Source organism: Canis lupus, chromosome 1 (assembly GCF_011100685.1).
Source record: "Canis lupus familiaris isolate Mischka breed German Shepherd chromosome 1, alternate assembly UU_Cfam_GSD_1.0, whole genome shotgun sequence".
Classification (NCBI taxonomy): domain Eukaryota; kingdom Metazoa; phylum Chordata; class Mammalia; order Carnivora; family Canidae; genus Canis; species Canis lupus.
Genome location: NC_049222.1, coordinates 45,331,114 through 45,606,460, shown reverse-complemented (window position 1 = coordinate 45,606,460; position 275,347 = coordinate 45,331,114). Strand labels below are relative to the sequence as shown.

The 275,347-nt window shown below is 40.7% G+C and overlaps 3 protein-coding genes and 1 pseudogene across 11 annotated transcripts; 2 read left to right on the top strand and 2 right to left on the bottom strand.

The window, feature by feature from the left end:
• Positions 1-56,473: 56,473 nt before the first annotated feature.
• Positions 56,474-126,858, top strand: TFB1M (transcription factor B1, mitochondrial). The gene is made up of 7 exons (XM_038526410.1): positions 56,474-56,719; positions 59,636-59,787; positions 76,525-76,633; positions 79,857-80,008; positions 92,635-92,754; positions 123,475-123,602; positions 126,461-126,858. Exons 1-7 carry the CDS (start codon positions 56,587-56,589, stop codon positions 126,702-126,704), a joined length of 1,038 nt encoding a protein of 345 aa, XP_038382338.1. The 5' UTR covers positions 56,474-56,586; the 3' UTR covers positions 126,705-126,858.
• LOC100684752 lies at positions 83,143-83,449 on the top strand (annotated as a pseudogene).
• Positions 106,950-113,245, bottom strand: CLDN20 (claudin 20). Its single transcript, XM_038526411.1, has 2 exons — positions 112,957-113,245; positions 106,950-109,980 (listed from the first exon to the last, which is right to left on the bottom strand). Exon 2 carries the CDS (start codon positions 109,874-109,876, stop codon positions 109,217-109,219), a length of 660 nt encoding a protein of 219 aa, XP_038382339.1. The 5' UTR covers positions 109,877-109,980; positions 112,957-113,245; the 3' UTR covers positions 106,950-109,216.
• Positions 126,800-248,802, bottom strand: TIAM2 (TIAM Rac1 associated GEF 2). Of its 9 annotated transcripts, XM_038526405.1 has the most exons (27): positions 248,644-248,802; positions 233,117-233,226; positions 230,871-231,563; positions 230,421-230,801; positions 224,699-225,134; positions 219,285-219,457; positions 216,799-217,023; positions 206,754-206,939; positions 205,884-206,030; positions 195,018-195,179; positions 193,458-193,562; positions 192,827-192,905; positions 190,510-190,602; positions 189,197-189,460; positions 165,099-165,202; positions 142,280-142,459; positions 139,696-139,764; positions 139,017-139,142; positions 138,058-138,166; positions 135,129-135,308; positions 133,381-133,499; positions 132,272-132,380; positions 131,602-131,660; positions 130,823-130,928; positions 129,828-129,915; positions 129,299-129,453; positions 126,800-127,981 (listed from the first exon to the last, which is right to left on the bottom strand). In XM_038526405.1, exons 3-27 carry the CDS (start codon positions 231,555-231,557, stop codon positions 127,371-127,373), a joined length of 4,953 nt encoding a protein of 1,650 aa, XP_038382333.1. In that variant the 5' UTR covers positions 231,558-231,563; positions 233,117-233,226; positions 248,644-248,802; the 3' UTR covers positions 126,800-127,370. The 9 variants fall into 9 exon arrangements, with proteins under 9 accessions (XP_038382333.1, XP_038382324.1, XP_038382325.1 ...); XM_038526396.1 differs by lacking the exons at positions 230,421-230,801; positions 230,871-231,563; positions 233,117-233,226; positions 248,644-248,802 and adding an exon at positions 229,963-230,294; XM_038526397.1 differs by lacking the exons at positions 230,421-230,801; positions 230,871-231,563; positions 233,117-233,226; positions 248,644-248,802 and adding an exon at positions 229,978-230,294.
• Positions 248,803-275,347: the final 26,545 nt, after the last annotated feature.

Below are 275,347 nucleotides of genomic sequence, written 5' to 3'. Positions count from 1 at the left end.
GGTAATAATATAGTATTTAGTTTTATAATAACTGCAGATTAAATAAGTGATATCTCAAATCTTTTGTTTAGGTTTTCAACTAAATTATTGAATTCAAAGAATTCTACCACAAATTCTTGTAACTGCCTGTTAATATGAGTTCCCAATCAGGAACAAGTTAATGATAACTAGCCATTAAGAATCATCCACAATATCATACTCCCTTAGCTTATAATTAGCATGTCATATACAATAGAACAAAAACATTTTTTGAAGTTAAAATAGATTGTTTTATGAATGCTTCTTATCTTTGTGGACGGTCATTTGCCATAAAAGAGGATTAAATATGTCTGACATGATTTGTTTTACAAAGTCAGGCAGCCACTTGAGCTCTTTCAGAGATTTCTAAATTATAAATTGATCATTTATTTTACTTTATCCTCAGATATTGACTTTGATTCTATGATTTCTAGGGTCTATTTCAAAATACAGTCTAGGAAAAAAAAGGTGGGTATATTCCCTGATGTCTCAAAAATTATTTCTACTACCTCTGAATTGGAATTTTTTATCTTCAAGTATTGCTTGATAGATATCATTCAAACTCTACTAATTTTAATACATGCAGTCTTTCTGTGTGTTTATTTCCTCACTTAAGTGTGATTCAACTTTCACAATAAGAAATTTCTGCAATGTATATATCTAATCTTTAGTAGGAAAATTAGATATATTAAAAGGTTTTCTTGGTTATATTCAATTATTAGTTTTCTTTCCCTCTATTTAAAAATAAAATGCACTCTGTACTCATTGGATTTTGTCTAATAAAGGATACTTGTTCTTAAAATTAGATTTCTTAAAAAATATTTTAATCTTTCTACATTTCTCTTAATTTTGTGTAAACCTAAAACTATTCTTTAAAAAAAATGAAGTATTTTAAAAAACTGATTTTGTTGCATTTTTAAAAATTTATTTCTTTGAGAAAGAAAGTAAGCACTAGCAGGGAGGAGAGGCATAAGAGACCCCCTACTGAGCAGGGAAGCTCTACAAGGGGCTGGATACCAAGATTCTGGGATCACAACCTGATCCAAAGGCAGACCCTTAACTGACTAAGCCACCCAGGTGCCTCTTGCTGCGTTAAAAAAAAAAAAAAAAAAAAAAAAAAAAAAAAAAAAACCTCTGCTCTTTGCATCCCCTATTTATTTTTGACCTTTATTCTTTTTCTCTAGATATTGTGTAGAATCTGACACATCTTGATAGAAAAAAAATACCAAAAAATCAGATTTCTTTAATACACCAATAACCAACAGAAAATTTGGATTTTGTCTAAAAAGGAACTAATGTATTCAAAATAGAAGCAAAATGTAGCAAGCCTACAAATGTGTTTAACACGAATTATGCAAGATGATTCGATAACTGACCAAACATTTATAGAGAGACATTTTCAAATGGAAAGAAATAGCATGTTTCTAAATGGGAATATCAATATCAAAATATCAATCAGTTTCAAATTAATTAATAGTTTACACAAAATTCCAATCAAAGCTCCACCTTTTTTTTACAATTTCTTGAAATTCTAGTTCATCTGGAAGACCATATGAGAAAGATAGAAGCAAGAAAAAAAATGAGAAAGATAAGGAAAGGAAGAAGAGAGAGGAGAAAAGAAAGAAGAAAGGAAGGAAAGAGAAAGGAAAAGAAAATTCAACATCCAGAGGCATCATCATGAAAGAAGACCCTAAAACAACTAGAAAGAAAAACGTTAAATTACCTACAAATGAACAATAAATCTGACAGCTGCCTTCTCAAAAGCATCAATAGAGACCAGATGATAATGGAAATAATACTTCAAAGTGCTGAAGGAACATGAATATCAGTTGTGAATTTTGTGCTCAGTGAAATTATTACCCAAAAGTGAAGGCAAAATACAGATATTTTCAAACAAAAGAAAACTGAAAATTTATCTCCCTCACTGAAACAACTTCAAAAAGATATATTTAAGGAAGAAGGAAATTCAATTAATGGGATACAAGAAGCAGTGATGACCAAAGACATTTAAAGATGTTTTGTCAAAATCTCTAAGCATTGACTGTGAAATAAAATGAATGATTATTTCAGAAGGAATGTTTTTAAAAGCAAAATGGAAATACTAGACAACAGTAATATGGAAGATGGGAGCATGACACTGGAATCAAGGTATTCCAAGGTTCACATATGTTCAGGAGGATAAAAGAAAAAAAAAGAAATATTGATTAAATGTAGCCTTTGTAATGTTCTATAAATAACTTAAACCGGATAATAACTTGAATTGGATTCCCTGCTCACCACCATTCCTTTTAATCTAACTTCTCCATTCTTGAGTTTCTGTTGAGCCTAAACTACTAATTTTTTGGATTGTCAAACAATAGGTTTTAAGAAGAACTCATGAGTATTATATTCCCTGACTTAATTCGTATTTGAGAATGCAGTCTGCTGCTTTTTCACTCAACTGATTATTGGCTGGATATAGTGTTCTTGGGCCATATTCATTTCCCCTTAGAACTTGGTAGATATTACTCTAGTGTTTGCTGTCATTGAATATTGCTGTGGTGATATATGAGGCCAAGTTCATTCTTTCCCCTTTATAAGTAAATCACCTTTTTAATGTTTTCTTTTAATGAAAAGTTTAAATATGAAGATTCAAATCAAGTGGGGTAAGCAAAGATTATAAATAACTTCACATCTGTTCAGGACAGATTATGCTACCTCGTTGGTTACCAAAAAAAAAAAAAAAAAAAACCCCTCTAAATTCTCTTAGTTTTTTGGATTTTGGAATTCAGCTTAAAGAGAGACTATGGACTTGGAATTCAGCTTTCAGTAATGTCTATTTTATCCCTTACCATTTACAATTTTTTAATTAGTTCAATAAGGATGTTGCTTGTGGCCCCAACTTTTTATCTTAGATCTGTAATATCCCTTTTGATCTTATTCTGTTGTTTCCTAATTTTGTCTTTTTTTTCTGCCTTATTAACTTAATGTTCTCATTCAGTTCAGCATTACATGAAGCAATATTGAGGAATTACCAGAGTTATAATTTCTACTAGATTGAGGGGCTTTCCTTTTTGTTCTACATTGGTTATTTTCCCTTATTACCTGTAGTACTTTTGCATAGTTGCTATGCTGTGTATGTGTGTATTTTATCTTATTTAATTTTATTTTATTTACCTTGCTCATGTTAGCTGACTCTGCCCAGACATTTTAATGATTCTTCCATATTGGGAATAGTTTTGGAGGGTTTTCTCTGTGCCTTCTCTAAGACCATGTTCTCTCTCTCTCTCTCTCTCTCTCTCTCTCTTTCTTTGTCTCCTTTTTTACCATAAAAGCTTTATTGAGATATTGATTTATATACCATAAATTAACGTATTCAAAGTGCACCCAAGGGTGCCTGGGTGGCTCAGTTGGTTAAGCATCTGCCTTTGGCTTGGGTCGTGATCCCAGTGTCATTTTTTTGAGCCCCAAGTCAGGCTCTCCATTCAGTGAGGGGTCTGCTTCTCCTTCTGACCCTCCCCACTCTTGTGCTCTCTCTCTCTTTCTCACAATCTCTATCTCTCTCAAATAAATAAAATCTTTTTAGAAAAAAATAAAATGCACTATTAAAAGATTTTTATATATATTTATAGACTTTTGTAACATTACCACAATCAATTTTAGAGCATTTTTTCATTACAAAAAGGAAACCCATACCAATCAACAGCCATTCCCCCTGTTTTCCTCCAACCTGCTCCCAGTCGTAGGCAACTGTTAATGTACTTTCTAAGTCTATAAATTTGTCTATAAATTTGCCTATTCTGAACATATAAATGGATTCTATTTCATATAAATGGGGCCATATAATATGTATCTTTTGTGGCTATCTTCTTTTGCTTAACATAATGTTTTCGAAGTTCATCCATTGTATTATGTATCAGTACTTCATTTCTTTTATTTACACCCAGTAGTATCCCCTTGTTTATAACATTGGCTTGCTTCTACTTTGAGGGACCATTATAAATAATTCTTCTATGAACATTTAAGTACAAGTTTTTGTGTGGATCATGTTTTCTCTTCTAAGGCGTGGCTTTAGCCTGAGTATGTCATGTTTTATCTACTTCCTGTGGTCTGAGAAAACAGCAGCTGGGATGGAGCAGTATACAAGAGAGGAGGGAAGCTCAGCTTAGGTGGTGTGCAGACTAAGTTAGATTTCCTAGACTACACTGTATCTTCCAAGATTATTAACTGTCCTTTATGGTGAGTCACTCTAGCTAACAGGGGTGAGGGAAAGAGGATATAATGCATTTCCATAGGGAGATACACCCAGGCTTCGGACTCCATCCCCGAATTAAGTGTGAAGCTCGGATCCTTCTCTTCCAACAAGGAATGTCAGCTCTGTTGATTTCTTTCTCTATTCATTCACAACTTCCCATCAGAAGATTTTAAAAAGCAAATAATCTCTCTCTTCACTTCCTTCCAAAACTGAGAGTATATAGTGAAACTTAGGAATTTTTTGACTCATGAATGGGACTCCAGTTTAGTGGGGTGAGAGAGAAGCCAAGTAATACTGCTGGCCTCCATTCTGCTCCAGAATCCTCTGTTCCTTTCTCAGGCAAACAAGTTTTGGAAATTTATTAAATTACGTTTGTCCTTTATCTGCTCTATTCATGAATGTGTGTTCATTACATCAATCAACTCTCCATAGTTGAATGTCCACAACATTCTCTCTTTAACACAATCCAATAAGAATGTTATCTCCACAGCTGTAACTATCTTCAAGGCCCAACATAAGCTCCAAGATGTGAAATCCAACTCCTTTTTATTTTTAGCAGCAACTGAAACAGTTGACCACTTCTCCCTTCTTGAAACACTTCCCTCTTTTTTGACTGGGTGATATAACTGTCTCTGTTTCCTTCCCAGATTCTTCTGCCCAGCTTTAAAATGTTGGAGTGTCCTAGGTCTTGGTCGTAGTCCTTCTTTTTCTCTCTACCTTCTTCTCTTGAGTAATATCACACATTCCTATGGCTTCAAATACCATCTGTTTGCTGATGAGTCCCAAAGTTAAAACTCCAGCATATACTTGTCTAAATTCCAGTCTGATGTAGCCAAGTACATACACCACCATTGGAAGTAAAATAGGCATCTCAAACTTTACGTGTCCCAAACCTAACACTTTATTTTTTCTCTTCATACTTCTGCTCCTCCTCTATTTTTTCTTTTTCAGTTAATGGCACCATCGTCTATCAAAATGACTAGGCTAAAAACGCAAAATACCTCTGAATCAACTATAATTTCTCTCTTACTTTCTGCACACTTTCCAACACCTATACCACACCACTACTTCATCATCTGATTTGTTCCACCTTTTCCTATAAATGTTTCAAGAAAGTACAAGTTGTGCTTTTATGACCTGCTATATGTACAATAAAAATTCCAAGTTGATGGCACTGCTTACTCATATTCCAGCATAGGCAATCTGTCCATACTTATTGGCAAAGCTGGTCCACTATACTAGCACAAACAAAGCCCTGCTTATCCAGTTGACTAGTCTTTCCCTTCCCTAAGAGGTGGCTGGCATCCTAGTTTTTATCTACATAGGTTGCCTTGTTACCTAATAATCCAAAGTGTCGTCCTAGACATTGACCAGCCTCATTATGATAGACTTTGTTCTCATCTTTTTCTTTTTTTCTTTCCTTCAATTCTTAAATTGTTCTCCCTTTCAATTTTTATAAGAATATCTGCAGCCTTCTAAGTTACTTTCTCCCACTTTTTCCCCTCAAACTGAACAAAAAGAAAGCTGCTTTAAGAATTCTTTACCAATTCCAAACAACTTCAAGTAATTCCCTAAGGAAAGGACCATCACTATTACCATATTTATATGATAATTTTGTGCCACGGCCTCCAAATTTCCAGTCAACTTACCTCAAAATTCAAATTTATTTTTTAAAAATGTTTGGAAGTAGAACAGCACCAAACAATCTAAGGTGCCAATAAATAATTCTAACAAAGTACATGAAACCTTTACAAAGAAAATTTTAAAACTCTATCAACCATATCCACTGTAAGCTAACATCAACACCGTTTGTTACTACTTCACTGGACTATTACCCCAGGACTATGGGTTAGAGACTTGCCAAATATTTGTCCTGCACTTAACAAACATCTAGCAGGGGTTTGGGGTTGTCAGGGAGCTGGGCATTATAGAAAGAAGGGAAATCTGAATATGAAGTCCTAGGAAAATTCTCCAGAGCACAATGTGTGAAACCAACCCAAATCAACACAGCAAATGATTTGAGATTTGAACTCTGGTGAAGACTACTACCCAGGTTGTAGATTGGCCCCCCAGGGTTGCACCCAAGCATAGCATCCCAGAATAGTAACGCAAAGGCTTTGAAAAACTAAATTGATATTGGAACCACAAACCACAAAAGTGGGCCAGGATGTATGTTCTGAACCTAAACCTGCTAACTGCCAGCTAAAATTAAAGATCTAAATAAGAACCAGAGTGTCATAACATTATACTTAAAATGTATAGGATACAATCCAAAAATTTTGTCATACAAAGAACTAGGAAAATCTCAACTCAAATGAGAAAAGAAAATCCACAGATGCCAACACCAAGATGACACGAATGTTGGAATTATCTAACAAGAATTTTAAAGCAGCTCTCATAAAAATGTTCCAACAGGCAACTGCAATCACTCGTGAAACAAATGGAAGAAGAGACAGTCTCAGCAAAGGAGAGGATATGCAAAGAATCAAATGCAAGTCATAGAACTTAGAAACGTAATTACTGAAAGAAAAAAACTCATTAGATGGGCCTGTGGTTGGTGGACTAATGCCCCAACGACATCCACATCCCAATCTCTGGAACCCATGAATATGTGAAGTTTTATGGCAAAGGGGAATTAAGGTTTCAGATGATATTATGATTGCTTTGAGATCATTCCCATGATATAGGAAGATTATCCTAGATTATCTGGGTGGGCCCAATTGTTATCTTGAGGGTCTTTAGAAGTGGAAGAGGAAGGCAGAAGAGTCAGTCAGAGTCAAAGAAGATGCAACGGCCAAAACAGAAGCCAAAGAAATATCACTGATGGTTTCAAAGATGAAAGTGGCTGCAGGTCCAGAAATGGGAGAAGCCTTTAGAAGCTGGGAAAGGCATGGAAACAGTGTCCACTAGAACCTTCAGAAAAGAACACAGCCCCCAAACACCTTGATTTTAGTCAAGTGAGATGCATATTAGAATTGGGCCTAAAAAAAAAAAAAGATAATAAATTTGTGTTGTCTCAAGCTGCTGACTTTGAGATAATTTTTAAAGCACCAATAGATAACTAATACAGATGGAAAGGAGCAATATCATAAATGCATCATTTCCCTTCAGAACAATCTATAAATTCAAAGTAATTCCATTCAGAATCCTAAAAAGATTTTTCATGAAATTTGGCAGGCTAATTTTTTAAATGTATTTTAGAAGAATATAGGGATAAGAATAACCCAGACAAAACTAAAGAACAAAAATCATCAAACTTCTTCTATAAAGGGCCAGATAATACATATTGTAGGCTTTGTTGGCCACAGATGGCCTCTGTCCTTGTCTGCTGCTTTGACTTTGTTTATTATTCAATCCTTTACCAATGCAAAAACCATTCTTAGCTCAAGGAGTATATAAAAACAGAGCACCAGCTGGATTTGGCCCATGGGCCATAGTTTGCAGATCCCAGAATTAGAACAGCATGAATAAGCCTCATAATCATATTGAGAAAAAACATTGTAGAAGACTATACATAGAGTAGAACTGCTCAAGATTGAAAAATGCAAAATAATACTATTCAGACAAACACACACGTAATCACATACATGGAAGTAAACACATATCCACAGAAATTAAATGACAGTCCCCGAATTCAGAATAGTAGCTATTTCTGATGAGAAGAGGGAATGGGAACAGGCTTTAATAGTCCCTGTAATATTTATTTCTATAATTGGATTTTTAATTTGTATTCCTTAAGGGATAATTTTGCATGAACCTGATACATTTCATAATATTCAAACATTCTTGGTTGATTTTTGCCCTGCTAGACGAGGAATGATACCCCCAGTTGTTGTGGCACAAATGGATTTTCCTCGCCGGATGGAGTGTCCCACGTTCATCCTTGCTGAGAGTTCTGTATGCATCTCATAAATTGTAGGTTAGGATTTTAGACAGTTGGTTCTCTGGAACTGAGGAAACGGTGTCCACCTCTTCACTGTGTCTATGACAAGGAAACCAGGCTTATCTTTCAATGGCAGATGTCTAGAAATTCTCCAGAAGTCTGTGATAAAAAAAAAAAAAAATCTCCACCACTGCCATCCTTCAACACACAGATTCACTCGTCTCAATCACTTCAAGATTCCAGGTTTTAGGAAAATGGCAAGACACTCCAGTCCATGAAGATGTCCTTCCTGAGTGTTCAGAGTCTTTAGCCACAGTCTCACTATCTGGAGTTCTAGGAACCTCAGCTCCACTTCCATTCATTTATTCTCTTCAAACTTTAGGGTAAGGGTCAGAGTGGGGTAGAAACACATAATAGAAATATATATATATATATATACACATATATATATATTTTTTTTCATATATATATATGAAAAAGGGTCGGGCACAAACGTTCCAGACTACAGCAGGTTGAGGGCTGGGAGGCAGATCTAGGCCAGGAGCAAAAGCAACTGGGCAAGCACAACAAAGCAGGGCACTTAAAGAAGAGCCATGGGTCAGGCAACAGTGGGCGTTAAGATTTGCCAGAAGAGAAGTGCATCCCGTGAAGGAAGGTAGAGCCGGCTAGCAGAAAGCCCAGTGGGCAGCACGTTGGACTGAGCCTGGCAAGTGTCACATCAGGAAGCTTCAGAGCCGGGGACTCAGGCTGCTAGCTACGTGGGCTGGGTATCAGAGGCAGTCGTCTGCGGGCTTGCCTGAGGCCTGCAGGGCACAAGACGCAGACCGGGGCTGGGTTCTGAGAAGCAGAGCACACAGGAGCCCAGGGACATCACAGGGCTCTGGGGTCTGGGGAGCTGGCATATTAAATTCCGTGGGATGAAGGGATGGAGCTGTTTAAATACTGCCCATCTGTTGTTTGAATCGGTCCAGGAACCAGGGCAGAGCTAAGCCTGGTGGTGAATGGGAAGACTGGCCCAGCTCCTGAGATCCAGGGAAGGTCACGCAAAAGAGAAAGGAGAGGGCAGCGGCTGTTCCTCTTCTGCTTACGCTGGTCTCTTTCTCCCTACCGCTCCCTCCTGCCCCCACCCAGGCATTAATTAATTATTTGTACTAACATCTGCAGCACATTTTTCAGATGCACTGCTGGTACAAAGAAAGCATCACAAAATAAAGTTATGTTATTGTATTTTTAAAATGGAGCCTCTTTGTTTGAAAATTGCTTAAGTTTTGAAATGTCTCCCCATCCGGCATGATTAATGTGATACATAGAGTGGAGCAGCAGAGTGAGTGGAGAATTAGTCAGCGCCAGTTCACCTAGAGGCATTTATCTTTGCTTTTTTCCCTGGTGCCTGCGCTGAGCCTGAGGGTAAGCTGACACTTTTTTTTTTCTTTTTTAACAAATTAAGCTTCATTTTCTTTTTTGCGTGTGTGTTAAGAACCTTGAAGGGAATGAGCAATGTCTGCAGCCTCCAATACCAGCTGCCGTGGCAGGAAAGAAAGAGGTGACAATTTCCCGCAGATTCAGAATGATTATTTTAATGGGGCTGTGGCGGAGGTAACAGGCACAAAGATATCGTGCAGCCAGGAAAAAGCAGGCTCTCTCCTTCCCTGGCCTCGCGCTACATGATGTAACATTTAGCTTCTGGCTTAAAGTGCATCTCTTCTCTGCTATGATTTATTCCCACTTTTGCAAATCACAGAGGTATGTTACAGGAGATGCATTTAGAGCTGTTGTTATAGCTCATTGAGGAGCAAGGCTGTTATTCCCACCAGAGAAAGATCTCACGTGTGCCAGGGTGAGTGACCTAGAATAAAAGGAAAGAAAAAAAAAGAGAGATAGAAAGAGAGAGAGAGGGAGAGAACGAGGATGTAGATGTTTCGCTGGGATGAAATTGTATTTACCTTGATTGAAAACTCTTTTATTATGAACATAATTTAGATCAGAATGGAAAATAGAACTGGTGGGCTCCTTGCCTGGCCGAGAGTGTTGCTGAGTACACAGCCGCTCCTATAATGTAAGTGCATATGTGATGACTGTGTTATTGTGTTTATATACAAAAGCATTATGCTCCATCAAAGGAAATGAAAAATATCTTCAAGGGTTTGCTCAGTCAGCTTCTTTAGCAGAAAATGCTTGGAGGTGTGGAATAATAACAGTGGCCAAAATACAGAGTATCAACGAACTGTGCAGGCTTATGTGGATGTCATATATCTATCTGAAAGAGTGAAATGCTGACCAGATTCTGGCATCCTCAGAAGAGTTCACGCAGGGGCCCAGATTGTGATTCTGGCTTACATACTCCTCGAGCACAAATTATACCACAGTCACTGGGGTGAGTAAGATGTTGCATAAGACAGGTGGTGCTGTCTGCAAGGAGCTTACTGTCCAACTGGACAGGCAAAACAAAGGCACACAGAGAGATTATTGGAAATGCAAGTGGGGGGATCCCAAACGAGTTACTAAAATGATCCAAATTCAAAGGAAAGTGTCTTAGTAGTTTAGCCACTCGCTCTGCACAATGTGTGTTTATATACCTATATTTATGTATAATTTTTATTTACATGTGTGATGCCTATTTCTACATTTTTTTTCCTAACATACTTAATTAGGAAGCCTCAGTTTCCTTCTTTCTTTTTTTTTTTTTTTAAGATTTATCTATTTATCTGGAAAGAGAGAGCAGGGGAGGAGCAGAGAGGGAGGGGCAAACAGACTCAGCACTGAGTGCAGAGCCTGACTCAGACCTGGATCTCATGACCCTGAGATCATGACCTGAGCTGAAACCAAGAGTCACACACTTAACCCACTGAGCCACCCAGGCATACCATCAGTTTCCTTATTTCTAAGGCTTTCTGCATGTCAAAGCCATGCTGTGGATCACAGATCTGAAGAAATTGAAGTATTTGTCTTTATATCACACCCACAGCCGTGTAGACAATCCTCTAGATATCTCACCCTCTCAAGTTGTAATTGACTACCCCCACAGAGTGGACACCTAGTACAGGACAGAAGAAATCAAAGAAAATGACCAGCTCTGAGCTCTACTCTGTGCTGGAATGGTACAAAGTTTTTTACTTGGTATGCCTCTAATTTACAGAAGTTAGGAACCTTGACTTATAATCAACATCGTATTCCTCCTACTTAAGGCTAAGTTGGTGAATAGAACATACTGGGTAAATCCTTGTTGAATGAACAAAGAATGAATGAATCCATATAGCAAATTTGTGAAGGTATCATTACCCCGTGTCACTAATGTCAGACTGAAAGATTGAGCCATTTCTGCATGATCATGCAACAAATATATATTGTAACCCCTATTCAAGACTAATTAGGTCTGACTCCAAAGACCAGCTTCTTTCCACATAAACATTGTTTCCAAAAGGCGAAATGCCCCAGCCTGCCCTCAAAGGGCTTACCATCAAATAGGGAAGCAACACTCTGCGAGCAAAAGACAAAAAAAAAAAAAAAAAAAAAAAAAACAGCCCAGGTAGGATATGATTAAGAGAAAAGAGAATGGGCACACCCTGGTGCTTGTGTATACAATTTTCCCAAGCCATCCTCCAGTTACCAAGCCCCAGCATACTGTCTCTGGCAGCAGCTACTCACCTGTTTCCATCCACAACTACATCAAGAAGGGGAAGAGAAGTCACTACTAGCACACTTGGTTTTGTCTAACCATGTTTTCCACACCCAAATAACCTAAAAGTTAGAAAATAAATAAATACAAAACTTAAATATATGATACCAGTTTACAACAACAACAACAAAAAAATCTGATTCTGCTCTTGTAAATTTCTATCAGATGAACTGGGAAGACCCAGAATAGTTCTCTGTCATTTTTTGCTCACACCAGCTTACTGTAGGAATATGTATCACTTAGAAAAGGTCAGCCACACATCTGACATGGGTTAAAGGGACTGCTAACATGGGGTGCTCAAGCACATGGAATCCGAGGTCTGTAGCTACAGCCAGATACCAGTTAAAATGTGGAAAATAAGCAGTCCTGAGACTTAGATGATACAATGCAATGAGGGGGAGATCAGGTTATCACCCCCTTAACCAGCAATCAATTTTAGCATCATGTAATGGGACAAACCAGAAATTAGTGGCTCCCAATGCAGTACAGGATGAAATGCACAGCAAGGCCTATGAAGTATTCTTGACAAATGTTTAACCTCAATGTAATCAGGACTTTAAGTACTGGAGATAGCAGCATAGGTTAAATGACACCACAAGGAAACAATTACATACAGAAGAATGACATTATGAAGGACTACAGTCCTGGTCCCGTCAACAAGCCAATGGCAAGGCTTAGAAAAAAAAGAAAAAAAAAGGCAATGTTGGACTGTAAAAAAAGTAAATCAATAGATACTTGAGAGACATAATAAATGTGGCAATTTGATTCTGGTTCAAATAAATGAGCTATAAAAGACATTCTTGGGGAAGAATTGAGGGAAATTTGACTATGGACTGAGCATCAGATGATATTGGGGAATTGTTAATTTTGTCGAGGATGATGTTATGGTTATATAAAAAGTTTTGGAAGTGCATATTGAAATATTTAGGAGTGTAATATCATATTTGTGGCTTAGTTTAAGTACTTACACACTCCAAAAAAGACACAGATACAGGAAAATATGAGTGATTATTAAATGTGGATGATGGGGTTATGAGTAGCTCTTATTCACACTCTCTGGTTTTCTGTAAGTACATTTTCATAAAAAGAATATTTCAAATGATGATATCATGCCTGCAAATTGTTTAACAAAATTCTTGGCTCACAGCAAATGCTTATTAATATTAGCTTTTATCATGATTACTGTTTTAATTATTTCTGGGCTATCACTGCTGCTGCTGATGCTTGCCAATACTATCACAAAGGCCTCTGCCCTCCAAAGGCCAGAGCATGGGTTCAATGTGGGTTGCTATCTCCAATTCCTGCCTGAACTGATAACACCAGTGTTGCTGGGGCCTATGCTCTCAATAACCAATACATTTTTTTAAGTTTTTGATCACTCCTGATGCAACCTCTTTCCTGGCACCTGCACCAAAGAACATCCTGTGTGGCAGGCATTGTTGCTTGACTCAGAAACACAGCTATGGATATATGGATGAGCAGTCTGTGCTATAGTGAGGAGAAGGATAGAGGAGGGAAGACCCCCGACCCTGGCTTCATCTTCCCCATGAAGAGACAACAGTGAGAGGACACTCTTGGATATAGTCTACTTCTCACCCACTCTTCCCTAAGGGAGGATCGCTTTATCTTATTGGCAAATTTGGAGCAAGCACAAGGCATGGACAGTTCAGCCCCTGCTGTACAGGACATGTTATCTGGTATGCGGGGCTTTTTCCTTCATCTCTTTATTCCGTTATTTTATTTGGTTTCAAACTTAGATAGAGAAAGAAGATACTATGCATCTGCCTCCTTGAACTCCAACATACTAAACTAAATATGCGAGTCTCTAATTTTTCCATTGAGATGAGTTCTATCCTGGGTCTTTCACATAATGAGATCCACGTCCTGCCCTGTAGTCATAGAAAAATAAATGCCCAGTAATTCCGGATTTTTAGGAGAACACAGTTGTTTGGGGATATGCATTCTATGCATTTAAATAAGGTCAATATACTAGGTATTACTAGATCTCAAACTTAACTTGGCAAAACAAGGTTTATATGAGTCTTTCAAGAAATTTTCAAGTTGGAAAACATTCTGAGTGAAGCTAAGGGAAATATGAAGTTGCCACCAGCTCTCCTAGATATTCTAATTTTTTTTTAATTTATTCAGAGGCAGAGAGAGAAAGAGAGAGAGAGAGAGAGGCAGGCAGAGAGGCAGAGGGAGAAGCAGGCTCCATGCAGGGAGCCCGATGTGGGACTCGATCCCGGGTCTCCAGGATCACACCCCAAGCTGCATGCGGTGCTAAACCGCTGTGCCACCGGGGCTGCCCCGATATTCTAATTTTTCAATTTAAAAAGAGAAAGAGAACAAAGCTCCATATGTTACACGTGTGGAATTAGTAGGTCCTTTAGTAATTAATTTTTTCTATGGTTTGGGCAAATGTTAAAGTCAATCTTGGGGTTGAAATGTCAATGGCATACTGGAAGCCCTCCCAGTACCATCTTGACCTCTTCCTTCCCTAATAATTTCAACCATCAGGAGATGAATTTCCTAGGAGGATGTGTCACAAAATTCACAAGGCACAACAACAACTGATACAGTGGGGTTTTATGAGAGCACAAAACATCTGCACGTAAGCCAAATAAAAACAATTATTTTAAAGTATTTTTCAATTGTAGTAAAATATGCATAACAACATCTGCCATCTTAACTATTTTAAGGGTACAATTCAGCGGCACCAAGTACAGTGACATTATTGTGCAACCATCATCACCATCCAACTCCAGAACTCTTTCATCTTGTAAAACTGAAACTCGGTACCCGTTAGACAATAATCACCTCCCTTTCTCCTCACCCCAAGCACCTGGCAATCACCATTCTACAGACTCTCCTTATGAATTTGATTTATCCTAGGTACCTCCTATAACTGGAATCATACAGTATTTGTCTTTTTGAGATTAAGACAACTATTTTTAAGTGGCTTTTTTCATATCCTCTTGCTTGTCTTTTTTTTTTTTTTTTTAATTTATGAGAGACACACAGAGAGAGGCAGAACATAGGCAGAGGGAGAAGCAGGGAGTCTGATGCAGGACTCGATACCAGGATCCCAGGATCACACCCTGAACCAAAGGCAGATGCTCAACCACTGAGCCACCCAGGTGCCTCTTGCCTGTCATTTAATGTGTGCCTTACGTGGGCCTATTTGCCTAGTAAACCATCTAAGCAATTGCACCGACACATAAGCCAGGCTATTTTGCATGCAGAAGACTACATCTTTCCACTTGACTTTTGAATCTAGCAGTCACCACGTCCAATAAATCCTCTGTGCCATAGCCTGTTTGCTTTGTTCTAAGTTAAATTCATAAGGTCAGAACACTCGCAAATTGGCCTGGTGCAAAGAGTTCCCTCTGTACCAATCTCTGGGAGTCTCCCACACGTGGCATCAGCCTGGGCCATGGGCAACAGATGCCAAAAAGAGGGACCAAAGCCAGATGCAGACCCAAAATTAGCTGTCAGGAAAATACAGGCAAGGCCATCAAAAAAAAAAAAAAAAAAAGATAAATGTCATCACAGACAAAGAAGTCAAAATTAAAGCAAGTTCCACTGTGCATTTTCAACAGTGCCACTGGACTACAGCAACCTGCCACATGGGGCAGATGCTGACTTCTACCAGCTAAATGTGTCTGGTGTATAAGACATATGAGGAAAATACTTCATATTCTCTATTTTTATTGTTTAATATTTTTTTGTTGTTTAATATTTTTAACAATTTTATTTATTTATTTGAGAGAGAGAGAGCATGAGAAAGAGAGCACAAGCAGGGAGAGGACAAAGGGAGAGGAGAAGCAGACTCCCTGCCAAGCAGGGAGCCAGGTGTGGGGCTGGATCCCAGACACTGAGATCATGACCTAAGCTGAAGGTAGAGGGCTTAAACAAATGAGCCACCCAGATGTCCCTATTGTTTAATATTAATAAACTACTTAATTCATATTTCTTAACTCAGTCACATCATTTCTACCTATAGGGATACCAAAACCAAAATCTGAATGAAGTCTTGCTTAAGTGTTATTTCTTCTAAATAAACAGTTTATTATTTTAAAAAACACAAAAACAAACAAAAAAAACCTTGGTTTGAGTACCCAGAGGAAAGAGAAATATTTTGCCATATTTGTTTTCTTTTGAAAAGTGACTTTGGGAAAAAGAAGTTAAAACCAGTTTGAACTTTGGACCCGAAACAGCATATATTAAATATCATGAAACCATCATCAGAAATAATATTCAGGAATAATAATGTATTTCTCAAACTGAAACTCCTGTATATAAAACTCTGTAATTATTTTTGGAACCTGGCACCTTTTTCCCATTTGGGAAGAGTCTGCCTTTCTGTGCCTTAGATTCTTCGTATATATAGTCAAGCCAGTATTTTTCAAAGTTCTTTGAGGTCCTGGCATAGTCATCTTCGTCATCACTGAAAAAAAAAAAAAAAAAACTTACATTGAAGAGTTAAGTAATTAAAACTTCAGACTTCACATGAACGTGTCATCGTCCTGGAAATCACGTCTCCATATGCCGGTTATCATACCACATGGGTACATCTCTTCCTCCTACAAAGCCTCATTATGTTGAAGACAGAGTCTTAGAGACCAACTACCTCAAATTCTTTGATGTCCATTAAGGAAACTGAGGTCCAGACTGGCTTAACTCACTTAATTAAGGTTTGTATAACTAGAAGCAAAATCCAAATCTCCTGAACTTACTTCTATGATATTTTCATCACACCAAATAAAATATCTAAAGAGTGAGAAAGGAAATTGATCTCTATTTGGAGTTCAACCCTTAGGAGATTTCCAGAGTTCTTTCACTCTTTCTAAACTTCTCCAAGGGATCCCTGGGTGGCGCAGCGGTTTAGGCGCCTGCCTTTGGCCCAGGGTACGATCCTGGAGACCCGGAATCGAATCCCACGTCTGGCTCCCGGTGCATGGAGCCTGCTTCTCCCTCTGCCTGTGTCTCTGCCTCTCTCTCTCTCTCTCTGTGTGACTATCATAAAATAAATAAATAAATAAATAAATAAATAAATAAACTTCTCCAAGATGAGGGATGGTTGAACAGAGAAAGACTAGGTTCATGAGTAGATTTAATAACTGGCTCATAAATAAATTGTGTTGGCTGATGATCCACGTATTGCACTGCCTGTCATAACACCTCTAGTGACTTCTGCAAAAGGCTGCAACATGGGGGAGGATAAATGGTTAACAATCATAGGAACTGAATTTGAATCATGTCTGGGTTAAATTTAAGTTATAAGGCAAGGGGCACCTGGGTGGTTCAGTGGTTGAGTGTCTGCCTTTGGCTCAGTGCATGAACCCGGGGTCCTGGGATCGAGTCCCACATTGGGCTCCCCACGGGGAGTCTGCTTCTCTCTCTGCCTGTGTCTCTGCCTCTCTATGTGTGTGTGTCTCTCACGAATAAATAAATAAAATATTTTTTAAAAAAGTTATAAGGCAAGCAACTTCAGTTCAAACTCCTGAAGTAATGTCAATTCTATGAAAAAAATTTAAAGATAAGCAGATTTCCAGAGTCTATGAAATAATGGTAGAAGAAAAGATGCATAGATTCACCAGAAACCAGGTTTTTTTTTTTTTTTTTTGGATAAGTAGAAAAATAGTTAAGGATGTCTTTCAAGTTTCAGAAAGTTTAAAATTAAGAAATAGGGAGGTAAACGGATGAAAACATAATATCTGAGTTATCCAGGTGTTAAGGAAAGCAACCAAGAGGAAGTGGAGAACATATCTGAGAAGAATTAGAAGAATAAAATAAGAACACCCTAACTAAGAACTAATGAATAGGAGAAGTGGTGGAAGACCAATCCAGTATGCAAAACTGCTTCAAACATTAAAGACTCACCAGACCAAATGGCCAGATGGGAGTACTTAGCAACAAATGAGGACTATGATATAATTAGCATGTAAGGAACCAGATAGCCTCTTGCTGCCAAACAAAAACTCTGTATAGGAAAGATACGGTGTAGGCACACAGAGGGGATATAGCTTTGTATTTCAGGACATCTGAAAGCAAGTTGCAGAACTTTATGGGAAAAGGAAATAAAATAGAATTACTGGGGGCAGAAATGCTGTACTTAAATATCTAGATCAGAGGTTGGCAGAGTACAGCCTACAGGCCAAGTCAGCCCACAGCCTATTTCTATATAGCCTGCAAGCTAAATGAAGTTTAAGAAGCAAAGAGACTATTTTGAAAGACATCATATTAAAAATAAATGTGCCCAAGTAGAAAAATATAAGGAGTGTCATACATAGCAGAAAAGATGCAAATATAAAAAAAGTTAAAGCTAAAAAAGAATTAGGGGACATTTCTAAGGAACCTACCCCAGTATTGAAATCTTTGTTAGAAACATGGGAGGCAGAAAGACAGCAAGAGAATCAATGAGACCAATTGATTGATGATCACAATATAAAAGACCATGCCAGTCTGAAAAGGAGATAACAGAATGAATCAGTTTATAAAGGAAGGCATTAGTGACATTCCCACTCCTAAATTAACTTTTGAAGCATATCGGTCACAGATACAAAATCAAATAGCAATAAATAAACTAGATGTTCTTGGCTGAATCAATAATGCATTTTGTCACAATTTTCTTTCCCAAACTTGAGTAATCACTGGAAATAAATGGGCTCTACCCAAGAGTTTAGAAGAAACTCAAGGGTGAAATTTTGGATCTATTGAAACTTGTGTAGACAGATCAATTTAATGGAGCACTGCCAAAGTGCTAATGTGACAGGAATTCATGAATAAGAACCAAAGGCTATGATTCCATGTGCATTTAAGAATAAGATGATCTACAGTAAGGAAGTCAAGGTAGCTTTTGAAAGGGAGATTATACTCCCTCCATATTTTGAAGGAAGTATGTGAGAAAGACAACCCAATAGCTGTCCTCTATTTAAAAACTAAGTAAGACTGGGGTAAGATTCTGTGAAAAACCCTGCATATTTAATAACATTTCTTATTACAAGAGCAATACATATTCTTTGTAGAAAATGTGGAAAATGCAGAGAACCAAAATGAATAAAATTAAAATCATCTATAATCCAGCTAACCAGAGATATCCACTGGTAATATTTTGCCATATATTATTTGGGACCAAACGTGGAATTTAATTAACTATTTAATCTTCAAAGAGAACTGACACTGGCTCCAAAAAAAAAAAAAAAAAAAAAAAAGGAGAGAAGAGTAAGGATATTTTTAAAATTGTTCCAACTCACAAATGGATGCTAAGATGTAACAGGAGACTGTTTACAATAAAATCCTCAGGTTTGCACATGACACTAAGTTCTTTTTAATAATGAAATATTATGCCATTTATGTAGAGGAAACTGTGAAAATTTCGCCAGACTGCATATGGAAGCAGAAAACTGGCAGATGAAATTCCTTATAGGCAAGTGTAAGAGAATACATTCAGGAGACTGTAAGACCAATTACCGCAGAAAAGGATGGATTCCAAACTTTCAGTCACCATCCAGAACATGGAGCATGCCATCATTACACATTATACCTTAAAAACTATATACTGATCTAACTAAAGGATTAAAAATGATGCAGAAACCAATATTCTACCCTCTAAAATAATTATATATCCACAGTTAGAATGCTCCATGCATTAAGAAGGGCCAGAATAATTCAAAGAAGTGATCAGATGTCACAGAAGTAAAGCCACTCACCAATGAGAATGAGTGTTAGTAATTGGCCTTCTCAAATCTGCAAAACCGAAGTGTGATAGCTGAAATGAGATAAAGTAAATGAGATAAAGTCTACAAAATAGTAATATTTCTAGATTAGATGATTCTCCTTAACCTGCAGTGCATGGACTTTAGATGGTTTATAACTCCTCAAAATGGTATGTGCATCTACATGCAGGCATGCATGTATGTATATATACATTTGCATCTCTCTGTACATAAATATATATGAGTTTAAAATATCTATAATTATCACATATATGTGTTTCTTCTGTTGAGTGGGTATGTAGTTATCGACAGATTCATAACAGGGTTTATAATTCAAAATCTCAAGAACCCATGGTCCAGACAGTAAGAGTACATAGATTTGGTCACTAGGTCCTGGGAGCAGATCTTGAGGCTTGAATGAGAAAGATGGAAAACAAACTACATTGTCTTTACCCTATGAAAAACAACACATAGAATTCATTTCCCTAAGAAATGCCATAGAACAAGAAGAAATCGAGTTTATGAGAAAGTTTGAGGGCTTTGTTTGAAATCGATCTGTAAGCCTCTAATATTGGGGCTCCATGAGGGCAAAATCAAGGTCTGTTTTGTTCACAAGTCTATCCCCAATGTTTAGAAAAGTGCCTAGCACATAGCTGTCACTTGATAATACTTGTTGCTCACGCAACAGCCAGACTGGTGTTGGCAGTTCTATCAAAGGCTGTAGCTGTGTGAATGCGGGGTCTGGCCCTAGTGGCCTTTCTGATTTTTACGGGGTGAGGCTGCTTCCCTCCTTCTCCTCTTCCCACACCCGCATCTCATATTCTTGCTCGAGGATCTATCACTATGAGAGCCCCTGGACCATGGGGGAGAACATGGCACCATGTCAGCAAAGAACTCTGCTAGTTCGGCCTTGGAAGAACACAGGAAAAAACCAGAAATGAGATATCAAAGCACTAAACATTTATAAGAGTCTGTGAACATAAAACGTGGATAACTGTTAAATGGAACACTGTCAAGCAGATTAATTAGTTAACATTTGGAAAGCGCGTTGAAGATGAAAATTGCCAAATAAGGGCTTTGTACATTGAACCAATTTCTCACTGTTATAACTGGGTGGATAAAAACCATCCCACTGAGAGCTGAGAAAAATATCCTGCCCAGGTTGGGCTATGGAGGGTCCTTTGGCCTTCAGGAGGCTGAGCCCTGCATAGCTTTTCTCTAGGATTTTGAATAACACATGTTTCCTGAGTATCTGTGGGGTTAAGCTGTGGTGTCCCAGTCCCCTGGGGTTCTCTGCTTTTGTCTGCCAATCTTTTGATTCTCTGTAGGCCCACGGATGGAGGCCTCTTAGGGCCCATTGAAGACTTTATAAATAGCCATGTTAGATGCTTCCAAATTGAATTTAGATTTTGGTGAAATAGGATTTTAGTCAAGATTTCCTGGATGGATGGTATTCCATCCTTGAAAAATATTGAAATATCAAGCTCTTGAAACCCAGTATGACAAGGGCCAGAGCTCAGTACCAAGAGCTGCCTCTGGCTTGTGTAGTCAGAACAGATACTGTCCCTGGAAGCAGGAGACAATGAAGGGAGAACAACCCTGATTCAAAAATCATCTGGGCGAGGTAGCCAATGACACATGAAACCAGATTTTTTCAGTGTGAATTGTCTCTGGAAAAGACAGAAAAAAAAAAAAAAAACCTACCCATTTGATGTAGTGTTACCTCTCCATCTATGCAATATTTTTCTTTTGACCAACATTTGTTTCAATTTAAGTTTTAAGATTCCCCCACTCTACTTCCAAAACAAACAGAGGCAGCTTATAGATTAAAATGTAGTGCAAAAAAACTAAAGCATCTAGGGATAAAATAGGACAGATAATGCATTCCCATGCTGGAATTCATAAGACACAGTATACTCTAGTAGAAAAAGTATTGGAACTGATGTTTGAAAATCCTGGGCTCTAGCCATAACTCTGTCTCTACCAAACTGTGTGGTCTTGTGCAATCTTTATTCCATTGGCAAAACAAAGTCTGGAAATTTTTCAACATGATTTTTTTAAGTGTTTAAAAAATAGTATTGTGACATTTGTATGTCAGGCCAAATAGAGTGAATGAAGTTGTAGAGGGAACTGTTAAGAGGCTAAATTGCAACCCAGGCACGGGGGGGGAAGGGGGGGTATTAGAAATGGAAATAAAAGGAAGGGAAAAAAATGCTCTTGAAGGGTAACCTGACAGAACTTGGAAACTGCCCAGATACAAGAACGAGAAAAATGACACAGAAATGACCTTGAATCTTTGTCGTTGGAAGCATGACATCACTGTGAATAGACAAAGGAAAAAATGTTTCTAGAAGAGGGTGTGAGGCCAGGACTGAGGAGGGCAGACTCAGTGTGTAGAGTCTGCAATGACTGGAAACCACTGGAGTGAAACATCACAGAGTCATGGTTGGTGTGAGTTGAACCTACAGGAGGAGGGAGATCAAATCTCTGAAGGCATTAGCATTTCAGTAAAGAAGTAGATGAGGACATGCTTGAGGTGTAAGGGAGGGTGGGAGGGCTGAGGGCCGAGTTAGCTTGGCCCAGAGAGCCAAAATTAGGCCTTGAGACCAGTTACTCAGGACCAATCATTTGTTTCTGTCATTAACTAATATTTGCTCTTCTCAATTGTACAGAGAGACAAGGAGCTAGAATCCGAGTTTCTGACAGGTGTACAGTGGCTACAATGCATTTTTTTTTTTTTAGCATCCATCCTCTTTTTATTGGATGGACCCACTTAGTTGCATGCCCTCCTCTGAATGCATATTGACTCCAGACAACCTTGGATTTCCTAAACTATTTAGGTAAACTCAGTGAATCACCTAACTGTGTTTTATTTACATTTTCCCAAACCTGCCCCTGTCCTTTGCAAGCTGCCATGCTTCTGAGGGTCATCTTTTGTACTGTGCTCACTGTCAACCTTTTCCAGAAAACTGAGGCAAGTCAGTCCTGAGTTTAGTTCTCTTTCCTACCACTTATCAAGGGCAATTTCCCAGATCCCATATTCAACTGCGTGAATCCCCATGATTCTTTCTTTTATATAACAACTCAACTCTGTGAATCCTCAGAGGCAGATAGAGAGCTCCAGAATTATCCATTGTATGATATTTATTCCTCATCACATAATAAATTACAGACCAATGTATTGAATGACCAAAATACTCATCATGAAAAAAATTTCTATTTCCCTTTTTGTCCTTCCCCTTCTAATCTCATCATCAAAGATACCGTGGTTGATGAAACAGAGGGAAATATGACTTGTTAGAATAATTAGCTTCTATGAAATTTAAATTGGATATCTTTTCAGTACAACACACATACAAACTGTATATTATATATTACAATTATGTGACAATATATATTACATATAATTATCATTATAATTATATTATTATTAATGTATTATGGTGGAGTATTTACCATCATAATCTGTGTTATAATATGTATGTCTTAGTGATTGGAAAACTTGATGTCGCTCAGATCTACAATATTTTTAAATAACATTGTAGGTGATATTATCAATGTAGTTTATGCTAACATCTGCTCAATCAACTTTCCTAATGATATTCATCTATGACACAAATACAACAATAATAAGGCCAGATGCAGAAAGAAATGAGGTGTATAATATAAAGGACAGGGGCACCAAAGGATAGAAATTCGACATGACTTTGACTTTCGTGTGAAACTGCAGATAGCCCTGGTGGTCTATGAATAGGACTCTCCCAACCCCTCCCCTCCATGGCTCTCAGCCATTCCTGAACTACTGTCAGTCTCAGATTGAAGCAAGTGAAGCACTTAGGGTCAGCTGGAGTACAGACCAGCCACAGCAAAATGGTCTTCCCTCTGCAAACTCAGATGTATCAGTCTAAGAGCACAAGAGAATTATACAGAAACTTGCCTGTGAGATAAGAGTACAAGAGAGAAAATGTGTGTATATGTTTGAGACAAAAAGAGAACAAAGTTGTAGAAGTTTCCAATAGGAGATATTCACATTAGAAAGAATGAGATCTCTGTGTTTCCTACTACAAAGAATTATTTGTACCATTTCTGCCCTGATATATCATCAAATATTTATTTTGAATGTAAACAGAAAGTTCATATGAAGGCATATAGGAAAATTGCTAGAATTAGACCCAGAGAGTTATGTCATCACTGCGTTCCTTCATAGCTATGGGACATTAAGACAAGTTAATTAAATTGACCTCTCTGAGCCTGTCTTTTTAATCTGTAAAATGGGAATGGTAATTAAAATGTCTCCCTTCCAAAGATGTAGGAGTTAAGAGTATGTAGCTACAAAGAGTTTTGTAAAATTTGAGTGTTGGGCAAATGTCAAATCTCTAAGATCAACACCACATGTTTACCTGTTTATCATGATTGAGCTTGAGTTCGGTGAACTTGAGATTGAGCAAGCTCAGAGGGACACTCAGGCAGTTGTGGGGGCCATCTGAGAGGAGTTCTCCCTGAAGTTTGGGAAGACCAAGTGTGCAGAGGATGGCAATTTGACTTCAGGAAGCTCCTGCAGAGGGGGTTCACTCCATCCAAGCTGCCTGACCTGGATTCCACTAGCCTTCCAGGAATTACAGCATTACAGGTTTGGTGCCTGCTCCAAATGCACCTCCTGGGTGGCTTCATTGCCAGAGATACAGGGGTGAGAATCTCACTGGTCAAGTACCAGCTCCTGCCTCAGCCTGGCCCGCATCTGCCATGCAGTGACATTGTGGAAATATGTCCCGGAGAATGACTGAGTTGTCCCTCCCCAGACCCTCAGGACGTCAGATTCGCGTCCCTGGAAGCTCTGTGCACAGCAGCTCTTGGGGAATCATTATCGGGTTCAAAGCACTTTGGACACTAAAAATGGGGACAGTGACCAAAAGAGGCTTAGGTTTAGTTGGCTTACTTCATTTCACGGACTCATCCCTACCTTTTATACCATTCCCATTCTTTCCCCTTAAAAGTTCATAGTAGTAAAGCCAAACATGTCAATATCCCTTACGTTACAAAGAAGTTGTTAGAGTCTCTGCTCTGAAAGCATAGAAACTAAAATAATTTACAAACCTTTCTCTGTCGACGTAACAAAACAAAGAATGAAATTCCTTTGGTTTATTTAATGTAGTGGTAAATTTTATTTTATTTTTCCCTCTTGGGGAAATTTGATAAGAATTTGAATTTGAAGCAGTTCTAAGTGTACGTGATCTGCAGTTGTTACCATAGTGAGTTCCCGAAAACCTTCAACATAAAATGCCACTGTAAGGCAGATTGTGCTTTCCCACAGAAACCAGTTTGTAATTAGGAGTTGTGTTCTTGATCAATAAATTATAGATATGACCAAAATATGTCATAAAGGAAAAGATGCAATTATAAAATTTGATGGTCATTTGAAATGGTAAAATTAGTCTCCAGGTCTTCTTAAATGGGCAAAAATAGAACATACACAATGATTATGAAAGGGCCCTAACCTACCAGTAAGAGCACTGATTGCATAAAAATACAACTCTAGCTTGTCAGGAATTTGCCTAAAATAAATATGTTGTCTGCAATAAATATTAAACTTGAATTAACAATAACATTATTTGCTGTCCTTGAGAGGCTTTGGATGAGTTGAGCCTCCTTACCAAGCCAGCTGGTGCAGGGACCAGGGCAGAGAACAAAGGGTACCTCCCCAACCCCAAAGCAGTTCTATTGTACACTTTTATTATCACATGGATAAACGAACCGAGAACATGCCAATTAAACTTGGAGGGAATGCTCCACGACTTTAAGATCTCGGTTAAAATGAGTAAGGATCACAAGTTGGAGAAGTGGAGACAGACTTAAACAGAATGGAATTGAATAGGGATTCATGATAGATTGTCACCTTCTATTTTTTTTTTTTTGATTATCATCTTCTAAATGGAAGAGGAACAAACTGCCAATCATTACTCTCAAGAAAGTATTTCCTGAAGACACCAAGCTAGGGGAGATATAGCTATGGTGTAAGAAGTTTAAAAGTAGAAAAAGGGAAAAAAAATAATAAAAATAAAAATTTTTTTTAAAAAAGTAGAAAAAGGGCTGATCTTCATAGAGGAATTTAATATCCCACATTAAAAGCAAAAAAAAAAAAAAGAGAGAGAGAGAAATAGCTATAAAATAGGCAAATTTTGTAAGTACAACAGATACGAAATAGTCAATAAAAACAGAAAATGTAGGATTTACAGGGTTTCCCAGCCCATCTCTCTACTCCAGCAGAGCACACCTGTGCTGTTGCCTATGAATCACTCTGCAGAGAGGCATATCTGTCTTCCTGCTTGGCTTCATGTCCCTTGTGTCTTTCCATTTCTGCCTATCCAACTCATTATAGGCACTCAGTAAATGTTTGTTGAATGAAAAAGCAAATCAGTGTTCTATTTTGCAGTGAGAATCACTTGGGTAAAACTCAAAATTCCTGAGTTTTAACCTTGCCTCAACCACTTCCGATGTTTGGATATGCAGTAAACCTCTGATGAGAAGTCTCTTACCTTTTGAACACAAAAGATCACATTTACTACTTCTCCCTCACATTGGGCTCATGCTGAGAAAATTTTGGACCACCAAATCCCCTTTATTAGGTGATTATTTTTTTTTTATTTTTCCCTGAGACAACCAGTGTTAATACACTAAGTTGATATAATTATTGCCAAGAGCTGAAAAATTACATTTTTATAGCCTATATAATTTATCACTGGTAAATATTCCCCTTTTTAAAACTGAAAATAGATCATTGCTACCCTTGCATTACTACTGTCAGAGTCCAGCCCCTAAGTTAAAAGCAAGTCTTGATACTATCTATGGGTCTTTCTTATTCCAACAATCTTGAAATCTGTATAATTTTGGGCTATGCCCTGGAAAAGAAAAGGCTGGCACTTGATAACAGTCTACATCCAAATATATGTGATTATGGATAATTATTTGTGAAATACAGGAAAAGTGAAAACAGGAAAGTAAAATATGAAAGGAATTATTGATTTAGATAGAAGCAAGAGGAATGTACATTTGCTTAAAAAATGAATCCTCACAACAAGCATTTCCATGCACAACACAGAGATACTGATGAATCCCATGGTCCTCTCTCACCAACCAGATTCAAGAATCCATTCCACAGCATCTGAGACCAGACCTAGTGCAATGCCTTCCCAAACAAATGATGTACAGATGGAGAACTATGTTATTTATTAACCATGCTCTCAGAGAATGGGGGGCAAGGAGTATAAGGGAGGGGAGAGAAGCAGAGCAGGAAACACTGCCTTGCCAGAAGACAGATGAGAGCAACTAGTGAGATGCCCATCTGGCATCTAGAGCAAGAAGCCTGATCCAGCACATGCTCTATGCCTTTGCAGGCCCCTCATGGCTGTTGCAGGACTCAGGAGACTCATCCTCACTTTGCCTCAGCTACCCCGTGCCTCCAATGGAGATGATCATCTTGCCTCATTCAACCTGCTGGAGGTAAAATCAGGTTTAGGTACTTTGACGAGTTGAAGAGTTATGAAGCTATAGAGTCATTTTGAGTGTTTTTAAGAAATGGATAAGCAGAGGAGTGGAAGCCATGGGGGAAATAGGTGATGGGGATTAAGGAAAGTACTTGTCATGAGCTATGGGCAATGTGTGAAATAATGGAACTACTATATCATACACCTGAAACTAATATAACCCTCTTAACTAACTGGAATTAAAATAAAAGCTCAGAAGAAAGAGATCAACAGCTAAAGCCTAAGAAAAACAAAGATGTCACTTTAAAAAACAAACAAATATACGAGAGGCACCTGGGTGGCTCAGTGGTTGAGCATCTGCCTTTGGCTCAGGTCGTGATCCCGGGATCCTGGGATCGAGTCCCACATCGGGCTCTCTGCGAGGAGCCTCCTTCTCTCTCTGCCTATGTCTCTGCCTCTCTCTGTGTCTCTCATGAATAAATAAATAAAGTCTTAAAAAAAAAAAGAACTGGAAAAGGACATGCCTCATCTGTCAGACCATATAAAAATCAAGTGGTCAAATAAATATAAGAACAGCATGAAAAAAAATGAGTCTTCTACTACTTCACATAAAATGTGCACACCTTTTCTCCTACTTTGTATATTTCCATTAGGGTCTTGTTGGTTTATCCCCTTTCCTAATTTTTTTCTTTTGGGGTATTGATCTGAAAGTTGTTACAAACAATAAAGACATCACTTTTTCTGCCAAATTGTGCATCTGGGCTGAGAGAGCACTCTTGAGTAGAGGCTGAAATGCGGGCCCTTGGCTGCGTCTTCAGCTCCTGACACTCTGATCTCAGGGCTGGGGCAGGCAGGTTCTCAAACCCAGTGCCTCCTGGCTTGTGCTTAGGAGGCAGGCCTCGAAGTTATGCACTTTCCTGACAATAGCTGTAAAAAAAAAAAAGTTCCCAAATCTTTCTTCCCTAAGTAAGAATAAAAGAACTAGGAAAAGGAAGAAGAAAATCACAAAAGAAAAAAAAAGGGGGGCATATTGGGAAATTTGAAACATGAAGGAAGAGAATAAGAAGTGGAGAGAGAAAAAGATCAGAGAGGGAAAAAAAGATTTCTTGAGAAGAGAAAAAGAGAGAAACTGAGAGCAGATACAGGCCAACTTGAAACGGTAGAATGTGTAAAAACGCTGACTTTACTGAGCACGGGAATAAAAGCAATGCCAAATAAAAGGCAAAAGAAAAAAGCACTAAAATGAAAGAGCTATCAGAAAAAGAAAAATGTCATGTAGAGATAAAAGAGATGAAAAAAGAAATTGGGGTAAAAAAATTCACCAAGCATTTTTATTTAGTTATCTAAGAAAGAATATGAATTCAAGAGGATAGGGGATCTGGGAATGACAAACAGTCGTCTAAGAACTCAGATGATACTAAAGAACAAGGAAGAAAGGAGACACAGGATTTGGGCAAAGGAAAAACTCTTATGTAAGAAATCTTAAGCAACTAAATTAGGTTAAAAGCCTGGTTGTAAACATCATCATCAATAAAAAGAGTTCATTGAACTCACTTTGAACCTGGCAAACACAGGTAGCGAGAACAGAGAACCCCTTTAAAGAGGAGCCAGGACAAATCAGAAAACAAACTAGCTACCCTGGAGTAAAAGCTCCAGGGCACATGCATTGGTCTTTTATCCTGCCACCTGACACAGTCAAGGCATTCTAAAAATATTTGTGAAATGAATGAATGAATTAACGAACAAAAGAATGTATGACTAAATCTTTGGAGTTTCAGGAGCCTCCCGTGTACCTTGGCCCCTAATGACACAGGAACATTCTCTGCTCCTCAACACGTATTCCCACCTCATGTGGAAATTCCTTTTCTTCCCTTTGTTCCGCCAGCAAAAAAAATGACAAAATCCCTCTGATCCGAGGTCACTCCAGCCCCATCTCCCATAGCAGAGGAGAAAGGAAATGATGAGAATTTCCAACTTTTCAAAGCACTTACAAAGTACCTCATTTTATCCCTGGCAAGTTGAGTAAGGCAACATAATTATCTTTAGTTAAAATCACCGAAATGTCTAGTATTTTAATGACCTCAAGAAAGGAGAACAGTAGAGGTAAGAACTGCTACATAGTGAGGCCCCCTCTACCTGATTCAGAGAGATTTTGTAACTGCTCTGAATGGCATCAACAGAGCTTCATTCAGAATGTCTTTGAAGAAGTGATATGTTCACTGAGTTTTAAAAGTGGAAAACATATGGCTTGAAGGTATTAGACTAGAGAATTGAATGCATAAAGGTGGGTGCACAGAAATACACACACACACACACACACACAATTATACTACACTTAAAGCAGTCAAAATTAACATTGAGAATTCCAGGGTTATTTAAATGGCCCTGAACAAGGACCGGAAAGCTCTTTCCAGTTACCCTAATTGTTTTTATAATAGAATCTCCTTCTTACCTGTCGAAACCTATGACTAAATGTCAAGGCATTTTCCCTTGCGATAAAGCTAAGGACACACCAGGCAATGATTTAAAAGAATTAAATGTACGTCAATGTCAGGCTTGTAAGTATACAACTACAAAGGATAGTTTCAGGATAGACTTAATATTACAGAAAGTGATCCTAAGACCTGGAGAACTTTCCATCAGTTTCCTGTGAGCCAGAGAAGCATGACTAAGAAGTATGGCCAGGCTTCAGAAGAGCAAATCAGAGTTAGACAAGTATGTGTTCATATCAGCCCCGAGATTTTCAAGTTGCATATTAAGTATGCCATACTTAAATAAATATATTTAAATTCATGGCAATTGTAAGCCATGTTTCATTTTCAATTGTCAAGAAACCCATTAGATAAACAGCATGGATCTGTCCTTCTAAAAAATATAATATTTAACTCAAATAGTATTTTTTAAAAGATTTTATTTATTTATTTGAGAGAGAGAGAGCAAGTAAGAGAACATAAGGGGAGGAGCAGAGGGAGAAGGAAAAGCAGACTCCCCACTGAGCAGGGAGCCTGATGTGGGGCTCAATCCCAGGATCCCAAGATCATGACCCAAGCTGAAGGCAGACACTTAACCGACTGAGCCACCTAGGTACCTCTTTAGTATTTTAAAGAGTCCTACATATTGATAGAATTATTGAAGGTCGCCATGTATATTACTGAGTTTCTTCAGTATCTGAGAATAACTGGACTTTCTTTCATGTCTGCTTTCTTCAGATCTGAAGTAACCTAGGTGTTCAGGGAGCTATTATTACACTCAACTCTAAAAAACCAAAATATTAACATCCATTTCTAAAGTGAATACAATTTTTTAATTTATGTAATATGATTCATTATTTTCTTAGCTTGTAATACTAGAAATGGGTGTTATTATTCTCTTCAATGGAGCAGAATTTAAGCTCGGACTCACATATAAATCAGGGTCACAGAATCAGAAATTAAAATGGTTTTCACAAGAAGAGAGTAATAGAATTTTCTTGGAATTAGAAGGAATCTTGGCAATCATCATAGTCACTTAATAAATACATGTCAACTTGAAATTTTTACCAATAACGAAAAAATTGGATCTTGAAAGAAAGTGCCAGTTATATATGAATTCATCCTAATCACTATTTTCAGTAATTTCTATTTCAATGGTCAAGCTTTTTTTTTTCTTTTTTTGCAGTATAAGACAAAGATGAACTGAGCAATGACATAGCCATGTGTCAGAATACATTTTTGCTGTTGAATTCATTGCCAGAAGTCACTTTTTAGTGGTCATATTCTCCTTGGGGAGGCTTTTAATGACACCGAGGAGAGAAAAAGATTGGAAGATGCCCATCATAAATGATGGTGCAAATAGAAAGCAGTTTGGCTGAAATGTACCAGAAACATTGATCCACTAACCTACCTGAAAGGTAAAACATTCTCTCGAACAAACAACCTCTTCTCATCAACTTTTAAAGAGCTCCTGATGGCACCATTTTTAAAAATTTATTCATTCATGAGAGACACAGAGAAAGAGGCAGAGACATAGGCAGAGGGAGAAGCAGGCTCTCTGTGGGGCACCCGATGCAGGATTCGATCCCAGGACCCCAGGATCACGACCTGAGCCGAAGCCAGACACTCACCCATTGAGCCACCCAGACATCCCCTGATGGCACCATTTAATGCCACCTAAAAAGTATTTGCCAAAGGAACCCTGGTGTACTAGGAGGCCATAAGTGAAGATCTAGTTCCCAGAAGAGATATTGGTTATATTAAATCACCATAGGATCAAGTGAAGAATACAGCAAAAACCTCAGAGTTCTCTCCCTGCTGAAATTTACTTACTTGCTCATTCATTCAGCTGCTATTATACACATCAACGGCAATTCCAGGGAATCTGGTGGGCAATACTTATGCCTCCATGAGCATTCTTTTTTTTTTAATTGAAACAGAAATAAGTAAGGTGGAACATTCATTCCATTCTGGGTAGCCAAACTATTTTTATTTATTTTATTTATTTACTTATTTATTTTGGCCTAGGTGGCCATGTCTGATTCCTGTTTGAGTAGTGACTTGGAACAGACTGACAGATGTGGAAGCATGATTCAAAACTCAACCAGGGCAACTTTTCCAAAAAATAATTGAAGACTGCATTCAAGCCTTGCATATACATAGACACCTGCTATATTTGCATAGCCCAAGCTTGCAGGAAGCTTTAATCAATCATTTTCTGTGTGGAATTATCCAACCAGAAAACCATTACTTATTTCACTAGAAAAAAAAATTGTTTTTCCTCGCTGCTAGATAAGTTGCATCTCATCTTCCACTCACTTCCCTCTACCAGCAAAGTTTATACCAAAATATATGGGTCAACGTCCCAGTTTATAAACAGTCTTGGCTTATGTTTAAATCTCCAAAAAGGTATATTCTATCCTTTCATTTGACAATATGCATAAAAATTCTACCTTCTCTCACATATCTCTTCATTTCTATTTATTGAGTGTTCCTTACCATGATAGGTGCTAGGAAACTAGTAAACAAAAGAAGGAGACAAATATTGATTAAATAACCATAAAAAGTATGTAGTTACAAATCATGATGGCTGTAGAGCATGCTACATGAGAGGATAAAACAAGGGAATCTGATATTGTTGTAGGACAGGGGAGGTGGTAGGTCAAGAAAGAAGCAGTGTGTGAGCTGAGATTTGAATAAATAGACTAACCCAGCAGAAGTTGGGAGGGAGGGATCACGAGAGGAAAGAGAAAGTTGCAGGCAAGAAAAAATATCATCTGCAAAGGCCCTGGGACAGGAGGGAGACTGCTCACTGAAGAGTGGAAAGACTTATGAGAATGTAACAGAAAAAAGAATAGAAGGGTTGAGTGGGATAAGGCTGGAGAGAACTGGCCCCAAAGCATGTGAGGTTTTGCAGACTTCACAAGCAGTTTGGTCTTCAAGAGCAATTAGAGGTCACTCAATGGTTTTCAGATACATATTTCCAAAAGCTTTTCCTGGGTATGGCGTAGGAAACATAATTTGGTGAAGAGGCCTTTCAGTGGACATGAGTTAGATGGCAGTGGTGTCTGCTATAGGGATATGTGAGAGATGGAAAGAAGCATATGCATCCAGGGACTCTTAGGACATAAAACACACAGGACCGGGCTTTGTTAAATGGCACATGAATGTTATTAGTGAATCAGCCCTCAAAACAATTCACACTTATTTATTCTTCCCACTTACCATACCAACTGAATTTTAGAAAAGTCCTCTATACAAATGGTAATTTAAAAAAAAAGAGAGAGTACAAAGCTCCATCCAATATTAGTGTTTTACAAAACAAGGTATGTGAGCCCTTACATCTTATGGACCTTATTTCATGCTATAAATGAACAGTCTTTAATTCAGTTATTTTTTCCCCTTTGGATATTTTTGCAAAATTCTTCCAGGTTTCTGATTTATTCTCTACATTTATTAATATGTAAATGTTAATAGCCTTCAATTTAGAGCGAAGCTACAGATCTCTTTTTTTAAAGTGTGTTCCCCAGAACTCACCATAATAGAGGTAGTAGATGTTACTTAAAACAGGATTTTTAAATTTTTTTAATCTTTTTTAAAGCAGATTTTTTAATCTTTTAATCCTTTTTTAAATATTTTATTTATTTATGACAGACATAGAGAGAGAGAGAGAGGCAGAGACACAGGCAGAGGGAGAGACAGGCTCCACGCTGGGAGCCCTACACGGGACCCCATCCCAGGGCTCCAGGATCCGCCCTGGGCCAAAGACAGACGCTAAACCGCCAAGCCACCCAGGGATCCCCAAAACAGAATTTTTTAGTAAAGAAACAATGATAAGCAATATTTAACAAGTTTCATTACTGAGGTCTTTTCAGAGCCTTTACTATGCTAATATGTGTTATGAATTTCCAAGAAAGAAATCTGTAGCACATCTCAACTCATGTGTCCAAGGAATGCTTTCCACTAAAGCATCTCAGGGGATTGACATTCATAAAATCCTTTGGATAGCAGAGCCATGAACATATTGGCTTAGCTCCTTGAATGGAATTTTGCATACAACAGGTCTCTATAACCGGTTGAACGAATGAACACACAGATTAAGGGTTGCAAATTCTAACATTAAGTCTTTTAGATGAGAGAGGTCATCATTAAAAGGTCAGCCACTCACTACTCAGCTTCTAGCCAATTCGTTGACATGAAGTATTCCAACTTTTTTTGAGAAGCCAGAAATCTATAGTTCTATATGAAATTTCATCATTTTTACTTTTCTTTTTTTAATAACTACAGGTCAAACAGAACATTTAGGCTACCAATTTTCAACTTCATGGGCATTCTAATACAGATTACTTTCACCATGTTAAAACAAAATTACAGTGAATGGCCAGGGCAAGTTGCTCTAGTGGAATAGCCAAGAACCTTCCTGTGAAATCCATAAAAGCTTTCCTTTCTTTTAAGGAACTCACACTGTCCATTTGAGGGAAATTAACTCCTTCATGGCCTCGAGGCATCACCAGAAGTCTGAATATAGATATCCTACCAAATAATACTGCCAGGCCTTAAAAGAAATAATTATTTCATTAAGGTAAGCACATTTCTCCCTATTTAGAAAAGATCAGGTCATTCAGGAATAAAGAGCAATAGAAAAGCAATCTCACTTGAGCAAGTGCATTATTACACCAGAGGCAACACTTTGAGACAGAACACAATCAGACCAGAGTTTAATTACAGATGGGATTGCTTGTTTTGCTAAAGCGAAAAAATGTCATTGTTTAAAAGACAGTCAACTTGCAGTCATTTAGGATGTGATCCATCACCTTATTCATTAGCTAGTTCCACCTTTTTTTCTTTCTTAGAATATTTGTCCATTTCAGTATGAAAAGATACAGGAAAATATGCACTTATAAGTTTACATTTCTTTTTTTTTAAAGATTTTCTTTAATTATTTGAGCGAGAGAGAGAGAGCACAAGCAAGGGAGAGGGAGGGAGAGGGAGAAGCAGACTCCCCGCTGAGCAGGGAGCCTAACATGGGGCTCGATTCCAGGACCCTGAGATCATGACCTGACCAACCTGAACCCTGCTTAACTGACTGAGCCACCCAGGCACCCCTAAGTTTATACCTCTTAAATTGAATCAAAACTACTACACATACACATACATATACACACTCCATACACACAAGGTTATTCTGTGTTCTGGTTTTCTTTTCTTTTGTGCTATTGCTATAATGAGTGCTTTTTTGTTTCTCCTTTACTTAAAATTCTACTTGTATATCTTTTTCTATGTTTTATCATTTAGAAGTCTAGCATGAATAGTGGAGAAAAAATTAGAGTGATAGCATGTTTCTATTTTATAAAAATCAATTGTATTTTTAAATGAAGTGTTAACTTGAAAAAATTAGATTTTTTACTGTTAAGGGAATCATATATAGATATAATACCCTCTAATCTGGAGATAACTTGTTTCATGACCTCGACCATCTAACACATATCCAAGAAAATGGAATTGAACTAATAAGACTACAAAAGCCAAAATAGATCATAACAACAAAAAATAATACTGCTACTTCATGTTGCCAGGGCAGCTTTTCTTTAAATCATTTTTTTCCTTTTTAAATCTTATTTTATTTAAATTCAATTAATTAACATATAGTGAATCATTAGTTTCAGATGTAGGGTTCAGTGAATCATTAGTTGCATATTACACCCAGTGCTCATTATATCACATGCCCTCCTTCATGCCCATCACCCAGTTACCCCACCCCACTCTTTAAATTCTTTTATTTATTTACTTTTTAAACTTATTTATTCATGAGAGACACACAGAGAGAGGCAGAGACATAGGCAGAGGGAGAAGCAGGCTCCTCGCGGGGAGCTCACTGTGGGACTCGATCCCAGGACTTTGAGGCCATGCCCTGAGCCAAAGGCAGACGCTCAACCACTGAGCCACCCAGGTGTCCCTTTTTTTAAAAAATCCTTTTAAAACACTTTCACAAACATAATCTCATTTGGTCCTCTTTCTAACATTGTAAGAGAGAAACAGTTGGCAATATTATCCCCATTTTTCAGATGAGAAATGTGGAGTTACTATATAAGATTTCATCCAAATCAGGACAATAATTGGGGCCTTATAAATTATAATGTCAGGACAACAAACATAAACTATGCTGATCCCAGGCAAAGCAGAATATACTGTTGCTCTAGAAAGATGCCCTTACAGAAGGAAGCCCTTCATGTCTTCTCTCAGAAATCATTTGCTCTTTGTAATAGCTGATGTGCTCCCCTGGGGGGGCAAGATGCTACTTGTAGCTGACAGGTGAGGAGCACAGAGTTAACCTAAAAGGACAGGGTTGAATCTAGGAGTCTCATACAGACAAATTAGGCCAATGGTCCAAATCACAATAAGTAGGGCATTTCCTGAACTTGTGCCTAATGTCTGATTAAAATGCCAAATCAGGGATCCCTGGGTGGCGCAGCGGTTTGGTGCCTGCCTTTGGCCCAGGGCGTGATCCTGGAGACCTGGGATCGAATCCCACATCAGGCTCCCGGTGCATGGAGCCTGCTTCTCCCTCTGCCTGTGTCTCTGCCTCTCTCTCTCTCTCTGTGGCTATCATAAAAAATAAATAAATAAATATTTTTTAAAAATAAAATAAAAAATAAATAAATAAATAAAATGCCAAATCAGTGCTAAGGATGCATGCAGTGCCCAGACTCTGAGTCAGGCAATGGAAGAGTCCTCCTAGGTCTCAGGACTTTGTGCCCAGTATTTCCAGGGGGTAGTTGGACTACAGGAATTGGTCAGGAGGGGTAAGAAATGATGAGGGAGGAAAAAGACAGCAAGTCAAGAGGGTAAGTCTGGGAGAAGGGAGTGAGAATTCAGAGCAGTCCCAGTTCTAACAGAGGACAAAGCTAGATAGAGTCATAGCCAGCAGTTAGGGCTCTAGACCGGGCATGTGTGTCAGGAACTTCCAGGGCAGCAGCAGTTCCTGGGACATTCACATGGCGAGGGCACTGAGGGCCAAATATCAGATATAGGGCAACAATACCAAACCCAGGAATGAGGCTTCTAATTTTTGAGAGGCTAGCAGCTAGGGGAAGGTCATTTCTTTCCCTTGGATTTCCAATATGGAATACTTACTGGGGCAACTAGTCATTTGTATTTTAGCAATCAGCATTGGGTTTCCATTCCCAGTCTGCTGCCATGAACTAAAGCAAAACACTAAGATAAAGATGAACCATAATGTGGACTTTTTGTCTGCAGTGAATCTGAGAATAAGCAATCAACTTCAACTGATAACAAAACACTGTGCATCCCATAATTATAGTTCACCTGTAGTAGTGTGGTGCCAAAGAGTTCACCGAGAAAGTGCGCAATTTAGTTGAGCATCACTCTTTAAAGTGCATTATCCACACTGACAATGTACGTTCAGTGCTAATTGAAAAGGGAACTAGGATTGGAGCAAGGATACTTTTATCCTGCAGTGCCTCTATTACTGTGTAGGTTTAATAACTAGAAGTAAAAAGCTAACATTTGTGACCACTCAGTGTATGACAGTTCCTATGTACTCTAAGTACTTTTTAGAATTATCTCTTGTTATCCTGCCCAGACCACTGCATTCAGTGGTTTAGGTTGTATACTGCACAAAAGTAGCACATCTAAGGAGACACTCCTGTCTTAGCCATCTTATAGCTTTGAAATTTTTTTCTGTGTTTTTATCATAAGTTCAAATTTAGCTTCAAAGATGAGCAAGCTACATATTTATTAATATAGTTTTGTGGGATGTGACTGTAAAATGTCTTTTTCAATAGGATTGATATATATCCCTTTCAACTTGGACTTACAAAGGAAGAATACGTTTGATTGTTAAAATAATTTGATGATCTAACAATATTCAGAATAACTTCTGTTTCTAAATAAGAAGTTGCTTTCTTACTGAAGTCTCAATTGATTAGTATCTTAAAATTCTTAAAACTCTCTATCAGTGTCACCATACTGCAATGCATACATTCTGCTACTTGTTTTCTCTACTAAGTGGGATTGCAGAGTTCCCATTTTAAATATGCAGGCACTTTCTTTATGAAACAAATAACTGGGTAATAACTAATATTAATTTAGCATTAATAATATAAAAAGTAAGTATTAAATTGACAAATTAGAGGTTACTATATAACGAGCTGCTAATTACATTAGAGCACTTGTTTATTTGTTGCTATGGAAATTACATAATTAACTGCTATTAAAATTTTTGGCTTGTTATGTATCTATTATTTTTAAATTTGATTTTCTAATTATTGTGATTAAAAATTCAAATTGGATATTATTTTATGTTTAATAATTTGATTTGTATTATTTATTCAAAAGGATTTTATGTTTGTATAATTGTAATTAATTAAAAATATATCATATATTAACTCCAAGAAGACTTTTTACTTGAGAATAGGAGACTTTCTCTAATTCATTCAAAGGTGTCCTACGAGAAATAGTTCTGATTCTTCCACCAACCTCATGATAGAGAAGGTATTATAATTCTTTCTTCATGGATAAAGAAAAGGAGGCTTTAAAATGTTAAGTAATTTGCCTGATGTCACAGAGATCACAAGTCATGGGGACAAGAGTCAAACCCTACCACTTTGAGCCCCACCCTTCCAAGGCTGGTGGAATTATAGGTCACCCTCCCAAAAGGGACCTCCCTTGCATTCCTGCCTGGCTGGTTATTTCTGCTACGGACATCACTACAGATTAGACAACAAAGGTGAAGTGCATTTCTTCCAGAAGATCACAGGGATGGTGGTGGAAGCTGATCACCATTAGCAAGCTAGAAGTATAATTCAATACTAGATTTTCAAAAACAGATGTGTGTTATGGTGATAGAGGATAGTTTGATGAGAAACAGAGCTAGAATTTGAATCTACCACTTAAGAACTTGCCCCTAACCCTTGGTTCCTCCTCTACACATTTCCAGCCATTCATTTGTCCAAGCCAGAAACCTGGGAATCAGCCTTAACACCTGCCTTTTCCTCCCACCCTGTCTCATCACACCCATCACTAAAAACTATGTGCTTGACTTACCAAATAATTTCAGAACGTAACCTGTTTCTCACCATCTCTACCATGGCCACCCTGGTCTCACCATCATCTCCAGCTGAATTATCATAATATGCTCCATATCATTGTCCCTTTGTGAACTCTGGGTCTTCTCCAATTTATTTTCCCCGCTGCATGCAGATCAGCTTTTCATCTGACCAAGGCATGCATTTACTTAAAATCCTTGAATAACTATTATTTCTAAACATCAAACATTAAATTCTACCCTAAGCTGTAAGACCCTAAAGATTAGACCCTACCTCCTTCTCCAGTTGTTGTCCTGCTGTGACTCATCTCCCTCCTCTTTTTCACAGCAGACCTGCTTTCCGATTCTCAAACACTCCCAGCTTCTTCCTACATTAAGGCCTTCTCACAGTGCTGTGCACTTTGGCTCATTGTTTTTCAAGACTCAGCTTCAGGCACACCATCCTTGACCTTGACCTTCCCCTCTATATCTGTCCCTGCCTTGCTAGCCTGTGAACAGATCAGGTCATCCTATGTGAGCTTCTCCTATATTGTATCTTTCATTTTCTCATCAGTTGTAATTCTATGTTGATATGTAGTTACTATTTGATTAATGTCTGTCTTCCTCCCCAGAGACTCTAAGCTAAAAATAGGGAGTGACCATATCCGTTTTGCTCACCATTTGGAACTCTGTGCTTAGCACAAGACATAGGTCACCAAATTCCTTTTAAATGGCTGAAAGAACTATGCGGCTGTGAGCAAATTACTTAAACATTTTAAGTCCTTCTTTCCTCAACTGTAAAAAGGGTAATAACATAACTGCCTTGTTGTGAAGCTTAGCCAACACCAGCATTGTAAAGCATGAAACAGAGCGGGCACGCTATGCGTGGTGGCTGTTCATTCTGTGATTTCCTGCAATAGCCATGTGCTACAAGAATCAGCACCTATTTTCAAATTGCTTATATTCCCTTAAAAAAAGAAGACATTCTCACAAATAATTAAAACACTACACAATGTGAGTTTATCATATTAGCAAATAGAGGGCCTGGCCTTGGGCAAAAATGTGAAGTGGCCAACATTCAGGACACCTTACTCGTATCTCCTCTGCCTGGGATTCTCTAGGAGCCCGACTGCTGGACTCTCAGGCATCACCTCTTCAGTGTGGTCCTTCACAGAGAGACCCTGCTCCTTCCTCCTTCAGCATCCTCTGTGAGGGCTGTGTGCTGCTCTATCTGCTACAAAGTAAAAGTTGCTTGCTGAGCACAGGAGTCATTTGAGAATCAGGCCTCTTTTTCTTCCCCTTTCTACATTCCGACCCAAATCAACAATAATAAGTACTCAATTAACGTTCATTGAATGAATGAATGAATGAATGAATGAATGAATGAATGAATGAAAAGACAACGAAGTTACATAGAGAACCATGGATAGGTACAAAAGACAATTAGAACAAGAGGACACAGGCTCCAGGGGGTGGGGCGGTGGGTGTATACAAATCTATAAAAGGTTCTGTTCAGAGGGTTTTCAAAAGGCAGATCAAAGGAAATGGAACCTCAGAAGGGGCTGCTTTGCTCTGTTTACCCTTCGGCTGCTTCACAGTTTACCTGCAAACCTCACCCCTGGGTCTGCGTTGACCTGAGATCTTTCAATGGTGGGTTGGCAGTCTGGGGAATCTCCTAACTGCTATTTGATTCCTCATCAGCAAAATGGAGCTAATGACACTGACCTTCCTCATAGAGCTATTGTGCAGGATAATTAATAATCGCAGAATCCTTTGAGAGTATAAAGTGTGACATAAATGCTAAGCATTATTTCCATACAGTCTCTGCTGGCTCTTCTAAAGTACATCCTGGTCCCGGTGACTTTGATCTGCTGTTATCACCTGAAATGGAGCAAACAATGCCTCTGTATCATTAAGCAAATGCATAATGAACGCTATTCATTGTTAAAGGTTACTTAGCAATATAACTTTTTTTTCTTTTGAATGGGGACATCCTCCTGTGAGAGGATTATGTAAGCTAATAGCTAATGTATCAAAGGAATGGGGAGAAAAGGAGCAGCCATGGCAACCAGAGCCAAGAGGCCCACACTTTAGCCTTGAGGGGTGGGTGTGTGGGGACTGGGTCCACCCTCGGAGGGAGGAGAAGAAGAAACTGGGAGAAAATGAAAGAGGAAGGCAAGCCAAGGAATTAGCAGTGGAAACTGGCAGGCTGGGACCCCATCCTTCTGCCATGGGCTCTCAGCTCACTGTACAAGATGTGATTCACAATATTTGGGAGAGCAAGAGTTGAATGCCAGAGTCTTGTTCTCCGGTATTGCCTCCTTCCTCAAGCCCTTGGGTCTTCCTTTTCATGTTCACTGATGCTTTATTGGGGGAGACTATGTCTTTCTTTTGAATATAACCTTTCCTAGAAATAGAGGTGGGCAGTGCTGTGATCAGAAAGCCTTTATCCTCCCCTGCATTCCTGCTGATGCTTGTTTATCTCCACAGAAACGGACCTCGACTCAAAGCCCTGCAGGTACCAATAGAGATCATTAACTCTAAGAGCAGTCATTCCAAAATCCAAATGGTGGGCTTAAGAGCTTGACAGAGACCAAGTTCTCCCCGACAATGTAGAAAAGCTTAAAACCTGTTGATTGGTTCATTTTATTTAACATTAAAATATTGGAACAGGATTATAATTCCCTTATGTGTCTCCTTTAGATTCAGACAAAATAAATAACATACGTTTGTTGATTTGGTTATATTTTGTAGGTTTTAGGCTTTTATACTCCAGCAGTTTTAAAATATTTGGTTATTCTGCAAGTTAAATCTTTAAATGTTAGAGCTGACTTTTAAATCATGTTTTTCAAAAACTATATAAATTTACAATGTACTCCTCTCCCTATATTCCTTTAAATAATACCCAACACACAACTCTCATATAGCCCTCTATGTTTTACTGCCTTGACTATAGGGATTTTATGTCTCCTATTTGGCATAGCTATTTATTGTCATTCCACCATAATTCTGGGTTTTTGCTGACCTGATTTTATTTCAGTATCCTTTCGAAAATCTTTCTTCACTGTCCTTAGTTAATTCAAACTTTGGCACTATTGGTAAAAGCTATAAAAATCTTCCTTAACATGGAACAAGATCACCACCCAGTGGCCAGACTGGGCTTCCTTCTGTGCATATTTCCAGATTTTCTCCCCCCTTATTTTAAGTTCATTGGATTATATACAGCAGAGGTGTCCCTAAGGAATATCTAACCCAGCCCCTTCATTTTTCAGAGGAGAAAACTGAAAGTCAAAAATGTTAACCTATTTGGCCAAGGCCACAGTGTCACAGTAAGACCCATGCCTCAAAACATGCTATGCCCTTAATTTTTCCAATGACTGTAACTCAGAGACAGAAGTGAATTGCAGGGTCAACCAATCCAAGCCTTCTCTCATATGGATGAGAGAACTGAGGGACAGAGAAAGGAAATGGCCTTTCAAGGTTCATGGCATTAATTGAATTTGGACATGAACCCAGCTTCATTAACACAGTCTGGCATTCATTCCCTTACCAAATCAATCCCATTTTTAATTGTTTTATTTTTCTCCCTTGAATTATCATAATTCTCGTCTTCCATAAGTCACCATAATACCTGAGAATAAAGTGGTCACGTTTTTCTCCCTCCTCTAAATGAAAAAGAACCACACACCACAGGAGCACTTAGAAAGACAAAATTCATTCTCATGAATGAATGGTTTCCTGTTGGCATATAGAAAAAAATATTTCACCCCTTTTCTTTACACCTCGAAGGTCATGAATTTAAGTACAGAGAATTAGAAATTCTAACTGTGCTCCCTTTGGGCTTAAAGAAAATACTTATCTCTGGTTCAAAATGTCTTGATTCTACAATTTAATTGCAGGGATTAGAGAATTTTCCTTGGCAAATTGGGATGATTACACATTGTTTTTCAATCCCCTCTCTGACTTCATTCGTCATAGTAAGATAAGAAAGGTCCATCGCATTGAAGATTCCTTATCACTCCTAAATAACTGAGCTCCTAAATTCTCAGGTGGAGTAGGGTTCTCACAGAGAAGCAGGTACCACACATTCTTACCCAATCTCCCATGTCCTCCTGACTTAACTAGCAGCTGAAATGCATGCAGATGGGCAGGCTGAGAGCTTCTCCCTGCACTCCTGTCTTCCATTCTGAGGCCTTTGGGAGCCTCCCCAGCTTCTGGTGGGGAAACCTTTTAGTTGGGTGTTAAAAAATTTTTGAAAAGGTCTCTGATGGGACTGAGCCTTGGTTATTCTAGAGCCCTACCATTCATTAAACTACCTTTTCTTTTGAGATTTATTTATTTGTTTGAGAGAGAAAGTGCAAGCAGGAGGAGGGAGAATGACAAGTAGACTCCAAACTACTTGCAAAGCCTGACCTATGGCTCAATCTTACAACTCTGAGCTGAAATCAAGAGTTGGACGCTCAACCAACTGAGTCACCCAGACGCCCCTACACTACTTTTTAACTACATTAATTGGCTTTTCTTCCTTTCCTATCCTGATAGTTCCCATTTCCTCCTGGGCTCACTTGCCAGATAAACAACCTGCATGCATCCACATCCTTGCCCTAGACTCTGACCTTGAGCAGGTACAAACTATCATGCTCATACTGTAAAGAAGCTCTTGTTTTGCCTTGGTGGTATGATTAGTCCTCCAATAACGGTGTCCCTGGAGGTCATTCAGTCTGGCCCTTACTCCTACACATAGCAGATAGACCCCAAAACTTGGGAAGTGGTCAGGCTTTTCACTTGAACTAAATGATTTCAAGGCCCTATGAAGGGCCCTGGAAATGTACTCATGTTGTTGTATATTTCTGTAACATTTGCAAAAGTAAGACACTTTAACTACAGTTAAAACCATTGTCCCTTTGCAGGTGGTATTCTGGTGCTGGAGTGTCCTTTGAAAATCCAGCAAAAGGGAAAATTGAGTTAGGAAAATAAATTTTAATTGAAATGTGAAATGATATTTTAGAACATTTCAGTAAAACAAATGCAAAATTATACACAGCTGACTTGCGTGAATTTGGAACATATTTCCTGTTATCTTTAAATTTATATATTAAAAGAACTGAGAAAAAATTTAGATTAAAAAAAGTAATGGAGTAAGACACAAAAGAAATAGAGTGATAAATAGAGCAATAAAATCAGCAGAAATTATTCCTATATCAAGAAGTGAATTGCAACCAAAAATTTCATCATATTGAATGCAGTAATTTATTAACAGAAATAATAAATTGAGTAGAAGTAATGAATAGGCTCCTGGATTGTTTGATAACCCAATTAATAGAAAGGAGTGAATCATATAAATACATTGGAAAAAATTAAATATCTTGATTACTTGACACGAAATACTGACATCAATAAATATAATATAAATTTATAGGGATCCCTGGGTGGCGCAGCGGTTTGGCGCCTGCCTTTGGCCCAGGGGCGATCCTGGAGACCCGGGATCGATTCCCACATCGGGCTCCCGGTGCATGGAGCCTGCTTCTCCCTCTGCCTGTGTCTCTGCCTCTCTCTCTCTCTCTGTGACTATCATAAATAAATAAAAATTAAAAAAAAATAATATAAATTTATAATACATCACTACAATGAGGACATCTATGACAAATTGGTTAATGAGTGTCATTAATTCAAAGTGTTTAAATTAGACACTGTATAAAAAAACTTGAAATCCTCTAAAAACATAAGGATCATATATGCAAAAAAACTTAATAGAAGATTTTCCAACTTTGACAACAACCTCAGCAATTTATATGGCATTGCCAATAAGTTGTAAAGCTTCAAGAAATGTTTCTAAACTATTTTAATCAAAATAGTTTTAAAACAAAACAAAAAACAAAACTAAATTTTAATCAATTATGGTCGTAGAGCAAAAACTAAATTATCTTCCTATTCTTTCTATGGAAATATTCCCCAAAACTTATCATACAAAGAGGCAACCAGAGTTTTCTTACAAAAATGTAGAGGGAAGATTATCAAAGAAGTATGAGAGTAGCTAATAATAAAAAGTATTAGGTTACTTTTCTGGATGTTGTGATGTTTGTGCTCTTTATCATTAAATACTTGTCATGTCTTCATGACATGTCATGAAATCAAGAAATCATGTCATGATTTCTTTCCTCATTCCAAATAACTATTTTCTTTCATATCTAATTGTGGATTTATAATTTTGCATTCTTTTTCCTAAAAAGAGCCTCCCAAATTGTATAAACTTCTCAGCCCATCTCTTCCCAAAGTTTCGTCAGTGATAGTAATGTATCAGATGCATTCCAACTGAAAAGAAGCAAAATGCTCTATGTTCTGCTTATATTCCAGAAATGGATATGTACCGTAAGAACCTCTACCCACAAAAGTAGAGAGAAAACTGTATATGATCTTCTGATATAACAGAAATCATTATATTTTATAATAAATGGAGAGTATATACATTTATTCAAGAAAAAAAATTATCCGCCTACTGCATTTGCTAGTGACCTGCCCCATTAGCACTTTAAAATTAAAAAAACAAACAAAATGCATGTGTCATTTGAATTACAGAATAGTTATTGCAGATTAACGAAAGAAGAATGGTAGAGATCTTGGCAGCTCATGATCCATCATTGAGCGGTAAAAATTAGTGTAATATATTGTAACAACTATTTTTCAGAAAAGAAGAAAATGATTAAAACAGAACAGAAAAGTGTAGAAAATACAGTACATTACATATAGTCAGCTTAAATGTTTTATGAAACTTGTGTATATGGATGCGTGTACAGGGTTACAATATAAATGGTGTTTTTACTGAGTCAGAGTCTAAAAGGTTTCAAAAATACATATGAAGAATATGAAGTGGCTACAGACTGAAGTGCAAGAGAATAAGAATAACAGGGACAGTTTCCAGAATGCAGTTTGGCAATTTGTAATAGTTTGTTGGTTTGTTTGTTCGTTTGTTTGGAAGGGGAGGGACAGAGGGAAAGAAAGAATCTTAAGTAGGCTCAATATCCAGCATACAGCCCAATGCAGTGCTCGATCTCAGGACCCTGAGATCATGACCTGAGCCAAAAAATCAAGAGTCAAATGCTTAATGGACAGAACCACATAGGCTCCCCTGTAGCAGATTATTTGTAAATTTATTGGCATTTGGAAGGCATTTTTCCTAAGGAATTAATAGTATGTTATGACTGGATGTCTAGCTGAAACCACAAAAGCTTATTTAACTCATAATACAGTTACTATATAAATTATGATATATGGTACAAGATATGATATGATTAATATAGTGACATGAAGTAATATAATGAGCATAATATAATGTAAATTAACTATTGTAACTAGTATAGCCCTAAGCCAGCACATCCATTCCGCTCCCCATAGTTTCTTCCATTCATATGACTTCTGAGCAAACTGTTTTAAAGTCTAAAATTATAAGATTTAAATCACAACAGCATGTGTATGCATTTCACAACACAACTGAACGTTTTGTAATGATAATTTAATATTTTACGTTTTGTATTGTCACTTGATTTGGTATAACTGTTATCTAAACTTTTTTCTAACCACTTACCCTTCCTCAGCTTCCCCTCCCCAAAAAGAACAAGAGAAGTATTGAATAGGCTAAAATGATGACAGTTTTTAAACTGGGTAAAAATAAGGATCAAATAACATTTCTTTAAAGCATAACATTTGTAACCTTATCCTTAAGATCATTCTCAATCATTAAAATTGTCAGTGTCTCTAAATAATGATAAAAAGAATAAAGAGTTAATATTCAACTGCCAAGCTCAATAAAAATCTGCAGAAGGGAAAGTCATCTTTCATGAGAGCCACAGAATAATAAATGGGCAGGTAATCCTCTGAGCTTACTTTGTCATACATTACAACAACAAAGGAACAATATTCTAATAGTTATTTGATTTAAATACCATAAGAGTATTAACAATTCAATGTTGATTATATATAGCTAGATTTATATCTATCTGCTAGATAAGTGTGTTCAGACAGGAAGAGAGAAGGGGAAAAGCATCAACATTTATGAAATATCTTCAATGTGTTAGCACTATTATGGTCTCTCATATGTATTATCTTATAAGATATAATGATACATAGTATTTTGTGATATTTTAATATTACAAAATTTTTGTAATACATTATCTATTACTATTTTCACATTACTGTTAAAGAAACTAGGTTTGTTTCCTATGGCTGCTGTAACAAATTACCACAACCTGTTGGCTCAAAACAATAGAAGTTTATCTTACGATCCCATACTTCAGAACATGAAGCGGGAATTACTGGGCTAAAATCAAGATATCAGCAGGTCTATTATTTTCTGGAGCCTCTATGGGAGGATTCATTTCTTTGTTCCATCTTCTAGAGCCTCTCATCTTCTAGAGACCCAGCCTTGAAGGTTTCATCTTCTAAGCTCTTGACCCTCTTCCTCCATTTTCAAAGTCAGCACCATGTCCTTTTCATACTGCTGTTTCTTTGGGTCTCTCTTGCAATGCCCTCTTCCAATTTTAGGGACCCTCATGATTACATTGGGCTCACCCAGATAATTTAGGATACTCTATCTTAAAATCAGCTGGTTAGCTACCTAAATTTCATCTACAGTCTTAATTCCCCTTTGCTATGTAATCTAACATATTCACGGGGTCCAGAAATTAGGATGCAGGAGTCTTTGGGAGGTGTTATTTTGTTTACACCAGAAACTGACTTTCAAAAACCTTAAGTACTGTGTCCAAGGTCACATAGAAGGAGAGTGGAACCTGGATTCTGACTCAAATTTCCCTAACTTCAGCACCCCTGCTGCTCTATTCAGTACACCTTGCTGAACAGTTTATATGTCTAAAATCAGGGAAAAAATTGGTCGTCTGCTTCTCCCTCTCCTTCTGCTCCTCCCCCCGCTCATGCTGATGTTCTCTGTGTGTGCATGTGTCTCTCTCTCAAATAAATAAATAAAATATTTTAAAAAATAAAATAAAACAAAATCAGAAATAAATCTCCACGGTTTGGGTCTGATCAAGAAACGTACGTTGAGTGCTTGTTGCACTGAGCTACTGCAAAATACACAAAGATGAATGAAAGACATGGTTCCTTCTGAAGAACCAAGACTCTGACAAAGGAGACTCTACATAGTTTTATTATAATGCAGCCTATTACAATGTACGTCATATTGTGATACAATACGCACTCTGTTGGCTTTAGAAATGCAGTGCCGCAGAAACTCAGAGTGGGAGTGATCAGGCCTGAAGCAGGAAGTGCCATGAAGGTAGTCAATACCAAGAAGGTTCTCTGAAGTGGTCACACTTGTGTTGGGTCCAGAAAGATGAATAGGATTTTACTCAGAAGAGCAAATAAACAAAATGGCAGGGGGATTTTTGTGGAGCAGCAAGTTTCAGGATACACTGAAGGGAAAACAAAGAGGACATGACTGAAGTAGCACTAGAAAGGAGTTTGGCCCCACATTGTGTTGGACCTTGAATAGGACAAGATGTTTGAGTTTTTCCTCTTAGTGGAGGATAGGAACCAGGAAAATATTTAAGCTAAAGTTAGATATGGTTTAGAAAAGAAAGCCTGAAGAAAGAGAGACTGTTGGAAAGGCTGATATGATCATTTCGTTATACATGCTTTTGGGGGAAAACCATGCCAGGCATTTCACAAAAAGTGTATCTAAACTTTTAAGGTTTGAGAACAACCTGAATTTTTGGAGTTTCACATCCCTACAGAAAATAAAGTCTACTCTAATCAGAGGGAGTCATTTTTATTTATTTATTTAGCAAATGTTTATTAAATAGTTGACTGTGTTTCAAGCTGTATGCTAGGTGAATAGTCGATTGACATTAGTGAACAAATAGATACTGCCCTGTTGTCAAGGGTCCCACATTTTAGCAGGGCAGACAAGGCAAAAAAAAAAAAAAAAGTAAACAACAAAAATGATAACTAAAATAAAGTGTAGTTGTACCAGAGGAGACAAGCAAGGACTGAGATGGAGAGTCACAGAAGAGGTTGTCCCTCAGGATAGAACCCGGACTAACTGACATTTACCCCAAGGGCACCATAGTTGTTAAACTATTACAATACAGCCGCACCTTCTGTATCCTATTTTAATAGATGTTCCCAGGCTCACTAAGTACCCCCACTTTGTACCAGAGCCACATTGAATTCTCCCATGGAACTCCTTAGAATTCCTCACATCCTTCTGACGTTAGACATTGACTCTTGGTAGGTAGATTAACAGACACATAGAGAGGAAAGGGAGCAGTTGCTTGCTCTGAGTCTGTTCTACCAAAATGGAACCTTTGGAGGAAATGTGTTAATATGACACTTATTAAGACTATCCTAGGGGCACCTGGGTGGCTCAGTGGTGAGCATCTGCCTTTGGCTCAGTTTGTGATCCCAGGGTCCTGCAATAGAATCCTGCATCAGACTCCCTGTGGGGAGCCTGCTTCTCCCTCTATGTCTCTGCCTCTCTCTCTCTGTCTTGCAGGAATAAATAAATAAAATCTTAGAAAAAGAAAAAAAAAACTATCCTAAAAAAAGTGTTAAAGGAAGCAATGTAAAAGCAGACTTGATATAAAAGTCTTCAAGAGTCAAATTAGCTTTCTTTCCTGTTACACTTTGACAAGAAAAGTTCTGAGAAGGTAACCTCAATAGTAAGACATGGAAAAAGAGAAGGCCACCAAAAAGCAGAAGGTGATCATTCCAGGCAGAGAAAACTGTACTTGCAGGAAAAGAGAGGCAGGATGAATCTGGCATGCTTGAGGACTAAAGACCAGCATGGCCGTAGTTTATTGGGAAGAGGTTGGAGACAGTCAGGGGCCAGACTAGGCTCTTTAAGGCCATAGCAGGCCATTGGATTTTTATTTTAAATGCAATTGGAAGCCCCTGGAGGATTAAGTGCAGATGACTGAAGTGATCCAATTTACATTTTTAAGATCATTTTGCTGCTGAATATAAATAGATTGTAGAGCAAGAAGATTGGAGGCTTTTGCAAGAATGTATGTGAAAAATGTTGGCAGTGCAAATGCAGAATGGAAGTCAGGTGTGAGATCTGTTGTCAGGAGCCGATGACGGTGATGGGATATGGTGTTGAGGGGAGGGAGAGCTAGGCTGAGGTTTCTGGAGTTACTGCATGGTAAAGTTGGTGGAGAGACAACATTTCATGCAGAAAAGCAAGCATTCTATTTGAACATATCATGTCTGAGATATCTGAGAGCCCTCCCAGTGGCAATGAAGCAGGCAGTTACAGACACAGGTTCGGAGCTGGAAATATATTTGAGAAGCTTCAGTATAAACATGGCATTAGGGACGCGTTGGTGGCTCAGTGGTTGAGCGTCTGTCTTTGGCTCAGGGCTTGATCCCAGGATCTGGGATCAAGTCCCGCATCGGGCTCCCTGTGAGGAGCCTGCTTCTCCCTCTGCCTATGTCTCTGCCTCTTTCTCACCAATGAATAAATAAATAATTTTTAAAATGGCATTAAATCCATGAACATTAATGAGATCATCTAGGAAAAAGCAGGAGAAAGAGGAAAAAAGATCCTGCACTGAGCCCCAAGAAATCATATACTTGAGAGTTTGGGTAGGAGAAAGAGAAAGACACAGGCTGTGGTAGAAGTTGCAAGAACCCAGGACTCCAAAGAAAGGTTAACTGCCAGCCATTGCGAGAGTCCACATAGCCAAAAGTTGAAGTGTGTACCTGTTGTACATGTTGCAGTCACACGGTCTGAGCTCACACCGCTTCTCTTTCAGCAAAGAGGTGTGTGAACTTGGTCACTCAACTTCTCTATGCTCCAAGTGCCTCATTAGTAAAAGGGGACAATATGTTTAAAAAGTTAACATGGGCAAGGCACCTGGAATTTTGTAGCTAGGTAGTAAGCGTTGCTAAAGCTAGCTATTGTTGTTACACATTAAGTGAGAATAGGTGAGTGTCCTTTGGATTTGGGAACATGGGGATCCTTGGGACTCTGAATGACAGTCACTTTAAAGCACGGATGGACTGGGCTGAGGAGTGGGCAGGAAATGAGCAGGTTTACCTGACTCTTTAGACAAATTTGACTGTGAAGAGAGGCTGGCAATGGGGCAGGAGCTGAAGAGGAGTTGGCTCAAAGGGGTTATGATTAAGTGATTTAAGGCAGGAGACACATGTAGGCTATGATTATTGTTTGGAGCCACACATTCTCTTTTCTTCTCATCCCATGCCAGGTGGCTTCCTCTTCTTCAAGAGGCTCAAGTGGGAGGATGAACAGTCGTTTTGACTCCTCCTTCCTCCTGAGCATCCTCTTTGATATCTGAAGCGAGAATTGCCCATCTAAACCCTCATCTTGGGTGAAGGGGGGAGGCTGCCTACTTAGACTTCCGACCAGGATTTCTGCTTGGTCCTGGTTCCCAAACTGGAGAAACATCAATCATTGTACTGGGAAAGAATAAGAACGCTTGTTCTAGGTTATTTAACCCAATAGCTGAAACTCATTAGGGGAATGATAGTTCAACTTGGAAGTGCAGAGCATGGTAAGGAAAGTTGGGATGACTGAGAGGAGGGGAAGTCTAGTAGGGTAGAGGTAAGTCCAGTAGCAGTCTGAAGGCACTGGACTCCAGGTGGGCCAAAAGGGAAATGAAAGCATGCCAACACCCTTCTCTGGTTCTGCCCCTTGAGGTTGAACAAGACTCCTCCATCCTTCTTCCTTTTGTATTCACCTCCCCCTTCTCAGTTGGGGGAATAGGTAGCTAGTGGCTGTAAATGAATTCCAACTCACTAACTTGTACAGAGAAAGGCAGATCACAGGCCAAGTGTGTGCACAGGGCACTGCCTCCCTCCTGTGGCCTCGGCCTATACTCTTGGGTCTCTGGGGTTTGACATAGTGAGAGTCAAGGAGAAGGGACCTAGAAGGAGAAAGAAGGACTATATGTGGCCTTATGTAGTAGTCTACCTGTAGTCCTTTTGCTGGGGAAGGACAGAGCTGTCACCAAAGTGTCCAGAGAGGCCCACTACTGCTTAAACCCAGAGCCTCTCCATTCACAGAGCAGTTTGCTCTGCATCAATTTTTAACTGCAGAAAAGCCTTCAATGTAAATGTGTTCATATTCACAATTTTATTTATTCTTAAACTTTTTCCCAATTAAATGTTGAGGCTTTGACTAAAAAGCTATTAATATTATAAACATAATAAAGTATTAATAAATTAAATATATTAACAAAATTAATATACTAATAAAATAATTATAATAAATAATAAATCATTAATGCAATAATTATTTTTCAATGCTTCAGCAAATGCTGATTTTTCTCTTCATTCACAAAAAGGTTTTGCTTAAATGTCCAGGGAAAAAGAAATCCCTTACCCATAGCTCTCTAAAGCATCCTGAGTCGAAAAGGTTGTCTGTCCTCATCACCTCGTTAGGATACTTGACGATAATTCACAGACCTTTGGGGGTAATCTGCAGGCTTTCAAATACTGTCGGAATAGTGAAAACCCTATATTTTTAAAAATATGGTAACTGTTACATGGTTTCCTCAGGCAATTAGCCTGCTTGCTACAAGTTGTCCTGCTTCTATCCCCAAAGAGTAAGTAATTTGGTCTGTCTGTTTGGAATTATCATGTATTTCTTTCTTCCCTCTAGGTAGGTCACTAGATTCCTTTATGAACAGTGGGCATCAAACAACCATTTAAAAAAAAAAACTAAATATGTGCAAAAGGCAGCTGTTAATATTTCTCAAGAGCATTAACTCATATTGAGTCATATTATGTGAAATTATAAAATAGTATCAGAAAAGGGCACTTTACATACCATACTAGTCATTTTATAAAGTTCAATTTGGCAATTCCAAGCCACATTTAATTTTCTCTGAAAATTCCCACGCGGCAGAGAGATATTGCTCTTTGTGGCTTTCAAGTCTATTTCAGGGAACTGTAAAATGACAACCTTTTGGAATTAGCACTTTTTCTATAAATAGATACTAAATCACTTTGCCAAATAAAGTCACATATGCATTTTCATTAAAGTAAATACTTAAAATAATAAGTGATTTTGCTATATAACCATTCTGGGATCTATGAAAATTAGAATTCTGTACCACAGTGCAGTATGAGTCATTTGTAGTTCTTCATTTCACTGATAGGTGGGGCTAGTAATTTCTGTATTAATTATAATATTTTAGCATGTTAAAATCTGTATCTAGATGAAGCAGATACTTCAAAGCTTCAAAACTGATGAAACTGCATACTTCTCTTTTAAGGGATAAAACTGCTTACATTAATATGTGAAATACACTACTAAAACACCCCCTGCTGATTTCATAGGCTTTGCCAGGAGTTTTGCATAATTTTCTGAAAATTAAAGGACCGAGGATCAGTATTTATGATGATAAAAATTAGATCTCAAGAACTATTAAAAACTTGGAAGATTCTCCTAAAATGGAATTTTAAAAATTGAGTTCAACAATTATTTAACACATGCCAGAGGTAATAAAAGAGCAGAGGAGACTCAGAAGATCAGAATTTGAGATTCAGCTGCACACTTACCAGCACCATAACATTGCTCACCTGATACTGTTGTAAACCTACATCACAGAATTGAAATAAGAATTAAATGAAGTAACTTGGGAAACTTTGTATAATAGGTTGTAACTTCACAAATGTTGGTTATTGAATGTAGCAGGTCTAAGACAATAATTCTCATATTTTGATATAAGGATAAAAAAGGATAAATTCTCAGGAATCCACAAATTCTCCACATAAACCATGTTTTTACTCCTTTTAATTTTGTTGTTTATGTTAGTGCTAATCTTTTTTTTTTTTTTTACATTTATTAGAGAGAGAAAGGAAGCATACATGTGGGAGAGGAAGAGGGAGAGGGAGAGGGAGAGAGAATCTTAAGCAGACTCCCCATTGAGCACAGAGCCCCATGTTGGGCTTGATTTCACAAACCTGGGATCAACACCTGAGTCAAAATCAAGAGTTGGATGCTTAATCCACTGAGTCACCCAGGTACTCTGATGATTTTTGGTGCTAATCTTTAAAAAAGTCCATGTGAGCACATTCTAGATTATCTGAATATCCTCCATATAGCTGCCATGCAACATATATCTTCAGGAGAGCATTAACACAGAGTAATTCAACTTCATTTGTTTCCAAGTGAATGAAAACAGATACAAGCAGACCTTAATATGTAGCTTCCATGTCCTCCAAGGGAAAGGCAGCGTACAATGGCAAAAATTCTGAGCAAAGATTTGGTGGTAATTTGAATCCAGAAAACCAATGAGAAAATCATTACAAGGCATGCTGTGACCTTAGTAAACTGAACTTTAAGAAAACAAAATCCTGCCTTAAGAGCAGTGATTAGGGCAGCCTGGGTGGCTCAGCGGGTTTGGCGCTGCCTTTGGCCCAGGGTGTAATCCTGGGGACCCCGGATCGAGTCCCTCGAGTCCCGCGTCGGGCTCCCTGCATGGAGCCTGCTTCTCCCTCTGCCTGTGTCTCTGCCTCTCTGTGTCTCTCATGAATGAATAAATAGAATTTAAAAAAAAGAGCAGTGATTAAACACCTTGCATCATTTATATTGATTTTGTAGCTTAGCACATATTTATTGTAATTGTTTTAGTTAAATAGCCATAGGAAAATTGTAACCTTAAGCTTATGCTCAGACTAACTCCATTTATTTAAATAAGATTATAAAATTAACATATCTTAGTTAACTTAAAAATAATACTTGAGGGGTGTGACCCATGAGATCAGAACTCGGAAAAGAAAAAATTTATGGTTAAGTCTTCTTTCTGTACCTTGCTGTGCAATCCTGGATAATGACGTCCTTCACAGTAAAAGAATGATAACAATCTCATTCACATAGGAACACCATGAGGAGTAAAGGAAATAATTATATGTAATTGTAAATGAATGCCTGTGTATACTGTGGAATATAAGGACTCTGAATCAAGAGTTTAGGCTTTCAAACTACATTTCTATGCCACCTTGGGCAAATCACCTTACCTCTATGAGAGTCATGTCCCAATTTTCTAAAGCTAGGAGCTATGTCAGATTATCTCACAGTTCTTTTAATATAGCTCCAATAGGAAGTGGTTGGGTTTTCCATTGAGATTTCAGCGAAAATTTCATTCAATTTCACTCTTATCATATCTGCAGGTACTTGGTTTTCCATTAGCTTTATTGTAAACTCACCACTCTGAGAAATAAAAAATGTTGATTCACTTGTGATCAAGGCAGCAATTTGCAAAAAACACGGTCAGGAAAGCTAAATTCTCCCACATAGCAGAGAGAGTTCAATCTTTGCTTTGTTGTTTCCTGTTATAATAAACAGAATTCAGATTTGAGTCTTTGACCTTAGATATAACCATCCTAGGTGAGTCAAATGACCTCTCAACATTGATTGTACCGCTTAAAAAGCAGGCTCTGGACACAGACTTGTGGATTCAAATCCTGATTCCACTACTTATTAGCTATGCAGCCTAGGACACAGCGCTGAACCTCTCTAAGCCTTTATCTTTTGTAACAATTAATGAGATAACAGTTGTAAAGCACTCAGCTGTGAAGCTGGTACTTTGGGAACCATTGGGCAAATGTTAGCTATTACAAGTATTATCATGTTTATTTCCCTTCCTTTTCATCCTTACCTTTCCAAGTACTGCAAGAAGAGACTGCAATACTTGGAGCAGCAAGGGGCAGTAAGAAAATCTGGGGGAAAAAAAAAAAGAAAGAAAATCTGGGGAAGGCAAACAAGGAGTGGCAACTAACATTCAATGCAAAGGCAGATGACTACAAAAAGTAGCCACTATGCATGTCCAGAAACTTAGATTGGGTCTGGGTTCCATTATTTTCTAGTTTTGTGAGCATCAATTAATTTGTATCACTTAAGTTTTTGTTTCCTCCGCTTTCACTAGAGACTAGTTATATTTATATCATAAGACTGTTGGTGAAATGCTCAAAAACAAATACTCGACATATTTGAAAACACTTCCTGAACTCTAAACAGGGCAGCTTTTCTCACTGGATACATTTAAAGGGGGCAGAAGAGTTGGATTCTACCTCCGGCCCTTCTCACCACAAACTGCGCTCCTCCTTAACCGCTCTGGCCGGGATCATCTGCCAGATCCTTGCGGTAGCAAGGCCACCACTGATCACCAGCTGACCCATGCCTTGCACACCAGGCGACTCCTCTTTTAGTTCTTGCAACCTTAAGGTAGATATGTCCATTTAACAGATGAAAGACTAAGGCTGAAAGAAGTTAGAAACCTGCCATCAGCACCTACAATGCCAGTTCTTTTTTTTTTTTTTTTAAGATTTATTTATTCGTGAGAGACACAGAAAGAGAGGCAGAGACACAGGCAGAGGGAGAAGCAGGCCCCCTGCAGAGGGCCCGATGCGGTGGGGGGGGGGGGGGGGGACTCGATCCCAGGCCCCCAGGATCAAGACCTGAGCCCAAGGCAGATACTTAACCACGGAGCCACCCAGGCACCCCTACAATGCCGATGTTTTGAAAACATCTACCATAAGAGAAAACTGTTAGCAACCGATAGTTTTGCCTCTAATCATTGTCTTTCCCGCAATTATCCACGGAGGGGAACGCGGCAAGTCCAACCGCCAGAAGCCCCAGGGGACGTTCCGAGGCGCCAAGCTCCTGAGACCCACCCCTCCGAGACCCGGTGGGAACGTGAGGTCCCCGCCTCCAGGCCGCCCTGGCCCCGCCCACCAGGAGCGGCCCCGCCCACCAGGAGCGGCCCCGCCCACCAGGAGCGGCCCCGCCCACCAGGAGCGGCCCCGCCCACCAGGAGAGGCCCCGCCCCCGGGCTCCGCTCCGTCACCGGAGGAACACAGCGTAAGCCCAGCCCGCGTCGCGCTTAGCGAGAAACGGCGCATGCGCTCTGGATGCGTCCGGATTTCCTGTCTGCCCTCCCAGCTTCCGGCGAGGTACATCCGACCAATAGAGCGGGCTCGGGGGCGGGCCTTAATGCTCGCGGCTCCCGCCATCCTCCCTGGAGGATTTAAGAGCAGCGCGGAAAGGCCGCGGTGCAAAGTGGACGGTTCCGCGGGGCTGGATGGCTGCGTCCGGGACGCTGAGTACTTTCCGACTCCCGCCGTTGCCCACGATTCGAGAAATCATTAAGTTGTTCAGGCTGCACGCCGCGAAGCAACTGTCCCAGAATTTTCTCCTGGACTTGAGGCTGACAGGTGGCTGTCTTCTCAGGGCTGCCCGGCTGTCTCCCCCGCATCCCCGGGCACGTGGGTCAGGGAGCTGGCCTGGACCTGCGGGCGGGTTTCTGGGGTCAGGCGATGGGCAGGGGGCCGTAGGTCAGGGCCTTCTACCGCTTTGTGGGTGGTTGGCCTGCAGGAGGGCGTGCTCGCGGGTGTTCGCCGTGGGCTAGTGCAGGCAGGCTGTGCAGACGCCGAGCAGACGCTAGGGGAGGCCGGGGTCGCGTGTCCTGAGGCGCATGTGGAAGTTGGAATCACGGTGTGCCAACCCACGGCCTGGGGCTGCACGTGCGACTTTGACCTCTCTTGCAGTTTAAAGCTGTCAGAATTTGTATTAGTGCAGGGAGTTTTTCAGTAACGTGTCGCAAGAGTGTCGCTCGTGGGATGACGTTATTTATTTTATTTTATTTTTTTTTTTTTTGGATGACGTTATTTAAAGGGTTACCTGTTGAATGCAAAACTCTTGAGGGTGCAGATACTCGGTAAATGCGTATCAGACAGCCTGCGGCGTGCTGGTGCTGGAGACGCAGCTGGGGGGTGAACCAGGCAAAGTCTGTCCTCAAGGAGCTTGCACTTTTAGTAAGCTCACATTCCCACCCCTTATTTTAAGTCCCTTTTTATGCGGTAAAATTTTATGTGCCATAAAGTGAGCCAGTCTGGAGTGCAGAGTTTGATATACATTCGTTTAACCGCCACCCCCTCTCCCCCGCCCCGTATCTTGGTGATAGTTTCTTCTGAAAGGTGAGGTTGCAAGAATAACATGTATTAGCAATAGGTCCACTGCTGGAGAATTTACCGTATTGGGGAATTTGGTACTTAGTTCCATTTTGGCCCCTCTTGAGAACCTGGAAAGATCAGCAAATCATACCCCAAAAGTTGATTTTTTCAGTTAAGTGACGTATGAAATAAGATATTTTATTTCTTGGATGTGGAGTCTTCGTGCTACCAGTAGAAATAGGACTTAGGGTAAAATACCTTGACTAAACTTCAGTTTCTCTTCTGTTAATTGGAGGAGGGCCCCTACTTCGAGAGCTTTAAAGAGTTATCCACCTCTAAAATTCTTTAGTTCTAGCAGTAACTAGAACTGGCCTTGTCTGCCAGTCACTAGTCCCATTCTATAGGTAAATAAAGCGCCTTTCCTTTTTGTTTTTTTTTTTTTAATAAAGTTCCATTCTTAAGACGGAAGATACAGGTCTTTATATTTTTGATGTTAAAAAAAATCCTTTGTGTACAGTATCTTGTGTGAGCCTTTAGTCATCCTTAGGAGTAAATTCTGGAATCTAGATACTATTCCTTCTCTGGGAACCAACGTGAAGGAAGATTAAAGTACTTGTCTGGGGTAAGAAGCTCAGATGGGAGCAGATATTTAGCGAATTGACAGTGCCTCTTTGATACTGTATTGGAATGTGCCTGAAGAGTTTGAGGGCAGAGCCCCTGACCTCTACTATGGTGGCACCTCATTTAAAAAAAAAAAATGAGGATTTAAATCCATAATACCTGTGCTTACTGTATCAACTCTGTTGCCTCTGAAAGGCATTGGTGTGTAGTGGAGGAAGGATCGCTTTAGAATTTACCCCTGAGCTGGAGTCCCTTCTCTTCCCTTTTCTTTCTAGATGACTTTGTACACATGAAACAACAGACAAGGAAATTGAAAAGTTCAGAGAAGTTAAATTGGGATAGTAGTTCTTAATGCATTAGAAGGGTTGGAAGGATTGTGAGATGCAAGGGAGCAAGCATGTAAAGCATCTAAAACAAATTGTTGGTGAGCATATATTAATTCCCTCCCAGCGCTAGTTAAAAGCTATTTGGGGGCGCCTGGGTGGCTCAGTCCATTAAGTGTACCACTCTTGATTTCCACTCAGGTCATGATCTTGAGGTGGTGAAATTGAGCCCAGTGTGGGGCTCTGTGCTCAGTGGGAGTCTGCTTGAGACTCTCTCTCCCGCTCCCTCTGCCCTTCCCCCACCCCCACTCACAGGTGCTCTTGTGCCTGACCTCTCCCACCTCCCCTGCCTTTCTTTAGAATAAGTAAATCTTAAAAAAAAAAAAAAAAAAAAGAGAGAGACAAAACTATTTTTGCATTTCGGCCTACAAAAAGTGGTGCCATACCGTCTCAGTGAATACTGCAAAGAAGTGCTGATAATGTTTTCAGTGGCTAAATTTCCACTATCCCAGGAGACCCAGTTACTTGGAATTTAGTATCTCAGTCAGTAAGACCAGCCTGTTATATGTTTTATCAGAAGTGATAATTGGTTGCAATGAATCCTCAATAATCTTTTTCATGATTTCTTAATATCTGCTAACTTAAAGAGGTTGATCAATTGAAAACATTGACTTTTCCATATCAATTTGCATATTTGTAAAGCTTAAAACACTTCCTCTGAGAAGTTTAACTTCCTAAAAATGACCAAGAATCTAAATTTCTGCTAGTCCTATGATCTAGGAACTTGTTGCTGTGACCAATTAGTTGTTTATAGGTGAAAATGAGACAGCTAGCTTTGGGATTTAAAACTACCAGCATTGGAAATTACGAACGTGAAACTAGTCTTATTCAAATATTCAATATTTGGCACTGTAGAGAGATGGTATATGCTTACCCAGTTGGTCTTAGGAATTGATAGGTTTGGCAGAAGAACAGATGCAAAAATACAGCATTAACTATATTTAAATTAGGAAATTTGTCACAATCTTATTTTTAAGAGACTGATAATACAATTCAATCATATAGTAGAATACTGAATGGCCTAAACCATATTGGTTTAGGTTAAGAGGTAAGTAATTGGATAAATACGGTATAAAAGACTAGTTGAGTAATGGTTGATAAGAATTTGTGGAGACTGTTGTTAAATTTTGTACGTTGAAATTTATCAAGGTAATTAAAACATTCTTTTTTCTAGATAAAATTGTAAGAAAAGCTGGCAATCTGACAAACGCTTATGTTTATGAAGTGGGCCCTGGGCCAGGAGGAATCACAAGATCAATTCTCAATGCTAATGTTGCTGAACTTTTGGTGGTTGAAAAGGATAGTCGATTTATTCCTGGGCTACAGGTAAGATACTTAAAATTGTCTTTTTTAGGAGGCAAAAACCCAATTTAAATCTTCAGGCCATGATTCTTAAACCTCAGAATTTCCGAGGATTATTTATATAGTTTGCTCTTCAAACTGCAGATCTCCAGGCCCCATTCCAGAGATCCTGATTCCATAGCCTGGAAAGATCTAGGAATTGTATTTTTAGCAAGCATCCCAGCATGGTCTGTTGACCATTACTTAAATAAACCTGCTTTATGCATTAATGCTAGACAAACTAGTTGTTTTGTGTGATCTCTTTTTAAAATCTAATAGCTGTGCATGTTCTGGCCCACTCCTTCAAAAATAAGTAAAATAAATAATGCCAATGACTTAGTTATTGGCATGGCTTCTGAGAACTTCATTTCGATTCAGAAAAGCATTTCTACAAGCAAAAGTTGGAGAAAACATATGCTTTTTTAAAGAGAGCTTAATTGTTAAGCTTCAGCATTTGTTAAGAATTTTTTAAGTGAAGAAAAGTTGTACCACTGTACATGTAGATTTAAGATGAGGTTTGAATGAAGTGGTACATGCATCTTAAAACAGTATGTGCCATAATTATATGAAAAATATTTGAAGGAACTGGGCATGTTTGAGGCTGAGAAGGGGAGCCTTGAGTAGTGAGGAGATTCATAGCTGCCTATGAAAAGGTAGCAGTGAAGAGGACAGCTTATTTTGATTTCTAGTAAAGAACTAATACAAGTAGATGGAAATTGAGGGAAGCAAATGTGGATTTAAAATAAGGAGGGACTTATATATTTTCAATGGTGGCAAACAGTGAAACCCATTATATCAGGGATTTTGTAAAGGGAATTCTTCACAGGGGGGCACTTACTGGCTAAAGGGCCTTTGTTTGATTCTTCTATAATTCTGAAACTCTACAAGAGCCCTTAGCCTTTGGCTTAGATGAGTAGCAATTTATTAAGGGAGTTCAATAGAATAATAAAGTTATCCGCATTATTACTTTCATACAAGAAACAAATTGGTTTAAAATTGGTACAATCTAATGCTTGTATGTGCAATAATTGAAAAATGTTTCATTTCTACCAGAACAATTTGAGGAAATTTGTTTGAAAGTCTGGGCTTTGTATACATGCAACTGATTTTTTTTTTTTTTTAAATCTAGTGATTTATTTCTTATTGGACTACATTTTGTTTTATGCTGTAAAAATTATATAATATTTAGTGTTATCTAATTTTACCACTCAATTGACAGAATTAGTTTCAGTTTTATAACTTTATTTTGGGACTCTCATATGGTACCTATTTCTTGACATGAAATTTAATAGTGAGTTTAGCTTTGAACTACTTTGTTCATTAAAGAACTGTCTCTCAATTAGAGGTGAAAATGGGAATATTTTATTTTTGGTGAGATCATGAGATGATGAAAAGAAGCTGAATAACACTGTGTAATTCCATTTAGCTTTTTTTCATCTAGCCCTTTCTGGACATGGGAAATACTCATCTGACTTCTTGCCCTTGAAGAGACTTCCTAACCCTCGATCTTAGCATCTGTTATGTATAATTCTTTCTCATGAGTCAAGGAGGTGAAACAAATTTCTGTTCATCCCCACCTAATTTACATATTATCCCTTCTGATCTCAACTAAGGATCTTTGAAGACAGACTGCTTAGAAGGCAGCTACACACTTCTCTTTTCAGCTGCCCTACCAAGTCCCTGCACTCCTGACCCCTGTCTCATTAGATTGATCCTCTGATGGACAACAAATAAGAACATACTGTATCTGCCCCCTCTGGAATGTCTGCCAAGAGCATAGAGATTCTTGTGTTTCATTTCCTGCTCTATCTCTACCACATGCAACCATGCCTGGCATATAGCAGGTGTTCAATAACGCCTTACACGGAAAAATAAAAGGTTGACTATATGCGTATGTATCTATCTAGGTAACCAACTAAATGTGTCATTTAATAATGAAAATGAATAATTATATAGCATTGATTATTAAAAAGTTTTGTGCTCATTTTTCTAACTATAAATATTTGTTTCAAGGTAAATTACTCTGCAAAAAAATGTGGATTTGTCTTCCTGTTTCTGTAGAAAAAGCAAAATTCTTAGTGTCTTATATTGCAAGAAAGGAATTTGCCTTAAAAAGAAATATTGGGTACTAAAATATCAAATAGATTTCTTTTTCCTGTAAAGGATGTTTCAATATGTAAAACCACTTTCATTTAGAGGTACTAAATTAATCATAAAAATGAATAAAGGCAGAAGGAGTGATCTATTTTAAGGATTCCATTTTAGTGGTTTCTAAGCTAATAGAATTACTTTTTAAAGAAATTGTAATAATTTATAAAATGTCTTCTATCTGAAAGTATGTCATTTGTATCTTAATTCTTATAATATCGTCATGAGGCATCTTAGGGGAAAGTACATAGTGCTAACATACAGGTTTTACCATCGGCATGTTGTAAAGTAAAAAAGCATGTCTAATATGTGAAGGCATTATGGGATAGTTTTGTGGTAAAGAACACAGACCTCATCAAATTGCCTGGCTTTGACTTCAGGCTCTACCATTTACTGGTTGTAGGACTTTGGGGAGGTATATTATATCTTTCTGTGCCTCCATTTGCTCATAGGATTGTAATGATTAAATGAATGCCTCATACTTAAGTCAAGGACTCAATATAATTTTCAGTATAGGTAATCAATTAGATTATTATCCCTGTGCCTTAGGCATCTCTGTTAATTAAGGATTGATCAGGAGACTGCTAATCTGGAAACAGGTAAGGAGGACTGCAAAGTTATTCCTTTTGGAGCATTAGAATTTAAATCCCCAGTGCCTTGGAAATGTTGGAGCTTTCTCCCCCACTCCTCACATTAGCATTGGACATCCAGGGTTTCTATGTTGTAGCATTCTCTAGTGACTGCACATTTTTAAGGTTGTTTTGTTGTTGTTACATTTCTATGGCTGGGTAGGTTCTTTGTGCTTTGGAGGAAAGTGAGATTTTTTGATAACTCAGAGAACTTGAGATTTTGGTAAGTGCTTCCCCATTTCTGAGTTAGAGAGAACATCATGAGTAATATGTTCTTGAAGTAAGTAATCTGGGTTTCTCATTTTTTTTCTTTTTGTTTTAAAGATTTTGTATATTAATAACAATCATATTTATAGAGGGTTTACTGTACTAAGTACTTTGTTTTATAGCTTTATTGAGGTATTATTGATGTGCAGTAAATTGCACTTGTTACAAGTGTACAGATTACCGAATTTTGACAAATATATATCATGAAACCATCACCACAAACAAGATAATGACTACCTGTCACCTTCAGGGTTCCTCATTTTTCTTCATAATCCATCCCTTCCTCCTCCCCTTCCCTATCTTCAGACAACCACTGATCTGTTTTGTCACTATAGGATATTTTCCATTTTTTAGAATTTTTTTTAAAGATTTTATTTGTTCATGAGAGACAGAGAGAGGCAGAGACATAGGCAGAGGGAGAAGCAGGCTCCCCGTCGAGAGCCTAAGGTGGGACTCGATCCCAGGACCCTGGGATCACACCCTGAAACACAGGCAGATGCTCAACCACTGAGCAACCCAGGCATCCCCATTTTTTAGAATTTTATGTAAGTATATGCTGTTTTTTGTCTGATGTCGTTTACTGAGCATAAGTATTTTGAGATTCATCCATGTTGGGGTGTTTATCAATAGCTTGATTTTTTTGTTTGTTTTATTGCTGACTAGTATTCCATCGTATGGATATCCCAGATTTATAAATCCTTTCACCAGTTCATGGACTTTGAGTTGTTTTCATTTTTTGGCAATTATGTATACAGCTGTCATTAACATTCACATGCAAGTCTTTGTGTGAATATATACTCTTATTTCACTTGAATAAAGAATTGGAGGTGGAGTGTCTGAGTCTTATGGTAGGTATATGTTAAACTTTTTTGAAACTACCAAACTGTTTTACAAAGTGGCTGGCTGTATCGTTTAACATTCCCTGCCCCCATCCCCAGCTGTGCATGAGAGTTCCTTTGCTTCACATGCTTCTTATACTTGATATGGTTAATCATCTTAATTGTAACCATCCAAATGAGTATGTAGTGGTATCTTAATTTTTTTTTTTTTATTGTATATACTTATTCATGGGAGACGCAGAGACATAGGCAGAGGGAGAAGCAGATTCCATGTAGGGAGTCTGATACAAGATTTAATCCAAGGACCACAGGATCACGAGACTTGAGCCAGAGGCAGATGCTCAATCACTGAGCCACCCAGGTGCCCCTAAATGTGGTTTTTATTTGCATTTTCCTAATCAGTAATAGTGGATATTTATTTATTTATTTATTTATTTATTTATTTATTTATTTATTTATTTAAAGAGAATGTGGGGCAGGGGGTGCAGAGGAAGAGGGAAGGATGAGATCCTCAAGCAGCCTATTGAGTGCAAAGCCCTTTGTGGGATTTATTTATTTATTTATTTATTTATTTATTTATTTATTTATTTATTTAAAGAGAATGTGGGGCAGGGGGTGCAGAGGAAGAGGGAAGGATGAGATCCTCAAGCAGCCTATTGAGTGCAAAGCCCTTTGTGGGATTTGATCCCAGGACCCTGAGATCATGACTTGAGCCGAAATCAAGTCGGCTGCTTAACCCACTGAGCAGCCCAGGTACCCCTAGACATATTGTTCATGTGTTTTGTTTTGTTTTGTTGCCATCTCTGTATCTTCCGAGGGGGAATTCTGCAAATATTTTGAGCATTGTTTGTTTTGTCTTCATATTACTGTATTATAAGAGATCTTTATATAGTTTAGATACAAGTATTTTGTCAGATATATGTTTTATAGTGCTTTCTTTTCAGATATGACTTACCTTTTTTTCTTTGACATTTAACAGTGTCCTTCAAAGAGTAAAGCTTGTTTCAATGAAGTACAGTTTATCAGTTTTGTTTTCCTTTTGAGTTTGATGCTTTTTGCATCTTATGTTAAAAAACAATTGTCAAAATGAGAACTAAAAATTTCTATGTTTTCTTCTAGATGTTTTATAGTTTCAAGTTTTGCACATAGGTTTATGTTACATTTTGAGTTACCTTTTGTGTGTAGTGTGAGGTAAGGGTACAGGTTCTTTTTTTTTTTTGTAATTTTTTTCTTTCTTTCTTTTTTTTTTTTTTTTTTTTTGCACCACTTGATTAAAAAAATTTATCTTTTCCTCATTGAATTGCCTTGGTCCTATTGTCAAAAACCAGCTGGTCTTATATACAGTGGTCTGTTTCTGGTCTGTTTCTGGCTTCTGCTGAGGTCCAGAAATATCAGTATCTTTTCTATTGATATATAGGTCTGTTTTTTGCCCTGAGACCAACCTATACTGATTACTGTAGCTTTATAGTAAGACTTGAGAGCAGGTAATATAAGTCTTCCCACCTTGCCTTTCTTTTCCAAAATTGTTTTGGCTATTCTGTAAGTCCTTTTGCATTTCCATATAGTTGTAAAATTAGATCATCAATTTCCTTTTTTTTTTTTTTTAAAGCCGAGGGGATTTTGATTGGGATTGGACTAAAACTATAGATCATTGTGAGAACTGGCATCTTAATGGTATAAGTTCCTGATCTGTAAACATGGTATGTCTCCCTGTTTATTTAGATTTTCTTTAATTTCTCTCAACAGTGTTTTGTAGTTCTAAGTATATAAGTCTTGCATATCTTTTGTCAAATTTACTCCGTGTATGTCCTATTTTTTGGTACCCTGGTCGTTGGTATTAGTTTTTAATTTCTATTTCCATTTTTATGTTGCTGCTATGTAGAAATACTGTTTTTCTTGACATGGACTTTGTATCCTGCAACCTTGCTGCACTCACTTATTAGTGGCTGTTTTGTAGATTTCTTAGCATTTTCTGCACGTATTATCATTTCATCTGCAGTGCACACTGTTTTACCTCCTCCATTTCAATCAGTTTTGCCTCTGTTTCTTGTCTTGGCTATAATCTCCAATATAATGTTGAACAGAAATAGGAGTAGACATCCTTGCCTGTCCCTGATCTCAGGGGGAAAGCATTCAGACATTCCATTGAGTATGGTATTAGTTGTAGGTTTTTCAAACTGAGGAAGATCCCTCTGTTCTAGTTTGCTGAGAGGTTGTGGTGCTTTGTTTGGTTTTTGTTTTTGTTGTTTTTTAGTTTTTTTTTTTTTTTTTTTTTAAATAATGGGTGTTGAGTTTGCAAAAATACTTTTTCTGAGTTTATTGAGATAATCATGACTTTTTTTTTTTTAGTTTGTTAATATTGTAAATTATATTGATTTTCCTTTTTTCTTCTAACGGTAAACCAACCATCCGTACAATCTTTGGTGATATCCTCTTTCTCATTCATGATATTGGTAATTTGTGTCTTTTTTTCCTATCTGTCTGGCTGCATATTGGTGAACTTTATTGATCTTCTCAAAAAACAACAGCAAAAAAGCTTTTGAGTTCATTGATCTGTCTTGTGTTCTGTTTTCTATGTCACTGATTTCTGCTCTGAAATCTTAATTATGTTATATCTTCAATTTCCTTGAGGTTTAATTTGTTCTTTGTATAGGTTTTTAAGGTGGAAGCTGAGGTTGTTTCTTTAAGACCTTTCTTATTTTCTCCTAGATGTTTATTGGTGCTATAAATTTCCTTCTCAGTATTACCTGAGCAAAATCCCACAAATTTTGATAGGTTGTGTTTTCATTTTAATTCATTCAAAATACTAACTTAAGAAAAAAAATTTTCTTTTGAGATCTTAGACGGAAAGAAAGACTTACAAAAGAAGTTCAGAATTCCCATAGAAAGCTTCAACTCCAATTTCCCTTTTAATTTCTTACTTGACTTGTTGGGGTACTTAGACATGTATCATTTGGCTTGTAAATTTTGGGGTTTTTCAGATATCTTTCTGTTATTTTTCATTTAATTCCATTGTGATCAGAGAACATACTTTGCATGACTTGAATACTTTTAAATTAATTTGTAATTGTTTTCTGGTGTAACATGATTTGTCCTGGTAAATCATGTTTCCTTATGCATTTGGAAAGAATATACATTCTGGTGAAAAAGATATACGTTCTTCTGTTGGATGTTACAGAAATTTCAGTAGGTCAAGTTGGGGTTACCCAAGTCTTCTATATCCTTGGTGATTTCCTACTTGTTCTATTATTTATTAAGCGAAGGGTATATTGAAATTTCCAGTTCTAATTGCAGGCTTGTCTATCCCTTCTTGCAGTTCTTTCAGTTTTTCTTTCATCTATTTTGAAGTAATGTTATTAGATGCATAATCATTTAGGATTGTTATGTCTTCGTGATGAATTGGTTCCTCTATCATGAAATGATCATCATGATCTCTGGTGATGTTCTTTCCTCTAAAATCTACCTTGATAATATAGCCATTCCAACTTTCCTTTGATTATGTTAGAGTGATGCACTTTTTCATCCTTTTTATTTGTGGCTCTATATTTAAAGTGGATTTCTTATAGGCAGCATATAGCTAAGTCTTGCTTTTTTTCTCACCAATCTGATCATCTCTGTTTTCTGTATTAGTTTCCTATTGTTGCTGTAAGAAATTACCACAAATGCAGTAGGTTAAAATGATACCAGTTTATTCTCTTACAGTTCTGGGAATAAGAAGTCTAAAATGAAGGTCAGTAGGGCTCTATTCCTTTTCTGGAGGCTTCAGGGGAGAATCATTTCTTTGCCTTTTTCAGCTTCTGGAGGCCACCTGCATTTACTAGCTCCTGGACTTCTTGCTTCTAAATCTACTATTGACTTCAATCTTTCTGCCTCATTCTTATGAAGGCCCTTGTGATTGATTGCATGGGTCCACCCAGATAATTTAGGATAATCTCCTCATCTTGTGATCTTTAATCACATCTGCAGAGTCCTTTTTACCATGTAAGATAATATAGCCATGGGGATTAGGATATGGAGATCTTTGTGGGGCAGGAATTCAGCCTGCTACAATTTACATCTATAACTTTCAATATTTTGGTAATTTATTAAAGGTATGTGGTTATACCTCTTTAATGTATCCCAATTAATCTTCAAGTAATAAAGTAGCACTTCATGTGTAGCATACAAATCTTGTAATAGTGTATTTGTATTTCTTCTTGCAGGCCTTTATACTATTATTATAAGCTTTACTTCTCCATATGTTGTAAAGTTCATAATACAATGTTGTTTTGTTTTAAAAGTCAATTCTATATTAAAGAGATTTTAATACAGTTGAATTTTGAACAATGTGGGTGTTAAGGGTGCTGACCTCCGAACAGTTAAAAATATGCGTGTAACTTTGGACTCCCCAGAAACTTAACTACTAAACCCTACTGTTAACTAGAAGCCTTACCAATAACCAGTCAATTAATGCATACTTTGTATGTTTTGTGCCGTATTCTTATTGTAAAGTAAGCTAGAGAAAAGAAAATGTTATGAAGAAAATCATAAGAAAAAGAAATATATTTATAGTACTATAAGAAATCTGCATGTAAGTCAACCAACCAGTGCTATTCAAACCCTGTTGTTAAAGGGTCAAGTATAATAAGAAAAATTGTTACATATTTACCCATATGGTTACTCCCCCCCCCCCCCCGCCCCTTTGATATTAAGTATACTCCAAGCCCAGTGTGGAGACCCAACACAGAGCTTGAACTCAGGTCCCTGAGCTGAGATCAAGAGCTGGATGCTCAACCGAGCTATCCAGGTGCCCCATTTTGATTCTCTTCATCCATATTTCCATTTACTATTATTTTCTTTCTACCTGAAAGACTTTCTTTAGCATTTTTTATAACTGTGGATCAGTTGATGACAGAACTTCAGTGCTTGTATGTCTGAAAAAGTGTTTTACTTTGCCTTTGTTTTTGAAAAACATACTAGCAGGTTTTTTTTCTTTTAGTAGTCAAAAGATTTTGCTCTGCCATCTTCTCATTTGCATTGTTTCTGACAAGAAATCTGTTGTCATTCTTGTCTTTGTTTCTCTGCCTTTTTTCTCTGACTTCTTTTAAGATTTACTATCAGTGTTTTTGAGCAATTTCATCATGGTGCACCTTTGTGTCCTTTTCTTTGTATTTCTTTTGTGTGGGACTCCTTGAGTTTCTTAGAAATGCAGGTTTTCCTGAATTTCCTGCTGTCCAGTGTCTGAAAACTGTTGTTTCATCTATTTTGTCCATTTTTTTAAATCTCTTTAAGCCAGCTGGTCTTATATATTTCGTTTTAGCCAGAGTAAGAAGCTCTGGGATTCTTTTTAATTATTATGTGCTTGTTTTATGGAATTTTGGAGACAGTCATGATTGTTGTTAGTTTCACCTCTGAGTTTTATAATAGGTAAACAGTGATTATTTCTACTTGACAGGCAGGTTGGAAAGCTCACAGGATTGAGAATCAAATTGGCTGGTGTCAGATCTCAGAAATGGTACATACTAGCTTTGTGATCTTGAGCTTGTTGTTGGGCCAGTTTTAGCTCCAGCTTTCTCATCTGCAGCATGGGAATAATAGCAATCATTTGTGATCCTTGCAGGGATAGATGGAAATTTTTGTAAAGAGATTGGCATATAAATAGCCTAGCGTATTGCCAATAACCAGTAAATGGTTGCTATTATAATGATACCCCTTCCCTGTCATCTTACAAAGGGATATATAAAGTAATTTAGTCATCCTGGCGAAAGGAACTGTTTTTCAACAGAGATAATAAAATTTTCAAATTCTTCCATCTCTAGCAAATTTTACAAAAGGAAAGATCGCCTGGCTTTCTGTTGTAACATGATTACGTTCTTCACACATGTAACTTACTTGATACGGCTACAGCCATAGTTAATCAAAACTCAACAGGTAAATAAAGGTGGCCCACAGCCAAAGTGATTTCCTAGTCCACTACAAATTACAAGTACAGAGATCAATGCTAGAAGCAGACTCACTGACAACAGCAAGAAGTAACAGTTATTACTGTGGCAGAAAAACTATAAAAAGCAAACATAAAAACTTAAAAAATAAAAAAGCTCAGTAGTAAGGGACCATAACCATTGAAGCCATTACTCTAGCAGCAACAGTGACCCTAGTCATCAAGAAGAGGGTGAAATTAGGTTCATTGTTTTCAGCTTAAGGTAGAGAATTGTGTGATATTGTATGAAAGGATTTCTATCTGTAAATTTTTCTTTTTTTCTTTTTATAATTTTTAAGTTGAAGTATAATTAATATACAGTGTTGTATTAGTTTCAGTTGTATAATGATCGACAGTTCTGTAAATTTCCCAGTGCTCATCAAGATAAATGTACTCTTAATTCTCTTTCTCTATTTCATCTATTCCTCTACCCAGCTCCTCTCTGGCAACCACTAGTTAGCTCCCTATAATTAAGATACTGTTTTTCTATTTGCCTCTTTTCTTCTTTTTTTTTTAATAAATTAATTTTTTATTGGTGTTCAATTTACCAACATACAGAATAACACCCAGTGCTCATTCTGTCAAGTGCCCCCCCTCAGTGCCCGTCACCTATTAATCCCCACCCCCCGCCCTCCTCCCTTTCCACCACCCCACGTTCGTTTTCCAGAGTTAGGAGTCTTTATGTTCTGTCTCCCTTTCTGATATCCCCCACACATTTCTTCTCCCTTCCTTTATATTCCCCTTCACTATTATTTACATTTGTCTGTTTGTTTGTTTTGTTCTTTAAATTCCACATATAAATGAAATCATATGGTACTTACTTTCTCTGACTTACTTTAGTATTATATCCCCTATGTCCATCTGTGTTGCTGCAAATGTCAAGATTTCATTCTTTTTTATGCCTGAGTAGTATTTCATTTTATGTATATACCACATCATTTTTATCCATTCACTTATCCATGGACACTTGGGCTGCTTCCTTATCTTGGCTAGTATAAATAATATTGCAACAAACAACAGAGTGCGTATATCTTCTCAAATTAGTGTTTTAGGGGCAGCCGAGGTGGGTCAGCAGTTTAGTGTCACCTTCAGCCCAAGGCCTGGTCCTGGAGACCCGGGATCGAGTTCCATGTCAGGCTCCCTGCATGGAGCCTGCTTCTCCCTCTGCCCGCACACCCTCTCTGTGTGAGTCTCTCATGAATAAATAAATAAAATCTTTTTAAAAAACCATATTAGTGTTTTAGTTTTTTGGAGGTAAATACCTGGTAGTGGAATTACTGGATATTATGGTAATTGTATTTTTGGTATTTGAGGAACCTCCATACTATTTTCCACAGTGGCTATACCAATTTGCATTCCCACCAGCAATACACAAGGATTCTCTACATCCTCACCAACACTAGCTATTTCTTTGTTTATTATTTTACCCATTCTGATGGGTATAAAGTGATATCTCAGTTTGGTTTTGATTTGCACTTCTCTGTTGATTAGTGATGTTGAGCATCTTTTCATGTCTGTTGATCATCTGTATGTCTTCTCCAGAATGTTTTTACTCAGGTCCTCTGCCCATTTTTTAATAGAATTATTTGGTTTTTTGGTGTTGAGTTGTATAAGTTCTTTTATATTTTGGATATTAAGCCCTTACCAAATACATCTCCCATTTGCAAATATCTACTCCCATTCAGTAGCCCGTTTTGTTGATGGTTTCTTTCACTCTGCAAAAGCTTTTTATTTTGATTAGTCCCAATAGTTTAATTTTGCTTGTTTCCCTTGCCTGCGGAGACACATCTAGAAAAATGTTTTTATGGCCAATGTCAAAGGAATTACTGCCTATGTTTTTTTCTAGGAGTCTTGTGTTTTCATGTCTCACATTTAGGTCTTTAATCCATTTTAAGTTTATTTTTATGTATGGTGTAAGAAAGTGGTAGAGTTTCTTTCTTTTGCAAGTAGCTGTCCAGTTTTCCAACCACCATTTGTTGAAGAGACCATTTTTCCCCATTATATATTCTTGCCTCCTTTGTCAAAGATTCATTGACCACACGAGCATGGTTTTACTTCAAGGCTCACTATTCTGCTCCAGTGATCTATGTACCTATTTATTTATTTATTTATTTATTTATTTATTTATTTTGCCAGTAGCATACTATTTTGATTATTATAGCTTTACAGTGTATCTTGGAAATTGGGATTGTGATGTCTCCAACTTTGTTCTTTTTCAAGTTTGCTTTGGCTGTTTGGGGTCCTTTGTGGTTCTGTACAGATTTTAGGGTGGTTTGTACTAGCTCTGTGAAAAATGTTGGCATTTTGATAGTGATTGCATTAAACCCGTAGATTGCTTTGGGTAGTATTGGAGTTTTAGCAATGTTGGCTCTTCCAGTCCGTGAGTATGGAATATCTTTCAACTTGTGTCATCTTTAATTTTTTCATTAGTGTTTCATAGTTTTTGTAGTATGGGTCTTTTACCTCCTTGATTAAGTTTCTCTCTAGGAATTTTGTTATTTTGGGTATAATTATACATGAGATTATTTCCTTAATTTTTCTTTCTGCTACTTTATTTGTTATTCATTAAAAAATCATTCACCATGATCAAGTGGGATCTATTCTAGGAACGCAGAGGTGGTTTAGTATTCGCAAATCAATCAATGTGATACATCATATTAATAAGAGAAAGACTGAATACCATATGATCATTTCAATAGATGCAGTAAAAGCATTTGACAAAATATAACATCCGTACAAGATAAAAACTGAAAGTAGGTTTAGAGGGAACATACACCTCAACATCATTTTAAGAAAAACCCACAGCTAATGGCATACTCAGTAGTGAAAAACTGAGAGCTTTTTCTTTAAGATCAGGAACAAGACAAGGATGTCCACTCTCTCCATTTTTATTCAACATAGTGCTGGAAGCACTAACCACAGCAACTGGACAAGAAAAAGATATGATACTACCTAAATTTCTTTTTAAGAAATGTTAACATTTAAAGGAGTATGTGCTGGTTGAATAGAAAGTTAACTAAATCAAATCTCTAAATCCATGATGAGGCTGCGTAAATTATTTTCCGCTATACATGTTTTGGTCCTGTGTTAAAAAACAAAGCAAGTTGATTTTTTGAAATCATGCTGTAATCTTTACCCTAAAGAAAAGTCTTTTGTAAGATTACCTTAAGTTCCTTCTGAATATTAGCATTAGTCTTTTCTATGTGTTCTATAGAAGATACAAATTTTGGTTTTCACTTTCATATTCTATATTATAGATTCTTTCATTCTCATATAGTTTGCCTAACAGTTTTGCCCACCACTTATTTCAACAATGTTAGGGTTCCTATTATGTAGCAAGTCAGAAAGAAGGTAATATCATCAACCTATGTAATTAATGCTTTAGCTCACTGTACAATACTGGTTGCTGTAAGCCCTTTATGATGAAAAGGGGCATAAAACATACAAAATGACCAGTCAGTATAGTTCTTTGTTCTCAAGGAATTTCTAATTGTGCCTAAATTTAAAGAGTTGCATAAATTATTTCCTCATTCAATTAAATTACTAACAAATTACTTAAGTGGACCATAGTTACTTGCCCCCCTATAGAAAAGCTATCTCTAAGACCTTGACTTAGAGGAGAGATTTTTTTTAAGTGACCAAATGAAGAATTCTCCATTTATTTCACATTTTTATTAAAGGCATTCTCCATTATTTTGTTCCACAAACCCCCTTATACTAGAAAAATATATTTTTTTTTCTCTCTTGGGGATTTAGTATAATTATTTCCAGTAGAAACTAAGAATTTTATAATTCAGTATATAAATTGTGAGAGTTAATACCTGTAGGATTTACATACATGCTTCTTGTTTTCATGGCTTGGTTTTCTGTTTCCTCTTTTACAGTCTTATCTAATGAGTGCCTTTTACTCTAAGCTGACTTAAATCTCATTTTGGAAGGACATAGGATTGAAAACTAAAATAAAAATGATAGAAAAATTTAAGAGTGTCTGTGAAAATACTCTTTTGGCTGTAATCAAGTGCCTGCATTCATAGTTGGCTGTGCCTTTGAGCACGTTATGAGTTAACACCATCAGGGTTTTAAAGTGTAATATAGCAGTGTTCTTCTTGAAGGGCTATGATAGTGATCTTTCCCACCTCTACCATCCCCCAAATATTGTCATGATAATGTAAACATCTTTTTTTGTTAGTGGTTAGAAAGTGTTTGTCTGTCATTGCTGAATATCATTAGGTATTAAGTGGCTATTGTCTGTAATCATACTACCATTTCTGTTTGTATAGTGTTTTTTCCTCTGTAATTGTTTCAAGGCCTTCACTTAAAGCTGTGCTCACCATTATTCATTCCTTCTGCAGTTGAGTGTCTGAAAGGGGAAGATCAAACTACAAAGTGGTCTTAGAAGAGCTAGACCTTTTAAAGAATGGATTTGCTTTGTCGTTGAGACTTAAGGCTGAAGGGGAGTCAAAAGAAACAGGATAAAAATGCAACTTTAAATCTGGGAAAGGAAAACTAATGTGTGTTATATCAGTTTTCTGGTATGCCACTGGATGTGTCATTGTGGGAAAAAATGAACATTTCAAACATGGTTATCGGAGCATGTACGTTAATGCCAAAGAGCCAAGTTTACATTGTTTTGTTGTAGTCTTAATTACTAATACATTATTTTCTATATATTGACATCATGAAGCATAAGCTTTTAGTTCTCCTGCCTCTTTGTTTTTGGTATGCTGATTTGTTTTAATTATGAGAAGCATAATTATAGAAAAAAATAGTATTTTTCATTGGTGGTAAATGCTATCACTAAATACATAGTTTTTTTTTTCTTTAAGATTTTGTTTATTTATTCATGAGAGACAGAGAGAGAGAGAGAGAGGCAGAGACACAGGCAGAGAGAGAAGCAGGCTCCATGCAGGGAGCCTAACGTGGGACTCGATCCCGGGTCTCCAGGATCACGCCCCAGGCTGAAGGTGGCACTAAACCGCTGAACCAGTCAGGCTGCCCAAAATACTCAGTTTTTATACAGTAAGAGCCTGTCCCATAGAGAGCTAGTTCCTTTTTTATTCATAGTATATTGAGGTTATTATGTTTTTGATGATTTATTGCTTAGAAGTCACTAGATTGTTTAAGCAAATCTTGGTAATTTAAAATAATCCAGAAGTATATTAATATCAGAGGTACGCAATTATTTTTGCTAAACTACCATGACTAAAGATACCAAACAAGGTGATTCCCAAACTGAAAATGTTTAGTTTCCTACTGATATAAGCATTTCAGTTCTGTATTTCTGAAATGTTACATGTATAATCCTACCTGATTTATCAGTGAAATAAATCTTTGCAAGTTTCCTGACCTTACAGATTTGGGGAACTTCAAATCTCAGTCTGATAGGGAAAGTTTCCAGTTTTACAGTTGGCCATTCACTTATTCATTCACTTATCAAAAAATGTGAAGCACCTACTATGTGCTCTTGTAGCTGCAAGGGACATTCAGGTAGATGAGAAACAGGTACTGCCCTTAAGGAGTAGGGGAAAGAAGCCTCTATATACATGATTGCAATATAGTATGTTATAAATGCTGTAAAGAAGCATCTGCAAGGCATAGCATTTACCCAAAGGAAGGAATAATCTACAAACTGGATGCCTTAGTCTGGGGTTTCCTCTCTGGCTTCTGTGATGTTTCTTTCATCCTTCCTATTAGTTGCCAGAATTAGGCAAGGGGAGGGTTAGGAGAGAAAAATCAGCTTTAATTGAGCTAAAGAAGCAGGACCAAGGGGGACTCAGGGCAAAAGTTCCTTGATTTGGAGCCAAGGGTGTCTGAGCTCCTTGAGGTGAGACTTGATGTGAAAAGAGGGTCATCTCTTCCTTGTAATCCACTTCAGCAAGGATGTTTGTTCTCACTGATTGCATTCACGCCTGCATTTTAAACTTTAAGCTTCAAGGACTACATCTGGGTTGGTTTTGTTTGTTTTTTAAACTGAGGACTTCAAGAATCAAGTCTCCTGTTGGGTACAGGGGACCTTAACATAATATAGTTGTATGGATGGCTTAGCTTCAAGGCTCTTTTCAGCTGGCTGCCAACCCTTTAGTACTGTAAGAACATTTCTTAAGGTATGGTACTAAGGTGGATAAAATAAAGAAAAATAAGAAAGAAAAGGGTACTTACCTCCCCCCTCCTTTTTGTTTTATACCTAGACTAAAGAAAGAGGAAGGAAAGCAAATGGTTAGAAAGTTGAAATAGGCTGGGAAGTAGCAGTTGGTAAAATATGCAGGATAATTAATTCATTAGGTTGAAAGTGCCTGTGGATCAAGAAATAGTAAGATTAGGAATGTTAGGGGAGTGTCTCAGGGTGCCACATATAGCTTGGCAATGACAAATGACCTTTTACTTGGTTTGAATCTACCTATAGATTAGGTTAAAGCTTGTGGTAATATGTAAAAGTCTTTGTATATATTTAGGCTATAAGGATTTATTGATTTAAGCTCATCTTTATGATTTACTTCTAAATCTCGATATTTCATTATACTGTTCTTAGTCTCTAAAAACTTACAGATGGGAGTTGTTTTTTTGCTAAATCTACAGAAATACAGGTCATTCTGGGAGTCAGAATTATATTAATATTATTTGTGAAATTATAAGCTGTTGCTCTACTATTATCTTTTACTGTCACTAGTCATTCATATGTGTCAAAAATGAAACACCATATATTGCAGTGGATGCAGTGTACTTTTAGTTCATTAGTGATCACTCTTAGTCTGTGGCTTTCCAAACTGATTTAATGATGCACAGATCGGAAGTAAAATATATACATAGAAAGAGAAAGAGTGTGTGTGTCTCACTATTGTCCAAAGTATGAGCTCATTTTATTGACCTTTTTGTAAACTAGATGCTATCTGATGCAGCACCTGGAAAACTGAGAATTGTCCATGGAGATGTGTTGACATTTAAGATAGAAAGGGCTTTTCCAGAAATTCTTAAAAGACCATGGGAGGATGGTAAGTGATTTGGGGTTGGTTTTCTTATTCTTTTTTATGATTATTTATATTACAAATATTTATATGTTATGAATGTTATTATATATTTATATTAAATATTATCAGAATAGAATTAAATAGGTGGCACACATTGTATTTTTTTTCTGCTTTCCTACTTTTTCCCAAATAATAAATCTAATTCTTTTTCTTTTTTTAATAATAAATTTATTTTTTATTGGTGTTCAATTTGCCAACATACAGAATAACACCCAGCACTCATCCCGTCAAGTGCCCCCCTCAGTGCCCACCACCCAGTCACCCCTACCCCCCGCCCTCCTCCCCTTCCACCACCCCTAGTTTGTTTCCCAGAGTTAGGAGTTTTCCATGTTCTGTCTCCCTTTCTGCTATTTCCTACCCATTTCTTCTCCCTTCCCTTCTATTCCCTTTCACTATTATTTATATTCCCCAAATGAATGAGACCATATAATGTCTGTCCTTTTCCGATTGACTTCTTTTACTCAGCGTAATACCCTCCAGTTCCATCCACGTTGAAGCAAATGATGGGTATTTCTCATTTCTAATGGCTGAGTAATATTCCATTGTATACATAAACCACATCTTCTTTATCCATTCATCTTTCGATGGACACCGAGGCTCCTTCCACAGTTTGGCTATTGTGGACATTGCTGCTAGAAACATCGGGGTGCAGGTATCCCGGCGTTTCACTGCATCTGTATCTTTGGGGTAAATTCCCAGCAGTGCAATTGCTGGGTCGTAGGGCAGGTCTATTTTTAACTCTTTGAGGAACCTCTGCACAGTTTTCCAGAGTGGCTGCACCAGTTCACATTCCCACCAACAGTGCAGGAGGGTTCCCTTTTCTCCTCATCCTCGCCAGCATTTGTGGTTTCCTGCCTTGTTAATTTTCCCCATTCTCACTGGTGTGGGTGGTATCTCATTGTGGTTTTGATTTGTATTTCCCTGATGGCAAGTGATGCAGAGCATTTTCTCATGTGCTTGTTGGCCATGTCTATGTCTTCCTCTGTGAGATTTCTGTTCATGTCTTTTGCCCATTTCATGATTGGATTGTTTGTTTCTTTGCTGTTGAGTTTAGTAAGTTCTTTATAGATCTTGGAAACTAGCCCTTTATCTGATATGTCATTTGCAAATATCTTCTCCCATTCTGTAGGTTGTCTTTTAGTTTTGTTGACTGTATCCTTTGCTGTGCAAAAGCTTCTTATCTTGGTGAAGTCCCAATAGTTTATTTTTGCTTTTGTTTCTTTTGCCATCGTGGATGTATCTTGCAAGAAGTTGCTGTGGCCGAGTTCAAAATCAATGCCCAGAAGTCAGTGGCATTTCTATACACTAACAATGAGACTGAAGAAAGAGAAATTAAGGAGTCAATCCCATTTACAATTGCACCCAAAAGCATAAGATACCTAGGAATAAACCTAACCAAAGAGGTAAAGGATCTATACCCTAAAAACTATAAAACACTTCTGAAAGAAATTGAGGAAGACACAAAGAGATGGAAAAATATTCCATGCTCATGGATTGGCAGAATTAATATTGTGAAAATGTCAGTGTTACCCAGGGCAATTTACATGTTTAATGCAATCCCTATCAAAATACCATGGACTTTCTTCAGAGAGTTAGAACAAATTATTTTAAGATTTGTGTGGAATCAGAAAAGACCCCGAATAGCCAGGGGAATTTTAAAAAAGAAAACCATAGCTGGGGGCATCACAATGCCAGATTTCAGGTTGTACTACAAAGCTTTCCAGTGTGGTACTGGCACAAAAACAGACACATAGATCAATGGAACAGAATAGAGAATCCAGAAGTGGACCCTCAACTTTATGGGCAACTAATATTCGATAAAGGAGGAAAGACTATCCACTGGAAGAAAGACAGTCTCTTCAATAAATGGTGCTGGGAAAATTGGACAGCCACATGCAGAAGAATGAAACTAGCCCATTCTCTTTCACCATACACAAAGATAAACTCAAAATGGATGAAAGATCTAAATGTGAGACAAGATTCCATCAAAATCCTAATTCCTTTTTCTTAATTCTAACTTGTCTCATGTTTTTCCAAGTGTTTAGAATTTTCTTCAAATAAACTTGCTATTTTTAAGTCCATGTAAGGATGGGATAAACTATGAGGTGTTACTTTTTCCAAATGGTGAAAAAAGAAATGTATTAGTAAACCAGACCCCACCTAATTTTCACTATCTCAGATTCAGTGACCAGCCAAGGCATTCTTCATTTATAGGCAGTTTATTGGGTACTATTACATGTCAGCTCCTTGGAATACATAGATAAATGGGGTGTATTACTTGCCTATGAAACCCCTCAGAACAATGGAGGTGCTACTGCTGCATCTCCATCTAACTGCTTCATGTCTCTTGCCTCTCCATAGCCAGACTTCTTCAGAGCGGTTGGTACTGCTTGTTTCTGCCTTCCAAATGTATTCTCTCCTTAGCACACTGCCTCCAGATTTCCAGCTCTGTCCCAGGCATGCTGGAGTCACAGTGACCTCCTGAATTCCTCCCTCAAACCGTCTCTGACTGAGCTCTCAGGCATTTATTTGGCTATTACCTGCTCTCTTCCAAAAGTGTCTCTGCTCCTGTCCCAAGTTCTCCTATTCTTCCTTTTACAATGGGTGAGCTTTCTCTAGCTATTCTTTGCTGGTGGTTATTTTTCCACCAGCCTCTTAGATGTTGTTTCTAAGACTTTTCCTTTTTGAGCATCTTCTCTTGTGCTAAAGATTGGCTTGAAGGACTCTGCTCCTGTAGTTTTGCTATATATTGCAAACACTTCCATCTTTATACACAGTCTGTATCCCATTCCTGGGCATCTGACCCTCTGACAGCTTCATCTGGATGCCCCATAGACTTTGACCACATAAAGTGGTCAGATAAAATTGGATAAAATAAAATTTTGTCCAGATAAAATTGGCTTTTCCCTCAAACCAAGCGTTTGTCATATTTTTCCTAAGCCAAAAAACCTGAGGACTTTGAACACTAATAATGTTAGAATTGTTTTTCTTAATAATTCAGAGCTGATTGTGAGTAAACATTGCTCTTGAAGAGTAAATGGACTGAAAAATATTTATCCTTATCTTTTCATATATTTTTGTTTGATACTATTAGTATCCAGTTTGATTTAATTCTTAACTAAAATTGAATTCAGAATTCATTGATAAAATCATAACAAGTTGGTTTTTTTTTTCTCCTGCTAACCAGATCCTCCAAATGTACATATTATTGGAAATCTGCCTTTTAGTGTATCAACTCCGCTGATTATCAAGTGGCTTGAAAATGTCTCTTGTAGAGATGGACCTTTTGTTTACGGCAGAACCCGGATGACACTGACTTTTCAAAAGGAAGTGGCAGAGGTACGTTTTAACTTTTTTTGGCTATTTTATCACATGATGAAATTCCAAAACAAAATAATCCTGCATTTTTGTCACAGACTATGTTTTCTTTTTCTTTTTCTTTTTTATTATTTTTTTTTCTTTTTCTTTTTAAAAAGATTTTATTTATTCATTCATGAGAGACACAGGCAGAGGGAGAAGCAGGCACCCCACAAGGAGCCTGATGCAGGACTCAATCCTGGGACTCCAGGATCACGCCCTAAGCCAAAGGCAGATGCTCAACCACTGAGCCACCCAGGCATCCCAGACTATGTTTTCTAAGTTAATACTCCCATTACATGCACAAACCAACAGCTGAAGAGGCATAACTGCTGTAAGCTCTCCATGGAGAATATGAATGATGTGCCACCAGCCGAGAAGGCAGTGTAGTCCATTCAGGGACTCACTAGGGCCATAGAACACATTAGAAGCAGACGAAACCTGTAGGATATTGGTGATATAGTAATATATAAAGATTGGCATGTGATATGTTAAAATTGATATATTGAAGTGAATAAGATGATAGTTAAAGAATGTGATAATCAATTTGGAGAAAGGGAAGGGGGTGGTGTCTTATTCTGCAGTACACAGACTTTCACTTAATCCCTTCCTTCAGCTATGCCTGCATTCCCATGGCAAGAGTGTTCCAGGTTCACTTGAGAAAATAATCCTGCAAAGGGCAATTTGTGAGCTGCAGAGGTTTAATGAGGGGATCTGCAGACTGCAAGTGTATATGACAAATACAGAAGAGTATATGACATATTTGTGTGCCTAATAAGAACACCTGAATCCCCACCACTCAAGTCAATAGTTATATTCCCAACATCTTTGACACCCCCGTATATGCTTCATTGTGATCGTACCTAGTATGCTACTAGGGTAATCAGTACTGTGAATCCAAGACTTCTTATTTCCTGCTTAGTTTATCTCATAGATAAACTGTATCTGTATAATTAATATACTTTAGTTTTCTTCATTTTTGAACTTATGCAAATGGATTCATACAGCATGTATTCTTTTTATCCTGATTTACTCATGCTGCTTATAGCTGTAGTTTGTGTAGCCAGATATGATCCACTCTTTGACTAACTCATAATTTTCCTGTCCATTGTCCTGTTTTGGACCCTAAATTAGTTTCAGTGTTTGTTATTACAAACAAAACTGTGATGAAGATTCTTCTATTTATGTCAGCTGGAGCATGCTGCATGTTCCAGCTTTACCTAGAATATATATATATATATATATATATATATATATATATATATATATATCTAGGAGTGGCAGTGCTGGATCATAAGTTCTGCAAATCTACACTTTTGCTAGGTAATGCTAAATTATTCTCCGAAGTCATTATGCCTACTTATAGTCCCACAAAATTTGTATAAGTTCATTTTGTTCCATATCCTTGTCAGTACTTGGAATTGCCAGAATTGTACATTTTTGTTCATCAGAGCTGAATGGTGTGTCATTGCAGTTTTGTCTTTTGCTGAGTTTTTAAAAAATCAAATTGAGCACCATTTTGCATCTTTCTTGGCCTTTTGGATAACTTATGTTTTGTGAAGTGCTTGCCCTTTGTCCACTTTTCTGTTGGATCTCTTGTCTTTTTCTCATTGATTTGGAGAGTTCTAACATACTTTCCATACTAGTCTTTTATTAGTTCAATGTATTGCAAATTTCTTCTACTCTTTGGCATGTTACTGTCTTTACAGTGTCTTTTGAAGAACAGGTGTTTTTTTTTTTGTTTTTTTTTTTTTTTTAGAACAGGTGTTTTTAATTGTAAATTGGTGGTTATTGCTTTTTGTGTCTTTTTGAAGAACTTTTATATCCTGATATCATGAAGATATCCTTCTGTGTTATCTTCTAGAAGCTCTGTTGTTTTACCCTTCACATTTACGTCTATAATCCACTTGGAATTGATTTTTGTGTGTGGTTGAAAAAAGAAGCCAGTTTCACTTTTTTTTTAAGATTTTATTTATTAAAAAAAAAAAAAAAGATTTTATTTATTTATTTGAGAGAGAGACAGATGGAGACAGAGCATGAGCAGTGGTGGAGGGGCAGAGGGAAAAGGAGAACCAGACTCTATCGAGCAGGGAGCCTGACACGGGGCTCAGTCCCAAACCTGGAGATAATGACCATAGCCAAAGGCAGATGCTTAACCCCCAAGGTGCCCCAGTTTTACTGTTTTTAATATATGATCCCAATGAACCTAGCACCAGTTATTGAAGTCTTTTTCACTGACCTCTATCAACATGTCTGATACAGTGCCTTTACCTATAAACATTGGTCTGATGGAGACATCAAGAAGAAAGACTGAAATCTAGGAAACGGAAGCCCCGGTATGGAAGATAGAGCAGGGCATCTTCAGAAGAATGTTCAGTTCACATCAGAGCAGCAAGAATTTAGTAAAAAACCTATCATGTTTGCATATACTGAAAGAATAGTTACGTAAGTTGGGGAGAGTGTAGGATTGAATTAGTGATAAGCGAAGAGAAAATTAAATACAGTAGGGGTTGAAGGAAATAAAGTATATCATAATTAGAGACACAAAAATATTATTGGAAAATCTGTAATTATTTATTTTGGAAACCTAAGGAAAAAAAGAAGGACCTGTATAAAAATAGTCACAGTTTACTGAGAGTCTCAAAAGATCACTGAGATAAATCAAGACAAATAGAGCCCTGAAAAAAAAATTAAAAGAGTGTTATAAAAATGCAATTACGTTTTTTCAAATGAAATGTAGTGAAGCTCCAGGGATCATTTGAAGAGTGGACCAGCAACGATGGTTAGGAAATTTTGAAAAAGAAGAGTGGTGAGAGTAGACTAGCCTATAAGATGTTAAAATATATTGTAAAGCTCTAATATTTGAAGCACTGTGAGTCGTTATGAGACAGAGTGATGGCTACGTTAGAAGGTCCAGAATCAGGCAATTTTGTTTGGTAATGATCAGATCATATATCAGCAGAAAAAAAAAGAAAAAAAGTATTATTTAGCAAATGTTTGGATATTTGGTTAACTCCTAAGAAACAATTTAATAATTCACCATACATAAAAATCCTAGTTACTAGAGTCTGCCAGACACAGTCTCGGGCACCACCTCTGCTTCTGCTGCTGTCTCTATGGCCCATTACAAAACTGCCAACTTGAAGCACAAGCAGTTTTGGAGATACTTGATAAGTCGGGCGTTGGACTGACCAAGGTATTGGTAGCCTTATATGAAGAACCAGGGAAACCTAATAATACTTTGGATTTTTTTTAAAGCATCATTTAGGAGCTTCTAACCCAGAAAATCCAGAAATAGAGCTGCTTTGCCTAGAATAAGCAGAAATGAAAGAGAACTATGAAGCTATTGTAGAAGAAAATAAAAATCTGAACACAAAGCTTACTTAGTATGAACCACCTCAGGAGGGGAAGCATGCTGAATAGGATTCTTCTCAGTTGAAAAGACACTGAAAGAGTGATTTTGTGTGACTTTCATAGTTTGTATAATATAGAATCTTTTATGAATAGATGCTGTACAATTCTCTTGATATATTGAATTTACCTGTATCACCCTTTAACTATTATAAGCACATATACTTAGAAGCACCAATAATAACTCAATATAATAAAAATTCCAGTTACTGTGTCTTCAAATTCATTGCTCTTTTCTGAAGTGTCTAACTTGTTAATTACACTCAATTTATTTTTCATTTCAGTTATTGTATTTTTATTTCTAGAAGTTCCATTTGGGTTTTATATTTTCCCTTACCTCATTATGCTCATGCTTTCCTTGGCATCTTTGTGCATATGTATGATATTTATAGTAGCTGTTTTAGGGTCTTTGACTATTAATTTCACTACCTCTGTTATTTCTGTTCTGTTTTACTGTTTGCTTCTTGCTCCCCCCTTTCTGTGGGTCCTATTTTTCTGCTTCTTTGCAAGCCTGGTAATTTTTGACAAGATACTAGATATTGTGAGGTTTTGTTTTACTCTTGTCGAGGGCTGGATCGTGGATTGGATTGAATGGTGGGTTTTGCTCTGGCACATACGTAAGTCACTTGCAAATTGGTTTGAAGCTTTCTTTTAAGTTTTGTTATGACAGGTCTTTGGCAGCCTTTAATCTGGGGCTAATTAAGTCCCAATACTAAGTCATAACCTTTCTGAGGAATCCAGTGTCCTGTGTATTTCAAGAGCTCCTTACTTGCCTATTAGGGAATGCAAACTATTTCTTGCCCTGTGTGAGCTCCATTTTGTCCTACTTTCTGATGCTACTTTCTCCAGCCTTCCAGCCTCATGTACTAACAGATCAATACTCAGTAAAAGACTTGAAGGATGCTTCTGCATATCTCAGGAGCTTCCTCTCACTGTCTCCCTCCCATTCCCCCTTTTCTCTCTCTGTTTCCATATCCAGTAGTCTGCCTCACAAATTCTGGCTGCCTTGGTCTCCCAGAGCTCTGGCCTATGGCTTCTCACATCAAGGAGACCTCTGGGCTCTGTTTATACTCCTGCCTCTGCTGCATGGAGTATGGCTTTCAGGCTGTAAGCTAGACAATCATAAGGCTCACCTTGTTTATTTGCCTGTGTGATAATGATAATATTAGCTGTTACTTACGGAATGCCTATTGAAAGCCACTTTACATATTTTTCTTATTTAAGCCTCAAAGCCACCTAATGAAATCAGTATTTTTAATTGACATTGAGACACAGTGTTACGTTAGTTTCAGGTGTACAACATAGTGATTCAACAACTATGTTATGCTATGTTCACCCCAAGTCTAACTATTATCTGTTGGCATACAACTCTATTACAGTACTACTGTCTATATTTCCTGTGCTATACCTTTCATCCTTGTGACTTACTAACTTTTGATCAAAAAGAATGCTGAGGGGTGCCTGGGTAGCTCAGTTGGTTAAGCATCTGACTCTTGATTTCAACTCAAGTCATGATTTCAGAGTTGTGAGATCCAGCTCCATGTTGGTGTCTGCACTGGGCATGGAACCTTCTTAAGATTCTTGTTCTCCCTTTCCTTCTGCCCTTCACCCCCCACCCTCTCCCTCTCCTTTCCTCTCTCCCCTTCCCTCCCTTAAAAAGATAATGAAGCTTGGAGATTTTAATGATCAATTTTGTGCATCTTTTCAAAGAACCAGCTCTTGGTTTCATTGATCATTTCTAGTGTTTAATTAGTATTTGTTTCATTTATTTCTGCTCTTTATTCCTTCCTTCTACTAATTTTGGGCTTTGTTCTTCTTTTTCTGGCTCCTTTAAGTGTAAGGTAGATGTTTGAGATTTTTCTTATTTCTTGAGGTAGTCCTGTTTCTCTATAAGCTTTCTTAGAACTGCTTTCGCTGCATCCCAGAGATTTTGGAATGTTGTATTTCCATTTTCATTTGTCTAAAGGTTTTTTGTTTTTTGTTTTTAAATTTTCTCTTTGCTTTCTTTATTGACCTATTGATTGTTTTGCAGTATGTTTTTTAGCTTCCACAGGTTTGCCTTTTTTCCAGGTTTTTTTTTTTTTTTAAGATTTTATTTATTTATTTGAGAGTGCTCTAGCACAAGCAGGGGTGGGGAGGGTAGGGGCAGAGGGAGAGAGAGTCTTAAGCAGACTCCTCCCTGAGCATGGAGCCCAATGTGGGCCTTGATCTCATGACCCTGAGATCTTGACCTGAGCCAAAATTGAGAGTCAGATGCTTAACTGACTGAGTTGTCCAAGTACTCCTCTGAAAGTTTTGGGTTTTTTTTTTTTTTATTATTGTAATAGATTTTTTTTGGTCTAGTATCATTGTGGTTGGAAACTACTTGATAGGATTTCAGTCTTAAATTTATTGAGACTTGTTTTGTGGATCAACAAGTGATCTGTCTTGGAGAATATTCCATGTTCACTTGAAAAGAATGTATATTCTGTTTTATATAGAATATTCTATGTATATCTGTTAAGTCCATTTGGTCTAATGTATCATTCAGAGCCACTGTTTCCTTATTAATTTTCGTCTGGATGAAATATCAATTGATCTAAGAGAGGTATTAAAGTCCCCTACTATTACTGTATTACTCTTTGTGTCTGTTAGTATTTACTCTATATATTTATATATTTAGGTTGGGTGCATAGATATTTACAATTGTTCAACCCTGTTGGAATGGATCCCTTTATTACTAATGCCCTTCTTTGTATTTCCTTAGTCTTTTTTTAAAGTCTATTTTATCCAATAATAAGTATTGCTACCTTTTTTCTTTCACTGTCATTTGCATGGAATATCTTCTATCCCTTCAATTTAAGTCTGATTGTGTCTTTTCTGTCTCTTGTAGGCAACATATAAATGGGTCTTATTTTTCTGTTTGTCACCCTGTATCTTTTGATTGGAGAATTTAGTCCATTCACATTTAAAGTAATTATTGATAGGTATGTGCATATTTTGATTTTATTAATTGTTTTCTGGTTTGTTTCTAGTTCTCTGTTTCTTCTCTTGCCCTCTTCCCTTCTGATTTGATGACTTTCTTCAGTACTGATCTTTTATTCCTTTCTCTTAATTTTTTATGAATCTATTATTTGGTTTGTGGTTATGAAGAGGTTGATATATATATAATAACCTATGTATGTAATCACCTCCTTAAGTTGATGGTTGCTTAAATTCGAAGATATTCTAAAAGCATTACTATTTTATCCCCCTGCCTATGTTTTATGTATTTGAGGTCATATTGTATATCTTTTTATGTTGTGTATTCCTAATTATTGTAGATAGAGTTGATTTGACTACTTTTGTCTTAATCTTCATACTAGCTTTATAAGGGATTGATCTACTACCTTTAATGTATAATATTTGGTTTTGCCAGTGAAATTTTGAAATTTTTTCTTTTTTGATTTTCTTCTAGTTATGATATTTTCTTTTTTGCTTAATTGAGAAATTCCTTATCTCACTTTTAATTTTGAATGATAATCTTTCTTGCTGGGTAGAGTATTTTCTTTCAGTGCTTTGAATATATCATGTCTTCTGGCCTTCAAATTTTCTGCTGAAAAATCAGCTCTTATGAATGTTTCCTCATGTATAACTAGTTGCTTTTCTCCTGCTGCTTTTAAGATTCTCTCTTTGTCTTTAATTTTTGAGATTTTAATAATTAATGTATTTCCATATGGACCTCTTTGGGTTATCTTGTTCAGGAGAATCTGTGCTTCCTGGACCTGGATATCTGTTTTCTTTCCCCAATTAGGTAATTTTTTCGGTTGTTATTTCCTAAAATTAAGTTTTCTGCCTCCTCTTTTTGTGTTATCATATCATAAAGGATATGAATGTTAGTATGCTTGATGTTGTCCATGTGGTCCCTTAACTTATGCTCATTTTTTTCATTCTTTTTTCTTTTTTGCTGTTTAACTTGAATGATTTCCACTGCCCTATCCTCCAGATCACTGATCTGTTCTTTTGCATCCTTTGATCAGCTGTTGATTCCCTCTCTTGTGTTTTTCATTTCTGTTATTATATTCTTCAGCTCTGATTTTATTCTTTTTTATATTTTTTATCTCTGTTGAAATCTCGGCTGTGTTCATCTACTCCTCTCCCAAGTTTGGTGAGCATCTTTATAACCATTACTTTGAATTATTTAATAGGTATATTGCTTATCTCTTTTTCACTTAGTTCTTTTCCGAGGTTTTGTCTTGTTCATTTGTTTAGAACCTATTCCTGTGTCTGCTTATTTTGTCTGACTCCCTGTATTTGTTTCTATATATATATGATAGGTTAGGTCAGCAGTGATTTCTGGCATTGAAGGTAGTGGCATTGTGTGGAATGTGTGCTGTGGGGCCTAGAAATGTGGTCACCAGTACCAGGTACTTTAGGGATGTCCCCCGTGTTGGCTCTATGCACCCTTGTATGACTGGGCCATGACTTCAGTAGGTGGACTGGTGGGCAGGGGTGTCCCCTCCTTACTTCCCTAGCAGGAGTTGCTTTTAGGGTCAACAGTGTCCACCAAGGGTATCTGCCAGGGATGCAGGATAGGAGCCAAGGAATGCCTACCAGGAAGGCGAGTTTGACAAGGCAGGTCTGCAGGGGAACACTGGTGTAGAACAGGCACCGCTAGCTAGGTGTATGGGTAGTGTCAGACTGGTGCCCACCAGTATCAGATTTATTTAGGCTGACAGAGAGCAAGAAGAATATGCCTGTCAGCATTTCCATTCTTGGATAAAGTTCTTATAGAACCCTGCCCCTTTGGCATGCTCCCTAAAATGAGTTAGTAAACTCCTTTATTTAGGGCCCAGGTACTTTTCAAACTGCTGCCTCTCTGGTAGAGTGAGCAAGTAAGATTGTGTGTGGTTCCTTTAAGCATGGAGTCTGTTTCCTTTAGCCCTCCAATTCTCTTGAAGTTAAGCCTAGCTGATTTTCAAAAACAAGTTATGAGAGTTTATCTTTCTGTGAAGATCCCCAGGGTGGGAGATGCCTAGTGTGGGACTGTAACCTCTCACTTTTCAGGAAGGACATTTTTACCTGTGATACCCCTCCCACTTTTGGGTCTCAGTTCCAGGGTTTGGTTCCTGACCTGACCACGTCTCTATCCCATTTTCCCTTCTTGATGTGGTTTTGTCTTTATCCTTATAGTTGTCTAAGAGCTGTTCTGTGAGTCTTCAGGTCATTCTTAGGGAGAGTTGCTTTAAATAGAGCTGTAGCTGTTGTGTGTGCATGAGAGGAAGTGAGCTCAGGATCCTCCTATTTGGCCATATTCTCACCTTCTGCCTGTCTGAAGATATTTTCGGTTGTCACAACTAGGAGATGCTCTTGGTGTTAAGTGGATAGAAGTTAGGGATGCTGGTAAACATCCTTCAGTATGCAAGATAGGCCCCCACAATAGAAAATTACCCCACGTTTACTACCCCAAAATGTCTGTAATGCCAAGGATAGGAAACTTTTATTAGAGTATTATCCATAAAATCTTTTTCTTAGCAGTCTTAGAATTTTCTGTCAAAAATGTAGGACTCTTTTGTGTTTGTTAGGAACCCTAAGGCATTACCACTTTCCAAAGGTCAGTGTCTTTTACTGCTCATGAATCTGTTAACTCTCTTCTGTATGTTTGAGTTGAGCCCATTTTAATAGTTTTCTTTGTTGTTTTCTCAGCCTTTTGATTTGTCCTTGTACTTTTATTTTCTCAGATAACATGATTATTATGGTATTCTGTTCTTGAGTAACACAATTGAGATGCAAAACACCATGTACTTGAATTCTTTTGGGGAAAAATGCAGTGGAACAGAGGCTTAAGAGATGGAGTAATATTTTTAGTGACTCAGAATGTCAGTTGTGGTTATTAATAATAGTGTTGCTTCAGCTCCACCATATGCAATTATTTTTCTTTAACCATAAAAAGTGTTGATTTTAGTTAAATTTTAGTATGAATATTGAGAAGAGTTTATATTCGGTCTATAATTTCTGGAATGCTTTAGAAGCATGGTTAACACTTGTCCTCTGACCAGTTTTCATAATTTCTGGAGTGCTTTAGAAGCATGGTTAACACTCGTCCTCTAACCAGTTTTCACATTTTGCAAGTGAAAATAGCAGCACTTTCTTATATACCCTATTTGCTCTTGACACTCATATTTGTAATTTTATATTTCACAGATAGCACTTTTTTACCACTCACTTTATTTGGCTTTGTGAATTATAGAACAGAAGTAAATGAGCATGATCCTCTTCTCTTTAGGTCTGCAGGGTCTAAATAGAAGAATTCAGCTCACACACATTAAAGAACATATAGACAGTATAAAGTTACAGCTCATAAAGTAGAATCAGACTGTGTAGCAGTAAGTGAGACCTTAACAAATCTCCTCTAACCTCATTTTATAGATGATGAAACTGAGGCTCAGAGTAGTTTAATGTCTTCCAGAAGGTCATGGAGCTAGTTACAAGGAAGGCTGAACTTGAAAGCAGGTCGTATGTTTTCCGGTGAAGTCATGACCAAGTTCTCCGTGTGACTGGACCTGTGGTCTTTTCTTTGGGTCCAGGATTAGCCTGTTTATGTCCTCCCATCTTCAGGGGACCCTGGCTATTTAATGGTCACATCCCTAACAGAGAGGGAGTCACCTCGCCAATAATTACATAGTTTTCATTGTCCCTGATATTTGGCTGTGTAGCTTCTTAGGAATAAGCCTAATATTTTTACTTAAAATTATTTTAGATAAATAAGGAGGAAAATCATACTGTCCTTGTGAAGTCTTTGACCCCCTTGTTTTTCTTCTACTTAGAATGCTTTTAAAATTTCAAGGGTTAGAGGTTGCCTTTTACTGAAAAATTAACTGGTTTGGTGTCCTGGCCTTTTGTTGTTTGTTAAAATCTTCTATCTTGTAATGGAGTTTGAATTTTCATAGCTTTATGGATAGCATATCTATCACACAAATATTAACTTATATTTGAATGATTGATGAACCATTTTAACTTCTGTGCTAGTTTTAAATGAAGGCTTTTACGGAGCCTTCTGTTCTGTGGCTTGAATTTTTCCATAACAAATTTGGGACAGGTTTGTGTGCTGCTTTCTTCTAAATTCAGATACATGATTCACATGTTACATTTCCTCAACCTAAGTGTATGTGCTGCAGAGTTTGGATGGGTCAGGCTTCCCTGGGCAGGAGTGGATGCCTACTGCTCTAAGTGAAATAGACTTAAACATGTCTTTATGTGCAAAGTATTTACCCTCCATGGCTCACTAGTTTGCTTTCCAGTTATTTCCAGTGATTTTTAAAATTTTGTTGAATTCATCAGTGAAAACACCTTTGAAATGTAAAATATTGAAAGAGAATTTAGCATGAAATAATGATTTTTAAGGGGAGACATTCTTTTGGTTTACTTTATTATTTTATTATTTAAAAAAGATTGTATTTATTTATTCATGAGAGACACAGAGAAAGAGAGAGAGAGAGAGAGGCAGAGACACAGGCAGAGGGAGAAGAAGGCTCTATGCAGGGAGCCTAATGCAAGACTCAGTCCCAGGACTCCAGGATCACGCCCTGGGCCGAAGGCAGGCGCTAAACTGCTGAGTCACCCAGGGATCCCCCATTCTTTTGGTTTATATTTTAATTTTGTGATTATGTTCATGCTGGATTTTAATTTTGCACAACTGCTTTGAAGTGTGCCGTTATACAATACACTTTGAATTTTTTACCTTTATGCCAATGGTACAGTTAAGCTCCAAAAGAAATTTATAAGGAGCTAGAAATATTTTTTAGCATTTGATCCATAAGTTTATTCATTAAAAATGTGCTTCTAGTGTTTATCTTTGACATTTTCTTGAGAATATATACATTTCTTGATTATACAGTTCAGTAAGGAAGAACTTACTTTGTCATTTATACTAAAGCAACTCATCACTTCTCTTGAATTCAGCCTCCCAGTAACTTCAAATGTCTAAATATAGACAAGAGCCAGGTAATTTGAAAAGATGAAGGGGAGGAATGGCTTCTGAGTAACAAAATAGATGCTACACAGTTACAACTTTGCCCATAGGAAATTTTCTAAGCATCTCAGTTTAAAACCTATTTTTTTCATCTTAAGGCAAAGCTCTTACAAGCCAAATTATGTGGTTTTCATGCCCACAGCAGGTTAGAAGTAGCAAATAATGGGGAATTTTAGGGATTTTCACATGACAGTGAAGCAGGAAAGAAAAAACGTAATGCAGTAAACACAACTCAAAAAGCATCACATCTTTGTTTAGTGGGAAGGCACACTGGCAGCATACCCAACTCCAGGATTAATCCAGTAACCATTGGTGTTTGCAATGTTGACCCTGTATCATTTAGAAGAGGTTTAGAATATACAGTGAACTCTAAGAACACAAAGAAACAGGATACATTTTTTAAAAATCAGTGCACCTAATTTATTTTAATCCACCACCCAACTTTGTCCAGTCTTAACATATTGCCATATTTTTCATGTCTTTTTTTAAGACCTAAAATGTTGTAGGTATGCAGGGAACCCCCTTCTGTCCCCTTTCTTTCTCTCCTATGAGTTTACTCTCTTAAAATTGATATTCATTCCCATGCATATGTAGATATACACACACACAAACACACACACAGACACACAGAGGAAGCCATAAAAAGTAATGCTTTGAAGTTTTTTATTTTTTTTTATTTTTTAAAGATTTTATTTATTTATTCATGAGAGACAAAGAGAGAGAGAGAGAGGCAGAGACACGGGCAGAGGGAGAAGCAGGCTCCATGCAAGGAGCCCGACGTGGGACTCCATCCCTGGTCTCCACGATCATGCCCTGGGCCGAAGGCAGGCGCTAAACCACTGAGCCACCCAGGGATCCCCCGAAGTATTTATATAAGTGGAATCATGCTCTACATATTTTCTGTCACTTGATTATTTTGTATTTTGGGATCTGTGTTGGTAACACCATTTACTTACTCATTCCTGTTGATGGCCTTTATGTTTTCCACCTTTTCTGATGCTATGCATGCATTCACACTTCTTAGGTGACCTCAATTGATATGGAGGAAAATGTTCCCGGTGTTATCTATGTATCATGTGTCAGATAGCCTATGATTTTAAAATTTGTCTCAAAACTCCATCTAGTATCCATAGATAATAGGATGTTGGCTGCATTCCACCTTATCAGACTGGATTGTTTGCTAAAATTCCTTTTTGTCCTTCTGTAGAGACTGACAGCCAATACAGGAAGCAAACAGCGTAGTCGCCTTTCTATTATGGCCCAGTACCTCTGCAATGTTCAGCACATCTTGACAATTCCTGGTCAGGCTTTTGTCCCTAAACCAGAGGTAAGTTTCTGTTTATTTGTATATCTTTGTTCATCTGAGGATGTGTTATAGGAAATTATCTCTAGAATTTGGTTGTCATTTGTATACAAGCTGTACTTTTTCTTTTTCTCCAGAATAAGAAAAACCACACTGTGTGAATTGTTCTTATCCTAATTTTTCTCCCCTTCATTGTGACCAAATGTCTAGGTTTATCCGTGTTACTGTAGTAGTGGTGGAGTGTTACTGTTATCCGTGTTACTGTAGTAGTGGTTATTGTCACCTTGTACTCTTAAAGGTTTTCCAGTATGTAAGATAAATTATATAGTCCCCTAATCCTCAAAAAAAGAAATCAGTATTTATTTTGTGATTTCTGCAATCAGGTTACATCAAATATTTTTTATTGTGAATTTTTCCATCTTTTTTTTTAATTGAAGTAGTTTAACATCCAGTGTTATGTTTCAGGTATGCAACATATTGATTCAGCAGTTTTTATACATTACTCAGTGCTCACACAATAAGTAAAGTCACCATCTGTCATCATACAATGTTATTACGGTATTATTGAGTATAGTCCCTATGCTGTACTTCTCATCTTCATGACTTTTTTTATAATTAGGAATTTGTACCTCTTAATCTTATTTATTTTACCCATCTTCCCTCCCACTTTCCCCCTGGCAACCTTTGTCCTCTGTAGTTAAGTCTGACTTTAGGTTTGTTTCTTTGTGTCTTGCTTGTTCATTTATGTTTTAGATCCATATATAATTGAAATCTTGGTATTTGTCTTTCTCTGTTTGACATATTTCACTTAGCATATGCACTCTAGGTCCCTCCATGTTATCACAGAAGGCAAGATCTAATTCTTTTTTTATGGCTGAGTAATATTCCTGTGTGTGTGTGTTATACATACATACATGCATACATACCACATCTTCTTTATTCATTTATCTATCCATGGACACTTCGACTGCTTCCATATCTTGGCTGTTGCAAATCATGCTGCTCTAAACAGGGGTGTGTATATCTTTTCAAATTAGTGTTTTTGTGTTTTTGGGTAAATACCCAGTACTGGGATTACTAGATTGTATGGTATTCCTATTTTTAATTTTTTGATAAATGCCCAAGCTGTTTTCCACAGTGGTTGCATCAGTTTACATTTCTACCAGCAGTGATAAGGGTTCCTTATTCTCCACATCCTCACCAACATTTGTTGTTTCATGTCTTTTTGGTTCTAGCCGTTCTGACAGATAATATCTTATTGTGGTTTTGATTTGCATTTTCTTGATGAATAGGAATCTTGAGCATCTTTTCATGTGTCTCTTGGCCATCTGTATGTTTTCTTTGAAAAACTTCTGCTAATTTTTTATTTGAATTGTTCCTTTGGTGTTGAGTTGTGTAAGTTCTTTATATAACTTAGATATTAATCCCTTATCAGATATATTATTTGCAAATACCTTCCCCCAATTCAGTAGGTTGCCTTTTTGTTTTGTTGATGGTTTCCTTTGTTGTGTAAAAGCTTTTAATTTTGGTATAGTCCCAATAGTTTATTTTTGCTTTTGTTTCCCTTTGCCTTTGGAGACATATCTAGAAAAATGTTGCTATGGCAATGTTAAAGATATTACTGCCTATGTTACCTTCTAGGGGTTTTATGGTTTTGGTCTCACATTTAGGTCTTTAATCCATTTTAAGTTTATTTTTGCGTATGGTGAAATAAAGTTGTTGAGTTTAATTCTTCTGCACGTAGCTGTCTGGTTTTTCCAGTACCATTTGTTGAAGAGACAGTCTATTCCCCATTGTATATTCTTGCCTCCTTTGTCAAAGATGAATTGAGTGTATATTTGTGGATTTCTGTTCTGTTGATCTACGTTTCTTTTTTATGCCAGTACCTTACTGTTTTGATTGTTGTAGTTTTGGTAGTATGTCTTGAAATCTGGGATTGTGATACCTCCAGCTTTGTTCTTCTTTCTCAAGATTGTGTTGGCTATTTGGGGTCTTTTGTGGTTCCATATAGGTTTAATATTATTTAGTCTAGTTCTATGAAACTTGCTGTTGGTATTTTGATAGGGATTGCATTGAATCTGTAGATTACTTTGGGTAGTATGGGGCTTTTAACAGTGTTGGTTCTTCCCATCGATGAACATAGAATCTTTCTATTTGTGTCATCTTCAATTTCTTTCATCAGTCTTTTATAGTTTTCAGAATACAGGTGGTCACTTCCTTGTTAAATTTATTCCTAGATATTTTATACTCTCTGGTACAATTATAAATGGGATTGGTTTCTTAATTTTTTTCTGCTACTTTGGTATTAGTGTAAAGCAATACAATAGATTTCTGTATATTAATTTGGTATCCTGCTACTTTACTGAATTATTTATCAGTTTTAATAGTCTTTTGGTGGAGCCTTTAGGTTTTTCCATATATAATAACATGTCATCTGCAAATAGTGACAGTTTTACTTTTTCACATCAATTTGGATGTCTTTTTTTTTTAAGATTTTATTTATTTATTCATGAGAGACACAGAGAGAGAGAGAGAGGCAGAGACACAGGCAAAGGGAGAGAAGCAGGCTCCATGCAGGGAGCCTGACCCGGAACTCGATCCTGGGACTCCAGGATCACGCCCTGGGCCAAAGGCAGGTACTAAACTGCTGAGCCACCCAGGGATCCCCAATTTGGATGTCTTTTATTTCTTGTCTGATTGCTGTACCTAGGACTTCTAGTACTATGTTGAATAAAAGTGGTAAGGGTGGGCATTCTTGTGTTGTTTCTGATCTTAGAGGAAAAGCTCTCAGTTTTTCACCATCAAGGATGATGTTAGCTGTAAGTTTTCCATATACAGTCTTTATTATGTTGAGGTATGTTTCCTTTAAGACCACTTTGTTGAGAGTTTTTATCATGAATGCATATATTTTGTCCAATGCTTTTCCTGCAAATATTGAAATGATCATATGGTTATCCTTTCTTCTATTAATGTGATGTATCATACTAACTTGCAAATATTGAACTACCCTTGCCATTTCTGGAATAAATCCTACTTGATTGTGGTGAATGGTTTTTAAATATATTGTTGAGTTTGGTTTGTTTATATTTTGTGAGGATTTTTGTATCTTTGTTCATCAGAGATATAGCCTGTAGTTTTCTTTTTTTGTAGTGTCTTTGATTGGTTTTTGTATGAGGGTAATGTTGCCCTTGTAGAATGAATTTGGAAATTTTCATTACTCTTCTATGTTTTGGAATGGTTTAGAAAGTATTAACTGTCCTTGAAATGTTTGGTAGAATTTACTTGTAAAGCCATCTTGTCCTCGACTTCTGTTGTTGAGTTTCTTTTTTATTTTATTTTATTTTATTTTATTTTATTTTATTTTATTTTATTTTATTTTATTTTATTTATTTGTTTGTTTTTGTTGTTGTTGTTGAGTTTTTTGATTACTGATTTGATTGTGTTACTAATAGTCTGTCCAAATTTTTGTATTTCTTCCTGATTCAGTTTTGGAAGATTATGTTTTCTAGGAATTCATCCGTTTCTAAGTTGTCCAGTTTGTTGGCATATAATTTTTTGCAGTATTCTCTTGTAATCTTTTATATTTCTGTGGTATTATTTTTTCCCTCCATTTCTGATTTTGAGTCCTTTTTTTCTTGAATCTGGTTTATCAATTTTATCTTTTCAAAGAATCAGCTTTTTTTGTTGATTTTTCTTTTTTAACCTCTATTCATTTTTGCTCTGAGTTTTACGGTTTCCTTCCTTCTGCGAGCTTTGGGCTTTGTTCTGCTTTTTCTGTTTTAGGTTGTATGGCTCGTTTGGTTTTTTGAGATTTTACTTGTTTCTTGAAGTAGGCCTATGTTGCTATAATCCACTCTTAGTACTGCTTTTGCTGCATCCCAAAGATTTTGAACTAATGTGTTTTCATTCTCATTTGTTTCATGTATTTTTTTTCTCTTTGATTTCTTGGTTAACTCATTCATTGTTGAATAGCCTGTTGTTTAGCCTCCATATATTTGTGTTCTTTCCACATATTTTACTATAATTGACTTCTAGTTTTATACTGTTGTGGTTAGAAAAGATGTTCACTATGATTTGTCTTAAATTTATTGAGACTTTTTTTGTGGCCCAACATATGATCTGTCTTGAAGAATGTTTCATGTGTACTTGAAAATAATGTGTATTTTGCTATTTTGGGATGAAATGTTTGTGGATGGAATATATCTATCTGTAAGGCTCTCTGATCTGTGTGTTACTCAGAGGCACAATTTCCTTGTTGGTTTTCTTTCTGGATGATGTATCCATTTATGTAAGTCAGGTGATAAAGTCCCTTGCTATTATAGTATTATAGTCAGTTTCTCCCTTTTTGTCTGTTAATAATTGCTTTATGCATTTGGGTGCTCCTATGTTGGGTGCATGGCTATTTATAATCACTAAATCCTTTTGTTGGATTTTTCCATTTATCATTATGTAGTGCTCCTCTTTGTCTTTTGTTAGAGTCTTTGTTTTACAAAGTCGTTTTTGTCTGATAGAAGTATTGCTACCCTACCCTGACATTTATCTTTCACTTCCATTTGCATGGTGTATGTTTTATAGCCCTTTACATGTAGTCTGTATATGTCTTTAGATCTGAAGTGAGTCTCTCTTAGGCAACATATAGTTGGATTTTTTTTAATCCATTCAATCCCCCGATGTCTTGATTAGAGGATTTAGTCCATATACATTTAAAGTAATTATTGATAGGTATGTACTTATTGCCATTTTGTTCATTGTTTTCTAGTGCTTTTTTTCATAGTTCTCTATTCTCTATTGCCCTCTTCTCTTGTGGTTTGATGGCTTTCTTCATTGTTATGCTTGAATTTCTTTGCTTTATTTTTCTTGTGTCTCTTATAGGTTTTTGGTTTGTGGTTACCAAGAGACATGTATATCTTATGTGTATAGCAGTCTGTATTAAGTTGATGGTTGCTTAAGTTTGAAAACATTCTATAAGTACTAAATTTTTACTCCCCCTCTGTATTTTATGTATATGATATAATATTTTGCGTCTTTTTATTTTGTAAAAAGTGAAATCCCTTGGCTGAGTTTTGTAGATATAATTGATTTTACTACTTTTGTGGGTTTTTTTTTTAACTACTTTTATGTTTTAACCTCCATACTGGCTTTATTAAGTTGATGGTTGCTTAAGTTTGAAAACATTCTATAAGTACTAAATTTTTACTCCCCCCTCTGTATTTTATGTATATGATATAATATTTTGCGTCTTTTTATTTTGTAAAAAGTGAAATCCCTTGGCTGAGTTTTGTAGATATAATTGATTTTACTACTTTTGTGGGTTTTTTTTTAACTACTTTTATGTTTTAACCTCCATACTGGCTTTATTAATAAGTGATTTAATCTACTGGATTTATTAGAAGTTTGCTTTTATCTGGGAATTTTTTTCCTTTCATAATTTTCTTCTAGTTATGACCTTTTCTTTCCACTCAAGTCACTTTAACACTCTTGTAAGTCTGTTTCGGTGGTAATGATCTTCTTTAGCATTTGTTTGTCTAGGAAACTCTTTATCTCACCTTCAGTTCTGAATAGTAACCCTTCTGGATAGAGTAGTCCTGATTGCAATTGTTCTTCCATTTTCAGCACTTTGAATATATCTTGCTACTCCCTCTGGCCTACAAAGTTTTTGCTGAAAAATCAGCTGATAGGCTTTTGGGGTTTCCCTTGTATGTAACTGTTTCTTTTTTGTGCTTTTAACATTCTCTTTTTATTATTATTTTTTTACACTTTAATTATTATATGCCTTGGTGTGGATCTCCTTGGGTTAATCTTATTAGGAGCTTTCTGTGCTTTCTGGATTTAGATGTCTCTCTTCCCAGATTAAGTAAGGTTTCAGCTATTATTTTTTCACAAATTTTCTTCCTTTTTATATTTTCTCCATAGGATCCATATAATGCAAATATTATTACACTTGATGTAATACCTATTCTCATTTTTTATCCTTTCTTTTTGCTGTTCAGCGTAGTGCTTTCCATTACTCTGTCTTCCAGATCACCAATCTATAATTCTCTCTGAAATCTGCTGTTGATTCCCTCTATTGTGTCTTTTTATTTTCAGTTATTGAGTTCTCCATCTCTGACTGGTTCTGCTTTATATTTTATCTTTCTTTGCTGCAGTTCTGACTGGGTTCATCCATTCTTTTCTCAAGTCCAATATCTTTATGACCATTCCTTTTATTTTTTATCAGGCATTCTACTTATCTTCATTTTGTTTAGCTCTTCTGCTGTGATTTTTGTCCATTCTTTCATTTGAGACATATTCCTGTCTCTTCATTTTTGTCTAGTTTTCTCTTTGTTTCTGTGGATTAGGGAGGTCAGTCAAATCTCATGGTCTTAAGAATAATGGCCTTGTGTAGAAGTCATATGGTGCCTCCTGGTCACTAGAGCAGGTGCTCGAGGGAGGTTTCCTGTATGGACTGCATATGCCATGCTGTTGTGGCTGAGCCATGTCTGTCTTCAGCCCAGTCAGCTGTAGTGATCCACTTTGCATGCTGTGGGTGCACTGGATGGGGTTCAGTCCTTGCATTGTCAAGGGGTCTCTCTGAAGACTACATGGGCTTGTAGGTGGGCAAGATCAGTAGTCATACTAGGCATTTGCAGTCAGCCTCTGCCACAGCTGTGGGCATGCTGAGTGGTAGGACTTTGTCCCTATGTAGCCAGCTAAAAGTCTCAACTACTAGAACTGGACATAATGCTGTGTGGGGTTATCTCTCCCTCTGCCAGGGCAGAAGTCAGTGTGGAGTGGTCCCACTACCTGCCAGGGCTGTTTGCTGTGTGTCATAGGGCAAGAGTCACTTGGGAGGGATGACTGCCAGGGCAGCCAGGTTAGATGGGGCCAGTCTGCCAGATGAACAGGGGGGAGAAGCATGCAGTGCTAGCTAGACAGGTGAACAGTATCAATGCTGTTTTCCACAAATGGCCAGCTATCTAGGCTGAGAGAGAGAAAGAGAAGTGTTGTCTGCCAGCACTTTTGTTCTCAGAGAGTCTTCTGAAGATCCTTGTCCCACTCGTGAACATTTTGAGATTAGTAAGTAAGTCTCCTTCATGTGTACCATAGGCACTTTTCAAATTGCTGGTTTTGTGCTGTGTTTTGGGTGGAGTTATTTATTACACTGGCTTTTTAAGAGTGGGTACTTCGTTTCTTATGCCCTCTTACTTTCCTGAAGTTAATCCCACTGATTTTTATTTTTTTTTATTTTTTATTTTTTCCCACTGATTTTTAAAGTACCCTAAATTAAGCCTCACTAGTTTTCAAAGCCAGATACAATAGGTACTTGGCTTCCCAGTGCCTGGGGTGCCTGGTGTCTGGTCTGATCCTCTGGCTTCTCTGTGCTTGTGTTGTCCCTCTCGTTGTGGTTAGTCTCCCTCGGGATTTGGTTCCCAGCTGTATCTCTGATCCTCCCTCCCTTTCCAGTGTTGCATCCTGTCTGTGATTCACTGGAAGCTCTGTTCTGCTGGTTTTCTGGTCATTTCTAGAGTTAGTTGCACTGATGTAGCTATTATCTTCCTGTGTCCATGGAATGAGGTGAGCTCAGGATCTTCCTCCTCTACTGTCTTCTTCCTGTCCTCCTTTTTCCACTTTTTTGAAAGACCCTATTTTGGCAGTGTTACTTGTGATTAATCATCTGTGGAAAATAATTGGATATTAAACTAGGTTGTTAATATTATGTGCTAATTACAGAAGCATGTTAATTACAAAGTTTCTCTGCCCAAAATAAAAGTGGTGTCTATTTTAGTAAAACTACTACTACTGGATGAGTCACTACAGGACATGTATTATAAAATTCCATCTTTTTTGTCAAATGTGTATTGAGCAGCTACGGCATGTAAAGGCCCAGGCTAGGCAAAGCTAGGCAGGGTGGCTGGTGGGGTAAGGTGGGGAAGTTGGGGGTCATCCCAGTCAGACATGGAGTCTGCCTTCAGGGAGTTTATAACTGATGAGGAACAGATTTCTCCTTGCTTGGTGAAACTCTTGTAAAGTTTCCCTTATGTCATTTGAGATATATTAAGGAAAGTAGATAGTATGTAAAAAAATTGTATTATTTAGATTTAGATATAGATTATATATTTAGAATGGGGCCCCAAACAATAAAGTTAGACCTATATGTACATCTTAAAGCACGGTCTGGGAAGTCCCCATCTGCTACCACCTTCCATTACCTCTGCCATGTTGTCTACCACATCTAGCTGAGCTTTTGGGTGACTGAAGGAATTCAGTTCATCTTCCACTTACAGAACAGAGTGTTTTCAACTTTTTCTAAGTCTGGCTCAGAGAACTCATTCTCAGTACCACCTACCTTTAGTATTTCAAGGTCTCAGACATTATAAATGACTTCTTCCAAAATAATAGATCCTATTAGATCCTAGACAGAATTCGGTGACTGGAGATATCTTTTAGGTCATCATCAGATTTAACATATTTGTGCTTTCAGGTATTTTCTGTCCTAGAACAGGTGGCCATTGTAATGAAGAAAATCAGTCAACCATATAGTTTTCTTTCTTCTTATAACGCACGTGTGTGTGTATATAGCATTTTGAATAGTGTCAGATCCAAATATATCAGAAACCAAGATCTTTACTTTTAGGCATTTATAGTTAGGGTTATTACCATAACCCCAGAGTCTTTTTTTTTTCTAATTTTTATTTATTTATGATAGTCACAGAGAGAGAGAGAGAGAGAGAGAGAGAGAGGCAGAGACATAGGCAGAGGGAGAAGCAGGCTCCATGCACCGGGAGCCCGACGTGGGATCCGATCCTGAGTCTCCAGGATCGCGCCCTGGGCCAAAGGCAGGCACTAAACTGCTGCGCCACCCAGGGATCCCTAACCCAGAGTCTTTAAGCTGTTTAAATTTTACCAAAGACTTCTTAAAGAGGATTTTAGAATATTTTTAATGGACTGTTTTTCATTGATTTCATTATAGTTGAGGGCATTTGATTGTGTTTAGAGGTTGTTACCAACCTTGTCTTTGATCTTGGGGAAGATACACATGTAGTTAGTTGATTAAATGTTTCTTCCTTTAGGATTAAGCCCCCATGAAAATATTTAGAAAAAAACTAGCTGTATTTTTGGTTCACTTTATTGAGGGATGTTTGCTTTTTGGCAAATTAAACATTCACAGCAATTTTGTTTATATGCTTTTCATCATATTATAAATATTACATGCAGGGAGTTTATTTGTAATCTAGTAAAGCAGTTGTCAAGGAGGAGAAAGAATGAATTATGATAAAGCAAAACAGTAAATCAAATGATTAAATATTGGTTCTAAAAGAATTCTCGGGACACCTGAGTGGCTCAGCGGTTGGGTGTCTGCCTTCAGCTCAGGGCATAATCCCAGGATCCAGGATCGAGTCCCACACTGGGCTCCTTGCAGGAAGCCTGCTTCTTCCTCTGCCTGTGTCTCTGCCTCTCTCTCTGTGGCTCTCATGAATAAATAAATAAAATCTTTTAAAAAATAAATAAAAATACATAAAAGAATTCTCTGCTGCTCTGAAGTAGTTTTACCATTATAGAGCAGAGCAGGAATACTCTGAGGAAAGCCAGAAAATATTTGACTGATAGTTGTATTGAGCAAATTTTTTAAATTTTTATTTTCTTAAGTAAGAAAGGGGAAGAATTTTATAGAGAATATAAAATAACAATATAAGGCTGTCCATTTGGCTAAACCTTTCTATACACAAGAAGAGAAAGTTATAAACACAGCTAACTACAACACAAGTAGAATATGCTAAGTGCTAAAATAGAAGTACAGGCAGGTTCGTTGGGGAATTGAGAGAAGGAGGTTAATTCTCTATCAATACTGAAAAAAATTTACTAAAATTCAGTATTCTCAACCAACCCTGAGAATTAGATATGAGAACTTTTGTGGTATTTCAAGAAGAACTTATTTATAACCACCTTGGATTTTTTTCCTATGAGAATCTGTAATCCACTGTTTATTGGTCTTTAGACTAACTTACAATCAAGCTTTAATAACAGAACTTTTACTTCCAGGAAACTGTAACAATCCTGTTTTGGCTACTTGACCTAAATTATTACTTAACTTGTTACTTTCATTAACTTCTCTAGTACTGTCCCCAAAATTTGAACCCCAAATTCTTTTCTATCTACGGAAAATGCAACCTCTTAGAGTCATAAAATTAGACTAATTGGCTTACTCTATGTGTCTTAATCTCCTAGAGTTTGTAGTATATAGAATTTAAGTTAGAATTTTAAAATTGTGTATTTCCTTTTCACTTTTGAGTTAATAAAATGATTTTACCAATGACAAGACAAAATATTTCTTTTGCAGTGCATATTCATGACTAAAAAATCCTTCCATGAAAAATAAAACTTGTTTCAAGCTGACATGTTTATACCCCTGAGAATCCACATATTTCTGGGATTCTGCAGTAATTTTTTAAGCTGATCTTCACATTAGTCATGTTTGAGAACTACTAAGCTATTAGCTAAAACCTCAAAATTCTGTGTCATTTTTTTCTTTAAAAATTATGGTCATGGGGCTCATAACCTAACACACTTCCAACAGGGGTGTCTGGGTAGCTCAGCTGGTTAAGCATCCAACTTGGCTTGGGCTCAGGTCATGCTCTCAGGGTCATTATCTCAGGGTTGTGAGATTGAGCCCCACATTGGGCTCTGAAACTCTCTCTCCCTCTGCCACTCCCCACCTCACACTCTTTGTCTCTCTCTCTCAAATAAAATAAATATTTAACATACTTCCAACAGAATGGATAGGCTTTAGGTCTAACCACTATACTCAGACGTAGTAGGGAAGTCACTTTAAAATGAGAATTTCAACTGGCTCTTTTGATTAGCATAATAGAAGCAGCATACTTTAGTAGAAAAACTAGAAGTATTTCAAAGGAAGCTAGATCTACTGGAATTCGAATGTTCTTAGTTATTAGAACTTGGTCAGGTTAATAGACTGAACCTATCCCAAGTTGATACAATAATGTCATCCTTGAAGGATTGTTTTGAGAAATAGAGATAATCTGTGTGAAGTAATGTGAGTATCTCGCATTTGGAGGTGGTCAGTGGAATGTGGTAGTTATGATTATAAGCAAATATTTTATGGACTAAGTTGGTATATTCTGAAATAGCTGTATAGATTTTATTTTTTAAGACCTTTATATAGTTTATATCTAATTTTATGTATTAAGAGTACTGCATATGCAACAAGTCATCCATAAACATGGTACAGATTTAAAGCATATCGTCAGTACAATTTTAGATGAATTGATGACACACCCATGACATTATAAAGAAAAGGTCAGGACTTGAGGCATCCATGCCTGACCTTTGAGGATCACATTTCAGAAGCTTTTAACTATCCTTGCTGACAGCTATCGAGGCCTTGACTTCTTTTTTTTTTAATTTTCTTTTTAAGATTTTATTGATTTATTCATGAGAGGCACAGAGACACAGAGATATAGGCAGAGGGAGAAGCAGTCTTCCTGTGGGGAGTCTGATACGGGATTCGATCCCAGAACCCTGGGATCACGACCTGTACTGAAGGCAGATGCTCAACCATTGATCCACCTAGGTGCTCTGAGGCCTTGACTTCTATGTGAAATAATCTTGATCTTAGTAAAATGGGTGGATCCACATAAGAAAACTATTTTTCATGCCTTTGTGTTTTTCAAAATCTGATATTAAGGTTCATATTTTTGTTGTATGTTATCTTGTATTTGAGAATCCTTTGGCCATCAGGTCAGAAGACTTAAGTTCTTCTGCTTAGCTAATACTCTTCTGTGTTAGGTCTGGTTTTGTGGAATCAGAGATTGAGGTATGAATTTTTAGGAAACTACTCTCAGAAGAGTAGTTGGGGTGAGGAGGGAGTGCCTAGGTAGCTCAGCCAGTTAAGTGTCTGCCTTCGGCTCAGGTCATGATTTCAGGATCCTGGGATCCAGCCCTGGATTAGACTCCCTGTTCAGCAGGGAGCCTGCTTCTCCCTCTCCCTCTCCCTGCCACTCCCCTGCTTGTGCACACATGTTCTCTCTCTCTGTCAAATAAATCTTTTAAAAAAAAAAAAAAAAGTAGTATGGGAAACAGATTAAAGGAAGGGGGGAAAAGCTAAGCAGGGATATTTTTCTGCCTAGAGACTAGCTTCAGCCTGGTCCCACCAGATCAAAGGGTGGCGGGGAGAAGGGGAGCTCTGGGGCACAAATTATCCCACAGAGTCAGTCAGGGGAGCAGCCCTTGGCTCATGGCCACCTCCTAGGAGCAGCGGTGCCCTAACCTACCAAGGGAGGCAAATCCAGATCTGTGAGCCATTAGCACCTTGCACTCACAGCAGCTAGGGGATGGATGCACAGCCCAGTGAGAGTTTGGGCAAGGCACTACAGCAGCCTCTTGGGTGTCTGCCCATAGACAGAGCTGTCAGATTCTTTGTGTGACCTGTGCTTTGGCTGCCTGGAAGTTCTAGACTTGAGTTTCATATTTAATTCCTTTAGTAACTTCAACAAGGATTATTTAATTGCATTTTTTCTCTCTTCCTTCTCTTTGTAACTTTAGTCTTTCATTCTTATGGTTGTCTTTGCACTTACTATGCCAGGAATTTTATTGTAAGTAGCCTAAATTCTTTTTGAAAGTAGATGAGTCTAAAATAAAAATAAATGTGTAAACTAAAACCAATTTTATAAGTAGAAAAGTACCAGAGTCTTCCTTAAAAATCAAGTAAGTGTTGAATAGAAACAGGGTATTTACTATTAAAATTTATCGTAGTATGTAGTTATGTTTTAATAACTACTGCAGAATAAAATAAACAAGAAATACTATAAATCCAAGGAGGTGATACTTTTATATATGTATAAAGTACAATTAAGTGGATAAAAAAGTCATTGGAAATAATGAAGAGATATGCAACAGATTCTGCAAGATTATAGGCTAGGATACAAATCCTCAAAAGTCAGTAAAGTTAATTTATGCCGAAGCTATGGAGCTAAAAATATGGTAATAAAAGGAATGTAATGAGAAAACATTGAATCTAGAATTGAAGTTCTGTCTACATACCCCAGGCTGCTCCTACACATGTGTATGTCATGTGCTGACTGATTAACTCCTCCCCTGTCCATGTTGGGCAGGCATCACTGGGAGGACTTCTGAGGGCACTCCCTTCACGTTTACTCACACAACGAGTCCACTAGTTACCACTTTCTGACATCACTTACATTTCTCTTAAATCTATCCACTCTTAGGGTACCCAGTTTTCCTGACTTAGCTCATTGTCTACCTTTTTGCTGATTCTTTCTGTCAGATATATACATAAATATATATATTTATGTGTGTATATATACATATACACACATATCTGCTCCCTAAGTAAAGTAAAATAAGCATGATATTTTGGGGCTTTCTGGTGTTTTCTTCCTTTGGGTTGGTTTTGGTAACTTCTTATTTAAAAAAAAAAAAATGTTTAAATATATTCAGATAAATTAGACCAGGGTTTTTCAACCTTATCACTATTGATGTTTTCAACCAGAAAATTTTTTGTTGTCTGAGCTGGCCTGTGCATTGTAGGATATTTAACATCATTTCTGTCCCCTGCCCACTATATTTCAGTACCACTACCCCAGTTGTGACAACGAGAAATGTCTCTAGTTGCTGCCATGAGTCCTCTGCAGGCTCCACCTACCCCCAGTTGGAAACCTCTGGATTAGACCAGGAACCACTGGGCATTGTGTGCTTACCCTCCTCCCACATGCTGTGTGCATTTTCTCTCTTTTAATCCTCACAGCCTGTGAGTAGGTGCTGTTTTATCCTCATTTTCATTTTCACATGAGCAAACCAAGACTTAGATTCAGTAATATGTACTGTATAGCCTTGTGCCCTGTGTAACCTTGTCCCCTACCTGGTCTGACTTGAGAGCCAGGTTCCCTCAGGTTAAATCCCATCTCTCCACTTAACTAGCTGAAGAACTTGGGCAAGCTAGGGAATGTACGTGTCTCTGCCTCAGTTTCCCTAGGTACTAAGAATAGTACCTGCTGCCCAGAGTCATCCTGAGATTTTTTTTTAAAGATTTTATTTATTTATTCATGAGAGACAGAGAGAGAGAGAGAGAGAGAGAGAGAGAGGCAGAGACACAGGCAGAGGGAGAAGCAGGCTCCATGCAGGGAGCCTAACATGGGACTCGATCCCAGGACTCCAGGATCAGGTCCTGGGCTGAAGGCAGCACTAAACCGTTGAGCCACCTGGGCTGCCCCATCCTGAGTTTTAAACCAGTCAGTATACTTATTCAAAGGACTGAAATAGGACTGGCATATCCTTGTAAACACTTTTGGCAAGTCACTGAAAATACAAAGGTAAAAAAAGACACTTGTCTCATAGTCTACTTGGAAATGCAATCATGTAAACCGTTAATTTATTATAATAGAGCATTCTCTGAGAGTAAAGAGATGGAAACAGCAAACTTCTTCAAGGAGTCAGGATTGTGTTCACAAAGGAGACTCCGCATGAACCCTGAAAGATGAATCATAGCTTGGGCAGGCAGAGGGTAAGTGTAGGAGGATTCCAGGTGGAGGCATGCATCAGGGGGGAATCCTACAGGGATGGAGGGACTCAAACCATTTGCTCAATGCTGTGTCCAGTCTGGATAGAATTAGGCCATTATTTATATGAAATGGCTGCTTTTCTGGAGTTCAAAACATTCCTGTGTCTATTTAAGAAAACATTCCAGAACTAAATAAAAATTATTTTTTGAAGTACATATAGATTTTTGTAGAATATATACTCTAAACTTTTAGTATAGGATTGTGGGATACATAAACTACATATAAAGCAAGGATCATTAAGCCAAATGAGAGAGCCATATAGGTGTCAAAGCAATCCTGTCCCATTAATTTGCATAAAAATATTTTTATCAGTTATTTTTAGTATGACATTTATTTAGAAAATATTATGATCATCCAAAAGGAATCTACACTTCAGTTATTTAAATTTGTTTAGTCTTTTCCTAATTCTCATATGAAATAGTACCTCTTCATTTTAGCTATTCTATTTTTTTTTAAGATTTTATTTATTTATTCGTGAGAGACATAAGAGAGGGAGAGAGGCAGAGATACAGGTAGAGGGAGAAGCAGGCTCCGCACAGGGAGCCCGATGCGGGACTTGATTCCAGGACTCCAGAATCACCTCCTGAGCCTAAGGCAGATGCTTAACCGCTGAGCCACCCAGACATCCCTAGCTATTCTACTAGTAGCTAATGACATTGTTGCAAAAGAGAATAAGTAAAGTAGGTATAAGATATTTTAGTCTCTACTTCCTTAGGCACAAATGAAAAATATGTACCCATATAAAAGATATTCTTCTCACTTCCCGAGTTACTAATACACAAAGAAAATAGTCCTTTTTACCCCCTTCGCCAGTACATGGTGAACAATGACTAAGTTTAAATTGCATGAATTATTAGAAACAACAGTGTGCAGTGTCCCCTTTGCACATTTGAAAATCCAGGTTTTGTTTTCTTGTTAAGATATTTGAATTATGTGTCATAATTTATATTTTTAAAAACATTCTTTATACTTTGAAATAATTCTAGTAACTAATTGAAACAGTTCATTTGAGAACAGCAGTGTTTTTGTTAACGTGAATCAAACATGACAACAAAAACGACAACTTGAAAGTAACTTTTATCATCCTAATAGTAATCCGTGAGAGGTTAAATGAGAGGGAAGTGAAGGGATCTGAATTGTTGTAGGATCAATGAACTTAATCTGGAGCATCCTCTTGCTAGCAGCAGAAGACGGCACTTCTTGAGCATCCTAAAGCAAACTGTTTATTCTCACTTACTTTGTACCTAATGTTTTAAAGTCCTAGAGGCATCAGTTTGCATTTGGTTTGGTTTTGCTTTGTTATGGTAGCATTTAGCAATTTCTTTTTCCTTTGTTCTGCCTACCTAATCTTTGAATATCCTGTTGTTGGCTTCCACACCTGGACACAGATATTTCTAAAATGAAAAAGGAAGCAGAGAGGTCACAGTAGGTGGGAACTTGGGGAGGCTATTTTGGGCAACATCTAAGAAAGGTGGACATTTCTTCTTTCCCTTAGATTCAAACAGTGGGGCTTGAAAAGAGGAGAAAGTCACTGTGGTGTTGCAGACAGACCACAAAAGCAGATGACACCCTAGATCAACACCAGAGAAAGATGTTTTTTATACTTGGCAATTTAGTTCTTTTATAAAATCCATTTCAGTAACAATTCGGAAGATACATCAACAGTTTATCTTAAAAAGGGGGGGGGAAAAGCCACCAATTAATTGCTTTAATATAACAGAACTTCTCTCAATTATAAACCCTTAGATAAACATGAAAATAGTAATGGAAAAATAATCTTAAAACAGATATGTAATTGTACACAATAATTTGTCGGCATCTTAAATGACCTCATTTATATTTTTTCCCTAAAATAAGAAGACATAAGTCACAGAAGGCAGCTAAAAATTCCACATGCATTACACAGTTATTTACACATAATCTTTCAGGTTGTATGCTGAATTGCCCTCTAGTTGTGTGGCGGGGATATGTTGCTGCTTGGGTGGATAGAGCCAAGCTTCTGGATTCTTTTCAATACAGGAAGTGCAGAAAATCATGCCAGAGACAAACAGCAGTATGGCTGAAATGAATCCAATATAGACGGCTCCTCCAGGTTCATGTTTGTTGCTCTCTGGAACTGTCAGATCGAGAAAGTCTGCTATGATCTCCTTTGTGTACCACACTGTTGGTATCAAACCAGAGATCCCTGCAGACATGAGACAGACTCCTCCAGCAAAAGAAGCATGACTCTTTGTTTCTCTGTCTCCTCCTAAGCGAGTGCATTTCATTCCTACTGTAGAAGTGCAGATCCCCAAAGCAGACAGAACACACGCCAGGACCATGGTGGCCCGTGCAGCCTGCACGTAGATGGGGAGGGACAGAATGGAGAACTTCAGGGTACAGCTGAACATACCGGTGCTGTACCATGTGCAGTCCATCCAAAGCCCTTGAAGCTGTACAATGGCTGTTATGATGTTGGAGCCCGAATCCACATTCACCTTCCAATTAGGCAGCAGAGTGGCTGTGAGCACTCCAGAGACTCCAGATAAGGCCAGGACAAAAGCAAGGAGCTGGAGCCCTGCTGATGCCATGACGTCACCTTTATCTTTGTCCACGGTGACCCTGTATTTGATTATGATGGCCCTTGATCAAAATTATAGCTATATCTGTGCAGCAGAGAACCAAGTAACAAAGGCTAGGGAAAGAAGACAAAAATCAGGATTGAAAGAAAGCATAAACAAAACGGCTTCCAATTCCACCAACAGTGGGAGCAGAGAACACATTTGAATTGACCCCAGAGTAGATGAGGACACTCTAGCCTAGGAGAAAAGCTCCCACCAGGCTCTCAGAGGCTGCGGCTGCCATTCTCCTGTTTGTGGATGGGTGGTGCTTGATACATGGCATAAAGGAAAGAGCTGTCCACTTGTTCTTTTTAAAACTCGAACTATGCTGAAGTTGTCTGTAGTGTGGACAGTGTGCCTTGTTAGGAGATTTTGGCATATCAAATTCCAGCTGTAGGATCTAATAAGAATTTTAATAGTATTACAGGTTTTTAACACTTTCTTTTCTTCCTTATGACCTACAGAGTATTTTAATTAGAAAGTGTTTAAGCTCACTTCTTAAAAATGATTTATAAATACATATTAGAAAAGTTTCAAGCATCAAAAAATGATTTCATTAAAAAAATTATTAAGCACTCACCATGAGCCAGACACATGACCCAAGTGAAGTACTTACTTAAGGAGGGAAGGAAATTCGTGGAAAGAAGGCAAAGCCATAGGCATGATTATCCCTAATTTCCAGTTAATAACCTTCTGCAAAATCCTTATCTAGGTTAACACTCGTTTCACTTCAGGTACAAGATACTCAAAACTGGAACAATTAAGCCACTGTCCTTTGCTTGTGAGAATGTGAGATCCTGTCTAGTTGGGACCAAAATCATTCCCTGACCCAAATGAAGTGTAGTCTGCTGTAAAACCGGTTATTCTGAAGGCTTCAGAAGTAATGACATTGAATCTTGAGAGTACATGCCAGAAATAATCACATCATTTAGTTGTATATGAAAGGATATAAAAAATAATGTAACTTTTTTTTTTTAAGAAGAGACAAAAGATTTAGCACTGAATTTGTGGCTTGGCTGTGCTTTCACCTGGTAATATACCCTGCCTTAAAAAGAAATACAGTGGTTTCTGAAATACAGAAATAACAGCTTTTTTATGTTTCTGTATTAATTTTAATTTTAAATGATGTATTAGAGTGGCTCTACCACGATTCACATATATTTTCACAAAAGGCAGTATGGGCTCTGAATCCAGAACACTGGGGTCAATTCTTAGCTTTCCAGAACCTCTCTGTGCCTTAGTATTCTCTTATGAAAAATGGAGAGGATTATTTACATATCAAAGAGTTAAATGTATTTTAAGGGCTTTGAACAATATCTAACACATGGAAAGTACTCTACAAATTATAATTGACACGGTATATTTGTTTCATGTCATGTGACAATTGATAATGGTGTTTGAAATTTCTCTCTTCATTGAGCTGATTTATTTTCGTAGAATCTTAGAGCTGAAAGAAACTGTAGATATAAATTTGTGCATCATTTTTTCAGATTAGGAAGGACTCTGAGGTGGTCAGATCACCCTGTGCCGCACAGGTTCTCAGCAGCAATGCCCTGGTCTTCCGCCTCTCCCCACCTTTACCCCAGTATTCCTTGGTGAGAGCCTCTCTGTGTACTCCCCCGAGAAGCAGAGAAAATGCTACATCTGGAGGCAGAAAGCACCATTAACTATCAACTTCATTCACTCCCTGTTCCACCAAGAAAAGAACCCACTTGAGACGGCATTAACAGGACAAATGGCTTAGCCTTATAGACTCAACGCAAGGAGGTTGATGCCTGGCTTCTATAAAATATCTGAAGTAATTCTAATCTATGCCTGTATTAAAAGTACATACTTAACGTAGTTAAAACATTGGTTCTCTAAGAAGTTAAAAACCCTGGGCTGTCTAAATTCCCTTGTTCTATTTTTGTTTGCAGTCTTAAAATGCAACAATTTTAGGGGAGGTTTTCCTGAAATTTTAAATTCTTAAGTATCAGATTGATATACACATCAGAGTACTTAGGCTTTGTGTGCAACCATATAGTTCATTTCTTTTCTGTTTTCCAAATTTCTTTTCATATCTGAGACCAAAATAGAAGTTAAAGATTCTAGAAAAAAATGAAGCGTGCTTATAGTTTCGTAATAGCTGTTTTCAGGTTTGGGTTTTAACATTTCAGACTCCAGCCAGTTCACTAAATTACTGCCTTCCCAGACCATTTTCAGCTTAGAGTTTCCTCAACGTCGAGATTGCTGTTAACATTCTCTAAGAGCATCTCATTTCTCTTTTTTTCTTACTGTGGTTGAGTAACCTTTATGTGTTGATCAGTCTATGCTCAGCTTCCCAATTATAACCTTTTTCTTCCCATTAACCAATACATTTTATAAATTTCAGTGTAATTCAGGCTTGCAGACAGCTTGTTCATCTTAATTAACAAGTACTGGCAGTGATAAATTACAGACAGCCAAAATCAGCGTAAACAATATGACATTGCATTCAGTTCGCATAGTGCTCGCTTACTGTTGAATATTGGATTTTAAATGCTTTCTTCTGCACAGAGAACTTATGCAGAAAGAATTTGTCCTCCACAATGAAAGTCACTATTCTGTTCCTTTGTAAAAATATACTGGCATCTTAGCTATTGTTATGAAGTCTTTTTTTTTCCTTTCCAGCCACAAGTATGATACAGTTTGTGGCCTGTTCTCTCAATTTCTATCTGATGCAGAATAAAAGCATACTTTGTTTCGCTGGTGGTGGTGGTGGTGAAATGCTCTGAAAGTAAGCAGAAGCAATGGGGTCACAGGTAAAAACTTAGTTCCAAATAGAGAAGTCTCTTATAGTTTTAAAACATACTGACTGCACACAGAACAGAACTATGAATGTTAATTTTTTTAACTATTTGCCAACAGAAAGTCTGGAATGGATTTCATTAAAACGTAAAGTCAGTTTTGCAGACAAGATTTATTTATAACAAAAATTTAAAAAACAGATTTACAGCTTCTAATTCAAGCTAAATGAATCCTTAAAGGTCTCTATGTTTCTGAGCGTTATAGAAGCTTCTCATTTTCCATACCTTTTTGCCAGTAGCCTTCAGTGTCTTAACTCCCTTCTGTCAGTTGTCTTCAAATTAGCTGTATGATGAGGAGAAGCTACACACATGAGGCTCATCTCACAGCTTCTGAGTATTAGTGACAAAGCTCCAACAAGTAAACTTGCAGATAAAGAGCACCATGGAAATCGGAGGTAGAAATTGCTGATGGTGCTAGAAGATAAATACCAGGTTCTCCATCTCATTTTTTGAGCTGTGGGAGAATTAAGAAAGGAGAGGCGGGGAAGGGAGGGAGTTGTTGTTACAACAGGATTTGTCGAAACCTGAAAGCTGAAAATGCTTTTGTGTCATTGTATACAGAGGAGGAATTATTTGGGTGCTGACAAAAAGGCTTTCTTTTCCTTTAATATTATGTTTTAGCCCACAGTTATAATTTATTTTTGAATTTTTATCTGTGTTGGAAGATCTCATTTGTTATTTTATGTCCCCAATTAAAGAATATGGTCTGAAATTATTTTTAACTAGATTGTGCTTTGCAAATGATAGTTGAGGCTATCTCTTTATTCGAGTGCTTGTAACTTGCCTGAAATCAAGTCATAAAATTGGTAACTTTCAAAAAAAACATTCAAAAGACAATTAAAAACAATTTTTTTTTAATAAAAGAAAAACAAAAACTCCACAGCAACAACTATTGACTAGAATCCGACCATTAAACCAATAGGTATTTTTTGGAGGGGTGTCCTGAATCTTTTTCTGTTATTCTTTCCACTGAGAAAAGTTTCTGAAGTATAATTTAATAAATTAGACCTTCTAGAAAATATTGTAAAGAAATTACACCAAAAAGAAAAAAAAGAAAGAAAGAAATTACACCAAAGTGATGTGAGGGAGCATATAAAATGAAACAAATCAAATATTGAGGTCCTACTACCATGAATAGTGATACAGATATATTTCACGTCTGTCTATTTTGGGTTCGCATTTTATTTTTCTTCACTAATTTTAATTCTACAAGCTATAAATTCATAGCCACTGTAGAGAAAGAAGGTAATTTTATGATTGGTTTTTTCAAATTTTCCAAATATAGCCATTTCTTTAAAAACAGTGAATAGAATGCACATTTCAATTATCTGGATTTCTCTAGATGTTTTGATGCTTTGTTTTCATCTTTTCTAAGTCTGGCAGTTAGTGATATATTTTCTTTTCTTAGAAAAATAATGTCTGTGGATTTTTAGCCATAGTGGTGTAATTTTAATATATGAGCTTACTTTCTTCTGTTTCATGGAAATATTTAAGCAATTCTTTGTGTAAATACTGGACAAAGTAGAGTTGAATTTCAGGCACGAACAGTAACAGCATTGTTATTTTTGCTGTAGCGGAAGAAACCTGCCAGATCCCTTTAGTGCTTTGCCTCGCTTTGCTCTCTGCCATGGTTGTCAGTACAGATTCACCTGTGGTGAGGCTTCCTGATGGCAGGTGGAGAGGCCAACCTGCTCCCAGCTCTGGCCTCCAGGGTAAGAAGGCCTTATTTCTATTTCCATCACATTTTTTTATCATTCTTCTGCCTTGACGGGGAACACTTATCCAATAAGATATTAGCTTCTTCTAGGAAAGCAAACTTCTGAAATGCAAATAACTTTCATAAATTACAGACGTTTAATAAAGGTAGAATTCCTTGTATAAAAAAAAGGAGATGGAAAAGTAGAGGTTGATAGAGAAATACAATTCAGTGACCTCATCTACTTCCACTGTGAACATTAAACAAGATTAAATCTTTTAAGTCGAGAGACTTTTTCATAGGTAAGTCTCCCCCTAACCTTAGTTCCTGCCTCTTCCTGGGCCCTCTCACCTGCACATTCTAGTTCTCTATCCATGCAGCAGCCCATGCGGCATTACTGATGGACGCGGTGGACTGTCCTGGACAAAGCCCAGCTCCTGACCTTCCCCACACCTGTTCTCATTTTCCCCATGTCCCATTCAGGTCAAACTCATCCTTTGATTTCACAATCCCTACCGCCCTGGAGCCCCGCTACTGCTAACTCTCTGGCTAAAGAACCTCACAAGGGCAAAGACTCCCATATGACTTGTTTGTTGCTGAGTCTCCCGTGCCAGGAATGGTGTCTGGCACATTGTAGAGGTACAACAGATCTTTGGTGAATGAATTTAGAAACTGATTTTGAGCATATCAAATTTTGATTTTGAGCAAATCAAACTGATTTTGAGCATAACATTAAATAAACTATACATTAACTTTATATGATTAAAAATATAATTTTGCCCTTCCTAAAAGAGACTGTAATTTTAGGTAATTTTGACTCTTTAGTTTTGTCCTTTTGGCCTAATAATAATATCTACTATTTATAAAACTGCGTCTTGCATGCTGGGTACCGTTTGAGGCACTATGCTACTTGATTCTCAAGCCTGTGAAATAATAGGAATCCTCATTTTACACATGAGAAAACTGGAACTCCAGAGAAGTAAAGTAACTTGACTAAGGTTATAAAATGAGCAAGTAGCAGGTATGGGATTTCAGGCCCAGGATATTGTGATTTTTGAAGCCCTTATACATTCCTAGCACTTCCCTGCCTCTACTTAGAATGTTTTTTTCTTTTCTTTTCTTTCTTTTCTTTTCTTTTCTTTCTTTTTTCTTTTCTTTTCTTTTCTTTTCTTTTCTTTCTTTTCTTTTCTTTTCTCTTTTCTTTTCTTTTCTCTTCTCTTCTCTTCTTTTCTCTTCTTTTCTTCTTTTCTTCTCCTCTCTTTTCCTTTTCTTTTCATTTCCTTTTCTTTTCTTTTTTCTTTTTTTCCCTCCCTCTCTCCTTTCTCTCCCTATCTCCTTCGCTTCCTTCCTTCCTTTTTTCTTTCCTTCCTTCACAAGCAGGAGAGGGAGAGAGAATCTTAAGCAGACTCCATGCCCAGTGTGGAGCCCAATGCAGGGCATGACCTCACAACCCTGAGATCACAACCTGAGCCAAAATCAAGTCAAACACTTACCAGGCTGAGCCACCCAGGTGCCCCAAAACGAATGTATTTCTAAGTCTCATTATAACGAGTCATTTCTTTCTGTGGTAGTCTGGATAACTGCAAAAAACATAACCCTGACATCTCCATGGCTTTATAGTAAAACACTTCTTACTCATGTAGAGTCCATGCCAGACCCTGCGGAGTACCTGGTCAGTGACTCAGCAGTCCATCTATTTTCTTTAAAATGTTTCATGTAGCTATTTTTAAGAAAAAATTACATGTGATTTCCTTAATGTGTTTTTCTGAGTAATGATAATCTGAAACTCAGACAAGCTTTTCTCTTTTCTCTGAAAGACCTAATAATTTAACTGAATATTTTAGAAATCATAACAATACATACTTTATATGAGGTTGCTCACCAGACATAGATTCCTCACCCCTACCCACACATAAATATCATCTGGCTTTTAAAAAAGCCCGAGGCCCAGGCCCCAGCCCCATGGCTCTTATGTCATTGGTCTGGGATGATGCCTACTCTCTGTATGTTTAAAATGCTCCCCACTTAATTCCAGTGAAAAGCTGAGGTTCTGATTTTTAAAAAGCCATGTCTTCTCTTACTTGCTTTCCTCTTTGGCTTAGAAACAATGAATGTGCAGAGTAAGATAAAGTAGTTACCTATTCTAGTCCCACAAATTTAAAGTGGTTGACTTAATCTTAAAATATTTTCTTCTGACCCAGTCTTATGGAATTAATAATATCAGCTGTGAACATGATCAGTTCATTATTTTCCTCCATTTTTATGGTCCTGTTAGTTTTAAAATAAAGTTTTAGGCCAGCCTGAAGACTTTAAATTTTAAAATTAGTAGGTTATGGATTAGTTGGTTATAGTGAGGACCTTGTTAAAAATGAAGATGAGGTGAGGCGCCTGGGTGGCTCAGGTGATTGTGACCAACTCTCGGTTTTGGCTCAAGTCACGATCTCAGAGTCGTGAGATCGAGCCCCATGTCAGGCTTTGTGCTGAACATGGATCCTGCTTAAGATTTTCTCTACCTTTCCCTCTGCCTCTCCCTCCATGCACACGGGTTCACACTGTCTCTCTGGAAAAAAAAAAAGAAAAAAGAATATCCTTTGGTTTATGTGTGTTCTCAAATGTCTAATGCAGCCATCCTAATTAGGTTTATTTTTATAGCAAGTCAGGTACATGTTTCTGCAGAGTACTCCCCCCACCCTTAATCCACAAGTGATACATTCAGAGTCCCCAAGTGGATACCTAAAACTGCAGATAGTACTGAACCCTCTATATGGCATGTTTTATGTGTGTGTGTGTGTGTGTGTACATACCTAAACTTTAATTTATAAATCAAGTACAGTAAGAGACGAACAATAACTAGTGATGAAGTAGAATACTTATAACAGTCATACTGTACTAAGAGCTATGTGTGGTCTTAATATCTTACTGTACTCTTACGATGAGGAGAGAGGATAAAATGCCTACATGGTAAAGTGAAGGGAGGGGAGTGACGTAGGTGCTGTGACACAGCGTTAAGCTACTGGTGACCTTCTGACAGTATATCAGAAGGAGAATCATCTGCCTGCAGACTGTGGTTGACCACCAGTAACTGCAGGCATGGAAAGCAAACCATCGATAACGGGAGACTATATATAAGTTGCAGTTACATTAGTTTATTATGTTACCTTATTTTTACATTTTGTTTGTCCTTTTTTTTTATCTTTATGAGAAAGGATCTTAAGGACTTGTTTTGTGTCTTCCTCACATTATTTTAGAATATTAAGACTATCTTTGGATTTTGTGATGAGTGATGACATATACAGATCAGATTTTTTCAGTCTCACAGGTAGTGTAAATGTGTATTTGTTCGGCCTTACTATTGCATCCTCTTTGCACATCGTTTCGAAGAGCAGGACCTTTTTTAAAAACATCTTCATTTAGTGGCAGTAACTGGGATGGTGGACTGAGCATGCCTCCTTTTAGGACTGACCCTCCTATTTTCTTGTTCCTCTTTACCTTTCTTCCCTGTGACTTTCTCTCCTACCCAGATGGGGATCCTGCATCTCAGCCCCAGTGCACACTCTAGAGCCCTGGATAAGTTCATGAGGACTTTGTGATCTTCCAAATTATAAAGCTTGCATCAGTTCTAATCATTTCCCTTATTTATTCTTACATCTCTGGTGATACATAGGGAAGACTCTGAGGCCCCCAGACCTCCATGAGTTAAACTAGTAAAATAAATGTGTAGAAGATGCGATCCAGTAGCTTATAGAATCCATCTTTTAAAAAGAATGTCTTTCGGGATTCTTGGGTGGCGCGGCGGTTTGGCGCCTGCCTTTGGCCCAGGGCACGATCCTGGAGACCCTGGATCGAATCCCACGTCGGGCTCCCGGTGCATGGAGCCTGCTTCTCCCTCTGCCTATGTCACTGCCTCTCTCTCTCTCTGTATGTGACTATCATAAATTTTAAAAAAATTTTTTTAATAAAAAATAAAAAAAAATAAAAAGAATGTCTTTCAAGTCAGAAACAAGAAGAGCAGGACAGCATGAGTATATTTTCCTCAGCAAAAGGAACATTGGTCTGGGTGCTTGTAGCATAGAGTTGAGGAGAACCTAGTACTGCATGTGCCGGTGAGTAGTCGGGCCCTCAGGCTGGTGCCCATGACCATTACGACCATCAGTCTGTATATACTTGTTCCTCTTCGTGGCACTGCACGATCTTCTAATCATAATGGAGCTTGCATTTATAGGTAGTTTTTATAGGAAGGAAAGGTACTGACAAGGCAACTTTGTGCCTAGTCTCTGCCAGTTATGGCTCCTTATGAGTTAATACATTTACATCTGCACTCATTTATGAGTCTTTTAATATTTTTCATAGCAGCAATATTTATTGAGTGCTTTGTGAGTTTGCCTAGATTGAAATTCTGTGTGAGGAATGGATCATTCGGAGGTGCTGGGAGTCTCTGTGGGCCTGCAAAAGCAGAGGTCAGGCCTCCTGATTGACCAGTGTGCTACTACCACCTGTGGTTCCAGCAGGAGCAGGACACTTCCAGATGCTGCTGTTTCACAAATACCAAATCCATGGTTTTAGAAAGGCGTTTTCCCCATGACCATCCAGGAACTCCAGGTTTAATGTAACAGAGGTGTTGGATTCTCATCCCTCTTGTGCTTTGTTTAGAGTTAAGCATTCATCTCCCTGAAATTGTCTCCCTATTTTGGGACCACAAACCCTGACTCATCTTGCTGTTTTTGTTACTGATAGGCATAATTTATATACATATATACATACATTTACTGACATGCATATATCTACATGCATAATTTACACAGTAAAACTCTTTCTCTCCATCTGCCCCCGTCATGTGGGCCTCTCCTCATCTTGCTCTCAGTTCACTGTTGTTCTCTTACATACTTACCTTCCGAGGGACAAGTACTGTGACGGTTTTGTGATTCCAAGGAGGAAAGTGAGAGAAAAACCATTCCAAAATGTATAGGAGAAATAAAAGGTGGGGTATAGCACTTTTGGAGAAATTAATATTGCTATAGAAAATACAAATTCTAAACTTCAAAGAGATGTGTGTGGGTATGAACAGTGTGTCAGCCTATGTTGAATATACTGGTTTGGAACACCTGGAATGCTATTCAAGTGTCTGCATTTTAAGGTTTTAGGACTGAAATTCTGTCCTTAATTTGGGCTTGGGACAAAGATTATAGGCAGAATAAACCAGTTATAGGAAATTTGACATACATTCATAAGTGTAAATGTTTTTCTACAAAATACATAATTAGAATATCCCAGGCATTGGTGACTTGGCACTCTGTTATCTGTTGTATCAGGCAATTGTAAGTAGAAGCTGTCGTTAGCTCGGTGTGGGTACCTGAAGAGTCAGACACTGGTGGGTGCAGGACCCAGGCATCCCCCAGTGAGTGTGTTCACCTTGCTCTGTCATTTTCACCTGATGCTGAATGGGACACTCCCAAACCTCAGGTGATGCCGGACACCTCAGATCCAGCCATACCCTTCCCATTCCCATCTACATGAGTCTGAGACGGTGCCACCTTGAGCTTTGAATCCTTCTCTTCTTGCTTTTGAAAGCTTTTCAATTATTCCCTATTGTTATTCTTTCTCACCCTAATCTGTCCTCTCCTAGTTATGGTTCTAGCTCAGCTAATTATAAACTGTGGTTTCCTAATCAATTTTCCTCCTATTGGGTTGTCCTTTAATGGTTTTGAATGCCAGAGGAAGTGTTGAAGACCCTTTCTTAGGTAATGGCTCCTATTTTTTCTGTGTCTTTTCACGAAGGTGGTTATTTAGCTCTTTGGCATATTATGATTATCCATCAGGAACTTAAGACAGAAATTCTGCTTTCAGGAACTAGGTTGAAATTCTGCCCATCTCTATTTCTACGTTGATTTGAGATCTGAGTTGGCAATATCTAAGACTGGAGATTTAATAGCTTCTCATCCCAGGTCTCTTATGAGTCCAGAGTGCTGCTCTGAGCTCTTAACTAGTCATGCCCTAGACACACTGGCCTGGAAAATGGAACTGCTGCCTGCAGCCTTTTGTAGCCACGGCTGCTAGTGTTGAGAAACATAATCTTGGTACAGCATTGATACTAGGATTTGAGAGGCAAATATTTAAATTCTTTATAAATCCTTTAATTTGAAGCTTTAGTAGGTCGTTTTGGTATACCAGTAGACTGAGTTTGGAAAGGGGCTGACAACATTAAAATGGAATTTCTAAGTGCATCTAGTGCCTGTGTACTGATACCTTTTTTATAAGGAAATCCTTTAATAGAGTTAAATTCAGGGAAGGAAAAATGATGGTTGCAATTGTTAAATAAGCTTTCACTTATAAGTTAAAAAACATTTTTGTATCTGTTACCCTAGTTACCAAGCAGCTTTCCTGTATTTCTAGAGAAAATGGTCTCCGTCATTCAGAGTAATTCTGAAAAGTGCTTTTTAGGGGCAGGAGTAGAGAAGATTTGTAGAGAAGAGTACAGGAGGTTTCCCAGAGAGGCAGGACACATTGCTGAAATAGCCATTTTCACACTGAGTCTTTCAGGGCCCTCCACTAAATAGGAACTGTATTGGATTGTGAGTGGGTATTATCTTTTAGCTGGGATATCCTGTTAGCCAACTTAACTGGGTATCAAAATTACATTTGAACTTTGGAAGGTTGCTGCAGTTAACATAGGGTGTTGCTATATTTGTATAGGGCTTAAAACTTTATTTAAAGTAAATGTGAGACATTTCCTGTATTTGGAAACACCAAGTGTATCTCAGAGGAATAAAATCAGAAGAAGAGGCCAAATTTTAAAACCCAAAGAAGCTGGAGATGACAGTTTCTGTCCTAGAAGGGGAATGTATCTAACCCTGTATTTGTGCCTTTGTTCTTAATATCTGAACAAGATACAGTTTTTACAATATCTCACAGGCTGGGGTTGGCCAGGGCTTAAGCTGTATCTATTTTGCTAAAAGATTATTTTCCCTGGAGAATGGCAGGCTGTTGGATCCCACTGGTGCCTATGAAGGATTCCATCAGAACTGACTGGCTGGTGGAAGAATGGGTTTAGGAGGGTTGGAGGAGTTGAGTCCAGAGGGTAGCAGTGAGAGACACAGGACAGGCTGCCAGTGGGCTCTGAGCAGGGGAAGTGACATGGAGACATACAGAGTGATGGCAGGGTGAGGCTTTAGAACCTCCCTGAACAGCTGGGTTCACGTCTCTGTTCCAAATCAATAGGAGGAAAAATGGGAATGATGTTTCAGAGTTTTTGAGCAGAGTCTTTGACATTTAAAGTCATTATAGTGACTTTAGAAGGCAGCTTCTTGCACCGCCTTACACACAGGTTAGCTCTCTTTCCTGCCACAGAAATACTTTTAGACGAAGCCGTGTTTCTTGCCTGTTTCCTGTAGTGCTCCTGTCCACCCAAACCCCAAAGCCACAACCCTTACCTCCTCAGTGCCTTATAGACCTCCCCAGGATCCCTGGGCCCTTCTGGGTTTCGTGCCCATCTACAGAAAGTCCTGGCCTTTCAACCGAGTGCTTCATTTCCTGTGAAAGTAGTGTTACTGAACTGGGAGAAACAGATTAAACACATAGAACACAACTTGAAAAACTATTAAAATTTAATGAGAACATTTCACATTACAGAAAGTCATTCTCTGAAGTGGAACAACCATGATTCCACCAAAGAAGCCTGAGGCTGGTGGACATTTAAGGGAGTTGGTGTGGAAAGGCCTCTCCGCTGGCGGTTTTCAATCTCCTGCCTTGGCCATCCTCAGCATTGCTACCGTGGGTCTCTTCTAGTCATCCCGTAGGCACACCACAGCTCTTCTGAAACATTCAGGACAGTATCGGTGATAGTTTGAGGACAGGGTAGGTCTAGGCAGCAAGAGACACACCACTGGCTCCTCTGAAAGTTGTCTAGGCCACCTGATGATGGGCTTCGTTTCGTTTTCTTTTCTTGTCCATGCAGTCTCACATCATACACAAGTGCTTTCCCTCCACCCTATAATCAAGAAATTGAAAATACTCCCATTCTCATGGATGACAGGCTGATTATAAGGAGTTCTATAGCCAAGGATTTTTAGAAGCAACACCTCCTAAAAGAACAAGATAACCCCTGTGGAATTTAAAAAATAGAATTAATTCCTTTTGAAAAGCCGTGGTACAACCCCTACTTCATAAATTGCTGTACTTTCTTAGCCTTTGTAGTGTCCGTGTGATGTTCTAAGGAGGAAATTTAACAATTCCTTAGAGACTGAGGCCTTTGTAAATTATGAACAGACTTCCCATTTATTAGACCCATGGTCTTTGTCAGGCATTTGTGTGTGTGGTAACTGCTTTGACTCCATTTCTCCTTTTGTCTTACTTTCAATACTATTCCTTTATTTTGAATATATACTTGTGAGTCTCAACTGCTAGTGCTAGTCCACCACTCAGTGACATTCTGGGGGTTTCTACTTCATCCCGCCTGGGCTTCCTGGAGCATTTCAAGTTGCTCCTAGAAAGTGATATGGCTGTGCAGATGACAGTCATGAATCCAGTCCGACTGATTAGTCAGTGTCTGTATCCAAATAAGTGGTGTCCTAATTGATGCCCTTTCTGGGGAGCTTAGCACTAAGTAGTCCCTGGGGGTCCATCTGCCTTCTCTCTGTTTGGATGCCCACCCTTATAGCCAGAACTGCTGTTGCAGCTTATTTTTTACTCATTCCAAAGCTAAATAAAATACTCTAAAGCTATCCATTAGCTGCCTACTGACTTTAAGGATTATTTGATCTTAAAGGCCATTGTAAAACTACATTTTAAAATTAAGCGATCATCAAGCACAGGTCTAGTGGGTGTCATTACAGAGCAGACGCAACTGTGGTGGCTCTGAGTCAGCTCAACGCCAAGTGCAGCGACTTACCTGCCTGCAGATAAGTCTGCAGATAAGTCTGCTGTGGACCTGGACGAAACCAAAGGTTTATGAAAATGACGCGGTCAGCAACCCGTCCTCCTGTGTTTGACAAAGATGCATTGCTTAATCCTGTTCTGCCATGGCACAAAATGATGTATGTTTGCTCACGAAGGTGGACGTGGGTGTGGTGCACTTCACCCCCCTGGTGCGGCCCAGGATAGAGCAGCCGTTCAAGCTGGTGGAGAAGGTGGTTCAAAACACGTTTCAGTTCCGAAGGAAGTACTGCTATCGAGGGCTTGGGTAAGAATGCCGTCTCTTCCTTTCACTGGCACTTTCTAAAATCCTTAAGCACCTTTAAAGATTAAGAATCTTGTTTTTATGATTCTTGAAGCGATCTGTAAATGTTAGTCTTCTTTCAGATCCCGAGGTGAACAAACCTTGACTCTCACGGAGGAAAAAGCAAACCCTTGCTTTAACCTCAGATGCCACTACCAGGTTTTAACATCAACACAACCTAAAACTGACAGTGACCCTGTATTGTGGAGGCCATGATTTCTCAGGGCAGACCATCCAATCTGTTTTTATACTCAGCACTGACGACACTGCATGTGGTGGTTTTTTCCAACCCCAACAAGTCCTCCAATTCTTTAGGCACCATCTGGGTGCCCTACAATTCAGTTCAAGTCTGACATTACCTGGAGTGGCACAGACCCTGAAGGATAATGATTCTAGGGCCACGAGACTGCCTGCACTTCAGATGCTAGTCACAAGTCCCAGGTCACCACTTGTATTTCCAACCCACAGGCCATGAAATGGGGATTTGTGACAAATCCCTCTGCCCCTGCCACTATAGTTTCAGTAGTTTGCTAGAATGGCTCACGGAACTCAGGAAATCTCTTTATCAATTTATTATAAAAGATATAACTTAGGAACAGCCAAATGGAAGAGATGTAGGGCAAGGTATATATGGGAACCGAGGAGTACAACGGAGCTTCTCTGCCCTCTCACCCTCCCAACACCTCACGGTTTTCACCAGCCTGGAAGCCCGCTGAGCCCATCATTTAAGAATTTCTATGGATTCTTAAATCCACAGTTTATTAGATCATTGGCCACCGGAGATTGAACTCAGTCTCTAGCCCGTCTCCTCCCTAGAGGGGTCTGGAGGTGAGCCTGAAAGTTCCAACCCTCTAATTACAGGGTTGGTTCCTTTGACAGTTGTAGACCCTGAAGCGGTCTATCTAGGGGCCTTACCAAGAGTCATCACATTAGTACAAACACAGGTGTGGTTGAAAAGGGGTTTTATTAGGAATAACAAATAATGCTATCACCCCTAACAGGAAATTTTAAACGATTTAGAAGTTCTGTGTCAGAAACCTGGGACCAAAGGCCAAATAATATAGTATCACACTAATTATATCCTTTTTAAGGACACACTTAGAACCAGGAAGCAAGTACAGTGTTGGAGCAGCCAAAATGTTGTCATGAAATATTCATACAAGCACGTTTTTATTTAATGGGGAGCTTTTTGTTCTGCTGTACACACACACACGGCCACTGTCAGGAATCCCAGACAGAACATGGTGGTTTAGAATCCACATGCCTCCAGAGGCCCTGAAGTGATCACAGTGATATTTTATATTCATGGACATCCAAGAAAATGTTTAATTAGGCCCAAGTAAGGCAGGAAGGGGTGGGTGTGTGTGTGTTTGTGTGTGTTTAAAAGCCTGCCATCTAATATGGTCAACTTTTAGCTATTTAAAGATGCCTGGCTTTATAGGCACACATTTCTCATTTCCCGATCACCCCCATTAATATAAAGCTCCATCTCTTCTCTGGTTTTGTGAGGTGTCCCCTTAGCACATGAAATTATTTCAGGTACAGTTCAGAGCTGCATCCTGAAATCACTGCAGCCCACAACTCAGTCTTACAGATTTGAGCTGATATGAAATCCTTGTCTTGCCGTTGGTGGCTCTAACTAGGCCAGGGTTTATTCTTCACCAGGTAGTTGCTACTGCTCTAGCGGAGACTTCAAGAGCAGAGTTGGTGACAGATGCCACTGGCTACCTTGGTGATAGTTAGAATGATCACATACACACACACACACCATAGGCTGCAAGCCCAGCCAGGATGTGTATCATTTGATGAGAGCCCCAGCTGGATTTCAGTTCACACTCATCACCCTTCACACAGGGTGTGACTTGTACAGCTGTACCTGATGGTCCTGATTCATGGTGGGGGAACAGACATAAAGTATACTCTCTTTTGAGAATGCTAGAACTGGCCTCAGAGCTGGCCCTGGTGTTTCCAACCTTAATGATGGGCCCTTTCATTTCATAGACACAGTCCCTTATACAGATAGGGAACCTAGTGTGCCGTGCTTTGCCTCATTGGTGTCCTTCAAGCACATGCACCCACACATCGGTCACCAAACTGTACTCCAATATCACAGCTCACCCAGACACCATAGAGAACTTGCAGTTCCTTACTGAGAGGACCAGCAGCCTGTAAGAGAAACTCCACTGACATTGGCCATGATCTCTGAGCTCTGTAGAGCAACTATTAAGAAAAGAAAACCTAGGTGTAGTTTTGCAACATTTCAATCATCAGTTTTGCTGTTCATTTTAAAAATGTGATCTGCTTGGTTAGTTGAAATTTAAAATCTATAATTCCAATCAGTTGTAAAGTTGCCACAAGGTAAACCTGAAAGAGAGAATGATCTCTGTATTTTCACACCTCCTGTTTTCAAACTTTGCAAAGAAGGGTCATTCCTTGAGAGTGAACAGTTCTAAAATCTAAGTTCAAATTACAAAAAAATCAAGAAATAAGTTTTATATTGAAATGAGGCAAACTAAACCTGTTTCTGTAAGACTAAAACTGAGATGTTTCTTTAAACTTACCTTAAAGATACTTGTATTGCGCTTTGGAAAGTATTTCCCCTCATGGACATACCTCCCAGGTCAGATTAGCTCTGCCTTCAGGGGTCCTCTGTACCTGCTGCGGTGGCATGGCCAAGAACCTTCTCCAGTGGCTGGGGGCCCCGCGGACACTCCCTCCCATTGTCAGTGATCAAAATGATGTCATTTTCAAGTGCAAATAGAAAGACACATCATGGTTTACAGAATTTCTTAAGTAGAATTCTGATGATTTTCTCTTCTCAGAATGTTATTCCCTCAGATTCACCGTGTGGAAAGCACTGGGAAACTGTTAGAGCTGGCAGACGTAGACCCTACCCTCCGGCCCAGCCAGCTCTCCGTCTCACACTTTAAGAGCCTGTGTGATGTATACCGAAAAATGTGTGATGAAGACCCACACCTCTTTGCTTACAATTTCAGAGAAGAACTCAAGCAAAATAAAAGCAAAAATCAGGAAAAGGAGGATGACAAGGAGAGAAATGGACTATAAGCAGCATATCAGATGTAGATTTCCACAACGTTGAGCTGCTCAGATGTGCACTTTTGTCTTCTACCGAAGGATAATAAAAATACGATTACCAGATGTGACTTATTTCCCTTTTACTGTACATCTTGGTAGAGAAAATAAATATAATCAAATAAGATACAGTACAAGCTTTCTTTTAATATATATACTGCATAGATATGACAGGTTCAGTATAAACAGCATCTGTTACAACCTTACAAAAATGAAATATCTGCACATTGTGCCCCTCACCCACATTAAAATAAATATGCTTTAAATAAAGCAAAAACAGCTCAAAGAAAAATGCCCAGAGGATTGGGGGGGGGGACCTTTTAAAAACTATTAATCACAACTTCTCCATCTTACTTTTTCCACATAAATTAAAATAGATTGTAATTTTAAGGATCCTAAGTCATTTTGATACCTGCTCAAAAGGGATATAAACTAAGTAATTTACAGATTCTTACAGATTCTGATCAGTTTAATCTAGTTCTCTGATCTATAATAAATTAAAATAACTTAAATCTTTACAACTATTTTGTGGGAAAATGTATGCTGCACAAACCCCAATAACAAATAGGTTTTCTGCAATTTCCACTTCACCACCAGTTTAAAACAAGCAATTAAACCCATGTCCGGACTGAAATTGCACTACAACTTTCCGTGGCTCTCCGCTTCATAAAAGCACTCCTCATTGACTACCGATGTTAAACTCTGGACACTGAACTCTCGCTGCAGAACGGAACTGAGATCAAGGGTGGTGGTTTCAGATTGACTGTCAAGGGACTGGTGACGGATCTGTGCCTTTAGCAAAGTTCCCCTGTCCCGTTTGGTGCTGTTTGCTTTCCGTTTAATGGCACAGAAGTGCCCCCGCACCAGTTTGGGCGGCTCCCCCTTGGGTCGGCCCTCTGTGCTGGGCTGTTGCTCAGCGGCGTTTGCGTCCGGGTCATCGGAGATTCTCAGTCTCTGGAACTGAAGTTCAATGTCTTTGGTAGGGCTGCCCTGTTTGAGAGTCTGATGGTAGTCCTCATCTTCGTCGCTCAGAATGTCACTCTCTTTGATGAGATTGTCTGGAAAATCAGCCAGGCCCGTCTGGGGGTGTTGCAGGCAGTCCTGCCGGCTTCCACCTGGGTGGCAGCCACTGCTCTGCGTGCTGCTGCTCAGGCTGCACTCGTCAGAGTCCAGGGAGCTGGCCTTGCCCGGCTCGCTGGGCCACTCGCTGCTGGAGGAAGTTTTGAGGACTTTTAAGGACCTGGAGGAAGCTGCAATGAGGAAAAGTGCATCTCCTGTCACGATCAAGAAACAGACTCCACAGTGCATAAGTTTTGCATTGTACATTAGAAGATTTAACATTAATAACTTAAAATTTTATCATCTCACTTTTTTACCAACTATCCTGGAACTTGGGGGAAAATGCAGATACTGCAAGTGTGAAAGTTTTTTACTTTGGTTTATTTGAAATGTTAGAGGATTTGGCATTTCTAGATGATCAATTACCAGAGCCCGATTGTTTAGATAGAAGAAGCTATAAATTGTTACAAAGGCTTTCTTATTTTGCCAATGCACAAATGAAAAAGTTACTAATAAAATCTAGGTCCCTTTCTTTCACTAAGTACTTTGAAAATGGATAGCCAAGATTATACCATATTTCTATCCCTGCCTTCTCACCTTGTTTATTTCTCTTGCTTCTCAATTAAAAGTAGGAAAATGTCCTTCATCACTCATGAGAACTCTCTCTGCTGGAATTTCTAGCCAACTCTCAGAGATTTAATACGAATATTTAATCCTCTGTGTGTGTTTCTTTCTCTTGCGTTGAAGGGAAAAGGGGGGCTCTCAGTTGTGATGTTTCTGTGGGCAGTTACAGCATAGTTTTGATGGCTACAGCTTATTTTGGCAATAGAGGAAAAAAATAGAAAATATACAGTGAATCTGAAGAGGTTACACTGTAACAAAAAAAAAAAAAAAGGAAAAAGGAAAGACTACAAATAAGACCAAAGATATTAACAAAACAGTTACTACAGAAGAGGGTTTTAAACCGAAAATTTAAAAGAAAAATTTAAATGAATTTTAAAGGTATACAGTTTAAGAGCTTGATTTGGAGTGATTATTTTGGAGTGTTCATTTGACTAAGAATGAATATAAGGTTTCTTGACCTTAATTCACCAACTATTGGCTTTCTAGATGACTTGAACTTCTCTGAGCACTGGGATTGCTGCAGTGAACAAAGCCCAACCCCTGGACTTCTGTACATCTTGGTGGAAGAAACAGATAAGATGGTAAGTGTAGAGACTGCGTCAGCTGGTAGTAAGGCAAGGACTTGGGAGTTGGGGGTGATTAGAGCTTATACAAGGTCTAGGAGCAAGAGGCCTTTTCACTTTCTTAAAAGGAAATAAAATCAGAAATAAAATCGCCACCACCTTCACACACCACTCTGGATTCGGGTGTCTGGTTCAGAGCTTACCAAGCTACCCCTGGTACTTGACAAAGCGAGGATGGACTGCTGTTATTGCAGGAACATATATTTTCCACAGAGAAGCTCAGATGGTCCTCAATAAACACAAGGCCAGCAAAGTTCTCACCTAACTTGGCTGAAACAGGAACTCGGTTCTTAAGGGGAACCAGGCGATCCTTACAGGTCTTCTCCAGGGGTAACTCACACTTGATGTGACGCCTGAAGTTCTCCCTCAGAATAGACCGAATCACCTTGACGATGTTGGTCTTGCTTTCATTGTCACTGGTGAGGGGAGAAGAGAAAATAGCTGTTCTGTCCAGTGTCACCTGCATCGTGTCCACATTCCCCAGTCCTTACGTGTCCCATCACTGCTCTCAGGACCAGACTGACAGCACGTCACCCAACCTCTGGGCACCTTGGCCTCCTAACTTACAAAAGGAGAAGCAATCCTTCTTGAAGCGCCTCTGAACACTAAAATCTGGATATATATTTAACCAGTATGTTCTACTCCAGTCACAGTTGCCATTTGGGGGGAGGCTGGGTGTGATCTTGAAGTCATCAAAATTCAGGAGAGCACTAAAAATAAACTCCCGTTTTTAAGATAGTGTAATTCTGTCTTATTCCTATTGGCTTTAATTTTTGGAAGTCAATAATACCTGCAGCACAGTTGGAAGATGGTTTCTGGCCGTCCTTCTATTTCTGACTTCGTATGGATCAGTTCCCATATGGAATTATTTTCTGTCCCTGTGTAAAAGAAAACAAGGGTCTACGACTTTGCCAAAGATGGAAGTTCAAAACTCAAGTCAAATATTCTCTGTCCTCTTATCATTTGACTTTCACAGATCGTTATCAAAAATACTTTGTAATTACTTTTTACATTTCCTGGTAAAGTTTTCTATCCCTCTTAACATGCTTTCTCCCTGGCCCTGGATTCCATCTCTCCGGGAAAGAGGTTAAAGGGATCCTGTTTTTCAACCCCATTCAGTTCATTGTATTTTTTGGAAGGAACAGCAGGATGTGCCCAGGTACTTGAGGTAAAACAGGTCAGCCCAAAGTCAGTCCCGTGTTAGGAAACATAAGCGCTTCAAAACAAAAATGAAGCAGGGACCCAGACCATCGCGGCATGCCTTAGACTGCTGGTCCTTTCTGTCACCAGAGGCACTGTCACCAGAATGTGGTTATTCTAGAAGATCTCTGAACATTTTCCAAGATGGAAGACTGAAGATCTTTAAGATATTTTTTTTTCTAGTATCACTTATAATACTGCTTAAACTGAAGAGACTTTCTGGTGTATCAAAAATTCTTAAATTTTAAATTGTGGTCCTTTGTTTCTTTAACAAATTTTAGGGTATCAAGGATATTAGAAAAAATTGTTGAAAACCATTGATAGTGAAAATAAACAGTGAAGAGAGTGAAGAGAGGTAGTTGGCAAAGAAAAGCAATCCACTGGCATTTACTTTCTCCAAAAGTCTGTAAAAGAGCAAAAACAAGAAGAGCAACATCGTAACAACCTCTCTTGTCCTCATTTTCCTTGCCTATAAAATAAAACTCAAAAATTATCCCCAAAGTTCTTTCTGGTTTTTCATTCCACAATGCAAATAAGTCTCTTTAAAATGCTTTTTCCTGGCATCATCCCACATGAAACAATTACCTGCTGTATTCCCCAGTCTGACTTGAAGTGCGGATATGGGGATCAACCAGCGAAATTTAAATGGGTCCAAATCGGCAGAGCCATGTGCAGGCCGGGAATTCGAGGGCTGTAATAGGAAAGCCCCCCAAGAAAAGTGTTAGAGCAAGCTCTCACCCACAGAGGAGGTGTGCATGGAATGGAAGCTTTAATTCTCCCTGTGCAAGGCTCCTTGCAGCCGTGGGAGCATCAGGGTGCAGAAACGAATCAGGTCAGGTATGCTTCCCGTTCTCAAAGAGCTCACACTGTGTGGGGATAAGCCAGAGCTGTGGTCTGGGGAGCAGACTTCTAGATGCCAAGCAAGAATGACAGCCAAGCCAAGCCTTCTATATGTCCTCATTACCTCTGAATGGTAATAACTCTGATGGCTTATGGTAGCCACAACTAAGCTTTTTTTTTTTTTTCTTTTGCTTTTTTTTTTTTTTTGAACCAAGGTAAAGTTGTTTGAAAACAAATCAAAGTTACGTAGTCTTTTATGTGTATGGAGCAAACATGGACCATTTCGGATATATGAAAGCTGATTTTCTGTGTAGGCTCCAGCACAGGTGTTTGTCTACATCTTCTTTTAAAACAGACATTGTGGGGAGAATAAGAAATAGACTAATAGCTGGTTCGGCTGGTCACACTAGGAGTAAGTCCCGTTAGTCAAGTGGGGCCTTGGTGCTGAGCAGACTTCTCAGATCAACACTAACAGGACAGAGCCATGAAAAGGTAGCTTTGCTTAAATGTACTTCTCATCTTACCAGTTTCTTTTTCAGTTTGCAGTTTTCTTTATAAACCAATATGACAGCTCTTTTAAAAACTAAAGAAGAAAAAAGAAAAGTCTTTCATTATTTTGTACAAACTTTTTTCCAAAGTTGATCTAGGCTGAATGTTTTAATAGAACCAAGCTCTTCAAACTTATGAAGCTCCAGGATCCCACTATGCTAGCACAGGAGTGAATAAATGGTGCTTCCCTCTGGTCATATTTGAATGATGCAAAAGTACCTACTTATTTAAAAGCGATTATCTGAAGTAGATTTGGGGGATTTTTTTAAAAATTCTGGTTTTATTGAAATCTGAGGACATGGTGTTCATCTCAGTGAGAATACACTGTCTATAATCAGTCTTAGTGAGAATTAAGACATTCTGAAATGCAGCAAACAATTAAGATAGCAGTTTCAAAATAGCCTCAGGAGATCTGTTCCTGTAACACTTGGCCAAAACCACTAAGCCAAGCAGAAGGGAGAACAAGAAAATGAGTATGCAGAGCGACAGCATTTTAAATAGTTGGAGGCTGGCTCTGTTAAGTCAAAAGCCATTATAGCAATGATTCTAACTCCTGAAAATCAGGAGTTAGCTGAACTGGTGGATTTAAAAAGTTCCTCATTCTCACTAGCCTTAAGTTTACATCCTTTCAAATGGGATACTAACCAAACACTGTGAGCTCAAGGTCCTTTCTGGCTTTTCCTAGAGACAGAAATGGATTCAACCAGGAAACTGCAGAGTGCATCAGAAGTTCCCCCATGGAAAGTTCTGTTACCTGTATCATAACAGGAGATAAAGAAGACATGGAGACCACAGAGACAGGCTGTCGTATGTTAGACAGTGAATCACATATGTATATATGGGGATTGCTCAAATGCAAGTATATTCAATGTGATTTTTATAGCCCCTGTAAACACAGGGCCTTTAAATAATACAGGTTTTGAAAATACGAGCGAAGCATCAAACTTTGGAAAATACCATAAATGGGAAGGCATTTGGTTCACTGCACACATATGTAAGTGATACATGCCTCATGATCTACTCCCTAGCATCCATTCCACCACAGTTCGAGAGGTCCATCCAAAGTGTCTTCATTAATACTGACCTCAGGCTCTAGCACAGTTACTACCCCTGATCCATAACCTACACTAGGCCTGCAAATATAAAAAAGTACCAACACTGAAAACCATAACAAAAAATTTAACTCCAGTTGTTTTCTATTCTGGCCTTTCTCTACTGAAGCTGTTTTCTTACATGTAGACTTGAAAAGCTCAAGATTCTAATTTAGTAATAATCAACGAGAAAATAAAAACATAGGAACTGTCAAATTCCACTTAAACTAGTTCTGTAAGTAAGGAGGTAGCCACCAATACTAGATATCAGGTACTGATATCTGCTGGCACCCACATCCTGTATTCATTCTCCCTCTGCAGCTTTTGCGCTCCATCTGCGTGCCTGCCCCGGGGGTGAGTCTTGCCTCATAGCCCATGGAAAAGGAGGTGGAGACAGGAATATAAGCTTGGAGATATTTCTTGTTGTCCTTTGTACAATGTGAAGATGACATAGGGTTACATTCCTACAACAGTGTAATGAATTTTATATAACATTTATACTTAAATGGTGTGGTTTATTGCAAGCATTAAGATTTAAAAAAAAAAAAAAAAAGGCATATTATCCTCTAGAAGAGCCAGAACACGGCAGCCTAGTCTGGAGGTCACCTATAGATCCAGTGAGCAAATGCAGTAAGCCTCTCAGAATCTAGAAGTTCTGCTGACCTCCTTCTCTGTTCCACTTTGCTCTGCCACTAGCTGGTCAAACACAGTCCCATAATCCTCGTAGATCTTCTGCATCTCATTGATGTGGCTCGCTACTTTTTCCATTGCCTTTAGTGCTTCTGAAAAATATGAAATTATTTTATAAATTTTGTTTAAGTCCTACCAACAGCAGTAATGAAGCAGCTCAGGATTCAAGACCAGTTCTTACTAACAGAAGCACCATACTCCGCTGCAGCCCAGCAGCCTAGTGTACTCCAGTCATTATGATGAAGAACAGCAGAATGATCTCCCACCTCCAGTTCTCTTTTAAATGAGGCAAAACAGAGGTAAAAAGTATCACTTATAATAACAGCTAACGCTGATCAAGCACCTTCTATTCGGCAGATTCTATGGCAGGTGGTTTATGTTCGTCATTTCATCCCCACAGTAACTCAATGACTGTAGGAACTGTAATCAATCCCATTTCGCAGATGAGGAAACTGAGATGCAGAAGGGTTAGGTATTTTGCCAGACATCTGAAGAGAGAAATAAGTGGAGCCAAGACTGACTGGCCAGTGGGATACCTACCCTTAAATTCTGCCTCTCTTCTGGGCCAGCTGTGAACTACAACACTTTGTTAGCAAGAACTTACCAATATCTCTGTAAATGCCCCAAATGACCAGAGCAACTGTTTGCATTTATACATGGTGCTTATTTATAATTTTCTACTTGGGTGTGCTAGAGACAAATGATTTTGGCAAAGTCAAAAAGCAAAATTTCAGGTTACCTATAAATTTAGTATTTTTCGTATTTCGTCCTCTTGATTCAGTATTTTAGTTCAGTTTGGAGGGAAGTTTGGAAGGCAGTTCTTGACCCACTTAAACATCATCTTAATGAAAAAGGACATTTTCACACATTGTTTGAATATTAATCATAATTTGTAGCATTTATTTGTAGAATTTAAATTCCATGTTAAAAAATTGTTACTTATTATGAAAGTATGCTTGTCATAGAAAAAGGAGCCAGTTTGACATCCTTTTCACTGTTGGTTATTTAGTAATACTAATACTTATTAATAAATTTGTTACTCTACCCAGGTATTTTATTACAGGTAATAATTACCAGACCACCTAGTTTTCACATGTAGAAGACAAATCACTATATCTCTCTCATGCAAACACAACAGCTCTTTAAAGGATACTCTACTTACTATCAAATTGAGGAGCTTTGTGTATTTGATAAATTGTATCTTAGGCCAGTAATTTCTGAGGTTACAGCATCGGCTGTAAAGCATAACCTGTTACTAGGAGTTGGGTTGTGGAGCTGGGCTCTGCTCTGAAATCCCCACAAGGTGGAGCCTCACCCAATGGATTTGATCAGCAGCACTGGGCAGCAGGCAACACAAAAACTCACAAGGTGGTAGGGAAAGAGGCCCCATGTCAGTTCTGGCAGGACAGTTCTGCTAACCGAGACCCAAAGTAATGGATTTCAAATCACTGAGCTCAAATACGTACTTTGAAAAATGAAAATGGAACCATCCCTCCAGAGGGGTGGCTTGGAGCTACTCCAAAGACAAAATTTTGCCAAAGAACTCTGCCCACCTAAAGTGATGGCCGTAGAGCTATTTTCACAGAGTAAAATCATATCTAAGCTTAATAATCACAGTACTGAGGAACATCTGAGAATGTGAAAGGAGGAAGGGGCTCTAGAGAAGAAGGGTCCCGTAGACTTGGCGGCTGTCACATTCAGTCTGCAGAAAGTTTTCTTACCTGTCAGGTGATAGTGCTCCTCACTCTCGTGGTCCGTCAGCGACACGAGCTCCTTGAGCAGCAGAGGGTACTTGAGCACTCTCTGAACTGGCTTGATGAGGTAGGACTCCAGTGTGGAGGAATGCTGCTTGGTAGGATTCCGGGCATCCAGAAAAGCCTTGAAGGCTTTATCAGTTTTAGCTACAAGCAGGTGGATAAAAGACCCTTAGAAGAGCACAGCAGGATGAATTAAACCCTACTTCATTTAGTTTTTAATGGAGTCATAGATCATCCACTTCTGCAGTGTTGCTAATGCCTGTTCTTTATAAAAACCCAAATACTTAAGTGGGTCAAGCACCCAGCTGTCAACATGGATTCAGCATCACAGCCTGTGGCAAATCCCATGAAAAAAAGGAGCTTACTACGCTGTCTACACAGTATAGTCTGTACACTAAAGAGGAACACCAAGTTGAAATGTAGAAATGTCTGACTTTAAAGGCAGATTCACATGCAAACCCATGAGACATTGTTAGAGGCGCCTAAAAAGTGAGCTTCAGCCAATTTAGAAAGCCACAGAAGAGTATTATCCAGACCCTACACCTACCCTTCAAAACAATCATATAGCAAAATAAACTAGTATTTTTTCCCTACTGTCCTCCCACAGATTAATTTATTCTATACGCTTAGGGACTTATTTCCTTTTAAAATAAATTGATAAGCACTCTAGCCTTCACCTCCATGGCTCTGAGCCATCTAGTGCCACCAGATGTGACCTTCAGACCTCTACGGGCAGGGAAATCTACCTGTGTCCAGTGTCTGACATTATGAAGGAGGCACACAGGAACCCAACCCCTTCTAGTTTTGAGAGTGCTATTGGGGGTACCAGTTGCTGCTTTGGATTCCACTTGCTGACAATGGTTGACCAGCCATTTGTAATTCAGCCAATTTGAATGAAATTACACCCCTATTTGGGGTTTTGTCACAAAGGCAAAAATCTACAATTTCTAGGAGATGCAGTACCATTTTGAATGTGACCACCAGACAAAGTGGATGGTGAGATGATCCTTCAGAACTGAGTTCAGAACTGAGCAAAGGATTGATAGGCTTTAATTTTATGGCATATTGTCAGTAAGAAGGTGTTCCTGGAAGGAAATGCCGATGGAGTCAGATCTCTTTTTAAGTAAGTAGAGGAGATGGATTTTGGCTGGCATTTGTTCACTTAAAGCACTTTAAGACTCCATTCTTAACTTTGAGCCTGCTCTTCTACAATACTGTAAAGATCCAGATTTCAACCAAATGGCAGAGATGCATCAGTGGAACTGGCTAAATGCTCTGAGTGTTGGGATAAACTTTACATGCCTTCCATGGTACCGCAGAGAGACTGTTCCCTGATTTTGAGAAAGAAACACTGAAGGGCAACCTTCAGACCCTATTGGACGATGCCACTTAGAAGTGTATAATGACAGCAGGGGAAGGGGCTTGGAATTTACCTTGGCTGCTACCGCCCTGTTGATGTAATTTAAAAAGTTCAAATACAGACGTCTCCCTAAACATTTGCCACTGTCACAGAAGAGAGCCCTGGTTCCCTGGCTTCGAGAGAGCTGGCAAATCATAATGGGAGTGAACTGCATGAGGCCATCTGTAGTTCTAAAGAAGGCATCCAAGCCCTGGGGGAAGTCATCTTTATCCAAGAAATGTATGACATTGTAATAGTTCAGGCTTCAGGAGGTTCCTGTCTTGTTCCCTGGTTCCCATAAGGGAACGCAGGGGACCTGGTAACCTTTTCTGGAGACAGTTCAGATGAACGTCAACAGGAGTACATGTATTTCCCTAAGACACCTTCCAATGTCAAGCCTCCCTGAAACTCTGAGGACCTGCACTTGTGTGTCTGCTCTCTGTGCACACCGCATCACCGCTGCTCCCAACCTTCAGTCCTGTGCCTACATCGCTGATTCTCCCTCTTACCTCTGCCACCACAGGTGAGAATTACAATGGATAGAAAAACTTCCGAGACACACAAATTTGAGAATTTGAATCTCAGAGGTGTGGGCAACAGAAAGAAGTCTCCAGTAACAGAATGGCATCAGGTGAACCAACATTCCTGGTGTGGGCATTACAGGAATAGACTGAACCACCACAGTGAGGGTGATGGTGGCCCCAAACTCCCTACAGTATGCGTGGACCTGAACAAGGTCATGGCTGCCATCACATCTTCAAATGCACTTCCCCAGCTGGGCCAACTGACCAGCCCATTCCTGAAAGCTCAGGCGGCATGATGCACTGGCCCTGTGCCTGAACCAACCCACGGCACGGGGCCTCCGGCACCCAGGCACCTCTCTCAGCCCCACAGAGTAACGTCTGGCATTGGCACTAAAGGGGAGAGTAACGAGGTCAACCACATAGGACTGCCTGGGCTTCAAAAAAATAAAGGCTTCTGTTAAAAAGCCAATAAAATAAACGATAAAAATGTAGAGAGATGAAAAGTACTTCGGGGACAGGATGTGGGCTGCTGAGTGTTTTCCTGGCTTCCTCAAAAAGACCTTAACTTTAGTTAATACACTGCTTCAGTTCACAGTGGCTCCCCAAGCCTACGAAGGTTAACGAGAAAGGAAGAAAACGGCATACATTCTTTCCTGTCCTCTTCCAGTGGTTGGTGGTTCCCAGTGTTTAGATCAAGGAATATGGGAGAAAAAAAAAAAAAAAAAAAGAATCCAGAGGTAATTTAACAGCAAAGTGACACATGGCAGAGAAACATCTCTGCTCTTAGGACACATGTTCACTGTTACCAATAAACTGAAATAAACTGAGAATTTGCCCTTTTAATGTCTGTTAATTTAAAGGTAAAGAATGGAACATGATCCATTAAACTGCACTTATCTCTATCTATTAAATGCAAATTCACGGTTAATAGTTTTTAAAAAAGCATAGCTAAAAGGTATGAACAACTTACCTCGCTCTAGAACCTTCTGTACTTTAATATGATTAGCACAGAATCCGCTGTACAGTTTAAAATGGTCCGCGTAATAAAGGAAAGAGCCTCCAAGGGAAAACAGTAATTTCTAGAAGGGGAGGGAAAAGTCACATTGGAGATGGTTTAATCAATGTCTGCTGGCTCCGGCATGGCATCTGACTGCTTTGGTGCATCCATGGCATCTGTCTTTCAGATACCAGAGCACTAATGCCTCAGAGAAATCACCAAATGAAATAAACCCAGGACTGCCCCATTTTCACAGCAGACGGAGAACAGCCTGGCATTCCCTGAGCAGATCTTTAGTTTGATTGAAAGCTTTCTGGCAGCAGAGCCTACTGACACCACGGGCAATCAAAGGACAAGAACGAAAGTTCTACAAAAATACATCTGACAAAGTGGGATATGGATGATGTGAGAGGATAATTAATCAAGCCAACTCTGCGTTACTCGGGACAAATGCTTCTGTCTGCACACTGCCCTGTCCTCTTTCTTCTGTCTTGCATCTGATTCCCTGAAGGGGCTCCTCACCAGTCACTGGTGCTCACACTGGAGACTGGGCTCCGTAGAAGAACCACTGACCTAGGTTTTGCATCCCAGCCTTATGTGACCATGAAGGTGAAAGATTAGATGCAGGGGTAGGTGCTCCTGCTTCGGAAGCAAACTCCCTACACACCCTTCAGTAGATCTGAGCAAAGTGTGGTGGACATGGTCAACCACCAAGCAGACTCTACGTAAGTTGTGCCACCCAGACATCTGATTACCAGAACCACTCAAGATAAAAATGCAGCCTTCTTTTACCGCCTGGCAGAGGAAAACTGTGCAATGAAAGCACTGAATTTACCTTGTTAATAGGCAAGGGACAGCAATTTCTCTTTCAAGGGAAAGTTCTGTACTCTATCCACCTCTTTTTGCTTTAAACTCAAGTCCAAAATACTTACTCTGAACTGTGAAGGAGTCTCGAGGATATTAAAGTCAGATGATGCTGAAAGCCCATCCTCCAGAGTCTCTAGAAACACCTTTTGAAATTCAAGCATCTCTGGCAAACTTCCAAAAAGTGACTCCATCTATATGAAGGCCAGGATTGAAAAGAGGACATCAGCAATGAAGACCCAGAGAACACTTTAATCCCAGAGGCACAGACTAATCCCAAATTGTTTACCAAGAAGCAGACAGAACTAAATCCTTGAAAGAAGGCAGCATGTTCACTCCGAGACATAGTTTATACACAGAGTTTTTATAGCTCTGGTTCTGGGAATTCTAAAATAACTTTATAAATGGGTCGTTTTTTGGGATTCAAATTGTTGAAAAATGGAAGTCAGCAGAAAAGATCTAATTCCTGATATTTAACATTGTCAAGTCATGAATTAAAGAATAACTTTTGACCACACCTTCCTCTTAAAAAAGGACATCGAGTATCTTGCATGGGTAAACTCTTGCTGCTGCAGAGGCCACATTAAAAAGGGTTTGAAGGAGGCCATGCCTGAGTCCCTCTGATGATCCAGAAGTCCTGGATGTTTTTTGGGGATCAGCAGATAAAACCTCTGGGGAGAAGACCCACTAAAGGACAAACAGAGACTAACGTGTGTGTTAGCAGATAGGGGGAAGGGGACCGATTACCTCATCTTGGGTGAGAAAGGTCTCATTTTGAAGTGGCTCCAGGTATAATTCAAAGAGGCAGCTCAGATCCTGAAAGATGGAAGAAAAGATTCTTCATCGTGCGTGTCTCCAAAATATCCAAGAATTTCCAGCAACCCTGACCACAGCTCCAGACTCCCACTGGGAACGATGGATTTCAAGTCTTGTTAAAATTCATGACCCTAAAAGTGGTTGCTATTATTTCTGATGGAATTCACAGAGGCTAATACCACAGTGCACTCAGCAGCTGGACCACCGATTCTGCTTAGACAGCCTGGTGGCAGAGCCTGCCTCTTTCTGTGGACAAGTGCAGCGGGAACATCCACCTGCCTGCGGAGAAGGGGAGTTCTGGCGAGGCACCCCTGTCGGGCGTGACCAGCTCACCTCGCCGCCTCCTGTGCATCAGGGAGCATGGTGACAGCCCCACCGTGGAGCTGAGAGGGACAGGACAAGATCTGGGAAGCTCTTCAACTTTGGGGTTGGCACGTTAGCAGAATTTCAAACTCCCATATTTGAATACAAGGAAAAATTTTCAAAGATTAAATGCAGTCATAATTTATAATCTAGGCCATATTTGAGTCTCCAGTAAACTGGGCTCCAACAGTATAAAATAGTGGGAGTAGACTGCGTTTATAAAACTCTTTAGATAATGGGTTTATGTAATAATTTGAAGCTAAGACCAGTATATAATTTTGTAATAGGAAAGATTTTTTGTTTCATTTATTCTGAAGAATTTTAAGTATGAAAACGCTGTAATTGATTACAAAGTCCACTACTTTGCTCCCTCATTTACAGTGGAGACCTGAAGAGCTCTGTAAGAGCCCGAAGCCTCCAGAACCTTATGGCATAGGTCCTGGGAGCCAGTGGACAGGCCTGTGATGCCTTTTACTGTGTCACAGTGAACAGCTCCCTGGCCTTCCCTCCCTCACCATCTTCCACAGCAACCGCCTCAGAGCAGGGAGATGTGAGAAGTTACTGAACTGTATTTCAGGGAACACACCAATGCTGAAAATTCCAAGTTGCATGCAGGGATCAAGGTTAGATGAACAAGAAGTAAAAATCCCGTGTTAAACGTCAGCCACAAAAAGAAATTACAAAATAAAAATGGTATGTGTGTGTGAATCACAATAGGCACCCGGTGCTGGTTATTTGGTCAGACAGTGACGGGCTGCCCTCATTCCTCGTGCCGGCTGGTGCTGCTCAGGAGGACTTACACCAAGAGCAGGGGGGCTCTGAGCCGCGGCGCCAGACAGCTGCAGCCCTAAGAAAACAAATGCAGGTTTCTTGCAGAGAGAAGGGTCCTCTTTGTGTAGCTCACCCAGAACATCCACCTTGACACTCCACCAGCATCTCAGTGCGACAACCCTCCCGGTGCACTGGGGCCCAACAGTAAAACAGAGCATTGACAGCAGCAACAGAAACTGCACTCCGCCCTCGACTCAGTGGGTGAAAGCTCATGAACACCCTCCCTCAAAAGGTCAGAGGGTCTCCAAAGCCTCAAACCGCACGACACACAAAGGGGCTTCGGGAAAGCCATCGTGATCACAGAGTGATCCAGAAATCTAGTCTGCACTCCCTGATGTTCATGTCATCTCCCCACATTAGATACGGGACGAGACATAATGGGATTTGAAATTCAGCAGTCCACTCTATAGCTTTTCCTTCTCCCCTATGGGATCAAAAGGAGGAGCTCTGCGGAGTTCTCCTGGGCTACCTGTGAACAGGCCTTTGGCCGAGTCCGGATAAAACGGCAGTAACGTTAATGAAAGGGGAAGCTCAGATCTGCCCTGTGGAGAAAGCTGATAGCTGTGCGTGCATGTGTGTGTGCGCACGCGCAGGCATGCTGGAACAAGGGCACACCGGTGAGAGGGAGTTGGAGGGCACCGCCCAAGGCCGCAGCACCCCACTGAGGCGGAGCACGGGGGATTCTCAGCCCACCGCCTGTGCCATGCTCCCAGCGACTGGCCAGCCAGGGGCTACGGTAGCGCCAGGCTCCAGCAGACACTTACACAGAACAACTCTCCTCCTTCCCAGGTGCCAGTGTTTGCCACAGAATCTCTCCAACTACTCACTGGGGGCCTCAGAGAAAAGTAAGTGAATTCTCCGGGTACCGAAGATTCTTGGCACCTACCGCTCCGTGCCGGGGTGGGAGCGGCCCTGTGTGGGACCTGTCCTACGTGGCGACCTCCACCAGGCAGGTCTGGGGGCCACACCGATGGCTGCTTGTGAGCAAGCTGCTCCCCGGGGCCTCATCCCCTAAAGTTACCCCCAGCCCTCTCTTCCCACAGCACAGACTCCCTTCCCACGGACTGCAGATGACAAACCAGAACATCTGTTTCCATAGCGAAAGCTGCCTTGGTAACAACATGAGCGGAGAATCGAATTCTTCCCCAAGTCCTCTCAGCTCGTCCGCCCTGTCACCCTCTTGGGCAGCAATCCACACTTCAAGGGCAGCTCCACCATGAGCTGGTGTTCTGGGCAGATGTGGCCTGGGGACCCCTGCCGACACACAGCTGGCCACCACAGGGAGACCGAGCAGGCAAGAACGCGCGCCGTCTCCCGTTACCTTCACGTAGGACTTCTCCGTGTCCATCAGCTCCTGGATGACTTTCCGGAGGCGATCTGCATCAGAGAGGTGGCGAGCCAGTGGCCTCGGAGGTGGGTCCCGAGTCCCCCTAGGCCCTTCCATGCCGTTACTCTGCGTGTCGTTGAAACTCCTACACAGCACGGTGATCTGCTCTGCACTCTGAGAGACAGCGAGACGGGGAAAATAACGTACAGGACGTGCTCCATTATTATCAGCCAGCCAGTGTTTAATTTACCCTTGCCCAGCACCCTCTCAGCAGCCTCACAGGGGCAAAAATCAAGGGCAAGTGGTCTCAGTCGTGTCAGAAGAGTCTGGCTGTCATTTAAGATAACGGTAGTAAAGATATGAGCTCAGTGCGGACACATAATGCTTTGTCTTTTGTTGTCCTAAGAGCTGAGAGATGGTTCTTACGTACTGAAACTAAAAAACAACGTATGGGACTAGCCATCGGTTTGAGGGTGCTCTGAAACCAAGCTTGAGGCTTCCTAAGAGCACACTGAGGAGCCTCCCGTACAGAACAGCCCTGGGAGCCTCCAGAGTGGCGTGGCACCCCAAGGATTTTCGGATGGCGAGGCCACCAGGGGCTTGCAGTTCTTCAGTCTCGCGCCAGGCAGCAGAATGGCAGTGGAAAGGTTAGAGCTGCTGTGCGTCCCAGGGATGGGGGTGAAGGTAGGGTCATACCCCCTATCTTGTGGGGTGCAGGGCCCCTGGGGAGGGCCCACAGGGCAGCAGGTGACACAGCAAAGGCAGTGACTACCAGAGAGGAGGGATAAATGGGCTTCGTGGGAACTTCACCATGACAGTGGGAATGAAATCACACAGACTGAGGGACAAGAAGAGTGGCTGTCACCCCGCCTACTGGCGGCCCCCGGGACTGACGGCCTTCAGAGTAAGTTCCTATGTAGACTGAAACAGTCTTCTCAAGGGGAGCCCGTCTGTACGGTCCTGCCTGAGGCCGGTGGTTGCAAGTCTCAGGTGTGTCTCCTCCTGTAGGTTTCCCAAGTGCCTGGTGCGTCATCAGATTATGCTCAGTGTCTTTTTACTTAACCTTTCTCCTTCCGTCCCACGCCCAAACAAGCTCCAGCCCTTCCGACCACCCACCAGTGTGTAAGCCTGCCATGGGCAGGGGCCGTGCCTTTCCCTGTCACTGCCTTCGGGCCTGATCTCTACACTCTGGCTGCAGTAAAAAGCTGAACACACCACAACCATCTCTTAACGCTCCATCCAGCTTCTTGGGAATGCTTCATAGCGTGAACAACTCACATGAGCATGCTGGTCGACCACAGTGGTCTGATGCACCCTTATTATGAAAGCAGACACCTGACAAATTAGAAGCCTCAAAGCAAAAACAGGACGCTGCTGCCCTCCCTTCTTGTCTTCCTCTCTGTTCCACCCTCAACACTGATCTTCTGGCTAACCTTTTAGTTCAGTGGTCTCAAGTGGGGGCCTCTTCTAGCTCCAAAAAAGAAGAGATAATAGTTCCTGTGTGAGGAGATAATATACTTGCCAAGGTAAGAGATACTGGAGCACCACCATAGGCACTCTGGAAACCAACCCAAGCTCATGTGGAACAGATCCAAAAGAGGTAAGACGCAGTAAACCAACAGCAGCCACTTCATTGTGTTGGGAGGCTTCGGGAAGGAGTCATATCATGGTCCTGGAAAGGACATGTGTTCCCAGGGAGAGCCACAGAATGAGCCAGAAGTACAGTGGGGAAAGAGCATCGTAATATAAAGAACCCAACTCAGGGGAGTGAAAGCGAGCCTCCTCCCCCAGCCAGATGTCTGTGATGAGAACTTCCAGATCTTGGGGCTCTTTAAATATCCCTGTTTCTCTTTTGTTTTCACATAAATCTTGGTGCAAAAGTTCAATCAGTCATATACTACATACTAAGCTTTCAGCTAGATGAACAGACACAGATAATAAAAAATAATTTACTTCCAAAACAGTTCAAAGGATGAGAAAGTACTAATGATTCTCCTCTAATATATGCATTATCCACATTTTTATTCATTAACTGTGAACACAAGCATATTTCTGGTAACGCCTGTCAGAAGACATTCATTCTGGGTAAACTTTCAAAAAATAAGAAAACAGATGTGGATCTTAAGGCTCAATCGAAATGCATCTTGATTTATCAAAAATGTCTCATTCCATGTTTAAAACATCCAAATCTTATGATTCATTACTGAAGAAATCCCAACACTGTTCAGCCATGCCCTCAAAGCCTAATGACATATAATAAAAGCCAAACAGAACAGTGCAGGCAAAAGGCAGCTTTCCTCTCTTCCAGGATGGGAGCATCCTAAAGCAGCATTAAGGAATACAACCAAACCACTCCAAATTCTGTGCTCCTCCTTTCCACTGGATCTCAACCCTGGCTACACGTTAAGCTGTTTCAGGAGCTTTAAAAAATACCCATGGCTTGACCCACTCAATCAGGATCTATAGGGCCCAAGCTATGATTACTTTTTAAAAGCTTCCCAAGTGAGGCTAATGTGTGACCCATGTGAGAACTGCTGTTCTACCCATCAGTACAGTGAGCGATCTCCACCTTCCCAGAGGCAGGGCTGCCTTCAGCCCGACCACGCTGTCCCCAGGGTCTGCAGTGAAGGACGGCCGCGTAAAAGGTATGCGGTCTGAGCCCAGGAAACAGAGGAAGTAGTAGATAGAATCATACCCACAGTGGCCCTCGTAGTCCGGGTCCAGCGCTCTACGAACTGAGCTAAACAACCCCAGATAATAATACTGAGACTCCACACTCACTTATTTGAAATCTCTATCCTGGTATTTGCACCACAAGCTCAGACAATATAATTTTGCAATTCTGAAAAACAACAGCCTCCAGGGCTATAGAATCTATATTAAGCTCACATATACTGCACAAAATAAGATCTGACAAAATGTACCATAAGTTAATGGCAGCTGGTGAGCTTACAGCTTTGCCTTGCTGGGATGTCAAAAATCACACCTAACAATGCAGTGTTAAAATAACGAGATTTTTAAAAATAAAGTATCTTGCCATTTTAGAAAACCAGAATTCATTTTAAGAACACTTTTGGTAAGATTAACTGGGAAAAGTGAACATTAGTGGAGATTTTGGTAGCAAATGTACTTTTTAAGATACCAAAATGAAGTGCTCAAGTGCGACAAAGTCACCTTTCTCAGGCAGAGCAGCTTAGCTACTATCTGAGGGAGGTGGTGAGCAGGAGGCAGGCACTCTAAAAGGAGACTAACCTAAAGGTGTTTCCACCTTGTATCTGCAAGAGTTGCTTAGGTGGTTACGTTGCAGTTTCTCCATTCTTAGCAACAGTCCTCAACGCTGAACTGTTAAAGGTAGAATTCTGGGTGTGTCTGAGAAGCAACTTCTAGGAACAGTGACTGGTTGGGCTGTTTTCACACCCAAAACAGCGATGGGGTGAGAAGCACAGGCAAGATGCAGAGGACCAGAGTTCTATCCCAGCTCTCCCCGCAGTCGTCCGCATGATCCTGGCTCATTTCTCAGTCGACTTCCTTATTGATGGAAGAGAAGCATCAAATAACCCCTCAAATTACCAACTGGGTCAAGAATAAAAGGGAAGGTACTCGCATTTGCTGAGTACCTGCTGTATGCCAGATGGACACAGCAAGTGTTCTCCAAAATCTGCTGGCATGTAATCCTTATTATAACCGAGACTAACAGATGAGGGGTCAAGAAATGTGGCAGGGGGATGGGGGGCTGTGATGGCACAGGACCATCTCCTGTCTAGCTCTGTGGGGCACCCGCCCCTCCCGGGGAATCTGGTAGAGCACGAGGCAAAGCAGATGTGCTCCCCTGCCTCTGCCCTTGTGGTCAGGACATAACAGAATCCAAACACACTCCAGGTGCCCTAGGGATGCCGCCACCAGGCCCTGGAGGCCACCTCTGCTTGGAGAAGCATATGTAGCTCCCACACATCTGCAGACAACTGCACCTGGAATGTGTACCATCCCCCCAACCCCAACGCAGAAATGCTGCTTTAAAAGCAATATAGATAGGTGGTTGCAAGTCAGGGCTGGGGATGCTTGTGGATTCTGTAGCTCAATAGTCTTTGCCTACATGGAGGAAAGAACACCCCAGCTTCAAATGCACACCTCAGATCAGTATTTTGCAGTTCGTAGGTTCAGTGCTAATAATCTTGGGTTCACTATGGGCATCATTTTTTATGGGAGAAAACAAAACAAATATTTTTTATGAATTCCTTTTAAAAATTAAATGAAAACAGTTTTCCCTAAAACTATGTTGTAAGGATACAGCAGTGATACTGAGCAAAACAAAATTTTTCAGGTTTTTAAGCTTATACTAAGGCTGGCTAATCTCTGCTTCAAAATGATTTGATCTTATTTACAGATGAGGAACATCTCACTGAGTACCTGGGCATCAAAGCACTTAAGTGCTCTCACCACAAAAACAAAACAAACAAACAAAAAAACCCACAAACCTATGTGAGGTGATGGGTAAGTATGTTCATTAACTGACCGTGGTAACTATTTCACAATGTATTTGTATAACAAATCAACAAGTTGTACATTTTAAAGATACGGTTTTGTCAACCGTATCTGGATAAAGCCGGGGGAGAACAGATATCTGAAAGTTACTTTTGGTTTTGCAGTTTTAAATGTATGGCCAAGGAGACCTTTCTGCTTCCTTATACAAGAGCTGAAATGTGTCTTTCTTCCAGGAGCCCCATCTCTCAGGAGTGGCAACAAAACAACTCAGGATGGTCAAGCACCTTGCCCCAGAGTCCGTCTGGAGGAATGCGGGGGCAGAGCCTCCTCAAACAGGGTCTGAGATGCCCTGCTAACCCTGGTTCAGTGCAATACTCTCATCAGAAAGGTGTCATGCCACCTTCTTCCTAGCTTGAATTAATAAAATTCGATGCCCTGACTGTGACAACTTTGATGTTTACTGTGCTCTTATTTAGAGTTACGGCTACCCGAGGCTTTTCAATTTTGCCCTAGGATTTGGATCTTAAGAGAAAAAAAAATCACACTGAGATAAATATATCACATTATCTAGCACTATTCAGGAATGATGACTGAGATCTTGCTACTCCATGGATCATCGCGGCCACTGGCAGCCCTGCACCTGTCATCAGCCCAGTCTGGCCCCAGCTTTCCTGGCTCCACCTACAGCCCAGAGTCCTCGTGTAGGGACACCAGGTACTATAGACTTCTCTGTTTGTACTGCTTGGGCCCCAAATACTTGCAGGCTAAGAAAAAAAAAGCTGAAAAGCTCTGCATAATTTGGAGTTCTATTTCACAGGGAGATACTTAAAGGTAAATGACAGCATTTGCAGCGTGTGCTCCTTTCACTCCCTGGTTGAGAGGAAACAGATGTTAACTTAGGGGAAACTGATGTTAACTTCGGGGGAAGATCTTTAATGGTCTTGGCCAACAGCAGAGCTAGCAGGAAAGATACCCTCATACTGCTTGGGTAACTGGTCCTCTGACAACATGTAGTCAGTCTGGCGGATCCCTAACTGCCACCACGTCCTCGTCTCCCTCCGTCACGCAGACCAGCTGAGACTGAGCCATCGCTGTGGATCGAGTGCTAGTCTGGTTCACGGTCACAGGGTTTCATTATACCAGCATGCAAAGCAGAAGAACTAGGTTTCTACTACTTCTATTATCCCTAAAAAGAATGTTGCGGGGGAAAAAGGAAAAAGCTTTAGACTCTGGGCAAATGGACACTTATCTTCAAGGACACTCTAGCCCTGAAAGGGTGCAGTTTCCATGGTGCGTGTTCTCACACTGTGCACTTAAAACCTCTGTGGCTCATCATCTGGAAGCTACGAGAAGCCTGTATGACTGACTAATCTGCATGCAACTATGGTGTCAGCTGTCACATCCTAGCAAATTAGTTGTCAGAAAATTCCTTAGTTTAAAAAAAAAAAAAACTATCTAAAAATTGTACAAAGGACTTCTCAATCTACTTTGCACTACATCAAAGTCACTGACTAACTTACAGAAAGATCTAATATTATCCCAAGTGGCCGCGGCAACAGGAATCCAGAAGGAGTGCACAGGGCTAGGTGACTTCCCCGGAAGGCTACTGAGCAGAGATGGGCTTCATCCATGGGCAGCAAGGGTGGACGGTGTCCTGCCCGGCCGGTGGCTAAACTCCATTCCAGGCTTGCAGCTGGCAGCACCACAGCCTGCCTGCCGCCCAGAGGTTCTTGGGACGCTAGGAGGGGGCAGTGCTCAGCACCCTGGCAGGGCTGGGTGGAAGTTAAAAAACATTCACGGTGATCAATGAAATTTATATCTGGGGGACCACTTGTCTTAGTGATACAATCCCTGGATGGAAAACTCTAGGGAAATAGGTTTTTACATTTATCAAAAGGGTACAAAAAGGACGAGACGACACTCATACTGTGTTTTCTAGACCAAAGAGTTCTATTTCCAAAAGCAGAAGGGGAACGGAAACCGTAAAAGTAAATGTGAGCTTATGACACAGGAGAGCCTTTATTTTACACTGAAACATAAAGATGAATGTAACAAGTCGGAGCACAGAAACGTTCTGAACACACACGACAGTTACCAGCGGCGGGACAGATGTGTGGCTGCCGACCAGAGAAGACCACAATTTACCAGGAAGGTGAGGAGGTGTGTGCTTTATGCATCTTCACCACATATGAACATACACGCACAGCTTTTCTAAAAATAGTATGATATATATCACAAATGCAGTGTTAACCGAGATATTTTTATCCTTTGGCTCATTTGAATTTCCTCTTTTTCCAGTGGCTTAATTTTTTAATATTTTTCATAAATGGACTCCTTTCCTGTCACTTAAAAAAAAAATAATTTGAGGTTGAAGAGGCTCAAAGTGTTCTGTTTCTATGGACACAGTGATGAACAGACTGACACAATTCCTCCGCTCACGGTGCCCCGAGTTTGGCTGGGAAGACAAGCTCTGAGCAAGTAATTCAAGATGATCGGCACCCGAAATGTGGGGTCCTGTGGACAGAACAGAGACCTACCCTGCTCTGAGCCGCTCACACTGACACCGGGCACTCGAGGATGAACGAGTTGTCTACACCAAGCGCGGTCTGGGGCTGGAGGGAGCACAGAGCGTGCCAGGACCTGGAGGCCAGTGCAGCCGTGGCCAGAGGGCCGGGCAGAGAAGCGAGGCGGGCGGGAGCCAAAGGCGGGGCCTGGCCCTCAGCGGAGAGCAGGGGTCGGCGGCGGCGCTGGGTGATCCTGACCGCACCATGGCAATCCCTGCCACCTGCTACGTACACGCCTGACAGAGGAGGACAAGCTGCGAGTCATGGTGGCATTAAAGACAGGGGAGCGTGTCCCCCAAGCGGGGCAGCCCATCACCCGAGCCCCTTTTCACTACCCAAGTGTACGTGCAAAGCTCACACCAAGGGTCTCAGGACACACGCTGGACCAAGATTCCTGAAACGGTTACTTTTTCCAAGACAGGAGACAAGCACACAGTCTTGGAGGTACAAGCCCAGCTGGCCGTGTTGGTTCCCAGCTGTGTGGCCTTGACCCCCACCCACCCCCGACTCAGTGGGCTCACCTGGAAAGCAGGGAGCATGTTTTATAGTGTCCTTACAAGTCAATGAAGTAAAATGTGCAAATACTATACTCACCACAGTACAAGGGATCAATGAAAGCTAACATTTATACAGGGAGTTCAGCTTGCCAAGTTTTAATTTTTTTTTTTTTTTTAAAAGTATAGAAGACTGAATGTCCTCTGAATTCCCTGAAGGACAGGCCAGGAAAATCACTTCACCTCTCTTAACGGAGCCTCTTCTCTGAGCCAGGCTCTGCTCCAGGTGCTGAGGATGGAGCACTGGCCCCCAAGACGGGAACTTTGACCGCCTGTGAGAGTGTAAGGAGGGGCTGGGGGAGGGCAGAAAAAGGGGTAAGACCAGGAGGAGGAAGGGGGAGCACAGGGCATCTAGGACAGAGGTGGAGGGGCACATGGAGGGCATGGCCCAGGGGCGCAGCTTCCCCAGCCGATGGGCAGAGAAGCCAGCGTGTGCAACTCTCGAGGGAGAGGGCCACAGCGCATGCGTGTGACACCTGTGCATTCCAGGAGTAAACACTCAGAGCTCGGGTGGCACCGCTGTGAGGACAGGCCCGAGCTGTGTGCCCAGAGGCGAGCGGCATCCCCTAGAGACGCTGGGGCTCCCAGGGCCAGAGTCAGCTCCTGGGGAGGGAGCAGCTGATCCAGAGCCCCTGTGAATAGGGCCTGCCGCCTGCCTTCTGCTCGGCTTCCTGATTTAACTAAAGTCGGGTCAGAACTCAGAAAGGAGTAAGACGCACTGTCTCTGCCAAGGATGTCTCAAGGGCTAGGGCAGCATTTCTACACCACTGGACACTTCCTTCGCAGAAAATCCTGGGTGTTTCAAGATCACTCTCACGTAGTTTACACAGAATGCCTCATCCAATCCCATATTGCCTGGGCTGGGTACTCGATCTTTGCTTTCCCGTTTTCACCCAGAAAGCAAGCTGTGGCTTCCTTCGGAGGGACGGCTAAACCTGCTCATCAAGAGAGAGATGCATGTGGGCCACAAGTTCTCCTTGACTTCTGAATGCAAAAATCTGCGGCCTATGGTATGAGACTTCAACGACCCCACTCTGAAACAGGAAGCGGCAAGGGTGGATCATCAGAGCAAGGGTCGGCCAACTCAGGCCTCTGAGCCAACCAAACCCTCCATCTGTTGCTGTAGATCAGATTTTATTAGCACTTGGCCGTGCTCATTCACCTGCCTGTTGTCTCTGGCTGAGTCTACCCTGAAATGCAGAGCTGAATGCTTGCCAGAGCGTAAAACATTTACTGTCCCTTCGCAGGATAAGTTTGCCAAAGAATCAAGAGATTCTTCTCTTGAAATTAGCCTTAATATAAAACTCAACATAATCTATAAGACTCTATTCTGAAAACTTTTAGTGAGCAAAGTGGAAATTTAAGAGATGACTTCTGTGTTATTTTTCTTGAGACTACAGATGGCATCTTAATTCACAGAAGATATAAACCCTTTTATGTCCTATGCTTTTAACTGTGTCCAAAATGAAACAAAAACACCTGCATGCTCAACTGGCTCCGATCCAGGCCCAGAAAAATGACTCCAATTCTCCTACTGGTTTTTGCTTTATTTTGTGTTGCTTTTTGATGGCTGAGATGATTCTATTTGTCCTGTGACTTGGGGCATTTAGAACTGAATTTAAATTCTATGATTACTTTGTATCACTTAACATCCATTCTAAATATCTTTATCTCGTTAAAGATACTGGTCTCTAAGCCAATATCTTTCAACTGAATTTTTTTTTTTTTTTTTTTTGTAAAACACATACTTAACTATGACTTTTCTTTCCTATCAACACTACTCTCAGCCACTTTTCCATCCAGAAGTACTGATTTCTGGGCTCAGCTCCACTTCTGTTCTCTTCCTACAGTATTCTCTCATAGCCCACTTTCATTCTGGCAATCAAATAAAGTAGTTGAAACTTGTGTATTTACTGTAACTCTTCCTTTAGCAGTTAATGTCTTCACTGAACATTCTAGTTGGTTTCCGTGTTTATTGCCAGTTTTCCCAAATACAACATTTCTATTCAAGAGTTAGGCCTCTGACTATTCTTGGCAACTGATAATAGCTTACTGAAGCAGTTTTTTTCCGGAAAGGTCTTTAAGTGTCACATATTCTGAGGATTTACGGAGTTGAGATCTTTTCCTATCTTTGTCACTGTATTTGAAGGAAAACAATGCATGAATATAAATGTCAACTGTAATCATATTTCTTGACCAACTAGAGCTCTGATCAATCTGTCCACCACCAATTTTTCAGGCAAGTCAAATCTGTATGATAAATAAAAGATGGGACCAAACAGCTGAACCCTGAAAGGGGGCAATCCCATACTCTTGGCTGTGTCCAACTCTGCCTAGGACAGCTCTGCCCAGCAACCCAAGTCCAGACTGTCCTCCAGCTGAGTCTTCTCCCCTTTCCTGGGGTTCCCTAAGAAGTATATTTTCTTTCTATAGTTGCCATCTACATGGGTTTCCTTGTTGCCTTACCTAGAAAAACAAAAAGTAGGGTAGCACCTGGTTCCTGGCTGCAGACCAAGCACTCAGCTCTGCGAGCAGTTCTCAGATGCTCAGGAAGCTGTAATTCAGTTGCGCCTATTTCAGGTCCTTGATGGTGGTACTCCTTGAGCATCAAAGCTTCCAGACTGCCTTAGAACTACGTCCCCCAGTTGTCCTGGTCTGTCTTTTGGAACACAAGCCTTGGGTTGGCCGCCTCTTGCAGAGTCCTCTTGTCCACGAGGGTGTGTGTGGAGGGTTGCAGGGGGTTTCCCAGCCACACAGACTAATAGATCCTACACGAGCCCCCCACCTCCTCCACCCTGGCTGGGTGCCCCTTGCAGTTCACAAAGCTGTTTCTCACACATGGAATTTTTTTTAATTTCACCTCCTTGAAACTGTCATGGAAATACAGTCCGATTCTTTTTAATAAGGATGGAAGGATTCAAGGGTTGAGGCAACTTTCCGAAAACTCACCAACCAGGGAGTGAGAGGCTCCAGCAATCAGGTCCTGTTGGGTCCTGCTGTCTTTCCACTCCCTGCCTGTCCTAGCAACAGCAAATTCAGAGACAAACATCTACTTTCTTTTCCCTCTTAGTACAGCAAGGCATGAAATCCTTCTTGTGAATCTTATCTTTTATATATCCCACTCTCTCCAAATATAAACTGCAAATATGCTGTTTGGGATAGCCCTGGCCATGGAGACAATCAGAGTCAACCCCAAGTGACAGCAACACCTAGCCACCCATGAAGGAGGCGCAAAACAGCCAGCATGCTTGCCGCTGCCCTGTAACATTCTCCAGAAGAAACCAAGCCATGGTTACTTTCTGGGGCAGGCAGATGAGAGTATGTGCTCTAACTTTGGAATTGAAGGGGGCTATTTCCCTGCCCAAATTTGATGCAGACAATTCTGAATTCTTAAAACACTTTCCTGAGCATTTCAGCTTCACCATCTATGATCTCTTGCTGCACCACAAACCAAGGTGGCTACGAGGACAGCATCACATGACCTCACTGGAGCTGCAGGAGGAGAGGACCTCTCTTTACCTACTCTGGAGGCCAGTACCCTTCCCTTGTGACCCTCTGACAACTACACTGACTTCTGCATGGTCAAGGATGGCCCTCAGTCACTTATGGAGAATGGTGTGGGCGTAGGAGAGAAGGTCGAAGTTCTAGGACTTGTCTGAAATCCACATCCCCTTTGGGCTTAAAAAGTCCTAGACTGTCAGTTCCAGTATTTGCCTGAAAATAGTACTTGGAATCTGGTTTCCAAAAAACCGTAGCTTTGGGAAGAAAAAAATCATAAAAATATGAAATATAAATTACTTATTAATGTCCTGACCACCTTTCTTAGGCATGGATATTGCCAAGTGCTAGTTCTCTTGAGTGAGCACAGATATGACCTGCAGGCCCCTTTACTCTTAGCTGTAGTTAAATTCTTTTTGCTAGATTTAAGCAGTGTTTTGTTTTGTTTTTTTAAGATTTATGTATTTATTTGAGAGAGAGAGAGGCAGACAGAGAAAGAGTCCCAAGCAGACTTCATGCTGAGAGCAGAGTCCCACACAGGGCTTGATCTCACGACCCTGAGATCATGACCTGAGCCAAAACCAAGAGTCAGATGGCTTAACTAACTGAGCCACCCAGGCGCCCCATTTAGGCAGTGTTACAATCAAGTTTGTTACATTACTCTGGATTGCATCTTATTGACAGGGTCTCAAATTAATTATCTCAAATGGAACAATTTCTGCCTCACACACATTTATCTGAGACTTTACCACCAATCTCTAAAATCCAGCACCGACTAAATAGAAATGAGGTAATAAAATTTAAACTAGAACGACAATTATTTCTGATAAGGTCAGGCAATTTGATTAATCTTCTAGAAAATCCAAGTCAATAAATCCATAGTAGCCAAAGCCATGTTTCCCCAGGAACGTGGAGCACAGCTGACAGCCTAGGACGGCATACACAGACAGGCAGGAAAGCAAAACAGGCAGGAAAGATATCAGAGACAACATGACCACAACAGAATGTAAATTTTTAAAAAAAATTTTAGAGCCTCAGACACAGCTGATTTTAAATCTCACCTGAGATTAATGGTTTGATAATCGTCTTTCCATCGTGGGAACTCTATCTACAAGACCACCATGTTCAAGCCTTCACCAGGCAACTGAGAAGAGAGCGCAGATGCCCTGCCCCATCCTGGGGCCTGGAACAGCAGGCTGATGCCACCCAGGCCAGTCTTCTCATCTGATCATCCTTTATGTCGTGGCTGAATGAACCATGAAGGTCCTGGATTCTAGAACATTCCAAAGCCAACTCTCCAAGCACCTTGAGAGATAGAAAGGTGGCAGGACTCAAGTGACACCACACTTAAGGAGCCCCAGGCCCGTGCAATGCGAAGCCAGAACTGTCTGAGCAATTGCACATCTAGGAGCTTCCTCATCTGACGTCTGTTTTCTGAAAACACAAGAGAACTTAGGTGGCAGCAAAGAGTCAGAGAGTGTGAAGGAAGAAGGTGAGTCACAGAGGAGGAGGGATGCCTGGAGGCTGAACAAACAAAAGAAGGGATAGGGAGGCGTGACAACAAACAAGAATGGAAAGGAGAAAAGACAGAACCGGGGTGTCTTCAAAACCCTGCCTTCAGTTTCCTCCTGTCTCCCTTATTAGTGAAAATAGATTTTGTTGTTGCCTGGTCCTTCTTGTTATTATCCAGAACAGCAGAAGACTGATCCATTGATGAAACTAATAATCCAACCTTTCCCCCAGGGGAGTTAGAGGCCAGTCCTGGAAGGGGCGCAGTGTTCCCTGCGGGGTCTCCAAACCCCTGCTCCCTTGGCGCCTGGCCCCCACCCCAGGGGCACTAAGTCAGCTGGAAACTACAGAGGAAATGGCATAATGACTCACAACAACTTCTCAGAACTTTTCAAGTGAAAGCAGCTACCATGTGGGACTAGGACATTATTAAAAGGTGAGAATCTACAGGCATGAAGAGAACGCACTGAAGCTCAGATACATCTGTACTCATGCAGCACAAGCGAAGTCCTCACAGGACTCCAATCTCTCACACACAAGATCGTTAACGAAGGCATGGGCATCACTGTCTCAGGCCTCTTGCCAGTGGCTAACATCTGGGAGTGCCTTTGTGGGGGAGGGCCCAATGAATGAACAGAGCTGACCCTACACCAACCCCCATTCTTGGTAAATATTGAAAGTAAGACAGATAAGATTCATGGTGCCCCAAGAGAGGCCAGTCAAAATTAGATCATAACTGTAGCTGGTATTGGAAAGGAGTGAGCAGCAGAGCCCTCAGTAGCTTGTTGACATGACAGGGGCCAGGGTAAAGTTCCCGCAGTGGTCCCAGGGAAACCAGGGGATCACCTGCTCCCTACTCATCCCCTTAACTGGGCATACAACCACCGCTCTGGTCCCACAGACAGCTGTTGACATTACTAAAGGGACCTCTACAAAATGTTGGTTTGAGGTCAAGACCTGAATTTATGCCCTGCCTCCTCAGAAATCACATTTTCTTTCCACTAATTACAGAAAATAAAACTGAAAATGCTAGAACACCAGTGCATAATGCTATACTTGGTGTCCAAAAATGTAGGGATCTCTAACCACCACCATCAATATTCTCCTTGGTCTCAACCTAACGGTTTTTGCCATCTGGGGTGGGGGTCTTAATATGTAATGTCCTTCAATGTCTCTAAGGACTTTAAAATAATAAGGCCTTAATATTGCCAAGCCTACCCCACCAATCAGACCTAAAGATAAAGACAAAGTTCAAAATGTCACTTGGCTAAAGAAACATAGGATTAGGGGTGCCTGGATGGCTCCACTAGTTAAGCATTTGACTCGATCTCAGCTCAGGTCTTGATCTCAGGGTCAAAAAAACAAGGGGTGGTGGAAAGGGAGGTGGGCGGGGGGTAGGGGTGACTGGGTGATAGGCACTGAGTGGGGCACTTGATGGGATGAGCACTGGGTGTTATGCTGTATGTTGGCAAATTGAACTCTAATAAAAAATTAAAAAAATAAAATTAAAAATTTAAAAAAACTTTTTAAAAAGGAAAGGAAAGGAAAAGAAACACAGTGCTTTTCATTCTGTAAGTACCTGATAATGAAGTCTGTAATGTTACTAACAGTCAACACAAAAGCTAGACTATACAGGTGTCTACTCAATGTGAGAATTATGAACCTAGAGCTCACAGATCCCTAAGGAGGAAATCTGTGGATAAATGTCGTAAGATGAGCAAACCCCCCAGAATTGCAGGTAATACCTCTCACGTACATGAGCAATTTCCTGAGGGCCCATCGCTTCCATCAGATGCTCAATGGTCTGCTCCAAGTAATTGTTCTCAACCAGGTAAGAGAATAAAAGACTAGAGAAGACACAGGAATAAAGCACCTACCCATCCTCACCTTCACTGCTCATTTACCTTAAAGCTCATAAATCTTACAGGTTTTAACTTCAATCACTGTGTGAAGGTAAATAAATAACCAGGGTTAATTCTAATTGGATTCTTCTAGAATCTATTTTTAAGCAACTCTCTGTATTCATGAGGAGAAAAGGCTCCGTCAGGTAAAAGACTGCTTCAGATCAGGTGCTGGGGCAGAGGCCAGGACAAGTGTCAGAGCAGCACCCAGTCAGCCCTCCACAACTGGCAGACCTACCCCTCGGTGCGCAGATGTAGAAGTCTGACGGCTCCTCAAGGACAAAGGATTTCAGCGTAAGACTGGGCCAAACCCCCCACTTGTTCTTCCCCACTGACCCCACATCTAGGAGGCTTCCCCCAAGAATATGCACAAGCCTGCAGGCAGTGTTTACTGAAGGCAGGGTCTGGCCTGAGACTCCCCACTCAGACTCCCCGCCTTCTTCTCCTCCAAAAGGGGAGATTATTCTGTCCCCAATCCAGGAAGCCTAGAAAGAAAAAAAATATGGAGAAACAGAGGGCTGAACACCATGGAGGACGGGGGTGAAGATGAAAGAATGAACCTCTCCTCCACGACCACATCCAAAAGCCTACGGCCCACCCTGCGACCAACACAGACCACGGGCAACTCGCCGCCCGCCACCCCCCCCCCGCCCCCCCGCCGGGACGTGCCCGGGCAGGCCAGGCGACAGGACGGTCCCCAGGAGCGCAGCTGGCTGCTCCGAGAGCGTGGGCCCTGCTCGCCCCCCTCCTCCAGTCTCCCCCCAGGGCGGTGGGAGCAAAGGCACGGCCCCTGCCGTTTCCCAGGACAGGACGAGGAGCAGAAATGAAGGTGGCAAGCAAGTCTCCGTGCCCGGAGCGGCCGCCGTGGCGCACCCCTGCTCCGCGGGGTGAGGCCTCAGTGGCCGGGTCGGGCGTCTCGAGGCGCCTTGCTGTGGGCCTGCCGGTGTGGGGACGGGTGGGGACGGGTGGGGACGGGGGCAATCACAGCCCTCGGCTGCCTCCACCGCCCGCCCGCCGCCTCGCGCCCCGGTGCCAGCGGGGCCTCCGACCGCGTCCTGCTCCTTCCTCCCTCCTGTGGGACCCCCAGGAGGGCCCCAGTGACACCTCCTTCTTGTTCCCGGAAAACCAGCAGGAAAGGCGGAGTGTGGAGGAGAATGAGGAAGGGCCAGGGGAGGCAGGAAGCAAAGGGCCGCGGAGGGGTGGGGGCGGCTAAACATGGGGAGGGAGGACGAGGCTGGAAGGGAAACCAGCCACGCTATCAAGGGAAGGGGAAGACGGGCCCGAGTGGCCCCGAGTCAGTGCCGCGGTGCCCGGTGCCCAGGTGGCTTCCCGAGTCGGGTGCTGTTGTGCTCGGTGCACAGGTGAGAGGACAGGAGAGCAAGAGAACCGTGGCCGGCTCCGGGCCAAGCCCCAGGGCCTGGCGAATACCCTAGAGTCGGGCCTCCAGGCCAGGCTCCCCGGCTCCACTCACTGTGCGGCCTGAACAAGCCTACTCTACGCCGACACAGGGCAGGCAAGCACGGCCCCCGCCGCCCCCATACCCCAGGCAAGTCTCGCCGACAAGCAGCCCCAGCATCTGAGCTTCCAGAGCCTCCCTGGCAAAGGCCGAGACAGCGGAGCGCTCATCAGGCACCACCAAGTTACTGGCAGTTTCTGTCTCTCTGGCTCTGGCAGCGGCAGCAGCCCACTCCCCATTTTCCAGTTTGCTCGGGCCCAGGGACAGCACGAGCCGCGCTAGGACCCAGCCCCACAACCACGTTGGTAGGCTGGCAGCTGGGAGGGCAAGTGGAGAGAAGACACCAGCAAGAGGTCTTCCCACTGCCTTCTTGTCAACTCCACTGGTTGTCCTCTTCCCTGGGACAAGCTCTTCCTGCCCAAACTGCTTGCCATGTAGCTACTGGCTCTCAACGCCAACCCACTGCCTCCACTCCCTGCCGGCCCTCCCCAGACCCTGCACCGAGATTTGGCAATTTTTTTCTTTTCTCCTCCTTTTTCTTTCTCTCTCCCTGCCCCCACCTTGCCTCTCCGTCTCCCTCTCATCTGACTCTACAGGTGACATCTCTAACCCTGCTGAACAGAGTACGCAAGTGATCCTTGGCAACAAAGAGGATAGGGCTCCTGTATGCTTCACGGCGCAGCAACGACGTCCCTTCCTGACACACCCAGCGAAGAGCTGACATCTTCTTGACAAATCAGCCCTAGAGATCAGGATAGACCAGGTGCAGAGCACGAACACCTGGCGCTAGGAAAACAGTAATTAAAAAGAAAGAATTCCAGCTCTAAAGAGATCAAACAGACTCTTAGACTCCCATGAAAACTAAGCATAGTTGCTTCCAACAAATCCACAAACTTGCCACCTCGTGCCTGCCACATGGACGTCCAGCGTTAGAAACGCAGAACGGTGCATGTGAGAGCTGGGCCGAAAACTCAGCTCGCCTTGACCCTTTACAGCCTGTAGCCTCGGCGCCTCTCTATGTCCTGCAGAGACGCTTCTCTTCCAAAAGGCGTGAGCCTGCAAGACCTCCTGCCGGATGAGGGCTCAGGCTTCAGTAAGCAACTCGATACTCACAGGCCCACTCCTGCTAAAGAGAAAGGCACACTGGACAGATACTCTCCTGTTCAATCATTTGAAGCAGCCCTTTAGGAAAGGGCGTCCATCCACAGCACTCTATAAGAAAAACCAGCTCAAAGGTGGGTGGGCTTTGTCTTCAGGCAGGTGACAAAGAGCTAAGAGGACCCAACTGCCAGGACCTTCGTTTCCAATTCTTTTTTGTCCCCCGGGACAGCTCAACAGGATTTGACCCCCTGATACCAACTTCAGGACGACTAGGTGGGCAGCGAAGAGGGGTATGTGGGGTGTTAGATGCGCAGAACAAGAAAGCATTCAGAACGCTCTGTGTGCATGAGACACATCAGGCAGGAGGACCTCTGAACCTCCCAACCCCTCACGAGTGTGTGTGTGTGTGTCTGTGTGTGTGTGTGTCATCCTGCACAATCCTCTCCACAACGCGGGACTCACGGCACTGTTATTTTTACTCACCAGTGAGGACAGAGGCTTAGAACGGTCGGGTACCTTGCCCCAGGTCAGGCACTGGCAAAGCCTGGTGAGTCAGGATACAGATCCAGGTCTCCAACCATCAGGCCGAGAGTTCTTCCCATTATACCTCTGCCCGGCCGGATTTATGCACTGTGAAAGAGGACTATCTCACCCTGGAGAACGCCAGACTTCAAGTCATTTGCAGGGACAATGGGTCTGCTTGGAGGATGCTACCTCTCCAGTCAGATGGTGGGGATTATGTCAGACGACATGCGCTCAGAAATAGGTATGTTTAGCCCTTTCAAAGACATCATGATCATGTTAATCTACTGAATAGCATCCATGTCAAAAGACCACGATTTATAAAGAAATTGTATCTTAATTTCACTTTTTGACCAAAACATCTCATGACCAGACGGATCTTGAAATAATTCAGGAGACTCAAAGATAAGTAAGAAAGATGTACAACATGAGAATGCTGGAAAACCAAGAATATATCCAGTAATCTTTTCCTTTGGCTTCTCAGATATGCAAGCTCTTAAAAGGAATTCATGTAAAAAACCCATAAGGTTAAGATAAGTGGGTGAGCCCGGCATTAAATACTAAATGCACGTTATGTTCATGCTGTGTTCTAAAACTAACCATTAGCGCATGTCCCTTTTTTCCACCTTGCACAAATGAAAGGGCAAATAGATCTTAAGCATTATTAAATTGCAAAGAGCACAACACACAGTCGTCATGCTGTGTATCTCCAGACTCCCAATGCTCTCTGTTCTAGCAACACAACGCCTACAAACTGTAAAAATAATCACTGCCAAAGCTACACTAGGTGATTATATAAAATTCTTCTAAAAAGCTGAAAAAAATATTTAATCAGGAAAAACTAAAGTAAAAATTCTGCTTACCTCACAGAAAATGGTTTCAGTTTTGTGGATTTTCTTTTACAGCATTAAGTCCAATACTAGCATGTGCTATGCTCCAAAGAAATTTCACAAAGCATAAAATTATTTACCATCTTCCAATTACTCCTCTTCCAAGCGGATTTTTACAGAGTAAGTATTTGGAATTTCCGGGCTTTCTGATACATTTCAAAAGGACAAAAGTACTTCAGAGATCCATTGAAAAATCCTTGCAATGTGGGAACGAGAAAGGAAAAGTGCCACAGAGAAACTAGAATCCAAAAGAAATTCTCGCATCCTTAGCTGTAAAGAGCATTTAACGATTACAGTCAGGATCCCTTCTGGAAAGAAAGGCATATCTTCTCATCTGCATAACAATCTAAAGACATTTCAGAGTAAAATCAACTTTCAAGACAGAGAAAAGGAAACCATGCAAGCATGCCTACATTTGGATCAACATCCACACCCCTGAGATCAAAGCCCTCACTTACTTACATGCTGTACAGAGAAAGGAAAAGTTCAAAGAAACCTGCTCCCTCGGGGAGAAAGGATTACATCTACAGTCGGCTGTTGGGAAATGAGTAAGATGCACGTTCTCACTCTCATCTCCAGGCAATGAAAAAAATCCCAAACTGTTGTTCCAAGTCACATTGGCAAGGACGTCCTAGCGCCACCAAGCTCTTCCTCCGAGGCAGCGCCGGTGGTTGGGCAAGCTCACCCCCTTCCTCTAGATTTCCAGCCCATGCCCAACCTGCCGGCTCTGGGAAGGCACCAGGTCATGGCACTCTCAGAGATGACAGAGACACCGAGTGCCACATCTTCAGAGTCAGCTCAGAGACAGCAAAGTGGAATGCAAACTGTATTTCTGCAGGGCCTGCTGAACCCACCTCAAGTTCCCAGAACAACCCAGAAACTCTTTCAACCCCTTTGCCCAAAGAGAAACTGTTTATTCCTTTCAAAATCCAAACTGTTACAATAGTGCAAGCTAATTGCTAACAATACTGGGTGGAAAAAAAAAAAAAAAAGAGCCCCCACACAGGAGAGGTTGACAGGGGCACACAAAGAGCTGTGACAGTAATAGGCACCCTTGAAGAGCAAGAAGGCAATCAATTATGAGCCATTTGCAGAAATTGCGGAGCTGTCAAAAGCCCCACTTACAGCTGTGCTTCATCAAGCCAGGCTGCATTTGATTTTCAAGGGAAATTATTCCTTATTTCAAAGTCTAGAATATTATTAGTAAAATATCCCAAACAACTCAGGTTCAACCAGGGTCTAATCTGAAAAGAAGTTAATGACCCCTAAGGAGGCTACAGGGGCCAGAGTGTGAAGCCCAGTAGCCAGAGGCTGGTCTTCTCTCCAGAGAAGTGACCACCTCCTGTGGGCACCGTGGGGGCAGTGCCAGGGCAAGCCCGAAAGATCCATGCCTAACAGTGGGACACACACCATCAAACCACACTGGAAAACAGAAAAAGACTGCTTTTAGGTATAACCTGATGTTTCCAAGGGGCTGAAAATAATAATACAGAACAACTGTCTTTTAATTCTTTTTTTTTTTTTTTTAAGAGCAAAAGAATGAGCAAGCATGGTGCAGAGGGGCAGAGGAGGGGGAGAGAGAATCTCAAGCAGGCTCTACTCCCAGTGCAGAGCCCAAAGTGGGGCTCCATCTCACAACCCTGAGATCACAACCTGAGCTGAAATCAAAAGTCAGATGCTTAACCGACTGAGCCACCCAGGCACCCCCATCTTTTAATTCTTATATTCAGAGCTTTCTTTTCACTAACATACATCCCAATTATTACGTCTGATAGTCACCGATTCTTCTTTCTCAAGGAGCAAAGAACGTGTGAACTAAGTAACTGCCAGGCACTTCACGGAGATTAAGAAATGTCCTGAAGTCTATTATTATGGACGGATGATATTCAGGTTTGAAAAAGATCAGATGACGACTACTCTGGACTTGAGAGGGATTGACAGCACTGCTCACCACGATGATATTCTCTTTCAATATTTTTGTCTTCTGTGTTCTTTGGTATTTTTTTTTTTTAAGATTTATTTGAGAGAAAGCCAGCACATGTGAGTGCAGAGAGGGGCAGAGGGAGGGAGAGAGAATGTCAAGCAGACCCCAAGCCCAGCAGGGAGCCCGATTCAGGGCTCACTCTCACCACCCTGAGATCACAACATGAGACGAAATCAAGAGTCGAGCACAGCCAACTACACCACCCAGTCACCCCTCTTTGGTATTTATTTATTTGTTTTCTCCTCTAACCATTTTTAGCAATGAAAACTCAGCTCAGCCAGCTCCAATTTCAAGCTCAACTACAGCCTTTCTTCCTCTCCTCAAAGTCTAACTGATATTCCAATGTGCATTTGCTAAATGCTTTGTTTCATCATGTCAGACACTGTTAAATGACAATTGGGAATAGCCTTAACATGGTAACTTTTGTGTATTTATTTTATTGAATGTTAAAATCTGGAAAAATAATTTAATTTCCTTCTTAAGAACTTTAATGTGGAACTCAAATAAGAGACAGCAGAGAGGAAATCATTATCCCTCATGGCATTAAGTGATTTTCCCCAAGCTGCTACAGTGCCCTTCGGGCACACTTACCTTAAATAGACAGCCTAGCTTCTAGAGTGTCTCAGAAATATTTACTTTTTTTACAAAAATTTAAGAAATAGCAATCAAAACACATCTTGTTGATGCTCTAGGACACATTTCTTAAAAAAATAATAATCACCATTAGCTGTGATGTCGGGCTCCCAAAGTACTAATCCACCAGAGATCAAACAAAGGCATAAGACTAAAAATGTGGACAATTTTGGTTTTAGTAAAAGACACTCTATCCTGGGGGCACAGCTAGACCAGTGCAGGCAGCTGAGCATTTCATATGAGGAATCAGAAGGAAGAGAAGAAAGATTTTGGAGGAGGTGGATCAGGAATGGGTGAGAAAATTGCTGTGTGGTGGTGGGGGGTGGCACAGAACCCATTCTGCGGTAGGCAGGCTCCAACCTGATCCCCTTCTCACAGTGACTATCACCAACGGGTGTGCCACATGGCCGCTCCCCAAAGGGACTAGCCCTGGTAGCAGGAGTCTAACCCAACAGACTGTAAGTTGTCTTCAAACACCTGTCATAGCTTCTATATCTCCATTCTTATATTTGAGACAAAAGCAAGGAATTGAAAACAGAGTTATAATGTCAAAACCAACTAAAGCTGTACTGTGTATTACAACAGATCACGTCAATCAGACCATTTCTGAAAGGATGTTCAATGAACAATTAAAAATGTAGGAAAGGCGTGGACTGTAACAAGTGGGGGCGGGGCTTCGGAGAAATCAGAACCCTCACACATCATTGATGGGACTGTACAATGGTGCAGCTCTGTGGAAAACAGGTGGGCTGCTCCTCAAAAAGCTAAACACAGAATGGCCATGTGACCTAGCAATCCCACCCCTGGATGCACATCCAACAGAACTGAAAACAAGGATGCGAACAGCTATTTGTATACCAATCTTCACCGCAGCATCACCCACGACAGGCAAATGGTGGAAACAAGCCAAAAGTCCCTCAACAGATGAACAAGTAGACAAAACGCAGCACAGACAGTGCAATGTTACTCAGCCTTCAAAAGAAGCGAAGTTCTGACACACGCTACGCCATGATGAACTCTGGAAGCATTACGCCGAGTGAAATAAGCCAGAAACAAAAGGACACACATGAGGGACCGAGAACAGGCAAATGACACAGGAAGTAAAACAGAAGTAAGTGGCAGTTGTGAGGTGGGGGAGGGTGGTGGGGGGAGTCATGGTCTAATGGGGACAACAGTTTCTGTTTGGCTTGATGACCAGGTCCTGAAATGGGTAGCGGTGATGGTTGCACAGGATCGTGAATGTACTTAACGCCACTGCAGTGTGCACTTAAAAATGGTGAAAATACCAAACTTTATGTTTTATATATCTTACAACAGAATGATAACATTCCAAAAATAATTTATCTGTGGGCAAAAAAAGACAAAAAAAAGGCAGGAAAGAAATGGACTCATTAAACCTACCTTTCAGAACACCTGAGCTTACCTTGTCAAAACTGTCCTAACAAAAAAAAAAAAAAAAAAAAAAAAAAAAAAAAAAAAAAAAAAAAAAAAAAAACTGTCCTAACAATTCCTTCAAATAAATAAGGAAACTATTTCCATTAAGGAAAAAAAACAGTTTGTTTCAGCAGGTTGACCGAGGGATCCAATAACGCCAGCTTCTCTCCCCACTTCAGGTGAAGGAGGGGACTCGCACTTGTCAGCCGGGTCCTAATTGTGGGTCTGGGACAGTACCTTACCCCGAGCATCTGCCCTGTGTCCTCCCCATCAGGAGCACCTTACCCCGAGCGTCTGTGCTGTGTCCTCCTCACGGGGAACTCGGGCCAGTGCGCCATCAGTCTGACTCCTTTTCAGGCCACTTGTGACATCAGGGACATTGCTGAAATCTGCATAAAAAGTGACAAACACACACATAAAAGTGAGTTTGGTGCTTGGCAGAGAACCATCATGACTAGGTTAAGGGTTCAGATTAAGAGCGGTCCTTAGTGACGCTGGAAGGTACAAGGTACTCAGGGAGCTGCTCGGTCTTCTGAAACAGGTCTGAGCTCTCACTACGGAAGAAGCAAGGGCTCCTGTGACTTTCAATCAAAGGAGACCAATAGCCAGTCAAGACATGACTTGGGGGTGCCTGGGTGGCTCAGTCAGTGAAGGGTCTGTCTTCGGTGCAGGTCATGGTCCCAGGGTCCTGGCATCCAGCCCTACATCAGGCTCCCTGCTCAGTGGGGAGTCTGTTTCTCCCTCCTTCCCCCTGCTTGTGAGCATGTGGTGTGTGTGTGTCTCTCTCTGTTAAATAAAGTCTTAAAAAAAAAATAAGACAGTGACTTAAATGCCTTGTCACTCTGCCTGTTGCTGTGCAAACTCTATTTCACTAAGCTCTGATCTTAAAGAATTTATTCAGACCAAGAATCAAATAACAGTGACCAGCATCAGTACTTCCTTATTTTGGGCAAAATCACCAGGGAAATCTTGGACAACCAGTGATGCAACAGCATGGACTCTTATGACAACCCATAACTTGCTCATTTGAAAGCTTAACTCTTCTTTTTCTGGCATCCACCACAATTTTATCCTAAACTGAAAGTCCCAAAGAACAGTAAATCTTTGTTAACTTCCAGAGTAAGGGTTAAGAAGATCAAAGGTAAGTAGAGCTTCTATTTTTCTTTTCCAGCCTACAACTATACATGCCTGCTAAGCCCAATTCTTTCCAGTGGCTCTCAAATTAACAAATCCAAGAAAGATGGAAAGACTAGCCTCTATCATAATATAATGTGGGTTTTCATCCTAATTCTTGTATTTAGTAGATTGTCCCCTCAACCTGGTCAAATCAAATAGTTTCTGATCCCAGTAGCTACAACAAGAAGTCACTGATCTTGCACCTGTCCAAGCTGATCTAGGCTGACCAGGCATAGACAGATGTTAATAAAGCATAATAGGGGCCAGGACACTAGGTCTCTAGGTCTTTAGAAGCTATGGAAGCCCTAGAAAGTTGGTAAAACCCATGGATAGGAATGCTGGTCCATGATCCATGCCAATACAACCAACCACTACACAGACACTTGATTCTAAGAGGAGACCTAAAGGAGATATCTGAATGATCTACAGAATTCTGGAGCTATAATTCTTCTTCCTTTTGCCTCTTCCAAAACCCTCATCCAGAAAAGGACCAGAGAATCCAAGTCACACTTGTGGTTGGCGTGAGTTAGCTTGGATCACAGACGCATGAGACATCCCTGGGAAAATTTCAGATAGTGGTGACAGGTGGGAAGACTTGGGTTCGCCTCCCCAGGCCCTAAACATCACACCACAGAAGCAGTCCAGTCACCAGGAGGCTGACCGCATGGGAAGCAAGATATGTGCCTGAGCCAAAAGCAATCTACCATCACTCCTCCACTGCTGCCTCCTCAGGCTGCTGTGTGCGCTGTGTTCAAGGGAGACCGACCAACAGGATCCACAAAAGAAAACAGCCCATGTTTTCAGTATGGATGCACCTTTTCATCCATTTGGCATTCACTTTTTTGAGCACTGGCTGCTTTCTAGGTTCAGTGCTAGGGATACAAAGATGAATGAGACCAGTTACTACTCTCAAGGTGAGCTTCTAGCTTTGGAGAAGGTGAAGTGTCACAGATGATGTGAGGAAGTCCATGCAGTGGGACAGTCAGGGAGGAAGTTACTTCTGCAAAAGACCAGAGAAGACTTAATAACAAAGGCAACACTTGAGTGAAGTCTTTAAATCTTGGAAGTATCTATTTGCCTTTAAGGCTGATGATGAACATGGGCAGTGGGGAGAAAGGATTCCAGAAGCAGGAGGCAGCTGAGTGAAGGCAAAGCACAAGAAGATCCCAGCACCTTCTGGAAACGTGTTGAGCGTGGCTGCAGTGGAGGAGGGAGAGAAGGGTGTCCTATAACAGGGGCATCGATAAAGGGCAAGACCTTGGGAGAAAAACGGGTCAGAGAGTCACAGCAATACTGCAGGTGTGAGGTGGAAAGACCCGAATGAACTCAGAATAGAGTAAGAGCAAAGAAATGAACATAGAAATCTGGGCAGGTGGACCCTCCAGGCCTCCTCTTTGCTGCCTGTTTCATAGAAGGTGATATGGAAGGAAGCGTCAAGGCAGAAGACCTGGTCTTATGCCTTAGTGATGGGCCAGATGGGGAACAGAAGAGCAGGACTGGAACTCCTGAGCTTAGCTTTGGCAGTTCTGACTCTGAGACGCATGTACGCTGTCCAATGGGAGATGCTCAGGAGTCAAGCTGTCCAGGAAAGTCCACATGGGGATGTGGATCTGGAGTCATCAGATTCTGACAGTAAAGCAGCCCCAGGAAGAATGTGCAGAGTGAGACATGAAAAAGACCAAGGAGACAACCTTGGAAACATCAGTGACAGTGTACAGGGGAAGAGGTCCGCAGAGGACACACCTCCCTTTGCTCAGTAATACCAGAGGAACATAGGAAATCAAGAAAGAGCAGTGTCACAGAGGCTGTACAGGTAACAACACCTCACCTTGTTTGAACAGAATCAAATTTGCATTACTACAGCCTTTACCTTGTCAACAGAGTGTCTATTGCCAAAGAGTTGTTTCAAGTACAGGATTTGGGACACAGTCAATGCATTTGTTCATGATGAAGAGTTCTACAGCACCCTAAGTCCTAGGGAAAGAAAGATGATGGAGACCTGAAGTCCCCTGAGGATCTCAGAGATGGCACACGGGCAGAAGGAGCCTGGAGGAGCCAGATGGATGCTAGTGAAAATAACACGGCTGATGTCAAAAGTGGGTGCCAAGTGAATTGAGTCATCTATTCAATATATTCACAAAACTTTAGAACCAAAACACTGAAAACTCCCCAAACTTTTTACCTCCTACAAAGGCAAAATGGTTACCTGGTAACAAAACCCAGGCTACCTGTTCTGGGTCAAAACCCTGCCCACCCCAGGCTTTGTTGTGAATCGGTGAAGCTCCCCTATCGCCTCTACTACCCTTTAACTTTAGAGAGCCTTTGGGTACAACTCAGATCCTCCCAGAGGCACAAGCTTAGACAGGAAGAATCTCAGGAACCAACTCCCACTAAGGCTGGCCCCAAGGATCTGAGAGGCAGGAGCAGTTCTGGATGGTTCCTGAGTTCTGCCAAAATATGAAATCTCAGAGCTGTTCCACCACCCAAATTCCACAGAGGTGGAATGGTATCTGGGCACAAATAGAGTCTCTGCAGCGACTGACTCCTTTCCCAATCCACTAGCAAAGCACCAACGCTGTCCTAGACCGGACAAAGCACAGGGGAAGCCAAGCATGGGGGGGTCCACAGGTTTGGAGCCCAGCTCCAAGAGCCTCAAGTTTCACTAGGACCTGTATCCCCATAAAAAGTAGTGTGCCCTTAGTATTCTAGAGGAGAAGTGAGAACAAAGTAGGCCCTGGGAGAAGAGAAGAGTGGCTATTTTAAAAAGAAGAATGAGGGGATCCTTGGGTAGCTCAGCAGTTTAGCCCCTGCCTTCGGCCAGGGGTGTGATCCTGGAGTCCCGGGATCGAGTCTCGCGTCGGGCTCCCTGCATGGAGCCTGCCTCTCCCTCTGCCCGTGTCTCTGCCTCTCTCTCTGTGTGTGTCTCTCCTGAATAAATAAATAAAATCTTTTAAAAAAAGAAGAACAAAAAGAAAAGAAAGAGCAAGTGTAGGCCAGGACGATTCGAATGCTTACTCACAGAGCCACTTACACAGGCCGGGCGCTGCCATCCTGTCCTAGTTGCTGAGCCTGCGTGCGGCCCCACTCATGCCCGCGCCCCGAGCCCCAGCTGCTCAAGGGGGCAAACACATCCTTCCCTTCCCCCCGAGAAGCCGGCCTCCCCTTGGGAGAGCTTCCGTGCTCCCTACACATGAGTCCGGGCTCTTTTCCCCCATCGGGTAACCGTCCTGCCGGGTCCGTGCTCCCCAGTCCACAAGCTCAGACTCGCTCCCCAAGTCTTGGGCTAATACAATCGTAAATAGGGAAAAACAACAAAATTATAAATTCAGGGCAAGGTAGTGACTTCTGTCTGGTAAGCCCTCCCCCGCCCCATCTCTCTCATCTCGTTCACCGTGGAAACCACCGAAGTGCGTGAGCTCTAGCCCCGGCCGAGGGCCTCCACTCGGCAGCCCGCCCCACGGAGCCGAGCCGCCCCGCGCCCACGTGCAGGCCCACTCAGCCTGCTCCGGGAGCCCCGCCAGACGGCCGCCGGGCTCTGCGCCCCACTGGTAACACGTACCGTGCCAGACGCCGCGCCCGAGACCAGGCTTGGCCACTGCCTGCGTGACAAAGCAAACCGACTTCAAGAGTGGCAGCCCATGAGGCAGGCCTTCCTGGGAGGTACCCTGGGAAGGGCTCGGGTGCACGAGGTATCCTGGCAGGTCTCCAGCCTGCTGCTCCTTCTCAGGAACCCTCACTCTGCTCAGCAGGTAGCCACAAAGTCTGGCTCACTGAGCAGGGCCATCTCCTAAGCCTGGTCTTGCTGGCTGCCTCCCCTTCCTCCTCCCCACTCACTCAGGTGGCAAGGGAAGAGGCAAGAAGATCTTCCCAGTCCCCGGCCGGTCACCCAGCTGGCTGCCAGCAGAGCCCAGAGACGCCAGGTGGCAGTGGGCTGTGAGGAGATGGGCAAGGTGCTCTGCCCCAGAGGCCAGGAGGCTCCTCAGAAAGATCCAGAACCTCCTCAGCGAGGTCTGAGAATGCCCCCTGTGCTCTCAGACACAGCCATTATCTAAAGAATTGAGTTAAAGTCTCAGGATGATAACAAACCCTGCAGCCCAAAACAAGAAACTAGAATGTTTTCACCTGTTAGCCTCAATAAGCCCTTTTTGAGAAATTGATGAGGACAGTCATAGCATCAGGGAAAACTCCTTCAGTTTGTGGGTTAAGGATTCATTTGAAGCACACTCAAAAGAGAGGCAGTGAAAATGGAAATTATTTTTTAAGTTTATTTATTTAAGTAATCTCTCCACCCAGCGGGGGCTCACTGACATCAAGAGTCACACACTCTTCCAACTGAGCCAGCCAGAAGCCCCTGGAAATTATTTTTAAACTATGCTCTTCATGCTTCAAAGCATGCACTGTAGTATAGATTCTTGGTATCATCACGTTCAAAGCCCCCCTTTCAATACTATTCTGAAAATTCATATGCAGTTTCACGAAAAGCAATATAATGCTCTAATAATACCACAAGGAGACAAATAAAAGGAAAGTAATTTGCAATTTTTTAAAATGTGGGTTTGAATATGTAAATGCTTGGTTGCAACCACTCTAGAAGCCTGTCCAACATTTGCACTGCAAAGAATCACACTAAATATCCCAGTTTCATCAGAAACCCATGCCAGGGTATCTTGGTGGAGATTTAAATGCATTTGGGGTGCTGCTATCAGTGACCTGATTTTCCAAATGGGCAAAAAACTCTTGACAAAGTTCTGAGCAAAATAAAGAACAAACCTCTGTTGGTTTACTGGTCTGTTGGTTTCCTAGTAGCCTGTAGCTGTGGGGAAAAGAAATAATTTGTGTTCATTTGTAAAATGAAGCCAGGTCTTGGCTCAGATAATTATGCATGTTCTTCATCGACAAGAATGTCCAGTGGAACGGTAATTTTGCAGTGTGAGAAATTAACCTGAACATGCAGGACACGTAGCAACCATGTCCCCGACCACTCAATGCTATATTCCTCCAATTTATTATGAAAACTAAAACAAACCCATTAACTTCCAAAATGTCACTGGTAGGGCAGTGGCCCCTCCGCTGAGAACCACCACCGCCTCTCTCCACAGCCAAGTCTATGACCTCACCTCCGGGAAGGTCAGTCACATCAGAAGAGGTGCAATGCACCATAAGCTTACAGTCGAGAGCAGGTGCAACATGAATATTAGCTCCCTTACTTCCTGAAGAAAAATGAAATATGCTAAAGAAGGCAATTAAAAAGATAGTATTCAGATAAATAATGTAGCACATTTAATTGGGACTCTCATTTTGGCTCAAAAATGTTTTAGTTGATTGATCATTAGCCCAGAGGTCCCCCTCTGAGGTGGAAACTACAGAAAAATGATCATCTATGAAGACGATTGAAAAAAAAAATCTAAAAAATAATTTCAAAGATTTTACAAGTAAATAATAAATGGTTTCATTAAGTTTTCAACTATATAATCCCCAGTGGCATTACAGTTGTACATCTTTGACATTTAATAATTTTATATCTACGTACATTCAGAGAACATACTTTGTGGAATTTATGTTCTTAATCTACTCGATCTATTCAATTTTTGTTTAATTTCTCCAAATTTCTACTACGCAATTCCATAAATGAACAGCTTATAGGGAATCTATAAATTTTAGACCTGAAGAGAATCTTAGAAAGTTTTCCAACTGAATTCCTTCAACTTATAGATCTTTTGTATTTTTTTTAAAAAGTGTGAATGCAATTTTAGGAAAAGATAAAAGATTTTAGTAAGTCAAAGCTGCCAGTGCAAGAGTACAGTACTTTGTGGATACTACATCACAATTTTTTTTTTCAGTTCTCCAAGTATCACCCACTGTTATAGAAGAATTCTGCATCAGTGTCCACCATACAGTTTATCATCGTGCCGAGGGCACAACGAACATTGAGTTCATTTGCACAGGAAAGCTTAAAAATCTCTCAACTTTTAAGGTTAAACGTACAGACTTTTGTATAGCATTATTTTTAATTAACTCAGATTTCCTTATATTTTACTCATCCATTTACTTAAAATGCAGTGATTTATGACACCTTTCATTAATGACATTTGCTGTACTTGTCCTTGAGGCAAATATTAGTTATCACTAGTCAGTGAAACAGAATGAAAATAAAACCACTTAAATGAAACAGGTGGACTATTCAATAAGAGAAGATAGTAGCTCTGGGTTGATCACATTCAAAGGCCAGTCAAGTCCTACTGTGCCAATAACAAAGACATCACCACTGACACTACATGCTTCTAATAAAGATAAAAACTGATCAGCTCTTCTGAAGGTATCTGGGACTCTACATATCATTATTGTTACTATTCTTGTGTCAAGAAAAATCAAAGCATCTGTCTGAATGTCACTGTTAAGCTTGCAGAGAAGTATATTCTATTACAGCATAAATACTGTGCCAGAAAAATATAAATTTCATAAATCTTCCAAATCCGTTTCACTTGAGGTCACAATCCAATTGGTGATATTCCTGACAATGCAAGATCTCTGGTGCTAAACACAGAGAAGCAAACACTGGTAGTAAATGTGTTTTACCAGCAAGCTACCATGATTTGAGTCAATTATCTTGTGATAACTATTCTTGGCATATGAAAGAATCTTTGGAGGAATAGGAAGATGGCAGGTATTTTTAGGGTAGGAATGGGCTGCAGGCCACCACCAGGTCAATTACAACATACAGGGGGAGAGGCCTCCTGAGAAGTGGGGAGAAAGGAATTAGGTGTACCCACATTCTTGTTTTCCAGCCGGGCTATGGTTGTGACAGAGGTATGCACTTAGCCCAAAGAAACAAGGCAAAGAGCCTGCCATCATACCTTATCAGGGTCCCTGATGAAAAACAGTAAGTGGTAAAAGAGATCTCCAGCCAACATTTCAGATCTAGCAGAAACTGGTATCCACCAGAGCTGAGAAGACTCGCAGATGACATACCCTTCATTACTTTTGGGGACACAGAACAGACACCACTGTATTTCAGACACTTTAGGGCTTTAATAAAGTAGAAGTTAAGTTCAAAACCCCTACCAACTACTTAGATAGAATTCTGTGTAAAGACTGTGAGAGGGGAAAGAAAAAAAAAAAAGACTATGAGAGGAAATCTAAAACAAGAGCACACACAAATTCTATTAGGGGATGTGTTATAGGAGAAAACACCAGAGTAACATTCTTCAGGAACAGCTAACATGGTGGGCGGGGGGGGGGGGGGGGGGGGGGGGGGGGATCTAAAAGAGGGCAGAAGAGAGTACCACTCAACCAGACAGAAGAATCCATGGCCAATTCATGCTACAACATGGACAATCCTGGAAAGCATTAGGCTAAATGAGAGCAGTCAGGTCCAACAGGCTACATGGTGTATGACTCCATTAATGTGGCCGCAGAAACAGTAGATGAGTGGCTGGCAGGGGTGGGGGCGACAGCTGACGGGAACACTTTCTTCTGGAGGTGAAGATTATATTCTGGAATCAGTGGTGATGGCTGCACAACTCCATGAATATATTAACAAACACTATTTGACACGTTAAAGGTGAATTTTATGGTAGGTGAATTTCTTTAAAAAAAAAAAAGGTAAGAATGTTAGTGTGGACTTTACAGGTGAGAAATTAAGAGTCCAATCCACCATGAGGGGATTACAAAGAACCAAATCACACAAAATATATGGTCACATTACTGCAAAGTTATGGAAAACCAGTGTGAAATATCAAAAAAGGCATAAGAATGATAGGTGAAATTATTACTCAATGATTGATCGTCCCCTGAGCTAAGAAAGTCCCAATCACAAGGCAATCTGCTACCAATTACCATCCCCAGCTTCCAGATAAGAACTCGCATAAGCTAGAGGGCCATTATCAATCCAGTTACATCTAAATTTACTTGGGTTTTGTTTCAAGATTTATTTATTTGAGAGAGAGCACGCATGCATGAAGAAGCATGGAGGGCAAGGGATACAGGGGAGAGGGGAAGAGAGAATCTCAAGCAGATTCCCTGCCAAGCACAGAGCCTGACACAGGGTTCGATCCCACAACCCTGATATCACTACCTGAGCTGAAACCAAAGTCGGACGCCCAACCAAATGAGCCACCCAGTCACCTCACATATGAATTTGTTTTAGTGCAGAGGCATGTTATCACTGGATTGCACTCTACGGATATTAAGAGACAAACATTTAAAAGGGAAAAAGTAGCTAAAATCCAGACATTTTCCCTACCTGGAGGGAGAAACAAGCAGTTACAGTTCTCTCTCTCTCTACCATTGACCATGACCTTGTCCAAGTTACCAGCAATTTAATGTGTCTCTGTGCCTTGATTTACCCAGCTGTGAAAGTAAAATGATAATAATACATCACTGTTCCTTTGTGGTGATATAAGGGGTAATTAATGCCTTTAAGGTTCTTTGTGATCTTTAGATTTGACTCAGCCTATCATTATGAAGCTTTAACAAACACCTTCTCTGCAGCAGTCAAGACCTGATGCTATTTAAAGAAGTAATGAGATTTGTTGCAAAACCAAAATGGAATGCTTAATCCATTACTTGGCTTTTTTCACTTTGCAAACTTCTCTTAGAAATGCACATTTTCATTGTCATTTCCATTGGTGCTTTAAGCCTATTAAATAAAACTGAATTTCAGAGGAAAAATAATGCTAACCTGTTTTGTCGGATCCTTCAAGAGTAACCCACCCAAGGTCAAGTATAAGGCTGGAGCTAGAATCCAGATCCCTTTATTACAGATCCAGTCTTACAGAAATGTTATACTCCCAAATTAAACTAAAAACATATCTCACTATCAGCACTGACCTACAGTGGTAAATACAGACTGTTCTTTTTAGTTGTGGTTTTGGTTTATCTGTCAAAAGAATCCCATGTCATGGGCACCAGCCGGCCCATGGAAGTTACAGAGCAGCACCGCCTGGGGTGTGGGCTGTTCTGGGACAAGCAGTCGCTTGCTGGAGCTGGCATGTGGTTTGGCTAGTACCATCACGAGCCATCCCAGAGCCCCCCACATGCGTGCAGGTGAGCAGAGTCTTCAGCTCTGAGCAAAATCTCAGCATTTTCTTCAACAGCAAAACATCCCCTGTAGTCAGATTTATAAAAAAGAAAATTGGGAAGCTCCTTGGTGCGCTCCAGGATTCTTTTTATCCCCCAGAACCCAATCTCAGGAACACCATCTTTACTTCACATTTAGACTCCTATGAGCCTTTTTTTCACTTAATAGATATTTGAGGGAAACACCTGCTATTCCCAAGAACTGCATTAGCTGTCCTGTCTTAAGAATTTTGGGGGGATCCCTGGGTGGCACAGCGGTTTGGCGCCTGCCTTTGGCTCAGGGCGCGATCCTGGAGACCCGGGATCGAGTCCCACGTCGGGCTCCCGGTACATGGAGCCTGCCTATGCCTCTGCCTCTCTCTCTCTCTCTCTCTCTCTCTCTCTTCTGTGACTATCATAAATGAATTTAAAAAAAAAAAAAAAGAATTTTGGTATTCCTCGGGGTGCCTGGGTGGCTCAATCGGTTAAGCATTGGATTCTTGATTTCAGCTCAGGTCATGATCTCAGGGTCCTGGGACTGAGCCCTGTGTTGGACTCTGCACTCAGTGCAGAGTCTGCTTGTCCCTCACGTTTTGCTCCTACCTTCTCCCATTTGTGCTCTTGTGCTCGCTTTCTCTCAATTAAATAAATCTTTAAAAAAAAAAAAAAAAAACCTGGTATTCCTCAAGTCCCCATTTTTTAAAAGATTTTATTTATTTATTCAAGAGAGAAAGAGAGAGAAAGAGAACACGTGTGGGGGAGTGGGGGGGGGCGGCGGGAAGCAGGAGAAGCAGGGTCCTTTCTTAGCAGGGAGCCCAATGTGGGGCTCAATCCGAGGACCTTGGGATCATGACCTGAGCTGAAGGCAGACACTTAATCAACTGAGCCACTCAGCTGCCCCAAGGTCCCTGTTTTTCAAGGGATTTTTAATCTAGTAGGTAAATTATTATAAGTATACAGCAATATTGTGAGGCAATAAATCTTAACTTCCATATCAGATATACAGGCAAAATGTTCTCAAAGTTCAAAGGAGGAAGAATCCAAGATCCCCACAAGATGATGTGAAGATAACCCCCTACTTCTCACAGAATGCAATCCCAAAGTGCAAAAACTAAACTTATAGTTCCTATGAAGACTTCTATTCCCAGGGATCTAAACAAATTATAAAATTCTTTATTTGTAGTCACCTGATACATATCTGAATCTTCTCCTCCTTCTTCCCCAAGGAACACACGCTGGCCTACTAAAGATCAAAGAACATCCACATGGAGCTACAGGCTCACTGGCTGGCGCACACCTGATGACTGGCATTTTTGGGTCATATGTATTAAGCTTATGAAACCTAGGCTTCTTATCAACATTTTTCAGCCTTTTCTCCTCGACCATTTTCATGACATAATAATGACACAATTCAGTAGACATCCAAATAATTCTGCTAATACTTCCATGCAAAGATGCCTCAACCTCACAGAAGTGTGATGTGGTCATTCATCAACTGAAACATTAAAGTCAGTATTAATTCACAAATGGCAATTTAGGAGTAATTAGTTTGGGGAAGGTAAATGTAGAAAAGCTGAGCATAGCATGTTTAGAAGCTTCTAAGTGCTTCCCTAGAAATACTAGATTCTATAGGAAGCCTGCTGGGAGATTTGGGAGGATGGAGCATTCTGTACACCGTCCCACATGGCACTGCATCTGCCCACTCTCCAGGGGCAGCTGGCCAGGGCTCCACACAAATAACACAAATTAATTTTGCTAACAATTTCATATGTATTTTTCCAAATAAGTTTTCACAGAGCTATTAACAAGTAATAAAATTGGATAATTTGAACTTGGTTACAGTTTTCCATAACATGTTAAAGATATTAATGACAAAAAGGCGGGGAGGATAAAAGATTTATATGGGCGGGGGGGGAGGGCTGGGTGGCTCAGTTAAGTGTCTGACTCTTGATTTCAGCTCAGGTTATGATCTCAGAGTCGTGAGACTGAGCCCCACATTGGGCTCTGTGCCGAGCATGGAGCCTGCTTGGGATTCTCTCTCTGCCCCTCCCCCAACTTGCATGCACATAGACTCTCTCTTGCGCTCATTCACTCTCAAGAAAACAAGGGGGGGATTCATATGGGAACAAGCAATTTATAAATAATCAGAGCTGAGAACTGTAGGATCAGATGGGGATCCCTGGATGGCTCCGCAGTTTAGTGTCTGTCTTCGGCCCGGGGTGTGGTCCTGGAATCCTGGGATTGAGTCCCACACTGGGCTCCCTGCATGGAGCCTGCTTCTCCCTCTGCCTCTCTGTGTCTCTCATCAATCAATAAATAAAATCTTAAAAAAGAAAGAAAGACATAAGACGCAACAAATCATAACTCAATGGAGTGAAATCAATTAATTTGCTGCACTACTACTTCAAACATCGTTTTCTCACAAAGATGTTTCTGCCCCTATACCATGAGTGAAAACCTTTAAAGTAGGCAAGTTGTCATTCAAATCTCCTCCCCTTCCCTTTATGTAATTTTGTGGAATTTTATGTATGGGCTTTCAGTAGAAGTCATCTTAAAACCATTTTGGAAGCAGGTGGAATATTCACTACAAACACAAGGTGTTCCAAAGTCAACTCCTGGTCTTCCCCCAAACCTGCTCCATCGACAGCTTCTCCATCTCAGTTGATGGCAATTCCTTCCTAATAGCTGCTCAAGGCCAAACCTGGGAGCCAACCTTGCCTCATCTCCCTCCTCAACACCCCACACTCGATCTCTGAGCAAGTTCTGTTGGCCATACCCTCACTGCTGCTACCACTGAGAGCCAGGGCACCATCATGCCCCACCTGGATCACCGCAAAAGCCTCGAAGCACCCTTGGCCTCCTACAGCCTCTTCTCAATAGTTAGTGATCCTTTTCAGACCCCAGTCAGATCATGTCACTTCTCCTCAAAAACATGGGATGGCCCCCTATTGTCCTCAGACCTCAAACTGGCTTATAAATTCCTCCCTGATCCTGCCTCGCATGTCTTCCTGGGCCTCACTTCCCATGGCTCCCCAGGGAGGCCAGGCTATTTGCTGATCCCTAAACATGCCTCCTGTATCCCTATCTCGGGGGACCTGTGTTGTACCCACCACCTGGAAAGCTTTGCTACCACAGGTCTTAGGAACAACCACCAGTACCTACTTACAGCTGCCACCTGTCCATCTCTACCCCTGGTCCCTCCTCCCCTGATCTATTTATTTTCCATCACACTTAGCGCCTGTCAGTACAATGTATAATTTAATTATTGTGTTTATTACTTTTATTGATTTCCACACACTGAAACATAAGGCCTATGTGCTCCAGGAGTTTTTAACCTGTTGTGTTCACTGCTCTGTCTCCAGCACTTCTAAAAACAGTGCCTGACACAGAATAGGCAGCCACTAAATATTGTTCAATGAGTAAATTAGAGTATAAAGAAAGAGAGAGAGAGAGAGAAATCCCTAGTTTCTCTGCTTGGCCTCAGGCACTCCTGAGTAAGGAGAACTCACCATGGTAAACAGGGTAGAAAATGACAGGTCTCACGTCACAGACAACTTCAGTGTTTGAATTCAGGATTAAAATTAAAATTAAGCTTCATAGTTCATTTGCCAACCTCAAGGAAAAAAGAATTCTCGAGGTCAAATTCCTTGCACCGGAAATTCGGCCTCCTAAACCAAGCCATGATTCCCTTCTTAGTCATAAGTTGTATTTTCTGCACTTTAAGCAAACCACGTTTTAAATATAACATAAAACGTAGTAGTTTGTTGAAAAATAAAGTTAATAACGGAAATACAAGACCTTAGAGGGTTTTCTTGGTTTTGTTTTTTAAAGCTTAAGCCCTGTCATTCCTCTATCCTTGATTCATTCATTCCTACATTTGAGCAAATATTTCTTGAGTGGCTCTACTTCTGTGTCCAGTGACTTACTAGTGATAAAATACAGGAAACCCTGTGCTGAGGAAGGACAGTTACCCCTCCAGCATAAGTGCTCTGGTGGAGAGAAGCACAGAGGGCCACCCAGTGCCGCCCACCCCTCCCCCCACCATCTCAGGCTGGCTCACGACCTTATCACTTCTCAGTGGCACTTGAGCGGCTTCACCTCCCCTGCGACTCCTCATCACCCAGCTTCTTCGCCTGGCACACGAGACCCTTTGTGACCTGGCCCTTGCTCACTAGAGCAATCTCATCTTCTCCAGCTCCCCCATTTGCAGAAAACCTTACCTTCCAGAAACCCTAACTTACCCATCTGGCCACAGCAAGACCCTGACACCCACCCTCCACAACTTCTCTTAGCCCAGAATGCACTTTGCCTCCTTCAGGGTTTAACACAAGTGAGAATGACCCTCAGAAGTGGCCCCTAAGAGCCTGGAACATGAATTACTGCTGCCCCTTAGTATTGTAATAGCCCTTCTCAGAGTGTGGTCTGTAGACTTCTGGGGCCCCTGAGACCCTTTCAAGTGATCTGCAAGTTCAAAATCATTTTCAATACTAAAGCCAGATGTCATCTGCCACCTTCTCTGAGGAAATCTGCGATGGCGGTGCAAGGCAGTCGTGGGTAGATCTGCTAGCAATGTAGCACACATTAGAGCAGCGGCACTAACTGTACTAGTCATCACAGACTCCATTACCACGCACTTCCATCAAGAACAAGCCCACATCCATTAGGATTCCTCCATGAAGCAGTAAAAATGGCTGACTGTACTAGAACTCAACCCTTGGGAACACATTTGAGAAGTATCCATACAGCCCTTCTGCAATGGTTGTTGCACGAAAATGTACTTGCACCATTGTACTGCAAGCCGAACTAGCTTTTTTTCTTTACAAAATGTTAACTCAAAAAAAATTATTATTGACAATATCATTGACAATTATTGAAAATAAATATTGACAAAAATATTTTCTTTAAAATGAACCAAGTGTGGGGTACCTGGCTGGCTCAGTTGGTAGAGCATGCAACTCTTGATCTGAGGGTCATGAGTTCAAGCCCTACACTGGGCATAGAGCCTACTTGAATTAAAAATAAAATACTTTTTAAAAATAAAAAAATACAATGAACAAAATGAGCCTGTCACTTCCAAGGAAAAAACTGACAGTACTGTAGATTTAATTCCAAATTTCTAGCAAAAACTCAAATCTTGGAAAACTTGTATCTTCCACCGTGAGTTTGACAGCTTCCCAATACATCAAGCCTTTGCCACATGAAACTGGTGGTGATATTAATGAATGTGATCTTAATGTTTACCATTTACTGTTTAATGCCCATATTTGAAAGATCTGCCTAACCTAGCAATCTAGGATTTTCCAAATAACCATTGCATGTTACAAAACCGCATGACTAAAAGATCAAAGTGTAAGATAGGCCAATGGGCTTTAGTGGAAGCAAGTAGGAAGGTCTACCAATAGTGTTTCAGATTCCACACACAGCTCACTTTGGAGGATACCACTTGTTGTGCTTTGGTGTAATTATTAAAGAAGAATATCCACAGTTATCTGAAAGATTATTAAAATACTCCTCTCTTTTCCAACTACATATCTGTGTGAAGTTGGATTTTCTTCAAATCACTTTCACAAAAACAAACACTGCAATAGGCTGAATGCAGATACAGAAATAAAACCCAGCTGTCTTCTACTAATACACACAATAAAGATACTGCAAAATGTAAAACAATGCTATTCTTCTCTTTTTTTTTTTTTTTTGGTTTGTAGAACTAGCTCATTAAAAATATGCTCACTGTGTTAACACAAAATTAGATTCATTGTTGTTACAGTAAAATTTAATAAATATTTTTAAATTCTTTTAGAGATTTATTTATTTATTTATTTTAGAAAGAGAATGTGTGAGTGGGGGAGGGAGAGGCAGAGAATCTCAAGCAGACTCTGCACTGAGCACAGAGCCCGATGTAGGGCACCATCTCAGGACCCAGAGATCATGACCTGAGCTGAAACCAAGAGTCGGACGCTCAATCAACTGAGCCACCCAGGTGCCTCTCAGTTTAAATTTCTAATATAGTAAACATTACTAGATATAATCCACATAATCAAAGCTCTTTGGAGTCTCTGGTAATTTTTCACAGTAAAGGCCCTGGAGACCAATAAGTTCAGGAACCACAGAACTAGAGCCATTATGATGGCAGGTGATGACTGTTGTCTGTTCACACATCTGCCCCACATCCACTGTAGCAGCCTGGAGGAGGGGCTGTGGTTCTTTATTTTTGTACCTCTGCCATCAAACACAGTGCTTAGCACATAAGCACAAATTTATTATTTTATAGTTCTGGAGGTCAGAAGACTAAAATGGGTCTGCTGGGTCATATTCCATCTGGAGGCACTAGGAGAGAATCTGTTCCTATGTCTCTGCGACTTCTAGAAGCTGCATAAATTACTTTGCTCACAGGCCCACACCACTCCAATCTGCTTATATGATTATGTCTCCGATTCTGGATTCTGACACCTGCCTCTGTTTTATAGTGGGCCCACCCAGATAATCCAGTATAATCTCCCCATCTCAAGATCATCAATCTAATCACACTGTTGAAGTCCCTTTTACCATGTAAGTTCTTTTGCCACATTCATAGGTTCCAGGGACGAGGGTGTGGACATTATTGGGGAGGGGGGGATTTTCCTGCCTGCCATATAGCCGGTACAAAGATAATTCAAGAAAATAGAGCAGAAAAATACCCCACCATCTTTCCTAACATTTAAGACTCTCCAGACCAGAATGAGAAAGAAACTAAGAAAATGATTACCTCTGGGTGACAAAGTGGGTGGCTAAGGACAGAGTGGGAGAAATTCATCTATTTTATTCAGTTAAATGTTTGTGTGGTCTTTACTATGAGCCACTATCTAGCTCTTTCCAAATATCAGCTCATTAATTCTATAAAACCCTATTTTACAGTTGCAAAAACTAAGCAGAGATGGATTAAGTGACTTGCCCAACCAAGGTCCCACAGGTAGTTACAAACCTGGAGCAAGACTGACCACAAGTTTCATGCATAGGATCCATGTTCTCAACCACTTCCCTACACAGCTTTGACTGCTGAACCCTTCACACTGCTGGAATTTCACACCAGGAGTGTGTATGTATGTATTACCAATCCAAATAATTAAAGACAGTCACAATACAGCTATCTCTAGAAGTGAAAGCTGAAAAGGAGATATCCCCACATGGTCCTTCCTGATGGTCTGAATTCCTTCCCAAGGAAGAATAAAGTCAGGAGTATAATTCATTTTTACACCCATTACAAAGAACAAACATGGAAATGCAGACAAGTATCATTCAGTGATCAGTACTCATGATATCCCCAGGAACAATAAGATCTTTTTTTTTTTTTTTAAATGTAATAAGCTATAAAGCTTCCTCTTTCCAACCACACCCAACAGTTTCACGCAAGTACTACTACTGCACAGCAACCTGACCCACTCTGCCTGCACAGGAGACTAGATTTGACCCAGCCATCCCAAATTCTCAAAGGGCTGTTAAAAGCAACATACCCCATAGAAATTTCATACAGTGTTCTTCAGAGAAATTCTGTAGATTTTTACCTAAAAGATGAATTTACATTTAATGTTAGAAAAGAGAATATAGGACTGGTTTTTAATTCAAAATGCTGTCAAACTTTATTTACCAGCTCCCCCTTAGTGCCAAGGATGCCTCATTCTCCTTGCTATGGGAGCACCCCCTACCACAAGCTGGCAGGGAGCCCTCCTAAATGAGCACTGTAAGGACCACACCATTCCTGGCTATGGCTTCACATGCTGAGGAGCACTATGGTTTTATAGGACACCCATAGTAATTCATGTATTCATTCTTCCCCTCCCCCTAAACAAAACAAAACAAAACATTTGAGTATTTCCCTTGGCCTTTGGTCACTAAAAGCAATACTTTAAGACCCACAGGAATGAAGCCACAGTCATGGAATAATAAAGCTGATATGTAAGAGCAGAGCACCTGGAAGTATTTCAAGCTACACGGTAGTGGTCATAGGTGACCAGGGGCACCCGGGTGGCTCAGTTAGTTAAGCATCTATCTTCACCTCAGGTCATGATCCCGGAGTCCTAGGATTGAGCCCAGAGTCGGGCTCACTGGGGAGTCTGCTTCTCCCTCTGCCCCTCCCCCTGCTCGTGTTCTCTCTCAAATAAATAAATAAAATATTTAAAAAATAAGAATAATAAATGACCAGACAAATCCCCTGCATTTTACACAAGGCAGGGGAAAGTAATGCAATGCTCACCAGTTTTTGTTTTTGTTTTTCAGATACAAGCCATGACAGGTTATAAATTCCTGCAGTTTAGAGTTTTCTACAATCTGGCCCCAACAGATTTTCCAATTTTATTTCCTATTAACACACTAGCCAGGTGAGTTCTACATGCTGTATGTGAAATGCCCTCTGGACCCTACACCACACACCTCCCCACAGGTAACCTGTCCATTTGCAGTGCTCAAGGCAAATGCTAACCTCTCCCTAATTTCTCACAACTCTTTTGGACTCTTTGCTCAAAATAAACAGAAAAATCAGTGGGAATTCCACCTCCAAGCTGGACTTCTCTTTTTTAGAAAAGGTTTGTGGCAAATTATTTTTTTTAATGGCAAATTATTATTTACCAGCGTTTTACTTTTCCTACTCAACAATAAGCTTCTTGGGAATAGAAAATAATGTCTAATTCATCTTTATCTGCCCGTAACATTTAGCACAACACTTTGTTTATGTGTTAAGTGAATAGGTAAAGGACAAAGAATGAGAAAAGGGGACCAGATTCTCCAACACCACTAAGCTTTATAAGAGATTTTGTAGCCAAGGACCGTATCTCCCTGCTCTGCTCACAGAAAGCCACACGCTCACTTCCATGGATGACAGTGACCTTCACCAGCCTCATTAGGAATGAAGACTTCTGAGACCAACATTCTCCATGCCCTGGTAAAAGCGATCTATTTCTCCCTCATATTTTCTTTTAAAATTTTTAACGCACCCTCCATCTTTATGAACACCTATTTTTACCCTTGGGGATGTGGGGTGTCAGCCAGCCAGACACAGGGACTCAGGGCATTCCTTGAGCTAAATGCTGTTTGTCATCCTATGGCAGGCTATGGAAGCCAGTCTGCCCTCATCCTCATCAACAGGAAACAAGTGAGCTTGCCACATCAGTGTTGGGTCTAGTTCCTCCCCTGGTGAAAAAGCTGTATAAAGGACACACACAGTCCCAGGAGCCATTCCTTCCAAAGAGCACATTTGCATCTAAGTGGCTTCTGGTAGCTTGAGGATCTACACTCCTCATACATCACTGCAGAAAGAGAGTGATTCAGCGCCGGGTGAGGAATTAAAAAAAGAACCTCAGGCTGCAATTACCTTCATCATCGGGTAAGCACTGCTGGGCCAATGTTGTCTGAGGGGAGCAGGAACCTAGGGCTGCTCTTTCCCATCTCCTGTGAAATGCACCCCGATCCTCATGGCACAGTGGGAACTGCTGTTTACAGATGGAGGCTGCGAGGATGCCACAAACCTGCTCCAGTCTCACAACAGAAAGACTGTTCAGAAACTCTAGGCCCAATGAGACACTCTGTAAAAGCTGCTGGAATTTCCCCAAAGATGGCACACCCTAGAAAAGGGATTTTTACTAGAAGCCACAAAGACGGCATGAACAGGACCCCCGGTATTATGAGGGCTGGGCACGCCCAAGCCCTTCAATGGCAGCCTTGTTGGCTCAAAACTAACACCAGCCTCTTTGGGCAAAATTAATCTCTCTATAGTAAGTCTTTACAGAGGAGATTTCCGCTCCAGTCCAATACAGCCTATACACATTTCCTCTCTTCTGTGGATAATTAGAACAGAAAGTCAGACCCTTCAAGGCAGGAATCAAATGGTCATTCATGTCTAAGGAAACCAAGGAACTTAATACATCAGTTCTAGATCTGCCTGTCTGCTCCCATCTGTACAGAGGCTCATAGGAGGGTCAGAGAGGCTCATGGGAAGGTCACTAGAGGATCAGAGAAGCTCACAGGAGGCTCACAGGGAGCATGAGAAGCTCTTTCCTCCTCGGTGTACTCAGTTTGCTGACCGGGCCAATGTCTCCTGAGGGCAAGCTGTAGCACAAACGAGCTCAGCTAACCTGTTGGCCTGCGACATCCTGGGCCGCCCCAGGCAGTGCTGGCAGTCTGGGCCCTATCATCCTCCTGCTGAGAGAGTACCAACACACAAACAGAACAGCTATGACTTGCTGAGACTGTCACATGGATTATCTCATTTAGTCCTCAAACTCTTGATGCATAAGGGTTCAAGAAAGGGTAGGTCCTACCTCTCAGGGTCAGACCTGACTCCTGTAGACTAATGGCCCCAGAGCGGTATGAGGAAGCCTGGTTAACAGCAAGGCTTGCACTACCCCAGACCTCCTGAAGTAGCCCGTCACACCCCCCCCCCCCCCCAGGAATGTAATGTGCATTTTCACAAGTTCAGCAGGGGAGTCTTAAGCAACAGGAAGCTTGAGAACCATTTCCCTAACCAGGACACATATCAATGAGTCTCAAATGACAGTAGGATGCTTCTTTTCTAGAAAAGCAAAGATGCTGGGGTTACCTGGGTGGATAAGTGGGTTAAGTGACTGCCTCTGGCTCAGGTCATAATCCCAGGGTCCTGGAATAGAGCCCTGTATCGGGCTCCCTGCTCAGCGGGAGTCTGCTTCTCCCTCTCTCCCTCCCTCTGCTATTCCCCCTGCTTGTGCAAGTGCACTTTTTCTCTCTCTCTCAAGTAAACAAAATTCTAGAAGAGAAAAAAAGAAAAGCAAAGATGCTGAATAGCAAGCTACAATCCTCGTCCCAGCTTCTCAGGACCTGCTACTGGACCAGCACTTTTTTCAGACAGATATATAAATAAGAAGGATGTTTTGTTTTGCTCTAACCTGAGAGCAAGAAGAGACTGAAGATAACAAAAATTTCTGGATACCTGACCAAAACCAAAATTAAACCAAAAGCCATAAACTCAATGTAGCTTATTCCCAGGGCCTCACATGTTTTAAGCACCCAATATGGGATCAGTAAACATTCATCATGGATAGTCAAGATATGCTCAAAATAACCCTGCAGCTTCTTCTTCCACTACCTTCTTATATTCTTATGTTCCTATTAAAAACAACAAAACATATGTCCTCCCTTCCAGAGCACCAGCTGTTTGTATTTTATCAACAGAGGATTGGTTTCTCTAAAACCAAAACCAGAAAAACAAAACCAGAAAAATCTTCCTTTTTTGACTTCCCTTCCAAAATGGAGGGGAAGGCAGACTCTGAACTGGCCACTCTTGAGAATAATTCAATGTTGTATGAAAAATTATTTATCAGGGACCCCTGGGTGGTTCAGCAGTTGAGCATCTGTCTCTGGCTCAGGGCATGATCCTGGGTCCAGGATCAAGTCCCCCACTGGGAGTCCCCATGAGGAGCCTGCTTCTCCCTCTGCTTATGTCACTGCCTCTCTCTCTGTCTCTCATGAATAATAAAATCTTAAAAAAAAAAAAAGAAAAATTATTTATCAGAGTCCTTTAAGTTTTCCTTTGTGTAATTTTTAACCTTCTTAGCAAGAAAACAGGACCACCATTCTCTAATTCATTGCCAAAGTAAAGCAAGTAATTTTTCATAAAACATTAAGCTGCACAGGAGAGGGAAGAGGAGAATCCCATTTTTTGAATTCCTGACATGCAAGAAGTTTGGCCGGACACACACAGATGTGGACTCCCTCGTAGTGACCTACTCGGTTGAGGGGTGAAACCTTGCCTTCCAGATAAGAAGTCAAGGCTCGATGTCTTCATATGGGCTTCCCCATCAGCAGAGTCCAATCCAAGGATGTGGGTTTACAAGTTTATTTGGAAGGTGATCCTAAGAGGCCCAAGGGAAGCACAGGGGCAGGGGAGAAAGCCCATAAAAGATGTGAAAATGAGGTTGCTACATGCAAGTGGGGCTCAATTTTATAGAAGCCACATGAAGAATTATATTATGCACTGCAGAACTGTCCCCACACAGGGTAAGGAAACTAGGGTGACATCCACCAGTACCCGTTTCCCTGGTTGAGAGCTGCCCCAGAATCGCACATTGTCTAAGGGCAGCCAGGACTCAAATTTAGGTCAGACTCAAAGGCTGCGTGCTTGTCACCATTCTACCTTAGCTCTCATTTCATCGATGCAGGCTCTCGGGCACATCTCTGTACTACACACACATGTGGGATTCACCCTTTTTATCTTCCCATTCCCCCTCACCCACCCACCCCTTATTTTCTCCTCCTTCAAACTTAACAACACAGACTTCCTTCTGAGATGTTCACTCAATAGGTGTTTTCTTCCTTCACAAGCTACACAACAACTTCAAAAAGAAAACCAATAAATTCCATATTTGCAAAGCGTTTGGGGAAGCAGCCCACCATGGCTATTTCATTTCCATAATGAAAGCATATTACTAGTATACACAGACATCAATATTGGTATCTCTTAGGTAAGTTAGAAAGGTTTCAACTATTAGAACGGCTCCCTGGGGTGAGTAATGTAACGGCTATCTGACACAGGACCTCTTTAAATTGTTTCCGCAAAAAAAACAAATGAAAAGGGATAAATAGGCTTAGCTGACCTGCTTGATCCTTAGTATTTAAAAAAAAATTTTTTTAAAGGTAAATTTGCCCCTTTTGCTGCTTTCTACAGAAATTCATTCCTGCAGTACCAAAAGTGTTATGGACTCTGCAGTCATTTCTTATTATGATAAAATACATCAAGATAGAACAGGCAGTGAATGTATCCCCCAAGAATAATGAATCCAACAGATGGACATATGCATGTATTATGTGGAATCCTCAGGCCTTAACAGAGCCCAGGGTCACTGAATGATGGCCCTAATACAGCCAAGTAATTAATTAGTTCCATCATGATTTTTGCTTTATGATATCCCCTCTTATATGCCAATAGTCAACTTAATGGCATTTTAAATTGGAGTGAAGCCTCAAGAGAAGAAAGTGCTATATACCTTATTGAATCACAAATCTTACATCTGATTTTTTAATTCCAAAAATGACCTAATAAACTTGCTTTATAATTAAATCTATCTGAACTCCTCTTTTTGTGTTTTTCATTCATTTCTAGTAATCATGCAGAGATTTCAATGGGAAATCCATTATCATTGCAATTAAGTATAAGAATTCCTCTGTGTGGGAGCACCTGGGTGACTCTATCCACTGAGCGTCCAACTCTTGATTTCAGTTCTGGTTAGGATATCAGAGATCAAGCCCCACATCAGGCACCAAGCTAAGTGTAGAAGCCTGCTTGAGATGCTCTCTCCTCTCCCTCTGTCCCACACCCTGTTTGAAAAATAAATAAATAAATAAATAAATAAATAAATAAATAAATAAATAAATTTTTTTTTTTTTTTGAAAAATTCTTTTGTGTGCACGTAACAAAAAGATCCTATGTGTCTCTTGCGGTGGCTTGACTCCCTTCCTCAAGGAATAGGGAGGGAAACTACAGGTTTTCAGTATTAGCTGGAGCCTCTGATTCATTAGCCAGCAACATTTGAATTATGCATGAATTAATAAGCTCAGAAATCCAGACCTTCAAATTATTTCCTCATATGGAAATCTTACCTTTAGAAGAATAAGCCGGCATACAACTTTCCATTTTTAAGCCTTAGTAAAATTTTAAAATATACGACCTACATTAAAAGTGCAGTTTATAGAGAAAGTAGTCACTTAACAAAAGAGGTAAAGAATCAAATTGTATCAACTCTTCTAAGAACCCAAAAGACTGCTGCAAAATGTTTTTGCCTTAGATTCAACTGAACAAAAAAAAAAAAAATCAAACTTTATCATTCATGATGGCTTGCATCTACCTTCAATCACAAAGCAAGTATAATACAAAATTACTGTGGGTGTTTTTTTTTTTTTAAAGATTCTGCAATTTTGAAGAATACTGTTTTCATGCAAAAGTTTATTTTCTATTTTCAGGAAAATGTTATAATTTCTACAATGCATGGAATTTTAATTAAATCTACTTGGTCGGCATCTGTGTTCTTCTAATAAAGGAGAAAACATTCTTTGAACAGCCTAAATAATCTAAGTTTGCAAGCAAAATTACAGCCTAAAAATATCAGCTGGTGATACCAGCAGTGAAGAAGGAGGAAAGAACAAAGCCTTACCATTGGTTGTATTCTTTTTGAAGTTATCCAGGAACTCCTCCAGAAGCTGGGACTGGTTTGGGGGGGGAAGTAGACTCTTCTGGTCCCTTGAGAACAGGTCACTGTCTGACCAGGAAGAACACAAGGTGCTCTTTCTGTCTGGTGGCCGGGCAATCAGGGTGAGCCCAACGCTCTTCTCAGAAAACAGGGCTTCCATCTGCTTGAGATCAAGATCAGACACAGCTTCCCCATTTAAGGTCATGATTTCATTGCCCTTTCTCAACCCTGAGAATGAGGAAGAGGAAAGAAAAGAAGAAAAGAAAAGAAAAGAAAGAAAAGAAAAGAAAAGAAAAGAAAAGAAAAGAAAAGAAAAGAAAAGAAAAGAAAAGAAAAGAAAAGAAAAGAAAAGAAAGAAAAGAAAAGAAAAGATTACTGAGAGAAATATATTAACACAAAGATGAAGGACAACTGCAAACTTACACTACATATTCTCAGGAACTGGCCTGTTGCTGCCTTCAAACAAAGTGCCAAAACATAGAGTATTCAGATGTCACTGATAACAAATGTCAGCTCTCTCAAAGCTGGGGCTAAAAGGAACAGTTTTAGGTTTTGTTTTATTTTAAGTAAGCCTTTGGCCAACATGGGGCTTTAACTCACGGCCTAGAGATCAGGAGTCATATACTCTATAGGCTAAGTCAGACAGGTGCCCCTACAAGTTGGATAAAGAAAACCAGAGGTGTGTGGATGGCTCAGTCGGTTTCATGTCCGACTCAATTCTGGCTCAGGTCATGATCTCAGGGTCCTGAGACCAGGCCCCCGAGCAGATGTTACTGGGAAGATAGGCAAGGCCCACGAGTGGGTGGGAGGGCGGGTTGAGCTCCGTGTTCAGCAGGGAGTCTGCTTGAGAGTCTCTCTCCCCCTGCCACTCTCCCCAATAGCACATGCTCTGTAAATAAATATATCCTTAAAAAGAAAAGGGAAAACCATTTGACCATCACTCAAGTTCATTGTTCCTCTATTTACCTGATGTGAAATGCCCTGTGAAATAACATTTATCTGTGTCTGTCTGGCTCTCTGTTTTCTTAATCCATCTGTCGGTACATATTGCACTGTACCGTCTCTATGTATGCATGTACTCTCTTTCTAAACATCCCTCCCAATTCTGTCTATCTATCCACATATACATTTTCAGTTAAACTATGAAGTTTACTTTTCTTTTAATTATAGGAGAAACCATTTTCTGACAAAACTGCAAAAAAGATAATCTCACTAGCCAGACTGCATTCCGTAGTTTTGAGTTAGGAGAGAACAGAGACACTCTGTGCCACACGGACCTTCTCCATATGCCAAGCCGTCAGGGAGAACATCACTTATAAATATTCGGCTGAGATGCTGATGCTCGTCCACCTGCGCTGTCACTGCAAACCCTAAGAGTGACAATAAGAAAAAAAAAGTCTAAATTCAGCACACTAATTAATTTCACCAACTTCATCAGCAGTATTTCCCTTGAACATCTTTTGTCATAAGTATGCACTGTCAAGGAAGTCAAATTACAAGTATTTTGAAAGCACAGATATCTAGGAGGGGCAGAAAAAGAGGAACATGTTAGATCTACAGGTTTAGGAGCTCCTGGATGGCTCAGTCAGTTAGGTGTCTGACTTGGGTTCAGTTAGGCGTCTGCCTTGGCTCATGACCTCAGGGTCCCCTGCTCAGCAGGGACCCTGCTTCTCCTTCTCCCTCTGCCCCCACCCCCCACTAGTGCTCTCTGACTCTCTCTGTGAAATAAATAAAATGTTTTTTAAAAATTAAAAAAATAAAGGTTTAGTATGAGTGCACAACCTTATTAAAAAGTAGAAAAGATATACCCATGTTTCGAGCAGCATTACCTACAAAAACCAAAAGGTAGAAGCAATCTAACCTTCTTTTGACAAATGAATGGATAAACACAATGCAGTATATACATATGATGGAATTATTCACTCATAAAAAGGAAAGAGATTCCAATACATGCTGTGTAACATCGACAAATCTTGAGAACATTATGCTATGTGGAATAAGCCAGTCACAAAAGAACAAATACTATAGGGTTCACTTCTATAAGATAGTTAGAGCAGTCAAAATTCATAGACAGGAAGCAGAATAGTGGTTGGTAAGGGGTGGGGAATGAAGTTTGTTTGATAGATACAAAGTTGCAGTCTTGCAACATGAAAATAGTTCCAAATATGAATGGTGTTAATGGCTGAACAGCAACGTATATAATGTCCCGGAGCTGTCATTCTTAACCATCCTTAATGGTTACAATGGTAAAGCTTTGTTATGTGTATTTTACCATTTAAAAAAAAATTTAGAAGTTGAAACCAAAATAATGCTCTTATTGAAATAAATTAAATTCAGCTCAATACAAAATATTTGTTAAAAAAAAAAAAACACTATATGGGGTTAGGCATTTTAAGTAGGTAGAAAACCACTTGGATGGATACTGTACCTACTCTAAATGTGACTACATGCAAAACCCAGGTGAAACATCCCCTCTTCTAAATATGCATCTCCCTCACCTGAAGTGTGCCCTTCTCGGATCCCACAGTCGGGAATATTTGTTTCCACACCTTGGTCCCATAATACTGGGAGTACTTTGACAACAAGAATGATGTGTCCCCCCACCCATTCCCTCTCTGCCTCAGGCTGTGATCTCCAAAAACTCTCTTTGCCAAGTACCTTCACTCACTCCTTCAGCCACTTAAATATCAAGAAGATTTGCAAACACCACCATGGAAAGTAGAGTGAAAGTCAATAGAATATAGACAAGAGGCTAAGAAGGCATCAGAGAGAAAACCAACATAACATTGGGTCAAAATAGATATGTAAATTGAGAAACAAAGAGCATGTCAATTTTATCAACTCAACAAAATAAAAAACAAAGAACAAATCACAAGAAAATTTTAACATATTACAACGACTAGAACTTGATTAGCTGGATTCATTTTAAGGAAAAAAGTTACATCCACGTGTTCAAACAAGACAAGATACGTACTGATCGTTATCTATTGAGTTCCCATGATAAAAGAATAAAATGTTGAAATGAACTTTAAGATATCAGCACAGCCCATAAGGAGCTCAAAGCCAAGTTTAAATACAAACAAATGGAAATGCAGAAATCAAATATTACAAAGTGACTTGGGTAAGACTGACCCTTAACTTCTAAATTGAAGGTAAAGCAATAACATAAGTTTAAGAAAGTTAGACCCTCAGTTCATCCCTGGAGGCCCTGGTGGATTTACACAAAGGGAACATGGGAGGGGAAGTGGTGAAGGGCAGCATTCCCAGCCAGTGAGAAGCTGAGAGCAAAGGCAGGAGGTGAATTAGGACTTGCTCATGTCAGAACAGCACACAGCACACAGCCTATTTGTTGTGTGACTCTTACTACCATCATTTCAAATTCATCTATTTTTATACTCATTTCTTTTAATTACTGTGGCATTTTTCCTTATGTATCTTTTTAGTCTAATATAAATAAATAAAAAATGAAGGAAGAGGCTACCCTAGTTTATACTGAAAAGGTAAACATAAAGAAAGAAAATTTAGTCCAAAGATACTAGAGCATACTAGACGAGGATGGACAACACAGCTCTTGGGCAGTGTTCCGATGCTTACCAAAATCAGACACACTGCCAGTCTTGGTAAGTTGTACATCGTAAACACTCAGCGGAAAGATTTCTATTTCATCATAAACCTACAGAAGGAAAAAAACAAAATCAAAAATACGATGTCATGGTATCTTGCACATTTATTTTAATATTTTATTTACTTATTTATTTGAGAGAGAATGCAAACGGGGAGGAACAGACTCCAGCTGAGCCCGGAGTCCAACATGGGGTTCAATTCGACCATCCATGAGATCATGACCTGAGCTGAAACCATTTTTAAGAGTCGGATACTCAGCCAATGAGCTACCCAGGCACCTCTTTAGAAATTTATGATTTCCAAACTAGATGCCAAATTAAAACAGGATTCTCCCCTCCCTGACATATATACATATATATATATATACACACACACACACACACACACATATACATATATATGTATTTTTTTTAGTAGGTTCCACATCCAGCATGGAGCCCAATGCAGGGCTTGAACCCTGAAATCAAGACTGGAGCCAAGATCAAGAGTCGGATACTTAACTGACTGAGTCACCCAGGCACCCCCACAAATTACAGACTTTTAAAATCAAGAGGCCATGGATGTGGCTCAAAATCCCTTTCTAAAGCTCATACACACTTGCCTGTTCTTGCATGTATTCATATGGTGCAGGGATACAGTACTCAGTGTTTTCATCTACTAATTTTCGGAGTTGTAGGCCATAGTGGCTGGGTTCCAGCTGCCTCATCTGTAAAGAAAAAAGACAGAAATCTACTCAGATTTTACATTTTTTTTCTAAATTCATCATTGTTCATTAAAAATAAAAGTGGAAATTTCTGAAGGAGTTTAAACTCACACACTATATACAGAAATTATACTGAAATTTAAAGGTGTAAAAAAAGAAAGAGGGAGCAAATAATTATTTTTAGGAAGGTTTTCTCTAAATGACACTGATTATCACTAAAAGCGAAAGACATATTTTTAAGAACTTCTGGTAGTATATTTATCTGACAAAATAGATCTTACCATCTCAGCAAATGCTGTATCATTTTATATGCTGGTTTTACCTAAGTTGTTTCTGATTACCGAAGTAGAGAAATTGTGTAAAATGTGAAAAATCTCATATTCTACAGACTTCAGAATCAGGAATTTCCTACCCCAAAAATGTTTCAAAAGGAAAATGTAGACACGTACTCATTCGCTCACTCAGAAATTATCTCAGGCCCATGCTCTAACTGGGTCTAACTGACCCACTCTGACTTCTGGCATCCTCTATCACTTACAAGACTTATGAATTTCATAACTCATGTTGTTGCTATAAAACACTCTTGTTGGCTATCTGAATAAGAGCCTTACGTAAAAGAGCAAAAGGACATTAAACTCCTAAGAATGTAAGCTACATATATGTGTCTGGTGTTCTAAGGCATAAGTCAAAGTGAGACGATTAAAGGATAAAATTAAAGATTACCCAAGTCTATTAAGTGTACATGGTAAAGAGTTATCAAAGTCTACATGCCTTTTCTCACCACTCCACGGATTTGACAGCATTTTCTCTGAAAACTTAAGAACAGTTCAGCTCTACTACGCCACCTGGTGGATTAAAAATCTCTGCTCTAACGTTCAGGCTACTATCTCAGCAGGCCTTCTTTTAAAACTTAGTGTCAACACTCTTTTCAGAAATACAATGCAGTTTGAATAACGAGTAAAACACCGTCTCCTACAATCTCCGTGAAGCAAATGTGAATAGCCAAGTTACTCATTTAATCTAGATTAACTCTATAAAACTGCTTAGGAGTAAACCAAACTACTTTGAAGTTTATGCCGCTTTCTTACATAGCACTGTCTCTAAGGAACTTAAATAACAAGTCTTCATAATTATTCTAGATATTAAGGTATATAAGGAATTTTAGTAAAACAGCTCAGGTTTTTCATGAAAGCAAGGGGCTTGTAACCTAACAACTCACCCTTCTAAAATATGGAGAAGAATGCTAATTAAAGTAATAAATATGTCCATTATTAAACATGTTGATTAATAGATGCTAATCTTAAAAAAAAAACTTTTTTTAATTTTAAAAAATAGATGCTAATCTTTTCCCTAGTATAGAAAGTAAGGTCTTAAATACCATACAAATTTGGAAGGCATAGGGAAGCAAGATTAATGATTCTTTCTATTGAGGCGTATTTCTGTAGCAAAATCCATTACCTTGCATGCAAGAGTCAAAATATCTTCTACTCTGTGTTCTGGCTTGATCATTACAGTAACTCCTTGATTATCCTGAAAATGAACGTAAGTCTGGGCTTCCCATGTGTTGTCTCGGGGAACACCATCGGCTGTTGAACCATATATATGCAGAAGTTCATCCACCTGTTTTCAGATACCACAAGAAAATACAGACTTGATACACAAAGCATAGACACTACTAAAACAATGTCCCCTTGACTCATGGCGTATTTTATAGTAAACCCTTCCACATTCCTTGTATGTCTGGCTTCTCACAATCCTCTGGGGCAGACAAGTTCAATGCCTCTCATTGGATCCACATGAAACAAGCCCGGGGAGGCTGACGAGAAGGCAATGGACTCCTCATCCAGTGTTATAGCCATGTGCCATTTGCCACTTAGCTCAAATCTGAATATGACACAGTGGATGCAAGGATGCTTGGTAGCCACTCTCACTGCTCTAGAATTGCCAGTTGACAAGAGCCCTGTGAAATCTGCATTCCTGATACCTGTGAGTTTTAATACACAGGTATTCTTGTTTATGGCCACTGATGCCTGCCACATCCTAACCCAAACTGCACTTGATCCAAGCATGTTTCTCTTCTCTCTTCCTTCAACTTACTTTTTAAAATCCCTAATCCTGGGAACATTTTTTTTTTCCTTTCCTTCAACTATTTCACATCTAGATACTCTTAGAAATCATGCCCAAATATACCACCTTTAAAAGGAAGCTTTTCCCAAAGATGTTTACTTCTCTGGATGACATTAACATGCTAATTCAATGACCTCATGCTAATGTGTACTTCCATGATTTATAAACAAAAATAGTTAACATTTATTAAGCAACTCAGAAATGCTGTCCTCTGGTTAGATTCTTGCATTAGTCTGGTGGTAAAGAGTTGGGGATTTGATAACAAAAAACCTAATGTTCCAGTTATACACTCTACCATTTAATCAGCAGTAGGACAAGACATTGACTTTACTGAGCCTTGTCTCCTATTCTGTAAAAGGGGATAGTAACATAATTTACTTAAGTTTATTAGTTAATACAGATTTTGCAAGCAAAAAAATACACATGTGAAAATACACATTAGAAAATGTTACTTTCAATACTATCACATTATTATATCCTACTTATCATAAAGTTATCATCAGCAGATTTTGCTTTGAATTCCATGCATTGAAAAAGAAAACCCCACAAAGCAAAAAACCCTCTTATGATGAATTAAAAAACTAGAATGGGGGGCACCTAGGTGGCTCAGCCAGTTAAGTATCTGCCTTTAGCTCTCAGGTCATGATTCTGGGGTCCTGGGTTCTAAGCAGGGAGCCTGTTTGTCCTCCTCCCCTCAAACTTGTGTTCTCTTTTGCTCTCTCAATAAATAAAATTAAAAAAAAAAAACAACTAGAATAGATATACTGAAAATTTAGGGGGAAAAACAGGCTTAGGAAATCAAGAGAAGAATCCATTTTTCTGTGTTATCTTTTTAAAAATGTGGTATTTGTCTTTAGAGGAACGTTTCTGGATCCGTCATGGATCTGTCACTTTCTGTACATTTTGTTGGAAGATGATCACAGCCCAGAATGAATACCAACCTCATGTGCCAAAGCAAAAGAAAAAAAGAAAGGAATAGATGCCTGGAGCCAAGGAGCAGGAAGCCAGGATGGAACCACTTTCTCCTGAAGGATCCTATCTCATAGAGATCACTCTTCCTTCTCTGATTCAACCTCCAGATCCTTTTCCTGTAGAGAGTGATTTCAACCAGGTGCATCAGCAATAAGGAGGGAGGTACTGCTTTACAGGTACAGACCTCAGCTCTCAAACCAGGCTTGCTCAGAATCAAACTAAAACCCCAGCAGAGGTCACTGCGGAGTAAGAAACCACACAAGAAACCAGGCCAAGAAGAAACCAAATAGTGGATTACACCTTGCAAAGCAATTTAACCTTTAAAAGCAGACAAGAAAAAAATGACTGAAGATGGACGGGAGAAATACAAGATCACAGAGAGACTGTTTTACATGGGGCTAGTTGGAATAAGTTTGTTGTTGCTATTAAGTAGGCTTCACAGCCAACGCGAAGCTTGAACTCACCACCCTGAGATGACAAGTTGCATATTCTACTAACTGAGCCACCCAGGCAGTCAGGTGACCCTGGATGAAATAATATTTCATCTCGCTGTCCGTTCACTCACTACTAACACTTTATGCATTACCCTGACCCTCTACATAACAAGCAAGAAAATGAGGCTCAGAAAATTCTAGAAACTTGCCCAAGCTCACATAGTGAGCTGCGATGGTGGTACTCTAGGGATTTGAACCCTAAAACCCCAGCTCACCACCACTGTGCTACGGAAATATCAACCTGGCAGTTAGTTACCTCCCCAAAGTGGATACAACCTAACCAAGTTCTAGTGGAACAAAACAGCCCACCTGACATTCCCCACAAGGCAGCAGCACTCTCCTGCCTCCAGTTCCTTATTCATCTCAATTTCCCTTCCCCGCTTTACCTTCCTCACAGATCCAGTGCGAAAACCACATACATCCTTCAACCTTATTTCCAGTGCTACAGGCTTTCTCTCTCTCTAATGAAGTCTCTTCTGCTCCTTTCCTTTTACCCCAATTTGACTCGATTAAATGAATCTACAGTCGTATCTCTGATGTAGCACTTAGCTAAGCCCAGCTCACTGGACAGTCATTTTTAGGCTGATGCCAAATCTCCACTCCTCACTCTCCCCACCCCCATCCCCAACCCCACCCCCACCCCCTCACCCCTGTGCTAAGACAAATGACAGCAGAGGCTCTTTCTGGCTCTGAGTCTTCTTTGGACCTTGACACCATGCATTCTGCATATCCAGCACAGGGGCGTTGAATTGGATGCAACTAGAAATTCACAGTCATACATAGGCTTGAAAGGTAAAAGCTGTTCTATCCATACAGCCAAGTTCCTAATCTTTCCTAAGTTTCAAGAAGCGAAATTAGTAAGAGAGTATTGAAGAGGAAGAAGTTCTAGACAAGAGAAAAGGATGCAGGTAAATGACGAAGGAGAGAATGATCATCTTCCTCTCAATGAAATAAGGCTTTGTACCTAGAGCTGGCCGCTCTGAGGAATCATTTCCTGAGTCTACACTGTTGACCTAAGATCGAGTAAATGATGGGAAGGGAAAATGCCTATCAAAGCCAAGGCTGTGGAAGATTCATAGATAGCCCCTCAAGAGCTCCTGCAGTGAAAATTTACATGTTTTTCCTGTGCGTAACATACAATCTCAAATGTATGCAATTAAAGAAAGGGAAAACCTGGTTATTTCAAGGAAACATCAGGAATATGGAGCTAATTAATTAATTAGAACAAGAAAAAGAAAAGGCTACATGTTTACAGAGGTTGTCCTAGGTGGTTGTAAGCTTTGCCTACCTGGAGCAAAAACTAGACAGATTTCCGCAAGGGTCAATGCTGTCTGGGCCGAGAATATATACACGTGGCTTTATTTTCAATAAGCCAGATAAAAGCCATTCTTTTTCATAAAAGGAAAAAAGAATCTTGAATAGAAGCAAAAAAACTAAGCCTTCTGGAAAGCTCTTTTCCCAGCCTACCCTTTTCAGAGGTGCTTCGTTCACCTTTTTCAGAGGTGCTTCGTTCACCTTTCTTACCGCTTACCCAGAAGCCTGCAGTCAGCTACTCCACCAAGGTCCAACCTGCCTCCGGCTCCACCTCTCCTCAAACCCCATCCTCTCACTAAAAATTGGTTTCTAGGGGCACCCTGTGTGGCTCAATGGGTTAAGTGGCTGACTTCCTGATTTCAGCTCAGGTCATGATTTCAGGGTCCTGGGATGGAGCCCCATGTCAAGCTCCTTTTGCTCAACGAGGGTCTGCTTCTCTCTCTCCCTCTGCCCCTGCCCAACCACATGCTTGCTCTCTCTCAAAAAAAATAAATACAATCTTTAAAAAAAAATTTTTTTTAAATAGTTTCCAATTAGCTTGCTCAAAAATTGACAATCTGGTCAAATCCCAGCCTTCCCTGGGCTGGCTATCTAAAGTCTCTGGGCTTCAGTTTCTTCACCTTTACAGGGTGCTAGAAGCCCCCAGCTTCATGGGGAGGCCAGGAGAGACTGGCATGAGGAATTGCATTAGAAGGCATTATGCCCTAAAGGGCCATAACATAACATTGTAGAACTTTTTGAAGTTCAGTCTGCAGAACTTCAAAAATTAGAATTATACTGTAGCAACCCAAAGACCCAAAATTCAGCAGTGGCCACTGGAAAAGAACTGCATGAGAACCATACATTGTCTCAAGACCCTGAGGAGCCCCGGGTACTCAGAGCAGCATGTGGTGGACTGTGAGTGGCCACCCATGAGGCAGGAGGAACATCACCCAACCACAGGCATGGCCACCCCAGCTTGATTAACGTCGTGCCTTCCTTGTCGGCAACTTCTACAGAAGCATTTATTATTACTATTACATTCATGGTCCTGAAAGCACATGTCAAATTACTTATGCTCAGTGTGCCACAAGGAGAGAAAATTGAAACTCCGCATGTTCTCACAGCAGATGCTTTTGGATCAAATGGCTTGTAATTACTACTTGGATCACTGAAGGGAAGTGAGTAGCAAAATCACAATCTGGCTGTCACAAATGGGTCCTCTACCACACTTGCAGATAAAAGGAAAGTCTATTAGCAAGTGAGATGAGGAGAAAACACAAAAGGACTTACAGGCTCTGGGTTTTCTTAATAACAGCAAAACGTCATGGAGGACAAAGTGTTGATCGCCTTCTTGGGCTGATGCCCAAACATCAGTTGATATGAAGGGAAAATAAAGACCTATCTTTGTACCTATCTATCTGTCTGTATATGCAATGTGTCTTATGCAGGGTTCCACACTACTAATTCTATTTAAACAGATTACTATGCTGTGGTCAAGAATAAGTGGTTTCATTCATATTTTCCATTTAAAAAAAAAAAACCAACATTAGCATTTTTTTTTTTCAGTTTGGAGCTAATGACTCATGTGACAATACTTCATTCACTAGCAGCCACAGAAAGTTGGGACACCCCAAGCCAATTTTCCAGGAGAAAGAGCCAAGGCCCAGGGGCTCCGCAATTTCTGCATTGAAGCTTCTGGGGTAGCTGCCTTCCAGAGCCTCAGCGGGGGATTTGTTGTCACAATCTCCATAACAAACACCTCCCTTCAAATACTGCTTGAGACTCATTATTACTCATCAAGAAGCATGCTATGAAAAGCTTTCATTTTGGGCTCGCCAAAATGTCCTTTCAAAAATGCTCAAATAAGACTGGCTTTACTCCAATCTTAACAGATTTTGAATTAGGATGACTCAATGTTGGGACTGTTACATGATGCACCAATTAGGAGTGGAATATTTAAAAATGCCTGTGACCTCTCCCTCCCAATTCAGGAATGGCTGCCTTTCTGTATCGCAAATAGACATAATGCAATGGCTATACACAAATAGATGGTCTCTGCAAATTATAAATATTCTCCAAGAATGATGAGCAAAGGAAAACTAGTGAAATATGATTCAACCAGCTACAGGTAGAATTTTAAGTCCTAGAGATACAAAACAAAACACCCTACATTCCACCTGCAACTCAATTTGAACCTAGTTATCTGAGTACCACTGTACAGAAATGATAAATACACAATTAAAATAGCCCTATATGTTAATACAGGGCTACTAATGCAGAATTCATTGTGTCCCTATACCAGAAGCAATTCTTAGTTAAAATAGAAATAAGTGTTTATGCGTATATGCTTTTAAAAAACAGATGCAATATTTCCCTCTCACTGATTATAGCCCCAATGGGACTTGTCAATTAAATCACAAGAAGATCATTTGGTAATTTGAGCACAATTTAAATAAACACTAAGCTTCATTCTGACCATCAATAGCTTTTTTAGCAAAATTTATTTTCCAAGCCTGACATAATTTCAGTTAATAAAAAATGCTTCCATGATATACTTTCTTAACTTTCAAAGAAAGAATTCTAAATCATTATTTAACGATGGGCGAGATACAATAAAAAAAAATTTGTTTTCTATCGCAGATCAAACATTTCTTCTCAACTATTATTAAAGGACTATACATCTCATGTAGACAACAGGCAGACTTATTAAGCGATACTATATCTTTAGCAGTTTGCTAAATGGACTGAGAATATATACGTAATCATAAATTATAACCTCTAAAGAGCAAGGGTCTCACTTACAAGCCTGACTGCAAGACAGGACTTGTTCACATCACTGAGAGTAAAAGGTAGCAAACCAAAGAAATACAGGTGTCCCCTCCTTTTCCATAGTCCACACTGTGCCACTCACTGGCTTTTCATGAAAGAGCTACGTTTGTAGCTGTTATAGCTAAATGAAAGAAATCCAGAGAAGATGTGCACTTTTATGAAATCAGGTGAAAAGCAAAAACACATTCAGAGTCTGTTTTGCAGTAAGTCATTCATTCTAGAGACAGCACACATGCCCCAGCAGCAAGAGTGGCATGGTCAACTTCCTGCCCTGGGAGCAGCTACACTTGGCATCAAGAGCATCAAGCCACCAGAGCTTTGAACTGTGTCTGTGAGCATCTGAGCTTTACCTCGATTTATTTTGTGCATCCTTTAGCAAGATGTGCCCTGAGGTATCAGAAAAGCCTTACAGGTTATTTGTGGGGTCTGGAAATGCTCAGCATTTTTCCATATAAATTAATGGTATTTGCTTCTTCACTTTTTGCCATTTCGGCTTATGAAAGGTTTCACAGGAATGCTGCTCTACTTTCAATTACTAAGGAAATCTATGAAAGTCATATAATTTTTTAATTAAATGAGGGGGGAGAAAAGGATGGTAATTTGATCTGGATTTTGAAATAGGCTCTGCTTGTGTATAGAAATAAAGGGGCAGAGAATGGGAATTATTTATATTCAATTATAGAAGTCTGACATCTTGATGGTATGATTTATAAAAAGGAAGGTCTGAGGTATACGTGGTTCGCTCAGTTGGTTAAGCATCTGACTCTTAATTTCAGCTGGGGTCAAGATCTCAGGGTGGTGAGACTGAGCCCCATATGGGGCTCCGCACTCAGCTGACCCCTGCTTGAGATTCTCTCTTCCTTTCCCTCTGCCAATCTCCCCCCAACACTCTACATAAATAAATAAAATCTTAAAAAAAAAAAAAAAAAAAAAGGAAGGTTCGGATTTGGCTTCCTTGCAGTCCCATGGTTGGTCAGATCTAGCAAAAGGAGAGCACCCAGAATACAGAGGAGCAACACAGCAAAATGGTTCCTGGCACAAGCCATTCCATCTCATACCCCACCTCTTGCAGCCCCTGACTTCTGAGAATGGTCGGTGAAGGGGAATGGGGTTTTGAGTGGAGATTTTTCTACCCACCTCAGGACATCTTTGGCAGAGCAGCCCCCTGGGAGCAGCGTCAACAATAACATAACATACTGAAGAGTTCTGGAGCCCATGGTTGGGGCCAAACTCATGTGAAGGCAGAAGAGGTAAGCTGTTTTATATTATTTTAGGATCAGAAGAAAGCACCTCCCTTACCTCCCCCTCAGGAGTATAATACTCAGCCATTCCTCAGTTTTTTTCCAACTAAATTGTCAACTAGCTAAATCATCACAATTAATTAATTAAATAACAGCACCTACTTCTGCAAAAGCATATTACATTTGTCCAAGCCTATTAAAATCAGGTTTCAATCCCAACAAAATGTTTAGAAGTTTAGTGGACATAAATCCCAAGATAAAATGATTTGGTGGAGAAGACAGAGAAATCGTTCAGTATCATGAAACACAACTTTAAGGGGAAGGTGGATTTGAAAAAACTGCAAAGAAAAAGCCTAAGTTCATCCAGTCAATCTTTTACTCTACTCCACAGTTCCATTCAGAAATGGTTCTGAGTTGTTTCGTCAGAAACCCTTTTGGAGTCTGGACAAGGAACTTGGTGATCCAAAGGCTGCTGACTCACAGCATGGATGTACTATCTGTGTGAAGTTCTCTAACAATCCTGAAAGGAAAATGCAATTTTGGATTCACCAAACACTCAAACAATGGTAAGCATTGCTGAGCAATCGGGAACTATAAATGAAAGTTGCTATTTTGATCTTAGTCTAGCCTTGCCACTTTTAAGATAGGGTTACCTATCTTTTAAGACAGGGTATCTTCAAAATAACTTGGCATTCTGAGAACATCTCTTATTTGGTCACTAGAGACCATTTGAATTCTAAATTTATTTTATTTTATTTTATTTTTTTTAGATCTATTTATTTATTCGGAGAGAGAGACAGGGGCAGAGACACAGGCAGAGGGAGAAGCAGGCTCCACGCAGGGAGCCGGACGCGGGACCCAATCCCGGGTCTCCAGCATCACACCCCAGGCTGCAGGCAGCGCTAAACCGCTGCACCACCTGGGCTGCCCTAAATTTATTTTCAACAGATTCATGTGAAGATTGTGAACTAATGCTGCCCACTCAACTTAGTGTTTGCATTATCAATGTAAGACAAGATGGGTGCCACCTACAGCAACGTTTCCTTCACTGGAGATATTGGGAGTTTTGTGATAGCAGAGTTCCAGAAAACACCTAACTGCTACTTGAATCAAATATCTGATAAACAGGAGTTGGAGGGCTGAGGGGAAGCTAATGAAATGGCTCTGCAATGTTCATTTGGCAGTTATCCTTTTTCAGTGTTTAAAATGTTATGTTCTATAACATTTTATAAGATCTTCATACCAGGGCAAACCCATGGCGCAGCGGTTTAGTGCCACCTGCGGCCCAGGGTGTGATTCTGGAGACCCAGGATTGAGTCCCGCGTCGGGCTCCCTGCATGGAGCCTGCTTCTCCCTCTGCCTGTGTCTCTGCCTCTCAGTGTCTCTCTCTCTCTCTCTCTCTCTCTCTCTCTCAATAAGTAAATAAAAAATTTTAAGAAAAAAAAAAGATCTTCATACCAAAATGTATACTAATTACTACTCTACTACATTTAAAATTTTAACTTTAAAGGAAGAGTTTTTTTTTTTTTTTACTTCCCATAGAGTTACAAATTACTTTTCTATGGTGTCATATATCATTCACTTGAATATCCTGAATATTCGTGATGTTTTTAACCAAGAAGTATACATTTCTGAAGATAGGAAATGGAGCTCAAAGTTGGGTTCTCAAGACCACCAAAATGAAGTTTGTAACTATTTTCTGAATGTACACAGAAGAAAAATTGGGAAGAAATATACCTAAATACTAAACCTGGTTGTGTCTGGATAAAGGGAAGATGAATAATTTCTTTTTTCTAATTTTTATCTTTTAGATTTTGTAGCAAAATATAAAGAACTAGCCATTTAAACATATTGATACCTTTCACATCTACTTCATTCAGTTACATGAATAGATTAATATTAGTTTCATATCTTTTTAAAACAAAAATGTTCAACCAAATGTTTTTGTTTCTCAAGAAATCTTACATGAAGAACATTTACCATATCTGATGTGATAAAGACCATATTAGGCTCATATATAATTAGCTGAATGTCAATATTTAAGAAAAATAAGCAAGTTATCAAGTTATTTATCATTATCATTTAACTATATAGAACTGACTGTCTGGATTTAAACCAAGATTTGCTTCAAATACATTCACAGAAGTTCAATTCAAAATATAAGCCTAGCATTAGCCAATGGCCTATAGATGACTACCTTCTATAATGAAGAAATATTTTTCCATTTATAACCAACACATGATTACTTTCCAATTAAAGTACAAGTAGAATCACAATTTTTCTATGTGATATTCTTTTCCCTTGTATAGGAGTACATAAAAATTGTATAGGAATATGCAAAGCAGAGGCCATGGAAAAGAGGGTTCATGTGTTGTAAACATGTAAATAGGTCAAAGAAGTAGCTTCTATCACACAATTCACACAATTCACAAAACTATGACACACAAATAAATATCCATGTAAAATTAGAAAATCAAGTGCCACAAAATGTAACCCTCTCTTCCAGATGATACTAGAAGCATATTCAGAATGACATGTTAAAAGTAAAAAACAAGAACTTCTTCAGACTTAATCACATCTTTCCTTCCCATTTAAATGATTAGACTAACATATGAAGAACTCATCTTTTCAACAGTCTTTGAAAAAATAATAATCCTGAAACATATCAGTCTGCAGCATAAAATTCATTATCATATACTCTATTAATGTCATTAGGAAATACTTCCGACTGGAATTCTGAAAACAATGCACTGTCCATGGGCCCCATTTCAGCAATGAGTACTCAGATTATTTTTAAAATATTAAAACCAGTGCCCTTCCTCTAAGACAATTGGCAGCTGCAATAGCCCAATGTTGCAGAGCCCTGGATCTGGGCAGATGAAGGCCAGCCCTGCCCTAAGGGCGTTGTGTGAACAAAGATGAGGAAGTGACTTAACCTCTCAGTCTCAGGCTTCTCATCTGTACAGTGTGATGACAAAATGTCTACTCTGTGTCATAAAGACTGAGAAAAGTGCCTAGCATTATCAGAACTTGGTTGCTTTTTCTTTAATTATTAATTTTAATGTGTATTTTCATATCAAATCTTAGGGGGAAAAATATTCTAAAGGCAATGAAAAGCATGGATTCTTTTCTGATTTTTGTGTGCCTGGAGCTGCAGATGCGAGCAAGGTGTGAGTACCTTTTTGGAAGTCCCAAAAGGAGGCTGGGTGACTTGTGTGTTCCCATTTGGAAAAAGCCCATGCCAAGACTGCATTCCTCTGAATCAACTTTTATCTCATTCTTAATGGGTGATGAACATTTAGGCTTTGCTGACTATCAAGGATTTCCCACTACGTCTGCTGTCCCTCTGATACTGAGGAACTCGCCTGAGTTACAGAAGGTCTTTTCTCCTTCCCTTTTCTTGCCAGAGTGTCCAGCCCTTTTAATGAAGAAAATATCCCCTTCTTGTTTCTTCCTCGCTGGGTCAGTGAGAGCGTTCTTTTCCGGAAAGCAGAGTCATCTCTAGAACAAACCTAATTAAAAACACAGTTTTAAAAATCTTAAAACTTATTATTTGGGTGATAGAATTAGCTGCTGCCTGAACAGAGGTAAGCCCCTGCTTGCCTGTAACCATCATGTTCTGACCAGAGCCAAATGCTACCGCATGTCTGACATGCCAGAAATGCATCCCCCAGATGCATTATATGCCCCATGTGCCCAGACATCTCTTATCTGGGCAACACAAGCCTAATTACAACATTCAGATCTCTCTAGGGTGGGCAGCAGGCTCGACAAACTGACCTGCAGACTACCCCCTGCCCCCAGGCTGGAGCTCGTACTGTCCACAGAAGCCAGCCACCCAGGAGCCAATGTCAAGAACCTAATGGAGGGCTCTGTGCAGTACACACAAAACCACCTTTGCTCAGCCTTTTAGTTCTTCATACCATTATTGCTACTCCTCAGGGATTTCCACCTTCCTGACCAGATGAAGCAGAACAGACAGACGGCAGAGGCAGACATGAATATTTAATAACTGTCTATGAGTAGGTGGGCTCCAAGAAGCCAGGACTCAGTACAGCAGGCTGCCTCCCACCCCCCATCCCCACAGTGTCTGGCATGCAGCGGGGTGGGGGTGGGGGGGTCCCTGGACCGTAACTAGGTTAAGTCACAGGAGAGCTGAAGGGCAACCAGCTGGGAAAGGGTGAACATCCACAATCCCCCCCAAATGCCACAAATGGCCTTTCCCAGGAACTTACTAGAGCATGGAAAGAAGAAACTGACAAGATGCCCAGCCTGCCGAGGGCCAGCTTGGAGGGGCGGCTGGCGGCAGCGAGGAGGCTCTTGGGGTTTGGCAGCTCCCCGCCTTGTAGGCTGGCCAGATAGCAACGCATCCTGAACAGATCCATGTGAAATTTCTCCAGGTTCTGCTCCCATTGCTGGATCTGTTTAAGAAAGAACAGGGGCAATTTAAATTAAGATGAGACGTTTTCATGGGTCCAACTGAATATATGATCCCTTTCACAAACTTCAAGGAACAATTTGTTTCAGCTGGTGCTGTATGGTTGAGATGAGCCTTCCCTGCTCGCCCCATCTCCAGCCCTCCTCCCTAAACACAGCGAGTCAGAAAGCACTGTGCTTCATCAGGATGGCCCAGGACAAAACAAACCAAAACACAGCCGGTGGTCCCAACTCCAAACCATGCCAACTTAAGGCAGAACACACAACTGTAAATCGGTTATTTCACTTTGTTTAATTTCCCTACACGTTTCCAGCCTCTGATCTTAAACCAGATTGACTGAATTGCCTACAAACAAAGGCTGGATAATGACATAGTGACTTTTACATTGTCATGCATTGTGAGTAGATGACTCAAAAATAATAAGAAGCAAATGGACTTCAGGGGTGAAGGCAGATAGAGCTTCTACTCCTACTGTAAGTATACTAGAGAATAATCGCCATCTATACATCTGAATAAAATTAAAACACATCTAATTATTTACACAACTGAAATGTCTATGTGCTTCTTCAAAACTGAAGTTATGAATTGGTAAAGAAAGACAGTCAAATACCAAAAGGTGAAGAAGGCTCTAGTAACTTGCGAAAACAAAGGAGAGCAGAAAGCTGGCCTTCCAGTGGTAGCCTGAGCAATCGCCACATTCAGATGGTCTGCACTGAAGGCTGGTCATAAAGATGCATGTGTCACTTCACTTGCACCAGCTGCATCACTAGTTTGGTAGTGTTTAGCATCCAAGCAGATTCTAACTCATCACAGCAAACCTTCAGGTCAATTCTTAATTCCGGATAAATGATACGTTGAAGTATCTCCAACACTTAATGTTACGCATCCTTCAGTCTCTTAAGAGAAAAAAACAGTACAAACTCCGGTTACTCCCCACACCCCCTTCCATGTTTTCCAGATCTATTTCCTAGGAAGGTCAGCACACACCTTCTCCCCATGGAAGAAATATAATGGCAGATCATGACCTGAGTCAAAGGCAGAAGCCCAACCAACTGAGCCACACAGGTGCCCCACCTGTTGGCTTTTAAAAATGAACATGACCAGGTCATATTCCTGAAGAGTCTACTCATTAAGTGTGGAACCTAGGAATGTTTACATTTCAAAAGCACCTCCACCAATTCTAATTCACAGCCTTAGTGAGGACCACAGCTCTAGACTAACAAGACAGCCCAAACCAAAACTGCAAATCTCTTCTTGATCTTACCATATAGGAGAATTTTAGATTCCAGAAGTAACAAATGACTATTACACAACCATGAACTGACACCTACCAGAAGCTATAAGCCACAGTGAAAACTATACTCCCAGTTCTGTCTCTCAAGTATCTTCTCTAGCTAATTGCTGAAAATCCACAATTACAGACACATTCTTTTGTCTTCTTATAACATGCAGATGTTTCCAGATTGGGTAATGTATTAAAGTGTACCCCTCATTTATACCTCTGGGTGAAACTGTTTTACAAGATAATTTCTAGGGGCTGTGTTGGGGAAGGATGCATCAGAGGACAGAGAAAGAAGCCTATGCACCCATGGTGGAATACAAAGACAAAAAGATCAAATAAAATAAAATCCAGGTCTATGCCAATCATGAGAGATCAGGGAAGAGGACACTCTTATATTTTCACTGAATTCTGCAGTTTACCAAATATTTTTAAAGGCATCACTTAATGTATTTATGTGATTACATCAAAACACCCCTGGAAAGTGAAGACTAGACATCTCCACGCAAAACCTGGGACAAAATGCAGGGAGATTCATGAGAAGAAAATGGGTTTAAATGCTTACATCACTTAAAGGAAGAAGAGTTTGGGGCACCCAGACCAGGCTAAAGCAGACCTTACAAAGAAGAAGTTCATTACCATATGCAATTATGTTTCAAGAAAACTAGTATCTCAATCAATACCATACATGGTAGAGATCGTTTTAAAATTAAATTGCACGAAAAATGCAAATGAGAAGGGACTTTATGACTGTTCCATTTTAACAACACCTCTTGTGTTCATCCTGACTCAGCCTTTGTGATGGTTCATTCTCTGTGTGTCAACTTGACTGGGCCATTAGGTGTCCAGAGTTGTGGTCAAACATTATTCTGGGTGTTTTTACAAGGGGGTTTTTGGATGACATTTAACACTTAAATGGGTAAGCAGAGTACCAGAGACTGCCTCCCCCATGTGGGTGGGCCTCACCAATAGCTGAAGGCCTGAATACAGACCAGAGAGGCTGACTCTTCCCCAAGTAAGAGAGAATTCCTCCTACCCAGGGGCCTTCCAATTGGGATATTGGCTTTTTCTCTGACTTTGGACTTGAACTGAAGTATCAACCCACCCTGGGTTTCAAGGCTGCCAGTCCTGGAATGGGAATAGTACCACCAGCTCTCCTGGGTCTCCAGCTTACTCATGCTGCAGATCTTGGGACCTGGGTGCCTCCATAGTCACGTGATTGTGTTCCTCATAATAAATCTCTTTATGCACAATCTTTCATACCTTCTATTGGTTCTGTTTCTCTGGAGAACCCTGACTGATCCAGCCTTCACCTCCATAGATTTCTACAGCAAAGTCCATCAACATCAGTCACACAGTTATTCCGTACTTAAAGAGAATATTTCTCTTATTTCGAAGGCCATGGTTCTTTTAGAGAGGATCCGCCACAGAGGTTAAATGAGGATTTGTTGGATAAGAAACAATGAAATATCTGGTTTTTCTTTCCACAAACTCATGGAAGTTGTAGAGAAGGCATTAGGAAAATACCAGGTATCAAGTATGGTGAAGGATGTACATTCAGGTGCCTGGGTTCCTTGGAGGGAAGAGGAAAGCAAAAAGGCTGATGCACAAGCTCAAAACAGACCCAGTGACATTGAGAGTCTGCCAACATGTGAAGTGAGCTCACACAGGCAACGGGATTACCACACCTTTGTTTCTCAGCAGAGGAAACTGAGTCCTCAGAGGGGAGTGACTTGACCAGGGCCCCAAAATAAGCTCTCCTTTCCAGATAAGCAAAGGCCTGGAGTGGATCCTGAGGTAAGCAGTGTATGAGAGTAAGCTTCTATCAAAGCACTTATAATGCAGTCCTTGAATCCCGAATCACAGGCCCCTTTGCTCATGAGGCAAATATGTGTTCACTCTCCAAGACCTACTGCAGCAACGCTCATGTAAATTTTCATGTCACCCTCATTTCTCCCAACAAATCCTCAAGTATTCAACATGGAATGATGTAAGACCATCTACACTCTCACTTGGGTGTCCTGTGCATACTGAACATTGGGCATTTCTGTCTCCTTACCCACCTTGATGTACAAAGCTCATCCCAAATCTTAAGCACTGTTAATGAAAAAAATAAACATATTTTATAATTATCCCTCAAAAGATGAGATAAAGATACATTTTTACAAATGTAAAGGGAGAACCAGAAGACAGTTTTGTAGCTCTTCAATGTTATGTGGGGAAATTCCCATCACCATCATCACTAACACAGTAATGTTATCTGACATCACATTAATCAAGGAATTTCTGGAGTTTTTTTTTTTTTTTTTTCGAACAGCATCAAATGCCAAAATGCCCAAAATCAATTCCCTTAAAACAAGACTGTTTTCACCCTTTTTTTCCTTAAATTCCTTAAATACTGACCATTGTCCTCAGACATTTATTTTTTAAGATAAATATCAGGACATGAAAACAAACACTCAATTTCCCTAAAGTAGACTGAGCTTTTATTTCTTCTAACATCCTGCACAAAACAGAAAAACAACATGAAGAAAATTCGCTCTAAGGAATTAACTTCCATTGCAAAAGAAAAAGTACTAACAACAAAATTAAGGACAAAAGCTTCCACTTTTAAGCACTGTAACAAAAACAGTGCAAAAGTTTCCCCTCTATGGCAAATACAGCTATAGTCATTTAATGAGCTCAGAAAGGTTATGATCTGCTGTAGAAAGTGGGCAGCAGGAAGGAGAGGGAGCCTAATGCTAAAAATAACAGATGAGTAAATGATACATAAAAACTATGACAAGCACATTCCTGCCACACCCAACATCCCTAGAAAAATATTTTCTATCATTTAGTCATGTGATCACAGTCTTTGGTCATTTGTCCTTTATGAGGTCTTTCTTTTTTTTTCTTTATATGAGGTCTGTCCTAAAAGATCATTAGCTTTTCCTTTTCAGTAAGTAAGATGAAAAACTCTGATGCAGTGTTTTCCAAGCACTACAACCTACCCTTCTCAGAAGAATCCATCTGGTGGTACAGATTACACTGAAGTTAACTAGTTGGTTAGAACAACCAGCTAAAGTTTAGAGAATATGTTTTGTTCTTCCTCTGAGATAGAAATCACATGCCATAAAATATACTCCATTTTATAATAAATATGCTTCCCATCAAATTAAGCCCAAAAATACAAGTTACAGAAATTATTTACAAACTAATTTTGGAGGGCACCTGGGTGGTACAATTGGTTAAGCATCCAACTCTTGGTTTTGGCTTAAGTCATGATCTCCAGGTTGTGATTCGTGAGACTGAACCCCATGTTGGGCTCCATCAACACAGAGTCTGCTTGAGACATTCCCTCTCTGTCCCTCTGCCCTTCCCCACTGTGCTCTCTCTAAAATAAATAAATAAGGGACCCTGGGTGGCTCAGTGGTTGAACATCTGCCTTTGGCTTAGGTCATGATCCCAGAGTCCTGGGATCAAGTCCCTCATCGGGCTCCCCATAGGGAGCCTGCTTCTCTCTCTGCCTGTGTCTCTGCCTATCTCTCTGTGTGTCTCTCATGAATAAATAAAATCTTTTAAAATTTTCAAGAAGAAAAATAAACAAAACTTAAAAAAAAAAAAACTAATTTGGGGCCACTTGGCTGGCTCAGTCAGTAAGGCATGTGACTCTTGATCTTGGGGTTATGAGCTTGAGCCCTACACTGTATGTAGAGATTACTTAAAAATAAATATACACATATATACAAAATAAATAAAAATAAAAATTTTATACAAAACCATTCATTACATTATTAATCAGCAAGCAAAACACAATCTGATTTATTATTGAGAGGCAACAGAGTCCAATGGTTAGGAATGCACACCTGTGGTCAAATGCCAGCTCTACCACATGCCATCTCTGTGACATTAGAAAATTTACTTAACCTCTCTTAGGGTCTATTCATTCATCCAATGATACATATAACTTTACCTCATGCAGTTACTTGAAATCTTACATGATTATGGCCTGAGATAGGAGCCCTGATAAATCAGCTCAGAGGCCACGAGACTAAGGAGTGAGGCCAAAGAGAGGATACGTTAGCTGGGAATGAAAGAGGGAAGGCCTGAGGATAGGAAGCCCAGAGCTGGCAATGAGCTGGGGTGGGGCCTACAGAGAGGAGAGCCCAGTGTGCCACAGGAAAGAGGCCAGGAGACCTAGGTCTACTCACACACTACTTCGGGCAAAGCACCAGGGATACAGAGATTGGGAAAGTTATGGATCCTTTAGGAGCTCGTATCTCAGACCAGGAGCAGTCTTACACACAAGGGGATAATTATAAACAATGTGATGAGGGCTATGATAGAGACCCCAAGAATTATAAAAGAATGAGTGGGAGGGAAGTGAAGGGCAGCTCCATAGAGGAAGTAATGCCTAAACCCTTCATCACAAATGAGAAGAGATGAGCCCAGTGAGGGGCACAGGCAATAGGGCATGTCTGTACACAGATGTGTGTGGCCTACACGGTTCTTCTCTGTAAGAAAAAAAAACCCAAAGAAAGGGATGGAACCTGCATGATGTTTGGCTCTGCTAATATAGGTAGGAGAGGTCTAGGGGCTTTATCTTACAAGCAGTACAAACCACTAGAGGATTTTTAAACCAGGCAATCACATGATCAGATCTGCTTTATAGAAGCAAACACTCTGGCCTCATATAGAAGTCGCATCTGAGAAAGGGGAAAACAGAGCCTCCTCAGTGGTCCAGGGAAGGGACAAGACAGTCCTACTTGCCTTCCATCTCTCACCTGCACACCGTGTGCCTGAAAAATCAAACTGCAAGGTTGCACCATATCATTTCAGAGCACTCTGCCTTTGCTATGCTGATTCTTGGCCTGGTGTTCCCTTCTCTATTCCTCCCCTGATTAACTCCTCACTCTTCATGAAGCAATTCAGGCATCCCTCCTCCTGGAAGTCTTCCATGACTACACAGGAGGCTAAACCTCCCATTTGTCTTCCACAATACTCTGGAGTATCATTTGCTCCGGAGTCACTAAATTATGTTGAAATAATATGCTTAACTGACTGGCACCCTGCTAGCCTGAGAGCTCTGGGGGGCAAAGACAGCATCTTTTTGAATCTCCAGTTTGTGTACATTTGCCTGGTCCAGATACGCACTTAATAAATGTTCACTGACCTAAACAGCATGCCCAGAACCTCCATAATCTGGCCTCGTCTCCTCAAACCCTTTTTACCAATATCTCACGCTTCAGTGTTTTATTCCCCAAATAGCTGCCCACAAACACACACGATCCACATTGTATTTTCTTCAAGGCTCCGTTCACTTTATTCCCCCATCACCACAGTTTCCAACTGCCTAGATCCAACTCATCCTCTTTACCAGTTTGAAACTTTAATATTTAAGATGAAGCCCACGTTTCCCCAAAGCCCAGAGCAACCCCGAGCCCACGGCCCCAGCCTGCTGCTCCCACTACCTCCTCTGCCCCATTCTGATTGCTTTCCAGCACCCAGGCCTCACAAGCCAACAGGGGTTGGGGGGGGGGGGGCGGGGGGACTGGTGAGGAGCATACAAAATGCATCCTCAGGATGCGGGGAAGCCATCTGGGGGGAAGCCAAGATCGCCAAAGGGCGATGAGGTTTGGTCTCTGTTTGCTTGTTTAAAATAATAAACGGGAAGGAAAATAAAGTACTAACTGGACTTAATTTACAGCTCTTCCTCAGAACTTCAAAAGGAATCCAACATGTGGATGGCTACACGGTCTGCTCCACATTGGATATGCTCAAATGAAAGCTGTGTCATCCTGCCCCATAGAATCTCCAAAAGGCCCTGGGACAAGCCCATGGGACGGTCTCTTTCAAGAAGCACGTTACCACCCAACACTATGAAGCTCGGCCGTTATGACTATGATAGCCTCATTTTATCTTTTTATTTGGAAAGGGTGTACACAATGATCTTCTCCACCCAAGCACTTCAAAGAAAATCTGTTCCAGAGACTTTATCGTGCATGATGTAATGGACTCTGTAAGTTCTGCTATTATTAGACTATAAATGACTCTATCTGAGGTTCTTGGGGTCTCTGCGGGAAAACACTACATAAATAAAATATTTCCTTTTATGTAAGATAAAATATATTGACATTGAGAGTTTTAAATGGTAAGTGGATAGAGCACTACTGCTCTTTCAAAGAAGTTTATAAAAGGTAGATTAGAGAAAACTATACAGTTACGGGATATTTGGGAGATCATGTTCTTATTGGTCTTGATTTGAAAATACCTTTGCCTTTGTAGCTTCACATAACATTCTCTAGTCAAAGACCATCTCATAAAAATAATTCTAAGCATGTGCTTTTTCATCCCCTTTACGTTTCATATACTTTGCGTCTGCAAGTAAAGAGCTAATAGCTCTCTTTACCGCCATCTGGTAAATGAGCTAAGGACAGTGAGCCCAGCAAATGTAATTCGTGACACCCACCCACTGCAAAGACCTCTGGGAAAGCATGACTCAAATACAATCTTAGAAACTGCCGATATGGGGGAGAGAATATTTTCAGGTGGAATTTCTAAAGATCAAACCCAATTGTTTCTTACCAGAAATGCACAAGCACAATATGAGAAGGTAACTGTGTTCACAGTAGGGGCAGGGAGAGCAGGGGAAGGAGGGAGAAGCGGTGAAGGCAGCGAGAACTTAAATGAAAAATTAGTAGTATCAGGACACCGTGTTTAAAATAACTAATGATTCTGACAAAGAATGCATAATGTGCTACAAGTAATAATTAAAAGAGCTTCTCTTCAGGCCATCCAACCAACGAAGACTCTTGGATTTGTGTCCAGTTTATGTGAAAGTAAAACTCTGCTCCCAGACACATCATAAATTAGTTGTTTGGCAACTATAAAATATACTTAATGAAACTGCATTTAGTGGAATAAAATTACACTTAATGAAAATGTGTATTTTTTTTCAAGTGTGCTTAGACTTCCTGTGACCATAAAAAGGAAAAGGGAAACAAATGCGGGGGTGGGGGGGCAGGGGAGTGCGAGGGGCAGGCCAGGGGTGTCTGCATGTTGCCGGATTTCCCTTTTACTCCCTGGACCAAAACATTTGACATTATATAAGGACCTAAAAACTCCAAGGTGGACATCCCTTCAGAGCACTAAAGTATGGCTTCAAAGGTAAATTTCAGAGAGCCAGTAGAAGTCCAAGCCACACTTCTTCCCATGTGATCAGCCCGAGATTGTTTTACTGGAGCACCATGAACACTCTGAGACACATGAATCCGTGAGTTTCACCTCAGAGGACAGACTATTGTGGCTACTGGATCCTTAGAAATTCAGGACCACACAGGAGATGTGGTACTGGGATAACCATTTCTCCTCTGCAAGCTTTTTGGATTTGCCAGGTAACTCAACATACCGTCACATCTCTACATGCGATGAGCACAGAAAGCTGGGTGATGGGGACCTGCCTCAGTACCTAACTCTTCCTGGCCACGAGCAGGGGAGGCTGCTCAGAGGAAGCAGGCAGAGGGCAGAGATAACTCAGGGTGAGCTCCTGGCAGCACTTCTTCCAGCCATGGTGTTCCTGCCAAACTCCCACACACCTGCCATCTCCCTTCCTTCTGTCAGGCAGTTTCAACTCCCTTTTCAATTCCTTCTTAACTGGAAGTTTGTATTTTGCTAGCAGGTACTCTTTAGATAAATGGCACATTCTCTTTGAGGAGTAGTTCAATTCAGGAGTGTAGGATACTCTCATTGAGATTCCGTAGAATTACAGAAATTACTTACTCTGAAATACGTTTTCCACATAAGTTGTGAAAACTTCTGGAGACACTCTGCACCGAGCCCTGGTAACCACACATCCAGACCAGTGCCATCCCACTAAATCACAGCTCTCTCTAAGCCTATCTGCCCTCCAAGCCATTGCTTGATTAATCTTCTAAAGATACAACACTCATCCTGCACTTATGAAGACAGAGATGCTAGAATTTTCATTGCCACATGTCTAAGTGCCGAGGGCATGTGAGCAAAGGAAAACAAAAAGCTGCTTCTCCTCCTCCAAAATTCAAACAGCATAGAAACTGGCTATTTAATTATGATATGAATGTGGAACTAGACCAGAGAAAGCATTTTCCTAAGGACCATATCTGTTATAAACAGAAAAAAAAAATACATATACTGTTTTTTTGGAATCCACAGATGGGAAGAGCTGTGCTACACCAAACCATACTTTTCAAAGCCACCCTCTGTATTAGAATCCTATCTGTCTAATCTTCTATTGGTCTTATTATATAAATCTTGGTCTGAGAGGGACTATATGAAAGAGTCAGCCAGGCCAGAAAGAACTATTCAGTATTACGAAAAAAGCCTTGGTCACAAAATATTCCATTGGACACAAAACAACAACCAAAGGTTGTAAAGCCTAACACGTCATGGATGTCACAAAAGTGCTGCCATTAAGTACTTGAAACAAGAGGCCACAGAAGGAATCTCCCCCACAGGTGTAGGAAACATCACCGCCATTTGCATTCAAACTCAGATTTTTGCTCTAAGTGACATGAGCAATGAAAGAAAATACACAAATAAGCAGTACCTGGTTTTCTATGGCTTTCCTGTTCTTTGGGTCGCTCACCACCGACAGCTGTAACTCTGCCATCTTCTTCATCTTGCTGTCCATATCTATCTTCTGAACAAGGTTTTTGGTCTGGTTCTTCAGTAGCCGAACCGTGTCCTCTTTCCCATGCTTCTTTGCAAAAAGGGATGCGCAAGCTGAATGTATGGCAGTGACCCAATTTTCCAGATCTGTCTGGCTTGTGGCCTAAACACATGGGGGAGAAAAAACCTATTTGGAATTGTTTTACCACAAAGTACCATCCAGAGTGGGAGGCTGGGCTTTGATGTATAACCCAAGAAGTACTTCACTTCATAAAAACTGTTTAATTTCAAAAACACACACAACCACTCAGCTCAGGTTTGCAGGCTTCCTTGACTCCAGAGAGTCTGAGACAATGCCCGGAGCACAGCAGAAATGATCGTGTAGCTCCAAATATGACAGGACAACAAACTACAAACAAGCTGTGAGCCAAGAGCAGAGGAGTAATCCAAACACCAGGGTAGAGTCACTCAGCTCAGTGTCTACACTATGCTATGCTGTTCTCTAAAAGGTGCTTCTCCTCATAATTTTAATAGAGTGAGAAAATATTAGGGCTTAAAATGTTAAACTCTGAAACCTGGATATGAAATTTCATCTATGGTATGAACTCAATTATGAAATATATAAAAAAAATGGGGGTGGGACAGGACATCACAACATTAAAATAGTTGTCTTTGAGCACTGGGAACATACCTAATGGTTCTATTCTCTCTACTCTTAAGTCAACTTCAGACACAATGACTACATGCAATTCTCACATGAGAAAAATATTTTAAAAATAAAGCAAGTTTGAAAAAAGCAGAATGGGCAAAGATTATGATTCTAAGCAGGGCTAAAAAGCCCTTCCACTTCCTTGATGTCCAGAAAAACCACACACATTCAAGCTACAGATTGATCCTCCAATGATCTCTGGGATCATACAATAGGACCTACTGGGAAAATTTCTGAGAACTAAGGATATTTGAACTAAATCACAAAATACTAGTATCACACTTGCCCCTGAGAAATCCATGCAGATGTTTTTTTAACTTTTTTTAAGATTTTATTTATTTGAGAGAGAGCACGAGCCGGGGGGAGAGGCAGAGGGAGAAGCAGGTTCCCCGCTGAGCAGGGAGCCTGATGCAGGGCTCAGTCCCAGGACCCCAAGATCATGACCTGAGCTGAAGGCAGGAGCTTAACCTAAGCCACCCAGGTGCCCCAGTCCATGCAGATTTAATCTAATGTTCTTCCTGTCCCTACAATTCAGATTAACAGCAATTCATTCCTTAGCGTTAGCGCATCAAAGAAACTCTAAGCAACCTTTCTGTTATGAGAAGGAAAATCAAATCTCAAACTCTGAATCTTGTAAGTCAAGTTGAGGACAGCAATAAGGCTAGATGCCCAAAGAGTTTACCTAGAACTAGCAACAGGAAATCCTGTGCAGAGATTTCTAAATTCCTAAAGTCAGCTGGCTGAGAGAACATTATATTCCTGCAAGTCCTGCAAGACTCCTCAGGGTGTCCAGGACCATTGTCATCGAGACACCTAGGACCCATGAGGTCTTCCATGAGCCTTACCGGTCAGGTATAATCTGCAGCCCAAATTGGGTCTACATGCCGCAATGGGTTTAGACTGGGAAGCTCTTCAGAAGCATACTTCACTTCCTTCACTTCTACCTCTTTCGAGTTAATCACTAATACTTAGAATTTCTTTAGCACTTAACACATGCACATTTTTTATCCTTAAATAAGCAATTCTATAAGCTATTGTTATCCTGCTGGTTGAAGGATCCAAAGCTCGGAGCAATTCAGGAAGTACTCTAAGGTAGCATACACACTCAACGACAGCACCAGGACCTCATACCTAAGGCTGACACCAATACCAATGGCTTGGCATTACACCATGCTCTTAAGCTTCACATTTGCTAAAAAATTACTAAAAATCGTAACAGCAGATAACTTGAATCTTAACATCCTAAGCCCACTTCCATTGGAAATGAGACCTTACAGCATTTGTCTATAAGGTTTTCCTGAAAAGCTGCTCCTTCTACTTGTACTGGGATTCTTGGGGGAAAATCGAAAGCTCTCCTAGCCATACTCTGCAGGCTTCACTTAAAAGCCTCCACTCTGGGAATTTCAGACCTTGCACCACTAGATCATGAGCTATGCCAGAATGGAGATCACGATTTTTCTCTCTTCCTATCCCAAAGACCACCCCATGGGCCACAGCCTGGCACTTGAAGGGTATCCCAAGGAATGTTGGCTGTATGAATGACTTAATGACACCTGACAGCAAACAGAGGCCAATTCTCTTGCTTAAGCTCCCACCCAAAGACTAAGCTTTTACTCTATTTCATTGTTAGGTTCTGCCTCTTCATTCTGTTCCTTCTTGTCCTCATAGTACACATGCCATTGCCTCAACCCCACATTTAGAAAGCTTGACACTACCTGGAAAAGGTAGACATCTCCAAAGGAGTTGCTGAGGCAGAACACGTTTTCCTTCTTGGGATGTTCTGGGACAGACTGCACTATGCTGTCTTCTGCAAACAAGGCACAGCGAGGAGCATTACTCTGATCCATGGAATTCTTCCCATAGGTCTCGTAGAATAGCAGGGTGCATCCTAGGAGAGAGAGAAAGAAGCAAAGTAACATCATCTCTGTCATAGTCCTGAGGATCCAAGAAAGTAGGGAGAAGGAAAGGGATACATCTTTGAAAAAAAAAAAAAAAAGGGAAGGGAAGGGAAGAAAATGGAATGAGACAACCATGTAATATAAAAGGAAATTCTGGTATCCAAAGCATGCCTTGTCATATTAATGTAACTCAGATGAAAAGGAGATGTTTCTGTAAACACAGTAACAACAATACCAAGGAATATTGTTGCTTACTCCATCAGGAACTCTTCCAAGTTCTTCAATGGCTCATTCAGTCTCCAGAGCAGCCCCAGAAGACAGGTATGGTTATTAACCCCATTTTACAGATGAGAAATATATAGCACTGGGCAGGTCCCACAGCTGGACTGCAGCAGAGCAGGGACCTGAACCCAGGCACGAGTTACAGAGCCCTCATTCTTAACCACAACACTGCATTATTTAAGAGATCTGAATGCAGAAAGAAAACCCATCCTCATTAGCTAAGGGAGCTTCTACACTTAGAATTTGTGGTAATAAGAAAACAAATTTACCTGCAGAACTTTGCCATTTATGATAAAGTACCCAGTTAATTCTCCAAATGCCATGTAAACTAATTTAGTACTAGTGTATTCTTTTATCTCACAATAAGAAGAGATAATATTGCAAATTTTACTAGTTTAGATTAAAAGGGAAAAATGAAACTAAATTCTCTCTCGATTTTAAAATATTACTTGAAAAATGCTTGCAAGTGCACAGCTTTCCCCTAATAAGCTAATGAGGTACTGTAGGCAGAAGTTATTAAGGATCTACTTTGATAATTAGGTAGGAGTGTCTGATGATTATTAGATGCCATTTTTAGGCTAATTCTAAAATGCTCACAAGTATGTTCTCTTGTTGAAAAACCTTCCTTCCAATGAACACATTTGAGTACTTCTCAAGTGCTGAGCCCTGACATCCAAATAGGGCAGATAAGGTCACCATCCCCTGCTCTGCACAAATCTCGTAGGTTGATGGTAAAGCAGCACCAGCCTGGTTTCAGCTGTAGTGTGAATGAGTGAGGTCCACTACGTGACTGTTTTCCCCTTTGAGTTAGGAGTCCTCACTCCTAAAAGTCTATATGTTTTTTATAAGCTATTTCATGCTAGCCAGTCTCATTTCTTCCTTCGAAATCCCATCTTAATCTGGACAGGTAAGTTCAGATAATGGAATCCAGTGCAGCACAGAAGCCAGGAGAAAAAGATGCTGGCAGGCAGGTCTGCCCTCAGGAACAGCATCATCGGGACAGCATTTTCTTCCTCTGTGGTACTTACTGATCCCAAGAAGCATTAGCCATGTTTCTTCCTGCAAACAAAAGGCTAAGAGAGGCTTCCAGAAGGAGGGAAAGCAACAAGAGTTACATGGCCAGGGCTGTTCCTGCAGGGCTGATCAAGTCTCTTTTTCCAGCACTGATGCACTTAGAAACAATGTCCCCAAATCTTTCCATCAGGAAAGGCCTGTCTGCTGCTATGTATGCAATCTGCCACGACCTGGGGACCCAAGGAGCGGGGGCGAGATGATAGACCCATGCCAGTTCTAGCCAGTTCTTTCTGAGAGGTTAACATTCACTTGCCAGTTTCCCTACCATTGTACTCCCAGCGGCTGTGGTTTGAGTCATTACATCTAGAGGAAATGAACACAACCCTGGGCAGGTGCCAAGAAGCCGCCAACCCAAATGCCCCATCTGCGATAGACTGCAGTTCTACCGGGGCAGCGCAAAGCCAAAACAGGACATGTCCTTTTAGACTCAGGCCAGAATGTAAAACAATATGCCCAATTCTGTTGTGGTGGGATTTAAAGAACAGGAAATCAGTTGTAAATCTATTCCATCAAAGTCAACTTCATCTGTGTCCCCAATGCCAGGGCAATAACGCTGATGGAAAGGGGTGCACCCCTGTCAGTGCAGCCCTCCTGCCCCCGCTGCCTGTACCCAGCCTGCGTCCACCAGCCCTGCCCAGACCCCACCAGGAGCTGGTGTTGGCCTGGAGGACAGTGGAAGTTCTTCTTGCCATGGAGCAGAAAGAGAAAACAGACCATAACAGCAGTGGAAGTACAAGAATAGATGAAGTACTATAAGAAATACCATCAATGGAAAAAGAGAGTTAGTCTCATCTTCCCTCAAACCCAACCTTCCCTTTGATACCCTCTCAAAGCCACGCTCATCACGCCATCCCGAGCTGCCCTACTGCAGGCCAGAACCACCAGCAGCCCCCAATTACTTTGGGAAACTCTCTCCTGACGTCATGCATTCTGAGGGATTATCTTTTCCACCTTGCCAACTACTCAGTCCAGGAAGTCCCCTGTGAACAACGTGAAAATCCGATCGTTGGAAAAGACATTCGGAAAGCAGAATTATCTTTGTTAAAAATGTATTACATCCTCCAAGCCCCCAAAAACATTCACACCCTTAACACACTATATATTCAACACAGGCATACAACCAGACGGTGTGCTTATAGCTGCTCTCTCCAGAACACCATTTCCAATCTATTTGCCTAGGTAGTTCAAGGATAATTTTTAAATTCTGCTTAAATGTACATGTGTGTATATATACATGTGTGTGTTTAAGATTAAACCGAATAGTTAAGTCCAAACATTACAACTTGGAGTCTAAGCCAAGAGAGTTGAACTCAACCTAGTGAATTCCCAGAGGAAAGAGGTATAGAAAGCCACATGGAAAAGGTTATGCTGGAAAAAAAACATCTTTATCGCATGACTTTCCTTGGCTGCAAAGGAAAGGAAGGAATGTGTGCTTGATAACATTTACACTTACAAAGAACCCTTTATCCATGGGTCTTGAAGTGTTTTACAAGCAAGCACCAAGACAGCAGTGCAGAGTCCAGAGCACAGATCCTGGAAGTGTCAGACACCATCCCTTCCCCGGGAAGTCAGCAGCTGGAGTCTCTGGGGAAACCAGAATCTGGAGGGGGAGTGCGGGACCCCGCTCTGCCAACCGGAAGTGAGACCTGCCTGAATCTCCTCCCCCAGGAAACCTCCCAACAATCTGGCTCTGCACAAATGTCTCCAGGGGCAGGGAAATCTGGAAGATGGCATCCCTCCACATGCTCCTGGCTCTGGTCACTTTGAATTCAGAATCACTTTGCCTTCCAGCTATTAGTCCTGGCCCAACCTTTGGAGAACCAGAATAAATGCAGCACCTCTTCTACAAGACTATTGCTCACTGCCGCCCCACTCCTGGTTTTCTGCAGGCTAAGTGGTCCTGGATCTTTACGCCACCCTCCAAACGGCATGACTCAATCTTTCCGGCGTCACCTATGGCCCCAACTCTTAGAATAGGTCACGGACACACACACACACACACACACACACACACACACACCATCATCAGCCTCCACCACCACGGGGGGTCGAGGGGAGCTTCAGAGCCATAAAAACAGGCAAGGAACAATTTCCCAAAGCATCCATTTTAACAAACAAATTTCACATTAATAAATACAATAAATAAATAAACACAATAAATAAGAAACAGATCCGTGTCACATATGGAGTCGAGTGCATCTCTTTCAAACAACATGCAGGAAGGAGGCAGCTTCAGGCTGTGATTCATAATCAATCCCAGATGCTCGCTCTCCTGAGAAGACAATTTCACTCCCCCCTGCAGTCAGAGATACTTCAGGTCAAACCTACTCAAGAATCCTCATCTGGCTTTACTAACAGGGCTCTGCACCATCATGCTCCCAAGGACAGAAATGGCCAGCTCCACCCAGGGCAGAGGAAGGAGAGACTGATGTGTCTGTAGAACCGGGGCCATCTATAACGACGTGGCCAATGATCACATTCACTCCTTTAAATCATATTTACTTTCATACCAACTTCGTCAGTATCAAATCAGTATCAATCAGAAACTCATTCGAGGAATGGCCTACAGGTCAAATCTCCAAATTGCCTTGTAATACTCTGCAGCCACATCTCCTTATGCTATACTTGGATAGATATCTGATTATTAAACCTGAGAGCATAACTTATCCCTTAAAATTATATCTTGCCAGATTCAATCCCTTATTCCGACTCTCCAAATTTCATCTGTCACCTGGTGTAAGAGCCTGCCCAAACAAGGTTAAAGTTCTTGGCCTTCCTCAACCACAATGTACCACAAGCTAGAAAAGGGGGACTGGGTCGAGTTTTATAAACCCTCCAGTTTGCTAGGGAGAAGTGTCACTTAAAGACAAAATGCCTTCCAAAGTGCATCTTTCCCACACAGGCTACTGGGTTATCATGAAATGGCACCAGCTCCCTAAGGCCAAGGTGGGGACATCTCACAATTTCTACATGGGGAGGCAAGGTGAGGATCCTTGTGGGAGAGCTCCAGGCCTTTCACACAAACTGTCTGCAAATATAATTCCCATTTCTGCTTTCTCTCAGGATAGAGAAGGCTGTCGCCCGATAATGAGGGAAGCTTGGCTTTGAACACCACACTCAGTTCCTCTGACGGAGTCACAAGACGGTTGTGCAGAAGTGCCAGAGGCTGTGAGGCTCTTCCTGTTTGCATCTGTGTAAACCATCTTTACATCTGTATAAATCCACACTGTACTGACTCAGAGCCTCGCTATTCCTCAGGACACTTAGATCACTTCAAATCTATACATCCGCAATGAGCAAGGCAATTAGAATTTTTAAATGGCAATGCTTACAAGAAACTTGCAGCATCTTAACAAAACAAACCCTTACTCCTATTTCCTTTATGTGAAGAAAAAGGGGGGCATTTGTTTGTGATGATCACAATTAGACTTTCTTAGTTTATAAAGGTTAGAGGACACAAATCAAATAATCCAGATGTTCTTAGTCATACAAGCTGAGGAGGATTCTTCTCTGGAGTTCTGAATGTGTGCAGAATACAATACTCAGGATCTACATTTGGTTACTTATTTGGAATATTTTTACCCCCAGATGCAGGGAAAGTATTAAGAATGGTGTGGAAATACCTACTATAAAATAATAAGCTGTATCTATGGAATTCCATCACTTTGTATTAGTATAAATAATATATCTGAATATTATGCAAGCCATATTATCTAGGTTTGAGAAAGTATCTGTAGAAAAGCAGGCTGGGAGACTGTGTATCAAATCCCTTCACACTGACACAAATTAACACCAGACTGACTGGTGCTTCCTAGGAGAGAGGACAGCTCGGCCCAATGATTCCAGGGGCCCTCCTGAGTCAGCAGGGCACTTACCTTTCAGGGTTACCCAGTACTGTTTCCACTTCCTCCGGGCCACCAATTCGAGCTTCCTTTCCTTCTGCAAAGTGACGAGGGGTTTGAAGAACAGCCATCCAGCTTTTCGGACCACCCCTTGTTCCTTCTCAAAGAGCAGATCAAGTTGCTCCAAAGAGCTGAGTGACCCGCTGCTGGAGTCTGCAGTGTCTGTGGACGTTTCTACATTCTCCGTATTAGTCCTACTCATTTCCAACTCCCGCATGAAATTCTCATAAATGTTCTGCTGGAGGGGATCGCTGCCAATTGCATGAGCGGATTCACTTCTCTGAGACAGGATCTGAGCTGAGCCTGCTGGCCACAGGGAAGCAGACACCTGGAAGGGCCCCTGCAGGTCTGCGTTCAGTCCATCTGAGCGGCTGTCGAAGTAGTCACTGCCTTCCTTGGACCTTGGCTCCTGTAAGCAAGGCAGACGAGCACCCATCAGAGGTTATGGACACACAAAGCATCCCTTCCCCAACACTGCAAACGTGTCGTCTGTTGTTTGCTAATGCTGCTGCCGCAAAGCAAAATCCTTTAACAGAAATGCATCTTCCATCATCAAGTCACCAAACCAGAAAGAACTGTAGAAAGTGTTGTTGCCCAACACAACTGACATCCAGTGGAGTCAATGCTTACAGACATAAACAAAATACTACTGACTCTCCTTAATCTAACCAATGTTGAGCATCAAGAAATTAGCTAGTAAAAAAAAAAAAAAATTAGCTAGTATATTTAAAACACATCAGTGAAGGTTTTCTAGGCTGACATTTCTTTGCTAACTATGAATAATCGGTGTCTTCCTGGAAGGAAGACTCCTTGCAGTCTGTCTTCCACCCGGATCCTTTTAAAGTTAAGGCAGAAAATCTCTAGCTCCAGGGTCAAGATGGGTAAGGAATAGGCACCGGGATGTTGTTAGGTGTCGTTATGCACACTTTTCGTCTGCCCAAAACACGGTCTCCAGCTTCTGCCTACCTCTACTTTAATCAAGACTTGAAGATCTCTAGCATTTATTTTCCTTCTTCAGATAGTAAAAACCATATACCTCAGACTGGGATTCTTGATCTACAAGAAGTTTTTGCTAGTAACTGTTGTTTTTCATAAGTAGTTTTGGGTTTTTTTGTTGTTGTTTTTACTTATTTTGGGAATTTCTTCTGTAAAATATATTCATTTACTCATATCTTCTTATTCGAACATCTATTTTATTCCAGGCATTGGGGATACCAAGGACATGACTCTTAACTTTAATGTGTACTACAACATAAAAATCAGACCCAAACAGCTCTAAATAAAATAATATTCATATAATAATAGTTGCCCCCCTATTAGACTACAATGCAGTGAGCACTCTGACCAGGCACAGAGCTGAAAACATGGACTGTTTCCTCATTTAGAGGAGGACAAATCTATTTATTTAAGAAAAAAAACTCTCATATAGGCCATTCACTGGTAAACATCAATTACTACATTTTTCAGCAGAACGTGAGCCTAACTAAAGACTCAAAAGACACTAACATTCCAAATTTAGAGCTTAGATTAAGGTAAGCCTGCAGAGTGGTGCTAAGTACACACATCTATCAACTCAGCTGCTAGAGGGCTTTCCATTATATTGCTTTACCCATTAAAGTAAAAATGAGGGGAAACTGAGTCAAGGACCACTGACCAAAGGCCATATTTTAAATATTGCGCTGTGTGGAGGGGTTTCCCTTTCAGAAACTCAATCCAGAAATCCAGTAGCAAGTATCTGCTATCTTTTGTAGGAAAATCATCAACTGGAGAGTGCTTCCAAATAGCCAGGGGAAATAAACAACTGAGCCCCAAGCACAGCTATTACTAACAAAAATATTATTTTCTACTTGTGTTTACACTATGTCCCATAGTTATATTTATTTATACACATATGCTTATGCAAGAACAGAGCAAATAAGCCAGCTGTGGTGAGTCACTTAGAGAAGAACCTTTCAAAAAAGTTTTAAGATATTTTTAATTGTCATTTTATTGCTCTTCAAAAACACCTAAGAGGTGAAGGAATACTTCTCATTTAGCTAGCATTTACATCATTTCAGCTATGAATATGACTCTGACTCATAGCCACGAAACACTGGGATGCCTCTGATACCCAGCAAGAGCTATAATGGAGTGTTTCAAAACAAGCCAAACCCTGCCAGAGAAAGACGCTCGGGTGCCAAACTTAAATGTGACCTAAAAACGTTCCTGACAGTGTTTCTCATAAGAGAGTCTTCCAGTTGTAGTGTTGACTTTTAAATGTTCCACCATAGCAGAGCATGACAGACTTTCCTCTGTATGAAATGGGAAATCATTGCATTTTAGCATTTATAACTGGTTCTGAGACATAGATGTGTACTTTTCCAGTTCCTAATACATTTCTAAGGCTTTCTATCAAGAATCCTAATAGCCAGTGACTGATTTTCAGGGTAACAGGAATGAATGAATGGACATCCATTCCTAAATCAGCTCAGCTAGATTTCTTGATCAGCATGCTATGGGTGTGAAACTAAGGAACCAGGTCACACACGTACACAAAGCAGTCTGATTTCCATTTCTCAGCAACTGGATAATCATAAGCAATGGATAACGTACCATCAGGACCAGGGCCCTACAGCAAAGATAAGAGAGGGACTCAAGAGACATCAGTGACTCTCGGGAGCTAAAAGAAAACTAATCGTCACCATTCCTCACTTTCTAGGAAAATATACCAAATTCACACCTGGAAATTCTTCACATGCCTTTCATCAGAGAGCCTGTGAAGTCTAGAATTAAGACAGAGAGCCCAAAGGCCAGGATCTCTGCATCCTGAATCTCCTCTGTCAATGCTACCCACCAAAGATGCCTGCCCTCCCCCATACCTTCTCCCCTCCCCCCACTCCTCTTCCTCAGAGTTAGGCATGGCCATGTGACTTGCCTTGACCAATAAATGTGAACAGAAGTGAAATGTGGAAGCTTTAAAAGCCAACACACTGGGCAGCCCAGGTGGCTCAGCAGTTTAGCACTGCCTTCGGCCCAGGACCTGGTCCTGTAGACCCAGGATCAAGTCCCATGTCGGGCTCCCTGCGTGAAGCCTGCTTCCCCCTCTGCCTGTGTCTCTGCCTCTCTTTCTTTCTCTCTCTCTCTCGAATAAATAAATAAAATCTTAAAAAAAAAAAAAAAAAGCCAACATATGATTTCCTTTCTCCTTCTGCTATCACAGCTTGAGGTATTCCAAATGGAACTGCTCTGTGGACCTGCGGTCCCAAAGAGGAACAATGAAGACCAGGGTGATAACATGGGAAAGAAAGAAGTTTTGCTTGTGCTAACCCTCAGAGATCTGAGAGCTTTTTATTACTTCAGCATAACCCAGCCCACCCTGACAGAACTGAAAGTTCACCCAGGACAGGAACAAGGACTTACAGTGCAGCCCAATGATATGAAGAGTTTATTGGCATCAAACACACACTACTTGCTAGCACATGTTGTGTCTCTCTCTCTCTGTCTCTGATTAGTGTCATATTCTTTTTCAGTTGTGTATTTTTCCTTACTAATGTATCTGCTTTTAGGGCCTAACTTACCCTACTGGTTGAAAGCCCTTAAAGAAAAAAAAAAAAAAAATGTTGCTCTTTTTATATCATTTTTTTAAAAAGTCAAAACAAGTAACTCTGTCCATCATGGTAAGGGGTTTCTGGACCTTAACCCTGCTGACAGACAGAAGTTTGGGTGTGTGTGAGAGAATATGCATTCATTTGGAGCCATGTTATAAAGTCAGAATTTCTGTTCCCATGCATTGACTACATTTTTAAGGATCTAAACCTGATCTTTGCCATGAATTGTGCAAGGATTTCAAAGGAGGGAGAAAAAAAAAAAAATGACCAACAAAAGTGGCGTACTCACCAGAAAAATTCATCTTGCTCACATTTATAGATTATCAATTGTGGCAACATAAGCAAAACTAAAAAGCTGCCTTCACAGGACACTTTTTAAAAAATCCAAAGCAGTTTAACATTCAAAAATCCCGAAGCAATTCTTCGTAGTTATCAACAATATCCTGCCCATGTGGCTAAGTGGAAAATGTTTAGGTACGAGGTTTAGCAGAAATGGTGTTGGCCCTGGCTTCTCCACCAACCAGCCCCGTGCCTTCAGGGAGGACTCTCAAATTCCTTACGCCTTACTTTCTTCATTTTTAAAATGAGGGGGAAGTCCTCCCCAGCTTTCAAAATTCGGATTCTTTGATCGTATAAGCAGTCTCTTATTAATTCCACAGGCTTACAAACCATCCAGAGCAAAGCCTCTGGATGATGCAGACTTGAAGGCGGTCACCTCACCCAGGGGCAGTGAGGAGGGCCTGAACGGGACAGAACATGGTCAATACACCATGGTACTGGTCAGCTGTTAGCTCAACTGAACCTGAACGCACTCAGCAGAGTGGTGTGTAAGCCAGGCCACAAACACAGAGGAGAAACATAGTCTCTACAAACAAGAGATGTACAATAACTGGCTCAATGCCAGGATCAGCGCGGGGTCACGGAAAACGACGGCTACACGAGTCAGCATGAAAACACGTGAATCAGAGGCATGAAAGCGGTCAGTGTGGGACTGCAGCCTCAGAGAAAGCAGGAGCTACTTTCCCCCATCAGGGATCAACGTCTGTCAGATGTCTGGGACACAGGACCCGTGAGAAAAGGTCTAATTTCCACCGGGCAGTGGTTTAAGAGAAAGAAGTGATGAGTAAGGAGTCCGAAAATTACTACATGTGGGGATGTGAAGAGTTGGGCAGCAGGATGGGGATCGTCTGCTCTTGATCTCTGGGTAAAGGGCGAGCCAAAGGCAACAAAGCACAACATCGGAGAGGTGGTGGTGGTGTACCTCATGCCTAAGGAGGAAATAACTAACAGTTTTACAGGCCTGAAACAATCTACTCAGGGAAGTCATATTCTTTTTCACCCCCAAATCACTATAAAATTCTGTAATTACCTATCTATGGCGGATACAGTGCAGTGTTAGTAGAGACAAACTGCCCGCTCAAGTTCTCGTGACATATTGTGCAAGTTAAGGGGGAGAAAAAAAAAAAAAAGAAAAGAAAGAAAAAGAAAAAGCTTTCTTCCTTCTACAGATAACTAAAAGCAGAAACAAACAAAACAGAAAAGTCAAGAGCCAAAGAGCTAAAAACCTATCAGCTGCCGCGAGTTGCCTAAAAAGGCAACCCCCTTCCTGGCGACGAAGCCACTTCGCTTCCCCCCGTTACCACTTTATACATCATCGTCGTGTACAGGCATCACCGTCCGCACGACTCTTGTTTGGTCAGACACTCTCGTATTGTTGCTGTCACATGTCCTCGGGTGCAAGAGGTCTTCAAAAGTGTTTGCCATCGCCTTAGAAGGCAGTGAGATCGTACATTGTACAGACCTTTCTTTTTTTTTTTTTGATGTCTCCAAAAAAAAAAGTTAATTTCCCCAAAGTAGCATCAGGTTCAGGAAGGCCCCTCATCCCCGAAAATTAACGACAGCCCCTCTCCTTTTGCTCAGGCTTTTAAAGAATAAGCTCTAGGGAAATTGTCGGGCGGCCAGCTCGTCGGGGCACTCCCCGGAGCCCGGTGCTTGCTGGGGGCGGCGCCCGCACAGGACGCGCGCGGAGGGGCTGCGGCAGGCGGCGTCGGCCCCGGCCCACGGCCCGCGCGCTCTGTGACGACCGACCGGCCGCCGCGCGCACCCACCTGCAGCTTCCTCTTCTTCCGGGACAGGCTTCCGGTCCAGTCGCTGATGCGGCGCATGCGCGCCTTGAGCGTGTCCTTCCGGGCCGCGTCCTCGGTCAGGGCCTTGGGCCGGCGGCAGGGGAGCGTGAGGGACGCGTAGGGCGCGGGGTCCCGGCGCTCCACCCGGGACGGCACGTCCATGTCCGAGGCGAACGCCACGCGGTGGCTGAGGCCGGCGTGCGCGCCCGCGAAGTCGTGGGGCAGCCGCAGGCCCGCGGGCGCCAGGCGGGCGCCGGGCCCGAGCTCCCGGAGCGAGGACAGGGACGAGCTCTGCTGCAGGGGCCTGGGGGCCGCGGGCGCGCCGGCCGGGCAGGGGCCCTCGGCCTCGCCGGCCTCGCCGGCCTCGCCCGCCTCGCCCGCCTCGCCCGCCTCCCCCGCCTCGCCGGCCTCCTCGCCCGCCTCCTCGCCCGCGGCGCCCCAGGGGGAGTCGTACCAGGACGACTCGGAGCTCAGCGAGCTGCCCTTGCTGGAGCGCGGCCGCGAGTGCGGGTCGGGCGGCGAGCCGGGCCCGGGGCCCAGGGCGGGCGAGTAGCGCAGCAGGCGCACCGGGCCGCCCGCATCCCCCGGGGCCGCCGCGCCGTGCGGGCCGCCGCTGTGGAACTCCACCCGCAGGCAGCCGTCCAGCCGCCCCAGCGTCTTGATGAGCACCCGGGGGCTCCCGCGGCCCTCGCCCGCCGGCCGCGGGGCGGCCACGTGCCCGTTGCAGTCGGCCGGGCCCGCGCACTGGCGCCCCACGCGGTGGCAGCCGTTGCCCGCGGCCGGGGCGGGGGCCGGGGCCGAGGCAGGGGCCGGGGCGGGGGCTGGGGCGCTCGTCCTGTGCTTGGCGGACGCGCCGCCCTTGGGGCCTTTGCACGCGGGCCCGCCGGGTCTCGAGGCGTAGGGCTGGCTGCTCTTAAAGTGCGAAAGGCAGCTTCTGGCCAGGGACCTGGACTTGTAGCCGGCTCCGCTGCTTCCGTGACCCCACCCGTGCAGCGACTTGTCATCCTTTGCGTGAATGCTGCGGATTTTCAGGGAGCAAGGCTTCGGCTTAGCACCGGCAAGCGTGTTGCAATGATTTTTAGATCCTTGAAGGGTGTACTGGCTCTCGGAGTTCCCCATTTTAACCTAGATTAAGAACAGTAGCGTCAGTAAGAAACATGACCCAAGTGACATTCCATTAGGACAGAAGTTTCTTTCTTTATATATATATATATTCACGAGAGAGAGAGAGAAAGAGGAACAGACACAGAGGCAGAAGCAGGCTCCATGCAGGGAGCCCGACGTGGGACTCGATCCCGGGTCTCCAGGATCACGCCCTGGGCTGAAGGCGGTGCTAAACCGCTTCAGCCACCAGGGCTGCCCAGGACGGAATTTCCTAAAAACAAAACAAAAGCTCCACACATGGCAAAAAGAACCAAGCAACTTCTTTTCTGTGTCTCACGGAACTCAAGAGAAGTAGGGACAGAAGTGACCTACTGAATTGGCTCTCTCTGTGCCATGCGGGTCATCAACCAAGTAGACCGGGTTCATGTCCAGGTGCTAGTTGCTTTATTTTTTATTTTTTTTTTAATTTTTATTTATTTATTTATGATAGTCACAGAGAGAGAGGCAGAGGGAGAAGCAGGCTCCATGCACCGGGAGCCTGACGTGGGATTCGATCCCGGGTCTCCAGGATCGCGCCCTGGGCCAAAGGCAGGCGCCAAACCGCTGCGCCACCCAGGGATCCCCTAGTTGCTTTAAACACATAACGGGTTGCATGATATTAGTCCAAAAGTTGAACAGGCATAAAAACCAGCTTAAAGCTGAGGCCTCCTTCAGGCTTGGTGCTGAGAGGTTCTGAATAAATGACTCTTGAACAGAAACTTGAGAGGAAAGCATCTTTGCTCTGGCACTCCGATAGTCTGATTTTCCAGTGATCAGAGAAAGATTTTCATTCTACACAAACTACTGGAAGAGCTAATGCCACACCCCAGTATAAGAGACTACTGCTCAAAATCACATTTTTAATGACATGGGTCAGGGTACCACACTCTGTAGGAGCTTTGATATATATATATCACACAGAGTAGGAACACCACAAAACCAGTCCCCCAAAATGAGGCTGAGATGAAAACAGGGGTGGGGGTAGAGAATAAAAGCTCTCATTTGGGGAAGAAAGACATCTTAATAAAACGTAATAAAAATAAAAAAGGCTTCTCTAAAGCCTTTAAGGGTCCTCATTTTAGAACATAGGGAGGGAAAAAAAATGGAAGCTGACTTCTCAGAATGCGGATATCTGAAAAAAAAAAAAATAGATTCTTTTCATTCCTTTTAAAACCCCACTTTGTTCAATAAGTCTATTACTTAAGCCAAACATGCAAGTCAAAATTTTAGCCAAAACCTCCCCCTTGAGTTTTTCATCCTAACCAGTATAGATCACTGTTTGAGGCAAGTTGGAGGTCCTGTTTCCAGGTCCATTTCAAAATACATTTAGTAGGTTTTTAATTTTAATTCTTTGACATCTAAGAATGTACAGCCACAAAACAAAAGTCAAATGGATTGACTTTTCTTTGGTGGGAGTTAGCAAGCACATTTTTAAACAAAACAAAACAAAATAACCTGATCAAATAATCAAACGTACTTACTACCTCACAGTCTTGCCACTTGACATGAACCACGACTCATTGAGATGGCTTTACCTGAAGTCTAGTCTGTGCTCTGAGGGAGACTAACAGTCAGTAGACTTTACGTGGTCCTAGGACAAGGCAGCATGGTTCACAAGAGGGGGAAGTGAGTCCACGAAATGAGCCTGAAAAACAGAAATACCAGAAAACCGTCAAGCATTTTACGCCAAGCTCCCAAGAGGTAAAAACAAAGGTTTCGTATAGATTATACCAAGAAACAATCAGTGTCCAGAATCAGTGTCAGAATAATAAATGAAATGTCTGTGAACTGCCTGATTCATCAGAGGTGTTGGAAGATATAAAGGAAGCTAGAACTGCCCATCCAATCTTGTAAAGGCCATTAACACACAGTCTGTAGTCAAATGCATGCCTTTGTTTCAGGGGAGGGCAGGTGAAGGCAGTGGCATGAGTCACGGCTCATCTGTCACCACCATTAGGAAAATAACTTGCAGACTCTGCACACAGACACCACCGCAGGAGCATCATCCCGAAAGGACAACAGTATATTGTTCTCTATTTTGACTCAGTGGCAAACGAAACCCAAAATGTAGAATCACAGTGAAATAGTCCTTGGATGAAATAACTTCTCTTATAGAGGTTGACCCCATTAAAAGTTTACCTCCAGCATATGTTTGGGTCTTTCTGCACAAGAAGCAGAGCAAGAGGTCCACCTTGGAGGGTAAGATGACAGGCTAGGAGAGCTGCCAACTGGCCATGCTCAACCCCAGAATACAAAGCCTGAATTTTCTCTGAAGACAAGGAGAGCAGAGCTGGGTGGGTTCAGTTGTGATTTTTACCCACTCAAAAAAAAAAATTGTATTTGTAACTGTGTTAAAATATGCATATCATAAAACTTACCATCTTAGCCATTTTGACGTATACAGTGAATGTCAGATACATTTGCGCTGTTACACAATCTCCAAAACTTCTTTACCTCACAAAACTAAACCTCTGTACCCATTAAACAACTCAACAACAACTCCTCAGTCCTCTCCTCTCAGCCCTGGCATCCACCATTCTACTTTCTGTCTCCATGAATTTGATACTCTAGGTATCTCATGTAAGTAGAATCACACAGCATTTGTCTTTTTGTAAAGGCCGTATTTCATTTAGTACAATGACTTCAAGGTTCATCCATGTTACAGCTTATGTCAGAACTTCCTTCCTTTTTAAAGCTGCGTCATATTCTATTATATGTATGTACCATATTTTGTTCATCGACTTATCCATCAGTGGATTCTCCAATTGCTTTCCACCTGCTGGCCACTGTGAATAATGCTGCTGATACAAACATCTCAAGACCCTGCTCAGTCCTTTGGGGTATATACCCAGAAGTGGAATTGCTGGCTCATATGGTAATTCTACATTTATATTTTGAGGAACCACCACACTGTTCTCCATAGCAGCTGTACCACTTCAACATCCTTACCAACAGCGTATAGATTCCAATTTCTCCACACTGTCATCTGGGTTTTTTGGTGGTGGCCGTCTATGAATATGAGATGACACTTTAGTGCGGTTTCAGGGTGCATTTCTCTAATGACTAGTGATGTTGACCACCCTTTTATGTGCTTGCAGGCCATTCATATAGCTTCTTTGAAGGGTTCAATGGTGACTTTTATTTATTTTCAATGGTGACTTTTAAAGTTAATGAAGCACTGACACTGGCCCTAAATTTCTCTGATAAGGCCAAAGAGACAAGTGTCTGCCTGAGATTACTACGTAGTCTCACATATATATTTTAAGTTGGGCGGCTGGGAAGAGTGTCAAAAAGACTTTTCACTTTGGCATGAACAAGAGACTCTACAGAGCTATTTCAGGCCAGCATCTAACTCACGTGGCCTGAAAGGGCACCTGCTCTGCTACTAACCACTTACCTTTCAGTGGGTGCTCTCAGACATTTCTAAAAGAGAGAACAGCCACTGGCTGACATGCCACTAAAACATGGCCCCTGTGACCACTCTGACCCCAGAGCTGGATCACAAGAACGCTTTTTTTTTTTTTTTGAAGGGGGGTGGGGCAGAGGGAGAAGGGGAGAGAAAATCCTGACCAGGCTCCCTACACGGCTCAGAGCCCAACATGGGGCTCGATCTCACAACTCTGAGATCATGACCTGATCCAAAATCAAGAGTCCGACACTTCACCGACTGAGCTACCCAGGCACCCCAAGAACCCACACCTTTTAAAAACTCAAAATCTGAGTGATCAGGATTTTCTCAGCTACATCTTAACTTAAGGAACTAGAAGTGGCCAGGGTTGCTCCTGTGCCACCCCTGAGACCTCTCCCACTAGCTGATTGCAGGGAGCTTTGGTGCTTTTTTTTTTTTTTTAAAGATTTATTTATTTATTCATGAAAGACAGAGAGAGAGAGAGAGAGAGAGAGAGAGGCAGAGACACAGGCAGAGGGAGAAGCAGGCTCCCCGCAGGGAGCCCAATGTGGGACTCAATCCTGGATCCTGGGATCACACACTGAGCCGAAGGCAGATGCTCAACCACTGAGCCACCCAGGCATCTGGCCTCGGTGCTTAATGACTTTCCTCCAAACCAAAACCCAGTGATGACCCCAGAGGTGAAAGGCTCCAGGGTCACTCGCCCACGGCCACCTGCTCCATCAGGCCCTTCTGATCTGAAAGACACCTGCCTGAACAGCAGCCCACAGAGCATTGGCGTCAAGTTCTCCACAAAACTTCCACCAAGAGGCCCCCTTTGTCAGCAGCCCAAGAACACACAAGAGCCAGAATTCAAAGCTGCGGAATGGCTCCAGGGTGGAAGCTGAATCCCCAGCAGCAGATTATAAGCTCAATTCCTCTTACTACCTTTGAAATGAAGTAGCTTAATTTTTGTGTCATACTACAGTTCAGAAACACAGCCCTGGACCCTGTCCTTTACAAGACACTGTCCACCCAAGGCCTGTAGCTTCAGGGCTCATTCAATACACACCTGTTGAACTAAATGAAACCACCATCACATGGTAGAAGGTTGACTTGACCACAGACAGAACAGGAATCATTCGCAACTGGGTCTGGCCCAAAGACATACAGATATGCCCACGAGGACCTTTTGATAACAAACACAACACTCCCTAGAGAAAAGCAAAAGGGAGATGACATGGGGGACGGGTGGGGGGCAGAGAACAATGTGCATTGTTGCATATGGTAATGCTTACCAGATGTTTAACATCTCCAGCCAATCCTGGCAAAATAAAACCTGCCTTAAACGAGAAGAATTTATTCAATATTTATGAGGAATTTATTGACAAGAAGGGTAATCTCTGAGGGAAACAATGATCCCTCAGGAGTTTGGCAAATTGAACAGACACTTATCCGTCATGCTTCAGTTGTAATTTTTGTCTGGAGAAGAAAGAATAAATAGGCCAAGTGTTCAGCACCTCTGACTCCTTTTCTAAGGGAAGTTTACGGTATTCAAGTTAAAAATTTTCTTTGTTGACAGAGAGGGGACTGAAAATACTGAAACAACAGAACCCTGTGAACTTTTTTAAAAAAGAGAAGTAGTAGTTCAAAGCCCCCAGTCTCTTTAGACAGAAAAAATACATATTAGGTATACTAACCTGTATTAATACATATTAGGAATACTACCATGTAGTAACATGTATTAGGTATGGTAACCTACAGTTTATGTTATTAGGTATGCTAATATGCATCCAGGCCCCCAGCTGATTGACAGAGAATTTAATGAAGTCATTCTATCATAAAGGATATGGTGCAAAGATTGTGTGTACCTAGCAAATGTTGTATGTTGCATAAACACTTTTTTATAATAATTCTTTTATTTATTGGGTAATAAAATATTGCAATTTTTAAAATGGACCACAATCTCATGAACCTAAAAGAAAAATAAAAGTCCTTGTCTTTTGCTTTCTGCATTCCCTTCCAATACCCAATCATAAACATGCCATGTAGCTTTTTAAGCTGAAATCACAAATAAGAATGATGCTTTTTCTTGTTAAAACTGTGATCAAGGGACACCTGGGTGGCTCAGTAGTTGAGCATCTGCATTCGGCTCAGGGCGTGATCCAGATCCAGGATTGAGTCCCGCATGGGGCTACCTGCAGGGAGCCTGCTTCTCCTTCTGCCTGTGTCTCTGCCTCTATGTGTTTCTCATGAATAAATAAATAAATATTTTTTAAAAACAAAACAAAAAAAAAGCTGTGATCAATTACCACCCCAGAAGTGTCAAGTGTGAAGGAATTCACAAATGTCACTACAATCCCAACAGCCCCTGGGACCTACTGAAATCCACAGTGAACCATCTTTCAGGGGGAAATTCAAGATTTGCCTTTCCTTCATTTGCCTTGAGCTCGGGCTTATACTGATAAGTTAGATTCCCAAAGTGTCCATTTCCATGTAGCGGCAAGTTTACAGCGGAGGAAAGGCTGCTTTGTCTCTGGCCTGGGTCAGCTGCTCAGAAGGAGCAAATAAAGAGGAATATGAGGCCAGATGGGAGAAGATGACCAGGGTCGAATAGGGACAGCAAGCATAACAGAGGCACTGCACAAAAGCAGATTTATGGCTGGGCAAGGTTGTGAGGGAAACTCAGGTTCTACCACCAGGCGACACCAACAAGGCTTCTCATGTAATTCCAGAGAGCTTTTCATACTGAAATAGGAACCTCATCCTTCTCCAAGGCCAACATTCTAGGTAGTGATAAGAACTAAGAAAAAAGAGGAGACTAGGACTAGCCATCATTAACGGTAACAACATCTACTTGATTTCCTTTATTTGTGCGTGGGAGGTTGGAGAGTTGAAACTTCATTCATTAAAAAGACAAATCTCAGAATCTTACTCTAGTTTATGTCAGAGAATGGGTTGTAGACCCGTTTCCATCTCTTAAATAGCAATGAGTCTTTGGGCAAATTACTTACACTCTCTGAATCTCATTTCCCCCCACTTACAACTTGAGGATAAAAATATCTACCCTAGTTAACTCCCAGAGTGAGACGAGTGTGAAAATATACATAAAATTACCTTAAAAATTGGGAAACACAAATCTATAGTACTATTACTAGTTTTTAGTTATAAGTATAATTTTGGATACTATGATACCAAATCTTAGTCTGTTCCAGATATTTTGTTAATTATCATATGTTTATATACATAAATTTGGAATCCTATGAATCCTGCTAGCACTTTTCTGATTTTTATCAATTCTCCAAATTATAACAGCATATAAAAGTACCTAATGTGTCAAGGTCTGCCAAATGTCAACAAAAACAATGACACAAGCTACGTACTTATGTTATTAGACAGTCATGACAGAAAATGTACAAAAATAACTTAAGTGCTCACTGAACAACTGGTATGACTTTAAAGTAGTCATTCTAGAGATGCCTGGGTGGTTTAGTGGTTGAGCGTCTGCCTTTGACTCAGGTCGTGATCTCGGGGTTCTGGGATGGAGTCCCGCGTTAGGCTCCCTACAAGGAGCCTGCTTCTCTCTCTGCCTCTGTCTCTCATGAATAAATAAAATTTAAAAAAAAAAACAAACAAAAAAAAAGCAGTCATTCTCAACACCATGTCAGTTTGGGCCCCACAGGGACATTTGGTAGCATCTGGAGACATTTCCCATGGTCACAACTGGGGTCATGACATCCAGGGGGTGGAATTCAGGGATGCTGCTAAACATCCTACTGTCCACAGGATGGCTTCCATGTATTACCTGTGTCAATAGTGTTGAGGCTGAGAAACCCTGCCTTCAAATTTTACTGTCTTATAAAAATGGCTAAAATACAAGAACATGCCTAAAAATCTGAAACAAATGTATTCATCTCTGCCAGGATCCAAACTCAGTAACAAGTGCTATAAATATTGCCCAAACCTGCTTCTCTTATTCTGAGTCAATGAACTACACTCAGAATTTGAGAACTGAATGCCATGACTCAAAGGAGCTCATTACTAATCACAAGACTTGAACCCAATTTGTAAAAGAGGCAGGCGAAAGAAGAATCTGGTCTCCATAGGAATAATGCTTAGGAAGAGTAATCCTAACAAAATAAAGTGGGCAGAAAGCAAGCTGCTGTTAAGGCCTCAAAAGCTAAACATCCATTGTGGAACACTATCGGTTCTATTTCAAGTCAGCAGGGCCCCTTCCAAATGCATATTCACAGATGAATGGACAAACCAATCTGTACCTTGGAATGCCGAGGACAAGCATGGCTGGTGTTAGGAGGGGAGCAGGTAATAAATTCCACAGAAACAATAGCCTGGCTTTTGTACCGTTCATCACCTAAGGAAGCCAATTTATCACAAGGAGGGTCTCTACACTCACACCTGTTTTATAACAAATTCTAACATCCACAGCATTGCTTTAAAAATGTTTGTTCAACTATGGGTCATGAAATTCATTTAATGAATCAATGATCAATATTTTTTTAAAAAATAGAACAGAAAAGAAATAGAGCAGAGCTTAGGGTAAAATAGAAAAAATATTGAGAAGCACATGGAAGCAAAGGCAAAAACTGTTTTATGAAATTAAATTCTCAGGGCACCTGGGTGGTTTGTTTCGTCAGTTCAGCATTTGCCTTTGGCTCAGGTCAGGTCTCCGGGTCCTGAGATCGAGCCCTGCATCGGGCTCCCTAATGGGCAGGGAGTCTGCTTCTCCCTCTCCCCATGCCTCTCCCCCTGCTCCTGCTCTCTCTCTCAAATAAGTAAATAAAATCTTTAAAATAAATAAATAAATTCTCATGTGTGCTTGTATATTTGCCTGTATCCTGAACTGTGAAGAACAATCATTTCCTCTTCATGGTCAAAAAAAAAAAAAAAGGTGTGAAAAATAATGACATAAAACTATGCATAGCAGCTGAATGGCACATCCATTTTAGTAAGACCCAAAGACAAAGTCTAGAGAGTCAAAATATTTGCTAAATCACTGCCCCAGGTAAACACTTGAGCTAAAGACAGGAAGAGATGAGGAGCAGTCATGGGCAGTGTGCAATCCTGGGCCCCACAAGTCAGGCACATGGTGCTCATTCTCCTTCATTCTACAACTTAAGAGAAATTTTCAATGGATGTTCAAATTCTTCAGAGGAAAATTAAAAATTACCCACCAGGGGCATCTGGGTGGCTCAGGTGGTAAAGCATCTGCAGTCGACTCAGGTCATGATCTTGGGGTCCTGGGATCGAACCACAAGTCAGGCTCCCTGCTCAGTGGGGAGCCTGCTTCTCCCTCTCCCTCTGCTCCATGATTGGTGCTCTCTCACTCTCTCTCTCAAATAAGTAAAATCTTAAAAAAAAAAAAAAAATACCTCCCAAAAAAGTTAAATGAAGACCTGAGTCTTGAAGGATGAGTGGGATTTTGTTAGATGAAAACAGAAAAGAGGGCCCTCCAAAGAAAAGAGGAGTTTCTAAGACTGGGCACTCTGTGACAGCGTGCGAGTCCCCAAGTGATTGAATGGAGAAAGACCCTAGCTTGTTCAGGAAAAACTGATCAAGGGCAGCAGGGCCTGACCACTGGTGTCAGGGACAATGTTCAGAGGAGAAGGAGGTAGGAGAAGAGGAGGAGAGAGGCTGGGGAGGGAGTGTTGACACTCATTAGCCCATCCCCCCTTTCCCCACTGTCCCAGAGGCACCACAGTGCGAGCTGCTTCCTAGGGACACTTGAGAATACAGTCTGGAAGGAGCCCACTGTAGTCCACACCTCGAAGATCAGTGTTGGGGCAGCTCTGGCAAAGGAAGAAAAACTTCTTAGCGCTGGCAGAAACTTGGAAGTTCAAGTGATGTGAAGACTTCTACTCACCACTCAATATGGATTTGGAGACCCTCCTACACATCCCCCCCCCCCGCCCCCCTCCGGGATTATAAGAGAAACAAAAGGGAGGGATGATCTGATCCCATCCCTAAAAGGACTTATCAGCTTGGGCAAGGAGGGGCTAATTACCAACACTAACGGTTTGGAGAATCAATAAGCAAGTTTATGACAACTTTAACAGTATGGAGTTTATGAGAGAGGTGGTGAGACCAACAATCCCACAAATATTACTGGTATGTCATTGGAATGTCAGGGAGTTGAGAGGCCCAGCTACATCTGGGCCATAGCAGAAACTGAGAACATTTCGGGGTTTTGTTTCTTTTAATCACCTTTTCAAGCAAAATTACAGAATATAGTTTAAAATAAAATAATCTCAGTGAAAATAATAGCTTTTTCTTATTTTTTTTTAGAAATTATTAAAATGCCTTTCACACATTTTCATCCATGTTCTCTCTAGTGTTTTGTTTTGTCTTTTTTTAATGTATTAAATGTTCAGTCCCACCCTTTTCTGCGAAGTCTACAAGTCTACATCAAAATCCCATCCAAAATTTGGCCAACATCCTTGCCTCCATAGACCTTGTGCAGTCCATTTGGTGACTGTCGAAGAGTCACAAGATTCAAATTTGCTAGCATGACTTTTAAATAACCTTTCGTTTTAAACTTTTATGAACAGCAACCCTTCCACAAAAGGGGAGTCCAGGCATGGGTAGGTACTTCCCAGGCTCCATACTAAAACAGAAGACCTTGCACGAGAACCCGGGCTGTTAACCACATGGCTTCTCAGTGACTCAGAGATGTGCAGGTAAGGCACATGCTTCAGTAAATCAGAAGCAGGCATTGCACTCCTGAACTCAATCACATTCTGTGACCAAAATATACCATGGTAATTATACCTAGTGATTCTTGGCAAAATATTTCTTCATTATACACTGCTCCTTTTAAGTTAAAACGTGAACAGGCTTAAACCACACATATTTTTCCCCTGCTTTGAATAGGTGCTTTCCTCACCCTTATAAATGTGTCACTCTTCTACTCCATCTCAGCCTGAAGCCCGAGTTGAGAGCTCATTTCTCTCAGTTGAAGGCTTAAGGCTACAATTAGTTGTTCTAGGGTCCACAAGTAAAGCTAAACCAGTCATTGCCAAACTTTTCCTTAAATTCTATGATTATTCACAGCAAAAGCAAAAAGATTTTGGCTGGCAAATTTACAAAAACTTTCAGGGAAAAAAAATGAATAGCATTAGGTGTAGTTTAAATTTCATAATTTACAGGAATTTATAATTGTGAGATACCTCGAGGAGATGGACACACAGAGTGGGGAAGGGTCTAATGTGTCCTGAGCTTCTGTGTCCCAGGCCCACCTGGGACACGAGAACCCCAGAACCTTGCAGGATCATCCCTACTGCCTCCAAAGAGTAGGAATCCAATCTGGAAATTTTAAAATATTTTTTAACATAGGCATTACATCTAAATAATTTTAAATGTTTCTGTACTTTTCAACCTGAAATGATCTTTTTTTTTTTTAAGTATAATTTAACTTTTAGGCTTATCTTCTAGAAGAACAGTTGTAATTTATGTCCCTTTCATAAAGAAAGCACTGAAAAAGTCTTTCTCTGGAGGTATCCTTATTCCAGGCATTAAAGGCTGGCCCAGCTGGGAATGGGGCCAGCAGAAAGAAATGAAAAACTGAACTTTTAAATTAACTAAGGAACTTTAAGGTTACAATGTAGTTTTTCCATTTCACTGTGTTATAAAAATCATCACACAGGAAAAATCTGCTTTCTTGGTGGTATAAACTTCATGGTCACAGTCCTAAATATCCACTGGAATTCAGTATACCTTCCCTGAGGCACCTGGGTGGCTCAGTCGGACAAGCCTCTGACTCTGGTTTAGGCTTAGGCTGTGATCTCATGAGTCATGAGAATGAGCCTCACGATAGGCTCCACACTCAGCCTGGAGTCTGCTTAAAGATTCTCTCCCCTGCCCATCTCCCTGAGAAAAAAAGAAAGGAAAGAAAGAGAAGGAAAAGAAAGAGAAAAGACAGAGAAAAGGAAGAGGAGAGGAGAGGAGAGGAGAGGAGAGGGGAGGGGAGGGGAGGGGAGGGGAGGGAGGGAGAGGAGAGGAGAGGAGGGGAGAGGAGAGGAGAGGAGAGGAGAAAGGAAGGGAAGGAATGGAAGAAAGAAAATGCTTCCCAAAGGCTATGAGGGTGAGCCATGGTGACCAAGGCCAAGAGGGGAGAAGGGCACTCAAGATCACAGAACAACCAAGTGGCACCTTCCTGAAGCTTCAATTTCATCTAATGCTAAGTAATTTCATAATTGCTTCAATAAAGGAATATAACAAGAATTAAATATAAAACTCACATGTTTAAGGTAAAATATAGAAGTCCAACAACATTTAGCATTTGCATTAGGCTGCTATAACTACCTAATTAGGCATCCTAGGTAAAATACATTAATGCAACATATGTTTAGTGAATACTGTGTTGGATGCTGTTCCAGGCCTTGAGGATATAACAATAAATAACCCACCCTCCCAAAAAAAATTCCTGCTTTCATGGAGCTTTCATTATAGTGGAGAGAAATGAACAATAAATGAGGAAAGTATGTTATTATAAGGTGCTGAGAATTTTAGTAAAAAAAAAAAAAAAAAAAAACATGAAGGGGGAATAGGTCATGGAGAAGGCCATGTGGATTCTGGGGAAAAGGCACTCGATGCAGAGGATGGAAAGTACAAATGCCCAGGGAGGTGAAACAGGCAGGCCACTGTGCCTGGCATGGAAGGGGTCAAAGAAGGGACAGAGAGCCAGGGAGTGCAGCCCAAAGGGACATTTTCAGGCCACTGGCTTTTGTGTTGAGATTAAATGTCATGATTAGAGGGTGGTGTCTACAGAAGGCTCATCAAGGGGTATGTTTCAAGAGACTCACTGTGGCTGCCCTGTGTTAGATGGCTGGCAGCCAAGTGGAAGCTGAGGTGGGATGGGGGACAATGAGGCTGATTCAGGTGAAAGATGATGTGGGCTGGACTTGGTGGGAGTGATGAGGAGTGGTCTGAGTCTGGATACAGTGGACGGAAGGGCCAACAGGATTCCCAGGTGGATGGGCCTGAGTGATGACAGGCCAAGAAGGCTGCCATGATTTTCAATCTGGAAGAATGGGGAAGGCATAGCAGAGGAGGCTTAGGAGGAAGACAAAGAGTTGGGTTTTAGATGTCTGTTGAAAGTGGCAATATTGAGCTGACAGCTGGACACAGAAGCCAGCGTTCAGGGAAAAGGTAGGCTTGAGGTACAAATTTGCTACTCATCATATGAAGGTGGTATTTGAAACATAAATGGATGAACTCCCCAAGGGAGTAAATAAAGGGAAAAGAAGAGGCCCTGGGGTGCTCCCCCATGAAGAGGTAAAGGAAATAAGGAGACGCACACACAGATGAGGGAAACAGAAGGAACAGTCAATGAATCCAATTAGGAGGAGACCAAGAAAATACATTGCCCTTAAAACCAACCAAAAAATGTATTTAAGGGAGGAGACTGTGAGGAAGTGACAAATGTTTCTAATAGTTCAAATAACAAGGACTGAGAAAGAACAAAGCACCGAACCTAGCAATGTGGAGGTTGATCCATGAACCTGACCAGAGTGGAGCAGAGGTGGAGCACAGTGGATTGGCGTGAGTGTGAGGATGAGGTCAAGGAAACCAAAGAAGATGGTGGCCGGCAAGAACTCGCTCCTGTTTTACTGTGACAGGGACAGAGGAACCAATGGGTTCCTCTGGGGAAGGATAGAGGATAGAGGAATGGGGAAGGATAGAGGAATCCAAAAAAGGGTGATGGTCACTGATGTGTGTCTGTCTGTCTGCCTGTACATCTTCAGGAGAAATTCCAGCATTTGAACAGGAATGATTGGAGAGAAAATGTGCTGTGTGGGGAAGGGGGAAATGTTTTTCTTAAGTAGCCAATGGGGAAGGACTCTCACAAGAGGAAGACCTGGCCCAAGGGCAACCGCTCTGTACTAGAGAAATTTTAGAAAAAAAAAATTTTGAGAACACCACTGTATAGACATAGTAGAGCACCAGGATGCAACAGCATTAATTCCAGTGCAGGACTCTTTGGGAAACTGCATATTACTGTATCTTCTTATCATTTCCATTTTTCTCCTATAAGTCACATGTTGGGGAAAAAAAGATAAGTGAAGGTCTTTGCTAGGTGCTGGTTATGTCTAGGGTGTTTTGTCACTGTTTTGTATTTCACCTGTCTGGCTGTATTTGATTCATTTGCAACTAAGCTACCAATGTTTAATGGAACACATCTGCATATACACATGCGTGTGTATTCCATGAGTTTATGCACACTTTTCATGACGCTCTTTACTCTCTGTTCACTTTTACTGTCCTGAGTTTTCCTGGTTTGTGACTGTGTATAATGAGTCTTTTCACTTGTAACTTCACCTTCTAGGAGTGGCTACAGATGACTTGAAAATATTTTCATTCTCTCTGCCCAGAGCTCCTTATAGTCGTCTTTCTTCATATGAACTCTTGGTTTCTGTCCTTCCCAGCACATAGACTCGGCACCCCTTAAGCCCTTCTACACATCTCCATTTTAGAAACCCTGCTCTAACAGTTCTATCACTATAGAGATGTGTCACAGTCAAGTACAAAAACAGGATAAGGAGTATTTTTCACTTTCCAATGTTGTCCTAAAGATAGCCAGGATTTTTAAGCCCTTATTTAAGTCTTAGGAACGCCCTGGACCAACTCCTTCCTGACATTATCTGTAGCACCTACTCCATCCCTTTCCTACAGTGAAATGATAACTTGGTCTATCACTTTATATGTGGTTTATTTTTCTGAAAGTGCCTTGCACTACCATGGCACTAAAATAAAGCCCATCTGCTATTTTTCTGTTCCCTTCCATGCCTCCTTCTATTAAGGGTCAGAACTAACAAATCCTCAACAGTCTACTATGGGAATAGGATCATGAAAATGAAAAAACAAAAACAAAAACAAAACAACTCTAAGGCTAAACCAAGAAGACTGGCAGATGAAGTCTAACCAGAGCTATCTTGTCACCAGAGGTTAGAGCAGCATGTGTGCCCCTAAAATTTTCTCTGGCAACAAATCAATAGGAACGATTGCCCCCAACTGAGTGTACAGCTTTGAATTTCATTAGGATAGGATATATAAAGACAAGTCTTGTCTCCCAGTAGAGCTTTGAGTCTGTCTGGGCTGATATGTAGACAGGTGAGTAAAAGAAAGAAAGAATGGAGGGAGGGAGGGGAATGGATGGGATGTGTATGTAAACATACATCTACACACGTACAGACATATGTATATATGCGTGCCTCTACATTTACAAAGATGGAGTAGGACATACTAAAGTATTTCCAATTCAAGAAATAGGTCTAAAGGAAGGAGCTAACAGGACACCTGGTATCCTGTCCCAACTCAGCAACTAACCATCTTGGAACTTTGGACAAGCCACGTCAGTTCTGTGGTTTTTCCAGTTTTCCCATTTGAAAATTGTGCAAGGGCCCTTTTCAGCCTGACAATAATGTGGGTTATAAGTAGCTGACAATAGTGTATTATATATTCCTGGGCCACTGACGTTACAGCCTCCTACCATTTATAAGCCTATTTTAGATAGGACTGAGTAATAAAGACACTCACTCTGCCATTATCAGAATTCAAACCATTATAAACACAATGTTTCTTACTTGTATGTGTCAACAGTCAGAGATTCAGGATGATCTGCTACATTATTACTACCTTTCTCCATCTTTAATATTGGTGCTATTACTTTTGATTCCATACAAGTTTTTTTTGAGTCTTCCCAATAAAGCCATTTTTATCTTGGCCCTTACCAAAGGTATACTTAATCTCAAATTTAAAAATGCAGACTATCACTTAAAAACTTTTTAATGTCCATAAAGATCTTGTTTTGAATGTTCCATAAAAGTGATTTTTTTTTTAAAAATCTCACAGCAGAGTTAAGGATCTCACTAACTCAGTTTATCATCTCCACGTAAATAAATCTCACAAAGTGGGCCAAACATGGAGATATGTATAGGCACAGAAGAGTGTCCCATCCAACATTTAAGGAGCATGTGCTTTCCTTTTCAGACTTGCCCCTGTGTTCTTCCCACCTCCTTCTGATATCTACAATAAAAAAGAGATTACAGCGACCTGGCACTAACCTTAAATCTCTGAAAAAGAGGATATGTGTCTTCTCAAACACAACTGTAGGCCACCAAGACAGAAAATATCTACTTTACTTGGTGGTTAAATGAGGGACCACTTTGGAAGGATAATCTCTTGGCAAGGGGCCTAATCTTATCGTGCACTTCCAAGCATCCCTGAACAGGCCCGGTCTAAGGAGAAGCCTTTGCAAGTTACTCCCTCTGCACTGAAATATGGAAAGAAGGGTGTTATCTATTCGCATTCAAAACACTGTTTACAGTCTGGTTGGTTTGGATTGGAGTCATAGGTTCTTCAATGGACTTCAGTTTCTGTCGACAAGCTCTGGTAAAAATCAAAGCAGTTGACAAGTGTTAATCGGACTAGAGAGGAAGACAGCACTCTGTCCCTGGTCGAAATGGTTGCCAGCTCATCAGAGCCACCCTTTCCAGATCCGAAGGAAAAGTAATGAATAAAACTATTCATTTTTTCTATTAATTCGAACCTACCTGAACAGTCCTCACCACTGCCCTATCCCAAAAAGACATTTCCGTAAAGGAAGTGAAGGACTTGACAATGTGCACTATATCCATACAGTGGATACACAGTGAAACGCACACTGCCTATCCTAAAATAACTCACAGCCCTATTATACTGAAAGTAAGAAAAAACTGTAGAATCCCTAAGTGAGATAGAGGGCTACAATGAAATATTTAAATGTGTTAGGAAAAACCCTAGCGGCTCTACAGCAGTACCCCTACTTTCCAGAAATTCTATAAATAATCTTCCAAGTTACAATGACTTCAAAAAAGCTTCCTATTTCTGTCTCTCCACCTACCAATTTTCTGAGAATTACATGCTTGGCCAAATAAACCTAAAGCTGAGGAAGTACTATGCCAAGCCAGGGTTCCTCAGTCCCTGCTGATAAGCTCAGGATTCAGACAAATGCCTAATGAATGAGTAGCTTCTGAGGGGATTGTGACATGAATCATTCATTCTACTTGAACCAGGTACCACCCCACACACACAGATTACAAGGGATTTCATATCTTTTTCAGAAAGTTCAAGACAAAGCTGAAGGACAAACATTAATGAACACTGAACATCAAATTACAAGCTTGAAAAGAAACTCTTAAACCAAATAGCTTCACTAAGCTCAAAACCAAGGCCTGATGAGGTTATATAAGAACCAGGAAACTACAAAATACAATCTCTGCCACATTTTAATTTCCCTTTGTGCCCTAAAAGAATTAAATGGTAAAGATAAAGTAATAGTCATTAATGCTTTAACATGATCAGACTGAGAAATGACACTTTCTTGAGCTATCAGAAAAAATAAATCCATGCAACATATGCCTTTAGCTTTTGGAGAATTATTAGTTAAATGGCATGGGCAACTGTATTAAATGACCAATAGGTGTTAGAAGGCATATACACTCAGATTTGAGGATCAGAGAGCCTTACACAGCCTAAATACAAAATAATGTAAAACAAAGTAAAGGTCAGCGCACAACGAAATATTCCCCAAAGGAGTGTTTCAAGACACATTTAAACCTCACATATAAAAATTAAGTCTCAACTCCAGAAGGGGGAAAATAAACATTTATAACCTACCTTTGCCAAAACTTCGGATGTAGCCAGTGTTTCTCAGGCTCTTTTAATTAGTAGAAAAAGTTTCACCAAGTCAGGGTCTGTGTACAAATCCACAAACTCTCTCTTCTTTCTGCCCATGGTAAGGCAGGAAACAGTGCTGAACACTTCAAATGCTCGGCCGTTAAGAGCTAAAAACAGATCCTGTGCAATGCTGGATATATTTTTGTCTGCTAGCTACACACCCTCATCATGTTCAATTTTTTCCATTGGTGGAAGAGTATGATGCAGACTTAACCAGAAAGTGGTTTTCCATGGGCTGCCTGAAGCGATTAGCCAGGACAGCCTGCCATCATGCCTTGGAGCCGCCAGGCTCACCCATGACTGGGCTGCTGTTGGACGCACATTCCAGAATTACCACCAAAGTTCCATAGGAACGCAGCCCCAAAGTTTGCTGAATAAAGGTTTACTCACTTGAAGGGAGTCTCAGTTGCTTTTTTAAAGCCTTTCAGCAGTAAGAATACACACCTACCATCCTTGTGCTTAGAGCAGTAGTAAACATTTTGTCTCTAAAACCACAGCTGGAATGTCACGGTCATAAAAACCCTGCCTCAAGAGCAGCCCTTCAAAATAATTTTGCAATTTGCAAAATATCGGGTATACGCTTACTCTGTGTTCCTTGCTAGAGTTATTTCATTTTTAAGTTAGCTGTGCTACAGTGTCCTACGTTGGAAGTACTTGTTATCCCAACAGGTCACTATTTTTATGAAAAATAAGCACTAAACTGCCTTTTAAAGTAAAGTGACAGACCAAGCATTCAAGTATTTTGAAGTCTTGCTGTATCTTTTGATATAAGGCTTTCAATTTAAAGTACACCCAACAGGGAAAGCAACAGTTTCGAACGATTTTATAGCAATTCTTGGGAAAGGTACGCTAACAGGGAGAACAGGATTACATCTGTGTAGTGTTTAAATTTTTTAAATTATGACATCTTTTTAAGGTAGTATTGTCATTATTTTTTAAACATGAATGGATCTACGCCTGCAACTGACAAGATTCTTAATATTCAAGACCTGATTGTACTACAGACATATAAGCTTTTAACTCCTTGCCTTGCATGAAAAACAAATCACTACATATGCATATACACACATAAAAATACATGCACACACACATTTTTTCCCCATATAGGTTTCATGTAGTTAATACCTGCTTGAAGATAATACTTTCTGATTTTAATTAGCAAAAATAAGAGCCATTACATAAGGTCATCTGTCCAATAGCTATAAAAACTAGTCTAACTTCTACAAAACTTTATTAATGAACACAGAGCCAAACAATTTTTAGTGCCAGTGGAGCACACCTGAAAAATTGCCTATTCCAACCCCCTCATTTTACAGATAAAAAAAAGGAGGCCTGAAGTGACTTTTCAAGGTCACAGAGCTGGTCAGCAGCAGGCAGCAGAGCCAGGACAGGCCACTCAAGTAACCACAACCCCCAAGACTGAAGTCAGAAGGTTGCCACGGAAGCCAAGTCAGAAAACATGGGGATTCCCAAAATGTTGATTTGATGTTTGTGTGCACATGCACATATGCATGTGTGCGCATGTGAAAAATATCCTGGGCTGGGCATATGGCTGGCTCAGTTGGTAGGACATGCAAGTCTGAATCCCCAGGTCATGAGTTCAAGCCCTATATTGGGCATGGATCCTACTCAGGGGAAAAAAAAAAAAAAAAAAAAGCCTGAGGAAATAGAGAAGAAAGAAGGCTAAGTCATCAAGGAGTACCATTTGTTACTAAAATAAAAGTAAAATTAGGTATCAGTCAGCATAAAAAGTAGTTTCTTGAGACAGAAGAACTACCCCTGATTATAAAGGGAGATAGAGGAGAATTAGGGAAGAAGGAAGTTTAAGAAGATATGCATCTCAATGTGAAAAATGTATAAGAAAAACAATGAACTGTGTGGAAATATTCGCATGCCCCTATTCTAGTCCTGCCCCTAGATTTTTTTTTTTAAAGATTCATTTATTTGAGAGAGAGAGAACATCTGCATACACATGAGCAAGGGGTGAGCAGAGGGAGAGGAAGAAGCAGACTCCCCAATGAGCAGGGAACCCCACCTGGGGCTCAATCCCAGGACCCCAAGATCATGACTGAGAGAAGGTAGATGCTTAACTGACTGAGCCACCCAGGCACCCCTGCCTCTAGATTTTAAGACATTTCTGACCTTTTGATGCATGTTATATGTAGATCTGCTGATGCCAGAACTGTCTGTAGGACTGAATTGTCTCCAATATTCCTCATACATTTCCAGTGGGTTTGCATTCCATTTTCTAATCACTGAGGTCACCCAAAGAACTTTAATTTATGGGTGAATGAAGTCCCTTGGGGTTTCAAACTATGTAAGATTTTTTTTAATTCTTTAAATTTTGCCCAACTACAATAAAACACTCTTGATTTAGTACTCCAACCCAAAAAAAGTCAGCCTATCTCTAAACCGTATTACCTGTTTAATTGTGAGATAATAATGTAACAGGACATTCATGTTAACAGGCATCTAAAATTAAATTCCTTGGCAAAGATCTCCAAGAATTACATACATTACTACTTAAGAAGTATTCTATCTTCACACATACAATGCAGAAGGACACATATAAAAATAAATACAGCAACATACTAACAATTATAGAATTCAAGTGTTGGTGTTCTCTGTACAGTTCTTTCAACTTTTCATATTTTTGCAAATTCTCTTAATAAAAAGTTGGTGGGAAAGATATATGTGTGTACACACACACATGCACAGAGTCAAACTCCTATAAAAACAGAAAATAGAAAAGTGGCTGCCAAGGGCTGGGGGAAAGAGGGAGAGGTTGCTAAAAACCTTTGTTACAGGGGCCCCTGGGTGGCTCAGTAGGTTGGGCGACTGACTCTTGATTTCAGCTCAGGTCATGATCTCAGGGTCCTGGGATAGAGCCCAGCTCCATACCAGTGGGAAGTCTGCTTCCCCCTCTCCCTCTGCACCTCCCTCTCCTCCCTCTAAAATAAATAAATCTTGAAACAAAAAACAAAAAACTGTTATAGATGAGTAATGTCTGAGGACCTAATGTGAAACATGGTGACTACACTTGTTAACACTGTATTGCGTAACTGAAATTTGCTGAGAGTAGAACTTCAGTGTTCTCTCTCACATAGGGCAAATAGTGAGGTGACAGATGTTCTTAATGAACTGGATGGAGAGAATCCTTTCACACAGTATACATAGGTCAAATCACAATATACCCTTTAAATATCCTACAATTTTTTATTTTATATAAGATTTTATTTATTTATTCATGAGAAATGGAGAGAGAAAGGGAAACAGAGACAGAGGAAGAAGCAGGCTCCCCTCAGAGCAGGGACCCCAATGCAGGACTGATCCCAGATGCCAGCTGAGCCACTCAGATGCCCTAAATACCCTAAAATTTAATATGTCAATTATACCTCAAAAAGGTCAAAGTTTTAAAAACTATCATGTTTTTAATAAAACCTAGTCTTAGTCAACACCAAGCAAAAATTGTTTCTAACCTGATTATAACCAAGGACATGAATATCTTACATTCTGTCACATGACTAATCGCAATTCATTAAAAAAAAAAAAAAAAAGGCCACAAAGTATGGTAAAAATACCTCAGGTTTCAATATCAGTAGATCTGAGTTAGCAATTCATCTTAGTGACTTTAGAAGCTTTCTGAATCGTACCTTCATCATAAAAATGGGGTTGATGATAATAATGTCCATCCCCAATAATAGATAAGGATGTATTAATCTATAGTTACAAGAAAAATGGACATTGAAATACATTTTTTAAAGTAACATGAGAGAGGGAGGCACCTGGGTAGCTCAGTGGCTGAGCATCTACCTTTGACTCAGGGCATAATCCCAGGGTCCTGGGATTGAGTCCCTCATCAGGCTCTCTGCAGGGAGCCTGCTTCTCCCTCTGCCTATGTCTCTGCCTCTCTCTCTCTGTGTCCGTCATGAATAAATACATAAAATATTAAAAAAATAAAAGCTTTCCTTTATTTATTTTTTGGGGGTGGAGAGAGAATGTGTCCACATGAGCCAGGAGGAGGAGTGGAGGGAGAGGGAGAGAGAATCTTAAGTAGGCTCCACACTTACCACGGAGCCCAACACAGGGCTTAATCTCACAACAGTGAGATCATGACCTGAACTGAAATCAAGTGCTGGATGCTTAACTGACTGAGCCACCCAGGCTCAATAAAGTTCTCTTTTAATGGACTTTTTTCTATAGGTGCATTATATCCAAATTAAATACACTTTGACTATTGACAATTATTGATAATGTATCAACTCCTAAATTTTGAAATTAAATAGAATGCTTTATAACAAGAGGCAATATTTTTATATAAATGATAAAAAATTGTATTTAAAAAACCATGCTACCAAAAATAAAAGTACAAAATGAGCTTCCACTAAGGTAAAAATAAAAATTTTCTGTAGAAAAAAATCATTTAGGAAATACACTTATAAAGACAAACCACTGGACACATACACATCTGTTTGTAACATTTTTGAAAGACTCTCTTGGAACATTTAAGAAAGTGTAAGTAACCTGTCCAAAATTAAATGTAATCAATTAAAAAGTATTCTATTCAGCATCCCACTCCATGCACAATATTTTCTTTTTATGGACTGAAGTGAAATTGTTTGAGCTGAAAGGTTCCTAATCAGTTTAATACAGAGAATAATTGAATCTGAGTTTTCTAACAGACCACAGAGGTCATCCCACTAGACCCATCTCATTTCTATTTTGAGACCCTCCTACAGTATCCTGACAGATGGGCCACTCTCTCCTATCCAAATACACTGACGGATGGGAAGTTCACAGCTCCATTAAGGCACATTCCATTGTTTAAAAACCAACTGATGGATGAGAACTCCTTGTAGGGATTTTTAATCAGTCATCCTCAAAATCCCACTAATTAAGTTAGTTTTTCCGTCATTATCAACACATATCCTACTCTCTCTTCCTCCCAACCATCCTGCAAACAACAGAAGTCCAATTTCATGGCGTGCTTTCTTCTAATTTATCTGCATAGTGAGACCAGAACCACCCCCTGCAAAACAGACCTCACATGCAAAACCAGCCCGTATTCTTCCCTAAACATCAAATGTAGAACGAAAAGAGTCCTAAGACCTCAGTCTGTGTCTCAGTGGGCTAAAAGGGCAGTGCTCTAATCCCACTCAAAGTCAATGAGGCCACAGGCCCTCGCCTGTTTGGTGCCACTAAGTTGGGGAAGTGTCAAGGGGTCCACTGGAGAGGGCAGAAAGGAACCTCATTCCACAGCCCACACGTGTGCAAATTACACACTGCTCCCACGTCACTCAACCAGTGGTCCCAACAATTGACCTTGGAGAAGACGAGTAAGCTTGTTGCCAAGAAAGAAGAAATGACCTAAAATAGAAGTAAAAAGGTTGTGTCTGTACACAGAGGGAAAACTTTACTGCCCAGGTTAGAGATTGCACACACATAGTCGCGGCCCTTTAAATGCATGAAACGATGGAGGCCAGAGTACTATATTCTTAAGAAACAGAAGCCATCTGTTTGCAAATTAGGCTTGTACAAGTATTCTTCAGCACACACACAAAAAAGTTCTGTTCTATTTTTCTGGAAACCTGAAACCCTACAAAAATATTTTTAGTTTTTCCACTACTAATACAGAAGAAGATAGAACTTTTCCAGTTTACTCCAAACTCCACTAAAAGAAAAACAACTTATGTAAATGAAACATAGCATTGGACACTCGGTGTTGGGGAGACATGAAGTGGTGAATAATATGGCAGACCGGCCCTCGCCTGCCCCACCTGACAGGGCCAGCAGCCACGGAGCCCCACTGTCCACCGCCACCCAGGAATGTAGAACCCTATGCTGCTAGTTGAACTGCATTTTTAATAATCACTGAGCATGCTGGTTTATATGAAATTTTCACTTTTTAAAAGGTAGGCAACTAATTTAAACATCTTTAAAACACTTGTCAGGAGCACATTTTGCAGGCCCAACAAAGCTTACCCACAGCGCAGAAGCAGCCAGAAGCCCACCAGTGTGCCACGTCTGATGGAAATGGTAAGACACAAACAGGAAAATTTTAAATCCTGAATAAAGTTTTAACAGCAAGCCATCAGCAGTCTCAGCTCCCTGACTTCAGAAAGCTAAATCCTGGGTCTCTATGGACATACATCCACAAACAACCAACTTGGCCAAGACAACCAGATGTGCACACAGGATTTCAGATGGGGGGCTGCTTATACAGAAGAGGGGTCATAACAGGCCATACAGGCCAAGACAGCCCCCTTCCTGAGCAGCAGAGAAATCCTTTCTTGATCTGCAGCCCAGCAGCTTCTGGACCCACCCACACTGGGAAGTTCACTACGGCCCAGGGACACCCCTCCTGTCTTCCCCCAGCTCCTAGGCTTCCTTCTACTCATTGATCCTCGCATCTCATCACCACTGCACCCTGCACGCAGGACACTCTCAAGAGCAATATCATGCCAAATACTGTTTTCTTCATCATTACAAATGGGACCCTATTTCCAAACACTCCTAACCATGATCACAGTTGTCCAGATAGTAACATCCTTCTTAGATCTCATCCTTCTTCTTAGAAAGAAGGAAACGAAAAATCATGAAGCCCTGTGCCAAGAGTGTTAGGTGAGTTTTCTACACCTAGATGAATTTCTGTTCATTTAATTCTCATAGTAATCCTCATTGATTTGTATTAGCAGTGCTAATGCAGATGGGGAAACTGAAGCTAAGCACAACTAGAAAACCCAAACCAAGTCTGTCTGATACCAAAGAGACAGCAATATTGCCATACTTATGGAAAATGGCGTATCTGTATTTTATTGCTATGACAACTAATTAAAATTATTAATGATTATAAGCAAGCCTTTCCTTTCTGCGAACTTCGGGTATGGTCTCTTTTCATCTACATGACACAAAAGTAAATGCTCAAAATCCTATCTCCACTTTATGAACAGTATCCAAACATATTACTTGTAAACCTAGTTGATGTATTTAATATATAAACTTCTGAGTATATATTAAATAAAAAAACAGAAATTTATATAACATGTATACTAACATGAGAAAAATGCTCATATTACCCTCATCTTGCAGAAGAAGAAAATGAGGCACCAAAGCTTAAAGAGCCTGCCCTAGGTCACTGAGCCAGGAAATGTCAGAGACAGGATTCAAAAAACTCAGGCAATTTGACTCAAAAAAACAAACAAACAAAAAGAAAAACCTAAACTTTAGGCTTTTCAGAATAGGTGTGTTTCAGTCGTGGTATTTGAACTTTATTAAAGCAGAAATCAAACAGTTGCCAAGGTTAATCAGAAATTCCTTTTAAATATTCTACTGTAGGGGCACCTGGGTGGCTCAGTGGTTGAACGTCTGCCTTGGGCTCAGGTCATGATCCTGGGGTCCTAGGATCTAGTCCTGCATCATGCTCCCTATAGGGAGTCTGTTTCTCCCTCTGCCTATGTCTCTGCCTCTCTCTGTGATTGTCTCATGAATAAATAAACAAAATATTTTAAAATAAATAAAATAAAAATTAAAAATAAATATTCTACTGGAGATGATATAAAGTTCAATCACCACAAGAGTTACTAATCACCCTCAAAATTTCTAACTTTAGTAAGTGCTCCCTTTGCAAATAGACCCAAAACATTACAAAACTTCCTTTTCACATGGAAGATAATGCTAAACTTGATAATTCTGTGAGAGAATAACTCACATTTAAAAACAGCTACTAGGGCAGCCCCGGTGGCCCAGCGGTTTAGCGCTGCCTTTAGCCTGGGGTGTGATCCTGGAGACCCAGGATCGAGTCCCACGTCGGGCTCCCTGTGTGGAGCCTGCTTCTCCCTCTGCCTGTGTCTCTGCCTCTCTCTCTCTCTCTCTGTATCTGTCATGAATAAATAAATAAAATCATAAAAAGAAAGAAAGAAAGAAAGAAAGAAAGAAAGAAAGAAAGAAAGAAAGAAAGAAAGAAAGAAAGAAAGAAAGAAAGAAAGAAAGAAAGAAAGAAAGAAAAACAGCTACTAAACAAAGTGAATCTTCAAAACCTCCTCTGGTGCCAACAAATTTCTCACCATCTGACATTGAGCAACTTACACAGTGAGCTACATTTCACTGCTGAACTCATTAGATACTCAGTCACAAAATAGCTACTGTGCACCAGACCCTGTCCTGGGCTGTGGAGCAAAGTGAGGACAGAGAAACAAGCTTCTGACCACACAGAACTTGTGCTCCAGTGACGGTAAGGTTGAACAGCAGGCTGATAAATAAATACACAAGGGAGAAAGCTATCCAGGAAGACAAGCACTTTGCAGAGAATTAAAAGAGGTGGCCACCTTCAGTTGTGTACAGAGAGATGATCTCTCAGAGGCAGCACCCAAAGATGAGATCCAAAGGGCATGAAGCCGCTCAGGACAGAAGTGCCACTTGGAAAGCTTATGCTTGTATCTGTGAGTCTCAGCGAAGAAAGCATGCACGGCAAATGCTGCAAACATTTCCAGGGAATGACTGGCAACCATTCCAAATACTGCTTTGGGAACGAACTGAACTGTTCAGCTCTCTGCTTTAGTACCTAAACTAGAACCACTCCATCAACCCAGTAAAGCACCTCGGTCAGAATGGAACAGCCTTAACATAATTGGAATCTTACCTTTCCCTCCGTGTCTTCCTCATGTCCAAGTCTCCTGAGCTCACCTGATCTTACAAGTCCAACATGAAATGCTATGCTCTAGATCTGTTCATCAGCAGGATGTCCTGTTTGGTTTGGAGTTCCAGTGTGTGCAGTATCAGTGTGTGGTACGTGAAGAGACAGAAATGAACACTTGCAATTTATTTCCCCACCTAAGTTCCCAAAGAGGATGTGTGTGCATAACCCCACAGAGAGGGGACCATTCAGTCTATCAAATTAAAGCATGTTTATAATAAGCCACTCATATTTGGTCACTTACTACCTGCAAGGAAATTCAATTTCCAGCCCCAACTTGAGCAATCCACTTTGGCTTTCCCCACCCAGGTCCACGACAAAGAGCAGTAACACGGGAAACAGACATGCAGCTGACATACATTAATACCTCTAAGATACACAAGTCCCTCAAACTTACCCCTAGAGGGAGTGTGAATGACACTTGGTGTTAATCATTCATTCATCCAGAAGATGCTGGCTGAAGAGGTCTCTTTGTAATTCAAGCACAGAGCCCTAGCAAGAGAAAACAAAAAGGGGTAAGAAACCATTTTTTATTACAATTTTATAATTAAAGCTCAATTTCTCAACATTGTGCTGTATCTTGGGCTTGATTCAAAAAGGGAACTAAAAAAAAATCAAAGGTTAAGTGATTAACTAAAAAGGAAATATGAGGGTCCTGCCACAATCTTAATTGGAGAAACAGATTTACTATAACTCTACATGGCCAAGCAGTTTTATAGGTAAATATATGGAGGGAGAGGAAAAGGAGGGAGAGAGAGCAGATGGAGGAGAAGAAATTGACAATCAGATGGTGATTAGATAGCCAAACAAAGCCTACTGCGATCAAACACAACTCCAGGGCTGGGAGTAGAGTACCAAGAGAGGTCTCTGCTCTCACTGAACTTTATTCAAGCAGGAGAAAGCAGTCGAAACAAAACAAATAAGAAACATAAAAAATATCCTAGAGTGATATGTGCAATGTAGACACCTGACCAGATATGATAGGATAATGAGTGATAAGTAGCTACCTTAAAATGGAAGGTTAGGAACTGGATCTCTCAGATGACCATCTAAGCTGAGATCTCAGAGCTACTCCAAAGTTAGGGAAATGACCTGCCAGGCAGAGGGACTGCCCAGACCCTAAGAAGAACCAGTGTGTCAGAGACAGTTATCACGGACCATGGGGCAGGATCCACATGCAAGTGGGCTGAGTCAAAGGATGAGTTGCACTACTTATGAAGCAGGTGGTTTCTGGATCCTCTCATATTATGAAGAATAATACATTCTTCTGTTGTTTGATGCACTGCCCAGTGACATATTAAAATTCATGGCCCCATTAGTCAACATACCAGAAAGTACCTCCCTTTTCATTTTTTAAAATATTAAACAGATTGCTTTCAGAGAGTGAGACTTGTCTTTTTATAAGACATTTCACCTCAGCTATGTCCATAAAATACTACATTATGGTAATAATTGTGTACTGTGGGTTACAGCCTTAATAAAGAATGCAGGCTTCGAAGCCAAAAGATTGGGGCTCAACCCTCCACTTCCCCCATTACCACCTGAGGGAGCCCAGCCTGGTTATTTAAATTGTCTGAACCTCTGATTTCTTCAACCATAAAGTGGAAATATTTTCTGCTTTGCAGGGTTATTCCAAGTACTGAATGGGATAATGCACATAAAATACTCAACAAAATGGCTAAAACATGAAATGCTCAATCGAAGTAGCAATGAAGTACTTTCATTGTAAATAGTTGCTGTTGGGAAAGGTGATTATCACAATGATTCATGTTACAGAAATAAACCTATATAACTTGACAGAGAGATAATAATTTTCATTTACAGGTTCACAGAATATCCTATGGGTGGGACTTTAAAAACCAGCCCAAGCTCTCTCTTTAGGTAAGAATTTAAAGCTTACGGAGGTACGCTGACTTGCCCAAGGTGATATAAATGGTCCAGAGAAAATTATTTTAAACCTGATATATTTGGTCAAGAATGCCTGTCTCATTGGGGTGCCTGGCTCAGTCAGTTAAGCATCTGACTGTTGATTTCGGCTCAGGTTATGATCCCGTGGTCCTAGGATTGAGCCCTACCAGGTTCCATGCTTAGCAGGGACCCTGCTTTGAGGATTCTCTCTTCCCTGCCCCCTGCTACCACCCCTGTTCAAAATAAAGATTTTATTTTTTTTTTAAGATTTTATTTATTTATTCATGAGAGACATGGCGGGGGGGGGGGGGGCAGAAACACAGGCAGAGGGAGACGCAGGTTCCATGCAGGGAGCCCGATATGGGACTCGATCCCAGGACTCCAGGATCATGACCTGGGCCAAAGGCAGGCACCAAATCGCTGAGCCACCCAGGGAGCCCCAAAATAAAGATTTTAAATAAATCTTTAAGAAAAAAAGAATGCTTGCTTTCTAAGATAAATCCTATATAGATTTTTTAATTTTTATTTTCATTTTTTTTAAGTAACATCTGTGCCCACCTTGGAGCTCAAACTCACAACCCCAAGATCAAGAGTCATACACTCTACCAACAGAGCAAGCCAGGTGCCTCAAATTTTTAATTCATTTTGGAATTAACCCAGTACAGACAAGAAAATATATTTTAAGAAAATATTTTTTAAATGATAAGAATGGAAAATTGAACACGTTTCAATGAGTTCTATCTAAATAAATTACACAGATAATTTTTTAAAATCCAAGAATTGACCTATTTTACTAATGGCCTATACATGGTTATTTACTCATCAAGAAATTATAAAATATATCATCTGCCACATTTAAATTTTTCCAATGATAATAACAGATACGGAGTCACCAGTACCTATTAGGACAGAAGCTTTCCATACATTAATTCTGAATACCTTGCCATTTCATGAATGTGAGTTTTTTTTATTCTCCAGGCCTTTGCACATACTGTGTCCTGCTAGGAATGTCTCCCTAATTACCCCTTCAAGACCCAACTTAAGTGTCTCCTCTTCTGTGAAGTCTTCCCCAACCTTCTACCTTCTTCCTCACCCCCCAAGCCATGAGGCTCTACCAAGCCCTCATTTACCTCAACATTCCATCAAAATCTGACAATGGCATACAGTGATTTTCACTTGTCTGTCTTCTTTACCAGATTTTAATTGCTTTCAAAGTGAAGGGCTCATCTTATCTTTGGTTTCCTAACATCTAGCAGAATGCCTTACATGTGGGTGCTCAGTAAAGATATGAACTGATGCATCACACTATTGATACAACATGATTTCATTTTTAAACCAGCCTGCTTTTTCCACTGCATCACCATGACTTAAATTGTAAAAAAATGGGGAAATGGCATCTTAAGTACCATGATGGTGAATGTAACACATCAACCCGGCTAGGCTGTGGTACACAGTCATGTGGTCTAACGCCAGTCTAGACATTGCCGTAAAAGTATTCTTTTAGATGCAATTCATGTTAAGTTGGTAAACTTTGAGTAAAGCAGATTGCCCTCCATGTGAGTGCCCCATCCAATCAGCTGAAGGCCTGCCTATAGAGCAAAGGCTGAAGTTTCCTGAAGAAGCAATTCTGCTTCCAGACTGCAATAGATAAACTCTGACTGAGTTTCCAGCCTTCAGCCATGAAGAGTTTAGTCTCAAGACTGCAACGTCAACTCCCACCTGAATTTCCACTCTGCTGGCCTGTCCTATGGATTTTGGACATGCTAGCCCCACAATCAATCACATGCATCAATTCTTTAAAATCTCTTGATGGGGAGGTGGGGTAGGTAGGTCGGTCAACAGGCAGGCTCCTGTTGGTTCTGTTTCTCTGGGGAATCCTGATTATTAGAACTACTAATCATTTGGGTTAAAATAATTTTAGGCAGGGTTACAGAATGTTTAAGTTTAGGCATGCTGACTTCAACCCTGTTTGTTCTGCAGATGAAGAATGTAAGGCCTGCGGGGACAAATTAGACCTGTCACACAGCCAGGAAGAATAAGGACCTGAACTCAGACCACCAAATTTGTTCAGCTGTGTTCCCAAAACAGACGACACAGTTTTGTCACAGTAACAAATCAGTGGTTGCCAAAGGTTCTTGGATCCCCCCTTTCATATGTATTTCTTTTTTTTAAAGATTTTATTTATTTATTCATGATAGACAGAGAGAGACAGAGACACAGGCAGAGGGAGAAACAGGTTCCATGCAGGGAGCCCGACATGGGACTCAATCCCAGGACTCCAGGGTCGCGCCCTGGGGCAAAGGCAGGCGCTAAACTGCTGAGCCACCCAGGGATCCCCTCGTATGAATTTCAAGGCCACATGAACAATTAACTTCCATCTAGTAGGATGGACAGTAACCCATTTTCAACAAGTGGATATTTTCTTAAGAGTATAGATGGGTTTGGGGCACGAGGCTGGCTCAGTCAGAAGAGCATGTAACTCTTGATCTTGGGGTCATGAATTCAAGCCCCACCTTGGGTGTAGAGTTTACTTAAGTAAAAATTTTAAGAAAAAAAATAGCACAGATAGATGTTAATTGATGCCATATTTTAAAGTGAGTTAACAATGGAACAGGTATAGCAGGGTCCCATGACTACAGAAGATCTAACCGATCTATGTAGGTTTATGAGATGCAAGGCAGGGCTAGGGAACCTACATCTACAATAAAATTCTAGTAATTTTACGTTTTCAGTTATACAAAGAGTGTGTTGTATCTGTAACAGCACACAGGCACCACGTGCGGACAGAATCATCAATCAACAGATTTCACTCATGCTCTTTTTGGCATGAATACCAGCCAGTCCTGGAACCCCTGAGCTGCCTGCCTACTTGCCACCATGAAATCATTTTAATTAACATGAACAGATCTTTCATTTTTCTCCCTTGAGTTTTGTGATGAAAAGCCAGTCAGTTTTATAATGCTGAAGATTCGACCCCCAAGCCTTCCCTAAAAGCTGAATATAACTGGACCTTCGGCCACATCATAGTGAAAAATAAAGGAAACCGCACCTAAAGAAAGAGACCATATTAACCAATCTATTACAAGCTTATCATCAAGCCCTGGACTAAGTCACAGTGTCCAGTGTTTGTTAAACTTTCACTGCTAAGTGACAAGAGTGTGACAGCCTGTAGCCATCAGTGCAATGACCAACACAGGTCAACGAGAAACTGCTGGGGAAGACAAACTTACTACTACTTAACCCATGTCCTGAAGAGAGGCTCCCCTACCCAATTTCATTTTTAAAAAATGCATTTGGGGATGTCTGGGTGGCTCAGTGGTTGAACATCTGCCTTTGGCTCAGGGCGTGATCCCAGGGTCCCGGTATTGAGTCCCACATTGGGCTCCCTGCAGGAAGCCTGCTTCTCCTTCTATATCTCTGCCTCTCTCTGTGCATCTCTCATGCATAAATAAAATCTTAAAAAAAAGAAAAAAGCATTTCTCACAGAAATTTCCACAATTCCCCCCTTCTTCAAATTAAATCCCTTTGTAACCACCATCTCTCTGAATTATAAAAAAAAAAAAAAAAAGTCTTCAAATCTCTGGGTTTACTTTAGGCTTGCTATCAGCAAGGCAGCTTATCAATTCAGAGATTCAATGTTTGGAGTAAAACAAGACACTGGGAAGTTTTTGAGGAGACAGACATGCAACTCCATTAACCCCTCACAGGAGCCAGGTCTATGCCATCTGATAGAGCATCCCCTCACCCCCACCAGACCTCCATTCACAGGTGGATCATAATCTCAATCTCTCAGCCCAGAGAGACGTCACAGACACAATGAACAAACCACCTGTGGCTCTTGCTCTGAGGTGGCAGGTAAGACTGCATCGTGACGTGCTGGATACCTTCACAAGAGGATAAGTGCACCCTCCTCTCCCATCAACACTAGCACACTGTTTCTGCACAAAGTTCTACTGACACCAGATGCTGCCCTTAACAAAAAGAGACTGGACAGTTGCCCAGTGGACTATAGGATGTTACAGAACCCATCATTCAGGACAAAAGGATGACAAATAAAAATGCAAATAGAAGTTATAGTCTACCTCCACAAATGGCAGACTTCTCTATACACACAGCACATGTTTACTGCTTATCATGAACCAAGTTACAGCAAGGTCCTTGTTTTTTTTTTTTTTTTTTTTTTTTTTTTTTACAAAAGGGCTCAGGTGAAACTCTAGGGGAGGAAAACCCTCAGTGAACAGCTGGAAGCAGGACAGGACAGATCCATTTGGGCCACTGTATTCCCTAGGCTAGTTTCTGTTCAGAACACACCTTCCCTAGGATTCCCACAAAGTTCATGTATCCAGTGACAAAATCCAAGGATGCAAAGGTTGACCTGAGTGCTGGATGTGCAGAATGTTTATTAAGGTAATTAAATTCAATTCAAGGAGTATTTGTTGAACATCTCTCATGTTCAAGGCACTATGCTAAGTGTTGAGGATATGATGTTGACCAAGAGCCTGACATTCTCTCACAGCCTACAAATAAGCCAACATCATGGGGACAACATGGTTCAGAGGGTAAGATACTGTGAAAGTACATAGCAGTGGCCCCAAGCCCAGCCATCAAGACAGATCCAAATTCAGTAACAATAATACCCATGTCACAAGAGTTACCTCTATTCAGTGTCCCTGGTATAGCAGAATGGCTCTTTCTCCACTAGGATTCCATTCAATATTTTAAAACATGTCCACATATCCTTTGACACTCCTCCTATGGAGGAGAGAGAACCAGTCTATGCTCCCTCTCCTTGAATCTGCTTCAATCTGTGAGAGTACAGCTGACCTGACACTACAGGATTTCCATGGGCAGGTCAGAAAAGGCCAAAAACTTCCAGCTGGTTCTCTTGGAAAACCTTCACTTGAAGCCCTGAGAGAGCATGTAACTGCCATCATATACAGTTTCCTTGATCCCTATATTTACCTGACACTTACCACCATATTTTCCAGCACATGCAAAGACACTAAGGATTCCATCCCTTGCCAAGACAAAAGAAACTGATTCAGCATTGGTATATAAAAGCCATCACTGAATTTTGGCTTCCAGATTGAGGATGACTCTCCTCCAGTTGATTGACAGAACTCCATGAATGGTGGGGAGGACCTTCTTTAGTACAGAATAGCAGTACAAGAATTCCTATCACTTCCAAAATCACAGCATCTATGTGCAAGTACACTCATTTAGCATTAGAGGAGGCTTGCTTTAAAACACAGTGCTAGACCCACAGATAACAAATTATGAGTCAGGCAATCTCCCCATACATGAGAAACTTAAAACTGTGTGCATCCAGGAGATCACCTAGATGATCATGGCAGGAAATACCTGCTTTCCTCCTCTTCTCCCCTGTGAGATGATGGTCCTGCCCATTTCCACCCTTTCTTCCAGCCCTGTCAACACTCAGAACCATCCCATCACCATATATGGCATCCATTTTAAGAGAAGAGAGAAGGATGCCTTGGTGGAGCAGTCGGTTAGGTGTCTGATTCCTGATTTCAGCTCAGGTCATGATCTCAGGGTCATGAGATCAAGCCCTTTGTTGGGCTCCAAGCTCAGCGTGAAGTCTGCTTGAGTTTCTCACTCCCTTTTCCTTTGCCCCTCCCCCCTGCACTCTCTCACTGAAACAAACAAGTAAGTAAGTAAATAAGAGAAAGGAAGATTCATAGGGTGCTTGGCTGGCTTAGTCAGAAAAGCAAGTGACTCTTGATATTGGGGTCATGAGTTTGAGCCCCAGGTTGAGTGTAGAGATTACTTAAATTTAAAAACTTTATAAATCTTCCTTTTATAAAATTAAACAAATATAACAGGATGCTTGGGGTAGGGGAGGCAGGGGCTGTTAAAAATGAAGTAGTATCTCTCACAGTAAACCATCTTCTTATGTCCCTCTCCATCTATCATATTCCTGCACCTGTTTCATTTGACCGAAACAAGCTCTAAGCGTAACAAGGCTCCAGCTTTATAACAGGCAAAAATATCCCATATGAACAGCTAAAGAAACTACTGGAGGGGGCAGCCCGGGTGGCTCAGCGGTTTAGTGCCTGCCTTCAGCCCAGGGCCTGATCCTGGAGTCCCGAGATCAAGTCCCACGTCGGGCTCCCTGCGTGGAGCCTGCTTCTCCCTCTGCCTGTGTCTCTGCCTGCCTCTCTCCCTGCCTCTCTCTCTCTCTCTCTCTCATGAATAAATAAATAAAATCTTAAAAAAAAAACTACTGGAGGACATTCTATCCATTTATTCGTTATAGAAACAGCTATCAACTCTGCAATATTATCATTTCCTCTTCCTCCATCCTTAGAGTGAGGGACATCTTCCTTTTCAGTAACTGAAGAAGCATAGGAATGAAAGAATAAATGAAATCAAATGAGGAGCCACCAAAAAACTGTCAAATTAGCAAATTAGCACAATATGATAGGCTCTAAAAGATGGCAAGCAACAGCACACACATAGAAGCTACCCTACCTACAATATGGATTCAAGTCTTTGTGTTGGTCAAGTCCTTTTGCTCCTTTAGCAAAAGGGGATAAAACTGAAAGGGCCTATTGACCTTAAAACAGGAAATAAAAATCTGCACATCCCTTGAAAGGGAAAGTATCAGAAATGCACCTATAAAGAGAATTCTTCAACTACTTCTGTATCAAGAAGTGTGTTCAACTCAGCTCTGGATTCTTTTTTTTTTTTTTTTTTTTTTTTTATTTATGATAGGCACACAGTGAGAGAGAGGGAGGCAGAGACACAGGCAGAGGGAGAAGCAGGCTCCATGCACTGGGAGCCCGACGTGGGATTCGATCCTGGGTCTCCAGGATCGTGCCCTGGGCCAAAGGCAGGCGCTAAACCGCTGCGCCACCCAGGGATCCCTCAGCTCTGGATTCTGAGCCACCCGCAGGGAACCTCTCATTAAACAGCTTCACCAAATCTCTGTGGAACAAACGGCTCTGGGAAACTGAAAAGCTCTAGAGCAAGGCTGACCACACACCTCCCATGCTATGTGAGGGGACCCCCCAGGAAAAAAAGAATCAGGGGGCTTCTACCTTTGCCACAGAGCTCAAATGAGCCAGAACTTCACCAAATTCCAAGGCTAGACATAACTGCTGAAAAGGGGCGTATTACACAAAAGATACTTGGGGTTTTTTTCCCCAAAAGATTTGTTTACAAAGGTAGTGTAACCAATGATCCCTTTCACAGTACCTTGAAAGTAAATAACTGTTGAATGAGTGAAGGAATGAAGGAAGGAATGATCAAATAGTGATTTCAATTTTCAGTGGCAGATGATTCAAGAATTCTTGGATTTATGTAAACTGGGGAAAGATTTATCCCCACCTGCTCTAATACTCTAATAACACACGGGCTACTGTTGATGACTAACATATTTCATCCTCCTAAACTTTCCGGAACTGCCACACTTTTCTTCCCTGGAGACAGAGCATAAACTAATACTTCAATAGACATAGAAATATTTTCTGACTGGCCCCCTCCCTGCAGACCTCCAGGAAACAATAATTTCAAAGTCATGAGCTTAGCTGGGAACGTTCATGCTACAGAACCCACCAGAAAAAGCATCAAGTTCTCCCCAAGCACGGTTCATTTTTATTGCTTTAACTGATACCCCACCTCTGGTGACATCTCATAGGTTCGTCCTGAGGCTGAGGGATGCTGGCCACGGCATGATACATTTCAGATGATGTTTTTATAGCAACATAATTCACAGCCCTTGATGTCACTATAACTTAAAGGAAAACTTACTTGACACTTAAAGAGGCCATATTGTTTTTACCCAAAATTTCTGCTCAAAGTCAAATATTTAGGAGAAAATACCTGTGCTTATACACCCTTGCCCGCAAAGCGTATACTTCTACTTCTGAAAATAAAGAATTTGTGGGTTTTGCGGTAAATTCTCCTTTAAACCTCCCTGCACAGACATTCAACGTAGTCCCATTAACAAACAATACAAGTGAGATAAAAGGTACCAGACACAGAGTAGGCCCTTGGGGTTCCTGTGTCAGTGGTATGGAAATAAGAGATAAGGTTTTGAACAATGCTAACAAACACAAAACTGATAGCCATAGTACAGATAATGATGTCTTTCTGGAAGGTGAGAGAAACACTTCCCAGAGCACTGTTTTGGTTTTTTATTCAATTAATTTTACAGAAAGGAGCCCATGTTGGCGTCCCCGGGATCGAATGGCTATGGCTGCTTCCCTTTATGTTACGGGGCAAACCAAAGTGACCCAAGGAGCAAACCGACAGCAGGAACTTTTTAAAGCAAATCCTAGAATCCATAAGAACTCAACCTACAGTTTCATACTAGGTACATCTGAACCTTCAGCTGGGCTGGTTGTAGCTGACAAATAACCCATTTTACACTTAGTAACACTTAAGTCCCTATGAGCAGCAAGGCGCTACGCTGGACCCTGTGAACGCATGATATAAGAATGAGTCAGGCTCAGCACCACTTACCAAAGGGCCTAGGGCCAGTAGGGGAGAAAAGACAGCAAAGACATTATAAATTATATGAAGAGGCAACACAAATCAGCCATCTGGGGTGAGAGCAAGATGGTGCTGTGGAAAAGAATGCCAGAAACTTCCCTTGGTTTAAAAACAAACAGAACAACAACAAAACACCAAAAAATAAAACAAAATCCTTTGAATCTCTCCAAAACAGACATTTTCAACAGCAATGCCCCTAAGATTATCCACCCAAACTAGGGGCGGGGGTGGTTTGGATCCAGCTTAGAAGAAGAAAACACACCCACAAGAAAACATGAACATCTATAATGAAACAAACTACAGAACTTTTTTAAAGAGTTTGGAGGATGCAGGGAATACATTTCCAGAGATGAAGGGGCAGATACTACGTGCACAGACAAGGGGAAGCTGGGATCAAGAAGACAGCCCAGGGTGACAGCCTCTGGAGCATACTGAGCACCGGGCAGTGATGGGCCAGGAGTTCAGACCAAGACAACGTTAATGCCCAGCTGACCAGAGCAGGGCAGCCTTGCTGGTGGCCTCAGCCTTGACGTGAGGAGGCAGGGAGGCCATGCATTCTTATAAGGAGAGGGGAAAGCACACACGAAGGACAGAGAGCCCAGGACCTAAGGCCTGAGGGACATGGACAAGCATGCAGTGTGATGAGGCACAAGGTGAAATGAGTGCAGACAGAGGAGAAGCTCAGGATGGCCCATGGTGGCCACCTCTGGAGTCCGAGCTGTCACTTGGTCTTTAGTCATTAGCAGACAACTTCGAGAGTAGCCAGCATGGGGTGGTGGGGGGCCTCCTACCAACACCAGACCAGCACCATCCAACCGTACTGAATGAGAATTGAAAGGAGTTCATAAGAATGAAAATAAACTAGAAATCCCAGAGTGTGCTTGCGAAATAGAAAGAGCTCAGTCATAAGAATGCCAGAGTACATGGTGAGGAGCTAGGGACAAAGCCGGGACCTGCCCCTTGGTCATTTATCCACGTCTCTAAACCTAATTCCCCTCTGCACGAAATGGAAAGGATTACACCCACCTTCCCAGACTGTTGTGAAAACAAAATGAGAAAAAAAAATTTTTTTTTTAATTACCTGACATAGGGCCTGGTCCAAGTTAATAAAGGTTAGACAATAAATGTTAGTTCTCTCTTCTTGTCCTGGTTTCTGTAAAGCAGAAATAAATGCAGGCTTTCTTCCACAGTGAGCAGTCCTAATAAAAACTCTAAATTATTTTTAACTAGCACAAGGCTAGCAAGATGACTCAGTAATGCCAAGTCCAGGCCTAAATGTCCGTTACTAACAAATACTGTAAAATATTTTTCAAAAAATATTTCTCTAGGAACGGAGTAGGTAGGTAAATTATAAGTTAAAAGGAAAATGCAAATTGAGAAATCCGCATAGTCAGACTTAGAAAATATTGTTTCCATATCTATCATAATGTTCTAAAACTATTTTCATAACATTCTAAAATAATAATTAAATTAATTAGACCATTCAAGCCTTCTCCAATCACAGACAAACCAGGGAGCCTTCTGACAGGGCCTGGTATTTATCACAGGACTATTTCTAAAGTTTAATGTAAGGCTAAGCCTATAAGATTGTTGAGGGGTTTTTAAAAAAATTTTAAGTAATCTCTACACCCATTGTGGGGCCCGAACCCATGACCCATCATCCACCAAATGAGCCAGCCCAGCCCCCCGAGACTGTTGTTCTTTAAAAATAAATTACCTACCACTAAGAAAGGTACTCAGCATGCTTTAGGAATTTGTGGAATAAACAGCTTCCCATTCTTTGAGCCCAATGTCATAGGGGAATTGCTGACAAATCAGCAATTATGGCAAATGTATTAGATGTGAACTCTGTGTAAGCAAAATGAAAAGAACTGGGGGGAATTTCAATACTCAATAGCTGACTATAACTATAGGTGTTGCTATGGCATGAGCTCTGGATTTCTGCTCCCTGCAGTGGCCATCCATTCACATTCAATCCATCCTCTTGGGACCAAATCAGAGTCTGCACCACCTAGCATCGAATTACTTACATCTAACTTGTACATCCCTAAACACCTGTACCCTACCATCCTCGCCCAAAGCTGCTCAGAAACCCACTTCTCTCTAACCATTCTACCAGCCTCCCCTCCACCCTCAAATTCCCACCCTCAAAAGCCCTGGTCATGAGATGAACACTGGGGGCCCCATCCCCAGATCTATGGACAATTCTCTGGACATCTAATACTCTTTTAAATAGTCCTGGGATTTGTTCTCAAGACAGAAAGTACATCAATCACAGTTTAGGAACTAACAGCATCTTTGTCCCTTATGGAGAACTTAATAAACATGTAAGAGAAAAACTTATTGATAACAATTCGAACAGCTCTTGTTCTCCAAAAAATATTGCTTTCAAAAGAAATGTTAAATAATCACTGCGTGTAAGTTATTAGATAAGATTAATATGCTTAAACCTTATCCAGACATTTTAAAGTCACCGTACACTTTTTTTTTTTTTTTTTACAAAAGCCCAAGGTTCCAAGTAAATTAGCTCTGATACAGAAAGGAACTCATGACTAAACCTGTCATTAGTAACTGTCTTTTGGTTGGAAGCCCTGTATCCACATTAGCAAGTCAACAACAGTATCAGCTATCGATTGAGCATGGATTAAAATGACTTATGTAGGACCTGGGACCATAAAGCATCATCAGCGTGAGAGTATACTTGTTGTGGGTTTTTTTTTTTTTTTTCCCCTGATCGCAAAGACAGCATCTTGGTTCTAGGGTTGATCTACTACATGGACACTTTGGGGAAAAAACACCTTCAGGTCTCTCTCCATTAAGATTCACACTGCCTTTTCCACCTCCCAGACTCAAAGGGATTTTGTGGGGATTACTGATGTCTGACAGATCTTTCATCTTTGGGGATGAAAGGGGCTAATGAGTATTTGTTGGGCAGCACTCCCACTCCGCCCTATGGGAAGGCTCAGAATTTTCTTCTGAGGGTGTCTGCTGCAGGTAGGAAAATGTTACGTTTGAAGTGGGAACCAGGATAGACTTTTAATTATGGGGAGGTGGGGTAGCTAGTTGCTACACAGAGACCTGGGGCCCTTCGATTCTAATTTTTCCTCAGCTGCCGCGGTGGATGTGACCTTGAGCCTCACCTTGTGGCTCTGCAAAGCCAGGTTAAGCACACAGAGCCCCCTCTGAAAAGCAGGGCTTATAATCAGAGCAAATGAACTGAAGTGGAAACACCTGTACCTCCCTGCACTTCCATAAAGTCTGCCTTGGCTATAGTCTTAGGCCTTCTGGAACAGTACTTGGTCAGTAAGAAACAAGAAAAGAACCACAGACAGCTAAAAATGGATAATAATGCCATTTCCTGCAGGGTTTTTTATAAAGTCCTGTAGTTTTTAAACTTTAACAGCAAACTTTAGGAATGATAAACACCTACTTATAAGTGGCATCTAAAAAAAAATGATTTATGTCCTAATAAGAAATAGGCAGTTTAATTCTAGCTGTAGACTACCGTTTCCCCAGGAACACTTCTCATTTGCCCCAAAATCTAAGAAATGCTCCCTACACAACTTCTTGTCTGCTCTCTACTGGGTTCCTTCATTTCCCTGCCCAACCCCTTGCCTCAGGTCAATTCCCACCTACCTCCCAAGCACCCCCACACCTCCACCCATCTCCACAATGTTCCTCAGCCTGAGTATCTTTCCACTTTCAACATTCTCCTTCTGGGTGGCTTTCACCACTGCTCACGACAGCCAGGGCTCCATCTCCAGCTTAATGGCTCTTCCGGACCTACTGGCTGTGCCACCTCAAAATCAAGAAGACCCAAACTAAAATTATTTCCAACCCTCCCCTGCCCCCAAATAACTCAGTTCTGGGTACCCAAACCAGGATACCAGCTCCTCTCTGGCCACCATCACGAGACAGAAGCCCATCAGTTATCCCAGGCTAGCCTGGCCGCTGCCTCATCTTCAAGTTCAGGTGCCAGTAAATCCTCTGGCTCCTCCTCCCTCAGTATCTCCCCTTCATATGTGCCTCCCTGTCCTTCTGCAGCCTGCAGGAGCTATGATCCTAGCCCTGCTTCTACTGCTTTCTGCTGCCTATTTCTAGAACTTTCTCCATCCACAAATCTCTGCTCCACACACCAGCCACAGGAAAATTCTAAAGCACAATTACATTCCACTTTGAAGCCTTTCAATAGGATTACAAGTCCCAACTTCTTTTCATGGCATAGGAAACTCCACTGACCCTTCCAGTCCTTGGCTTACAGGTCCCCCAATGCAGCTCCCTGCAGCCCATAGCGTATCGTGTGCTACCGTGCCTCCGTGTCTTCCCTCCCAGCTAAAATCTGCCTCCCGCCTTCGCTTTAAAAGCACATTCCTCTCCATTCTCAGGACCAATTTACATGGCTCTTCTGAGACATCCTCCCATCATATATGAGGGATAATAAATCATTACTTTCGGCTATATCACTGCTCTGTAGTCAAATCTCTATCAGAGCACTTACCACACTGGGTAGATACTCTTTGCTATATGCCCACCTATTCCACTAGGGCACAAAGTCTGTTCTAGGAGTGTTTCTTCAGCATTCCTAACATCGGGCCTAGAAAAGTCTGCATGAGCAATGACTGTTCAATGAGTCAATGACGTAATAAACAAATCCATGTTGTGGAATACAGTAGTTTAATCTAATTGAACCCATTCTAAAATGCTGCTTCCACTTTCTTCCTATCATCCAGAAAACCAAAGTTACCTCTGGTTCACGAGTCTCCACATCTTGATGAAGACCACATAGAGACATGCCCCAAATTGTCTGGAAAGCCAAAGTGCACCTATTCATTTCTATAATGTACAAACATACTTGGAAAAAAATATTTCTTATGCATTCAAAGCCCAAGCGGAACCACAGGCTCAGCAGTAAAGACGCACTTAAATAAAGGTGCTTTCTTAGGAACTGAGTCCCCACCCCAACCCCAGGGCATCATCATCCCAACATAAATTTTCCTTTAAAAGACCAAGACAATTAATTCACCTCATGTTTTTAAGCCCCTTTGCCTTTGGTTATTTATCATTTCCCTGTTTAACTCATCATAAAGGAATTCCCAAGGAACAGCCTTCAAGACAGGAAGGATATGCTTGCCAGAAAACTTTCTTGATGAATACAGACTACATAGTATAGGGTTGGGTTCTTTTGATAGCCAAAGTAAACCAAATTTCAGCCTAAAAAATAAATAGGTGTCCAGGTGGCACACCTCAGTTGATACACTAGATGACAAAATTCATGGCACAGGTGAAAACAGAAAGACAATAGATTTCTTCAATATCCCATTATTTTAATCACCTTTAGGTTATGTAATAGTGAGAAGATACATAATATGACTCAAAACTATAGACAAGGTAAATCATCTCAACTTGTTTTTCTTATATATTTCATATATACCATATACATAAGTATCTTATATATTTGAGCTGCTATACACAAGTGTTATAATGTAAGGTATCTTCTATGCTGAAATTACTATGTACAACCACATAGGCCATCAATTTCCTCCATGTTTTTACAGTGTAATTCCTCATGTGCATCTATTTCTTATTTTTTTTTGGTGTCTAACTTCAAACAGGTACAGATGACTGTACTTTACCAACACCATATGCAAGTACACACTGCTTTACAGACTTTTTGACAAGTTCTCCCAAATGTGTGTCATTTGCTTCCAGTGAATGAGCTCTAGTCATTCTCAGATTCTCTGGAACCGACCAATGGAAAATCAGGCTGCATATTTACTAAGGGCTCTCCGTGGCTATAAAGGACTGCAAGTCACCAGGCAGGTTCTTCTCACTCACAGAACTTCCTGAAGAGGGAAACAGGACCAGAAGAGAGTAGCTTGCAGTTTGGAAGTCACCAGAGAAAGTGCTGAGGGCAGGGCAGCCCTGAATGTAAATCTGCCTCAACCCCTGTTTTAATCAGGGGCTGAGATGAGCCCCCTCACAGGGCTGCAGTGATTACATGCTTAATGTGTATAAAGTGCCCAGCACAGACCTCTCACCTTCAAGCTCCAAGCTGTCTACCTACCACCTTCCATCCAGTGGTCTAAGGGCAATGCAAAGGCACCACCCCCCACCCGCCACCCCCTGCAGCCCACCTTCAAGACCTGCTGACTGCTTCTTCTCAGTATCTGCCCAGTACACCCAGCTCTCTCCACGCCCTCTACTGCCCACCCGGCCATACCAACGTTGCTCTCTTAGACTAATGCAACAGCATCCCAACTGGTTTCCCTGAATCCCCTTTTAAACCTCTTTTGGGGTCTCCCCAATTTCTTGGATAAAGACCAAGATCCTAATAGGACAAAGTCTTGCACAGTTAACTCTCACCTGCCTCTCTGGTCTCACCTTCTGCACTCTCCTCCACCGTCGTCATGCTACAGCCACATTCTCTCCTGCCAGAGGACTTCTGCACATACTACTCCTTTGCTTGAAGCAGAAGAGTCTTCTCTCTTCCTGACCCCACTCCAGCCTAATTATTATTACCCGTCCTGATCCTCAAAGCTAGGTCAGGTCCACTTCCCATAGAAACAGGTGCCTCTTCCTTCCAAGAACTTTCAAGGTTGAGATAGCACATTTTTACTATGATTCATCAATGTATGCCCTTCTACTTCACCCTAGGCTCAAAGGGATGGCATGGAACAAATTTTATCACTGTCTTAGTTTGGGTGTTCCTGAAACAGAGCCTGAGATGAGGATATGGGTACAGATAGTTCATGTGAGAAGTCATTGGAGGAGGAAGGAAAGAGAGAGAACAGGGAGAGTGAAACGGAAGGAGGGAAGGCCAGTCCAAGCGCATGTTACCAAAACTGTGCACAACAGGGAATCATTTCTACCAGGATCTCCTGGGAGCCTGCAGATGGCACCCAGAACTGTTCCTTGGGGGAAGAAGGCAGAAGCATGTGTCCACTGGCTTCTGTCCCCTCCTAGTTTCAGGCTAGGCCCAGGGGTGTTAACTCTCCCATCTCCATGTGCCCTTGCACACCACATAGGCTCCCACAGCATGGGAACCAGGGCAGAGAGCAGGTACAAGGCTGTCACCACAAAGCACATCTGAAACCACACGGGCAGTCCCTCAAAGATGTGTCTGACAATGGAAGTGAATCATGATGATGTGGCTCACAGACTAGATATCTGCTACATTCCCTCTGTGTCCCTGTGCCCAGCACAGAGCCTGATGTACCACAGAACCTCAGAAACATAGTAGTAGGGGTAGTTCTCAATATCACTATTTTTTCCACATAAATATGACTTCTCTCCAATAACACTGGTAGGATATTTTTTAAAAATTGGGAAAAGAAAGTTAATTCCAGGGCACTTGGCTGGCTCAGTAGAAGAGCATGGAACTCTTGATCTCGGGGTTGTGACTGTGAATCCTACATTGGGCACAGAGATTACTAAAAAAAAAAAAAAAAAAAAAAAACTAATTCCACTATGATGTCCTAGAAGGTCTCTCCACAAAGGGGCACTCAGAATTGTGGGAGAGTGGTTCCA

Excerpts from the sequence above, each read along its gene's own strand:
- TFB1M (XM_038526410.1), top strand. The coding sequence starts at position 56,587 with ATGGCTGCGTCCGGGACGCTGAGTACTTTCCGACTCCCGCCGTTGCCC. Across the intron at positions 56,720-59,635 it reads CCTGGACTTGAGGCTGACAG|ATAAAATTGTAAGAAAAGCT; the intron begins GTGGCTGTCTTC and ends TCTTTTTTCTAG. Across the intron at positions 92,755-123,474 it reads CTTTTGTCCCTAAACCAGAG|GTGGACGTGGGTGTGGTGCA; the intron begins GTAAGTTTCTGT and ends TTGCTCACGAAG.
- TIAM2 (XM_038526405.1), bottom strand. The coding sequence starts at position 231,557 with ATGGGGAACTCCGAGAGCCAGTACACCCTTCAAGGATCTAAAAATCAT. Across the intron at positions 225,135-230,420 it reads GGAAGAAGAGGAAGCTGCAG|GAGCCAAGGTCCAAGGAAGG; the intron begins GTGGGTGCGCGC and ends CCTTGCTTACAG. Across the intron at positions 133,500-135,128 it reads GGAGCACTATCACCTGACAG|AAGCACTAAAGGCAATGGAA; the intron begins GTAAGAAAACTT and ends CATATTTTTCAG.
- CLDN20 (XM_038526411.1), bottom strand. The coding sequence starts at position 109,876 with ATGGCATCAGCAGGGCTCCAGCTCCTTGCTTTTGTCCTGGCCTTATCT.